The sequence below is a fragment of the Hetaerina americana genome, unplaced genomic scaffold (assembly GCF_022747635.1).
Source record: "Hetaerina americana unplaced genomic scaffold, ioHetAmer1.1.p SCAF_7, whole genome shotgun sequence".
NCBI lineage: Eukaryota > Metazoa > Arthropoda > Insecta > Odonata > Calopterygidae > Hetaerina > Hetaerina americana.
The window spans coordinates 52,926,527-53,214,884 of NW_027287316.1; the positions used below are offsets into that span (position 1 = coordinate 52,926,527).

Sequence of the window (288,358 nt, forward strand, 5' to 3'; positions counted from 1 at the left end):
ACTTTGTGGCACAAGTGATTGGCTAGGAGCAAAATAGATGGTTAAAAAGAAAAAAATGGACCCGCAAAAAAGACTAAGGTACAAATAGCTAACCAATCAAAGAGGGATACCGAACGAGAGAGCTGCCTATGCGTAAGAGATTTAGCATTTTGCTAGAGAGGAGGGTATCAGTAAACCGATCTTCGGACTAAAATAATAATAATTTTACAAAGTACACAGCAACATATTTGCATTAAAGTGGCTTTAAATGCAAATGCAATTTGCTTTATATGGAGTGGCTAACCCCACCCGTATCTACTTTCACCGGGGAATTAGATTGTCCAGGCGTCGCTGAGGAGACCGGACTGGAGGGCGTGGACCGCGAGGAGCAGTCGTCATCGGAGGCCGGAGTGACGGTTCCCAACGCTTTTGCGGAGGACGCAGCTCCGGAAGCCGCCAAGTTCCTCGCCCGATTCGCCCCTTCCTGCCCCGGCCATAACCTCACGTTCACGGCCCAGCCGCTGGCCGGCCTCACGCAAGGCTACGAGGAGGCCTCCTCGCTGCTCCTACCACCCGTGGACGGTGTCTACGAGTCGGCCGCCAAGCTCCTGTTCCTCGCGGTGAAATGGGCTCGGAGTATACCGTCTTTCCTACAGGTGCATAACGAAGGGAGACGGGACCTTTCTTAAAATTATGAAGGGGCGGGGAAGTATTGGGGTTCAGGACTACTGACCGGAGGGCCCGGGTTCAAACGCGGGCATGCCTCTCTAGGCACCCTAAGCTTCAACCATTCTAATGTGATCTTTCTGGAAAACCACAGCCGGGATATGATTTGGCCCCCCTACCCTGATGTGTGAATTACACACGCCGTCGGGTCTAGTATAGGGTGAACTCTACGATCTCCTACCCAACCGACCTTCGGGTTGAGGACCGTGTTTATGACTATTTTTATGGTTTATGTACAACTCAAGTTTCCTAATTTTTTGATTGAATCCCTACTTACGAGCATAGCAAAAACTAAAAAAATTGCCATACAACTCGAATACTCGAAGTAACATTTCTGGAAAAAGAGGTAAAACAAGAATAAATACTATATGACAATATGAGTCATTGGAATTTATATATTTTCGCGGAGTGAATAATAAATTGATAAAATATGGAATTAAAAATAAAACCAGGTGTATGGAACTTCATAAGTATTCAGCAATAAGTACTTCGTCTCATTTACAGCATTCTACGGGGTATTATTATGAAAGTCGAAATTGGATCACAAGTAATTATTTTTCTATATATTTGCTTTTGAACTTTATTTTTTATATTAAACCACACTGTGGATGCAATACCATAACGGAATCGGAGTAATTGCACCCAAAATGCGGATGACAGAGACGGAGGTATTGGCAGTAATGAATTATCAAATTGTCTATAAGTTCTGGGTTACTTAAAGTATTTCTACATACGCCGTGAAATCAACAATTATTTAAATGAAGGGAAATTTAGGCGAAGAAATTATAAAATGTTTAAATTTTTTACCTCATTTGAACTTTCGTTATTTACCATGGGCGAATGTCAAAGAAGATCAAAAACTTTATCAATGGCACAAAATTACAATGCCAGCCCTCATCCCCGCAGTTGAAATAGTTCTGACGTGAAATTGCCTCGTACCCCACGGTAAAACGTTGAACTTGGATCACCTCTCGTGTGAAAAAAAATTCCAGTAAAATTATTACATGAAAACGAATCAATTCATTTTGCCATTAATAATACCAAAACTCAATGAATAATCAACAAGTGAAGCATGACAAAACAAAAGAGTATAATGTAATGAGCTCCAATTCTATAAATAAATGATTAGCAATATTTTCCCCATAACAAGAAAAAGCTATAAATTTTAAGAGCAGCGAGAGTTCAAATCGATATACTACCATTGTACCAAATTAATTCTTTTTACATGACTGAATTGTATGGTAGAATAGGAACTTATGCATTCATCAGTTCCAAATCGTATCCGTCGATTAAATCTATCAGAAATAATTAAAGATAAAATATTGCCATACAGTAATTTAATAGGTGGCAGTTGACCGGTGCTAATAACTTTGTTGGTTATTAACTAGCCATTATTTTACACACACTCACTCTAATAAAGTATAAATTACACTTTAAATATTTGGTTACAAAAGTATTAAAGCATGTCATGTACTAAAATATTTTACCAACATTCATTTGCCGCAGTTACCGTTTCGCGATCAAGCCATTCTGCTGGAGGAAGCCTGGAGTGACCTATTCGTGCTGAGCGCTGCACAGTGGTCTTTACCGATTGATGAAGGTGAGTCCAGTCTTTTCCAGAACAAAATATTACTTTTCCTACCAATAAAAACTACTTGTGATTGGAGGAGTTATCCAAAATAAATAATAATAATCTCGTTTAACAAAAGAGCAGCAGAGTACTGTAAGTAATGTAGTACCACACTACTCACTCGACATGAGAATGCTTAAAAACTGTTTCGAATCCAGGGATTACGACAGGAAAGAAAAATAAAAACTCTACCCTATTATATTAGGAGACACCCTGCTGAAATATGCATTAATAATATGGCTAAAATTTAGACCTGTGACAGCAAATAATACCATTTTGTTGATAAATTTGGTTGGTAATTATTAACTTTAATTACAGTGTTATTTCCTTGGCCGAATGATTCAAGAGAATTATTGGCGAAGGAGACGAAAATAAGAATAACCCTGCACTATTACCTATAATCCACGTTTCCACAGTTATTAACCATCATGAAATCTCAAAGAAGTCAATCATACCGGATAGAGATAAACTTCTCAAAAACCATAACATGATTACAGATAATTTGACAAACAAAAATAATGTGAAGTTTCCCTTCAAAATACTCAAATGTTGTGAACTATAGAATATCTCAGGGGTGCGCAAGCGTTTTGTAGCATTAGCCCTGTTCTTAAACTTCCAATGAGTAAATTCTTATCCCTCATGGATTGAAAATGTTAATATACGAGAAAGTCGTATGAGAAAGTCACTGCCAGCATCGAATGTAATAGGACACATTCCACATATTGAACAACGAGAAACAATACCGACACAAACACTGAAAAATATTTCGAGGAAAATTTTCGACCCGGAGAAAGCAACCCATATTTCTCGTAAATCAATGTTACTGAATATTTGCACCTTCAAATACCATACTTAATCAAATAAATATAAAATATTCATATAAACCTACATTTGAGGATAAGCGGCGACAATCGCATTAATGTAGCATACAAATTACCATCCGGGGAGATTTGGTTGAAATTGTCAATCTTAAGGGACCGCTGCGAGAAACCCGACCGTAACGTCATTCTTAAGGGTCGTAGCTTTGAAGCTGAAAGTTTTAAAAATTATGTCAAACAAACGAACAAAAGTAGCGAGATGCAACTTTCAGATCGCACATATTCATCACTGACAATTCCGATTGTATCTATAGTCATGTTACTTGAAGAAATGAAAAAAAAATCAACCTTCCAAATCGACTTAATTTTTGACATCTCCTCCGTGCAAATTATTGTCCGCAAAGATTATCCCGTCCATTAATAATGAATATGAAGATAAATGCAGAAACCGCATAAGGTAGGATTCACAGGAAAACCCCAACGCTAAAATTATCTAACACTTGCATCACTACTCCTTACCCGTCAAATTCCGCTGGTACCAATAATTATATAGTTGAATAACTAAGAACCATAAACAATTTAATAACTCACCAGAAATCTATTTTATCCTTAACTACTTTCGAATTCGACACGTCTAACGTACATAAGGAAGTTATCAATAAACTATTCTCCCATGTTGCCATGGAAACCAGCGCGGTAGCGAAGATCCCGATAAATCACTCATGGAGTCAACTGAAAATTTGTGCAATTCAAAAATTGGTTTGATACTATCGCTTCAAATTCATCATTAGGTACCAAAAATCTCAGAATCGATTTTGTAGCAGCTCTTCAAGCTGTCCTCTTCTATAAAATCTTTATCACTGTATTTCCTTTAGGTATTACATGAATATTCCATACCTTACCACATCCTAATATGCACATTCCATTATAGTCAGCGAATTTTCTGCGTTTCATCCATGATTCTCTCTCGCCATTACTTAAAATCTTGTTTTCCCAGCGTAATGCAGTATGATGGTGCTCAATGATTTTTATATTATGCTCGAAGAAGATTGATGACTTTAGCAATTGCTTGATTAAGTGTTAGTGGCTGACACAACTAAACCTTCGAATTGAAATATTTTAAAACAGTTATTAATTTGCTAATTATCGAAAGGCAGCTGCATGCGAGAGCTTTAGGAAAATGAATTTAATTCTGTACGTAGCTGAAGAGCCAGTCTAAACAGGAGTCATGCCCCCCTCACCTTGGCCTCAGCCCTGACCCGTGAACTATGGGGCTTTAGAAATGTCTCTCTGTTTCTCTCTGCATTGCCTCATCCGAACAACGTAGTGAGCCTGGTCACGGCTTCATCTTCCCAGCGTAGCAGTGGTGGTATCAGCACAGATGCAGAACTGGCACGGGAGGCTCGCAGACTGCGGGACACGGTGGAACGGTTTCGGAGCCTGAACGTAGATTATACCGAGTACGCATGTCTGAAGGCGCTAGTACTCTTCAAGCCAGGTAATATTTAAAGATAAAGAATTATTAAGAACTTCGATCAAATGATTTACAAGTCACCTTATAGAGAATTAACCACCACCGATAACTTTGAAAATAATAACCTAATGATCATAGTTTGCTTAAAACACCACAGATCTGTTGGATAAGACGCCTACAAACCCCAGTACACAAGACTCAATCAGGCAGTAAATTTTTTTCACAGTCACACCCGCCAAGAAATTTGTCATTATTTCCTCTTCAAATTCTAAAAACTTTTTCCCTTCACTATATAGCCTTACCAACATGAATCATAATTGCCAAGCTCAACCTTGACATATTTGCACACTAGTAATAGCTTCGTGCCATAATTAATTGTATTGCAAGAATTATCTAATTGCAGTTAGCAAAACTTGTTCATATCTCAATTATTTCCTCCAATAGACTACATTGAATAATAAAGTATATTTTTGAGCAAATCCCACATTTCCCCTCGAGCTTATAAATGTAGTATAAAGGTTACTCGTCATTTCTTTGGTACGTAAACGTATTTATGGTTTTATTGGAAAGACTCATCCGCATAGCAGTAATTAGCCAGCTTGACGAGTGATAAGAGAAGTTATTCAGGTATGTCACGTAAATTACCACGAAAGAGTAATGGAAGCAAAAAAATACCAACACCGAGTCGTTAAAAATTTCCTGACTCGTCTCATGGTGGATGCTAAAAATATAAATAAGGCGTTTAACCGAAGGAACAAAGAATCATTGATATGTCCTTTCTCCTTACAGATACAAGAGGTCTGCGTAACTCAAAGCAAGTGGAATCCCTTCAAGAGCAAACCCACATCATGCTACTCGAGTACTGCAGTGGGGCCGCAGTCAACCAAAGACAGACGGCTACTGCAGCCAGCCGAGTGAGGACATTTCGGGCCGACGTACCGGAATTTTATCATCCTGCAACTACACCTACTTCACCGCATTCGGCTAGACTAGGTCGTCTTCTTTTGCTTTTACCATCTCTGGGTTCCGTCAGTCGGCGATCGCTGGAAGAACTATTCTTCCGGAAGACTGTCGGCGACGTTCCCATTGAACGCCTACTCTGCGACATGTTCAAATCCAGTTGAAATAGCTCGAAACCACATACCCGGGTTACTTCTACTGCCTAGGGCGAATGAAGTACGCCAAGCTGAGTACAAATTACCACATTCAGTTCAGGAAACTTTGCCTACTCAATCAAATAAAAGCCTTTGAGCTATTTTATGGAACTTAGGCGTTTGGGCGTTGTGACAAATTTAAAATATTTCTGGAAGAATTCGAGAAGAATGTGACTAAAAGGGATATTGATCTTTTAAACTGATTGGGTTGACAATGGTCTAAAATATTTTTGGGGTCAGCACTTATGTTTCAGAAAAACAAAAATTTAAACATTTACTAATACTTCAAAGGTTATTTTTCATTTGGCGGAACTTGAATAAAATATTTTTTTTCATTACCATTTTTACAAAGTCAATCATTTCAATTTGAATAAAATAGTAGTGGTCTTATAAATTAAAGGTGAGCTAAGGAAGGTACGAGTTTGCCCCATTTAGTCCTGGAGCTTGGTTACACCAGAGGTCTAAGTAAAGTCACAAACTCTAATGGAAGGTTTGATCTAGCAGGCAAGTTACACCATTATTAGCTATCTCTAAAAGTTATCATACTTTCCCTTTGGTCAATATAATCACGATCGGTATATAAATGGTATCAGAAGCAACTGAGGTGCCTCCGGAGTTTTGTATTTTTCTTTCTCACATTAAATCTCAATTCTAAAACAACTGAACGGTAAACTTTTAGGATTACATGTAATTTGTGACGCTTCAAAATTCATTCAAACAACTTTAAAACTACCTGCCATCTACGACAATAGTCTTATTATGCTTATACTAATCATGTTGCAGCACTACTGAAAGTTACATGTATGAACGTTTATGACCCTGTGCCCTCGATCCATATAGAATGCTTTTCTTCCAGAGATGACTATTATAATAAAGGAATACCAACAATTAGAAAGAATATAATAATGAAAACATCACCTAATTATCAAAGATGCTCATAGTCATCCATTACCTTGCATACAAGCGTATACATTTCTATCGCATTACTTAATAAGTTCCCTTGAAACAAGCGTAAGTCCAAACTTTTCCCTCCTGGTATTTTAAAAACAACTATTCCACATGATCTACAGACGAGGCAACTTCCTCACCAAAGCACAAGTGATTCATTATGACCTCTCAGGCTCCAAATATTCTCTTAATGGCTGTTCTCCATAATGAAGAAAACTTAACATAAATATTCCTATTCACGCTAAAGACTGGTACGTATAATCCATTTTCTCATGTTCTTAAAATTTCAGATATCAGTTGATACAAATGTCTCGCCACCTATTGTCAATAAATACTCATTGAGAAGCAAAGTGATTCATTCTAACACTATGACAAATTTTCACGAGCTTTGGGACCGTCTAAGCTTAAGTACTGAAATCCTATGGTAATTTCAAATGATAATATTAATCCCCTGAGACATCTTTTATTACCATTTGCGCCTTCAAAAGGATACATACACTTCTCACTATCCGCAAATTCGAGGCCATGTATCTACTTGAACTTGCCATGTGATTAAGTTCTAACAGGCCAGCCCCAAAAAGTATGAAGAAATAGATGACAGTAAATGCGCAAGTAAACCTGTTTGGAAGTAGAAAAGGCACACATTTCGTAAACCGCTTGCTTAGAATTGATTCATGGAAGAATGATGGAATTTAATAACAAAATTAACCAATGCTAAATTGTTTGGAGAACATCATTTGATTGAGTCAACAAGTACCAAAAGACAAAAATAGATTAGAAAGGTTAACAAGAGAATTGAGGCAGACTAGCAAGAGATTGGATTGCAACAGAGATGAATCTTGGGAGCATATGGATGCTGTATATCACCCGCAACTTTTAACGCCGAAAAGTCATTTCGAAATAAATTATTTGGGTAGTTGGAGGAGAAAGTGCTAAGAAACTTATGCTAACAGTCGGGCAGTGACGGCAGAGGAGCTACATCTTGGTAAGCGTTGTGAGGCTTTTAATGAAAAAGAAATAATGTAGAATGGGTAAAGATTGAGAGATACTTTAAATAAATTGATTTCACCGCCTCTCAAAACAAATGATCGAGGATAATGCCATAATGTCAAACAACTGAAGGTTTCCAGCAGAAGGGGGTGTGGCAGTCCAACCGTATACAGAGGCTGATGACTGTACCTATGATTGTTCTGGCACCAGTTCAAGGAAACCCTCAAGTCGTGCATGTAAAGGGCCTGGCCTCTTCACCGTGCGGCTGTCACGCACTTAAAGAGAGCTCGATTAAGCTGGGCCTACACTCACCTATCGAACTACTTCGTTCGGTTTGACCTTTTAACTGCAAGATTTGAGAAAGGACTGTAGTATGTAATTAAAACCAACTATAGACGTCCTAATTCTTTTCAACTGTATCATTGGCAGCACCGAGGTTTTAAATGGGACATTAATATGGGAAATAAATATAGTCCGCTTTAGAGACACTGCGACAATTTTTAAATGTACGTCATGAGGTGGGGGAGAATAATTCCCACAGCAACACTCATTGCCCCCCTCTAATTAAGATTGATTACCAATCCATAACACTTCCGGCTGTTTTTCTTTCAATATTTTACAAGAATTGTTTCCATTTTCTCCACTCTTCAGGCAAGTCTTCCATCCACGCGTATCCAGTTTCCCTAATAATCGCGTTCCAGAATCAATGTAGAGTTTGTACCATACCCATCAATAATATATTCCTTCCTTTGTTCCCAAGGTCCTTGTCATCAACTCCTCCCCCGTTGCTAAAGGTAATTCCTTCCCTTGCTATCACCTTGTGGCTATCACCACCTTGACTCAATCTCCAAAACCTCATCACTTCAAATATTCTTAAAAGATTATGATTTCACACCTATTGCATCAGTCTTTCTCCAAAATTACTGCAATCCATTGGGTAACTACTTTAATTACAGTTCATCCATTTCCTTGCCTATTCCATCAACATATGTTGAAAAGCATAGATGACAATGGGCAGCAATCTTTCCCTATTACATTACCATCAAAGATTCCTTATCCACTAGTGTACAGCCAGATAATTTCGGGTTAGTGGCCCCTTCCGTCTACTCTCATCATCTTCAAAATCACAAAGCAAACAAATATCCAAGTTGTATAATATAAACGTTTTTAAGGTTCTCACTAATTCTATGGCATCACCTACATATGCCCTTCCTACATTCAAGCTGGGGTTCCCTGAAGTGGTTAATTACCCTCCTTTTGTTCAAATAAATTCCAAACTCCATTAGGTGGAAAACCAAACATCACCAATAATTTCGTGAGCATCATAATTCTAAGTTACTTTTCTTAATAATAACTATGGTTTATTGCATCTATTAGGATAAGGTCATGGCAAAGAAAAGTTACTTTTACATTACTCCATTTCTGCAGGAATAATATGCTATAAACGTTTGAAGATGGCAGAGGTTAAACACAAAATAGGGCCACACCTACTCATAGGTAAATTAAAATTATTACTAATGTGTGAAGGAGCTACCAATCAGCCAAACCTCTTTCCATAAACTAGATTTGTAAATGGACCGGGAACATATTATAGATGGCAAAATCATTCCACAGCATTAAAACAGACTTACATTCCTAGTGGAACAAATGGCTAGGATATCAATGCACACAGCAACAAAGAAAAACATTAACCTTAATCATTGCTAAATGGAAAAATTTTGAAATTACTGTTCCCTACTATGAGAAACTTGTCACTGATCAAGAAATGGATTCCTTATAGGCTTTTCTTTGGCCCTCTCTGAAGTTTCTTTCTCAAGGACTTTCTTTGCAGGGCTGAATTGTTAACAAAAGAATTCTTTTCATTATGATTAGGAGGCTAGAGCTATTACGTAGAAATGACTTCTATTAGCCTTAACAGGAGTAGATTATACCGAAACTAATGAATAACTCTACGCCAGAAATTACACCATGAAGACCAAATATGCAACACAAGAGCTATATTAATTGCACAATGCCAAGAAGTAATCACAAGACCCAATAGCCCACTCAATTGATCAATGACGACGATAAGAAAGATTTATAGTGATAAATAAAACATATTTGATGGCAGAAAGCAGGTGAATACAAACATCTTCTCATGAGCCATTATAAGCTCAAATTTATACAAATATGATAGCCTTTTCTCATTTACCCCTGACCCAACAATTCCAGCACAAACCAATTTCTCTTGAGATGACGGGCACCAATCTGCTTGGTATGAGTAGCTCAAATTTCCTAAAATCTAATTAGGTTTTAAGAGTTGTGAGTTTAATAAAAATTTTCTACACATAGGGGTCAAGACCCAAAACCAAAAGCTTGGACTAAATATCATATTCGTCTTTCCATTAAAACTTTAATGTGTGCCCAAGCGAGACAATTTATTAACAATTGGAAAAGTTGTCATGATAATGAAAAGCAAGGTATGCTAATTCAATGCACAGCTTCATATGAATACTTGTGAAAACTTTGATGGATTATTATTTTGCCTTCTTTGCATTGCCAATTCAATTGCAGTACAAACTAAAACGATTCAAATACTTAATTTGAGATTGAAAATCAGCACAAAATAACTGATAAACGAGTGACCCAATCAAGTCATATTCATTATAAAATATTAAAAACAAAAATCATTTTTGCAAATAATATATAGTATGGGCCAAAACAAGTGAAAGGTTCCAGACAGCTTACTTCAATGTCACTGCAATTTTAAAATCTTAAAAATTTCTGCAACTTGTCATTAGAAATGTCAATAAGAAATTAATTAAGAAATTATCGCACTAGTTTTGGAACATAGAAAATTGATTTTATATTGTTGCCATTTCTCCAAGTATCTTTTTGTGAAAGTTATTTCACAAAAGTTGAAGCATTGGAGTGATAAACAATTATTTTGGCTCAAAAATAATTTTTTACCAACTGGATTAAATAACACCAAACTTTGAAAAAACTAAAGCCGGAAGACTGTTTTTATGACTAACCAGCCAATTACAGCATTACTTTTTCAAACAAAATTATTCTCGCAGTCAGTAAGCTTAATGAATTTGGATTGGATTGGAAACCAGAACAACACCCAAATCAAATGACCACGTCCAACTTATAATGTAGAGAAAAAATCCATGTGGTACCAGATAAGCCATAAGAGCTAGAACTCTCAATTTATAGCCCTTTCCATGATCATCACAACTTCTTACGAGGTTTTTATAACTAAACACATGCATTTAATTCCACCTGCTCAAGAATCTTGATTAGCAATGTTTTTCTGATATATCTGCATTATAAAAAGAAAAAATTATGTAAAAACTATGTGCAACAACTCTGTTGTCAACACAGGTGCAATTAATTCAAGGTCAGTGGATGTACAGTAATAAAAGGAACGAGGAATATTTAACTAGAATAATTTAATTCCATGGTAGAAAAAGGAGAATGCATGCTTTGGACCAGAATCATTATAAGCACTTTTTTTTACAAAAGAAAGTGAGAAAGTGGCTATGTGCTAGTATTTATACTGTCAAGGTCAAATTTATTTTTCTATAGACCTGGGCTAAGCACTCTGAGCGAAAGGGAAAAAAGCAGCAATGGCAAAATTGTTAACAACAGTGATTAGATAATTGCATAGATCCTAAAATTTGATAAGGTTGAAAATAAATTAGCTGCTAATATTAATAATATTGTTTTTTTAAACAGCTTTTCCTCACACTCCCCAATTAAGCCTGCTACATATGTGTAAATGTTGACAATCTAATAAACAAGCATCATCAAATGTTATACACAGCTGAATAAGTCAACTAAAACCTTGATGTCACCACTGAAATATATGCACAATGGAAAATATAAATCAAGTATAATTATGCTACCCCTTGAAATGTATAGCAAAAATCCATTTAAAACACAGCATGTGATCAAATACAGACCCACAAATGTGAACGAAATATCTGTGACATGCAGCAGGCTTACTGGGGCTGCTAGAAAGGGAGAGGTAGTTCTGGATTAAGCACCTGCAGGGCAGGTAACAACCCACACGTAGTAGGTTTATACATCAAAAAGGACCCAAAAATTCAAAGGATTTTTAATAGCAAAAAATTTGAGGTAGCAAGTGCAGGTTTGTGTATGTTCTTGTCACAGATTAGAGAAGAGGAAAAAACAAATTAAAGATGCATACACTCGCACACTTCAAAGAATATTTCACTGTGAACAAAAATCTGTAATAAGCAACAGAGAAATTTTCCACCCATTTAAATATTCATTTTTTTTTAACTGCATGCAAATTTTCATAGGCAATAAATCAGAATTTGAGAACTCCATACAGATGAGCTATCGTTGGATGGCATAACAAAAAGTCAGCATGCATTTGAAATAATCGCTGCTTTAAAACTGGGAATAAATATAAAACTATGCCCATAAATTCACACATGAAACATTCAATACACTTAATAATACACGTACTCCACAATAAATTTAGAAAATAAATAAAATCACATGTCTCCTTGCCAGATATCTAAACATGCAACACTTTAGAGAAACATTTGAGTATAGGGTTTTTCCCCCTTTGAACCTGAATTCTCCCTCCAGTGAATATATGACCAATAACTCACGTTCCTTTGGCAATAAACTAACCATTTTTAATTCCATAAAATCAATAAATTAATGCATGAAGAGTATTACCCATCCAACAATAACCACAACTGCATGCACATAACATTTGAGAAAACAATCAATGCAGCAAAGATCACCCTGCTTGTAAATTACACAAATAATAGCTAGAAGGAATACCCAAACCTGCCTCACAGATTCTGTACAAGATATCTTCTCTCTTACCCAAGGGAAAGCAAGAGAGGGTGAATGGCAACAATGACACTTTTCAAGCAAGAGAGGCAGGGGCTGCGTTCCTGAGGGAAGGAGAGCACTCACATGCCCAATGTGGCATCAATGGCACACATGCCATGCCCATTAACTCGGCCCTCCACATTACAGATACCCTTTGGACCCAAATGCCAAACATAGTATTTCCTTCACTCCAGTTGGCAGTAGGGTTACATAGCTGTATTTGGCAGGTTGGTGTACTTTGTTTGTACATTAACATGAAAAAGGGAACATATTTAACTTGGAAACAAAATTTAAATTTATAATCATAAGCAATATCCAGATGACTGATTTTACAATCTACAAAATAATTGAGGCATGTTACAACACAGAAACAATCTTTTTACAGCTACTCTCCAATTGCAGAATAGTTGTTCTTACAAAGCTTTTTCTTCAATATGATTTACCTATTATAGTACCATCAATACAACTGTCAGCCATTTTGTTCAGTATCTTAGGGTAATTTAAGGGTTAGCATCATAACAGTTATCAAAGTATACTTTAGAAAATTGATATTTTTTATCAAGAACCTACCCTGGTCAAAGAATTTCTTTCTATTGCTGGTCAGTAAACAAGAAACTTGACAACAATAAATTTCACATAACTTACAAAAGAAAGATTAAAAAGGCCAGGCTCATGTCTCAGCAAAAAATGAAAGTGTTTTTCATTAAGGATCAAGCCATTTCTTCCTGCCAGCTCTCCTCTCCACTAATTATGGTCACCATAAGATTATCTCCAAATAACAAGGTTAGGTTTTAAAATTTGGCATTCCTCTTTGACCACTATGCAAATCTCACTAATTCTGAGGAAAAGATTCATTTTATTAATATGTACCTGAGAACAATTTGTACAAGTTTGTACCTGTTATGACACCAACAACCATACTCGTTAATTAATATTATCATAGTTTGGAGTGAGTGTATATTAGAGTTGTTGTGTGTGTTTCATTTATCTGTACATTTTTCATCGGCCTATAATAAACAAATTATCTTCTATACAATACTTAGAAATAGATCAGAACAGTTTGCATGCACTGATTATCTTATCAACCAACAATTATTATATTGCAACTAATTAATGACACCAGTTAACATTGAAGAATGAACAAAATTGAACTGGCAAGTTGAATGCAAGGAATACAAAAACCCCATATTTGAAAAGTATTTAACATAAACATGTGGACAACTTAAAATTGACAAGATACAGCAGTAGCACACAGATTATAGCACTTGACAGCACTGGTTTCTCAGATGATTATTTAATGGGGAGCGAAGATATAACTGTAGTGTGACACACGCAACCCACAACATTTATCCTCAAGGTTTAAAGTATCCAATGAAACACTCGTGCATCTCTGCAATCAAATTAGTGAATATTTTAGTGTGTCCATACTGCATGTTCTCATTGAATCAACTATTTTATTATAATTATATAAAGAAGATAGCCTCTGAACCTGTGTATGTATGTGCTGTTTTTACTTGTTTAAAACTTTAACATTGTCACACCCTCCCAGGCGACTGTTTTTCTTCACAGGTAATAAAAAGAAGATTGCTATGGTTAATACTTTTTCCTTTGAAGTGACATGCATATCATTCCTTTTAAAAAAAAAGAAGCTATCTTTAGTTCATGTGGCTATTTAGGCATACATATATTTCTTGTATCAATTCACCATTTTTTGTTTTTATGAAGATTTTTTTAATTTTTAATCTATTATTACCTCTAGTCATCTTCCCCATCTGTCAAACTTTAGTAATCTATCTCTCAACACAAGAAGAACAACAAGTATTTATGAGGTAGTGGGTTTGCGTGGGTGGCAAATCAATTGTTTACCCGCATGCTGCCATAGCAACAGCTAATGCAGCGCGTGAGGCTTAGTGGCCGACCCAAATCATTGGACAGGGTGTATGTCGAGCGAGGGAGGGAGAAGGCATCCCTCCACAACAATAAGGGAGCAAGGGGTAGTGGGCAGGGGACAAGCACTGTACAAATTCACTCCCTTTCCATCAATTACTTTTCTTAGCTTGCCTTTTGCTGCACCTGCATTGCCCCCCACCACCACCACCTGCGCAACCCCAGAGCGTTATGCATGGTACTGCATAAAACTGTACACTATGTAAGAGTTCATAATATATATTGATCTGGGAGGAACAGTGTCACGATGGCTGTTCTAATAGTTATGCACAAATAACGGTCATGTATTATACCACTTAAAATCATATATTTTGCCCCAAAAATGAAGTCACCCAGTATAGAACCTATTCCCTGAAGATATGATAATGGCTTGAGGGACTAAACTTCTTAGACACAGGAGTATAGAAAGTTCTACTATTTAAGGCTTTCTTTCAGGTGTGAGATCTAAATATTTTTCTCTTCTGGATTCAGAATTCGGCTCAATCAAGAACCACGTTGCTAATTATTACAACAGTGATTGGTCAATGAGATTTTGGATGAAAAGTGAGCAGCTATTAAATATTATAAACCTGAGGAAAATGCTTTTTTCCCAATTATAAAACTGACTCATGAATGTGTGATGAAAGATTTTTTCGAAACATTAAATTTGTTATGACAACACTATCTGTTTTTTTTGGTTTGTATTGATGTAATTACTACAAAATTTTTTTTACTAACTGCTTGCTGAGTGAGGAGTTCCGGAGGGAAAATGCAATTAACAAACTGGAGGTAAGGCATTATTATTTGATACAAAGTCATTGCTCAAAAATGCCAAAAGAAAAGGCATGGCACATGAAGCAGTGTAAAAAATATCCTGAGGTCCGTTGAAAATTAATCCTGAGTCAAATCAACAAAAATACTGTTTATATAACATCTCATATAGTATATATTATAGATATAAGTGTTTAGGCTTATACAATATTAGGTATCAATTGTGGACAAATTGAGGATAAGATGCACCTTATCCCCCCATTTTTGTTTTGCGGTTTCCCAGACATATCTCCAAATTACAAGCATGTAATTAGTGAGTGTGATCTGTTGTGTGTGTGAAGTATGTGAAAACCACATAGATCCACTACAAGACTAATACAGTACGGCTAATTAAGAGTACACTGAAGTACACTTCAAAGGAAAGAAAATAGGTTCAAACCTAAGGGCATTGCACTTAAAGAGGTTCTTTTTATACCTATAAAAATGCCCAGTACACCGCAAGAAGTTTACAAAAGTTGTACCCAAGTCTGTGACCCGTAGATAACCAACAGTGGCTACCATTAAGAGCAATCATTATTCCAGCATTGGCGGTAGATGCATTATGCACAACTTTTTTTAGTGGAACATGTATAAAAAAAGCTTCCTATACAAGACAGAATTGCAACATCTCCATTTTCCTACTTTGTTACTGTCAAACGTGGATCTGGTGACAAAATTTATTTTTCCTGCAAGGGTGGAACTATTACTTGATTTACAAGGACCCTGCACCACCACTCCACTGAGATTGGGAATTGAAAAGCGATGTCTTTGAACCACTTGCTATCGCTATGTTGCTGCACATCCCAAAATGGATTGAAAGATATGGTTTCATTGGGTAGCTTATGGTCTAACCTCAATGGTCAACTAAGCTGCAATCCCTGTGTTCCAATCAAGGAAATTCATGTTTAAGGAAAAAGTATGTCATATTGGTATGGTGTGGGTGTTTATATACATATAGAAGTGACCATTCAAGTATGCACTAAGTGTCCCCCGTTAGTTTCACTGTAGTATAGTTAGCATCCACCTTGGCTTTTTTTTGCTAATATCAGCAAAGTACTTTGTACTTTGTTCAACCACAAGTTGAGTGATATCTACTTTAGAGAGATATATCAATGCTTTGAATATGTCAAATGTGTTTTGCTCTAAAATTTTCATTGGAGGCATCCTCAAGAATATCTATTCTTATTTACCAGTTAATGTAGTACCTTTGTAGTTTGCTTATGAGATGAAAGGGAATCTCAATTAGAAATGAACAGTTTTAGAAGTTCAATTTCATATCATTAATTTCAATAATTAAAATCATTAAATGAAAAAGAATCTTCATTAAGAATTAAATGAAAATAAAAGAAGAAATTGAAAATGTGAGGCTCTGTTTTCTGCATGCACATGATGGGAAGTTAAGATGTCAAATCCATTCTTTGCATTTACTGTTTCTGTACTACCCATGTGTACAATAGCTCAGTTATTTTTTGACTCTACGGATAATTTTGCCAGAGTATGGATGTGCTGCGTTACTAGCTCCCCTCATATTTTATCAAGTTTTCTCCATTTTCACCATAGCAAAATACTGCTATGTTTTAAATGTACTTTTTTTTTTAAAAGTCTAACAAAAAAGAGTTTCTCCCAACAATGTATCAAAAATAAACTTTTATAACTTTGTGTACAAAAAAGACCACGATATATTAGCAACAACAATGGTCCTTAAATTGTAATTTAACTTTTTTGTACTAACTAAATGCCAGGGTCTCCTCCTAACTGGAGGGAGTTACAGTAAGATGGTAACGGCGCACTGTACCTCCGAACTTAACTCCCCCAGCAAAACCTCGTCGGAGTCGGATGGCTTTTGCCCTGATTCCATACGCTTCCCTCCTCCTCCACGTCATTTCATCATAATCGCTCTCATTCCTTCTTTTAATTTTCTTCTATATCCTCGCAATTTCCCTATTCTCCCTAACCATTTTTAAGTCTTTAGTTTATCACCCAATCTTACTAGATCATTTTTTGTTAAATTCATTTAGATTTAAGAGGCTGCGAAAATACTTTTGGTATCTATCGCCGTCCGACATTCCCGGCACGTCCCTCCATTTAAAAAATTTATACAATATAAAGTTTTAAATACACATTGACTTTCTCTCAAAGAGAATCTTTTTCCCCTTCATGTTTCCATTTTTTTATAATTTTTGCTTCCTCGGTGGACGTCACTAGACATACATACACATTAATCTTCCACTACATCATTTCCAGATGGCCAGTGACATACCAGGATGGGAGCCACCCATCCCAGCCTTCCTCAAACCAAATGGCACTTCGAGCATATCCATCCAAATGCACCCAGAGGAGCCCAACTTCCACGCTTCGGCCCCCAAGTGGACGAACATGGGAACATAGGAGGGGGGGGCCAGCCATTGCCGGCAAGGGACGGAGGGATTTTTTTTGCAGGGACACCAGCATCAGCAGTCTTATCACAAAACCATTACAAACCACCAACATTAGTCTCTCAAAGAAGCATTTGAGATAGGCAGCTAACAATGGCGCCCAAAAATAACAAGGAGGGGGGGGTGGGGGGCAGAGGAAAGCATCATCAGAAGTAGTAGCCGACACCCAGGAAGATGCCCCCCTCCTTCCCCATCAATGCGCATTCCCCCCCGTGCTGCTCTCTATGGTCTCTTGATTTCCAGCACCTCACACACTTCGTCCCATCCCCCAAAGACCATCCCTCCCTCCCTACCCGGCCACCCTCATTGCCCACCACCAACGGACAGTAGCCCATCCTCCTTTCTCCCCTAAAATCACCTCCTCCCATTCTTCATATTCCGCAAGTGTGGCACTCCTGCTTCTTGTTTTGGTACTCCGCTCTCCCCCTCTCTCTTACTTCTCTCATCCTATTCCCGAAGCCATCCCCCCTTCCCCCGGCAGCAGCACCTTCCCTCCATGCACACACGACTAACTTGCACGCGCACATATACACACACACACATGCACACAGCCATCAGCCAATCACGCTTGCTCCCACGCACTCACATGACTTAGCCTGCACAGACTCGACACTCATCATATAATGCATGCTCCAGGTAATCACTTGCATTTTATCTTTAAAAAAAAAACAATCAAGGCAAACTCAATGGCCTACCCGCATACTATCCCTTCCCAATAAACAAAGAAACTAGTCTCACCAACACACAAAGCTACAAGATCACTTTTTGTTTTATATGCATATAAAAATTCATGGTAAATCCCTGAATTGAGTAGTAGAGGGGAGCGAAAGGGAGAAGTCATAGCGTGACTGACAAAACTCTTCCCTCTTTCATCCCACCTCCAATACAGCTTACATATTTCCTTCTTTGTCCATTTGGAATCCTTTCTACTACTTCAAACACCGACAATCCATACACTCCACTCAAATGTAACAGAAAAAGAAAATATGTAAATATAAATGTATATGTGTACGTATAAGACATCTATACCCACACACACACATTTAAAAGAGCTTCATATATATTTTATATATATATTTATAATATCCCCACCAGTTGCCCGGCCCATAGATCCCCTGGTAATCCTCTTCAAACACCTATCACAGAGGCATGGCGCAGAGCATATTTTCCTTTTTTTTCAGCCACTATCAACATACTTGGCGATTGGTTCATTACACATGGTAAGATAGAGACGTTATTTTCCTCTCTTTGGTATGGTGTGGGGGTGAGGTATGTAGGTTGCATCTCCTGCCCTGAGCGGGAGCCGCACTCTTCATTTAGCCATCTCCCTCCATTGTCCCATTCAGCATAACCCACACAACGCAACTCTGTCCATGCTACCCGCCCAAAAGCACCTCCTCGCTCATCTCTCGCTCTCTCCTGCTCCACTTTGGCCAACCCCTACTGCTGCTGCAGCTGACCAGGGGGGGAAATGTTGGCCGACGGGTCCCCAGCTCCCCCTCCTATCCCGCCTCCTCTCCTGCCACCGCCTCCACCACCTCCTGTTGATCCACCCCCACTGCTGCTCCCCCCACTTCCTCCCCTCTCCTGACCCATGCGATCCCCACCTCCCCCTCGACGTGCACCCCCTGATGGCTGGGCCTGCATCACCATCGCTCTGATACGCCTCTGGGCCGACTGCAAAAAAAAAAAGAAAAATTAACAATGAGGGAAGGCTCAAATGAAACTGCAGAAGGGCATGGGAGTGGATGGCAATGCTTTCCATCAAGACATGTTTACACTAAGATGGATTGAAAAGCAGAAAGAGCATGTACAGACTCCCGGCTCAGTCTCATTACAACATTTCATTCCCCAGGCACCTATCACCACATACTTCTGGCATGACCATTCGATCAGAATGGATCATCTACCCTTATTACTTAAACCAACGTATGCAATCAGCAACTAGGGAATGACCAAATCTACCAATTCCAACATCATGATCTAGAGCCCCAACCTGATTTACTCACACAAAGATACACTTTACAAAAGAGAAATTCTATAACTGTACCATAGTGTATGTCCTAGAATTTTTTTTCTATAGCATACACTATCGTCCATGTTGTAGAATATAGTATTCTAAATTCTGTACACACAATAAGAACAGGCCCAAATAACACTACCATTAGAAAGAAAAATTACCTTCATGACATTTTCAAAAACCTGAAGCACATTTTTAAATTAAGTAATCCATCATTTTACAAATGAACCTGCCAAAATCTTAATGCATCAGAGATCAATCTGCATTCTTTAAGTAATTACAGCTACAGATTCAAGAAGTTGAAGCTGGAGATATGCAAGTCAGTTGCTAGATCCATTGCTAGTACATATTCTCAAGAAACAATGCATTATTCATTTATTCAGCCTTAGTCCGAAAACAGCACTTTTTGGACCTTTACATCAGACTATAAAAAGTGAAAACAATGGAGGTGATTACAAACACCCAAACCCTAGACGAGGGAAAACCCACCCAGGAGGGAATTGAACCAGACACCCTTGGATTGGCATACAGACATTACCCCACCATCACAGAGGTCGGTGCATTATCACAAATCATTGCAAATGAAATCCACGATGAGAAAGAAGAGAAAGGATAGAGGTCTTAAAGGTCGTCAGAAGACAACCAACCTACTGTGCAAGGCATATGAAATTTTTAAAATTTAAAATCTGTCGGTAGGAAAAGTAAGAGGAAAGGAATAGAGAAAAGGATGTATGATTTTAGATAACCTGAATACAATTGCCTAGCAGAGTATACTGTGGAAGTTTTGAGGAAAACTATTCGAGGAAACAGCATCCAATGGTTGCTTGGATTTGTTAAAAAATAGGCACTATCTTTTATGCATAGTGAAATAGAAGTGTTGATATCAAGACCAACTTTGTGGAAGATGTCAGAATGGAATTAACTCTTGAGGGATATCACCCAATTGAATTATTGTTAAACTGATGTTATCAAAGCAGACAAACAATTTTTAATGTGCCTCCAACAAAACAATGTCAATTCAAAGGGGACCAATATTATGAAGGGAAGTTTAGCAAACAAAGATTTACTGTCTTATTCAATATCTCAATGTCTGTTCAATATCTCCTTATAAAATCTTGAACCATATTTCCCAGTTCATAATATTCACTGTGATTTTTCAGTTAAGAATTTATGAAAAATATTTGGAACAGACAGAAAAGCATCACAATATTTTAATATTAACCCTGTATATGAAGAAAATGGAATTGCTACATTGAAAAATCAGCACTGTTTTAGCATTCATTCATTGTTGAATCACAGAAAATCATCCATTAATACTGCTAGATCATTTCTGCATTTATTTTCACTTTCTTCACACAAGTCATCTTCACTTTAATCTAGTGCGTTGCCCATTTCACAGTTTTGAAAAGATCTTAACGGTCTTCACTTTCTGCCAGGACGTTTTCAAACATATACAGACATCGACACAAATACATAACCTCTCTTTCAGACACAAATACATAACCTATCTTTCATATTCAAGGGCAGATTTTATGATACTGCAGTATTGGTATGCATGAACAAGACCATTTCTCTACATGAATCACCCGCATTAAGATGTTTTTCCAGAAAAATCAGTAACAGAAATACCTCCTGCTAATTTCCTCGCTTCAATACAAATAATTTTTGGTAAAACTAATCTCGTCCTTCCTGTGATTTAAAATCCAGATCTTAACATGTATCTCAAGCTTTGAACCTTTAGAGGCACACAAACAAAGTTTTCTTGTACTCTCTAAGTTTATCAGGAGAGGTACAAGGCATTAGCAGCAGAGGGATGACAACCCTGGAAGTTGAAGATTTTTCTAGGAAGTTCTTCCAAGGAAATATTATAATACAACAATTTAATACAACTCAAAATGGATATTTTGACAAAGTTTGTACATAAGACCATTGCCTGATGCAGAAAAAATACTGAAATAGAAATTTTTCTGGCGAGTTAACTTGAGCTAAAAAGGTTGAAGTTATGCCCCTATACCACGGCTAATAAGATGCAGGCTGATTTTAAGAGCAAAATTTCGAGCAAAGCAAAGTGTGTTTAAAGTTCCAGGAAATATGGTATATTCATACCAAACATTTTATGATTACGATATATACAGTTTGAATATACACGATTTGAGCTAAGGAATAAAAATAATGTTGTACCCTCATTCTTGCATTTTCAGTGTGGATGGAGTTCTACAGAATGAAGTAAAATAATTCAGTTATTACAGCCTTTGAGCCTAGGAATTATCCATTAAACTTTAAAAATCATACGAGCATGCCAAGTATTAATGGTATTTGCATTGTTCCCCCTTAGTTTGTCTACCTATATTTTGGGAAAAAACTTTATGTGAAATTGATGGAAGTGATGGAAGTTTTTGCATTCTTCTAAATCATGAAAATGACATGAGAGACAAATTTTCTATTTTAGTTCGATTATAGTTCATTTAAAACCAATTCTCATAGCTTATATTTTATCCTTAATTTTCTCAACATTTAGCATTTATGCTTACGCTCATTTTTTGTAACATGTTAGGTCTTCCTTTCACCAAATATGCTCACAGCACAGTCATAAATCTAGATAATTATATTTCTTCAGTGTCTACAGTGTAATGAAAATTTTTTATCACTTCCAACTGCAAGGGGAGTCAATCACATAGCATACAAAATAACTTGCCAATATCTATCTCTATCATTTATATTCCACTTTTAGGTACAGAAATAACATCTCCTGAATGTTTCCACCCTAACATTCAATGGAGAGTATAAAAACACAGGTTAATGCTATGATACCTGCAGGGAATAATACTTGTTTTATTAAGTGTTCAAAAAAAAAAGGAAAACAGTACAGACATACATCATGAATGCCAAGGTTCGTTTGCTATGAGCTATGCAAGGAAAACTAACATTTACATATTTAAATTGCTATTAGTCGAGACACTTGTTTTAATCTGCTTGGTGCAAGGATGCTATAAATACTAGATGTACATCAATAGCATCAATGTACATTTTTTTAAAATTATTTTGGTTAACAATTTATTTTGCGTAATTTAATACTGTCATATTGATTGCTTAATATGCAATATACTGATGGCAGCATAACTTGCTGCGTAGGATGTGGCAGCATAACTTGCTAATTTAATTCAAATCAACTAATTATGCTGCCGCATCCTGTATAAGAGTTAGAGGCTACATGACAAGTATTGGATCAGCAGCAGCCAATGCAAGTTGAAACAATCAGTTCACCTAAGAAGGCAATATGCGATGTTTTATTGAAATCTTGCTTTTGTCATAACAAATCATCAACCAAGTCCTACAGAGAGTCAGGTCTTTCCTATAACCTTCCTAGAAGACAGCTTTAATTGATTAAGGGGAGAAACAAGTTCTAAAGAAAGCAGAACTGGAATTCTAGTCACTGCTACTATGTAAGTAAACATTACTACTTCTGTTGCCATTCCCTTTCAGGGAGGATCATTGAATAATGTGCCACCACCCTCACATTGGTAAAAAAAAACAGTTTGTGCACAGTGGGTTCTATAAAACCCACCATGAAATCCTGATCATTTCGAGAAAATGAATGTGAAGTGTCCCTCCTTAGTCAAAATCCCATGAGACTTTTTCTTGTACCATGGAATGCTCTTATCACCACCAAGCGCAGGTAAAACTCCAAGACTGCCTCCATAGCAATACAGGAATTAAATCACTGAAACTTTTACCACAAATACATTAAAATTAAAGCTGACAATACAACAAAATTATATTTTTAAATAGTAAATTACGAGATTAACAAAATGCATGATCCCCTTTCTACTGAAAATGTCTGGTACATCAAGGAGAACATCAGAATACTATTTTCAAATACTTATACAAAACAAAACTCAAATTAACAAAAAAGTGATTTTGAATATTTTTTACAGTGGTATCGTCAAAAATTTAAATTAGAGATTTTACCTTCAATCAAAGAGGTATCCAATCATTAAAAAGTTAAGAACATGAAATCTAAATAATATAACAACAAGTGCTATAGTGGAATTATCTGTTGTTGACAAGCAAAACCTCTCATCCAAATGAGAACTATATAGCTGAATACAGGAAGTCTTCCAGGCTTTAGGGATCTCACTCAATGGCATTATTTTCCACATAAAATCTCACCTGTACGGAGTAGAAAGGCCCAATGATGTGCACTGTTGTTTCTTCCCCAAGGGTATGACTGGGTGCTAATGATGATGAAGGAGATCCTTGGCCTGATGCTCCAGCTGATGAAACGGGCTGCTCCGGGGGTAGTTTCACTACACTTCCTGTCATCCTCTGTAACTCCCGCACATTCTGCCCACCTTTTCCAATTATGCGTCCTACTTGACTCGATGGCACCAAAATCTCCACTGTCAATCTTACCTCCTCAGCACCTCCACCTCCAACAAATCCTTCTTCTCTCATTTTCTCAAATATTAGATATTGGGCCTGAAATTAATTAATAAAACATTACACTTCTGGAAGAATATTATCATCATTTCCTAAATTTTCATCTCTAGAGGAGATATATTTGAAAAATTCCATCATGGGAAACATTAGTTTCAAAGAAGTAGCTTTTGGATTAACAAAACATGGCAGAGTCATCAATTTCACTTCCTGTGAGGCACCAGGTAAAAACACTGTCATCCAAACACCTACCAAGCAATACTGCAGCTTCATGAAGGAGACAGCACAGATTCCTTTCCATAGCCATTGCCTGTAGATACCGTATAATACTATACCAATAAGTAGAAAGAGTACACACCTTCCATTGAGCTTCAGGAGATCCTATGATGGTAACTCTCCTCTCTGCTTGGGGGCCCATCATACCCTGCTGTGGAGGCTGCCCCGGTTCTCCTCCAGGTCCACCTAGGGCACCCTTCTCTTGCTCCAGAGGAGCTATCTTCACTGATGCACCAGAAAAGCGAATTATGTTTCGAATGTGCGTCCCTTTTGTGCCAATTATTGCACCAACAGCATTGTTAGGGATATAGAGGTAGGTAGTTTCCTGGGGAAAAAAAGAGATAAATATAGCAACCTTACAGTAAATAACAGCCCTTATTCAGGGAATTTGGGGGAAATATTCCCATACATTTTGGGTCTTTAACAGTAGTTCCTCCTAAAATATTTCATTTTTTTTAAAGATCCCAGAGATCCCATTTTTTTTAAAGATACCATGTTTTAGGCTCTCTACATTGAAAACAGCATCCATAGAAAGCTGACCCCACTCAATATTATGTAGTCAACTTCTAGTTTTTCATGAAAACATTTCGGCTCCATCCATCCCTTCAACAATGGTAGATTTTTCTACCCTGCTGACTGAAAGCTTGTGTAAAAGACTACTAACATTTGATCATAGAAACTGGAAGTAACACCTCAACATATAACATTACCCATAGCATTTGACATTTACATGGGCTCCATCTCAGGATGTCTTCATTTCCCATTCTTTCAAGCTTTTATGGTGTTGAAGTAATAATATGTGAATTTGTGGCCTCGTTTGTAGAATGTTTATTGAATTAATATAAAAGAATACTATCACTGCTAAACTAATGAGAAAATTTCAATACCACCAATCCTTATTTAAGCAAGAAAATCTATCTTTCCAACAAGCACATAATCATTAATATATGTCAATTAAAAAACTATGAAGATAACCTTTTAATTAACTACAATTCTACCTATTCAGCCCTTTTAGATTTAGAGCAAGACAAATAACAACAGAATGGAATATATGGAATTCCACCTCCATGATACCATAATCAAAATATTTTTGATAAATGAACATTGAAAAAATATGCTCATAAGATTTTTAACAAAACTTTAAATTACATTACTTAAGTTTTGATATGCACTTTCCATGTGTTATCCCTGTATGAAATGAAATTAGTAATGATAAGTCATAAGACTTTTTTCTTGCCTCTGTTGATCAATGTCCTCATGGTTTTTGCTATGTACTCATGGATACAGAACACGTATGTCCAAGGCAGGATTCATATCTGCACCCTTTGGGTTAGCAGCCCATCATGACCCACCTAACCTGATATTTTGTAGTACTTTTGACACCTATTACCAATAATGAATAATGAAATGGGAGTAAAATGTAAATGCAATAAATGAAATAAAATAAGTGTTATCTTAATCCTGAGGGAATTTTGCCTTTAAGTTCAAGTGTTATCTAAGTAGTGAGTTCATGAGTCCAAACTATTAATTACGCAAATAAAATAATACAGTATTTCCCAAAAAGTAAAAAAATATCAGTCTTAATATACTTGATTAAAACTGTTAATGGTCATGTTGTTTTTGTGACATTGGTGTGACATCTATTTATACACTTCCATGCATTAAGAAAATAAAAATAATAACTTAGGAACTCATTTCATTATGGTTTCTTCTGACAAACACTAATAATTTTCCTTTGTAGCTCATGAAAGTATAAGCCAACTACGGTGAACACCAGAAAACCTGAAATGTGCAGCGATGAGATACATCTAAGAACTATTAGCTTTATTTGGCAATTCCCCATTCATTATACCCAATGAAATATTAAATAACATAAGAAACATGTTCCTACAGAGTGTACTAGAAATCTCAAACAAACAACCCAAATTGTATCGTTAGATACATGCAAGTTATGTGAGCGCACACTAGCCAGGTCAGAACTAATGAAGATCTTAACAAAAGAATACAAAAATAAGTTTTTTTGTATTTTTGTCATAGATTTGCTAGAATATCTTCTCACTAGTGACCTACCCAATCCCACCATTCAGCAAAAGCAATTCCTCCTAACAGTAAAGATAGTAATTCCCATAGTGTAACGAATCCTTCAACACTTTTTAGTGATACGCGAATATGTTCAATGATGAGAGTACAAGAAGCACTCATATGGTGGCAGTATCTAAATTTTAATTAAAATGGCACTCATTTTTCTAAAAGTGAGCAGGGAAGGGGCATGGAGGGAGTAGAAAGCAGAGGAGGTATGGCCATTGACTTGCGGAAGTCAGTGAAATCATTGCTGGGTCACATGGTCACTCACTTCTCACATTTGGGTTTCAACTAAGAACTTGGAATCATCCTCCCAAAATTGGCCAGCTCTGAAAGTGTCATGAGTTAAGAATTCAATTATACCCCCAAATTTAATGAATAGCATGCTTCCATGTGTGTCTACAAAAAACTTTCTGACTCATTCTCAATTTTCACCTTTAGCCGATAATTTCATGTGCTTCATTGCGCACTATTGAGAAATTTGGAAAGGTAGAGACGTGACATTTTTCTAAATTGTGATATAATGGATTGTGAACAATTTCTGAGCAATTAAAAAATAGGTATTACCAAAATTGTCAATAATTTGGGTAGATGTTCTCGTATATATCCTTATACCAGCATTTGAATTGCCATGCATCTTATAAATGTGAAAAATAAAAAATTCCAAATACATTTATTTTTACAGTGGACAATGTGATTTAGAGAGTCGAATTAATATTTAAATTGTGTAAAATAATTAAAACAACGAAGGCAACATAATCTTAATCAACATAACACCCGAGAAGAGAATGAAACCTCATATATACAGCAACTGAGTTGGGCTACATTTAGGGTAAAAGCATAAGTTAATGCAAACACAGAAGACCATGCATTAAACATTTTCAAACTAGCAATGATGAAACTATTAAAATAAAAGAGGATTTCCAGTTTTCTGCCACAATTATATTATTACATTTGCCTCTTTTCCCTCTGACTGTACTGGTCACATTTTCAACAACTATTATTCTTAATAATAGGACAAACATTGGTGAAGCCAGTAATTTCCAGAAAAAATTCAGAACATTAATGAATATCTATGCCATTCAAAAGATGAACACACCATGGAAAATTATGGCATAAGAAATTTATGGGTATCCAGGCCTCATTCTGAGACTTCTGCACAAGCATCTTGACATTTCTGAACGAATGCAGAGTTTTCCAGCCCATTAAATGTCAAACAATTAATCCACAACTGAAGGTGAAAAAAGCCCCAGGACAATGCCCGGGGTTTCTGCTTAACTCCAAATATCACTTGGCTAATTAATGAGTGCCTGGCAATGGGTCAAATTATAATCTCAAATGACAAGTTTTTTACAGACTTTCGCTGCTCAGCAAAATAATGTAATGCACTCACTTGCAGGTCTGCACCATGTTGAGATCCAGGTGGCCCTTGTGCTCCAACTGCTGGTGGTCCCATTGGTGAAGGATACATGGATGGGTAGTGGGGATGGTGAGGTGGGGGGGGTGCTGACCCGTAGAGCCCTCCTGGGCCAGGTGGAAACGATCCAGCGCCACCACCACCACCAGCACTGCCACCTCCGGTACCGCCACCCCCACCCCTAGATGGGAATCCCATACCTGCCGTCGACATCATCGCCATCGGGTGTAGTCCAGGGAACATCAGGCTCTGGGGCTGCGTCATAGGACAGGACCAACATTGATCAGTGCTTGAAGCCTTTCGATTTCAAAAAGAAAAATCTGGCTGCAAAGACTTGTTGCGCATGAATGCAGTCTGATTTACTTGTTTGGGAGAGGGGGTATTTGGTTGGAAAAATTATTTTTAATATATTCACACTGATTCGCTTCAAGGCATTATGCAAAAATTACAGGGATCAGAAGGTGTCTTGAGACTCGGCACTAGAATTTCTTTCTAATATTACCGCATTTCTTGGAGAATGATCCCGCATTCAAATAGCTTGCCACAAATAAGCTGGACAAGTCATTAATTTCATCCATAATCACGAAAGGATGGCTGAATATGCCCCCATGAAATTAAATAACCAGGTGCATCAAAGTACATAACTTACTAGATATGATTTTAAATAATCATTCATTACATCTGGTTTTAATTAATTTTCTAGGCCAGAAAATCACTTCCATACACTTCATGAGATAAATAAATTATCTTTACTTAAAAGTATAATTTTCACCACAGGTTACTCACTTTAAAATGATCAATTTTATCCATGCATTATGTTGCATTAAAAGATTCCTTTGTTACCGACATTACAGGAGCAAGATTGAGACTTCCTTGTCCCTTCTTAATGAATCAAGAAAAATGAGACTGTACCGGTTGATAAAAATAAACTATAAAAATGCACAACTACGTAACACTGCATTTCAATACTTGCGAGAAACAATAATATAGCATTAAATTTATATATTCCAAAAATTGAGAATTTTTATTTCATTTCTTAGCTTATGTAATTCTTAAAGTAAGGTAAGACTCATGGGACTAAAATCCACACCTATTATAGTGTGCAAGGCTATGTCAAAATGTTCATTTTGAAGTAATAAATGTCTTTCAAACATGGTGTGGATTTAGCAGGTGTCATTTTAACATGTTTATTATTTATATAAAAAATGGTGCAGTTCTAATTCACTATGGCAAATTTATCATTTAATTACCAGGGACATGACCTGAAACTTATTTGTATTTCAGTTTGTATCAGGTTCAGTTTGTCTGGAACAATTTTTGCCCTAAAATGTGTTCCACTACATACAGACACTAAAACATTTCTGGACATTTAGGTTTACGTTCCTGGGCCTAAAGAGTTTAATTAAAACTGAAGTTCTAAGTACCTAATAGTGATAGGTTGCAATAACTGAACTGAATATTGGGCTAGAGTTCCAGGGGCGAAAATCAAGAATAAATACCTGCAGGTAACCCATATTTAACATTAGAATAGCTCTCAAGTACATGGGACAGGAACAAAGTAATCCTTTCTTTTGATCAAAGCAAATCACTGTGGAGCTGACTTGAAATATTAAACCCCAGGGAGTTTCATACAAATCTCATACAAATGTTATAAATGGCAAATTAATAAGCTAGGTGATACAGAAAATATTTACAAATTTGGAATTTCCACTGGGGTGCATCATGCACGATGCCTCGTAGCTGTCTTCCTTCTGAATTTTATGTCTTTGGCCTTTATTGGCATTCCTTGGAATCTCCAACCCAACCCTCTCTCCTCCTTCAAACTGTATGAAAATGAAGATTTCAGAAATGCATACATTCTCAGATTTTTATTCGGGTCTCCCTTTCAACTCTGAAATGTGGGAAAGGATGGCTCAGGTTAACTACCTTACAATGGGTTTCCCAGGCCCGAGTTTGGAGCCTAGCCCAACCTGGCCAGGTGAGGCCAAAACCTTTCAGAGGCCTGGCCTCTCCAGGCAAAGGGAAAATTTATATATTACGCTTTTTCAAGTTACACATTACCTCTGGAGGAGAGCTAACTTGAAATCATGTCTTTACAAAAAAATGTAACGATATCATCCTGAAGTCGTTCTCCCCATTAAAATAAATCCGCAAAGAAAATTAAATCATCACAACCCTCATTAAACTATGTTTACTTTTTTAAATAATTGTGTACAATTAATCTTTCCTTAAATTATAATGCACTTGATTAAACAACAAATAAACTTTGGCATTATTTCATACAATTTTTACAAATAGATAACAACAAACTTTTTTAGATGTCAGAAAAAAATTCTCTCTTCCCTTGGTTACATTTGGGCCAAGTTAACTCCCAGTTTCCCAACTTAGGCCTGAGGCCCATTTTCTCCTCTGTCGTTTGACAACTTATATATGGGGTTATACGTGTCCACATTCCATTCATGAGTGCTCTTGATATGAAATAATGAAAGCATTTTTAAAGGAATGCATCTCTCTACACAGAAATTTGGTTAACAGGACTACTTATTCATGGATCTTGTGGGGTGGAGATTCCTTGGCTATGCATGTATATACATGTACAGTAGCTAGCATTGTATTGGTTCGAGTAATCTTTTTCAGAGAAATGATCACTCCATTCAATAAACAGCGCACCATGTACCTACCTAAGGGTTTATACAAATGCCCTCAGTTCAAATCACTACTTCAAAGAAAATGAATGTTTGGTACTGAAGAAGGAAGAGCAGGACAAACGGGCATGCATGCATTTGCTGCAATTCCAATTATTTTCTGGCTGAATAGTTAATAATTGGGTTAATTTCTTATAATTATGTACAGAATACCCCAGTGGCAGAATCATTTATATACCAACAGAGACTCAGTCCAGAGGTCATCCATTATTTGGACCAATTTTTTGAAGTGCTTCTGGAGAAATGGTATAATGTCTTTATCCCATTTCATTCCTAAGTTATGATCTTTAGAACATCTATAGCAAGTTTCTATGCATTAAAATAATAATTTTAAAAATCAACATAAAACTGTTCAAATCCATGGACCTTTTCACTTCTAACTGGCGCTGCAGTGGTTTTTCTGGATAATTTAAAATTGTGAGGTCCTTCCGTCTACTATTCACTATTTTTAACCAGCCACCCTGAAATCACTTCTTTAGTCTCCCACAAAAGTATGCTTTTTTCCTAAGAATTTTATAAGTTCAAAAATGATATAGATATCCATTTTTTCCAAATTACAGTTTTATCAATTATCAACTATATTTAACCAAGATATCGGTACATTTCTGACATTTGGCAAGTTGAAAATAGCTATTAAATTTTGATAATTAGGGATCTTTTATATAAGCCTGAATATGGGTAAGTTTTATTTCATAATCTTTCATGATTAAATCATCCATCAGTTTAAATAAAAGCCAACGAAAAACCTTGATTTCAAGAGCTACGCATAAAAAATATGTTAACATTAAAGGAATTGATTTAACCTCCAATGGAAATGATATTGAATTTAATATATCCTAGAAACTACCAAACGGTATCAGCCTATTTAATAGAATGTTTTTCAACAACTAAGCAACTTTAGGGAACTCCAAGTCTGTTCAATGAAATAACCAGATCCATAACTACTGGTTTACAAGTATAAGTTCATTAAATAATTAAATGCTCAAAAAACATCCCATTATCACCTCCAGCATTACTGAACCTCTATGAAACAACTTGTGTTCGTATAACAAACTTTTAAATGGAGTTCACACCTATTGCAAGGATGGTATTTTAGTTAAGATATCTGATTCTAAGCATCAGAATCAGATTCTGAAGCACAAATTTCAAGGGTAATGGTTCCCATATTGATTAATGATAATGACCCTTGAAAGAGGGTGAATAAGATTTAAACTTTAATTTTCAACATTTTATCTAGATAATTAAAAATTGGCAACTGTCCACAAAATAAAATTTAATATGACCGGTTTCAATGTAACTAATGAAAGGTGGAGGGTAGCGTTACTCTGTATTCGATGCACTTGCTATTTAAGTAAATATTTAAGGACAGAGAAAATTGCCAATTTTTAATTAATCATGGTATTCCACCATCTCATGCCTGAAACGTCCATTGTTATTTTACCTTGAATTTAGAAATTACATCTATCTTGAAGTTATAAAGACAATTATCGGACATGTCATGCAACAGGCATGAGGGTTGAGAAGGATCACTTGACATCACTCTAGTTCCAATGTCGTGCGCAACAAACCACTGTCATCACATGATGGTAGCTGTGCAAGCCTAGACACAAATAATCTCATCTCCCCAACTGATGGACTGAAATAATATCATTTATGCCTGAGCAACTCACAATTACAAAAACCAAAGGTTGAACACCCATGATGCATATACCTTATTTGTCATTTGACCATCCTTTCACACACACTCCATTTAAAAATAACATTCATAAATTTCTAGAATTAGTAATATATGATGAGCTTTGAGCACACTATTTAACATGCACCTTTTTCTATCTAGTGCATGAGGGAAATGAATTTTACAGATTTTTGGAGAATCCATCACACTTCACAGGGTCTGTCCCATGACATAGTTCCAAACATTTGCTCATCATCATCTTTACCCCACCTTATTGTATTAATAAATGTAAATATCAGACAACAGGCAATCAACACCATATCCCTAAGATCTAGAATCAACCTTGTGTATCAGTCCTTTTAGGTAATATTGCAATTGGAAAAGACCAATGTCAGGCCAAAAACAATGTTTATATGTACATAGAGAAAGTAAATTATTTCAAATTTCAAAAAGAAAAAGGCAATGAGCTACCGATTATTTATGTTGGCAGCTTATTTTATAAGAAACTAACATCATTGTTGCAGACATTTTTTTCATTTAACCATGATCAGCAAAGACAGTTTATTAACTGTAAATGATTTATGCTAATATTAGAGATATCCACTGTATACCGGTATCCACCGTAGATAGAGGTATAGAGGATTAGAGGTATCCACCGTATATATAAATAGTTTTTTAAAATGGACAAAAATACTTACAGCCATAGCCTGCAGGTCATTTTCATAGCTTTGCCGAAGCTTGGCACTGATCATTGCCTCTGCTTTTGACATGTTTTCTATTGATCCTTTCACTGTTATTATCCTTTCCAAGTTAAAGTTGCTTATTTCGTTGATGCTAAAATGAAAAAATAGATGAATTTAATATTCACACTTGATGCCATTTAAATTAGAAACAAAAGAAATTGGTAGGGCCAAGACAAATTTCATATTCATTAATAATAACCATATTGAAAGCCATACCTGCAACTTGGGCTATAAAAGATTATAATATAATATAGATTATAATAGTTGTTGAGCCATTCCAATTTTAAGAAATTAAATCTACCATTGAATTGTATCCACAGCAAATGAGGCTAAAAAGCCTCCATGTTATTCCAATGTCTAATTACAGTTTTAAAATTCACAATATGATAGTTAAAATGAAATTTTATAAAAAAATAAACGAATGAAAGAGGTATCATCATCTATCAAATGAATACGAATACCTCTGCCAGAAGATCATCCTCTCATTAAGGTTCTAAAGGGGTTACAGTTATTACAGACAGATGATTAATAGAATCTATAGCAATAGCCAGAATCTAAATAATTGCATTAAGTTCTTAAAATTATCACAGTCATCATTAACCGAAGTTAAGTTGAACAATACTTACACTATAATACCGGTGCTACAGAATAATCCAATTAAATTAATCTAGAAATCCCCATGAAGGTTACTGCAATGGTTAGAAAACCAATCACACTGACTTTTGTAACCATATACTAAACAATCAGTTTTGATTAGGGAACTAAAAATTTAACAGAGATTCCAATATTGCTGCCATGAGATTTTATGTAATTTCAAGTGATTGGATTATATAGTTAATCTGTTAAAAAATAAAAATTATAGGAGAACGAACATGGTCCCATTCCACCTATATGACAGGCTCTCCTCGTATACCCCTCAGTCAGTGGTTTTATAAAAAAATTTCAATTTTTAAACAATGTATTGCCCTTGCTAACTCCTTTCACACATCAATAAATATTCATTAAAATAGCAAAGGTTTATTCAAGCTTCAAACATAAAATGCTAAGTATGATCTTGTGCTTTCCCAGCAAATTGCTGTGGAAAAGGCCACTTGGGTCTTCTACCCAGTCAGTCCCTCTATCGATGATCCCAACTCTTCAGAAAACCAGTCATTTTTCATCTTCAGGGCTGATGAATAATCAGCTCTAAGAATGGAAGTATCCTGGCGGAAGACCTGAATAGCCTTTTCCACATAAAATGCTAAATTTAGCAGTTATTTTGTGATTAATCTTAAGTACGGCATTTCTGCACACACACAGAATTCTGATTATGTTAAATTTTATTTGAAAAGTTTTTCAATTACCCCATCCAACCTCTACTATGCACTCAGAGACTTGCTAATAGAAAATACATAGCTAGGATTACATTATTTCTACAAAAACTGTTTTGGTTCCCAGAATTACAACAGCAGAGCTTCAAATAACAACTTAAATTGTGTGCCTTTTTAGTTTTCCACTAGGTGTTTAAACCTGACAGGTTTTGAAATTCCCCAAACCAGGCATCATCCATTTTTATAGGCTAAATAAGAGAAGGATACAACGCATTTAAGCACATGAGAACCAAGAACAGATAATCCCCTTTTTTTAGGTATACTCAGTTAACCTGGCTCATATTTCTTCTTATAAGATCTTTAGCAAAATAAAAAAAAAGGAGTTGGCTGTATCTGCTGGGTTATGCATTGTAGATCTCAACAAATGATTGGTCTACAAAAATAAATATATTGCAGGGATATCACTTTCTTCCTAATATATGAAGCACCAGAATGAATTATTAAATATATATGGAGTGAAATATAGAATTTACACATTATATTGATTAGGTTAAATAATTCAAAATCGTTAATTTAAAACACAAATTGTCCCTCTTTCGTTAGGAGGTAAACATTTCCATAGGACAGCCTAAGTACACAGGGAAATATTAAATCTGAAGAAATGAGTTGGATTACAGGAATAACAATTAACCATTTTCAACATGAAACCATCTCACCATGCTATTCAAGCCATACCAGGCTCCTCAAGACCCTGAGAATAAAAACAACCAATAATAAATTTTACTATGAAATTATGCATACCTAGAAACTGTTATTTTAGTTTCAGTATCCTGCATTATCCTCTTTATAGTATTTCCTCCTTTACCAATAATCCTTCCGATAAGGTTGTTATGAGCAAGGATCTTCAGAGATATCTCACTGGAAATAAAGAAAAAGAAACCAAGGATATTAAATATGACAAATTTTCAAAAATGGGTGAATATTAGAAATTAGGACCAACATAGGCACTGAACTCCTATCCCGAGACCTATCTTCATCTTTTCAGACAATTACAAACAAACACTAATCCTAGTTTCTTTTTGGAATTTTAAACGTTAATGTAATTGTATACATAAACAGCAGAAGGCCAACTACATCTGGTACATAATAAATATGGGGAAAAACAAAACAACAGTAGTATATAACAATAAATATAGAGAGTCATAGCAAAGAGGAAGAAGGAAATTAAATATAAGAAGAAACAGAAGTATGCAGAGGGAGGAGTGCAACTATTAAGTTTAGTGAAAAAATAAAAGTTGGGGAGATATTCCAAAACATCACTATCATTCTTCTCACATATTTCACAAAAAATGGGTTAACAACTACTGAGAATACTCAAGCATCAAATGTTTATGGCAAGTTTTGCTGATCTTTTTTATTATTATTAGAGAAAAAAGATCTATTACATATTGCCTTCAGCCTAAAGAATCTTCAATTTTTCCAGGTATAATATTAGTTCAATTATACCCTAACACCTTTCTGTATCTGAATTCTCTCTTCATTTTGTCTACTTTGACCCTGGTCTCATTCATTGAGCCTTCCATTATTCTCCAAGAAAAACCATCACCTCAAGACAAGCTCAACCAATTACAGGTTCTATTTGCCAATACAATAATCTACATATTCATATTTTCCTATATTCGATTCCCTAGAAATAACGTAGATACCTTTATGAACAAAGACAATATCTTTCCAGGAAATAGTTATTGATACTTATGCAACAGTAAACCTTTCTTGGGTGTATGTTGTCACTTGATTTCATTCATTGAAATTTGGCATTTAAGGTACACCAGCATGTATACATGAGTACGACAAGATATAGTTTTAATTAGTTTCAACATCCTTGAATACTGGAATTACTTAACAGAGAAATTTATAATTCAACTCATTCATGTAGTCATCAAATTAGTTTAGCTAGATTAAATACTAACTTATCAAAACGATAATAACTGAAAAAATTAGAGAAATTTCCAATAAAAAATATAGTATGGTCACATGTGAAATTTAAAGTTTTAAATTATGGAATATTCACCGGATTCAAGCAAAATAAACCCGCAAAATTTTCTAAGAAAGAGAACAATAAGAATAGCAATAACAAGAACTGATATGAATATATTCCCCTGACAATGGGATATAACACTGTACTATTTTAAAAATTGAGTAATCCTACTATCTTGAGCATACTAATTAGCTAATAACATAAAGACATATGAAACAGATACTTAGAATTTCCCATAAAAATTATTAATATTGATATGGGGCATGGTTTTCTATGCTGTGGAAATGTGGTCATTGAAGCAAGATTATGAGACTTGTGAGATGCGGATGTAGAGAAGAATGGAAAAGTTACATGGACAGAAAGGAAAATAGACATGATGGGGGACAAGATAGGAGCATTATGAGAAACCCAAGGAGGCGGGAAAGGTGGATCCAAAGCACTTTTAATGGCTTAGTAATGTTTAAGACTGCAAGAGAGGGAAGAATTTAGGCAGTTAGGTAAGGAGAAGAGGATAAGTCTGCTGAATTGAATTGATGAAAATTTTTGCATAATTGAAGATGATGGGATCGAGATTGTGCGGGGGCTAACGTACTGGCTTCCCACCCTGAGGGCGCGGGTTCAAATCCCGGCGGTGTTGAATATTTTTCAGAGGTATCTCGATCCCTACTTGAGGTACTTTGTGGAGGGCACTTTGAGTGAGTACGCCATCCGTCGGATGGGACGTTTAACTGCGGACCCCTTGGCGCCTTTCGTAAAAGAGTAGGCTAATGCCGACGCCGGGTTTCTCTCCACCCTTCATCCTTTCCTGTCCATCCCCTATGGCGCAAATGACCTTGGCTGTCGGTCGCCTCCCCTAAAAACTACTACTTGAAGATGAATCGTTGAAGTTTATCATCCATTGTTTGACAAATAATTGTATTTTTAAGTTTAAAAAAAGTTTAACCCTCCAAGTTTCACATACTCTATTACTTACATTGTTTTATTTTATTGGACATTTAAATCACATTACTGATTTCTTTTGATTGCTTGATGGTTTAATTATCTTGATGACTACAACCATCCAAATTACTTTAACTTCACTAACATTCCAATCTTAACATATTAAAGAATAAATGTAATACCCAACATGAAGTAATTTACAATAATTCATTCACAATAAGTCACAAAAGATATTAAGACTTACCCCTTGTTTGTACTGCTAGCCTCTTGCAGCATTACCTCCAGAATTCGTTTACATGCATTCGTACAATTTTCTGGGTTGCCATAGATTGTAATAGCTTTCTCTAAGGAACCAATGTTGTCTTTTCGATGTACATCCACCCTGAAGGCAAGTCATGAAAAAGTATTATTTTAAAAGCCATTAGATATGTGTTAAAGACAATCAGAAAATCACAATTCTGAACAGACAGCAAGTCAAATCCTGTGACAAGTTGTTGGTGGATCATTTCTTTTCTAATGAGGCACAAAAATCACAAGTAAAAACAACCTGACAACATCAAACCATTCACCAATAAATCTAGTAAAGTCAATGCTTTGTGTGTAAGACCACTGATTTCACATATTAAATTTTATTTACAATAATGGTTACATTACCGCATAATAGTATCGGCTGATGATACTAATATGGAACGAAATGCTACACCCTGCAACCTGATGATGATAAGATGTAATGAAACCATACACATCAAATAGCTTTTATAGGGGAAATAGCATGTGAAAATCCAAGCCCAAGTCATATTAGAATGTTCATTATAATTATAGTTTGTTACCAATCTCATTATCTGGGATGGAAGTGCATTTAACCAAAGAAATAAATGTAAAAATAAGGCAGCCCCATTTGATAGGATTTATACAAATCTTTGTGAACTGTTGAATGCTAGAGGGAATAACATTTTCATGTCTAATAATCTGAAAGTTACTGACCACATGAATTACTGTTATGTGCAAGCACTCTTTAATTTCAACTTACATATACACTTAATAAAATGTGTTGTCTCAGGCATAACTTTATGGAATTTGCATAACATACAAATGTAATGAAATAATTGACTTTGTAATTCCACACAAAAGTGTGTGGAATTACAAAGTCAATTATTTCATTACATTTCAATATATTACATATACACATTCATAATCAGTGTCCCAATATTCAGAAATAAAGTTTTCTCACATCCATTAAAAATTTCTTTTTTTTTAAATTATCAAGCAAGCTTATAGTACAGACCAATATAGTACACTAAATAGTGGGGGGATAAAAATGAAAAGAATTGCAATTCAAAATAAAGAGTGTTTGTAAGAACGGCCCACGTACGTCAATGAAGGCCTGTTCCATGCATAAAATAAAAAAACTAAAACAAAAAAATGTTACTTCCAGTAAAAATGACTTTCTGTTGAGGTCAATCCATCACTTTAAAAAATGAGTAAATATCAGTTAGTCTTTTAATCCCAAGCAGAATAAGAGGCAAACTTACAGGGGTCTCAGCTTACATCTCAATATTGAAATTGGTTCACTAATAAGTTACTTACGTCTGTAAATGTAATGTGCATGGAAAGTATACTCTCCAGCTTCTATATCAGCCTACTTTCTTAGGCAGACCATCCAAATGGCTGCTATGGTTGTTGTTTACTTCACTCATCACACTGATCGCACTCAAAAGACATTTATCCTGGAGTTTCATTGGCAGTTTATTTAATTAACTGCTTCTCTTATTAACAATTAAGAGTTAATTTATTTCACCAAACTGGATTATAATTAATAATTGAGCTATTAAAAGCATGTATGCACATGAATTTCAGACTATTTGCATTGAAAAACTATATTTAAGGTAGTAAATGTAATAACATCAACCAAATTTAATATCACACATTTAGGAATTACTATACTTATCCATTCATATATATTCCATTTGAATAATTCACAAAAGTTGTCTATTTATTTTAATATTAATTTTGTTTTATTACTTATTTACCAGCAAAATGTGACTTTATTCAAGTTTTGCATTCCATTGTAGAAAAATAATAGGAACTCCAAGACCCAATCAGAATTTTTGGCATATGAAAATTTTCATAAAATTTTAGTCACCAAGAACAAGTGTAAGAGAATAGCCCTCATCAATAAATAAACCAAGAGCTAAGAATAATTCACTAAAATGTACAATTACCAATAGCTTTTTTCATAACAGCCATTACTTACCGAGCTCTTGTTTGTTGCGTTATTTGCCTAATAGTGCTCCCTTGTCTTCCAATTATCGCCCCTACCATATCACTCTGTACCAAAATCCTGCAAAAAAATGATAAATCAACAATACTGCTTTCCTGTCTCTGCTAGTTATTACAATAATAAAATGCAGATAATTAGGAAGATCCAATATATTTTTACATAAGTGAAATGACAGAGACATAATTCAAAACTTGAAATTTATTGAACATTGCTTGCACATGGGTTTTTCTCGGTTTAATAATATTAAGTTGCTCAGCATCTGACTTAAGGATTTCGGAATAATACAAAACTTCAAGAAATAATTTTAGCAACATGTCCAATATTTCCATGGCAGAAGGGATTTAGTTACTTGGGCTGCGACACTTTAACAAAGGCTCCAACATGGGAGTCAACTGTCAGCCACCAAATGTCAGCATAATCAATATTTTCATTTTTTCACTAATCTTTACCTGCCACTGACTTCATACAGACTTTTGAAAACAATAAAATAGTAAATATAGTAACAATGTGCAATTACAACAGTTATATAATAAAGATTTCAAGGACAGTTTTCAATGAAGAATTTCCCTAGTCTAAAAGCTTTTTCACATTAACACAAGGTAGCATTCCAGAAACATTCTTTGTACTAAACTTCTATCCATAGAATAACAGTTTTCGTTATTAGTACTGGTAAAACACTACAAATTAAAAAGTATATTTACAATAAATCTGTGAACTATATTTCTATGCATCATGATTCCTAACAAGGTTTCCATAGCACTGATAGCAAGAATTTTAGATGAAGTCTATTGTTCAGCTGGCTGATATTAGATGATTAACTTATGAAAAAATTGTTTGCCAGGAGGAAAGAAATTTACACAGAAGAATAATAAAGAATTTAAGAGCATGAATACTGGTGGATAATTTTTTACAAAAGGATTAGGTGAAAATGGCATTTGGAACAGGTGCACAATGATGATGAGTAAACTTACCGCAGTGGGAAGTCTGTTTGCCTGGTCGTTAATGGCATGTTGGAGAAGGGGATGAGACCAGTCCGAGGGCCACCTCGACCTCCCCTCCCACCTCGGCCACCCCCACCCCGCTCCATTGCTAGCTCCACCTTTAGTGAGGCACCCTCAAACTCAAAACCATTCAACTGGTTCACAGCCCTGGAGGAAAGCAAAAGGAAATTATTTAACCTTACAGTTTTTTTCTAGAAAAAGACAATTCATTACAATAACCCAGTAAAACTCACTCACAGATGGAGTACCAAAACATGAAATTTCACAAACCAGTTTTTTAAAGCCATAATCTAGTTAACTGCCTTTTCAGACCAGACATGCATTTTGCTATGCAAGGCATCAGTTATTGCCAGGGAATTAATCAAAACAAAATATTTAAAATAAATTTATTAAAACGAATTCTCTACATAACCAATGTGAATGACCTAAGGACAACAACACCCAGAACTGAAAATCTAATAATTCTTATAGTTCTTAAAATTCCATTGCTGCCCATTATTCTCAGATTTAACTAAGGGCATATCTCCTCAAGCAATGTTTTTGCTCAGGCAACTAGGACCCATAATTTATGATCGGGTTTGGACCTTCTATAAAAACCAGAAAATGTTGTTATACTGTAATTTCCCAATTTCCACATACAATGTAATACTTACACCATGAAAGAAAAAAACGCAGTCAAATGATTGATCAAATATGACCCAAACTTGAGAAAAAAACAAAAGCCTTTGCTGTTGTCAGTAACTTAAATAGCTATGCAGTAAACTTTTGGCAAGATTTGGGAAGGTAATATTCCACCAAGTTATTCCACTAAGTTTTACTTTCATTCCCAAAAGCAAACAAGAACCAGGGTACCTGCTATTTCCATAGCCACTTTGGCAAGCCTTCCAGAGCAGAATTCTATTTTCCTACACCCTCCCTTATATTACTACCCACCCCTTTCCTACACCCTCCCTTATTATACTATTAAGAGCATTTTCCAAAAACGATTTATAAATTACCGGACCTTTTCTGATATATATTCCATATCCATGTACGATTCCTTTTGGCTTTTTCAGGCTATCGAAATTGGCATCAACCTTCAGGTACTCTCATTACAAATGCTCTCTCACTAGTGAAATACTGATTACTTCTAGCTTATAAGTACAGTTAATTAGTAAAATACATCAGGATAAACAAATGTTACAGTTGAGATGCCAAGCCATTAAAACACAAGAAATGGCATCATTAGCAACAATAGCTGCACTCGAAATAAAGGTAAAAAATACTAAAATTCTGAAAAGTTCTTTTTCACTGAAAGAAATTCAAATCATGAGTGGATTATTCATTATCCAAAATAATGTAAAATCTCAGTGTTCTAGAATGACTTCAAGTTAATGACACAACTTCCAGACATTTTTAGCCAAATTAACATGTGATTACACTAAATTTGGAGCCACCGGGTGCAAAATTTAATTTAAATTGTATGCCTTAATTTATGAATTTTAATCAAACCAGATTTGGTTAAAACCCATCAATTCATACAGGCATTCATGATTGAAATACACCCCTAAAAAATGCCCACTAACATTTTAAATGATGAATGATTCCTTTAAAGCAAGAAAGATCTGTAACAAATCAAGTATTCATTAAATAATGGATAACAACTCAGAAGAATTATCATAATGATAGCGGCAGGGGAAGCGCTTTTATTTTGTAGCACAATCAAATGAAGGAGCATACTTTTTTATAGGAGAGAAAACACAAAAATGCCATCAAACAGATGGCCGACCAAAAATTAGGAGAGGAGTAACTAACTGAAAGCTGCTGGAGTAAGTTATATAATACTTCCCCTGACTTCTTTGTCATGGGAATTAATAAATAATATTTAACATGAAATAAATAACTATCAACTCCATAGTGAGTTTAAGGGTTTCATTTAAAGATGATGATTCCATAAAAGTTGATGCGAAAAAGAAAAATCACAATTACACAGCAAGAGTTTTAAAAGAGAATTAACTCTTTTCAGAGACCTAAAATGGGCAAACCAAACTCCTATAATACCATGTTATCCAATTCAAGAGATATAGTAAGAGACTGCTGTTACTTGTTGAACGGGCAGCAAAGGAAATTCACATCTCACTTACTGCTGTGCCTGCTCCAGGCTCTCGTATCCAATTTGGACAGCTTGTGTTGCGCCATCCCCTCCACGTCCCCCACTAATTTTCTCGCAGTTTTGCACCGGTCCAAAGGGAGTGAGGAGGGGCTCTAGGTCCTCGAATCGTGCGTGTGGAGGAATATTGCTAACCACAATCCTCGTGTTCGAACCACTGCACATGGAAAATGAAGTAAACTAAGATTAGAAAAATACTGAGATCAATTACGGATGAATAAACACACGACACGCATATGACTCATCAAATATGATCAATTTTATTGAATGACATCATAGGAATACAGGGGAATAATGTCAAATTGAGGGACTGCTGAATGCTTTAATATGTTTAAATTGGCTAACCTGTGAGCTAATGGCAATCTAGTCAAAGTATGAGGCATTATTAGAGCCTCAATTAACTTTCTTGCATTTTTAGTAACTTCAGCTTCCTGAAAGAGTTCTAAATCTTGAGTAAGTACTCAAATTGCATACCAGTATTTATCTTTTAAATTATTAACAACATACTCATTCCATGTTGTATTCAGTCAGGGCCAAATGAATTTTACATGAAAAAACAGACCCACATCTAAAGACAGTACAGTAATGTGATCTCTTGGTTTAAAGAACACTTTTATAATGATTTGGTTTCAGGATACTATAAATAAATTCTGCCTCAATGCCTAATATAACCAGGCATTTGATCACTACTTGAATTAATTTTCCTCAAATAATTTCTTTTAGCGGGTTAGATTTGACAAGATAAAATAGATGGCTGAACATGTCAAGTGTTTTGTTTAACTAATGTGCTATATTTTATCACATCACACTTAAATTGAAATCATGTGTAGGTGTTGATTGGTCAACAATTAGCAAACAACCATTAGTGCATTCAACTGAAATTAAAAATGCAATGATTGCCACTAGTTTGCTGAAAAACATGCTCCATGCAAATGGTAATATATTCGTTTGCTGGCTTGTGTTGACAGTATGACACAAAATGAATAATTTTGATCATAGCATACTTACAATGCAAGGCTTTGAATTGCTATTATCATCTATTTTACATTTATGACACACAAGTGAAAAACTCCAGAAAAACAGTGAAGATCATTCCATCAATTTTTACCTCCCTACTGCTGACTTCCGTTACCCCTGACATAAGGTTAGCATTTGCAAAAGTATATGCCGAAAGCTTTCAGTACATCTTCGCGTAGGATTTTAAGAACGAAGACCTAAGACCGCTAAGCACCACGATAAATTAGTTAACTTTCCACTACCGATGTCACCCGAATTCTAACATTTCCCCGGGTGAGCTTTAAAAAAAATGCCATCACCCCTCGTGAATAAGAACCCTTATAAACGACAAAAGCTGGGCCCTAAAAGATTGCGAGGCAGTCACTGCTTACGTTCTTCGGAAAGGGATCAAATTATACTCGTTTCGTATGATGCCCCAGATTTCTATGGCAGAATTTCCTTCCAGAGCGAGGGCACTCGAGAGAACCTGGTAGACGATATTCCTTCGCGGTACAGACCAGCATCTCCGAGGGTGCCAGAGAATTAAATGAAATTCGACAGCGGAGGAAATAACTTCCGGAAAGTCACACCGAGTCCGCGTTTCAATGCAGTGAGGAATCAGGCTGCTGCATACGATCCGGGACCAGACCCATGAGTAAATATTCGTTCACTAATAGTGAAAAAGCCGCTAACTACGCAATCAGTTTTTTTGTATGTTCATTTAATGAAACTCGTCATAGGCTGACGTAATGGTTGCACTGGAAAACAAAACTCCTTACGGCTTCAATTCTCAAATGAACCATAATAAAAACAATATTTTTACTGTATGCTACGAATGAAGAGGGTGAATTGGACGCGGGCGCTCCTGGGTTTGGCAGTTATGGGAAAACAAAGGAGGCTTTATTGCCAACTCCGCCACTATCGTTCATTGACCACACTCTCCTCGGTTGCGAGCTAGGGCCAGACTTTGAACCCGACCTTTCGGAGCGAAAAACGTTGCTCATCAAGGAAATATTTGTGGGCGAGAGAGATACTGGAAAATTACAACGGTCACGACCAGTTTCGTCAGTGCCCTATGATTATATGACACGATTAATTGCACCGCAGATATTGCGCTTTCGCCACCACGATCACTTCCAAGTTGTTGTCACTTGTGTTCCTCATTCAAATATCATTTAATACATCAAATACCCATAAAATAAATGGAAAGTTACTAGCTATTACTGGTACACTTTGAAGTCATGTTCTTCGTAATTTCATGGAACTACTTACGAAATGCATTACTACGGCGTCATTTGAAGAGTATAATTATTACTACTTTATCAGAAGAGTAATGGTGAAATATGACGGAAAGGTTGAAGATAAATGTTATCTCTCGCTCGTTAGGTCTCATTAAGAATATTCTGCTAATACGTAAAAGGGATCCTAATGAAGTTGGATTGATTGCCGAATTGGATCGAGTGCAGCGTAGAGGAGCTGGATTAGCAAGACATAATGAACTGAGTAGTATGTCAAAATTATGGAGGATCTGGGTTTGGGATCATTCGCGGAGCGAAGATTATATTACAGATCGAATTCCGAGATATTAAGTGTAGAAAATATAGATTTAAGATGTCATTTTTCAGACAGGGGATCAGAGGAATGTCGTCCGAACACGCAGGGAGGGAAGGTGTTTCGGGTCAAGGGTAGTATTTGGTGTAATCACCCCCTGCCACACACCATAGCAGTGACTTGGAGGGCGCTAATAAGTAATAAAATAATAATAATTTGTTGGTCAACATTGCATATATAGACCGTGTTGATTTTGCTTCCACGAGCCCGAAAGAATCAATGAATCACACTGTTCCGATACCAGCAGATCTAATGGAACTTCGCGCGGCAAAGATGGACACGCATTCATCGGAGAGCAATACTCAAATTAATCATGAATATATTTTATAACTACTCATATTAGCTCACTGACAATGTTATTAAAACTTGGTAAACATCAACCTCCTTTTCGCAAGCTTCGAATGGAATCAAGGTGGAAACGAATGACACCAATTTATCTTCACTCGCTCTTCTTGTGAGAGACCCAGAGAAATGAAGACCGTCAACAAGTAAACAATATCACGCTATTTTACCTCCTTTTGGTTCCTCTAACGAAGATTCCACGGCCAGTCTGGGGCCCGATATAACATTGCCAACCCATGCGACAAAAGCACCACATGGCAAGGATTTCAAGCGCACGCGTAGACGAGCCAAAGTCTCTTTCCCCGAGGATGTCGTATGCAAAAGCACTACTACACACTACGCGTGACTCCCACTCAGAGGTGGTTGTTCTCAAGTGGTCTTATCGATACGGCATCGACATGAACGCACCAGTTCGACAATCGATTGGGCACCCCCCCCCTCCGTCCACAAGCTTGCTTGACCAGGCACTTCGCCCACGATGAAAATTATCCCCCACGGAAATGAAAATGTAATGATTCCACGAAACGATTACCCGTGCCCGATCGTTACAATGTAGCTGACTTCCGAGAATCGAAGGAATGCAACGAGCCCGACTCATCCAGCCACAACAATTTCTCTGGCTTAGCAATGCTGCTGTCAGAAATGCTGCATGCTTAACGCCAAGAATCCATCCATAACTCGCGGACCACGTGAATAACAGTATTTCCTTTCAAGTAATTAAATGACAATATCACACGACAATAATTGTTTCCGAAAAGTTTGTTAGTAATGTGTGAAGCGAACATTTACTGAAGAAGAAATTACTTCTGGAAGTTCTCTTCAAATCAAAGTAAAAAAGAATACTGCCGGCATGGAAGCAAAACACCTACATACCTGTATCTGTACATACGCGGTTGGTGTAGATACGCCATTTAAGCTAGTCTTGTTTCCTGGTTTTTGATGATCTGGAATTTACATCGTTGATATTTTACCTTGGCGTGTGTAAACAACTCTATAATCACTTCTTTCCGACGGATTCAATTTAGACAGCTACTTTCTGGTTAGCAGCCGAACGATCTCCCAATAGGCACACGCTCTGAGGATTCCAAGGTGCACAGTAGTAAAATAAGGCACTTGCTGAAAGTTTAATTCAATCAGAACGAACCCCAAGAAAAATTGAACACGGCACACCGCTAACTTCACCACTGCGAAAAATGCCAGCATTTACACAGAACTTTTAACAAATTACCCACTTTCGCAGAAATATAGCGAACTTCATTTTGCACAAAACCGCACGCCATGAGACACTGTACACCTCCCAGTTCTTCACCCTCCTTTTCCCCTCGCTTCTTCCTCCCCTACGCTTTGCCTCCCTCTTCTCCCTTAGACACGCCTCCCACACTCTCACGCACGCCCAACAACCCCCTCCCGCTCGCTTCCCCTACATCCATTCACCATTCGATCCCAAGACTACGCTCTTGACCTCGGGCGCTGGTTGAAGGCCAAATCCCTATGGAGCCCCCGCCGACAAAACCACCGCCATCCTCCCTCTCCTCTCACCAATACCGCCGCCCCGAGCCATGGGTCTCTTCCGGTCGCGGGATCTTTCTTTCAGCAGAATCGGGTCGACAGACAATGGCACCTCATGCAGGCGGCGGGAGCGAGCCCATTTCGCCACTATTACGTGACACAACGTGTTGCCGCACGCCTATTCTGATAAGTTTCCATTACGCTGTTCATAGTGTGAAAAACCGCGTTACTTAGACACATTCGATATTAAGCACTCAATAATATCATTTTCAGTGCAATCTAAACTATAATACCTTATTTTTACTTCGATTACCAGGTATCAACATGAAAATAGATAATTTATAAATACAGGGATAAGTGAGTAGGGAGAAAATAATGCCATTTCGATCCACAAGGACGAAGTGTTTGGTTGGATGGATGACTTAGTTCGGTAGGTAGGATTACTTCCTTTCTTAAAATGTATTGCCAGGTATAACCTTCTGCTCATGTTACCTTTATTTTCGCCTAATATATCAGAAACGGGTTCTTCGATATTTGCTTGACAATGGAAATTAGTGTCGATCTTGAATGTCTTAAGGGTAATAGAATTTGATTTAGGACGCAGCCAGATTCGTAGCAATCCAACTAACAATTAAGATCATAAATGCACTGATGGAGGTGTCAAATGATTACTAAGTGGATGGTCAGTTTGGGTTCAAAAAGGCGAATGAGAGTCACAAGTGATGCCATAGCAGCAATAAGATCACTGATCGAAAGACATTTCGAGCACAACCAGAATGTACTGGTTTGCTTTGTGTATTTCGAAAGTTCAGAGCTAAGTAAATTTTAACGGCTCGGAATCTTGTTTGTTGAGACAAAATGAAAAGAGTTCTTTGAGGACTTAAAAGATATGGGTATACAGTAGAATAAAAAATATGAAATCGACGGGCGGAAAGGAAAACTAAGGTAGCACCAAACATGGTAGAATGGTGGAGAGGTTAGTTGGGAGAAATTCCAAGTACGGAGACGTGGATGCAGGGCGTTTTGCTTGGCGATAGAATTTGGAATGTTGCGATGGTAGGAGGAATGGTTTTCAAGCAAGGTAAGCTTATTTAGTTATTTATATACCCTGCAAGCCACTGCTAGGGTGTGCCGCAGGGGGGTAGGGAGGGCCTGAAAGAAAAACTAAGTAATTTATACGGAAAGGAGTTAAAAAGCATTCGGAATTAAAGGATTTACTGTAATGTAAGGTATTATCTTGTGTCTTGATTCGTGGAGCTTATGAGTAGAGCGGTGGTTTGTCTCGCGCGTCTATCTAAAACCTGAATCAGCCAGTAGACAATCTGTAGGAACAATTATAATACTGTCACTACAGAGTCAACAACTAAGCACAAAATACCATGAGCATCACACAAGTATGCCAAAATTCAAAATGATTAGCTATAAAAATATTCTAAACGAACATCACAAGGCAGGTCCTTCCGCAGTTATTTTTCATTTCGTCCTGACTTACAATTCATATTTATCAGCACTGGGGAATCCAAACTTCACATCCAAATTCGTAGGAAACACTAAGCCTTTGATTGCTACGGAAAAATAACCAAAAAAGAAAACCTTGGCCGTACAACATACCAACCACCCGAAATAGCGTCGAAGGTTAACCTTTTTGGAGTATAAAGGGAAGCACGCCGAGCTACTTGTTTTAAGACACGTAACCTTGGGCTCTAAAAGTAACCATGTCAACTTAAAGGGTTAGTCTTTAAAGTTTGAGCTATGAATTCATACGGGGCATCTCATCTCAGAGGAAAAATATCTTGAACTTAGCGATCTTTAAAATTACCGTCTGTTTAGCATTATCGAACTCCACAGACCATTTATGAGAATGCAAACTTACGCATAATTAGCACAAGTTTCTAGGCGAATTCTTCGCATAAGACTTAAGCAAGGCACATAAACATTTAACTCATGAGCAAAGAAATCAAAATATATTCCCTCTGAATGTAATACTGAAAGATGCCTTATATCACATGGTATTTACGTAGTATAAATAACTATGTTCCATGGAATCCTGCATTCGTAATAAAAACCTTTTACGTAGAAGCCTTCGATTCTCACTTCATATCACATATCACTTGGGTTCTCCGAACAAAATCAACGAAAGGCGCTGTAATTGTATCAGTTCTCTCTGAAACGTGATAACGGTAGATCTTCAGCACTAGCTGAATTATGATACCGGAAGTTTCTCTGTATCTTTTCCCTTTCTTGTTTTCTTGAGTGGTTTCGTAACTAATTACACGGCGGTAAATATTATCTATACTTCCGGCAAAGAATAGCGTTTATTTTGCTGTTGAGGACGTAAAAATAATAATACGGTTTCTGATAGCAGTACAAACGACTCATGTGGAATGTGGCCTCCAATTTAACAAAATTCAAAATCATAACAACGAAAACAAAAATTAATTTTAATCATTGAGGCTATTGCTAATAAATTTGATGTAATTAAGAAGTTTAATCAAGTTAATTTAGGCATTAAAAATGGTACATCTATTCATAACATTACCTTGGTCATTGGATATGATACAGTTATTCAAAACATTCCACAACAAACTTCTTCGACGATCATCGGTCTTAATGCATACGAATAAGATATGATTACGTGGAAAAGTTGAACTCTGAAATCTTGAATCGATTTCGAGAATTTTCAATAAAATGTGTTAGTAATCACACGAAGTAAAATAATAAGATTGAAAGCCAACATTCAAGCAGAAACGTATGTATCACAGGTAAATAATTTTTCACGAGTCAGAACATTTGAACCAATTGTAAACCGCACGAAAGAATTGGATTTATAAAGAAATGCGCGCAGGGGAGTGGGACCTGTAGTTAACCTTGCGCCAAAAAAATTTTCAAATGGACCCAATTTGGAAGTCCCGTAGACCAGTACATAATCCGATTATGTTTCTATTGACTCTCCGTTGACCACCACCGTTGACTATTGGCTGCTCTAGGCGAACCCTCAGAGAGGGCCGACGAGATAAACCGATCGAGGTACGACCTCTTCCCAGGTTATTACTTAACTTCGATTTACTCCTCCTCATCGGGTCCGTTTCGATACGCACGCACGGAAACTGGCACGCACACGCTTCACGGAAGTGACACGGAAGCAATGGTGAAATCGAATCGGAATCATTTTTCCCATGCTATCTCCGGCCACTCACATCTAGGACGTTAACTCCCCAGCAAAAAAACCTAGCTCCCACCCCACCGTGAACCGCTCCCACGACTGTCGAGGAGAAGGGATTGAGGAGACTGTAATACCTTCATTGCGTTGCGTGACATCAAATCCCACCCACTTAGAAAACCTCCCAAGGAAGAACATTGCTTTATCATTAAATAGCAATTAAAAGCACGTGCGTGGTGCTGACATAAACGTAAAATAACATTCAGAGCGATTCTTCAAAGGGAACGTTTCTTCGGCTCACGGATCGATATCGATGGAGGGGGCTCGCCGTTGTACTTCCTCCGTAGAACTATCATTTTCTTCGCCGTAATTAATTAATCAAATTATTCATGAATACCGGATTTCTTGAAGCGTTTGCAATCCAATGATGCAATTAAATACCATTGCGATTTCATTTTAAGAGAGTTTATCAAGCGTGATCAAACTTTTATCCGCATAATTTGTTAAGCAAAATTTAATTCTATGTTACGTTTTTAACCTATTGTGCAATGCCCGAGTTGATACACGTGGCTCAAGTTTAGCTGATTTAATTCCTATATTGCAACAGAGACACCCATTTCCAGTTGAAACATGTTCAGTTCACCTACGCCTGATTCTGATTATGAAAAACGCCACGAAGTCATTCACTGGGGAACAGGAAAAAAGCCACACAGGGTCTGAGCTACAGGGAGGACGACGAACAATTTCACATTGATTTCCGCGAAATAATCAAGATTTAGAGGAGGGTGTCGGGGATCCCACGGTGCACAGGCAGCGCCTGAGCAATTTTATAGTTACCAACGTTTCGGTGGCACCCAATAAAATTTTTAATTTTAATTAATTTAATATTTTCCGATTTGAGTTATAGAGAGTTATCCGATTATATTCTCTTTCAATGGCAGCAGCGATTCTGAGGAGAAGACTGGAGCTCCGAACCCAAGTTCCTCAATAAACTGGTTCTCTCTCCCCTAGTTAAAAGTTTTCAACAATGTTCCACGAGTTTTCAACAATCTTCTCGTATTAGTGCAATAGGGTAGAGTAGATTCGCTTGGAACCTCAAGGAGCATTACATAGGGCCACGGATAACGAAAATACTACTGAGTGTCAGTGAAAGAAAAACGTTGTCTCTGCTATTCCCGTGATAAAGCCGTCTACCTCCCGAAGACCCACACGAAATTCATGCAGAGAACTGCCCCATGACCTCCGTTTTGTGAAGAGCGTTTCCTTTGATGTGCGAACGCTCGCTTATGACAACCCACTCCGGGGTTATTTTCCGACATAGTAATCAACCAGAGTGATCGCTGTGATTGTTGAAGGAAGGCCTTCCCCAGTAATGAGCGTAGTAATGGCGTGAAGGGCCACGATCTTCCCCCCGCAGTTACCTAGTACTATCCTAGTCGGCAGAAAATCGCACCGCTTTGAGTTTGGCAATCAATGTCCAGAGGCCGAAATACCCCACCCACAATGCTAAAACACTTTACCGGAAGTGTTTACGTACATTTAAAAAGTCCAAATTTTAATTTTGGCATTGGTCATATATCCAATGCTACTTTTCTACAGCTAACATTCCCGGCACAATTCAAATTGTGAATTTTTGTCCTTCAGTAAGTATTCATTAAGCATTCCGCAAGGTTTTAGCGAGAAAGCAATAACCATCCGTAAGAATTTGCACAAACAAAACTTTCACGACTTTTTACTGAATACAATAAATGTTCATAGCTATATCAGGATAAGGACGGTGGAAAACGGGCAGGGATAAGAAGTAAAAGACTACTGGTATCAAGCTACAGTTTGCTGTGATTTTTAAAAGAAGGCGCCTTGACAGCTGGGTTGGCCATCACCCACACATCCTTAACCCAAACTCGCGTCATCTCTCATTTTCATCTGTCAAATTTAAACATCACAAAGCACAAAAAATGATATTCTGAATACAATTTCGAACTAGATGATCGATACTGCATTGCTAATTACAGCTATGGCATATTCTAATTGTTGCTACGCTGACGATAAGTAGGCATTATTATGGTAAAGGTCGATAGTCAAGTAACAGTGGGGACTTATAAACCATGAACACAGTAATTAACCCGAAGGTTGATTTGGTAAGTGCCGGTACTATAGTTCAACGCTCTACCCCAAGACTACCACATCCCCACGTTTGGAATTATACGTTGGTGATAATATCACAAAGGAAGATTACAAATCCCAAGGCACTTACGTTTTACGGTGCTCGCGAGTTACGAGGGAGAAATAAATATTCACCTTTGTTAATTTCTATTAGTTTTGGACTTCATAGTCTTCATTTCATTCTAGTGATTCTTGGTGGGGTCTTAACCACGCACATTGCACCTTTAGTATTTGCAGAGGGAGGGGTTCCCACCCTAGTCCCACCATTAACCACGAAGCACTTTCACCTCATAAATATTTAAAAACATTCTATGGCTAATTCTTGAATTAGCAATATCTGCGAATGGTCGCAGTACACATGCGGAATTTAAATGTATTTTTGAAATAGAAAAATCACGTTATTACTTTCCATTGAAATCACCAATCACTCGTATATCAAGCAGTTCCATCAAGGTACAGGTCAGACCTAAACCTTAGTTGAAAAGTATTAATCCCCAAAATAAAACGTCCGAATACCTCTACATTCGGTTACCAGCTTCAAGGAAAAAAATACGCCGGCGCACTGAACAACGTTCGCTTAAAACAATTCTACACGCAAGCATATTTATCTTTAAGTAATAGAATAACCTACAAGTGAGGGGAAAAAATACTACTTAAAAATGTGCCGTCGTGAGCTTAAAAAAATGGCACATCGTCCCCTGATTAATCCGGCACACCAGCCGAACGCACCGTGGTCCCAACCTAATTGCGCTACCTCTGACAAAGCAGGGACTGCACCCCGTGAAAATAACCCCAGGGAACCAGAGCACACCACAAGCTCAGGCCTGCTCGGCAACAGCGAGTCGTCCGGCCATGAAGAAGAGCGCTTCTGCTTTGTGGCGGGTAGCCCACCCTCAAAAGCCCCGCCCCCTACACACACCGTTTTGTGTGCACTGGCCGAAACTTCGAACGCACAATGAAATCGATAGCGGCACAGACCAGTTATCAGATTAGCCGACACTATGCACACCCTCTCACCACCCCTCGTTGCACGCACGTGCCATCCGTTTTGTGACTCCCGACCAACCCCGGGAAAGCACCCGGACAACGCTCGCCTAAAAGAAACCTTCGCTGCCGCACTCCCTGACCCCCTCCCCCCTACTTCCCTTGTGAACAGGAAGGCCTCTCACCCAGGCCTTCCCGAACCCATTCGCCCCTCGGGCGCACGGTTTTATCGGCCGTAAATCAAATAGCGCTGCGACAACGCACCATTCCACCAAAGGCTTCCTCAAAGTAAAGCTATGACGGAAGAGTTAAAAAAAAAACTTTCCCCAGCAAACCAACGCTTGAAGAAAAATCCCATCCCCTTTAAGGCAACACGGGCTCACCGCATTATCTCCTACCGCGGTCTAGAGGAGGCAGAAACGTGCACCGGATGGCGTGAGACGATATCGAACTGCGGAAATTGACGCCTCTCTCACTTTCCTATGGAGGCATTGTGGTTCGTTTGATCGAGGAGAGACCCCGTGCTCCGACTATTCCAAATCGTCTCCGTGCAGGATTCCTTGCGAATGAGAGACATTGCATCAAAGGATCATTGGGGAAATGTTACGGGAAGGTCAATATCAATTATATCTTTCTCTAGTTAGGCCTCAAATGATATATGCTGCTATTATATGGGATCCTCATGAAGTTGGATTGATTGCCGAATTAGATCGCGTGCAGCGTAGAGGAGCTAGATTTGTAAAACGCTCTTATGATAAAATATTTAGCGTTTCAGAATTCTTCCGAGGAGCTAGGCTGGGAATCACTCACGGGGCGAGGGTTTAATTACAGATTAAATCTCTTGTATAAGTTAAGATGTCTCTTTAGCGATGATACTGAAAATGTATCATCCCCCCCCCAAATCGTACTGATGCAGGGGAGATCATCTAAATAGAGAGATTGTGCGCAGAAGAAATATATTTAAGACGCCCTTTTTCCCACGAACGATAAGGGATGAGAATGACTGTGTGACCGCACTAGGGAGAGAAGTATTCGGGTCAAAATTAGACTATTCATTCACCGCTGCCACACACCCTGGCGGTGGCTTGCAGGGTATCATGTATTACTATGTAAAATATATGATCAAGGGTACTATGTAAAAACATACGATCACTGGCATATGATCGAAGCAGGCGTTGCAAGGTCCGAGTGATAGACATACTCCGCTTCAACAGATAAAATAATTTAATTTTGTGAGTTTTACAGGACTGTAATGCTAATTACACTGTCTTCATCATGAACATTCACAATTTTTAAGTTCATTCGGCGATATACCGGTTTGCTCCCACTACAAATTACTACTAATAGTGATATAACATATTCCCACGATTTCGATTTCCACCACAAATCCGAATAGGTCCGCCTCCATTCAAATTTTGTACACGAAAAAATTTGACGGAAACACTTCATGCAAATTATCAGATATGATCCGTGTACGTTCCTTCGATCCTTAAATCCGAAATAGGTCGAACTGGGCATTAATTGAGTAAAATTGCTGAACTAAGTCATACCATCATCTTGAGAAAGATTAAAATCAACCATTGGTAATTAAAATTGATAAACATTACAAATCACCCAACCAGGCCACAGGGGACCATTATTATGCACTTCCATAACACAGTATAAATATAATGCCTGAGCCTTAAACGATTAATTAATCACCATAACGAATTTTTACAGCATCGATGAAATCAGATCTCACGCCCAGAATTATCAAAAATATTCCTCAATCCTTAAATGAAAAGTACGTTCTCAAGAAGCTGCGACGACTCAAGTTTTAATGGGGAAAAAGCACTCATCCTCCTACTCGAGCACATTCGCAGAGCCATGTGCTACTTAATTGGCAGCGATAGCAGACTAAAGCACTTGTTGAATTCACTCCTCTTAGCAGAAAATAGTTTTTCCTTTTCTCTAAAACATTATGGGGTATTAACATCCCGCTAGACCTCCAATTTTTTTAAGGTAACGGCGAATTACGGTAATACAGTTTCACGGTACTTCCCTATTCGAACCGCGCCTCAAATCATGCCCAACTTTGTCTTACGGAGAACATAATTTCTCCTCAAAGAAAATATTTTTATTTCGATACTTTTGGGATAGCATAAATAATACACAAACGATAGGCATTAAGGTTTGATGCATTATTTAGTCCTCGTCTTCACGAATTTGTGCTCTTATCTAAAAAATAAACGTTTTTAAACTTTTTTCCATTTACAACTCTCCTCGATTCAATTCTGACAGTAAATATCAAAGGAATTCACGAAGAACAATTTAATTTTCCAATGGGTTGTTCAAATCATTTGGAGGCGTTAGTAAGAACATGCGCAGGAAACATTCCAAAAAATGGTTTATTCTACAATTATTCCAGATCGATAACAAACTTTAAACTATGCAATATGCTCACGGAAATGTAATTCAGCTGCAACGGAACGATGAAGTTAGGGAAATCTCATGACAGTCCTACGCACGTTTACAGTTTAGTGATCCAGTAAACACTAAATTTGGAAATGAACAAGACAACTTACTTGTTTTATTACAATTACAAACTAGCTACAAGAATTGCTTTTATTCACCGAACAAGTCCGTCTTCGACCTTTCATTTCAAAGTCGACCAGTAACGACGACGAAGCGCGTATATTCATTCATTAGCCTACTATGCACAGGCATTTCCAATCAGTCAAACCTAGATGATTCAACGTGACGCTATTACATGACTTTGTAAGCTCCTATCTACTATTACACTCTACCGTGAATTCAATTTAAATTATCACATAAAAACATCCATGCCAAAAGGGAGAGGGGAATCGAAACCGAAACCTTTCGGATCACCGGCGGGAGTACCTCTTTATCTGTGCACCGGGCCTTTCATAGCTACATTTTGGGAGGTATTAAAATCATTTATATTCATCAGTTGACACCGAGTTGCTTGTGGCATCAAAATTTTACTTCAAAAAATTTCCCGTTTTAGAGAATAAATAGATACAGGTATTTCTCGCTCCAAAAACTACCTTGACATTAACAGCCTGATTAAGCTGTTAAAGCGTTCTACACAACGATTCTAAAATTAAACAAGCAGCAAACGCTGAAAGAAAAAAATACCAGGCGACTCGGAAAACGGGGAAGATAGTCCCCATTCAAAAAAATGGGGATGAAAAGGCTTGTAATTATATAGGTGTAATCTTGTTATTCACAATTGACAATTTTCTTCAATAATCTAGCAAATAATTGATGTACACCAACGTAATTCTGGGTTTGTTTGCCGGACTCTTGATAGCATAGAACGCACTAACATATTAAAGGCTTTCAAAATTCTGAGAATACTCGAGACACTAAGGAGCTAACTTAAAAAAACTTTAAAGCAAAGGCAATTGGAAAAAATTAAGCAAATAACTCCGTTTAAATTATCTGTGACTGTTTAAATAGGCTCACCAGCATGTGTTTAAAAAAATGACAGCTATCTGGTGCAATGTATAAAATGAAAAACCAGAGATTTACTGTCGATGATACTCTCGTTACAGCCGGAAATTCAGAAAACTGGATGAAACCTTCATGGAGCTGGAAAAGGAGATATCAGGGATGGAACTTAGGATTAACAAGTAAAAATCCAAATGAATAAAATTTCAGGATCTACAAAGAAAAGGAATTAAGAAACTACAAGAATAGGAAGTTATATTTTTCAGGGATTTGAGTTTTATTGTAAATAAGTAGATACCTATTCAATTGTTCCCGGCTCAACTTTGTGGAAATTAATGTTTATTAAATGAAGAACACAATGTACCTTCAAATTGAACAACTACAGCGATTCCTAAGCGGCGAGGCACGCAAAAGGAGAGTGGAAAGATACATTGTATTCTTCATTTAATAAGTAGATACCTTAGTACTGAGAAAAAAAACGAAAGAACTCAAGTTGCTGCAAACAGCGTATTCCATCCATTAAGTCTTATTTGCGTACCTTCAGCATAATATCCCTTGTAATATATGCATAATGTCCGACTGCACAAGGAAGGAAAAGTATTGTGGGTAAAAAAGCTATCTTATGTAATCACCCCTAGCTGTGACTTGAAGGGTACTCTTTAAAAAATTCATAAATAATCCTTCAATCGGCACCGATAGAACACCGTTAAAAGGTTGAGATGGCTTGGCCACAAGTAGATCGAGGGATGTCGGTATTTTTACGAAAAAAAATACTGGTTTAACCATGAATGGATATAAACGAGGTGACTATATGCGGAATCACGTTTTTAACTAATATGCTGAACAACGAATAATTGACCGTCATAAAACTATCCTAATTGTTACAGCTTTACGCAAAATATGACCCACGAACATCAACCCCAGAGGATATGGCGGAGGGTGGAAAGATGCCGGGAAAAATGGGGAGCAGGGATCGTAAAGTAGCACATGCGAGCTTGCGCACCACTCCCAGCATCTGACGTTCAATCGGCAAGGAAACCAGGGCCAGGGGCAGACTACGCAGTCGGTGACGAAACGAATTCATTCGAAGACATGCGCACTGGTAATCCTTCGGAAAGATGTGTAAGCGAAGGGGGTTATCAACGGGCACATCTCTTGGTTTCCTCGACACGATGGCTGACTCCATGCCCGGCTAACGGACGGTAACTCCACCCACGACACAAAAAACATGAATTAATACTCTAAAATGTTGTCATTCGCGTCCTTCCCCGCATCTCATTTGAAGCTACTGCGTCCGACTTGATAATGAATCTCATTCACCTCCATAATTATATCACAGCCATGATAATGGTAAAGTTGATATGATGGTCTTCACCATAGTAGCATTAGATTTATTCCATACAGTTTGGGTTCGTGTTTAAAGAGTATCCTCCTTAATGCCTGAATTCCGCAATGCAATTTTATGGAGTGGAATAGCTTCGACTGAATGATGACAAATTTCTCTTGCCCAGCGAGGAGAATCGATGATACGGGAAAAACCAACGGTTTACCCTCTTATCTTTCTCGGTAATATCATGCATTGATCACTCTACCACCATTAAGAATACACATTGCAACCCTCCTTGAAAGAGATACATTTATAAATCACATAGGCACCAAGACTGCAATGCCATCAAAATTCGTCATGGACGTATCCATTAAATTTCAACATGTATCCAACAATAGAGCTAGAGGATAGAAGAGAAACTTTCGATATTGGTGCCTTATATCCTTTACTGTTCATTACACACTGCGTTGAAGAAATCTATCAATGAGCATTAGATGGATGGTGTAATAATTCCATGGTTTTGGCAAAATTATGTCATCATATAAAAGTACTTTTCTGCTTCTGCCCTTCCCACTGATCTCGATTTGGACTTCGGGAATGAAATATGAAGTTCGTGAATCATCCATGGACTTATTTATGGCGAACCACGGTCTTGGGTCGATGACTTTTTTCCTTCCATGGGCGTAAAAGAGGCTCCTAAGACTAATACAACAGAAAAATACCACTACCATTATCATGCTGTCCTTGGGTGTAAGACAAACTTTACGTACTCAATAATCACTTGGTGAAAGTTGCATATATATCCATTGTAACAGAAGGAACAGTTACGTTGCTCCTTGTGTCTATTTGGTACGCTAGACAATTGTTTACTTAATTTACAAATATAATAAGGATTGTAGAGCCTTTTAATTGCAACAATTGTTACAACTTTTATTTGTCAACATTATACAGAACACGGATTAGAGAGATTTGACACTTGATATTATCTTTAGAGAATTGGAAGCTCGATTTGCGGCTTTGGGAAAGGGCTTCCAAAACAATTATTCATTCACCTACAATCCGAAGATCAGACTGCAACCATTCATTCTTCCACACCAAAGGATAGTTCTCTCTCAAGCTTCGACAGCATTTCTGTTGCTTTTCCGCGTCTTTATCCGACGTACTTGCCCTGTTAGTTTTCCTTTTTGTATATTTACCGTCACATTGCAATCCCATTCCCTCGAGATATTCACTATTTAAAAAATGAATGGCGCGAGAATATAGGGGACACGATGTAAAAGTTGCATGCATCACTTCAGTTCTTTGAATAGAATATAACGTAACTAAACCTAGAAATACTGATAATTTCTTAATCAAATTAAAACTTAGGTAGAATACTCGAAAGATTGACCTATTCTACTTGATAAAATACATTAAATAGAAATAACACAGGAAACTGTACACGGAAACTGCCATACATGTAAATAGTAGACGAAAGAACGAATTGTAAGGAGCAAAAAGTAACTGTTGTGGCTGAATGTGTTAGATTAATGAAACAAATACACGATAAACCGACAGCTCGTTAATTCGCACTGCGCTCGCAACACTATACAAGTGTAAACAAATGACACTTTTTTCATCAATTTTTCTCGATTTTCACAATGCATTGCTAAAAAGACCTGAACAAGTAAACGTAGTTTAATTTCGGATTTTTTGTCCTAAAATCCTGAAACTCTCACAGGCCAGAGAACTGAAACAATACTAAAAATCATGGATCAATGTGCGCGAGGGTGGATATGTAAAAGGGGAGCATAATAAAAGAATGATCGCCAACGGAAAGAGAGCATCGACCGCGGCAAAGGAATCATATGCATCCCTGTGAAACAGCGTAAGAGGATGAGGGAGTACACACTTTTCTGGCACTACGTCACGAGATCTCGAGTTCGATTCTGTGGGCAGCAGACGAGAGGGGGGGAGGGTGAGGAGAAGGCACGTAGGGATTTCGACGGGGTGAGATGGGCGGCGGGGAGGGGAGCGGCAAAGAGAGGTGGGAGGGGACTGGGGAAGGGGCGCGAGAGAGGGGACAGAGCCGGAAGGGGAAGGGGACGCGAGGGGAGGGAGCAGATCCAGCGGGGTCAATGTCCTCGCATCCCCCGGCCCCGCAAGGACGCGAGCACTGCAACCTGCCCCCGCCCCACCCCCGCTCCTCGCTCTCACTTTCTCCCCAGGCACCCGCGAAGCTACGGCTTACCCCGTCTTTACCCCCACTTCTGCCGCCCCTCTCCTGGGCGGCAAAGAATAGAAAAACTTGCAATGTATCCACTCGCGCGCGCGCACACACACACACACGTGCATTAGCACAGCCTTGATCGCAGCGGAGTGAAAAAAAATGCTCCTAGGCTCATCGTTGCGTGGCAAGAGGAAGATCGATTCTCACCGATTTGTGAAAAGTCGGGTGCCGAAATGATGGATGACGTTTATTTTATCGAGTCTCCGTCCTCACATATATATCTTATAGTTTCAAATATGGGTTTCAAATTCCCCATTATAAGGAAAAATAAAACGAATCCATTCAGAACATATTCCACGACGTATCTATTTGGCAGCAAAGACAAAATTTTTAAAGGCTTAATTAAAATTTTTAAAAAATTCCAAAACTTACAAATAAGTATGCAGCGCTTAACGAGCTTAAATTTAAAAAAAAAACCAAAACTCACAATTAAGTGCGTAGCGGCTACGGAAGCATAAATTAAAATAATGGCTTTCCGATCCAACTGCACTCTTAGCAGGGCAATATAAATTACTTTGCTTGAATTACATTACTTGCATGCCTAATTAAAAAAAACTCTAAAGATTTGCGAGCACCTAAAGAGCTTACTTCGTATATTTATGACACTTCCAAGGTACACTTGCCTCGTACTCATTGCAAAGATGTCAGCGCAATTCAAAAGCTACAACAGTAGACGAAAATGCAAAATTAATACGAGGGTCATCCGGAAAGTAGTACCCGTTCGTGAAATAAAGACACAAAAGTAAATATTAACAAACATAAAAAATTTTATTTGAAAGAGGATACTTTAAACTACTTCTCAACATAATCTCCAAGCAAATTAAGGCATTTGTCATAACGTGTGACAAGTTTCTGTATTCCTGCTGCATAGTCCTTCGCCGCCAGCTCATTGAGATACGCGAGGGACCCATCTTGCACAAATTTTTGCATAATGCAGATGGTGTTTAACAATTTCATGAACAATTGTTCGAGAAACATTGGGAAAATGCTCACAGATGTCATCAATTGTGACGCGCCGATCGTTCCTCACGAATTCGTCAACTGAGCTCACCAGTTGGTCTGTAATGACAGACGGTCTCCCCGAACGCTCATCGTCGTGTGTGTTCCCCCTCCCCATGTTGAAGTTGCGACACCACCGCCGAACAGACGACTCGTCCATTACATTGTCTCCATACACCTCCTTTAATTGGCGATGAATATCACATGGGCGAACGTTTCTTGCATTGAGGAATTTAATCACTGCCCTCACTTCACAACTGGCGGCGTTCTCAATTTTTTTAAACATTGTAAACAATCACAGAAACAACACAGGCAATGCTAGCGTCACGCAACTTGGCTCAGAGAAGGCAGACAAGCCACTGAAGCTATCTGACCTCGTCCAGCGGCTACTCGCGTCGTCAGCACTTCATGCGGCACGAACGGGTACTACTTTCCGGATCACCCTCGTATATCATAGAAAAATAATTCTGCCAAGTCAGTTGATATTGCCAATCCTGTTTGGCAAGCACCAAAACCTTGTGCAAATGAAATATTAACTTTTCGGATCAAAGAGTCAAAACAACATCATATCGAGGTAACAATAATTTCGCATCCTAATAATGACACGCTCTACACCCAAACCCCCAGCAACAGAATGCATTCCAGACCCAAAACATGAGCACAGTGTAAATCGAACCCCTGCCACGTTGAAGAATTTGAATATCTATGGATCGGTTGCAACCCCTTAACCGACCTTCGCTCGCCCCTCCCCCACGTCTCAACCCCTCCGCCCCTCGGAGAGAGATCCTTTCCCTCCTTTTTATCAAGAGGGTTGGGGATTGAAGACTGCGCTCCCTCTGTTCTCGGGTGTTGTGTGCCTAAGAGTGAAAACGGGGAGGAAGGGGAATCGGCAGGAGTGTGCGTGTGGCGTATGGATTTTTGCCCGAAGAGCATTACTACGAAGACTGCTCAGCGCCAAGGAAGGGAAGACCGACCCCCCAGCGGAAGGAATGCCAACAAGGGACCTAAAACGTGCACGCGGATGACGCGCCGTATGGCACCCATTCTCAACCAAATGCCTGCACGGTCGGATTATGTTGCCTGGTATACGTAGAGTAGACCGAATACAAATTCTAACATCGCTTGTCGCACGGGGATGGGGACGGCACTACTCCCCACATCTGGGCAAGGAAAAGTGAACAATTTAAGATAACATATTTCACCGTTCTGCAACATCACATTGGATTTTGACCGTTGTGTACCCCAGCTTAGCACAACTCAAAGTGAAGTTAGAATGCATGGAATAGATCCGATGAAATGGCGTCATGGGACGTGGAACAAACTTTTTCTTGACATATTAACCATGTCTACGAGTTCCTGAATTCTGAGATTGAATTAAGACATCGTCAGTAGGCCTAAGGGAGGGAATATTAAGGACTAATAACTTGCTAGGGGAAAGAAATATAATTTTAACTCTAAAGTCACCTAGCTCGTAAAATAGCTCTTACCAGGATTCCCGTTCATTGAGTATGCGAGTTATCAAAGCTGCCGAAAATTTAACCAAGTTATCTGCTTACATACCTCTCGAGCTATTTTTTGATAGCTGACACGAAAACCTCCGACTGAGCTAACAAAAGAGAAATCAACTAATCAATATTTCAAGTCGGGAATATCCAAGGACAATCTGCCTGAATGAATTTCATTCCATCACAACTGAAACTTAGTGATGATGGATATCAATGCATTCTGGGCCAAATTATCTCCAAGAAAAATTGATGCAATTATAAGGAAAATCTAAAAAAAAGATATTTTCAAGAATGTTTCATAACTTTCCCGCGACTCGCCTCTGGATGGCTACGTGAGCCTAAGGTATAAGGAGTGAAATTTCATTTTCTTTCAAGCATCGGAGAAGCAAGCATTCAGGTAACAATGGTGTAATTAACATGAGAACGAGAAATGGTCCTGTGACACCTACTAAATCCAAACACTTCCAAACATTTCCTTTCCGGGTAAGCTCGAATTGTAGTTTCCTTGAAAAAAAATGCACGAGAAAATAAGTAGATACGTCACATATTGTGAAAAATCGGAACTGAAAAATATAAAATTATTTTTCATTGTGTATTCCTCCCTTCTAACTCTTGAATATCCCTTTGATAAAATTTGAAGCGGAATTTTCTAAAAACCCATTATTCGAGATGCAGCGCTAGGGGTCGATTAATAATTACTTAACGTTATTTTCGTTATATGCATTATATTCTTAAAATATGTATGAAATATAACAAGCTCCAAATGACAGTAAAGATATCTAATTTAAAGCTATCAATTTTTAGATATGCTTACTGAAGGATTAACGACAGGTCGAATTAAGACTATTGCATGGTGTAAAAAACTAAATACAATCTCACGAATCCTATTCATGAATACCAAACAGAAAACTATAAAAAGAAGTATCAACCCGAAAGGTCGGTTTGGTTGGTATTGGTACATTTGACATAATAATAAGCACAACGGCGAGTGAAATTCACACATCAGGGCAGGGAGAGCCAGATCCTTTCCCTGTGCAGGCTTTTCCAGGAAGATCTGGCACCCGAAAAATTACACAGCTCGGGTGGAGCCGGGGGTGCCCGAGTGGAGCCCTGGGAATCGAACCCCAGCCTTCTCTCTCTCTCTCTCTATGCTTGGACCCAAGTAATCTTCCTCTCCGTATGTTCTCTCGCTATGTCTATGTATTTATGCGTGTGTGTGTGTATGTGTATATATATATGTATATATAGTATGTGTGTGTATGTGTATATATATATATGTATATATAGTATGTGTGTGTATATATATATATATATATATATATATATATATATATATAGTATGTGTATATATATATATATGTCTATGTATGCATGCGTGTGTGTGTATGTGTATATATATATGTATATATATATATATGTGTGTATATATATATATATATATATATATATATATATATATATATATATATATATATATATATATATATATATATACATACATATATTTATATATGCACACACACACACAAACACACATAAACATATATATACATATATATAGTTAGCTTTAGTTAGTTAGTTTGTCAGTCAGCCAAGGGGCTGCAAGCATTACTGAGTGAATTGGAAATTCAGTGCGACAGGTATGGGATGAGAATCAACATTAATAAAACAAAGGTTATGCGATTTTCTAGAAAGAAAAAGGGCAAGCTTAACATTAAAATAGGAGGGCAAAAGCTAGAGCAGGTAGACCAGTTTACGTATCTCGGTAGTGTTTTGGACCAACACGGTCAAAGTAGTAGGGACGTAAGGAGAAGAATTGCGCTAGGCAAAGAGGCTTTCACAAGGAGGGAGTTGATGACGGGGACTTTGAGTAAGGATGTTAAGAAAAGGCTCGTAAAAACTTTGATATGGAGCGTAGCTATGTACGGCGCGGAAACGTGGTCATTGAAGCAGGAGGATAGACGTAGACTGGAGGCTTTTGAAATGTGGGTGTGGAGAAGAATGGAGAAGGTGAAATGGACAGAGAAGAAAACAAATGAGGAAGTGCTTGGTATGGTGGGCGAAGAAAGGGGTTTGTTGGGAGCAATCCTATGGAGGCAGGAAAAGTGGATGAAGGGGGTGTTGACCGGCAGTGGGATTATGAAGACTGTGATAGAGGGTAGAATGTTGGGCAAAAGAGGAAAGGGAAGGAACAGGATAGGGATGTTGGACGGGATGAAGGGCGGAAGAAAGTACTCAGAGATGAAGAGGGACCTGGTGCAGAGTAGAATTTAGGGTTGTGTTTTGTTAGTAGTCGCAAAATATTTGTTTGGTAGTCGTGTCCATCGAAAAACCTACCTTAACCGGTAGATTACCTTAAAAAAAAAATATATTTATAATAAACCCTTCTTGTTTTTCAAATATTTCCTTTATCCTATCCATCATTCCTATTGCCCGATCCGCACTTGTCCCCAAATTGAAGCTAATTAGAGGTATGAAAAATAAAATCTATCTCATTGAGTGTTTGAAAACGAGTAATTAACGAAGACATGGCTAATACATGATTAACTGATATGAAAACCTTTAACCTACTGTCATTCCAATCCCCTACCAAATACGCGATTTATGAGCTACTTTTTACGGCGAAGCCCTTAAAGCTAACACATAGTTTCGCCTTCATCTGGATGCATTAGACGTAGAACTCGACATGCTCCTAACAATTTCACAGCTTATTGGAGCACAGAATTTCTTGCGAGGTGAAGCAAGTACATGATAATTCTCCCATCTCACTTGGCCGTGGGCCCAGACAGTCATTGAAAGTTAAATGATAGATATTTCTCTCGCTTGCATTATATGCAAACACATAAATTTGCACAAACAGAGGATAAATTTCCGTGAAGCAAATTCGCAAAAAAGTTTCGCAAATTACCGTCAGAAGTTTCGCTTTACGACGAGACCAAATGGCCTGTCAACCGCCCGCAGGGTGGAATTATCGACGGAGTACATTCTTGAACACTGATACAATGGAAAATTCCATTTTTGGTCAATTATTTTGGTCACAGCTCGTCCAAAGCAAACCTGATCATTTTATATTCGACAATCCAAGGATTTCCGGCCATTAATCACGGAATTTTTCGCACGGACCATTCGTGTGCGTGCCCCTTGAGCAATTGACAGCCCAGATAAAACAAATTTTTAATGCCACCGCGAAAGCCTGGGTGAGCCTCGCGCTTGAAAGCCGCGTTTACACATACCCATTCCCCGTTATGATCGATTTCGACATAAAGTCCAGGAGAGAGGAATGCATTATCTTCACCAGTAGCGGTTCAATACAAATGCAACCGAACGCACGGATTGAAACCGACGCCCATGCGTCAAAAACGCAGGGGAGAGAGAGCATATGCTCATTTGCGTTCCGTTCTCGAAGTAATGATTAAACCGGGCTTCTACGTCAGCCAGTGATCCCGGATCCCAACTAAAGCAATGAGAATCTGAGAGCTTCGACTAAAAACCCCATGGGGGAAATGTATCTTATCAGTATGACGCCATTGAAATGACAGTAAATCTACCACTGGGTAATATTCATAACTTCCGACTTTGGTAGCTCTGTGGTGCGATCGCCGGCTAACCCATGGGTCAAACTTGAATCGGATACATATCTTTTACTGTAATGTGATGTACTTTATTCGGACAATGTGCGCTTTAACATGAGACCTCACTCACTTGATAAATGAGTACAATCAATATTCATGCTTTCATAAAATAACGAAGGCCACTCCAATAGCCAAATATATACACATACATATACCTTAAAAACCATAAACACAGAAACTAACCCAAATGTCAGTTTGGTAGGTGATGGTGTCGTTCAATCAGTACTAAGCCCGACGGCATGTGAAATTCACACATCAGGGAAGGGGGCGGGGGGCGTTCCTTTCCCTGTGCCGGCTATGGTTTCCCAGGAGGACATGGTACCCGAAATATCACAACGCTTGGGTTGAGCTTAGGGTGCTTACCCGAGATTCGAACCCGGGCCTTCCGGTCAGTAGTCCAACGTTCTACCCTTGGACTGCTGCGACCCATATATACATCTAAATCGCCACAAAATAAAATATATTTCAAACACTTTCAACAACAATATGTTCGGAAACGGGCAGCATAAACTTTGCTCAGTCGCCTGGAATGACCGAAGTAACCATACGAATTCCGTGAGACTTCCTTCGATAGCTCCTCCAATTTTGTGCATCGGCAGAAAAGTTTCACAACAGGGACTACGCACACTTCCAATATTTGCAGAAAAGGAAACTTGGAAAAAAACCGATACAAATTTATGACTATTCCAATGGCATAAAATGCATCACCAAAAAGGAACCAGGCTAAAATAAATCAAATGCTGAGAAAAACATTTATGGAATCCTGATCAGATTAACTGCTATCAAAAGCGAAGAATTACATAAGACAAATCTGAGGCCCACGAGGTTTTTGAATTCTAATGAACTAAGTATTCGTACACGCTACGCTGAAGAAAGCAGGAAGGAATGCACGAATAGAAGGTGCAAAAAACAGCATGGTATTCAACAAACTCATCTGCCACACTCCAACATTACAGAGGATCAGATGACCGCTATGAGAATTAGTTTGAAATACACTACTCTAATTATTGCACATTGATAAAGATATTACATGCTAACGAATGCTCGACCATCTTCCAGCCTCCGGCGAATTTCAACGCACCCCACCTCTCGCGTACTAGATCAACAAGGGGGAGAGATTAGGCAGCCGCTGAATATAACCCCTGGCGAAACCAGCGGTCGGCACGAGTCGAAGGGGAGGGGGAGGGGCACCCGGGTACAGGGCGCGGCGAATTCGTCAATCGCGTCGCCTTCCCCGCGAGGACGATGGAGGCTGATGCACCGTGCACACGCGCCCCGTGCACCGAACACATAGCGCACACACTTCACCCCTTCTCGTGCGGGCAGGGTGAGGGGTGGGTTAAGGGAGGGAAAGGGAAGGGTGGGCGCCGCGCCGAAACCTATTATCGATTTTCCGCCCCCTCCATTCCCACTCTCCCTCCACCCTTGTCCCCAAACCCTCCCATCCCCCTCTCTCCCCAACGTTCCCCTCCCGACCCGCTGGCTCGCTCGCCACTGAACTCGCGGCGTCAGCGGCCCACATCTCGCAGGGGGGGGGGGGTTGAAGGGAAGGGGGCGCACACACGCCTCCCTCCGAGCCCGCCCCCCAGGGTTAACCGACAAAACGAACGACAGTGCACGAGGAGCGCGGGGGGAAGGACGGGAGTGAGCGGGGAGGGTCCTTAATGGTGGATCCCTCCGAGACGTGGGCCGGGGGTTCGAACACCCCCGCATACGAGCCGGTACCTATCGAATCGCACGTGCATTCCTATAGTGTTCGCCCATCGACAGCAAGCCGAAGTATATGAGGAATCACGAATATGAGGGGGTCCACAAAAATCTTGGTCACTATTTCCGCTTAAGGAAGCCTTAGAACGCCACTGGAATGCATTTAAGCTCATCAAAAATTACCAAATTATGAAAACATGTTATCGATCTAATTTAAGTGAAACGCAATTTATAAAAAAAATTATCGGGATATTTTCCTGAAGTATGTCCGGGGAAAAATAACGCCATTCTTCCGATCACAAAGCCTGATGGCGAAACTATTTCAAAAATACTTCAAGCGAATTTTCCAATTAACAGCTAACATGCAACTGCAGGGAGTATGCATGATGCGTTACTTTCTGAACTTGATAAACGTCTAAGAAGAGATTCATCGTCAGTTTTACACAGGCCCGTACATACGAAGTGGTTCATATCATAATACATGGCGCATACAATACAAGCCATTATTCATAGGGAGGTTTTCCAGCAGAGAGGTCTCATCAAATTATACCATGACGACCGTTACATTTTCCCAACAGTAAACAAGCAATTAAATTAATTTAAGCTTAAAATTATTTCATTTTTATTTTAATACATTTAAGCTACAAATAACAAGAAGAAACAGTAAATAAAACGACTGCGCCGAAAAATAAGAATTACATCAAATAGAACGAAAATGAACGTTCGTAGAACCTGCACTTAACCTAAACTGACCCTTGAATCACGAAAGCAAGACACTACATCTCACGTCGTTTTCGAAAATGGTAATCCTTAATGTAATGTAAATGGTTCCCCACATTCATCCTTTTTTAAAAATAAACCCCTTGGCTTATTTCTCCTCACCCATCCTAACAATAGTATGGTATGTCAAGTATTTGCAATCGGCCTTACCGAAGCTGTGCGATTTTTAGGGTACCAGATACAAATCAAGGATAATTGTTAAGTCCAAAAATACTGTAATCTCGTTTCTGTTACTGAAAGAATTTCCCCTGAACGCTCAAGTGGTCCGACATTACAGTTCCAATATTTACCTCAGGCACATATAAATACACGAGTACTGTGATTACTTTTTAAGTTTATGTCTAACCTTTCTTCCTCCTGAACCTCTTGACCGGAGAGACTTCCGTTCTCGTTTCTTCAATAATCCCGCAGACTTTACTTTCATCACTACACATTTTCCCAAATCTGATGGATCAATTTATTAGCTCTATCTAATGCCTTAATTACTACAATGAGATAAAAAGGTAGCACGGAATACAATATTAACAACTTCCAAAGAGGAACATGAGCTGATATTCCACAGCATTTCAATTAGGGGCGCTTGATGAAGATGAATTTAGATTCATTCTGCAAAAAAAATTTCGAAATCGCCGAACAACTTTGAGACCACACTGTAAACAAAGAGAAAGGGATTAAATACTAAAGCCCATAGGTTTGCTGAATCAATACTCTTCCCAATAATTTTGGCAAAACTGACTGCACATTTCGATTACTCGTATTTGAAAAAGGATTTCAAATTCGGCAGACTTATTCTCCCATCAATCTGACATTACTCTCACCATGTCTATAGCAGTTACCTTCAACATTTCCGGTTCATTTTTTTTCACTAGAATGGCCAATACCACATATGCAGCGGCGCTGGAAAAATTCTAGCCACACGCTCATCCAGTCGAAGTCATTATCTCACACATTTTTACGTTTCAAACTTTGAAGGAGGAACATCGGAATTATTCCAATCATTTGTAAAAGAGTTCCCAATATTTATTGTCTGGGTAGTCCTCTCAAATAGTCGACTACTAGATGGCATAATGGCAGAATAATACTCACTTTTGCCTCCAATCATGGAAACAGAAAAGCCGAAAACGTGTGAATGAGAAACGTTTTACAATAACATATTTTCAATAATTTTATATTGCCAAGTTAAGATATGATTAGAAAACATTTCCTTGTTCCAAAGGAGTAAACGAGTCTCTTAGCAACCAATTACTTCATATTTACACGTCATTGGTCGCATGTCCTTGAATTCCAAATCTCGCGCAATTGTCATTTCCTCACGTAGATGAGCAGTAAAAACGTAATTAGTTTTCAACAATTTGAATTGACGACATTCATAAAATAAGATTTTTGCAATATACGAACCTAAAAATCTTTCCCTCAAACGGAACATAGGTGGATACTGAAGAATCGATTGAAAAAAAGAGGGACTACAAAAGTTACATTTATAATATCACATATTATAGTGATTTTATAGTATAGTCATGTAATTTTATTAACAGACTTCACAGCACTGGGGACCATAGGACCGATCGGCAAAACATACACGTAGTTCTTCTAGGGGATGCAGCGACTAAAGATAATTTCTTGGCTGGAAGAAAGAGCAAGACCACGCACCATCAACCCTGAGACAATCACCTTGACTACCCAGGCCCCATAGGGAAAATATACCGTAAATACGAGGAATGCCGCATGTAACGGAATTCTTGGCAACCGACAACCTAGTCATAAGTAATTTTTGCCAACTCATTGCGAATATCTTCGCACGACTGGAAGGTATGCTACCCCTAACCTCGTCAATGAACAGACCTCGGCCCTCACCATTTCCCCCAGGCACACAACCCTTTTATTCAGTTGTCCGGTAGCAAAAACTTGAGAAGAAGAATGCGGAACTCGCGAGTCAAGTACGATAACCGTTGATCGTCGGGGCCAATAAACACTCCGGAATCTGCACGATACTTAACAGACTGTGGCGAGGCAAGAAGAATTCCGAATTATTGCTGCATCGAACATACTGATATAACAATTGTAGTCAGTTGAATGATTCGCCAAAACTCTTATTCAAGACATCTCTTGGGAGAAAAAAGATAAATATGACATCACGGCAAAAGAAAATTAAGATTTAAAATGCTGGAAAAATGTGACAATTAGGGAAAAGGGCGACTTAATTTTCCACGTTTTTAGGGATTACAGCATACGATGTCCTTTCGAAATCAGCCGGTATTCCGAATAATGTCGAGAGCAGTGAGGATGAGTTTCATGTAATATAATGGCACAATAAGCAGAAGCAGAAATGACACGTACGTCGTAGAATAAATTATTGACCATCAATTGGTTCAGATTTGTCAAGCAGATATTTATTTTGAAGACGCTAAAAGGTGTTGTAAAACTCATGTGACTCGAAATAACAAATTGAGACGGACAACAAAGAAAGCAAAAAAAGCATGATGGAAGACACAGTGCGAGGTAACGGAAAGTTTGCAGAGGAAGCGTGTAATTGATGCGCTATACAGCAAGGTTAACTCACTATCGGGAAGTAAGAATGGAAGAACTAAGTGGAGTGCTAACAGTCGGAGATAAGTCGGGTAAAATAATAGTTAACACAGTAAAGATCCACGAGAGATGGAAGGACTATATAGAAGAACTCTATGGTAAGGAACTTAGACCAACAAGGTTAGACATAGAAAGAGAACATGACGTACATGAAGATAGCTTAGTACAAGGTACTCGACGATGAGATAGAAGGCCAATAATAGAGATGAAATCAAATAAGTCCATTGGGGTACACAACACTCTGCAGAGCTACTAAATGGTTTAGGAAAATGTGGACGGAGGAGACTATATGGACTGATTCGTAGCATCTAAAAGGAAGGACTCTGGCCGGAAGACTTTATGAGATCAGTGTCATTTCCTATTCCGAAAAAGATAATGGCTACATCATGTGATGACTACAGAAACAACAAGCTTGATTTCCCACGCAGCTTCAGTCATTCTCAGGATCAGCAACAAAAGGGTAAAGAGTAGGGCAAATGATTACTTAGGGGATGATCAGTTTGGGTTTAGGAAGGGGAGAGGTACACGTGATGCCATGGCATTAATGAGATTTCTAACAGAGGGGAATATAGAATACAATCAGGACGTATTTGCCTGTTTCGTAGATTTCGAAAAGGCGTTTGACAGAGTGAATTGGGGAAAACTAATGCGTATATTGAAGAAAATAGGAATAGATTGGAGGGACAGGCGGCTGATCCGCAACCTGTACATGTCTCAGACTGTTTCATGCCTCTTCCCTATATCCCAGACAGGGGATATCATCAAGAGGCATGGGAAGAACTAGAGGCAGGAATGAAAGTCGGTGGGAATTCGTAAAAACAGGTGTTTTGATGCCCGAGCTCTAGTTTGTCAGTACGCCAAGGTGTTTGAAGGATTGCTGAGTGAATTGGAAATTCAGTGTGATATATATGGAATTAGAATCAATAGTAATAAAACAAAGATTATGCGAATTTCCAGAAAGAAAAAGGCTAAAATTAACATACAAATAGGAGCGCAAAACTTAGAGAAGGTGGAAGAGTTTACGTATTTCGGAAGTTTTTTGTGCCAACATGGTCTGAGTAGTATGGACGGAAGGAGAAGAATTGCGGTAAACGGCTTTCATAAGGAGAAGCGAGTTGATGACAGGAACGTTATAACTCGTTATAACTCTGATATGGAGAGTAATTATGCACGGCGCGGAAACGTGGCCATTGAAGCAGGAGGATAGACGTAGATTGGAGGCTCCTGAAATGTGGGGGTGGAGAAGGTGAAATTGACAGAAAAGAAAACAAATGAGGAAGTACTTGGTATGGTGAGCGACGAGAGGGGTTTGTAGGGAGAAATACTATGGAGGCAGGAAAAGTGGATGAAGGGGGTATTGACCGGCAGAGGGATGTTGAAGACTGTAATTGAGGGGAGAATGTTAGGAAAACGAGGAAAGGGAAAGAACAGGATAGGGATGTTCGACGGCATGAAGGGAGGAAGAAAGTACTCAGAGATGAAGAGGGGGACCTGATATAGAGTAGGATGCTGGATTTTGTGTTTTGTTAGGAGTCACAAAATGTTTCATTTAGTCCAGTCAGTAGTTCAATGCTCCCTAACTATGTGGTTTTTCGGGTACCAGATCTTCCTGAGAAACGATAACCGCACAGGGGAAGGAACTGGCCCTTTACCCTGATGTGTGCATTTCACACGCCATCGGGCTCAGTACTGGGTGAATTCTACAATCACCCACCAACCTACCTTCGAGTTGATTACTCTGTTTATGGTGTTTTTATACAATTTCCTCATCGCTAAACCTTCAGTAACTATGGGAAACACAACAGTAGACGACAAGTTCAGTTCATTGGCAACCATCTTGATACTCAATCGACGGTCATAGTCCAACAATTGTCGAACAGGAGCCACATTCTTAGTTTTGCTGGTTGACGGCCGGCCAGAACGTTGTCCTTCGTGCATCTATTCCCGAACCTCCCCTAAGGTTTACAACCACCTCGACAATTGTGCGTAGGACAGAGAAGAGTCCCCGTAAGCCTCAACAATCATTTAGTTAGTCTCCTCATGATATTTTTTCAGTTTATAACAAAACTTAATAATTGCGTAACGTTGGTAGATCGACGATTACATTTTTTCGTGACACGGTAGGCGCGAAGAGTTTTACAAAGCTGACGTCCTGCCGCTCCAACAGCTTGGAGAGCACTGAGACCCGTTTCGCGACAAAGCTTAGCGGCACCCCCACCAACTACATGTTGTTCCATCCCACTCCGACCAATAGGAGCGGCGCAGGAACTTCAATTGCAATACTTTTTGAACGCACCCTACATACATACACTATTTCCCAGCCACTTCGACTTCTCGTAATCTGACGAAAGACGCCGGGACCACTTAATATTAAAGAGCGTTAACTTATTTTTCATCAATTTTTTCAAAAACAATTTTTTGTTAAAAACAAGTTCGTTTTTCTACGTTCTAGAAATCCAAATACACTGTAACCAAAATATAATAATTTAAGCCAACGACCTCTTGCGGTATTCGCCGTCATTCTTAAAAAAACAATGATTTTCGGTTTGCTTTCATTGCTATTTGCACTTTGGTACAAAATACACAGAGAGAGTAGACTTCATCGTATTCGTTCGTAGCGAGGCGATTCAGCACTGACGAACACATTTATTTAAGAAATACGGCATTCTCTCGTATATCTAGTTCAGTTTGTACGGAGCAATGGTCATTGAGATAGCAACATGTGTCAGTAATGGGGAAAAGAAGATAAGTGAAATTCCAAACGTCATACCAATCCACTCAATATTCCAATCTCACCATACCACGAATCTCTCACACCGCCTTCGCCTAACGACCCTGAGATCCCCATACCTTCCATTCTCTCCCGCACCTACAAGTATCGTGTAAACGTCGCCACCGTGGATCACAACTGCATGCCTTACTTCTTTAATACACATTATTAGTTGACCCGAGAGAAGACTTGGAGTTGAGAAATTATTCATTTTTCAATCTCCTGTCACGGTATTCGCGAATGTTTAAAGGATGGTACTCGGTAGAACTCGCGGTGACTCAGTGCAATTACCGACCCCACCAGTTTTCCCTTGTGGCACTTGAAAATGGTAGCAAGTTCCCAGACCCCTGGTGTTCGGTCACCATGCCATTGTTCTCACGCTGTTCTGGAATCCCGAGAGAAGGAGTCCATAAATGGAGGGAAGTGGTGGCAGCAAGGGCATTTCTACAGCTCGTGAAAGATCAAGATGCGTGGGTCAGGAGAATGAGCGAGATGCCAAGTTTAACTGAGTGATGCCCGTTCGACACGAAGAGAATACGAAGGGGACGTAGTTGACCTTGAGAGGTAAGGGAGCGAGTTCTACTGAAGATACATCCTTGATGTTCACAGGGACCTTGGCGGAAATGAATGGGGGGTAAGTCAAGCAAGTACAAAGGAGGCGAACCACGAATAGCACATGAGCCGAGCTTCCTTTCCATTTTGCATTCACACGAGAAACTATCGAACTCACGAGAAAAACCAACGCACAAGCAGCCTGGCAACCAGACAGTCAAAATGCTCCATGTTTGCGACGAGCACCTGAACCCTATAATAAGATGTAAAATAACACGCGAAAAGATACGATTAAACCCATCGTTATGAATGTGGTACCTTTGATATTGTTACCATTGTCTTTTAAACCCTAAAATCCAGCGAAGTTTCTGGTGGCAGGCGTTCTTTTGTCCTTGAAATTAAAAACGTCTCACCAATTTCAGGTTCTGTCAATGATTTTCTAACACATCTACACAAAACCCGCAAACCACCGCAAAACGTGTTCCAGCAATATCAGCCATCAAAAACCAGCCATTAAATACGACCGGAAAAAGCGTGGGAAAACTAGCGCACCCATTTCTAAACGATCATAGGGAGTGCATGTGAAGCTTTACTGAAGACGCGTTTATTACAAAACCAATGCACCCTTCAACGTACTTTTCAAGAGAATAACTTCGTTTCTAATGGCTGGATTGATAAAATAGAATCATTCACAAGCATACCCTTACAGCATTTACTGAGGTAAAGGGAGTGAAAAATGCATGAGACTACTTACTGAATTCCCTAACAAAAAAATCTTTAGAAAAGTATTCGCGAAAATCTTTTAAGAAATACGAATAAATAACCTGACTAGCTTTTTCTAAGAGCGCACTATTCTACTTACAACTCACCAAATGAAACTAAGAGTAAGCAACATGAAACAATTTCAAAAGGCTACTATACCTGCCGACAAAAATTATCGGACGACTATCTTTTTCCATTTCAACCAATAATTTTCTTCCATGGCATTCCATGACGCGGAATCTGGTAGAGAATACGAGCAATAATTAAATCCTTCATGACTATTTTACGTCCATTCTCTATGAAATGTTTGATTTTTTAAAACGGCCGTAGCGCTTAAAAACCTCTTCAGTAAGCACCACTATCACTCAGTGTTAAGCAAGGAATCGGAAAACAAAATCACAAAAACACACAATTAATTCCAGTCGTGGAAAACAATCTCCCATGATTTAGGTCAAAAGTTTAGTTCATCACTGTATTATGAGTAAGCATACTTGGGGATGCATTTTCCATAAACACTAGGAAGAATAAAAATTTTCAGACGTGAAATACAAGAATCCTCAACCAATTGAGCGTCCTGCCTTGATACTGAAAATTCTAATCATTTGCATACGTTTGTAGCAGTTGCTATACTTCAGTCTTTCTTCGGCAAGGCAGAACAAATAATAATAGCTTCGATTTTAAAATATGCCAAATATACGTCAAAACAGTCAGGCATCGCTGGTGTGGAATTTCATTAACACACTGGATGGACTGGAATGGTACCCAAAGGCTTGAAATCGATTATGCTCCAGGTTGCGGAAACAAATATGGAATGCACATCATCCACTTATTTTCCAAGCAACAGATTTACTATGGAATAGACAATTAAGAGAGGATGAGTCACTATCCTCAATCGACCAAAATACACATGCGTGTGAAAATAGTCCACGCCGGTACACTATCCACATAATGAACAGTCATGGTTTCAGCAACCGAAAGAGCATTAAGTAAAGATTTTAGAATATTTCTTACCTGATCGTCCTTTTCATAAAATACTCGTTTAATTTCATGTTACCCGATGACACAATTGAAGCGATGAGAAAGTAATGTGAGTTGCAATCTACTATTTGCTCCTTCCTTGAAGTTCAGAAAATTACTGTACAGAATGTCCGTCAGAGTTCAAGCAAAGACGACTGAGCAAATCTATATGGTAAAACTCGATACGAAGACATTTCACTTCAGTGTATTACATTGGTATTCGGAAAAAATACTTGTAAAGCATTTTCTCAATAAAATACCTACAATTTAATTGACTTTTACCAGCTTATATAATGTTTTTAATTAACGGGTACAATATCATAATATTACGGACGGGCCGCAATGGACGACACTAAGTACAGAGGAAATTGGAGATCGAGTTATGAATATTCAACATATGGATTACTTAAACGAGTATTTGAACAGAAAAAGTGGCAGGTAGGGAATGCCCTCTGATTGTATTACCGAATTTGATAACAACAAACTAAGGGTGAACATTCACTCCAATTTATCATCCCCCAGATCAAGTTTTCACAAAAAGGAAACCTTGAGAAAAGAGCTGGATTAGTCCCCTCACCAAAGCAAGTTTTAAAACATTCAACGTGAAATGCGTGCAACAAAAAATGAATCCCCTATGGCAGCTTCTGACACTGAGCGGCTTCCGCCCCTCCCTTTCCACATCTCTCGTGCACGGCCAAGGCCCCCCCCACTTAGGACCTAGGGACCTCCACCCAATCGCCTGCGCGCTGATGGATTGCGTTTTTCACTTTACTGCCCGGATTAGGCGCTTTTTTCAAATTTCGAGCGCAACAAAAACACCGGATTCACGCAACTGGATAAAGATGAAAATTCATTTTTTTGTAAAACAAAATGATACGGCAGGGTGTTCAAATAATGCCGTCAGTGCATGTGTGGTTTGCGGATTTTTTTCGATATTTCTCCCCGCTTTCATGCGTAAACAAAAACACATATCGCCAAAAACAATAGTTCATCGTGCAGGAAATGAATATGCGAAATGTACAATGCATGACAATACGCTACGGAAATCTGGAGTATATTTCTGAGTGACCTTTAATCATAAAGGTTTATGGTAACACAAATGTATAAGTTAAACAATAGGGTCGATGTGTACAGTAGGCGAAATGATACGAAACGATACTGGAAGTGACTTCTAGTCGCCCACTACTTTGAGAAAATTTCCTAGTAGCAATTAAATTTATCTCGCGAAAACTTCCAGAGAACTTTCAGTCACCGCTGACTAATGTTTGTAAGTCATCACTACTTGAAAGAGCAGAGAAAAATAAAGCTAATTTAAAAACGTGTTTATCATTGCAAGAGCTCTTAACAATAGCATAATGCCTTCATATGAATAAATATTTTCTAGCATGCAGCAAATGGTGATGCCACCGCATTCAAGAGTTTAATGGATTTCAAACTAAACTGTTTCGTGCCCCGAATATTTTCCTAACAACCCGCATAACCACTGGATGTGCGAGGTCAAACAATTGATAAGTTTCGCATTAAAACCGAGCAATGGTTCTACTTGTTGAAATGCCCGATTCATTACGTTAATACCATGAAGGAGCTAAGCAGAAAATGGAAACTGCGAATGAGATTCAAAATATTAAAAGCGCTATGCTTCTTACGCCTTCCTTGTATAGCGAATGCTAATGCTCCGAATTGAACTAGCCCCTCCCTCTTCCCACACTCTTCCGGGGACGAGATAAGCAACTTCACTACGGTGTTGCAACGGTTAGACGACCCGAGTCGTCGCAAGCTCAGCAAGTCCGCCACATCAGGTGCATTGTCCCCGGCGGTGCGAGAGATGCAACGGAAATGTTCGGAATGTAAAGGGGCGCCACCACCTGGGACAATGCACTCTGCCCACGCAATACAAAAAAATTCCGCAACAAACCTCGTCGTCACACAGGCGGATTCCACGACAAAATGAAAACAGTGCCAGGAGTGCCGCAGAGGTCAGGGGCCGACGTGACATTAGGAAAGTACTACAGGGGATTCATTCCTGGCACTGCCTAACCGGAAACAAAACGACATCGGTACTCACCGGGTTGAACGTTTTCGTTCCAGAAGAAAACCCAAGATCTCGACAAGGCACAGCAGAGAGAATTCAGGTATAGGGCGGAGAGAGGGCAATCACCGGTCGACTCTGTTGGTCAGAAAAAACCAACCACCTCTTACTCGTCCGAACCACTACCGGTAGATAAGGTGGACTCACTCAACAGGACACAGATATAGCGGGAAAGAGTGACAGAATGAATATGAAGAACAAACAGTTCAAGGGAAGACGAGAGCGGATTCGCGGGAAAAAAATAAAGAGGACTAAGCAAAATACGAGCGCGGTTGAGGACGAATGATACGAAGGCCGACCCCCACGGGAAAAAAGAGGAAGAAGAAAAACAAGCTGACGTCACACACGCGGATAAAGTAGGAACAAATACACACGGACCCCCTACACTTACGTTTCACACGGCCCTGTGCAGAGAGGAGCACCACACAAAAGAACCAATCACTCGAGCACGCACGGCCGTCAGCACGGACAACACGAGAGCCATCACTTTCGTAAAACCTCGTCTCGCACCCTCGCCTCGACGACTGACTGTACTGGATGACGGCAAGGCGAGACAACGACCGCTCCACCACCACCTACCTCCACTCCTCCCTCTCCGACCGCCGCCGCGCCCTCCCTCCACGCCCCCCTCCCGACACGACCGCCCTCCTACTAACCCCTTTCTCTCCACCCCACCCCCCGCCCGTATGCCGCGGGGCGCACTAGCTGCAGAGAGAGAAGTGAAAGCGAAAGGACTCCCCCTCTCCGTCCCCCTCCCGCCAACTGCTCACCGCCCTCCCAAACCAAAAGAGCTCGCCCCTTCCCGCTACGCCCCCCTTACGATCCGACGGCGGCGGGAAGACTCTCCCTCTCCACCGACTTTGCCCCCCCCCCTCTGACCCGCGCCCACCTCCCACTCCGCCTCCTCCGCCCCCTGTCCCTGCTCTTCGACAATCCCCGCACTACTACACATGCACGTTCTCACACGCTGCTCACGCTGTCGTCGCTACAGCGAAGAGAGAGGGAGCGCATGGCAACCCCGCACTCACACACACAAACACAGGCTCTCTCACTCCTTTTTTTCCCCGAGACACGCTCAAAAACTCCTGATCTTCCGCGTCCTTACGTGCGTTCCGCGGGCGTGTGGAACGCAAGGCGGGGGGGGGGGTCTCCTACGCTCGCACCTTACGTACCGAATCTCGCTAGGATAAGCCTAGGTCTGGTATCCTTTTCTCTTTCCACCTGCTCGCCGAGCTGGGACACGGTGGGAGGCAATCGAGCCCACATTCCTTCACGTCAGTCATCGTGTTACTTCATAGTTCCCAATTTAATTTATACATTTTTGGAATTATATCACTCCGTACCTTTTCAAGCCTTCGGTAACTACTTATGCCAAACACACTAGTGGACATATTTGTTAATGGCCTGGAAGATTTTACATAGTTCCTAGCCATCGATTCGATGATATTATTTATTGCAACGCATTCTTTCCTACATAAGGGCATTTTATATGCATAGTTTACATAGTTCCTAGCCATCGATTCGATGATATTATTTATTACAACGCATTCTTTCCTACATAAGGGCATTTTATATGCATAGTTTACCTGTTTTCACAATATTGGATAAACATCATTATCGAACTTGCTCAACCTTGTCATATATTAAAACATTCTACCATAAAAATCGTCCGCGGTCCGTGCATTAGCTAAGATATTAATGGTCCCTGTCACTGGTCCTGAAACACTGGGACGAACAATGAAAGATAAAAATAAAATTTAAAACTCCACTCATACCTTTCTCAAATCTTCCCACCGCCCTTAAAATGCACCCAAAAGTGACCATATCCGTATCCTTCGTAAAGGCGACTACATATCCTCGCTTTCCTCGTCGAAAAACTATTACGTAAAACTTATAAAACACAATACGTTTTCCATCTTACACATTCCCATCCAAATAGCTATCATTGGCCCCTGCATATTTGATTCCTTATTTATTAATGGCATATAACGGTAAAAATAAATTTGGCTCCTAGAATTTCATTTATATACGGTCTGCGAAGTTAGAAAATTCAAAAACTCATCGTAAATTATAATCAGCTGCAAAACCATGCAAAGCATAAAATTTTCAATAATCAATTTTATATTTTGCCGTATTAAATCGTATTTAAATAATTAATTTTCATCGTGATATTTCTTCATGAAAAGTATGCAAAAAATCAAAGTTTTAAAACCGCATGAAGAGTGTTCTAAGGTTTGTAAAAATAAAGATACGCCATACTCTCTCTTAAATGCGATTAATTATTGTCGTTATGACATTCCCGGCACACTTGCAAATGCGTAAAATACTCCGCCATACTCCGCAATGCTCTGTTTGATATGGAAACAATGAATACTTATTCTCATTTCCATGGGAGATAATAGAGTCAATTGAAGCACTAACTTCGATGCTTCACAACGCGGCGCGCCGTAAAATGAGCTGGAAAAATCCACATTTACGTAAGAATCTTAAAGATGAAGCAAGCCCACTGCAGGTGTTCTATAAGCATTAATTGGTAAGCATTCTATAAGCGACAAAAACTAAGCGAGAAGGTTATCAGTATAAATCTGGCAACATAACCACACACGCCAAGATGAACAATAGGAATTCTCACATACCGAAGAGAGGGAAAGAGGACGCACACACAACTTGGCAATCGCAAAGAAAAGTTCTGAGCGCTAAAGGAAGTGACCCCCACCGCTCCCATGGAGGGGAAGTGAGCGCGATTTCCGTGCCAACGTAACGCAATTCACATTTTTTCATACCATTTCCAACACAAAAGGGGGAATATGCATATAACTCACAACTATAAACAAGCTACTATCACAACACTTAGGGTTAAATCCACCCCGTTCCTCCAATTTCTCCGACATGCCGTTACTAGGGGAAATATTAATGAGGCATTCAATATATTTACACTCCCACCGAAACGAATTTCAAAGAATTTAATTTCAATGTTTCGCAACATTGTTATTCCCTCCGACAATGGTCGCGTTACAATTCATATGATAAATATAGTACATTTACCCTTGCTTCTTTCATATTATTATGTTAATTATTCATTGTCCTCCCAACAAAAAACGTACAGAGCTCATTACGGTAAGCAGTTATACCCGCGATTACTTATTCATAAAATATAAGCAAAAATAACAGCGCCTTAAACGATAATTTCTTTTTCTGTAAAATCAAACTGCACCCATAACTAAATGTAAGATACCTACAACAACTACAATGAAGACTCCAATGAAAGACGTAAAAAGTAAAAGGTCAATTTTCCACCCAAATATATAGTATATTTTTATTTTGCTCCGACTGTTAACAACAGAGTCGCCATCAAAGAAGCATCGTAAGAAAATGGTTTTATGGTAGCGCGGAAAAATCCGGATTATTCCCTGATCATTCGGCTGCTGGCCCTAATTTCCATGAGTTTGACACTGATTTTTTGCCACTTTCCACATGTTGCATCCTCACCTGAGTTTTTTTAATGATTGCTTCAATGCAATCAACCCTTATCGCCGATGCTCGCTCCCGCAGTTTCGCAGGCCGAGCTGTCGCCCCTAAGACATTGGTTGGAGTTCTCTGACAATGCTAGCACACCATTAATTATCTTAACTCATTTCACCAAGCACGACAAGCGTAAAACAATTATGGTTATATCCAGTAATAAAGATTTATGATTGCGGAAGAATTTACAAAAACACAATTGTAAGCGCTCCTAATTGTAATTTCAATTTAATACTCGTAACAATCACTTCGTGATAACCAACCGAACATACCACAACACGGCTACTGAAGAATTTAATGGGTAATCTATTCAAGTTACGCCCCTTGGAGGAAATGGATCAAGTTACAGTTGTTCATCATATTTGGCTAGTATTACAGTCATACAGACCTTATATTTAAAAATAAATTATCATAAGTCCGCTCTACCAACTAGGCTGACATACTCCTCGACGCCAATACTAACATTTACTAATTATCCGAAACTATAGGACTTTTACAATGATAATATAGGTATAAAACCACACCATTTACAGGAAAACATATTCGTCCATCTCTTCGTTAATTTTTCTCATTATTGAACATAAAATTAAACTCCTCTAAGAGCTATGTTCACAGACTGACTAGTAATAAAACTATTAATGACTATAAAAGTTTCACGTGTAAGTTGAAATTTGTTGCAGACGTAAAAGATGGAAAATTAATACATATTTGCATAATCAAATTTTAATGCAGGGACTGTGTGACCATATAACATTATTTACGTCGGGGCCAACTTTCACTGAAATAAGTACGCCGAGTGCCATTAATGAGACCGAATAATGTGGACGTTAAAAGAGAAAAGAACTTCAAAATGACCACAGGACATTGCACTGCTAACCAGCAAAACACTGTCACTTATCATGTAACAATAGGCATACTACAAAGTAAGCATTACGCTTTTCTCAGGTACTATCCTTGCGCAAAGGCTGTACTGTTTCCCACTCAGCGAGAAAGGCAGTTGAAAAATTCTCTTCGACGCCGACATAAAGCCAGCAAGACTTAAAGAGATAGCCTTAAATAGTAGACGCATTCAATGAAAGCACAGTTAGCGCTCGCGGAGAAACACCGCCGACCTCGCAAGCTCCAGTATAAGGAGGTAGTAAACTAATGGAAAAATGGTAGTCTGTAAATAACTTAGATAAGTGCCCCCAGCTAAAACACAAGTGTACATAACGCCTGTCCTGATATGACAACATACATAGGATACGATTAAATGAAATTTCTCCAAGCTTTTATCTCTCTCGGAAACATTAAGGGCGATTGGGAAGTAGTCTGAAAAGTTGAATCAAAAGAGATTTGCCCTTTCCAAATCTTACGCGGCATCACTCCACGCACGACGCTTCCCAGCAAAGCATGATCTCCGTCGGAATGCATTCCATATTAAGTCTGAGTCATACTTCCTGTATAGGGAGAGGTGATTCACGTCATTGCCTTTTCGAATGCTTATACCAAGGTCAAACCTTGAGGAGCCTCCCTGGAGAAAGTAGCGTAAAAAATCCTCATTTTTTTCGTGAACGTTTGAGTAACTAAGTGCTAAAAAGTTCTCAATGTGCATTCAATAAACCAAGGAAAGGTAATTCCAAGAATTGTTTTCAATAATCGTCTCGAGGGCGCATTTAAATATTGCATCGGATCTCAGATAAATTTTACTTTGATGAAATATCCGGTATTTTGTCAAAACTGCACTCTTATCAAATGAGGATGATAAAACACGGTGTCACCACGCAGTATCAATATAAAATGGCATCGAATATTTCAAGATTTTATACATCCTCCTATGGAAGTTGAGCACTACCACCAGAATAATTATGAGTGAATTGTGTAAACAACAATTTTGTACCCAGGAAAAATCGATGCTAACTGCAAAATATATCATACTTATAACAGTGTTAACATAACAGACCCACATTCGTTTAAATGATATTAATTAATTCCTGAAGAAAAAAGAGCCAAGATCGCATACCTACAAAGTTTGCGCCTCAGAAATAGTCGGCACTAAATTTTAGTGCACGTTTAAAAATTAGTAAGAACCTCAGAATTTTCCACTGCATATTTACTTTATATCTGTTCGCGTAATAAACAAGCATGAGTTTTACCTTAATTTCACCCACGCCAGTAATACATGAACTAAGGCGACATTGACTTCTCTCCAGGAATATGTCGGATAGGAGGGCTGAGAAGAACTCCGGAGAAGAAATGCCATACATTACAACCCTTCATCTGCATAAATACCCCGCAATCCACCATCAAGGTGTGTGTCAGGGAGTGTAAGTTCCAAGTGGGGTGGATACGGTATACGGGAGAGGAAGAGTGCTAAAAGAATTTAGAAAAAGGAAAAAAATTCAATTAAAACTCAAAAAGCTACGTGCAAATCCATATGCAATCTAGCTGAAAACTATTTTCCAAACCCTGGATTGAGGTTCCAAATTTTCACGGCAACATGGGAACAGATGTGAAAATGTAGCTTTTAGGTGAAGTAGTCCCAAGGCATTCAAATGCTGCAGAAGTATCTGGTAAGATGAGCATTCTCAATCGGGTAATTACGCGTATCACGCCAGCCAAACCCACACTTAACAAATAACCATATTGGTCTTTGATTCTTTCCTCATGCGTTAGAAATGGATTTCCACAAGATATCGAGCTCAACCATCTCTCCTATTGGTCATTTAGACTGGAAAACTGATCCGTTGTTAACTCGGTTTCGATCAAAGTTATTGAGTGAATCTCCATTGCACAGGTACCTTGCACTTATCAAAACGATAACCCTCAATGAGAGCAACACTTCATTAAAGGAACCTTCTTCGCGATGGAAAAACGAAGAGAATCAGAATTCAATTTTAAGCAAAAACATGCACATCGTTTGCCAAGCTTTTTATACAAAGGTCAATGTATCTCATAACCATAAAAATTCCATTAAGGAATTTTACAAATAAAACAAACGAGCATCCAGTTTGCCGTGAGGTAGCTACTGGACACTGAACTTGAATAAAAATAAAAGACATTCGTTGAATTTTTCAATAGAAACACATTTCATTGAGTAAATCCAGGGGAACCTACCGAGGTCAGTTCACAACACCGACGAGAATGAACACAAACTCATAGTGAGGAAAGGGGGGGGGGGTTGGCGGGCTAAAGCGAAGATGGGGGCCAAGGGTTCAACGAACTATTAGGGGGCAGGGGATGGTGCTCGAGAGAGGGGGAAGAATAGGAATACGCTATGGTGTGTGTGCTTTGTGAGCTCATGAAAGAGAAGGACCTGGCGTGGTGTGATGAGCAGGGGTGTAGGGGAGTTGTACAGCGCCAGGAGGTGGAGGGGCAGGACGAAAATTGAGGACGTGGTGTTGGCTGTGGGGAGAACGAAAAGTGGGCATTAAAAATTACAAGGCCTTGAAGAATATACACAGACCGGCGCGGCCCGTGTGCTTTTACGAATCACCTCCTACCTACCCATAGTACCGGCGAGCGACTACAGATGTCGAATCCTGTCCAGAAGTGAAAACGCAAAGGAGAGGTGAGATGAGGAAGAGGGTGTGGGCCAGTTACAGGAGGTACGATGCGATCCCGGCGAAGAAGTATGGAAAGAAAGCATGACCCTCACTCACGACCTCTCCTCGGTGAAACACACGGGAATATATGGATAAGCTAACAAAAAATTAGGATTTATAGTGGAGTACAGGGTAAATGTGATGAAAAGGTCACAGAGATATGTTATCTTTCGACTCTTAGGCATCATTTAGAATATGCTGCTAGTATATGGGATCCTTACGAAGTTGATGATTTCCGCAAAGGATCGTGTGAAGCGTAGAGGAGCTGGATTAGTAAAACGTTATGATAAACTTAATAGCGTATCCAAAATATTAGTGCAGCTAGGCTGGGAATCACTCACGGAACGAAGGTTAAATTACGGATTACACCTCTTGCATAGATGGAAGCATGTCTCTTTAGCAGTGATTTTGAAAATGTATTATTACCCTCATCGTACAACGTTAAGAAACACCATGTCAGTAAAATTAGAGCGATTATAACAAATAGCTTTAAAATATCATTTTTCCCAAGAACGTAAGGGATCAGAATAACATTGTCCGATTGCGGTAGGGGCCAAATTCGCGTCAAAATTAGTCTGATGTGCATTCACCTCCAGCCATACACCCTCGCGGTCGCTTGCAGTGTACTAAAATATCTGATATCTAAAAAAAACTCATTATATATGAGTGCCTGTCCATGAAATACATTCTGAGAGGAAAATAAACTGAGAAATATCGAATTCAAATTAAATAACTCCAAAAATAAGGTCATCAATTTGAAGATATTAGTAAATTATTTTCTACAAACAAATTTAGGCTTGAGGGTGATATACCAACACTAAAAAGAGAGCAACCAATAAGCTTCATAAATATAATTATTGGTAATTCAATCATGAGCACATTGCTAATTAATAGGACTCTGGTATTTATTAAGTTCTATGCATCCTGGAAAAAGAACTATGCCGACACGTCTCAAATACTTCCAGCGCTTCAGATTAAACTGCCGTGGTTTCTCGAAATAAATTTTGTGATAGTTTACAGGTCGATAAAATTAGAGTGATAATGTACAGGTCACATTAAATAGAAACCCTACACTTTAAATCCAAATAACATGAGCACATTTAATTAAATATGGTGAGGACGAAACAATTTTCAAAAATCCATTAAAACCATTAAACACTTCCTAAACTTCTCAAAATTTTCCTCGAAACTACGTGTGAAATGGAAAAACATTTACATATTAAATAAGATGAAATGGTTGCATGGCTTCCAAAACATCTATTGCCAAAACTTTACAATAGTTGCCACAGTGCACATCCTTCAAAGTAATCCTGTTAGTGCAGCATATAGGCGCCAGGATACTTATATACCAGCCTCGCGGCTACTATGTCAGTGAATTTGCATACTAACTTTTATCAACGAATATTAACATAAGACGAAGGTTGTATAAGCTTCACTTACTACATGATTCACACAATTCGTCAGCTTAGCCCGCCTAGCAGTATTGCACAGACCCACGCCAGAATTAGATTTTATCTACAGCACGTTTCAACACAAAAATTCCATCACATCGTGTACACACAATGAAATTCGAATCCAACTGCATCCATAAGTGTTCACCGGAAATTATCAAAGTTCAATGAAATATGGCTAAAAATTGTCACCCTGGCTTTTAACAGGCCTATCCTGCCCTACGCCACCGTACACTCCCAAAAGCTACGTAGGAGTCAGCATTGTATTTGCTTGGAACCATAATGCCAGAAATTTCAGTGTTGTCCCGCATACCATATATGCTTATAACATGTGGGTTACTCCAAAATTAACGGACCTGGTCCCAATTCTAATGTATATCTTTCGCCGGTGCTCGCTTCTTGAAATAATATTTCCTTAAGTTTATTTACGAAGACAGTGAGCAGCACAGAATCTTAAGAAATGACACCAAAAATTTAGAACCATCACTTCTTTGACAGCTTGTCATTACTTGCCCTATTAAAACTCACATCTTACTAGAAGCTGTAAGCGGCTTAAAAACCTTTTCAAAGCAGGCAATTAGTTCTATATTTAAACATAATTAGAGTCACAGCCTGCCGAAACTAAAATCAACCTGGCTCAATGCCAATGAGAGATATGATATAGTGGTACATAAATAAATAAATTGTTTATTATACTGAGGGTCCCAGCCTCGATCTAAATAGTTATCTCCATAAAATGAGAATAATGTTCAGTTTTAACGAGGCGGGGTTACCAAACCGACAGCTGAAAGGGGTGACTTTAATTTACGCTACTTAGATCTATGGCCACCTATTTTTTCCCGTTCACGTCAAAACCAAGGCAAACAATTAATAACCATGTCTCGGAAGCAGAAAGAGGAAGTAGTTCACTAAAGTTATTCACTTCACTTCTATTGTGCACAATATATTAAAAAGTCTGGATAATTTATTTGGCCACAGTCACCTTATATTCGGTGAAACCGTGAGCAGAAGATTAAGGATCCTTTAAATCTCCAAGCAAATACCTCCAATGGTCTTGAAGGATGAAATTCATTTCCGAAACTACCTTCGTTAAACAACTAATCCATCCAGAGTTTTTATATTAAATGCTCTGCAATGTACAGTGATACACTCGTTAACATGAACAAAAAGACCAAGACTTACACAACTGGGAGGAGTTCAAATGAGGACGTCATTTAAGGTTTTGTTCTGGCACTTCCACTACCTCGTTTCCTCGGTGTAATCCAACTAACACTAAAAAATTGCATGCTATAATATTTTAGCAATTACGCACAGAGCAAAAGACATTCATAGTTATTCAAGAAGTTCTCTCGGGTTTCCCACCGGGTCAGGTGAGAGAACTTCTTGCATACCATACGCCGGGAAAACCTTAGATCCTTCATTCATAGGTAGATTTTTAATAAATACAAATTGTTTTAAAAATATAATGGCTCACCTGAATAAAAAACTCGCTTACGGTAGCAAGATAACTCGTTTGGAATTTTTGAGCCCAATATTGGAGTTCTTGAATTTATTAACAAATAGATGATTGCTAACCGGGCCATGACACCTTTCTGAGTTTTTCTGGCATTCAGGAAATCGACAATCGTTGATCAATACGGCTTTGTATAGGAGGAATAAATCTTGAATGATGAACCAAGATAAGATATTTCCCCGAGGATTAACCGTTTAAGCACAGATGATACAATAGCTGGTATTATTAATAGGAAAATACGTATTCTATATCAAATGCCACCTCGGTATTCTACGAGTAATGTACCTTGATAATACAGGATAATATCAGCAGGCACGTAGTGTATAAAAACCATTCTTTCGTGGAATTCTTACTCAAAGAAGTACCAACGATTACAAGAATTAAAGTACAGTTTAGGTCGGCGGTTGTTTTATAACATCCACTCGATTAGTCCGATTAATTGTACGAATTCATAGTACACAAAAGTGACGTTGAATTCCTTTCTTCCTTACAGGATATATTACATTGTAAGCCGCTAGTTTTACTATCGCTAAAGGAATAATTGATATTAACTTCAAGAAGAATGAAAAGATGAAGAATATGCAAAAGCCAATATCCTTCTACTGTCTAAATATTTTCCGATAAAATAACCTAGCTTCTATAATTAGAAGTTCATCCCGGACTTATTCGGGGTTTTTCCCATTCCTACTTTCCAAGGATGGCTGACAACCCTGACCAAGAAATACGGAATATTCGATGCTTGGCTTGACTTACTGTAACGCCAAATAGGCAACAGTTACGTACTCGTGGCACCATGGAAATAACGTCGTCAGACTACATCGGACGGTGGTGTAATGATGACAAAGTTAAAGAGATAGTGGAAATGACGGGAAAGGTTAACTCGTACTCATCGCAGAGTAACGACTGTAAAACCAAGGGAGGGATGTAAGGAATAATATACATTCACATTTCTTTACTTATTCTTCTCTATCACTCCGTTTCCATGCCTTATTCCCTCGCATTTTTTACAACAAGCCTTGTGAGGGATTGCGGAGCATTGGACAGATAAATATGCAGAAAAACAACAGTGAAACGATTTAAATTTTCACGTTTCTTCTTCCATTCTCGGTGTTAATCACGTTTTAAAATTTGTAATTTTAAAGGCTAAGGGATAATTTATAATTCATTATATCAATAGTACTTTTAACATTCCTAATTGAAAAATGGGTAACACTGAGGAACCCCTCTTGGTGTTTACTGCATAGTATCAGGCGCAGATACACTGCAGAGTATCAGGCACAGATACACTCCCGGGAAAAGACAATCCGTGATTTTCGGGTAAACGTATACGCGAAAACTGCAACATTATTGTTGTCGTCATTGCAGTCACCATACGTAACTTATGTACTGTATCTTTTCAACAACACCAGAATGTTACGATTGATGGTCAATTTTGTGACGCATTCTGACGCAGATGAGAAAGTACATTCTTATGAACGTTAATGACTAGCCGAAATATTTTTCCATGATGATCCAATCTTTTGTTCGTGATTTCTTTGAACGTAAGTTCCCAATTTACAGGCACAAGCTGAACAGGGAAGATGATGACCGAATGCTCTTACATCGCTTTCACTTGGGATAAGATGTTAATGAAATGGATTAGTTCCTGAAATTGGACACCTTTCTGTGAAATCAAGGTCGTTTCGCGAAGCTTGACATAATATTTCTTAGAGTGAATTCAATGACTTAATTAGACTAGTGTAAAATACAATATAAAAAACTATACAATCAATACAGCGTTCTCAGTGAATATGCATAAATTACATCGAATAAAAAATGTTTAATCCAAGTGGTGGGGTAAATGTTAATTTTGACCCCTGCCACAAGTCATTATTTTCTGGCCCTGTGGTTACTATGAGGAAAAATACCACTCGTTCAGGTTTTAGTAAGGGCTATCTATCGTATGTTGACTTCGTAAGGGATTGGAGCAATGTAGTGCTACGAGTTTTGCGTCTCCGTAAGAGCTGGGCTTGACGTGAGCGGTGTTACGTGTTTCGAGGCAAGAGGTAGCGCCCTCGAGGCTACTATGTATACTGGGAACATTCTCGATATGGGATGGACAGAAGTGTTTCCTCATTCCACGAGTGGTATCTGCTAGAAGGACACGGGTCCGTTAGCTCTCCCGAGCAACTTACGCTGCCAGTCACGCGCTTGGTGCAACCCGCGGAATGTGGGATGCTATAAGGTTAGCCCGAGGGCTCGTCTAAGAGACAATTAAACATCCATAAAACACCTAAAAGCCCAGGCAGCAGTCTGGTCCCGATTGTTGACTGCGTTTCAATTGGATGATTGGTCCAAATGAACCTTAGAAAAAGCCATTTGATAAGTAGGATATTTATTAATTCACACAAAATATTTCCCATGGACTTCAAACACTGAACTAGGAAGTTTTTGATTCCATACCTTCCTTTGTAAAACCAAATTTCACCTTGAGAATTAACTTCTTTTTTACATTACTTTTATGGAATATATATTAATCCAATGACGAAGTCCAATTACAAAGAGAAATACAAGTAAGTTAATTTCCATTAACATTTAGAAGGGTCGAAACATAAGTCTTACGATTAGAAATTCTTCCATCATATATGAAACGAATCAAGCTACAATACTATTGTCTTCACCTGCTCCAAGCGCAAATGGGAGATTCGTCTGCACAGAGTACCTATGAGATAGGACATGACGCTGAAGAAACAACTTCCGGAAAATAACACGACTAAGACCAATTAAATACGTTACTTTAGCACCCCATTGCATGGAAAGACTAGACGGTTGATAATATTGATTTAAACCCAAAATATTCAAGGGGATTAAAGGGGCAGGTTTGACTAAACAATTGGGGGTGAACGTTAGCGTGGAATGGTGACGATTAGTGTTATAATCGGCAAAAGCAAGCGACGTATCCTGTGGAAGACCTACAGAAAGAAACATTCTCACAATTACAGGTTAATAAAAAATGCTTACGGGTTATCCACTGTGCATCGGTGGACACCAGCCCAGCATCCACGAAATACTGGGAGCGCAGAAAAATACAGTGCACATGTGGGCGGGGCAGGTGACAGTGACCGCATTACAGGCGAGAAAAAAAGCCCAATTTTGTGTGCACGTGTGTACTCGTATGTGCGTGGGGCGGGAAAATATCACCTTAACTAAATACCGGGGCACACGACCGATGCTGGGAGCGTTATGGGGTGACGCGCACTGGCCCGTGTAATTCTTGTAAACCACCGACGGTGGGGCTCGCGGAGGGGGGGTTGCGAGTGATTTCGCTCGCCTAACCTGGTCGCGTATGATACTGTAAAACGAAGCATTCGAGGCCCTCAGTTCATCGGCCCTTCAACGGCACACCGAGAGTGCAACGGAAGAGAGGAAGGAGAAGAGAGGGAGGAGAGGAGAGGGGAGTTTCGTATCGACCACGTGTCCAACGAGTGAGGGAGGTGGGTGGGGGCGAGGGGCAGGGACGAAGGGGTTTGAGGGGGAAGAAAAGAGGGCGGGGGTTGGATGGCCAAGTGCATACGTGCATCCACATGAATCCACTTAAAAAGGCAGGGGGGAAAAGGGGAGGGCGGAGGTTAGGCTGCGCGGTGTTGCGATATGCCGATGTCGATGCTACGGGAGTATCGATGCATCCCACCGATACCGCCCAACTAGGCGCGGATTAGTCTTACCTTATGTATACACGCGTGACTGCTACGAAATAATAAAATAATTTTATTCATTAAATTTGTTTATATTCTATTCCAAACATGCGTCATTCTCCGAGTAGACCCTACCTCTCTACCTAGAACCAGCTTACCGCAAATCATCCTATCCAACGGATTACCAACGGCTTCGATACAGTTAATAAAAACTTCCAATACGTGTGGGAATTTAGTGGCTAATGTTTTAAAGCTAAAAAATCCCACGGGAAAGTTTTTTTTAATTTACTGTGATGTAGAATCTCTTATATTGAATTTACCATTGCGTATAGTACCGAGTATTTACCACTGCGATGAGTAGCATTGAGTATAAGTAGGCTGACTTGCCCACCGATACCACTCAATTAGGCGCAAATTAGTCTTACCTAATGTAAAAACACAGGTGAATACTACGAACTGATTACATAGTTTTATTCATTTAACTTGTTTATATCCTATTCCAAAGTATGCGTAATTCTCCTCAGCATTTCCAATTGGATTAAAAACAACAAGAGCTCATAAAACATGGGAGTTTCTTGCAGTGACGATACAGTTTTAACATACAGCAATCCATTTTCCGATGCAGTACGATATTAACGCTACATAACATGTTAAATAATCGTCCATTTGCGATCACACCCACGCACAAAACAAACTTCGATTAACAAAAGGGTCGATTCAAATCGACAAGAAAAAGAAAACTAAATCGATAAGCGATTTTCAAGCGCGTTAAAATCGTATCGATGCCAAACCAACATTGAACTGCAATATCATTTTGCCAGAGAGCATCGCTCTGCCCAGGGCGGAGAGGTGGAGGTAATGGTACAAAGGTGAAAGAGGATGACAGTGGGGAAGTAAGAGGGGCGGAGGATGCGAAGGCGAGGGAATGGGGGAGTCAGGGAGAACTGGGGAGGGTGGGCCACGGGAGGGGGAGTAGCGCCGGTAGGGGCTTTGGGAGGGGAGATGCGAGGGGAGGAGCACGAGAAGGAATTGGAGTGTGCCGAGTTTTGTTGTGCAGCAGAGAGAGCAAGGAAGGAAGAAGGCAGTTGTGCAATGGCTCGGAAGGGAACGGCTCGCTTGAAACAACCATTGGCCATTTAAAAACGCTTTTCGACTTTATTTTTTAACCATTACGTGCCAATTTGAAAATTCACAGTTACATCACGATACAGCCACGATGACCGACCGGCCGATTGATGGTTGGACAATAACGGTGAAATATGTTCACGTCCGGTGCACCGATTAACAATTGTTGTCATACGAATCCGAAACATTTTAACATCCCAAAGTTAAAAAAGGAAATAGTCCCCATTAGAGGACATTGGCCCTAAGTATATTTGACATCTTCTGCCAATCGGCAACGAGATTCCTTCACACTCTTGGCGATTGAAAATATAAATATTAACGAAGAACTATCACATCGGGTAAAATTGTAAGCATATCAGTCATCAAAATAAACACACATGCATTTCGAAAAAGGTTCAACTCAATGCGTGTAATTCGACAACAAAACCACGCATAGAAAAAAGCAAGGGGCCTTTTAAAGAGTATCCACCATGCATATTATTTAGAAACAATAACCAGATGAAAAACGCAAATGCATTTGATTAGACTAGTTCAATCATTATAATCACGATATGATACTAACCGGAATTGCTACTTTTTCGCATGCTACGTACATTTCCTGAAAATTTGATTTTTCCTCATAAAATTTCTATGAGACTCCTTTACAGGTTAGAGATTACACCCCTGACGCTCACAACTAACAGATGACTATAACTGACAAAACCAAGTTACAAAGCAGAAGCTAGAGAGGGTATGTAGTTCAATTGTATGACTATGCAGAGCTTTGTTTCAAAGAAACTCTACTACCTACGAGACTTCTTTCATCACAAAAATTTGAAGGCACATATTTATCGTGGAAAATGCAGTCAATCTAGATTTGACAGGGATAATCTCGTCCAGTGTCAAATATTTTGGCAAGCGCTCAGTCACTTCTCTCCCTGTGAGAAAAGCAATTCTTCGGCACATTTTTGCTCTTGCAAAATGTTACTTCCATAAATACATACATGCCACAAATCCACCTGAAAAGCAGCTATCCAGACTAGTTGAACAATTTCAGCTCTGTAAGAAAAAAGGTTTTACCTTCATATAGAACGGGTGTGCAAAATCAGCATCAATCGGCAGACACGCGACATGGAAAAGAAGAAAAATAAGTTAATAAGAGGAAACGCTATGACTGCTTTTTAATGCAAATACATCACCAAAATAATTAATATTAAACATAAACACCCGATTTCGAGTAAAATTCTCGGGTTCAAAACCATGTCAATGGCGGTAATATACAGTCATCGTTTTTGAAGCGGGCTAACATTTATATTTACGCTCTTTCGTCCAAAACTTCAGTTTTACACGCAACTCGGTGAAAAACTTGAAAAAACTGAGCCGAAGACACATCACAATTCATGGAAGTGGTAGTCCGGTAGGTAGAGAAGGCCGATTGATCGAAGGGTCCGGGTTCAACTCCCGAGTGACGCCTTTGATAACCCTCGAATTTGTCCAAATTGTGACTTTACGGTTACCTAATCTTCCAGGGGATTTAATTGGCCCATCTAGCGTAGATTTCACACATCGCCTAACAAGAACAGAGTCCACCTTATCAAACCAAACTTTGGGCTGATTACCGTAGTAATGAATTATAAAAAGTATTTATTACTTCATACTTCACATACGTTAAAATAGGCACTTGAATATAAACGGGAAATATTTCAAGAAGGTACATTGGTCAATGTAACGTAAAAAATTTATAGCTTTAAAAATTAAAAAATATATTTTGTCTATGCTGGGGACTGTCAGCTGGTTTTTTGTCAAACATTAGGCATTAATTAATTTGACTAATTATTACAATGCAACAATTTCAGAGTAAAAATCATTCACTTGAACGGGATGAGGTGAATGATTTTCACAATGAAATTGTTGCATCGTAATTCGTACATGGCGGATGACTCCGTTAAAAGTTGCTGTCACGGCATTCTCCAGTTGCACGTAGATAAAGAACAATGGCAAGATACATTGCGTTCTTCATTTAATGAGCAGCGTACGTGTTTGACCCTCATGAAAATTACACCAGAGACGTGGAAAAAGACAAAATAATGATGAAAAATCTCAAAATCGCAACAATACATCAACCACATGAAAAAATATACCCCACGTGGTTTAGTATTTATTTATTGAATGCTTATTCCGCCAGCCCTTAGTTTAGAAAACATTGTCGCCCCACTGTCTAGTGGGATGTGAATTTCGATATCATGTTACTTCAGGGAAACAATTTTGTTTTACGGCATAATATATTGATCTAATCATGTTGAAAATATACGACTTTGGTGCTATATATCTAAGTAATTGAACTGAGATTAAAACTTTTTCAAAGCAGAATGCAGTAATCGAACGCATAAATGTGTAGAGATTGTTTTACCCACTGGATTGATTCGACCAAATCCTACACAACTACAAATTTAGGACTGACTGAAAACGTCCAAAAAGCTTTCAAAGTGCACATTACACCTATCACCACAATTCATTAACTATGAACTGATAACTACGGATAATGATAATAAAGCCTGAAACAATGGCTGGTACTAACAAATAAGAAGTAAATTAGCGAAGGAGTTACGCTCGAGAATTGTCATACGACATGAACAAATTGATTGTATGGGTCGTTCAGTCTCATAATGAATGATTTTCAATTCTTTTCGTCACATTTCGTTTTGTCAAGAAGAGACTGCAGATTCCTATGCTTACTCATGACGCACACCACAGAAGTCATCGCTGGGAGTGTGCATATGCAAATCATGGTTTCGTAACCAAACCGACAGCGAGCATTATAGAAAAAGATTCGTTATCTGAAAGAAACCATTACACATGCCAGGATGCGTCGGAACTTGAAAAGAGATTTAAAAAGACGAGTTCCAGGGTACGAAAGAGCAACATGTGGTGGAAACAAATACGTCACAGGCCACGTCAACACCTCAATGGTCATAGAGAAGATACCTAATCTGACGAATCTTCCCTTACATAATTATTACGCACCAGAAGATAACTTCTTCAGCAAATCATTGCTTCAACATACAGGCAATCGGGAATGTTTTGCGATATGATTTATTATGCAATAATTTCACTATTATAAAATGATACAGCAATAAAACATTTTTCACTGATTTTGACTCAATACAAGGCAATTAACTTCGCCCATTGACGACGTCGGTGTTAGCATCACTAAACATCACATGCAACCCGACTCATCCTGCCTTTCGGCATGAACATTGACCGTCTGTCCATTTTGTGCCGAAGGCAAATTATTTTCTCCAAACGTATAACAATGAACAAAATTTCATTAGGGTACCGAGAGTAATACATACGCTCACGTCGAATATACGAGGGTCATCCGGAAAGTAGTACCCGTTCGTGCCGCATGAAGTGCTGACGACGCGAGTAGCCGCTGGACGAGGTCAGATAGCTTCAGTGGCTTGTCTGCCTTCTCTGAGCCAAGTTGCGTGACGCTAGCATTGCCTGTGTTGTTTCTGTGATTGTTTACAATGTTTAAAAAAATTGAGAACGCCGCCAGTTGTGAAGTGAGGGCAGTGATTAAATTCCTCAATGCAAGAAACGTTCGCCCATGTGATATTCATCGCCAATTAAAGGAGGTGTATGGAGACAATGTAATGGACGAGTCGTCTGTTCGGCGGTGGTGTCGCAACTTCAACATGGGGAGGGGGAACACACACGACGATGAGCGTTCGGAGAGACCGTCTGTCATTACAGACCAACTGGTGAGCTCAGTTGACGAATTCGTGAGGAACGATCGGCGCGTCACAATTGATGACATCTGTGAGCATTTTCCCAATGTTTCTCGAACAAATGTTCATGAAATTGTTAAACACCATCTGCATTATGCAAAATTTTGTGCAAGATGGGTCCCTCGCGTATCTCAATGAGCTGGCGGCGAAGGACTATGCAGCAGGAATACAGAAACTTGTCACACGTTATGACAAATGCCTTAATTTGCTTGGAGATTATGTTGAGAAGTAGTTTAAAGTATCCTCTTTCAAATAAAATTTTTTATGTTTGTTAATATTTACTTTTGTGTCTTTAATTCACGAACGGGTACTACTTTCCGGATGACCCTCGTATTTTAACCTACCTCACAACTGCTCATTTCCCCGTGACTGAGGATAGCTGAAACATTTAGTACATTTAATGCATTCAGACAATGGTTTCAAGATACCCACTACTGAGCTTTTATATAATATTGATGATATTTCCACCTTTTTCCGTAGAATTTTGATCAATTCCGTAAACTAAATCACAGCCTTCAAACGTGCTCGGGAACGGCGTATTGAGAATGAATATGTTAATTCCTTACCCCATATTGCCTTTTCACAGTGACATCGTTGACATATCCTGTCATTTCGTCACAGTCCTGGGGACTTGTAAGACGCCTCCTCAATCCTTTTACTCACCCCAACTTCTCCGCCACCCCCCACCCTCCCGGACACAATTCTCCAACCAACCACCCAGCCGCCCTCCTTTCCCTCCACACTCCCTCTCACTCCCCCATCCTGTCTACTGATTCCCTCGCCGGCACGAAAGCAAGTATTTTTGGCTCCCGTGCATTCACAGCCGACCATCGGGAACTATCCTGAGAAACTCTCGTTAAACGAAAAATAGAAAAAAACCGACGTCGCGACGAAGAAAATGGTCTATAGCAAGGGGTCCTCGACCTTTTTCGGTCCGCGGACTATTTGAGCGGATCAGAGGACTTGTCTCGCCTCCGCCCACTCACTTTCCCTTCCCCTCCGTCCGCCGCCCAACTCCTTCGCGTTCAACACCCTGTCTGAGACTTGTGGGGGAAAACCTGCGGGAAGCGAACCGATAGGAAAACACAGCAGGAGCGAAATTAAGAAAAAAACTAATCATAAGAAAATAATGGATATCTGACGAGAACTACTTGGATGGTCTCGTATCATCAGGGAAGAATCTGACCCAGAGAACGGCATCCATGCACATCTCCCCATAATTTTTCCACATTTATATTACACGGAACCGTTTGAATAGTAAATGGCAAGAGCAAGCTGGCATGAAAAAACAAATTATTTCAAATATTTCAGAAGGGAAAACTATTTTAGAGCGATCAATTAATTGGGATTACTCTTCATTCGAGCATAACTTGTTACAATAATCCTCCCATACTCCTTATTTTATTTCAGTTATCGGAGAAAAGTTAGAACCAGTAACGCTAACTGTCGACATGTAGTAGATGAAAGAGCTGCAAACGCGAAAAATTTTTCCAATCATGGACACCAACTAATAACACCGAGAATGATAGGCATCTCAGTCTTAATGAATCATAGCAATCTCCTGAACTTACATCCACAAAAAGGAGAGAAAATTATTTCGCAAAGCAATTGGTACATATATCATCAATTCCTTAGATGAAAAATCTCCCTGGTTCAGAATTTTACAGAAAACAAAAAGACCAAATCAACCAATTTTCGCAGGCGCCGTGCTCAGCACATCTAATGAAATAAAAATCAAGAAGATAACATTCTGCTTCAAGCTTCTGGACAACGGACCGCAATGACCTTCCCCGTAATCCCCCGGAAAAAATATTGGCCCACGTAACATAATTAATAAAATTTACGATTGAACAGGCGGAAGCACAAAAACAAAGCGGGAGGAGCAAAGTAGATAACAGGAAAATGAAGACGCTACAATAGTATGCAACATGTTCACTATAAGGGAAAAACTACGATAAGCACTAACACGGCACTAAAATGAAAGATGTGTTTTCCGATAACAAATTCACGAAACGTTCGAGTGAGGCAATCGCGTGCGTGGTGGTTAAAATCGATGAATGCAGCACGGATGTAGTCTATGAGAGCCGATGAAAAGTCAAGCGGAAATTGGATAGTTGGAATAGAATCAAAAAGGGATCAATCGAAGTGTAATCTGCAAACATGAAAATGATAATATTGGCCACTTTAACAGAAATGGAATAACTCTTTAAATGTTCTGTTTCTCTCAGCAAATCGAGCGGCTGACAGCTGAATGATTCACCCTTTCGAGTCGGAAATAAACTATTTATTATCATTAACATAACTTGCATTTATTAATTACGGGACGTACCAGCAGGCATTGCTTGGCAGCGAACACGAAAAACAGAATGCCGCAGGCCTCTACCCAACAAAAAATTAAATGTATCCATTTCCTTGGCCACGATATCAATTAGATTAGAGTAAACGTGAGTGTGTGGGTCACCAGTCGCAGCTATTTGATTGTATTTACACATTCCATCCTCTCAAAAGACTCTTCTCCGAGTTACGAATATATTCCAAGAAATTGCAATTTTCAAAGATGCTTTGCCATTTAATGATTCAACTCTTTGGCAAATCCCACTGGAGAAATAAAATATAGCTAGCGATTCAAATCCAAAATGACGAATGAAATTGGAGTTCCCATCTTAGCTTTAAGGTGACCGTTCTAACAGGCGTATGATCTTTCGGTTGAATAAATTACTTTTGGAACGTGGCAGAAGAATCATTTCCGAAGAAATCGCATACATACATTTAAGATCGCATTAACGAAATGGCTCGACCAAGATTGGAATAATGCTTGCTTCGTGCGGACTCTTGCATAAGTGTTCGACACAAACCATACTAAATCGGTGCACAAATGACTATCAGGATATGAAGACGCAGTCCATTCGAAATAAAATGTCATTTACGTTGCTTTAAAAATCCGTCAGTTTATTTCCAACTATTACGGATCCAAATTTAAATTAGCAAGAAGTAAGCTTCTTAATAAGAGCAATTAAAAAGATTTCACGCATGAAATTTCGCACGAGGACGTAGTAACACTTTCATTCATACGGTAATTACTCGCGAAAAGCGAGACAAAAACCGCGTGGACACGTGGGAACTACGGTAGACAAGACAAATGTCGAACGATAAAAAAATAAGTACAATTAGAGAATATCTCCAACGTCACTGAAGATAAAATTTCCTACCTCAAGCCATACACAATTTCTTGCTATTATCAACGCTCGAGTCTACTTTTACTTCCTTTGAAATTGAGATTTTTTTAATTACCTAAAGCTTATAGCACAGCAATGGAAAAGGCTTAAAATGAAAAATATACTGAAACATGAGCAAGAATTACTCACCGTGAAATGTATTTATTGACCTGGGAGTCGAGATAAATTAACACTTCACACGTTTCACACACAAAATACATATTTTTGAAATTCCTAATTGTGCTTCGTCACGATGTAGGCAATTGTTTTCTTCATGAGAAAACTCCTACTGCTCTCGGCTGCTATGACAAATCGTATAATACATGTAATTGTTAAACAACACACAGCTAGACATTCAGCACAAAATAGCCTTAACCAATTCCCCATAAATTATTCCGGATGGGTAGTACGACAAACACTACATCAATTAAAATCACAAAATATTTACCTCGTCTTACGTCAGCATCACTTCCAGGAGGCATTCACATTTAGGTACAAAAGCGAAATACAAATTGTTCAACCGGAGACCAACGTTAATGAACTAACAACATTTTGTCATTAAATTCTACATTTCATTGTGATATTACGCTGATTCCGTGAGGGTTAGGCAGTGAATGTGCTACATGATATTACGCGAGAGTTCTGCCAGATGAAAGAGACGACGCATGGGCCCGCCATCTACCAGGAATTTCGCCAACTCGATGTATTCGTGCGCGGCCAAAAGGAACCGGCAGCGGAACTCGCAAGGGTATAACACCTGTTCAGGGTGTCTTATTCAAAGCTAGTTTGCACCTGCTCGCAGAACAAGGCGAAGAAACTTTTCAATTTTCACCCAGAACACACTGCATGGAAGTACGCTGGGCCGTAAAATTTCCCTAATTCTCTTAATGATAAAACATTTTTGGAAAATTCACAATTTTTTTTGTAGCTGGTGATTTAGGGGAAACAATTTTCGCTAATTATGGCCGTGTCTCCTTCCACTGACACGAATACTTAATTCCGACGCCCTTATTTTCTTTACTAGATCTACTGATAGGGCAATATCGTCCACTTTAACCTTTATTTCACCACCTTACAAAATAAAAAAAACCCAACATAAAATCACAATGAAATTATCACATTCGAAATATTTTCTCCATATGCTTCAGGTAAGAAAAGTTAATTTTACTTCCTACAAACAATCGGCCATAGCTAATTGGTGGAGGGTGTAAATTATGAAGTAACTCGACGGAAATCCTAGTAAGAATTACAGGACTTGCACCAACTTTCACATACATGTTCTTTAATTTACTATACCAGTCCACCATAATAAACAAAAACATACGTAGCCGAGGAAATGGCGAAGGTTTGATTCACTGAATTTGAAACAGTTGATAGGGGCGAGGGAAGTTGGTGGATAAGTGAACTATTCCGCTGCTGATCGCAAGGTCCCAGCTAGTGTCGACTCGGGGTGACGCCTTCGTAGATTCAGCTAATGCTACCATATTTCTGAATACAGACCATTTCTGGGAAACCTTAGCAGGTCGAAGGGACTACACTCACTTTCATAATGTGTTAAATCGATAAAACGTAGGAATTTGACGCCTTCTCCGGTCTATCGAACCAATTACACTTAGACGGCGATTATACATTGAAAGAGATACCTCATGCATAAAAAAACATTTTCCTACAAAATAGTAGAGAGGTATCTGGCAAGGCTTTTTTCCGCAATCCGGAGAACGAACAACAAAGAGGCAATTTTAGGAGTTATTTTAACGTCACCAAACGCGTCAACACAGCCGCTAATGCATGCACAAAAAAGTTTTTTTATCAATTTCCAAATTTGCCGAAGCACATTTAACCGATGCGTTGATTTCCGACGAAGAACGTTGATACAAATTTCCCAAGCCATTTAACTAGATTCTTAACAACCAAGTTACAGCATCATCCGGTATCTTTTATTTCAGCAGACTAGTTATCTTCCTCAAAGAAGGTTAAGTTCGACTTCCATCCCGTACAAGAAAAGTATATTTTGACGTTTAATTAGACACGAGGGTCATCCGGAAAGTAGTACCCGTTCGTGAAATAAAGACACAAAAGTAAATATTAACAAACATAAAAAATTTTATTTGAAAGAGGATACTTTAAACTACTTCTCAACATAATCTCCAAGCAAATTAAGGCATTTGTCATAACGTGTGACAAGTTTCTGTATTCCTGCTGCATAGTCCTTCGCCGCCAGCTCATTGAGATACGCGAGGGACCCATCTTGCACAAATTTTTGCATAATGCAGATGGTGTTTAACAATTTCATGAACAATTGTTCGAGAAACATTGGGAAAATGCTCACAGATGTCATCAATTGTGACGCGCCGATCGTTCCTCACGAATTCGTCAACTGAGCTCACCAGTTGGTCTGTAATGACAGACGGTCTCTCCGAACGCTCATCGTCGTGTGTGTTCCCCCTCCCCATGTTGAAGTTGCGACACCACCGCCGAACAGACGACTCGTCCATTACATTGTCTCCATACACCTCCTTTAATTGGCGATGAATATCACATGGGCGAACGTTTCTTGCATTGAGGAATTTAATCACTGCCCTCACTTCACAACTGGCGGCGTTCTCAATTTTTTTAAACATTGTAAACAATCACAGAAACAACACAGGCAATGCTAGCGTCACGCAACTTGGCTCAGAGAAGGCAGACAAGCCACTGAAGCTATCTGACCTCGTCCAGCGGCTACTCGCGTCGTCAGCACTTCATGCGGCACGAACGGGTACTACTTTCCGGATGACCCTCGTAAAACACGACAGGACTCGAAATTAGTTAGTTTTTGTCAAAATCCTACCGCGCGAAAAATGGTTACGACGATTCCGTTATTTCATTTTCTGTCTCAAAACAAGGGAAGAAATTTTGCAGACCAACTTAGGGCCCAGGAGAAAAGACGAGCATTTTATCCAATTGAAATCAATCGAGAAAATTCGGAATATCTTTCTCATAAGGGGGTTCGTACACATGCTCTCTCCAAATACTTGGTGGATGTATACGGTACTAAAAAGTTTATCGACCATTAACTATTACTAATGTGCCTGGTAGCCGCATATACAGCTGCCCTTAATGACGCGAATAAGCTTAATCTCCTGATTTCATTATACTCCAAAAATAGAAAGTTCAGTTCTCTTCGATAACTTAACTCACAGAAATTGACTTTCTTGGTTCCCTAACCTTCGCGGGTTCTCCAGGCGACTGGAAAGTTTTCTCTGACCTTGTCGGGTACTAAAAATATTGATATCGCGAAATTACCGTAGAGAGGCAACACCGCTATATCACACACATCCTTGTGACTATCACCTTCCTTCCCCAACCCAATGCCTTTCCTTATCCTATCAGTGTATCCGTACCGTTGGGAGTTTCAATGGAAAACTGAAGTTTGTAAGAAGGAATCAGTACGTCTAGAAGTTTTTCTTCATTACGTTTAAGAAATGTCGAAGATAAGACACCAACTTCAAAAATTTCCAGGCTTTTTAAATCCCTGACTTCTTCAAGTTAAGCATGACCATTCACAAATTCCTGACCTTACACGGTTCTCCTAAATCTATGGAAACCGTAATACAGCCATGTAAATTGCACTCCACATGCACTTAAATTACCTGATTTGCCTTCGCGCCTGGATAGGCTGAGGCCATTGATGTAATTTTTCTTTAAATGGTGAATTCTTCCTTTTAAACTAGGTCAATGCTATTCCAGACTGATTGCAAAATTTTTATTTTGGTATTTGCTATGAAAACCTACAATGGCAAAAACCACAGCATCAGCTAGAAGTTGTGCAAATTTCAGGAATCAGTGATGTAATATCTACTGCACTAGTTTCCTGACCTTTGGGAACAATGTTCCGTGCTCAAATGTGTATGTGAATATGGATTTATGGATTCATTAAGACTGTAAAAAGGGGCATTCCAAGGTTAAAAATATCAAATTCCCACTTGTAAATTTTGCAAAAATCTTCAAAAACGACTTCACCTAATTCTCCAGATAACTATTTTACTGTTATTTATAGCATCTCATTATTTGGAACACAATGGGATTACTTCAGTTGTAACAATGATTTACCCACTAATTTAACACTAAATTAAATGGTGCGATTTTTCCAACAACAAAATTTATGACTATCTAAATGCCTTTCTACTCAACATATTTAATACATATATATCAGTAATCGTATTTCATCAGAATATGATCGCAAAGTACTTGAAGCATGCTAAAACCTAACGTCCAACCAGAATATTTTACAAGGAATTGATCTTTCTTAATTAATGAATTTCTGACTATTTTGATCCAATCTTACAATCTTCGAACTACTGCCTTTTTATGACCCATGCGCTGATACCCACTGCCAAGAGTCGCTTAATTACGCATTAGAAATAACAACTAATGTCCATAATTGAATTAAGCAAGATAACACAACAATATAACATAAACAACAGAGAAATGTGCACGACAATTACTTTATTTAATACGATTCCATCAAGAGTTGTTCCTGTGTGAATTCTAATCTTAAAATAAAGGGTTCAAATAAAACAAATCGAAGATTCATTAAACGAGTTTCTCTAAATGGAGAATTGTGTAATTGTTAAGAAAATTTCATTATATGGCAACATTAATATAATAAATGGTTCATCATTGGAGTCACGTCATCGCAGACGTTATTCAATTTACAAAAATACCATCCTAGATTATTTTTTTTAGAGCTACACACTTTTCCTGCAGCCGAAATTCACTTTCAAGACAGTTATTTTTTCCCAAAGGTTACTTCACTTCGTTCTTATTTAATTTCTCATTTTTCAACAAATTACAAAGAAATTATTCTTGTCATTTGACCTCCAAAAATGTACAAACATTCGAAGTAAAAAAATATTTTCATGGGATATCAAAGGCTTCCTTGCTGAAGAAAATATTTTTTGCATTTTAAGTACAAGGTTTCGATAAAAAAGTTTTCACTTTTTTCTGAGCCCACAATAAAAACACTAAAATTATTTATTTTAATAAATGAAATCTCAGCATCAAAGTCTGTAAATGACATTATAAAAACATATTCCGGAAAAATAGCTCTCATTATAACCAAATATTATTGGTCAAGGTATTTTTCAGCCAAATAGTTATTCAATGAGACATCATATTATTACAGAACCCTGAAGAAGAATCAAGTAAAAAATAAGCGACACTGTAGACGCAGAAAAGTTTCTTCTTGCGCCACAAAATAATATATTATCTGTTAAGTAACGAATCAACTTACAAATGCATACATTTACTAAGAGATCCGCAGATCTTGAAATGAGATTCAACCAAGTAGAAGGGGCGATGTTTAAACAAGTGGCCTTCGGGTCAAAAGAAACGCTATCGAACAATAACCCATGAAGTTGGCGGAATCTGAATTTAGGCAATAAGGCTACATAAAAAAATAAATACATATTTTTGAAATAAAACATCTAAAACGGTGACACTGGCATGGGAAGTTGAGTATTTACATTAATTTCAATTAATTGAAGTAAGTAGTAACCATTTAGAGTTTTGACAAAGAGCATGCAATTGCGAAGGGAAACTGACATACTGAGGCTCTGCATTCAACTGAACGGTTCACGCAACATTTAATGAATACTCTGCACTTTCTCAAAGGATTCTATTGACTCCCTCCCCCCAGGGAGTTAGCATCAAGGGTCAGTAATACATGCCATTTAGCTAGTTCAACCAAATGAATAATAACCAACAAAGCAATGAAAAAGTCATGGGATATTGCATTACAATCGCCATCACAGCAGTAATTGCCTTGATAAACATTACAGTAGGCACGCTTGATACTCACAAAGAGATTACATGGCAAAACAATGCCAGAACGATAGTTCGTACATCAATCTGGCGCAATGGCAAGTCAAAGAATTATGGGAAGCAAGAAGCATGCTATTAACCCAATACGGGCAGAAAGAATACTGGCATTTCCGTCTGAATACATATATGAGGAAACACCTTTTGAAGGGCCGGGATGTTCGGTGGATGATGTATTGACTTCCATATACTAGACCGCCCTGGGGGTCCAGGTTCGAGTCGCGGAGGTGGCACAATTTTCAGTGTTACCCAGATCCCTACTTGGGGTTTTCTATGGAGAGCACTTCAAGCGGAGTACACCATCCGTCGGATAGGAATTTTTATTGACCCCTTGAAAAAATTATGGACACCCTGGCGCCTTCCGTTGGAGAAGGGGCTGACGCCGGGTTCTTCAATTCTCTGGATTACCTACCCCAAAATATTACCCACCTAACCCCAAAGCTTAAATGATTTTAGCTGTCGGTCGCCTCCCCGAATAACTACTACCACAGCATCTTTGGGCGGATTCGAAGTAAGGGTTTGAGTACTCACTGGTATTAGACTCTTCCCTCAGCAGAGGACGGTAAATTAGAAAACAATACCACTAATCAAGGATATGATTAACGTTCTTTCACAGGATTATAATATTGAAATAAAATTCAAATCCTTCCATACCATTAATACATATCGAAACACTAAGGAACATTATTTTCAAATAATATATGTATGTATATGTATATATATATATATATGTGTATATATATATGTGTATATATATATATATACATATATATATACATATATATATACACACATATATACACATATATATACACATATATACACATATATATACATATATATACACATATATATTTATATATACATATATATCTATATACATAATGTATATATACACACACACGTCATTACGGGATAAATGAATAACAAGAGAAGATATAATAAAGAATAGAAATTGTTTGAAGTGAACAAATGGCCATAAATCAGCACGAACTACAGATATGGTAAGCTCATTTTTAGAGCACGAAAGTTACTCCGGAATAGTGTTCGGTAGTTTCGTAATTATAACCTTCTGTATTACAATAACGTTTCTTCCTTAGTCCTGTAGCAATACACTTTCCAAAGCTGCGGGGCTTTTGCCATAATATTTATTACGTATTGTAATATTTAGTACTTCGTAACAGTACAGTAATGGGCGACTAAAAAAACGTTTTTCACGTGGGAAGATTTTATGACTATTCACTTTAAGGATTTCCCACATTTGTCACCAATAATGCTTTGATTCAATAACTCATTCATACATCTCAATCCGCAAAATATTATTTCGGAAACTATAATACTTTTATATTAAACAAGACTAAAAAATAGTTTCCCAATAGACTAAAAATTCCCAAGATGTGTTAAGATCGATTCAATTATTTTGCAAAACCTCCAGTCTTTACAGCTCTCTTTGTTATAGAGACGACGCTCTCTTGCGAACGTTCGGAATTTCGGTAATTTCTCTGAACATCTACTGAAAGAGCACGTGCAATTCAGCATACGAAAAAACCTGCACGTTACCTTTGGGAGCAAAAAGCGAGCATAACTACTATGCCCAACAATCCTAATTCTTATCGCATCCATATGCTTACATAACATGGCAATGACGACTAAGGTTAGGGGAGAGATTGCCGGAGGCGTGGCCACATCCTCGCTACCCGACTCACCTCTCCTCCCCCGCGTGGCCCTCGAACCCGGACATATCCTCCGTACGCTGTGACACGGTCATCTTCCCGCCGATCTTCCCACCTCCGTCCATCTATTGTCAGAGGTGGACACCCTTAAAAAGCTCCTCCACACCGCAGCCACACTCCACAATTCAGGGTTTGATGATGGCAAAAAGAAAAGGGCCACAATATCTCCGCGACGACAAATTCCTCACTTTTCCCCGAAAACCGAAAATCCAGCGCCAAATGGGAGGGGGGGAGGAGGGGGAGGAGGGGGAGGGGTCCGACGTACGCTCCGTTTCCTCGAGTTTGGCCACCGCGATCCGGATCGATGCCCTCACACGTCACGGAACTTTATGAACGCCGGGATAATCCCCCGCGGCGTGCTAAAACTCCGCCGGCGGGCCGTAAGTCCATTCGATGACGACTCGAGGGGAAATGGGGGAGGGGAGAAAGGTGGGCGCGAGGTGCGTGGGCGGGCCCCGGGCGTGCCGCCTCCGCTAGAGACAACAAGGTTGTTTTTTCCTGCCCGCCGGGAGATCCCACCCCGACGCCAATTTCTCAACAGTCTCTCACCCCTCCCCGAAACCCCTCACTCGCACACCACAACTGGACGCGGTAGCCCGATCACGATCACCAGGAGAACACGCCGGAGACCGGCCGCGAGCCGAGGGAGACTCCGAAACGACGTCCGGACGCACCGCACCCTCGCTTTTCTCCACCGGCGTGTCGACTGACCGTCGACGAGATCCACGACGCTTACTCAACCGGGCCCTGCCGAAATTTCGATCGCACGGCGACGCCCCCGGCCGAGGGTGGTGGCGCATGTTCAGGCGACGGTGCCGCGACGCCCATCCCGAGGGCCGCGTCGCCCCGATGCGGGGGCGGGCGCCGTCCAGCTCCCGGACGCAGGGGCCATCCTCCAGGAAAGCCGCGGCCGACAGTTCTCGGTAGAGATAAGGATTCAAATGGTGGGACGGCGTGCGTCGGTAGGGGAGATGGACGGCGAAGCAAGACACGACCACGCGCGTGTTGTGCGGAGGCACGGCGCCGACGAACCGAAGAGGGCTCCGGGAGCGGGGTGAGCCGGGGGTAGCGCGGGGGTCAAAGGGGAAGCAACGATGGGAAAGCCGGGGGTGGAGGGATCCGAGGAGGGGGGTGTTATTTGTGGGGAAGGCGAGCAGATTAGGAGTGTGAGGGTGGGTTCTCCGAGGGAGGGGAGGAGGCCGTGACAGCAACGCAACTGACGACTACGTGGGATAAGGGCCGAGGAAGGAAGAGGCACGAGAGACGGCCTTAGCGAGTTCGATCGCAAGAGGAAGAAGGGGTGGGAGGGGAAGTGGACGCGGGGGCGAATGAAGGAAGGGGAGGAACAGGAGGCAGATAGAGAGAAGAGGGAGGGAGAGAGGGAGGAAAGGGGAAGGAGGGAGAGGGATGGAAGGAGAGGGAGATGGAGGGAGAGAAGAGGGAGATGGAGGGAGGGAGAGAAGATGGAGGGGAGGGAGAGAAGAGGGAGGGGAGGGAGAGAAGAGGGAGGGGAGGGAGGGAGGGAAGAGGGAGAAAAGAGGGAGAGAGAGAAGTGGGAGGCAGGGAAAGAGAAAGGGGAGGGAGATGAGGGGGAAAGTGAGCGCAGAGAGGGAGGAGGGAAGGGATGAAAGTGAGGGGGAAACTCGCAGAAATTTCCGCCGAGGGTACGGGGACGGGCGGCCCACGCAAATTTTTGGATGCGGCCCACTCAATTAACTGCAGGGTCCGGGAATAGCTTTCTCGGAATATGTGACCTACCGTATCTATTCGCAATAATGAATCCTATAGAAAAGCCTACACACTTAACTTTGAAGATCAAACCAGGATACCTTTAGCTTATCTATTGTGCGCCCATGTTTTTCTCAACAATAGCCGGGAGGAGCATCACGCTAACATTTTACGAAAACGAAGCATGATCTCCGGAGAAAAAATTGGTCCGTGGTACGATAGTTTCACATTATTTTACTGGGACTATTCTGGTAGTGAAAAGACAAGTTAGTCACTCGAGCATCCGTATTTGGGCATTTCTTGAACCTTTGTGCGTGTCTAGCGTCGAAATTGTAGATAGTACACAATGCGAATGCCTATTTTTTTCAACTTTTTTTATAAAAATTGAGTGGAATATCAAAGGCAATACGGTCATTCTAGGCTTCGCTTTGGTCCTCACCACCGGCCGGCCATTGAAGGAGTCAGGCTTTAAATCCTACTCACGTCGATGAACTTATTGATAATCAATAAACACACACAAGTCGCCTACACTTTATATGAGCTTTACTGCAGATGGTTCTGTCACAGCGCTTCCCTTGAGATTATGGAAGAAAAAATATTGCTAAAAATCAACACTTATTAGGAGACTAAAATTGAAATCACCAAAGTTTAGCTCTTTTAATAGGGACTGTAAAAGAAAAGAAGCAAAACATGCCATTAATGTTATTTCCAAGAGATCCTAATCGCCCACGAAAGGTCCATAAGTATTTTTATGCAATACCAATATAAGAATTTCTTTCGGACGCCACACCCCGGAATTAACTTTCAATATTAGATATTAGGAGGAATTTTCTGGATATCTGGATTCTAGCCATCCTTAACCATTTCCTCTAGGCACTTGAATCAAGAGAAATTATTTCCTCTTTCTCACAACACTTCCCTTTCTACTCCCTTTTCCCCTTTCTGGCAATTTTCTCAATCCCCTTTTTAAAAAGTATCTACTACCGTTCCCGGTCGGGTTTGCTCAAGGCAACAAAAAAAACGAAGTTGAACTGCGAATTCAATTATGCGTTAGCATAAGAACAAAGTCTCCCAAAACCAGAATGGAGTCACGGTGCACTCAACATGACCCGACTAAGAATTCGATAAATCGTACTGTTATGTGAATATAGCCTGCAAGACACATTGCTTTTGTTTATACGTCGAGAGGGTCCCAACAAGAAGCCCTTAAGAATATCAAATTACAGCACAAACATAAAATACGATTTCTTCCGTTATGTTTCTCAACTTCGATGCATTTACACTTGTTTACATTCAATTAAAATTGCCATTCCCCGACTTAAATGAGCTCACTTGTTATGTTTTTGCCTATTCTTATTTAACTTCATCGTGCATTATTTGCGTAGGTTGATTACCATGTACATAAAAATCAATCTCGGAAAACAATAAGAATATTTGAAATGCATACCCATGAACAACGTGATTTCGTAGGAATGAGAAATGAATTGTGCATTCTTTATTCAGGACATTCACTTCGCTTATTCTCCTTCGTTTATTTTGCACCACAAGTTATGTGACCTCAAAATACCAGTCAATTTTGAGGTACAATCTCACATACAGTCGAATGAAAAACTAATGCTGAATCACAATGAAGACTATGGAAGTCACTAGTAGCATCAACTCTTCCAAGACTGGTACATTAGACGACGTTAATTCATTGTTTTAACACAGTGCAATTATGGCCATCAAATTATTGACGACCGTTCTTTCAAAAATTTTAAAACCTGGTACGACCCATTTACACAACCAATCTAGATACTATCATGGGAAAACTTCAGAACAATAATCTCTTGTGAGGAAAAATACACCGTAAATTTTTTTTAGATGTCTCCGCTTCCAAGTCCATAAAATATTTATCATCACTGCAAAAATGACTAAGGAAGACCAACTAGGTCCGACATTTTCATCCCCCTACCTCAAGATCAAGATTTAATGCCATTTGCACGGTTACATATTTTCAATTTGGGCAAGTAATGAGGTACAGACATGGATGCCGGCATGAAACTAACTTATAATAACATGAAGTGGTGCCATGAAATACTAAAACTGAATATGGGCATGTCTTCTCTATACGAAACGAAGGCCAAACGGATACACTGACATTAGGTAGGATGTACACTTATCATTCATCATTATTGCAATTCAAATGGTTAATGACATTCAGTTGAAATATAGTATCAATAGAGTTGAAATACGGTATAGTTCTCGTCATTTTTCTAACACAGTTAAAATGGCAACTACGTGCATTGCACTGAGGTTGGACCTCAGCAGATACTAACGAGAGCATTACAGCAATATAGTCATTACACAGTATGGTATTTTACCTGCGTACATATACATATTGTAATTTTCCATAACGACTACAGAAGCCGGTACTAAAGATGGGAGGAGCGTTTTCTCCAGAAATATTTACTGCATCGCAACTTTTCAGGGAAACTCGTCAAAACAACAACACTCTACTAGTCTAGTAGAGCCTATAGTAGTCAGAGTAGTTATTTCGGAAGGCGATCGACAGCTACAGTCACTTGAAGTTATTCTTAATTTCTCATAGAAGCTGGCAGCCTTAATGCGAGCCTCACACTGTGCTACTTCTTTGTCAAGGTTCAACTCCATGGAAAGAAGTCCTATTTAGACATGTAATGATAAGTCATTGGTACCTAGTAAAACCGCTCACGGGTGCCTCGTGAAACCGCAAATTAACAAATATAAAATACGTCCAAAGCATCACACTTTACCCCCAGTCAGCGGTACCTTCATACATTGACATTTAGCACCCACGGAGGCACCAAGGGTTGCACCAAACAGGTTCAGAAACGATGGGGAGCCATCGCTCGAGTTCCTGCAATAATGATAGGTCACAGACGACTGCATAGGACGACCATAACGTAGGTCGGTCTTCGAGGCATTCTCTCATACGGCGCGGAGACGAAAACGGGAGTAAGTTGTGGCCGACTGATTGTAGATACGTATCTGAAAGAATTTCCACCTTTATGGGAAACATTCCTTGATTCAAATACTACATATGCTGCAGACATCACTTACAGTCTTGCAGTAGCACTGATTAGATACATTTCATATAACTGCGAGCCGTCGACGCGAGACATCCTATCTACTACTTCCGTTTTTTCTGCGATCTCTGTGGTATTTCCACGCAAGGAAAGAGCTAAATGTTTATAAGACCAAAGGTATAATGAAAATGGCACTCGTCTTTTACTCATATCAGCACTTGTATTTTTCGCACTATATGGCCATCGTATAAAAGGAATACTTCAAAAGTGTATTTTTCATAAAAAAAACCACAGTAAACAACCTGAGGAGCATTTAATGTTTAGCTACGGATATGCAACGACTTCCGAATTTAAGGAATACAGCCAAACCCTTTTGGGGCAACAAGCCACCTTTTCCACAACAAATGCTTATCTGAAGAGAACAGTTAAGAAGATGCATCGAGTAAAAATTTAGAAAATATTCATGTCAGCTACTAGTGAAAACAGTACTTGGAAAGACAGTGAAAGGCACGTTAGTTACAACCACTACTATAGACAACATTTTCGGAAAATATATTCAAAGACAAAAATATCACATTTGACGTAGAATATACAAATTGCGCACATTACACGGGTAACTTTTTAGTTCAATTAAAATACAAAAAATACATTTTAAAAGTCAAGTCCAACGAAGTCTCCTTAAATGGGTGTTATTTTGAAGATTTTTAAATAGGCGGCATACTCAGCTAATAACTATTCCAATGAAAGTATGCCATGCAGCATACGGACGCATGATGTTGTTTCCTGGAGTGTATGCAACCCGCGCCTACAATTTTCCAATGATTCCAAGATGTGAAGTTAAGTGGGCTCTCCGGAGTCGTAGAAAAACTGGGAGACTGGCAAATCATGACGCTTTTGCAGTGTATCATTACTTACGATAACACCCACAAGAACCTTTCCGCTTTCTGATTCAACCAGCCCTCTTGATCATGAAATTTGCTCGAATTAAAGATTACACAGTCCCCTCGATTAATATTCATCCAAAAATAGCGAATACTGACCGGAAAAGACGAGTAGCCTATGCAGGCGTGCACATTCCAGTCACGAACTTGGAAGAGACTTTTAATGTAGCTAATTTGCAAGTATTTAAACTCAGAAAAACCGGGTTTAATTTCCAAAGTTATTGAGATATATTTCAAAGATATTACCATTTCTCCGTTGATCTATGAACACATTCCGCTATTTCCTGGGCGGAATAGGAGGAATCTGTGGTCAACTACTAAAAATTCATTTATTCCATGCGAAAAAATTATTACCCCTGGGTCTTTAGGCTTCTCAAGGTTTTTAGATGTCAAATGCCGGGAAGAGCCGGCGGCCGGTAGTTGGGGTCCAATGGCCCTAACATATAACAGATTGAGAATATACCATATTTATTGCCAACGCTACTAAGCGACTTTTAAAACTTAGTTAAAATGCACAACTGCTCATAAATGTGAAATCTGACGCCAATAAAAACTAGAGAAATTCGCCGGGATAGAACATGAAACGGGATTTAATCGGGAATGAAGAACAGGCGCTGAGGCCTAGCGCCGAGACTAGAAACTACATGCCCGTTTCAAGAGCATTCATGTGATTCTGCCATTTTTTGCGTATGACGAATTAGCTAAAACCGTGATAGGGAGAGCACTGGCTTAAGAATTTCAGGCGCCAAATCCTTAAAGAACTTTCTCGTTCTCTTTATACTCTCTCCTCATCTCATAATATGCATATACATTTGCATCAGTAGAATTTAAAAATGTGTTATGCATTCAGAAATTATCTAAATATCTCATTAACCCGACTTATTACTTTTCTAGATTAACTACAAAATAATGTATAGAGCCGCGAACTAGACCATCCCCAAATTAATACAATACATATTGAATGCGTCACCCATGCACGTATCACTTAATTAAGTAAAATACATTCCGCGGTATTTGTTCAGCGTACCTAGACATTTTTTTAGAAATAAGGTATGAGAAACATGATGATTTTCATTAAAATAAAAGCCTAATTAAAAGTAGGCTTTTCTTATTTATATAAGCATTAATTAAGAAATTTTGCAAAATTTGAAAATTATCTTATTTTTCCGCGTATTAGACGCCCTCCGGATTGGAATCGCCAGAGGAACGAGTTACAGGTGTCTGCCGGGAGCTTAAAAATTTCAAATGGATACTTCGCACAAACAATTTCTTGGACTGTCTTCTCGATTCATCGAAACAACGCTGGTTATCCTTATCTAGATACACCTGCGCAATCATATTAGACTAAAAGATTCTGCTTACCAACCATCGAACAATCTTAACAATAACGAAGGTTGAGGTGGGCATTCAGAACAACTACTAATTAAAACCACTGACGCAACACTTCGCACGGACAGGAGAATTTCGCTGACCCCTCTCTCGTTAACCAGTACCTGAACAGCTTCAGCATGAGTGCATCTGTATTTGTTTGAAAACATTTTACCATACATTGAAAAACGTCATTAAAAACGTCATTAAAAAAACGTGCATGCCGCAGAACAAAGTCTTCCTAAGCTTGCTAGTTTAATGAGTACATAAGATTTTTAGGGAAAATTCAAGCTACTAAAGGCAAATTAGAATACTTGGAACGAAGAGACTTATGAGGTTTTTAAAAAAACATGGGACTTGTTAGGCGAATTTTTGCGCCATCAAAATGTACCCTTCAGATGAAATTCAGGCTTATCTTTACACCATGCTGTGAGGGTTTCGACGGTTGTGCTTAAGGTGGTCGCAGGATCAAAGAGTGTAAATCTCGTATTATTACCCTTTTTGTCCTCATCTTGAGGACCGCTAACAACACGCAAATAGCTATCCATTTCTTTCCATTCCCTTTTCCCCAAAACTCCCTTCTCGAAATATTGTCATCCATTCCGATGAAATTGGAAAATTAAGAATGAAATACTACTCTGATATTGTACATCAGAAATACAAAAAAATCCTACGAGGAAAGTGAGATAGCCTTCATATATTTTCCATGGCGGGAAAAACCAAACCAAACCAAAACCGGGATTTTCCGTATTTCGCGATGAAACTAACTTCAAAATTTTTGAGATTCTCCAACTGATACAAATGTGAAACTACCTTGCTGACATCACGTTCTTCTCGAGGATAGCCCTGATATGAAATGTACATTTTAAATTTATAAAACATTATTATGTCGTACCCTCTATTATTTTCAAATTCATTACATGAAGAAGGTATACTGCCAACAGACGGAATGCAGAAATAATCACGCTCCCGTTCGAAACATTTGCAATAGGTATTCCTTTATGATTTTCCATCCAACTCATTAATCGCACACAAACGCTGATGTTGCCATTTCATATGAAGCATGTTATCGCATATTCGAACGCTTTCATGCTATACCTCCTCCAAGTAATACACGAATTATTTGGCCGTGAACAAGGAAGAGACAAGAGAAATAACCGTGACGCTAAGTCATTGATATGAATTACTTTAGTTGTTATTTTAGTAAATCCAAATACCTCCCTAAACTCTCTCGCAAAACGATAATGCCTTCAAATCTTGGTTGAACGATCATCATTTCATTACAAGGTACTCGCACAAACCCGCCTTCTAAACGGAATATTTCAAGTCCACGAAAGGAAAAGGCACGTTTCAACAAATGTTGCTTTATAGGTCGTATTGGAACATTTCTCAGTTTTATTACAGTTCCTGACGAAACAACTGGGAGCATACAAAAGAATAATGTGGCCATGGTCGCTTAGATGGTGGGAATAATCGTTTCAATGTTTACAACCATAATTAAAAAGGGGGAAAGAACAACCTCCACAATTATATTAGGTCCAGAATTGCCAGTAAAAACTTTAGATACAACCCAACGTCTTATTGTTAAAAAAAAGTAATGACAACACTTCGTGAGGACTAACCATTCATGTGTATTAGGCAGGTTCACATTTATTCCAAGTTTAGTTTATTCCAAGCTTCGAGTTCGGAGATATTCATTAACACAGTGATTCGGCAGAAAGAAACTACCACTCAAGCTCAATTCGTGTTAGGGTCTACTAACTGTAACTCACAAACAGGGACATTGTGGCAATTAATAATAAAGACACAACATCATAGTCAATATTCTCAACTTAGTCACATACAGCGTGGGTGATGGATATGACACGGCGAATGGAACAGGAGAGAGAGTGGATACATTTGAAGTGCTTGAAAGATGAGCGTAAGTCAATGTGGGCAGAGAAGATCAAACTCATGCGGGATATGTAAACATGCTACCCGGATTATTACTTCAAAACTAACACTAAAATCCTCTAAGCCCACACTACAGGGTGGGCATAGAGGATGCATTCACCTAAAATTAGGTGGTTGCTACGTCTTTCAATAAATGGAATCAAGGAATTAGATAAAGACAATAAAGAAAAAGAGAATATTAGAAAAGAGATAAATCATAGAGAAACACTGCAAAAATAGTCTAAATCAAACAACGCCTATTCCCAAAACTTTGAAAACATAATCAGATAATACGAAATTTAATGAACATTCTTCAACAAGAATAGCGATACCAGTTACTTTACCACCTATTGAGAACCAAAATAAAAGAAGTCCATCACATTAATGTAAACGAAAATGTTTTCCATGGTATTTAAATGCTTTTTGTAGCTTTTGATCGCCAACATTTCTGACACATTTTTCTGTTCCATTTCAGGTTATTTATTAAATTCAAAGACGCCATATCAAAATTGAAAAGCGCAAAGTAAACTGAAACAACACTTGTCGTACGAAGGTTTCTACCACACAAAAGCAATTGCATATCTTGAACGAAATAAGCTGACAAATTACAACAATTATTTTATTGTTCACACACTGAAGTTTTATCTCGAGCATATCACCGATGCATTTTGAAGCGGTAGCATAGTAAATAATCTAATGTACGCATGGTAATGGATAAAGATTACCTACGTTTTGACAGCAATACGCAAACAGATGTTAACACCCAAGCTCAAATATGAGGGGAAATTAAATCCAGAAGTTTGCGCGATATTCCGAAAATACACCCATCAACACAATTCAAATTGCCAGAAGTATTTTCTTCCGCTGAGTAACTTTATACGAATGATGGTGTACTTGATGACTCTGGGAATACGTTAATCATTCGTGTAGCTACTAATACCTGAGATGTCTAAACATACATAGACTCCAAAAACTATTTCTCACAATATAGCTGTGTTTACAATGTTAATCTTTCGGGCTCTACTGAATTCGATGCAACGAAATCACTTTTACCGCAAATGATTGCAATATACAGGTTTACTATGACACTGTGTTTACTGTAATTTACTGTACAACTCCAGTGGTGTCAAATCTGGACAATTTAATAACCTTCAAGAAATTAAATATAAACCATTTTTAATTGGACAAAAAGTAAATTAAATTCCTTTAAAAAGTCATAAAAAGAGTATACCCTTCAGATTCGATGAACATAGAAGTCATCACACGAAAACCAAGAAGGTGCATAGGAACATAATTCCTGTGACATAAAAAGTACTATTCTAATGAAAATGTTTTTAATAAGGCTCTCCACTTTTAAAATTTTTGCACTTTCAGGAAACAGTGTTCCCTCAACGTTGATCTTCGTGATGAAACGTAACACACTTTTTCAAGCGACTCATTCTTTGGAGAAGACTATACTCTAACCGATTTATCATGCCAATCAGCCGCTGCTGTCTAAATAAAATAATTATGCCCCAATGAATTTCGGATAGTACAGGTAATCATCCTCACTTTGAAACTGTCAGTTTCCACCTAAGAGAAATGAATGAAAATGGAAAGGAAATAAATGAAAATGAGAAAAACTGAAACCTAACAAGACCAGCACGCAGACAGAGCGGTGGACGGTTTGTCACGAGCTGGAAAACCGAATACTAAATGAAGCCACTTTATCATCGACTGTTAATAGAAAAGGATTTCATCAGTTGCATTTGAAAAAGCGGTGAATCCAATCGGTCGAAGCTAATTGATGACGAAAAAAACCCGAACACATGCTACCTATTCATGGAATGAAAGCAGTGCCCATACATCGGCTTGGACTCCATTATGCAATCCATATCGCGAATGAGATTTCCACTTCTCTGAAAACTCCTTACTGTGCAGTGAAGCGCAGTGTTTCAGATATACGTATAATCAGATACATCATCTTCAGCCGAAGTATTAATTACAAAGCACAGTATATTTTTCATTCCCTAATTTATGAAAACTATATTAAGAAAAATCTACGGCACGAATTTCCTTCAAACTAGTTACTTTCTAGTATTGCCGAAACAGCGGAAGATGCAGTTCTGAAAGACGGTTCGAGGTTCCGAGGTTGAACAATCATTTCAATCAAAAATAAACCTCAATCTCCAGCAAAATTGCGGAGATAAACTGAGCTTATGATATATCTTCAAGAAATTTAATCCGATATTGACTACGACAAGCGCATCTATAATGGATCAAAATCTACTCAGATGAATCCAAACAGGTAACAGGTAGCAGATGACACGTACACGTTTACACTGTTGGCCGCACTCTATTCAATTAGCCTGGTCACACTGAGAGGTGGGCTAGCAAGGGAACGCTAATTTAATTCAAAATCTTGTTAGCCTATGCAATGGATCCCCTTAATGCGCGTCTCTAAATCAATGTTATTGGCGCAGAAAAGCTTTGTGCTGTTTCCCATAACTCCGTTTACAGTGAGCACACACTGTGAGGTGCTTCAGGGAAAGAGACATGGAACATCCCAAAACTAGAAGTGGCTTTAGAATGAGATGAAAATGTTTTTAAGAAAGCCATCTGACCGGTTAAAAAACTTTTCTCTCTTACTAACACACGATGCTTTCGCACTATTGAGAACTACGAATGATGAAAATGACAGGCCGAATGTGAGGTACTTTCATGTATGGGCTGCAAGCCATTCCTCTTTCCATTACATCGATTCTATTGAACGGGGGCGGTCAACGCGACAAGCCATAGTTAGCTATAGCGTAGAATTTTATACTAATGCATCAGTCTTCATTTGACATGAATATTAGAGTCTAATGACGAGGTGTGCATGGAAGGTTATCAATTATACTCGTACTTATTAATATACGTTAAAGAAGAATCCGTAAATTATGAAGTGAGAGACTTTGATGAGACTATGATGTTTTTTGTGACCCTTCCTCTCACCTTCCATTTGACACATTGGATCACATATTCAATTCCCGTCGATTGTAATGCCGCGTCTACAAATCAGACGTCTACAATTTTATGCATCTAAATCCGTTTTAAAATATGCATTCTGAGTACAAGTCCTTGACAACACTTCCGTAAACATTTCATTGGCTTCGTCCTTTTAAATACGCTAAATATGATCCTTACCAAAGAATACCACAGTTTAATGTATCCGTCTCCCTAATCCAGTAGTAGTAGTTTTAGGGGAAGCGACCGACAATTGCTAAGGCCATTTGTGCCATTAGGGATAGATAGGAAAGTAGGAAGGTAGGAGAGAAACCCGGCGTCGGCATTAGCCTACTCTTATTGAAGAGCGCCAAGAGGTCCGCAGTGTAACTTCCCATTTTACGGAGGGAACACTCACTCTAAGGGCCCTCCACAAAGCACCTTGAGTAGGAATACCACTGAAAAATATGCCATCTTTAGGATCCGAACCCAGGCCCTCTGGGAAGCCAGTACGTTAGCCACCGCACTATCACCATCCCCCCTCCCCATTCCAGACGGATGAGAAAACCTACGAACATTCCAAATTTTAATGAAAATTATTGAAAATTAATCGTCTTTTTTCCATCATCCATTGCTGACACATAGCACATTTTAGCCTCATTGCTATGGCATGGAATGTCACATTAGCACGTCAGGTCATGATGCAGTCCACATTAGGATTACATTGCACAGTGGCATCCACATGCAAGGCAGAAATAGAACTACTTATAAGAGCTATTAGTGCCATTCCTTAGAGCAGTCGCACATTAGGAATGCAATTGTATTGAACCAAATAGAACAAAGACGAAGCTTATTATGGCCCTTAGAAATATGTTATCGTTAAAGGTTTTCTGGAATGTTCTCTTTAAGATTGGTTGAGCTATATTGCCCGTTTTTAATTAGGAACACGATGTTGATTTACACGTCTTTTTTATTTCGGCGATTTGAGTCAATAGTAAATAAATTATCGTAGTCCATCATGTTGGTTCCTGAAACACGAGGGATGAAAGACAGGCAAGCAATGAATCCAGATGGGGTTCTAGACATTAGCCAATGCACCATGGAAATCTAAATCACGTGAACATCTTGCCGAGCACTGGACAAGATGAGGCAAAGTGAATTAACTATCAACGACAAAAATGCATAGAAGCTTTGCATATTTCTTACGTTGAGGGGTTTCGCGGACCATTAATACGAACAGATCATATTAAGGAGACAACATCATACGCAAGCACAAAAGTTTTATTCATCAACTCGGGGAAAATATCAAGGTATATACTTGACTCAGGGTACATACACAAGTGAGAAAAATTAACCAGTACTTTGGAAGTATCATGAGAACGATTACACTTATTGTTTTCTTGTTCAACTCCTCTCCCTTCCGCAAAAATCGCGTGATTCTAATCGAAGGGAAGAAGCGAACAAAGGAGAAGAGGGGTGAAAATGAAAAGGGAAAAGGGGCGAGCAGTTGGCGACGACTAGTGCTGCCGAGGAACGGCCGGAGTTAGAACTAACCCTCACGCCAGGTCTCTGATCAGACGCAGGTGCACTAAAATAAAAGGTATGTTTATGTTAATGTGAGTGGGCAGGAGCAGGGAGGTGAAAAATAAGAGACGTCTAAACGGAAATGGAACCGAAGCGGCGGCAAGGAGGAGAGGATGAACTGTTAGGCGGCTGACAAATATGATGTGGCCCGCAAATATATTTTACCTGCATCCCTCAACACCTTTCATTCCTCTTTCCCACATTTAGAAAATTGTGAAGGTTCCACTTCTAGGCGAATTCCATCGAGGATAACAATAAAATTGTTTAGATGTGGATAAACACGAATGCATAAAATATCTCCAAGGATAAGTTGAGGCAGGATTTTCAAAAGGTGAGCAGTGCACTGAATATTTAAGAATAACCGCTGTATATTGCCTGACAGGAAAGATTTTCTTCAGGAAATTTGCGTGACTCGCCCATGTGTTAGCCAATTAATAATTTTAGAGCCTGAATAAGGGATAAATTACAAGACCGCCAGCCATTTAAGTTTACTTCATCAATAAACCGGAAACACTTTCTAGCTTATGCAGCCATAGAACATCATCATCGAGAAACTCGGAACCGTCATCCTACTATTTCTTTCACACTTTTAATGTCCATAACTTTAGGAAGCGTCGGTTTTACCACAAAATATAATACACGAACACAAAGTAATAATGGATCCTTAAAATGTATGCGGGACTCGTTAAATCCGCTCTTTTTTCACAAGTCGTAAAATGTGAGATACAATATATTTATGGAAAAAAATGTCATGACCAGTGATTATACTAATGATTTGGTTCGACTAATACGATATACGAAGACTGAATCGGTAAAAATCCCGGATAGCACATTACAGGGAAACATACAAACAAATGTATCCCCACAGGGAGTGATCCACCTTCTGAGCCGAAAGCGTTTCAGCGAAGTTTAAATTTATCACTTCAAAAAAAAAACGCATTCAAAGCGAACATAGCCGATACCTTTAGCGTAAAATCACTGAATTAAAATTCCTCACAATCCGAGGAATATTAGGATTTAATTTAAAATGGCTTACAATCGCTAAAAGTCCATTTAGGAGTCAAATTTCACGGATATCAAACTTTGACATGTCACGCACGCACAAAAAAATAAGATTTCTAAACAGGAGTATCCATTTAGGAACGGAAGAAATCGTGTAGTCATGATATCGCTCGTCAGCTTCCCTGAAAGATAGGCAGGCGTTGAGTTAACTCGAGTCCAAGGAGAAAGTTACAGCCTCGCTTTACAACCCCAGCATATTAAGAGACAATTTAGCTTGGGGTGTCTTAGAATTTGGCCAAGCTCATGACGCAGGTTAACTCGCAAACGGTCTTATCAAATTCAAAGTAATTCCGTGAGGCACGTCTTCCAAGTTCCCTCTTCTTTAAAACTGCGGAGTCTAATTCCTGGGATTCCGTGTTTTCCTTATTCCAACCCAATGGTAAAGGAAATTGAATGATTTGACAAGAGCACAATCTGGGCAAAAATATTTCCCGTCTCACCCCTCGCAATTAATGTGTCGAACTTCTTCGACTCTCTTCCCTGCGTACATCATCCATTCTCGACATTACCAGGAAAGAGGTATGTGGAAGTGAACCTCGATCTCCTCCTACCACTGGAACCGAAATTTGCGGGTTTCCCCACCGTTCATTTCCTTCGTAGAAACAACCCCTTCCGTGAGCCAGCATCAACGCAAAGCCTCCCTCTTCCACCTCCCTTTAATCGACGCTCAATCCAAATTTTATACGGGACACTGCCATATAATCCAGTTTCCTACGAATTCGCATCGCAAATTCCTTGAATAATTCATTATTCAAAGTTTCACAAACGAAAGTTACTATTTTTCCACGTTCAACAAAGACTTCAAAATTCTCCTTCGCCTGAGGCTCTTAAAAAACCAGGGGGTCATATTACCTCTCTTAGCTTTGGCTTACTGCCACAATTTCGCTGAAATGCGTTAAAACCTAGGGAGATAATAACAGGATATTTAATAAACTTAGAGATATAAAACCAAATAATCGAATATGAAACAGAATCCATATTCCGTGTACCTGGTAAATGCCTACAGCCGTATAACTCGTGTGCCAGTCAAAAGCTAAAAGTGCTAATGTAATAATCTAATGGTATATCTTTTCTGAAAAATATCTTCCACTACTAGAATTAGCAGTGGAAAATGCCACAAAATCTATATCCTACGTCCACAACCCAACGATAATATTTTTATAAAATACATTGGATGGAGGAGAGCTAACGCAGCAGATTAGGAATGGAACTTCATGGATAGAATGTACTTAGAATAGAATTCAAGGATGAAAATTAAAATCTTAAATAATATAAGGAATTTTTGCAGAAAAGTTAGACTAATAGGTACATTATTACAGGATAAACTTTCAAGCTTAAAAATATCAGCGAGGTCAGTCATTGGCCCATTAGATATAATAAATACTGCTGAAATATTTCTACAATAATATTTGTCAACATGTACTCATCTCATCAACACATAGACTATGCCATTCGTGGCAGAATAATTAGGCAACAGACCCGAGATGTACCTGTAGACGGGGAAGAAATTACGAAGATTTCTGATCTGCTCTCTGGGTTCTAAAAATATAGACAAAAAATGAGAAGTAAAATTTCAGTGACAAAAGGAAATTCTACCAGTTCCTTCGTTGCCTCATGACGGTGTTACAAGGATAGTGTTTTGCGACAAACACGTGATTTGGAAACCATTGAATAAGGAATCGTCAAGAAGATGTAAAAGTTGAGGACTAACCCTAACTAATCCCCAACGAAAGTGTAACGCGTGACATTTGCCAAAATATGTAATCGAGAATATTTGACGGCCAAAACAACCTTTCGCCAGTTCAAGCAAATAATTTAGACGCCTCATTATTACGCTGAGGTAAATATATTCCTTATATTCCATAAGGGATTAATAATTAACAATGAACGGTATATTAAAGCACACAGGCACGATACAAGCTAATGAGTTTTGACAACATAAAACGCTCAAATTTACAATAACTATTTTAGCGAACATATAACAATGTTGCTCAATAATCCCACATATTTATAACCATAACTATTTGTCCCTAACAAATAGGGTGTCAATCAAGAGAGGAATGCCAAATCTTTCTTAAACGACCTCTTAAGTGCAGCATTTCACTTTAACTAATTTAAAGTAATGCTGTACAATAAATAATTAATGGGAACAAATCTGCTAGCATTGAAATACCAAATATGCAACCATACATTCCTGCAAAAAAATATTCTGCTCCCATCAACAGAGCCGGTGATGTTCTCAAATGCTCGCACTACTAAGGTATTCAAAATTTTAACTTTTCTCGAGGGGATTGACCACCTACCAGGGGACATTTTGAAATAATTTTTACAATATTTTCTCGTACTCTCTCTCTCCTGGCGACACCTGGCTCGATTTCTTTAAAGTAAATTTGCAACCATTTTAAAATTTAGCACAGCTGATGACTTTGAAATAGAAAACTTTAATTTGAGAATAATTACGTAAATGGACTTCACACACTAAGCAGGAAAAAATGCTCTGCGCCTGGCTTGTATTCCGACTCCAAAATGTTAACTGCAGTTTTAGGTGGGCTTGTGTATGTCGTGTTACTCAATTCTTAATAACCACATTCTTTACACGATATGACAGCGCATCCCTACAATCTTCTCTAAAATCCACACATGGTTGGTGGTGCACAATTCACGGTAAAAGGCAGTCGGCCGCAGGCAAATTACATACCACTTAAAAGAACGGCATTATAACCTAATCCGCAATTAACTTGCATAGTAAGCACAACCTCTTTAGATCGTAGTCGAGTTCGGAAGGATGACTATAGAATGAACGTTCTCGCACGAGCTCTCACCGACATTTTAATACGAAACGCACAATGTTTTTAATTCAATTTCTCCACGAAAAGCACTTTCGGAGTGGGATCCATTCGCTTCATTATCGCCCCATCATAAATCGACCTGTGTTAAAAAATACGCGAAACCCGAACTCTTAAAAACATTCTTAGAATAACCCCACACCATTGGTCCGTGACCAACTCCGGTTAACACCACCTCAAACCCCGGCGGAACTCTCCTCTCACTCCCTATTGATCCACTTGGAGCAAGGGGGAGGGAAGCGGTGGAGGAGGGAAGCAATGGGAGAGGGAAGAGAAGTGCTCAACAAGGAGGTTGATGGGCGTGTGTGCGAGGGTGAGAGAGTCTGAGATGGATGCAACCCGCAAGGAGCGACGACCCTGGAGAAAACGAAAGAATTCCACCGGCCAAAAAGACAAAGAGATGCGCACGACCCCATGTTCCCCCATTAAACCCTCAAAGCACCTCAGGCCTCAAAATTGGGAGGGGTGTTTGCGTCAACGCTTTTAGATTAATGAGTAATTATATCTACCGTTTAGGAGTATTTGGTTCACGAGATTTCCTTTATCTTATGACTTACTGCACCGTAAAATCAATTAAAAGAGTTGCCACATAAGAGCATAACTAAATGCGTGGCAGAATGTAGGTCCGCGTCCTTTGATTAAGCCACTAGGGCGATCACTTACGAACCCCTCACACGAGAGCAAACCGAGAGAATAAAATTACACCCCAAGTATCCACTCTTTATCTAAGAAATGTCAGTATGTCTGCATCAGCACCTCCGATTCCTGGAAAACAAAATTCCTACGGCCATAATGTCAGTTTTAACACTTTATATCAATCACTTTGGTAAACAATACTGCCAACAAATTATCCAATTCTCAGGCAGTTCATAAGCTTGCAGAAGTACACTAACTAAATAAAATGATTTTATGAAATCCTGTTCACGGCCGTCTTCTAAGAGAATGGCAAAGAAAGAAATAAATAACTAAAATTGTTTTCGCAATTATTTTGAACATTTTTTAGTCCAGATTGCGTTATACTTACGGCAAAAAGGGACGAATAGGCTGAGGCCCACCGGCCCTTTGGAGAAAAGGCGGTTCATAAACTTCCAGGATCAAAGACGTGAAAGAATAGAGAGAAATCGAAATTAGCCTACTAGTAATACGGGCTGGGAGCAAGGTCACCGGACCTCAAGTGGGACTGGCACTTATAAACCCTATGGGAAGAGGGAAAGTAGCGACGATGAAAAATCCTGCTTTCCTTTGTAACGAATCCCGGAGGTCTGACGCGGATTACAGCGGGTCCCGGTTTGAATTCCTCTAAGGATGTAGATGTTATGATCCCACTTGACAGGTTAACTTAATTTAAAACGTTTGGCGCTAGGTCAGTTCAGGGCTAACAATTATCTGACAAACGCATTTTACTCCCAACGGAATGCTCACGGTCAATACGCACATTATTAATTTTAAACTAGAATTGAATTTGACTATTATTATAATTGAGGGGCGACAGCAGGTGGTAAACCAATGGGAGCGGAAGTAGAGCTGCTGAATGCAAAATTCCGTGATCAAATCTGGGTGGGTCACCATCAGCAAAAACAGCAATACTATCCTCTGGTCATGAGATATCTCCGAGAAACCGGGGGCGAAAGGAAAGAGACCACCTCCAAATCACCTTTACCTCGACGGCAAATTACTAAATTACCAACAATCATTAACCAACAATAACATACCACTGGAGATAATTATGCTCCACCGACATATAAATATTCCAAATCATTTGAAGATTTTTTGTTTATCTACTAGTGGTCGAAATTTTGAAACATTCAAGAACAAACGTTGTTGCATGAACAATTATCAAAATTATCATCATCACCTTATTTTATTACGAGGAGTTAGTTTCTTATCAGTCAATAGTGATAACTACAACGGGTGAAATACAAAAGGAAAAACTTTGGACAAAGAGGATGGCATGAAAAAAATTAAGATTGTGTCACAAAATATTCGTATCTTTTATTCTTATTTCATCGGTAAAGACCGTAATAAGGTCGAAAAGTAGTTTTTACAAGGGCACCCCGACAAACGTCTACATACGTGGGTTAAAATTAGATTCGCGATCGTTTATCCATCCATTTATCACAACGTTGTTGGTTAAAATGTATATCTCCATAGCGATTTCAAGAAATGCTCTACTCGGAAACGACTCCTCAGATAGCATTTGCTTCCAAAGAAATAACAATCCAATTACGACTGCTATGGCAATATCGCAATTCCCCCCCATTAACGTCCTGCGAACGATCTATAAACCAGCGATATACTCCTCTTCCTGTAATTATTTAAACACTAAAATTATAAGAAGTTTTTTGAGAGAAAATGGAAAACCTTTGATTTTATATAGTAAAAAATAAATTGCAACCATTAAGTGCACATGGACAAAAGGAAGCATTTAATTAATATGATTTACATTAACGCATTCTAAAGCAAATACAAATTTCATATTTTATTCTATGTACCAACTTCTGAAGGTATAATATGTTTAGCACATTTATTTAACACGTTTATACATGGAATCATCATAAATGCAAGAGAGGTAATGAAGTAAGTTTGGTTTTGGATTTCATGCTCCAATTTCATTTACATTACCTATTGCTTTATTAGTCATGATTACGAGTAATTTCCAATTGATTCGCAACCCTCCTTAATGGCAGGTTAACGTCCGTGTCTGCTTATTCTATCGTCAAGAGTTCGGTTCCCACCGTGAGTTTTCCACCACCACCTGGAGCTGGGGACGTTTGCGTACGCATATATTATTTTATGTTAAATATAATGAAACGTACTAAATTATGTGTATTGACACTGCGCCGCAATTATTATCATTTGCTCCTGCCGGACGCTTTGCATTTAGAAAGGGAAGATATAATTAGACCCTGTCGCGGGCAGAAACGACGTCAGTCAAGGGAGGAGGAGCACACATTACAAAAAATCTGCATTTCCACATTCACCACACTGCAAATACATTTAAGTGAAATTGCATTATTTTTCTGTACTCTGCATCTCGCGATGGAAAAATGTCACTAAATATAGCCTGAAAGAATTTACCACAACATTCAAACATACATCCCTGGGCAATTGGTTTTATCGCAAGTACTCAACAAGACTATCCCTTCATACAGAAAAGGCATGCAACTTGTAAATTCTAAATTAAGACGGCACTTTCACCATTTTTACCCTACTCCAAGTGAAATGACCCTAAGGTCGTTTCCATATTGACAGATATCTGGTTAAACCGTCAGGATGCGTCCCTGGGCGAACAAATTTCGAGCGCAAGTCACATCTAACAATGTGACTGCCTGAAAAATACGGTACACGGGCAATCCACCAGGACAAAAAAGTACACCGTAAGTGTAAATTGATAATACGCAAGGGTGAAGAAACCAAAAGTGGTAAATGAAAATCATCCCTTTTGGTCCAAAATCGAACTTCGGGGAGATCACTGAGATGACGTCCACAGCAGGCGCGATACTTCTCAATCAAAACGTCAAAAAACTAATAAAGGAAATTGCAAAATGGTACAACAAGAAGAATCTTTTATCATTTATCAGCTCAAAAGTTCTCAGTGTAAACGTAAATCGATAAATTGAATCTCAATATTAAGCCTAGCAACGTAGGGACGCAGTAATCAACACTAAAGCTTTTTTTCCGCTTTCCGAATTTGCTTGAATTTTCCATGTACTTATTCGATTAATATAATATTTTCCATTTTCCCGATGACACCTAGAAAGTTTTTATTAAGACGAGTAGGAAAAACGCAATTTCTCACTTACTGCCTCAAAAACATATCACATTTCGAGGATTGTCTAAATTTTAAGGATATTCAATTAACCGCATTTCCAGGATTTTTAAAAACCCTGATAGCATCGCTTTAGTTGAACCTCAATAACCTGACACGTATTCGATTGACATGGGTCGGTGAAAATGCGGGTGAGCGTATCACCGAGAAAAAATGGTCGTCAACTCGAAGATTGACTGGAAAGCGGTAGGCTGGAGGGGAAAAGGGAACGGACAGGTGCGTTGCAGCCCTGCCATTCGATGGAAAACCCAAAGAATAGCCAAAAGGCAAACGCTCTTGAAACTGGTTGATCGCGGTAAACTAGAAGGGAAAACTGGAGGAATGATTCTTTCAGATATGACTCCCGTACTGACATGAGCCGGAATTTGACGGACTGTTTAAATTTTTATCCCTCCTTCACTTCCGAATATTACTCGCGATGGCGCACTTCCGAGCCTTGTAAATTAACCACGAATATTGCGAACCCTGCCAAGAGAGTCAAGATCGAGAAGGGTCAAGATTTGTAAAGAGAGAATTTTCTTGAGGAAAATCTTGTTGTTTTAGATGCCGTGTATACGCTGGGCAATTTTCAGATTCTGACATCTTGATGGGAGGACAGCGTAGAAGTCAATTCGCAAATATTATCACGGCATTAGGTATTAGCAAACAAGTACTGCACAGGTGACCGACGTGTCGTTTACCTCATTGTTGGCGTGCAAGGGTTCAATGTTGTGAACCAATTATATTTTTACCACTGCGAGTGACTGTTTAAGGACCAAGGGCGGGTTTCCCCTATGGGTTTGCTATGTTGCAAAAAAAGTTCTACGCAGGGACTATACCAGTTATGAAGCATGACCAGAGCACTTTGCCATTTGAATGATTACAAGTTAATACACAAATGGCTTGCCATTCTAAAAGAAAAAACAAAATTTTAAATGATGGGGAACGCGAACCCAGTTTTTGAATTTCCAATCGACCGAGCAGACGTATGCACGGGCACAAAACTAAATTCCCTTGATGCTGTTGATCAAATCATCCGTAATAGTTATTAGATGATTCGACCAACAGCCGGGGTAATTTTCGCCATTATGGGGGGTAATTTGGTAAGGGTAGGACGTCCAGGAAAAGGGCAAAGGGTGGATAGAGACCTAGGGTACGCATTACCCTCCTCTTAAAGAATTAGTATTGATGAAGAAGGGAAAAACATGCATTATTTATGTTTAATTAATTAATGAACGATATACATAAATATAATATTCAAGGTCAGTTACTGTTTTTAAAATCCGCTATCAGAAGAAATAAGTATGCGATCCGGAATTACTGGATTTTGGATGGGGATCCATCTATAAAAAAATAAAAAGGCACTTTAACACTAGACTGTTAGCTTTTGACCAGCAGGGAATTCCTGAAGACTAAGACGACATCAGCACGTTAGCCCAATCAGAAAAAATAGAAGTGGCCAACAACAATGTCATACTTGCAGGTATATCTACAGAATACCTGCACCTGTATATCTACTGCAACAATTAAATACTGCAGGAATTACTGAGCCCTTGCGCTCAACTTTGTTGACTAAATAGACTGGATTACGTGTATAGCAGGAATAATTATTTTATTTTTCTAATAGCATATGAGCTTTGTAGTAAGATCACTACCGTTAAGTTCCTCTGCTCCACTCTGTTACAAGCATTTTTCTTGATCTCCTTACATTCTACGATTATCAGGTATCCACCAGTCCCTTTTTTTTCCCACCTGTTTCCACTCCATTGTACCCACAACGTTCATTATCCCCATATATACTTAACACTTTCAGGCTTCACTTCGTGTAATTGTTCATGTCCATATTAAATGAGTTTGTAATTTTCCATAGACTTTGTTTCACAGTACAATACCCACCTTAAACTTTCCCCTCTCCTCTGTCCGATGGGTATATATTCAAGATCTGTGTGTAACTTGCACCTGATAATGCCGCAAGTCGGTGAAACGCAATGTACTGTGAAATAAAGTCTGGGGAAAATTACAAACTCATTTAACATGGACATCCCTAACCCCGTTTAGCACACCTTCACTCTAAACTATATTCGCCCATTTTACTCCGTCCACCTCATTCACACCCACACATCTCAAATGCCTCGACACTAATAAGTAGAATTTACGAAAATAATTGTCCACTCATGTGGCTAAAAATAAAATTAATTAATAAATATAAAAATATTGTAAACCATATTTTATGCAATTTTCATTACAGAATAATTTACTGATTGAAGAAAGAACGAGAGGCGGAAGTAGAAATTTTTGGGTTGTGAAGAATAAACGCTCACCAAGTGTGAGCACTAGATTACCCAAGGGACACAAGTCATTCGAAGCAAAGATGCCTTATTCACTTTCAATTTCCTCGTTCAAGTTTTCCATTGTTTATTCATCATATTAACTCTTTTTCACGCTAAGAGAGACTATTATGCTCACCAAAAGATTGACCATGATTTTTATTTTTGGCCTTTGAAGTTATTTCAGACCGTCCATCAAACGCATGCCGTTGATTTTTATAGAAAATGAAGCGTTGTATTCGCATTGTCAAATTTCTCCTTGGTTAGATCGGTCTGGTAAGACTATGTTTCCCAATAAATACAAATTTAACTCCGAAAAAAACGTGAAACTTTTCTTCGAATGGCAAGTAACGTAACATCTCTGATTTATCCATCGGGGACTCCAACGGTTCCTCGCAAACTTAGAATTAGTAAGTTGCAGAAAAAAAACGCTGCTTTGTTAGAACTTCGCAAATTAAAATGTTTCGTATTTTCACACAATAGGTCAGTGGAGTGAGTGCCGACAAGGACACAAGAAGTGCTCCTCGCAACCCTCTCTACTCACCCGGAAAGAATATAATTTACACCCTCTAAAAAAATCGCTATAAAATCCTGCTGCGCAAAGTTACAATTATAAACTTAAATATCTGTCAATATCACATCAATTTGAACATGAATGAAGATTCGCCGTCATTATACGTCCAATGAAAGCAAAAAAAAGTCCTTACGAAAATTTAAGAACAGCTCGTACAATTAGAGAGAGAAAAATTGGAAATTGGTACATTAATAATTTTATTTATTTTACTAAATATTAATACAATATACGAAGGTTGGCAGTTGAGCGGGTAGAGCACTGGGATACTGATCGGAAGTTCCGCGTTCGATTCGGGACGTCGTCCCTCGGCACCTCCAATTGCACCCAAACAGAGCGAATTTTCGGGAACCATATTGTCTCGGGAAACCACCAAAAGCGGCATAAATCATATCTTATCGTTGTCTCGGAAGTAATGAAATGAAAAAGGGATGTTTTTAAAAATCCCGCTTACAATTACCCTCAAATAATACTGGACGATATTCGACTGCTGTCCAAAGTGCTAATATTATGAGGGTCATCCGGAAAGTAGTACCCGTTCGTGCCGCATGAAGTGCTGACGACGCGAGTAGCCGCTGGACGAGGTCAGATAGCTTCAGTGGCTTGTCTGCCTTCTCTGAGCCAAGTTGCGTGACGCTAGCATTGCCTGTGTTGTTTCTGTGATTGTTTACAATGTTTAAAAAAATTGAGAACGCCGCCAGTTGTGAAGTGAGGGCAGTGATTAAATTCCTCAATGCAAGAAACGTTCGCCCATGTGATATTCATCGCCAATTAAAGGAGGTGTATGGAGACAATGTAATGGACGAGTCGTCTGTTCGGCGGTGGTGTCGCAACTTCAACATGGGGAGGGGGAACACACACGACGATGAGCGTTCGGAGAGACCGTCTGTCATTACAGACCAACTGGTGAGCTCAGTTGACGAATTCGTGAGGAACGATCGGCGCGTCACAATTGATGACATCTGTGAGCATTTTCCCAATGTTTCTCGAACAATTGTTCATGAAATTGTTAAACACCATCTGCATTATGCAAAAATTTGTGCAAGATGGGTCCCTCGCGTATCTCAATGAGCTGGCGGCGAAGGACTATGCAGCAGGAATACAGAAACTTGTCACACGTTATGACAAATGCCTTAATTTGCTTGGAGATTATGTTGAGAAGTAGTTTAAAGTATCCTCTTTCAAATAAAATTTTTTATGTTTGTTAATATTTACTTTTGTGTCTTTATTTCACGAACGGGTACTACTTTCCGGATGACCCTCGTACATCAGTTTTACCTCTACATGATTTTGTGAGCATAAATTAATTTTTGTTCAACGGCGGCAGTTCGGACCACTATCACCCCAATTACGACACGCACTAACGAAACCATGGTACGTTAAAATAAATGAAGTGAAGAAATTTGCCTAATGATTTTGACAACCTGACCATAATGAATTACTCTTACCCTTTCAAATTCGATTAATTTTCCCCCCTAATATGATACATATCTCCAAAAATACGAAGTATTGTTACGGGTGTACGCTCTATTAAGCACACATCTCAGGACTAGGATTTTAACATTAGAAGTTGGGGAGAGCTTTTTGTTTTTCCATTCTACCCCACGTTCATTAGTCCCAGCCCAAGCTTTTGCAGACCCTCAAACACAGGAACATGGCTGAATTATCTCCTGGTCGAACGTATGGCAGGAGTGGAGGGACACCTTGGAAGTACCCGGCCGGATGTTGAAAGGGTAAGTTGGACGAATGAGATACATACAAGTAAATACCCACTCCGACGTGACCCGTGGTATGATTTCGGTGAGCCGCCTCCCACTCAGTCGCTTCAGTATGCGGTATTCCATTCCAAATATTTGCTACCAATGCAAAAAAATTATCACGATGAAGATTTTTGGTCGGTCGATGCATATTGGTACATAACCAATTTCGCCAACGTAATTTCCAGTATCAAGACTGACTGACTGAATATTTTTTCCTATTTTTTAATGAATCTATGTTTCACCAAATTCATTCAAACAAATACGCCGGAACTTTTTCCAAGTATGAAACGAATTGGTTTGCTCATTATTTAATCACACTAGTCCACTCCGTTTTTGCAGATTTAACATAATCTTAAGAATTCCATAATTATTTTCCAAGGCTACATTTCTTCGAGAATTATTACATTGAAAAAACCATAACCCAGTAATTAACCAGAAGGTCGGTTTGGTATGTTATGGCATAGTTCACCCAGAAGGACCGGCCCACCCGTAAGAGGCCAGGGTCCTTCCCTTGTGGCCTCCCAGGAAGACCTGGTACCCGAAAAATCACACAGCTAGGATGAAGCTGAGGGTGCCCTCAGAGATATGGCGAGGAATCGAACCCGGGGGCTCCAGAGTACAACTCTCTAAACCAGGACTACCGCGCCCCATTATTTTTACAGCCTTACAGCTCATGTTCCTAGGTCCATAATGAACTTCTATGCGACAGTCAGGACTGAGTACATATGTTTCTGGGGGAGAAAGCCTAATTTATTACAGAAAGTAACTGCGGATAAATCTTTATAAAAGAAGAAGTGGACTTGTTAGCAGCAGATTATATCTCAAAATCTCGCCCTGAGAGCCGCCATTTGGGCGTGTTGAAGCAAGCCAGACTTTAACAATGCTTTGTATGCAACGATAAAACCGTTTTATGAAGGGTCCCAAAAAGGAAAAGCCAAGTGACAAGGTTAATTGTGAGAAACGTGGCGTGTTTAACTTGTATTGCGGTGATCGCGAATTGTATGAGGATATAACGATAATTTAAATCCATTAATTAGGCAGTGAGTCGCTCTTCTCTTATCCAGGAGGGCCTATCCTACCGGTATTGTTCATTAATTCCCCAAGGTTAGATGTTAACAAATATTATCAAGTGCCTTCTTAAATTACAACTCGTTCCTTTCCTAATTGGAGGGAGTCTATCCTACATTCAACAATAGAAAATAACCTTACATCAATATAATAGAAACAACATTCGGCAAAACTAGATCAATGCTTTTGAGATTAATTCGCGCATTGAAAGATACTTCATGTTACTATCTACTATCGAGGGATTACGCTTCACTATAAGTGGCTAATCAGCAGGGCAAATCAACGGGCTGCGGCGACTAAGCTTACCTATTACCATCTTCATAGCTTACCGATTGAGGGAATAAATAAGTGGACAAAACTATTATTAACTCCCTTGGTCATGAGATTGGAGATGTATAACGTACAATCATATCAGCCAAGACAATATTGGGTTTTATTTAATATTAGAATATGGAATACATGCATAACATAGAAAATGATCACTAAAAATGACAAAAATACATAAGCTGATTACATATGGCCATTGTATTCCGGCCAGGCGTAATATTGAACTCACACACAAAAGATTGGAAAAGCTATTTATTAGGCTGAGGATACAACAATTGCCTTTCTCAAATAAAAAATTATTGATTTAAGGGGAATTTCCATATTAATGCGAAGGGAAGATAACATTATATATCCAGAAAAGAGAGGGGAAGGAAACGATGGGGTGTAAAATATTATGAAAAAAAGTCCAAAAGAAATGAACTCTCAATATGACGGGAAGGTAAACTGAGAAATATTAACTAACGGCAACATTGGCATTATGCTACTTTTAGAGAGCATAAATTAACCAGAGCAATTCCAACGTTGACTGTAAGGTGGGAGAAAAGAAAAATGAAAGAACGTGTTGCTGCATCTGCATTTAAAGTTATGAATTCGGTTGGCTTTGGGGCATTTTGATATGAATATGAAGACTAACGTCATGTCTTATCTGCCCTATAACGTCTCTCGACGAGATATTGGTGGGTCTTCGAAGAAAGTCTCTTAAAACACCTAAATCGACCATATCTCGTCGCCGCCGTGAAGCACAGCCCTCAACGGATCCCTGCTTGGCTACCCCCCCCCCACCGAACCTGAGGTTCGCGAAGATCGAAACTGCAAATATTTTCGCACGCGACCACCAACAGCTTTGTGCGCGGACCATAAATTCAAGTACACGAGAGCGTGACGTCAATTTGGCAGAGAGAACGTAACTTCAACTTCGCGTTGGATCCACTTGACGGAGAAAAATGGCGACCGCATATGTTGCGCCGACTGCGGGAAAAGATTTCAGCGAACAAAAATATACCAAACTCTCATTGGAAATTAAGCAAATAAAGAGCGTAGCATTTTTTATGTAAAAACGGTATCACCTTAGAATGAACTAGCAAAAACTTGACGCCGAATCGACTTCCAAAAATTCAATTTCGTTTCCTTTCATTTTTGCAATTTTGGGAGCTGACGAATGATATCATTGAAGGGTATTCTGAATGTAAAAGCGCTATTAAGAGTTTTACGTGGAATCTCATTTTTCTCCAGTCAGTACGTTTTCTTGCCCCGAATTGTTCTTTCTGGAGAAAATCAAGCATCCACGCTAATATCATCACTTTAGATACACTCTTAGTAAAATCTGTTGCATACTAATTCTCGTCAAATCCGCATTCCTGCCCATTGTTTGAAATTTCGCATGCTTGGTTTAGAGCCAATAGCAGATCACTGAATTAACAATCCCCTCGGCAGCTCGAACTCCTTCAGGGTTCCTCGGTTGGATGTGATGAGGTCCGATTCAATCCTATGTAAGCTTCGTGGAAAGGTCACTGACCATGAGTCGGGCGCTGACCAGTGTGTCACCTTATCAATTATTTCCTCTCGCTTCCATTCCCTATCTCGCGAAAAATATTCTAACCAACCACTTCATCCGTGCGCATAAATCACCAAAAAAGGCTGAGTAGATGCTGTTCTTATTAGCTGTTCTAACTAGGCTATCTGCGGGCAGGGTGAATCTGTATCATGCCGCGTGAAACTACATCTATGTGAGATCTTTGAACGAAGAAATTACATAACTCATGCCGCTTTGACGAGATCCTTTAAAGGTAAATATTTCACGAGAGGGCGCCGCCGAAGACAGGCTTTTCAGAAGATATAAAAGCAACGAGGGGGAGGGATAGGAGGAGGAGGGGAGCCGAAATAAAAAAAGCAAACAATCATCGGCATAAACTAAGCTCGTGGACGGCTCACAAACACGGCGAGACTTATTAAAGGCCAGGTGACGACCGTCAAAGGGGACTGGCAGCATCAGAGGGCTGGTATGAGAGAAGAGGGGACCGGCGAAAATTGAGAGGCCTAGGAGGATCCGTGGCACGGCAGAGGTCGAGAAACTCTCGAGCCACACCGTATATCATACCCGATCTAGGGATAGGTGAGGCTGGTCAACTCCGTCGTGGGACCGCGGCTGGGGGTGGGGTTCCCCTAAGATGTGGCAGGGGGAGGGAGGAGGGATGCCGAAAGAGAGAGATAGAGAGGAAGGGTAGCGGGGGAGGGATGGGGGAGAGAGCCCCGAGTTGGGGTGAGGCTCCGCGGGTGCCTTGGGTGCGGGGAACGGGAAAGCCAAGTTCAAGCACCTGAGCCGATCGATCGCACGTGCCTCGGGAGTAGGGGAATGGGAGGTCGGTGGGGTGGGTCGGGAGAGAGGTGGACGCGGGGAAGACCGGGGTGGAGACGGTAAGAGGGGCGGGGGCGAGGAAAGGGGGTGGAGAGGCTGGAGGGAAAGTGAAAGGGTAGCACGATTGGATGGGGGAGGGTTGCAAGTGCATGCGCTTTCGCGAGGACTAGCCCGATCGACCCCCACCCTCCTATCTTGGCCACACACCAGAGGGGAGGGAGGGGGTGAAATGGGTAGGGGTGACCGAGCTCGAGGGCCCCGACCCGTGGCATCCAGGGCCGGCCCCTCGCCGGAGAAGTGCACTCGCTCAGCCCTCGCCGGCTCCCCGGTAAACCAATCTAGCCCACGTGGAGCGACGGCGCTATCGTGAGGAAATCCGTTTTCGATCCGAAGGGCATAAGAGAAGCGCCGTAATTTTCCTCCCAATATTCACTCTAACGGCCGGTTTCAGCATGACAAGCGCCAGGTGAGATCTCCATCTCTCTATTATCTAAATAGTCTCTAGTCTCTCCGCCAGCAGGAGGCTTGATAAATATGCAAATGCTTTTATTGCTGCCCTCCCTGTGGTTGGAAAACACTGGAAATATCTAAAGAATCCAGTACTTCCCATATTACATCTATAAAAATGCAAACTAACGCCAAAAAGAAACGTATGGTAAATCGTTGGCTACGGTGGAAAAAATGGCACCTGGGTACGGTATAAAAGATGACTTTACTAAAGGTAACTAGGCTCTACATGAGACTTATCTTTAGAACGGCCAGGTTCCACAGAAAATTAAAAATATCATTCATCGCCGTCATTATTTCAATCCTATGATTAGTTAGCTATAGCCCTACCTTCTCCTATATTTAGAGTTAATTCCCTCAGCCCCTAATATTTTTTTCTGTTTCACATCCTTATCACTTTGCCGTACGCTAGCCTCCATGTCTTCATGTCGCGGAATCTTCCCTTCCATTGTATCTCTAAAAAGATATATTATACTGATCCAAAGGACTGAGGGAGTTGCCGCGACAGTAATTTTAATGGAGGCATCCTACTCTAAAAGAGGAAGCACATTTAAAAAATTATTATGCTGAATACTATTAGCTTCACCCAAGCTGAGTAATTTATAAGGTATCAATCTTCCTGGGAATCCCTATCGCCACAGGGAAAGGAACTGGCCACTGATGTGTGTATTTCCCACACCGTTGGTCTTGGCACCTCGCTAAAAAAAATCGCCCTAAATTTCTGAAGTAACAGATAACTAATTAAGAGAGAAGAATACCTATTACTGCGGAAAAGGCAAATTAAATATTTTCGATGGACTCAAACAGAAATCGCAAAGCATTGCTAGACCTAAATTCAGTAAAAGAAAAAAAAATATTTTCTATACGATTGAAAACTAAGAGTTTCATAAGAAATAAATTTATATTAATATACAAAAGGAACTGGCCCCCTACCCTGATGGGTGAATTTCACACGCCGTCGGGCCTAGTACTGGGTGAACTCTACCATCACCTACCAAACCGACCTTCGATTGGATTACTGTGTTTATGGTTTTTTTATACAAAATACAAGTAATGTTTCAGTTAACTACTAAAATTAACTTCATTTCAGGATATTAAGGTATTCACCATAATTCGTACTATCAGATACGTAGATATTGTTAATAAATGGCATTAAATGACACAGTTTAACTTGAGAACCTTACAGAAATCGCTTTCATTGGGTTACGAAAGCAATGGAACTACTCTCTGAACAGAATAGACAACTTAAAAACAGTCGAGTTACATTGGAAATCTAGTCAAAAATTCTAACAGAAGAGGTGGACTATAATACTTCGCTGGCTCCAAAGGTTAAACCTGCCCATTTAACTGCACTAGCTTACTAAAAACCTGACATGAGCAGGTTTCAAAACCACGACCACTGGATTAATGCCCTTAAGACCATACTACCCCGATGGGATTGAAGCAATTTTTCTGAACAATTTGAATAGGCTTCCACGATAATTATTTAGTTTACCGTGAAATTCAAAGGACAGTCGTTGAAAAAATTCCAACGAAAATATCTCAATATTCATAGCTACATTGCTTCTGGGTTGAGTACATTTCACTTCGGATTACCTGAGCTTGGTGTGGATGATCAATGACAAACAGAATCGAACGTTCATTCGGGTGATTCAGCCAACGTCCGACAATCGGCCTCGGTATGACTCTTCTACTGAGAACAGTCCCTTTAAAAGTCAATAATGGAGCGAACAGGCAAATCTAAAGAGTTTTGAAATCATAAACTGCTTCCGCCGTGTTATATGAATAAATTTATCAAAGCTGCCTACATCAACGAGAATCCCTTCAATTAACAGCCGATCTGAAAATGGCAATGGAGTGAGCAGTAGAATTTGCAGAATTTGATTTCTACAATTCATTCATCTCAATTTAAGTTCCTCTTGCTTCGCGATGATTGAACATCGCAAACATCACTACGAGATGGATTCGGCAGTTTCATCCGTAACTTAGGGGAAATAATTCATGTTAAAAGAAGTGACAAAAATGGTAATTGTCCGATGTTCTTGCTGCAAACAAGCATTGAATTTGTGCAAATAAAAAGAAACGCCCATCACACATCCATCACTTTTTTAATACTCGACTAGTACCTGGAACCATCCAGTATTTCCTAATGTCATCCGTTACTATTCCAATAACACCGGGTACTTCAACGGAAGTGTTGACCTCATGGTAACCAGATTTCCAAAAGGTTAAAGGTCAAGTTAACTGGCTAAAGCACCCGACCGGACATTGAGGGATCCGGGTTCAGATCCCTGTCAAGGCGAATGATTTTTACACTCTGAAATTGTTGCATTGAAATGCACATTAGCGGATGACTCCATTAAAAGTTCCTGTTGCGGCATCCCCCGCAGTTTGTTTGGAATTTTCAAAAGTTATTTGGTCAAAGGCACGGATTATCTTTTGGAATAAGTAGTAAAGTAGCCGAAAGGTACAGAAATACTCTTAAAAATATACATACCAGCAGCTCTAGTACTCAACAAGATATTGATTTGAAGGACCCTAATACTGTATTGGGAGGTCAAAAACAATTTTCATGGGAATAATTAATTCTAAAGAGCCTCAAAAATATTATACTTTCCCATAAATGAGCAATTCCAGTAAATTCGTCAATGGCAATCGTATTACATGAATTGCTCGTTGTATCTTCCTTGCATCAAATATTGTCGGAGAAAAGAATTGTTGCAAAATAAGACAGGAGCTTTTCCTTAACATAAGCTAATTTTAAATAAAAAAATCGTGAATAACAAGAATTCGCTCAAATGACATTTAACGAAAAAAAAGTAAGCATCACTGTTTGTTGGAGTAATCATATGAACCGAAATAATGCGCTTAAAGAGGGCTCCCATAATATACACTCCCACAAAACTCAATCGCCTTCTTTCCGAGTCCGAATTCAAAAATACCAGTTTAATCGCATGGATTCAGTAACGGCCCACCCGTCTGGTTAATTTAACTTCCCCAATCCTTGTTCATGTGGATCGCTACCATCAATACATCTACTAGTATATCTCTATCCTTGCTCAACTCCGGCAAGTATGGGAATGGTGCACTGGGACATGAGTGTACGATAATGGTGACAACTTACTTAATTCCCCTTAGCATTTAAAGGGCGACCTATACAAAAGGAACAATCAATACTGCACAAACGGATACGACTTTTCATGAACACATGAACTCGAATTCACGATCTTACATGAAGGTTTTCTATTATTAGGACATAAATCCTAAATGTCTATGAAGTTTTTAACCAAAATTTTATCCTTTAGGGATACCCTGGCAAACATATTATCAGCAATTTCAGCATTAGCGTTCTCCATTTAATATTTCTCTTCCCGCCCATACCAATCAAACATTTTTTCCGCCAATTGTTAAGGAGAATTGATTTCTTATATAAGGAGCAACTAAATTTTGTTTTTTTTTGTTCCGTCTCAATGACTACCTAATTTGACAAAAACGAGAAAAATGGCTATATTACAACATTCAAACAAACTACACACCTCGACGACCCAATATACACAATGGATCATACCACTTCCCTCTTTATCTGCATTACTATATTCCGCTATCATCTGGCACCAAATTTCTACCAGAACACACAACATATTTGCCTAAATACGTATAAACCTTTGGCTTCATTTTCCCCTCTATATGCATATATTATGCTCTCGCTTCAAAATTTCCTATATTTTCGGACTCGGGAAAACAAATTTATTTGGACTAGCGGAAAGCCACGGGTCCATTTGACGAGCACTCGCATTTCAAATAATTTCAAAAATGCGACGATTTTAAATGCCACAATTTCCATCAACTATTTAACATAAAGGTTCTTCCTCCACAACCTAATGAAAAAGGCAAATATAGCGGAAACCATTCCGCTGTTTCCTTTACATAAATATTCCTCAACAGATAAAGGTCGATGCATGCAACACAATTCCATGACATATTTTAGCATACATTAATCTTAACTCATGATTAACAATAAAATTATTTGAAAACAAGGGCTGCTAGAGGTCACTTCACACGGGAAATCTGAAATACCGCAGAGAATCGGACACAACGAAATTAGGGGCGTACAATACTCCGTAGGTAGTTCCAAAACAGCAAAATTTAAGGCAAAAGGGTGGCCTTCATCAAGCACCAATCTCAGACAAAAATTGGAAGGTGCTTGGAAGCACCCCCGTGTCATAATCAGTCATCGGTAAGTCATTCCTCCGCTCTTAACTGTTGATTTGGGATTCGTCTTCAATGCGTTCTCACCTGAGAAATATTTAAACCCAAGCAATAAGTAGCTTCCATACAATAAGTAAAAGTAGCACTGCTCCCCGCTACTTTTGTCTCTTAAACGATTAAACACACTCCAAATATTATTTATCGATCTTACACTGGAGCTCCCTAAATACCATCAAACTCCAACTCAGAACTTCCAAACATCTATTATCCTTGTGTTGAAAAATGTAACTAGCCAAACTTCCGGCGTGAAACCCAGTTTTCGAGAGCGGCCTACATTTAAGGCTCCCTTCCGTCGTTTTCAGTCTAAAGTCGCTAAAAATTTTGATTTACCAGCCTTTTTGACTTCGACTGCCGATTTCAAATCATCATCCGCCTGAGAGTTGGACGATGGGCATTTCAACGTGGTGAAATGTGTAGTCTACAGCAAATACATTCACTACAGAATGAAATTATGTACGCACTGGGCTCCTGTTGAACCTATGGCATTATAGCAAACATCCATTGCGCCTCGAGGGTAGGACTTGAGGCCTTGTGCGACTGGTCGTAATTTTGGCAACATATTACCTTTTTTCACTAAGAATGGTAAACATTTGAAAAACTGACCGACATTTGCTAATCAGTTTATTTAGCAGATTGGCTCAAAATCAGAGAACACTCTCGCAGAGAATTTACTTCCTAATTATGATCCACTGATAATTAAAAATATATTAACCAATTCGTAATGAGCCCGTGAATTCAGATTGCCAGATGAAAAAAATTATTGCATCGGGGAATCAATATAGGAAACAAAGCCACGAAACTATTAGATCTCAGAATCTTCATTAAAAAATCCCCACTCGTCGAATTACATCTTAATTTCGATGAAAAAAACAGTATTTTCAAATATTCGTGAATTAAATCGTGTCCTTCCAGCAATGAATTTATTAGGCATAGCCACCAAGGTAGGTAGAAATACAACACCCCAATAATAAAATTACCTCTACATTAAACACGAACTCTCGGATTGAGCAGATTTTACTTCCCCAGCCCCAGTAAACAAAATTTAATACGATCACACAATATTCTCATAATTATTCATAGAAAACTAGAGCAAATCATCACTACTCCAGATCAGCCAGCTACGGGATGATACCAACGGTCAGCGATTTACCTTCACACTATTAAATCTCCTACCTTAAAGAATCTTTTTCCAACCTAGTCCACATATTATAAGCATAATCCATCCCTCTGCTGCACCCATCCATATCGAACTCCCCGCTCTAAGCTTGCTAGTGCACCCACGCACGTAATTCTTTACGCCCCTCCCTCAACCATCCCCTTCTTTTACTTTCCCCCACCCTTATAATTCACCTCGTAGGCCCCTCCCCTCACCGGCGACGGACCCCCAATGGCCATCCTCCCCCGGGTCCCCGCCCACCGGTGAGCAAATGGTGGGCGGGGTTTTACCGCCGCCCCCCTCCTTCCCGCTCGGGGTGTGGATGGGTGATGGCTGGAGGGGGGGAATGCCGGGCGTCGGAGGAAGGGAGATAGGAGGCGGAATGGAGGCAACGAAAGGTAGGTGAGAGGGGAAGGGAGAGATGTGGAACGGCAAGGTCGCGGGAGGTGCCACCACCTATGGGCCGCGTGAGAAAGTAAGACTTGTGGAGCGCGGGCTTCTCGCCTCCGCCATGCCACTTATGAAACTTAAGCGCATAGGAGAAACAAGCCCGTATGCCCCACGAAGTATGAAACCCTTGCTTGCTAAGAGCATCCTGCTGGGCTCGAAAACACCTCGGATGGAGCGTTTGAATCCTTAACATCATTCTTCTAAATGAGTTGTTTTTCGAATATTTAAGGGCAGCGGTAGGAGAGAAAAATGAACAAACCGCTTACACTGTGGGCCTACGTATTCCAGAGTTTCTTCTGCTTTGGTACATGTATGTATGTCTCGACAACAGTTGGTCAAGTATTTCATAGGGTTTCCTCAGGCCAGAAGACCTCCTGACCATTAAAAGCTGGTTTGAACTCAACATTATTCACTCTAATTGCCATATGTTAATACAAAATCGTTCCCAATAGCTTTGCTTCATAAGAAAATAGCAGGGGAATGCGTGCATTATCCAAATGATCGATTTTTCTATTTTTATCACTTGTCTTGATGGGTTAGTTCCACTCATGCAAAGTAGGTTCATGTGACATTGAGTATACAATATATTTAATTTATATCTTCTAATTTAGTACCAACCGAAAACAGCCAGGTCTCGTCCTTTGTAGAGCCCGATGTAAAAACATGGGACTATCAACAATTATAACACACAAAGGTTGAAAATTCACCGTAAATATCTGCAGCATTGACCTATCGCTCGCCTTATTTATTGAGCCTCTACTTGGCCCAAATACTAAATTTAAGTTCCGCAAGGCCTTCTTGCTCCATCGTAGCAACTTTTGCCAAACCAAATCTATTGTCTTTCTAGTTCTTTCGCCCACTTTATCCCACACACAACGACGCAATCATAACCGCACAATATGAAAGAAAAATACTACCTCATCTCAATTATTTCATCGCGGTTTTCAACCCCTAGCAATTTGCTTCATAATTCAAGGCTTTGTTTAGCAGTAAATTTTTGAATTGGCTTAAGTGAGGGAAGGACAACTGGGTGACTTCTACAGCTGCCGTTTTTCTAAATATTTATGCCATACGAAAGGGCAGTGAAGCTGTCTTCCAATCTATATGGTGCCAATAATCCCATTTGATTTTCCTTTAGTGGCGACACTGATATCAGATTGCAGTATGAATTTGAAATATTTCCTAGGTTCAATGTGACCCGACGGAACTAGGTTGAACGTCGGCATAGCGAGATGAACACATAGACAAAGCAGATACGAATTAACTACTGTTAGAAAGTGGGTACGAGAGCCCACGGAGGTATTTTTTGAGAAGAGCATGATCGGCAGCAAGGCCCGCAACTTTCTGGTCCCATGAATGGGTCACAATCACCTGCTTGGGTGGGGGTTTTGATTGATAACAGCTTTCTGAAACTTAAAACAACTATCGAATGCAATATGCGGGGTGCTAAGTTTCAAGGAATAAACACGCTGAAAAAACAGCACTTTTTAGAATTTCGGACAGTGCAATATTGGTGTGGAATCTCCCCCTGCCGGCTGGCTTTCAGAACGCAATTCAGATGGACACAGACATGCCAAATTTCAATTGACGGTTGGCAGAATCATTCCCTTAGTGTTAGATTAAGTGGCATAATAAATAAAAACACCAAGAACGGCATTATGATTCCCATATAATTAGGGTTTACAATTCGAACCATTTGACACATATAAAATTAAGTGGAACTAATTTCAAGGAAAATTCATTTGAATGAAAATCGTCAAATTTAATCTAAAAGGCGTTGCAGAAAAACTGGAAATCCTGCAAAATTAGCTTGGCTGATTATCTTTCCAAGAGCAAACGCCATGGCCTATGATATAGGTTGGGTGAATGATAGGGGTATGATAAATATTCGGTGAATGATAAATTCTTTCGACCGGCGGAGGAGATTTCGAAGGCTCTTGAGCAGCTAATTTATTGATGAAATTTCCGCTCCCCTGGAGGAAAGGGCCCCCTTCACAACATTCATACGAAATGGGCGTTAAATAACACTTCAATTTGAATTTTTCTCCAACCCTTGTTTCTGTTAATATGGGAATACTGCATTTATACTGAATTTGCATTAGAACGGGCTTTCTTCGGATCGATCTTGCGTCTCTGTCTGCTATTTATTTCCTCCACAACACGCCCCATCAAGTTAAAATCTGTTGAAAGATTCGATCGGCTCGAGTGTTTAAAATAAAATGTGCCACTACAAGGCTTTCCCAACCAGGCTGGAGATCAAAAATGAGAGAAACAGACGCCATAATCAATACACGGAAATCTACTTTACACCCTGCGAGCAGGCACGGGGGTGTGTGGAAGGTGTTGCTAAAACCACCTTCGTCACGTCATCAATAGCTCTTATTTTTGGGAAAACAAAGCGCGAAATGCATAGTACCAACTACATAAAGGTAGCCATTCCCATTAATGGTACTTGGACCGAGGAACGATGAGACTTGATGTTATGACAGCACGTGCAGTTAATAACCCTCAAGTGAGAGGGTAAGCGACGTCTCATCCACGGAATGAAAAAGCTAGAGCAATTTCATCATGCTGCCACCGCATCCATGATGAAACACGGGTGATGACAATATTACAACGACCCAAGTTCCCACTTCAGCAGAAACCTTAAATTAATTGCAGACGAGAGTGATTTACGAAGAAATAAGCACTACAGGAGATAGCGAGCTACTCCAGCGAGTGCGACCAGATACCGGTGTGGGGAAACGATCAGTACAGTTTATAATTATATATAGCGTACAATTAAAAAAGTGCGATACTAAAACCATGGAATTAACGAAAAGAAAATGAAGACAAATTATAAAACAGATGGGGCCTATTTGAGCATCTAAGACAAGGTCAAATGCTTGGGTCTGCACATAAAAAAGAACATGCGGATTAGCCTTAGAGAAGATGGGATTCATTCCAAGAGTTACGGGAAAAGGAACTAAAATTGAAAGACAAGAGGTGTTGCTTTGCTATTCCTTATGCCACATTTGGAATACGCGAGCTGTTTGGGATCCGTGGGAGGCAACGTTAATTGAGAAATGTAAAATGCTCGGAGATATTTCACTTGGTTCGTTAAAAATTGTTACGAGCTGAGAGTAAGCGAGACGAATATGCAGGATGAATTTGATCGGGAGCCTTCTGACTCACGAAGAGTGGGTAACTCCCCGCCACACGCCGTTTCGGCGGCTTGCGGGTATTATGTAGATGTCGAACTAGATAGGCAAGGCTTCTGACTTCTTAAAAGCACAGATCACCTGAGTTTTCTCACGACATCTTGGGATATAGCACCAAATTATGTTTCCTGGATTCGACTATCGAGGTAAAAAAGAGAAATAGACACTTTAACCGACAGTTTAACTGCTCGCTCTTCCCTAGCTCGATATGTAATAATAAGACATACGCAATCATAACGATCGCAAGAAACCGACTTCAAGATAAACATTTAATGATTTAGTAACTTTTTGGCATGACGTATAAAGGCATGCATGTGAAAGAATGCTTTTATATACGAGCTAATATATACCAAAATGCATTAATGAACTAGCATGCATGCACGTGGAAATTAGTTATTCAGGTTTAATATGTACAATTAGTTGCATGGCAGGTGCCCCGCGTCCTCCCCCACACTTCCCTTCGGAAGGCTTGCGGAATTTTGGCGGCATGCAGATTAATATTTATTTTCCATTATTTATGCCGTGGTTACCAATTCATTATAAATAGTCTCCGAATGAAAGCGTAAATGACTGACTTGGGCCCGCATGGGGAAGTATGATCCCATAACCACAATGCAACAGGTAACACGTCTTTCTCTTCCTTCTGACGAGGTATTTAAAAGTAATTTGGACCTCATATTTATGCATATTTTCATTTACATACTACGTCAACATTACTTTGCAACCATCAGTAATTCTAAAAAATATTTCCAATGCCCTTACCGTTATTAATAGCGCCGAATGTGAGAACCACTTCCGTTTTCGGGCACGCATAAGTAAATCAACACACTCATTTCCCCTTATCTCGGAAACATTTTCTTGAGCCACCTGCCCCCTCGATAACTGTTCCTCGACAGCCGATCACATTTTCTACGAAGTGATCCCAAATTCTCCACTCGTACACCCGAGATGCGGCTAAACAAATGTCAGATAACATCTTCCCCAACGTCCCCCTCTTCCTCTACCTCCTTCCTTTATTCTCCCTCTCCACACTCACTTTAATGATACCGAACATCTTGCGAGCGGCCACGCGAATTACGAATTCCACGAATGTGTGACGCCACGGGGAGGGTAATAGAGAGAGAGAGCGAAAAGGAAGAAGGGTGGATAAAAGTAATTCGCCAGAGAGGCACCGTTCCCTCCGTAGGGCTCTAACCCCACCCTCCGAATCCACACCGCCCACATCGAAGAACGAACGACCTGCATCCCTCCTCGCTTCCCTCTTTTCGACGCTTCCTCTTCCAGGAAAACAGCCTCGTTTTTCCCGTTGCCCTTCAACGGTGGGATGAGTGCGGGGGGGGGGGGTCTCGAAACCACCACCCCTCTCGCTGAAGTGCCCACAGCACACTCCAGCAGCCTGGGAAAACCTCAAGACTACCGCCTTCTCCCTCTTGCACAAGGAATGGGAAGTGACAAATGCAAATCAATACGGAGGACTACCGTAGACCAAAGTAATGTACGAAAATCGTAATGGGTGCGCTGACACCATGGTCCGTAATGTTGGCAGTGGGCTTCTCTTAAGGCCTCGGCCAGACGAGCTAATTTTCACGCCTTCGGTGGGCGTGAATAAACCTGGGCAACTCGACGCTGGGGGCCGGCCAGACGCAACGTCTTTAAAACGACCGTTCTGTTAAATCTACGCGGTGCCTGCAAGCCACTGTAAGGCCCTTGTGTGTACGGGGGGTTTAACCTATATTACAAAAAATATAACAGGTAGATGATAGATCAGTTTCCAACGAAAAATCAGGGAGATAGATAGTAGAACAGATAGGATTAAAATGTCGTTTTATCCTCGCACAATTAGAGAACAAAATAGATACGACCGCAGGCGTTAAGGAGATCATTAGAATTAGTAGTGTATATTTTAGTCGATATCCTGTACGTTCTTTCCTGCATCTTTATTTTAACCATCTAATAGACCCATATTTTTAACAGCTCTACAGCATGATTTCAATATACCTATCCTGTTATTGAATATTGTTGCATGTTAGCACTTTCTTTCCTATATTTAATATTTTTCGAGTGCATGATCAAACTAAAATCTGTGTAGAGGTAACATGATTCGGTTTAGCATGTGGTTTTATTCTGATTTGTATATTTGTGTATAGGTGATATTTTGGGATGACATGTAGTGACCTTAACACCCCGCGCCACATGCCCTTGCGGCGGCTTTCGGGGTATGATTTACATGTATACGTATAGCGTACCGCAAGGCTGCGTGAGCAGAGAGATTGGTTTCAAACTGGCAATGCATCATGAAAATTAAATGTTAGCTACAGATGGTAACAGTATCCATGGCTGAAAAGCGTGGAGTGTGGACGAGTGGGCTACGTAAGACTGCTTCTGAAAGACGTGGCGAAATAAATAAGTTCCCTTAAAAATTCTTCAGTTAACTGCACGCTTTCGAAATGCATCCAAGCTTAGCCCACGGCGCTCGACCTTGAGAACGCACGCCTCTCTCCGGGGCGGACGGAAGAAAAACGACCGTGGGAACTCCTTCATTGCCTATGCATACATACGCGCGTGCGTTTTAGTGAGTTTTTCGGCGTTATCGGATTGCCCATTCCTGGTGTAATGCCAAAAATAATTTCCCAGCGAGAGATGCTACCCTTGCAGTGGGTACAGCTGGAGGAATTCGAAAAATGAAGAAAACGACACGTGAATCTTAAAAATATTCCATAAGCATTTAGTCATATTTGAGTTCCCGCAACTTATCATTAAGTTCGTAAAACATCCCTGAATGATAAAAAGGCATTGACGCACAAAATATATATATATATATATATATATATATATATATATATATATATATATATATAAAATAGAGGTGGGGAAGGCGGAATCGAACGGATCAAAAGAGTAAAAATATTTCCTTGACCGGGACTCCAACCTCGGATCTTTCCACTTGCCGGGCGGATGCTCTTAACCACTTGAGCTATCGAGGAAACGTAATTTACCCTGAGATCCGTGGGTCTAATATGTCGCCAAGCGCCCCCATTCTTTAGCCAAGAGATGGCGTCAGGCTGTTTCACCCACCAAAGGAGAAATACACACGACACAAGAGGAAAGGACAGTGGGTTGGTTAGAATTCATACAACATCATACAGGCGCATATATATATATATATATATATATATATATATATATATATATAGACACACACACACACACACACACTCATTTTTCTTCAATGTTTACATAAAATTACAAAATTAAGAGTCATTCGTTCCTAATAAAGGAAATATAATATTGGCAGCCCCCGTTTTATAAAACAAAAAAACAGCCGTGAAAACATTAAGGTCATATACACGCAATTTCAAAGTTTTAAAAAATATATAAATATTAAAGATAAAATAGATCGCATGTGCTAAGATTATTACTAATTAACTTTCGCACAAATTTTCCAGCTGTTTTCTAAATTTTCAAGATTTTCTCTATTTAAAATATATTTAACAAACAAAAGTTCAAGAAAGTATTTACCTATCCCCCCGCCATACGCCCTTGCGGCGGCTTGCGGGGTATGAAGTAGAAGATCTATAGAATAGACCGACCATTTTTCAAAATGCACGAGTCAAATCCAAACTTGAATTGGGCTAACGAAAATATTTGTAGCACTAATAATCTGTTCCAACACTGCACACACGTGAATGTGGTTTCGAATGGCAGTTGGTAAAACGTTAGTTCGGAAGTGATTGTCAAAGACTTGCGAACTGACTTATAGCTCCGAGAAACGGTATCAGAGCCGTGACGTTTAAGTAAATTATCTTATATATGAGTGGTAAGGATGAAGTAATTTGAGTATCAGATCTACCGAGATTTAGAGAACTGATGGCATTTCTCAACTTCATTTTACCATTTTCCTGAACTAATTAAGTCAAAAATAATTAAGTCAAAAATATAGCGTGGCAATTGAATTTTATGTTAATGAATTAAGTCTTCGTGGGTCTTCCAAGGAGCAATGCACTTACATATTTGCCGACGTTTGGTAGTCAACCAGTGAAACATAGGCAGCTGAATGAAGAGGTGAAAGACCCGCTTATACTTCACTCACTTGAGAGAGAATTACTTCATTCGGGACTACTCTTCGAAGACAAAGAAATTTCCTCAATAGGACGCTTGGACCCTTCAATCGCTTTCAAGGCCATTCCCCAATATTCGTACAACTATCACAGCCTTCTTGGGACCCGCTTGCGGATATAACAAACAGTTTGCAGGGCCTCCAGAAACTCAAAGCGCCAAACGACCCCAGTCAACTTATTCAGCGCAAATGAAAATTGCAATTAATGTAAGCACTCACGCACCGAACCAGGAAATTTATAGAAGCCACGTGGAAATACAAAAAACCCTTAATTATTATTTTCAATTCACGGAACTATGGAGTCAGGGATTCTACTTAGGTAGATAATGGCTAGCACCTTTCCCAACAAAATATTATTACTTCAACGTGAGCAGCTTCTCATACATCAATATATATTCGTTAAAGGCCAATTAAAGGCCATCACCTTTCAATGAAAATTTGAAGGTAATAAAATGGGCGTAGTAAGCGTACCGCACTAATGCAGATAAATGATAATACTCAAAGAAGATCCTATACATTCTTTAAAGTTGTTACGAGATGAATTTAAGGGGGACGAGTTTAGTCGAGGAACTGCAACGGAGGTCCTAACTGAGCAGTCGAGAAAGTGATTAGCAGAAAGAATGGGATACTCATTAATGACAATGGAAAATCAAGGCCATGAAGATAGCCGTCTTAAAAAAATTTAATAACTATTCCGCTACCACAACCCACGATCACAACAAAACCAGGTTAAGCACCAACAAAAATATTTTCGAATCACACTGCTCGGTGCCGATAGCCCTTCCTTGTGAATGATGTGATTTCCTTGTGAATGCAAACTGTGCAAAGGAAAAGAGGGCATACAGTCATTATTTACAATTTGAATACGCTCCAAGTCCTTCAATCACTGAGAATTTAGATCCCGGGAGAATCATGAGTAACGACGAATGAGCAATTGTTTGATATGATACAATTTCTGAATGCAGCCCACCCTTGTCAGAAATGGGAAACAAAAACGCGGGCCTCATTCTGCACCACTTGCGATTTCCGGCTTAAAAATCGTTAACAAAAATAGCAACCGTTGCCACAGGATGGTGGAGCTGGCTACGAAAACAATCTACAAAAACATCTCCGGGAACAAAAACGGAACGTCAATCTACTCACGCAGAAATAAACATTGACACACAGACCATGGCCCAACAAGGCGTAAACGAAACGTTTCTACGAAATGGGAATTTAAATAAAAACAAGAACCACTTCGCCCACTCCCGCAACCCCAACTGTAACGTCCCCTTGACGCCCCAGTGGAACGGCCGTCCTTCCCGGAGATGCAGAATCAATCGAACACGAGAAAAGTAGACAGATTCGAGATCGACCACGGCGAAACGAAAATGTCAATCGAACTGCTCACAACTAGAGTGCTGGGTTCGGTGGAGAGAAATGTAAGGCGGGGGTTGAGAAGAAGATGCTAGAGAGCAGACTTTCTTGTGAGGGGGGAGGCGACTGAGAAAGTGGCGGAGAGGAACGGTACGGGGAGGAATGGCCGACGGGGGATTCTACGGCAAGGCGAAAGGAATGCAGGGACAAACCCAAAAAGGTCGAACGAGTGAGAGGAGGAGGGGAGCGGTTGAAGGCGAGATGGAAAGGTGGTGGGGAGGTGAGGTAGAGGGAGTTGGGAAGCGACCGGAGATGGAAAGTCTGTGGGGGGAGAGGGAGCGCTTAAGGATTGGAAATGAGGAAAGAGAGCGAGGAGAAGGCCAGTAGGCGGAGGACAAGGGTTATGCTACTTCTGCTGACTTACCTGTCCAGGAAGGGATGTCTTCTCCCACGAAAACGAAGGGGGAGATAAGCACTAGGCACGCCGGATGGCGATTTAGGTGTGTAACGGGCCTTCTTCAAGCAATGAGGATTAATAAGGCTGAGTGAGCCCTGATTCGGGTATGGCGCACGGTGTACACGAGATAAGAGCGTCGAAATTCCCTAGGAAATGTTCGCTAGAGGAAACCTATCCCCATGATACCCTGAAATCCACCGGCAAGATAAGCGGCAGGGGGTGCATTCACACTATGCTTACAAATTATGGGCTGCGACTTCTCACGATACTTGAATGACTGATAGTAACAAAAAACATACCTTTGAATGACTGATAGTAACAAAAAACATACCTTGGGCAATTAAAAATTACGATTGTAAAACTAGAGGAGAAAGGATCACCATCCGTGGATAAATGAATGGGCAGTCAGAATAAGAAAAATATTTGGTTCGAAATGAACAAATTTAATCATATTTCAGGGGAAAAGAAGGGATTTACTGGGTATATTTGAGGTAGGTAACTTATATGAGGATGTTAAAGGCATATTAAGGGCAATGACTTACTATGATAGATCATATCACGTGCGTAAAATCAGGGAGATGGATAGGAGAGCGGATAGAGTTCAATGATTTTCTTTATACAATTTGAGATCAAAAATAGACATGACCGCAGGCGCGAAGGAAATAATGAGCAGTGTTACTGTATGTAATTTGTCGATATCCTTCAAGTTTTTTTAATAGACCCATATTTCTAATGCTCATACCGTATGATTTGAATATACGTGCCCTGTTACCGAATGTTGTAGCATGTAAGTACCTTCCTCGTATGATAAAACTTGATCCAGTGTATGATCAAACTGATATTTGTGCCAAGGTGTTATGAATGGGCTTGTGCATGCATGGCAGGCGATCTTACCCCCCCCCCCCCGCAAACTCCTTGCAGTATAAAACTGCAGGCACAAGTAGTTTTTTATGGGAGGCGGCATACAGCTAAAATCATTTGCACCATTAGATGTCTTTATTTGAGCGAAGTTGAGACCTAATGGTCGCTTTTTCCATTTAAGAATGGATGGGAAAGGAAGGGTTGAGAGAAACCCAGCGTCGGCATTAGCCTACTCTTGTCGAAAGGCGCCAAGGGGTCCGCAGTTTAACGTCCCATCCGACGGACGTCGTACTCACTCTAAACGCTCTCCACCTTAGTTAAGTACCTTAAGTTGGGATCGGGATAGCGCTGAAAAATATTTGTTGTCTTCAGGTAACGTGGGAAGCCCGTTCGTTAGCCACCGCACCATCCCGATCCCCTGCAGGCACAATCCTCCATCAACTGCAGTACTTGGGATATCAAAATATAAGGAGACAAATAAAACTTAAAGGAACTGCTACATTTGTGGAGACATACCTGATCTTTTCTAAGTCATGAAAATGTAGTAAATAACGGGTCAAATCATTCATCACACTGAATACAACAGGCGGCGTGGTTGGGAAGGCTTCGCCACCAGCCACACCTACTAAATAATAAACAAGGCTCACATCTAGGATATACCAGGTAGAGGTAGATTGGCATGAATCTGTGAGTTTTAGCATGCGGTTTCATTATTTTTTACGGGTAGTGGCCGAACACCCACCGCCACACGCCCTTGCGGCGGCTTACGGGGTACTATGTAGATGTAGGCCTATAAGATCGCCTTCCATAAAAGGGTTGGAACTGATTTTGTCAATTAACCCGAAAGAGTTGCTTTAAACAATGTTACAAATTACATTCAAGTGAACAAATACATGGTCCAATTAATGACCTGTAACAATTAAAAACCAATTACTCCAACAATCTGACCCTGTCGAAAGAGCTACATGAAAAGCATGGTTCTATGGATTAACTTCTCAGCATAACTTCCCAGTTCTCTAAGAAGTACGTCTCCAATATCAAAAAGTTTATTACGGCGTTGGGATATATTATCGTGACCAAGGATTCGACATGTTATTCACGTATGTTCGGGTCCATGTCCGGTCTTCTCTTCCCTTCAGGCTACAACTCTCATAATGAGAATATATGACGTGCGACAATTTGAACATTCCGAATACCGTAACTCACCAATGGCGATGATGCCTGGTAGGACCAGGGGACAACCCCTGCCACAAGCTATCGAGGCTGCCAGAAAGGTTGCGCGATATGTAGATATACATGTTTATGGCGTTACAAAAACGGTACCATACCGTCCCACGTAATCTAGGAGAAAACAGTTTCCACTACCACTTGGAGAGGTATTTGCATTAAAAGGAATATTGACCCCAAACTGATTGCTCCGATTATAAAAGCAATAAACCGCTACGAGTGTGGATTCAGCAACGATACACCAAGGCTCGCGAACACTGGACCGCAAGAAGCTTAATCATTTTGCAGGCCATGAGAGTTTTTCTGTCTTCCCCATATGAAGAAGGTATTTCAATTACCTTTCAACCGGTATCGGCCCGTTTGATTTACGGCATACGAAATCTATCCGTCTAATACAGGTTTTGCTCACAACAGGTTTCGCCGAATTGGACGAAGCTCGCGAGGATTTCGTCTTACCTACCCCAATGAAGTCGCTCCGTCAATATGCTTGTACGTATGGCCACGCCTCATCAATTACAGCCTATCTTCAGCATCAAGCAAAAACATTAGTTTATTTTTCGCGAAATATCACAATGATTATACATCCCGGCACATCTCTATGTCGAGAAATTATTATTATTTGCTTTCGATAACGAATGTAAATAAAAACAATAATAAACAATACAGACAAGTGTGATGGTGTGTATTTAATGCTCGGCTAATGCTCCTTGCCTCGGGTGTCAACGAACGCCCAGATGTCAAGTATTCCATCACGCATGGAATTCTCGACGCCCGTTGTCTGGCCTGTGTGATCTTGACCTCGAGCTTTTTTACCATGACCACTGCTTTACCCTCTCAAAAGACAATTATGGTAGCAAGCCAACACCTAGGCGGCAGCGTTTTGACACTTGAAACACCATGAGGATAGGATTCCCAGTTGGGTTCTCATCTATTGCGTTCATAAACTGAAATTTTAAGTTAAGAGTCGGCCTAGTCGACACTAATACCTCCCGATTGCTTTGCCACATGAGGTACAGCAACATCGCCAGGAGATGGAATGGCTGTTGTTTTCTGGGAAGGCCGTTTCGGGGGTGATTTAATTAATTCCCACTATCGGATCAGATCACACGATACTATAAAATGGGTAAATCAATGTATTTCGGAGATATAAACTCAAACATGCCCATGCGATGCTATGCGGGTTATTGAGCATAGTAGGTGAAACACTAGGAGCCAAACCAGTGATAAAGTCAAATTATTTTACCATTTCCTATTCCTTTTGAACTACTTCAAACGTGTTAACTTCAATTCACACTCGGGAGTTTATCACCTCTCTTGCGGTGCCCGCGCCGAGAAGTAATGAGGCAAAAACGAATAAATTTCAGAGTTCCAATTTAAAATCCACCACATTATTTCACTCGCAATAGGCTTCTTTTCGAATGGAAAAACAACTTCATGAATGAAAGCGCTCCTTCTAAGTCACGGGTATCTACATTACTTTAGGAAAACTTCTAATAACGGAAAATGTGCGTCACAAAAAATATCCCTAAGTGTCGAATAATTTACTTCCGCCTTCAATCAACATCAATGATCCGAACTCCACCTTCGCATGCTCTCCAACACCGCAGCACCATTAAAAATTCTTTCGCCCTTCATGGCTTCGGTGACATTTCCCATCTCTCTTCTCCATATCCTTTTTACTAAATGCTGTTGCCTTATTAAAATAATTCAGCATCATTTACTGGCGCCCGACTATGGGATATATATTTTTTAAGGAACGATTTGAATAGGCTTAGTCTTGATGATCGTCTAACTGCTAAATAATTATCGCGATAATATACTTGAAAAAGTCTGCTATAATTTGTCCACTTCATACTTTAAATGTAGATGAACCATTGCATATAGGTTGAGAAAGAGGGTTTCCCCTGCCACACACCACTTTGGTAGATCGCCGGGTGGTTATGTTGATGCCTAGGACCCCCTTTGAAGATTTATTATTTTATTTTTTTATTAATTATATTTGACCACAAAAATAAAATAAGAGAGACACCGTCACCAACAGATTTAACTCTTCGCTCTTCCCTCGCACGATATGCAAACATAAGAAAACCGAATGCAAGCAGCCGAATATATTTACCTCAAGACAAACATTTAACGGTGTAGAAAATTTTTGTATGATGTCTGAATGCAATTATTTTCCCGATTTTTTTGTTTAAATAAGCTGGTATACACAAAAATGAATGAATGAATTCATAGTTGTTTAAGTATGGTTGGTGCCCCACCGCACTCTGCCACATACCCTTTCAACGGCTTACGGGGTATTATGTGGGCATACATCAAGTGTGAGTGTCCTTTTCAGTATTACTATTTTATTTGTGTTCTATTGTGCCGTCCCAATGTTATAGAAATATATATGTATATATATATATATATATATATATATATATATATATATATATATATATATATATATATATATATATATATATGTATGTATGTATGTATATATATAAAGACAAGACCTATATACAAAGCAGTCTCTCTTGAAGAAGGCCCCTGAGAAGGCCGAAAGCTCGAACAATTTACCGTGTAAGTGTTCTTTTATATGTGTCTATTCTTTTCTATTTGTGTTATGTTGTGTCAGCCCATTATATATATATATAAAGATATATATATATATATATATATATATATATATATATATATATATATATATATATATATATGTGTGTGTGTGTGTATTTATATACATTAATGTATATACAGGTATATGCATATAAATACACACACATAAATACATGATATAAGTTCCCGATGGCAACAACAACAACCAATTACCAACAGCATAGGAACATGGAAACAATTATGACGTCTACTGATACAATCAGGAGGTCGCTTGCGGTTAAGTTCACTCAGCAAGGCTACCCCTATCTCCTTCGAGGGCAAATGAACAAAATCACGGCTTATCCGCCATTTAAATTATCCCCCCTACGACAGCGAATGAAAGGTGGGTGTGGGGAGAAGACGGGATGTGAAAACATTTACACCGAAACTTGCCCCACTCGGACAGTCCTCCACCCCCCTCCCCTCATGCCTGGCGCATGGAGCACTCGAGAGAAAGAAGAGCATCGACGAGGAGGGGCAGATACACTCCCTACGGCCCCGCTCCCAAAACACCTCCCCGTCCCCACACCCTCGCAAAACACCTACAACGCAACTGCGTAAGAATGCCGACACCGTAATATCGCGGGGCCGAGGAGAGCGGGAGGGAAAGGAGTAGGACCGAGGAGTTGGAAGTGGGGAGCGCGGGAAGACGAGATGGCAGTGGGGCCAGGGAGACCGAGCGACAACAAAAGGAGCCACCAAACTACCACGCAGGGGAGATTCGGCTGCCTGGGGAAGGGAGGGTACAAAACGTAGTTTGTGAGGGGAGTAGCAATGGAGTGGAGAAGAGAGAGATCCAGGTAGTGAGTGCCGACGGAGGAGAAAAGCCGGCCGGCTCGGAGGGAGATGGCGGGAAAGAAAGGCCTACTCGAAAGGCTCGAGGGGAAAGGGACGGAAAGGCCGAGAGTGGGGAGGGGCAGTCCAACTGGAAAGGCAGAGGCAAGGAGGGAAAGGAACGGGGAGGGCTCGAGAGAGGGTAAGGACCGCAGTGGGCCACCAGAGGGGCTGGAGCGGCTCAAGAATGCCCGGAATCCGACGCGCGCGAAGAGAAGAAAGGTACGATGAACGAGAAGGGGGCAGGGGAGCAGGGAGGGAGTAGAGTCCTGGAAGAGAAGGGAGGCGAGGAGAGCGGAATAGGCAATATGAGATGAGAGCGTACAAGGAGAGGGCGGTGGGCTCTCTCGGAGATGCAAAGGGACAGGCGGCAGTAGATGCGAGGAGGTGGTATAGAGTTGCGCGGAGGCGTTTATGAATAAAACGAAGGCGAACCTTCAGTGAACAAGACGAAGGAAAAGAGCGACGTGAGCCAGGGCCGGCCCAAGACGTGTGGGAGGTATTCACGGGAAAAGGGTCGGAGGGAAGCCTCGGGGGTGGGGTGACGCACGTTAAGAGGGCAAAGGGCATGCCAAATGGGCCAGTAGCAGAATGAATTATTTTAATATATTGAGCCGACGATACAGCCTCAGCGCGGCACGCGGTTCCATGATGTTCCCAAATCCCTTAACCACATCGAGAGGTCAGGCATTCGAAACAATTCAAGGCAGATTAATTAAACAAACGGCCAGATTCAAATACTAGCTTCTCACTCACACAGGCCGTGAACATATCACGGCCTGTACGAGTGAAACGAAATCATATCAAATGGAAAGAAACAAAACTGAAAATGTCATTTTTCTGATGTTATCCTCATAGCATCGTGTCTTAACATGTCGTCAGGTAAAAATAAATGCCGGGTTTTTAAAAAAACAATCACCCATTATCATACGAAAAGCACATAAATGTTGACCTTGACTGCAAAAAATGCAATGGCATTTCAGGCGAAAATAGCTATGCCATGCTTGCCTCCGATATTTGAAAATCCAACCCGACGGTGAGTGAATAAAAACGTCCTCATGAGAAAGAAAGAATTCGCCCACATGACAGTATTCAACAAGATAGCTATTATTTAACGCAATGAGCCTGAGTTAGGGTAGGAATGACAAAAAATTAAATCGTAAATAGAGTGACTACGCATAGATTCCAAGTGAACCTCGTTACAAGTTCCCTAAACAATGAAACATAAATATGCAATCAATTAGTCCCAACTTAAAGGGTCATCCACGTGGTACGCTCGGTACACCTGCCGTTGCAGGTATCACGGAGCGGAGTTAACAAGGCGTGGAAATAAGGCAAGCAGATCGGACACTGGTTGACCGCCTGACTGCCGCTCCGAAACCATCGGCCTGGCCAAGCCATATAAAAGTAATTAGTACTTCCCATGTGATCGAGAACAGAGAATAAAGATTTCATATCACCGTTGACACAAGCTCTGTGGTATCAATTATGGACACTATTTATAACCTTAATTAAATAACCCTTTCAGACGCAGTGGAAGACAACAACCTAGATAACAATTAAGTATTCCATAAATCCAAGAACTGGGTTTCCTTAAAGTTATCGGAGAGCAATAGGAATCACCGAGAAGAAATAATACACAAGTAACAGAGAACTTGCCCACTTATTCCCCGCAAATGTTTCACCCAGGAGAGGTGAGTGAAGGTAAGGCGAAGTATTTCATCGAGTTTCTATTTTGGTATTCCTGAGGCAGGAGCAGTTCAAGAGGGAACTTCTATAACTACTACATACTAACTACTCTTATGTCGGCTCAGATAAAGAGAGCCCTCGTAAAAATGACATCAACAATTAAAAGATGAGGATAATATAAATGTATTGCTTTATTTTTACATTTACACAATTAAAATACTTCTTTGGACAGAAATATTTTTCTTTCAAAAACGTCAGGAATTTCAAACGAGCTGTTTTACAAGATCGACGGCGGGGTGCTAATAACTCAACTCTTTAAAGGCGCTGGAACCGTCGTTAAACAAGATTCCATACACACCACGTCGCATACGTAAGTTAACTGGAGCTTGCAAGAACTTCTGTCATTGCTACAATCCGAACATTCTTTTTTATCCACGTTCTTTCCATAAGAAACAAACGCATCATAAAATTAATGTCAAAGAAACGAGCTCATTCCATAGCACAGTGACTGCCAGAAATGACTGTAATATGTCAAACGCAAGATGATTCCCCAGGAGTAATCCCTTCCACTCGGACATCCGCGGAGTGGCGTTGGAAAGCGTAAATCACTCTCACGTTGTGCAACAATTTTCGCCAACATCAAAATTAACTAGGCAACACATTTGGGTCATATATACATTTAACTTGGTCAAATTGATTATAATAATAATCTCCACTATTTGGGTAGGTTAGATAGACCACCAAGATAAGGGAGGTTGACTCCAGTACAGAGAGATAAAAATGTTCGTTATTACCTTGGACAATTATTAATCATAATAGTGAGAAATCAAAGTCATAACAGTTGTAGTAAAGACGTTCGAATTACAAGGACAAGATTATACGCTGCGCAGACTAATAGTATATTCGGATGTGCATTGAGTATGTTTATTGCTAGCACACGGATTTGCATTCGTGCAAATTAAAATGGGTTTTACATGAATGTATACGACTACGAGGGTGTAAATTGGCATGCATTTTATAGTTTTGCAAGTGGTTTTCATCGTTTTACGGGTGGTGTCTAAACATCCACGCCACACGCCCGCTTGCGGAGTATTGTGTAACGTAGATATGCGTCGTGTCTAAATCATTTCCCTCATTTTCAAACTTATTATATATCTCCATAACAAACATTATAAATAAACTAGTAGTTGAATTAATGTGATTTGATTCATTCATCCAACTTTCGTTACCTTGACTTAGTTTACTACCCAGTAAAAAATAGTTGCGCCCAAATGCTTCCCCTGTGCTAGTGCTCCACTGTCATCCCGTAATATTATTACAACACAAACTTACAAAGTCTTTTAGGAATGCGACCACCGCTATAACCTTGGCCGCCAACGGCAGGAAGAAGCAGCCCAGTTTCATTGTTTTAAACAGCAAATTTTGAAATAAATGTTACGTATTACCTTATATTGCATTAGTTCTTTTGTAAATTCAATGAGTTTCGTAAAATTGGAATTTTGAGCATTCGCTTTGGAAGATAATTTTCAGTTACCAAGCGAAATCGATACCCGCGAATATGTTTATGCAGTTTTCCCTCCTCTAAGCACCAATTTGTAGCGAATACATAACTCTTATCTCACCGTTGGGACCGAGGAAAAACATAACATCGCCTATGAGGAACTACACATTCACGATTGAATTTTGAAAGGGGTGAATTTCGCCAGCGTATACTAAGATCGTAATTCCGCCAACACGGCGGCTTAGGCGAAGTTAGTGCTTCCAGTTCTCCTTCGAACTGCACATAACCCTGCGCCAACACACTGGCGCAACTGTAAATATTCACGACTAATGCCAACAGCGCGGGGGTAATGAAATTTCTTCACGACCTCGCGACCCAGAGGACAGGGGAAAGGGGGGGAACTACTACGCCCGACCCGGGGACGCGCGATAACAAACGCGACAGGGAAGAAGTCTTACAGAGGAGGCGGCTCCATTAGAGCTGCAACTTTAAAGGCACGCAGTGAAGATGAATGAAAGTGCTGGCGGAGCAGGGGACTCGCGAGAGGGAGAGGTGTTTGGAGGGGGGCGGGGGCGAGAAGAGGGGCGGGAAAAAAGGCGGAGGGCGGGTGGAGGGACCGGGAGGAGGGAGGGAAGGGTGAGAGTGGCAGTCGCGGTGAGGAGCGGCGAGGAGGAGAAGAGAGAGAGGAAACGGTCCCATAACATGGGACGAGGACCTCGAGAGAAGCGAGGGGAAGGGGGGGAGGCGGTGGATGAAAGAAGAATGTGGCGGGGATGGAGTACGGGGGACGAAAAAGAAAGGGGGAAGAAGGGAAGATGGAAGCGGACGGGTGAATGAGAGACAGAGAAGGGAGAGGAAGCCACAACACATTCGAAGAGAGGAGGGATGAGTTGAGGGCTACAGAAGGTGGGGTAGGGGAAGGTCTTGAGACCCGAGTTCGTAAGAAGCAGAGAGATGGGAATGGGGAGGGGAGATGGGGAGCGAGCTAGGGCAGGGAGGAGATGAAAACGAAGGCATTTGGGGAAATGGGAGCCCCACGATGGGGGTGGAGTAGTTACGTAAGCGATAACTCCCGACCTTAGGAAAGCTGGGCCGCGATGCAAGCGGGTCCGAAGTTGGAGCCCGTGATGGCTACGTTTAAATTAACGAGGGAAAACTCACGAGATTTCAGAAAATCAAGTCAGGCGGCAACGTAGCCGATTGGGTAAAGCAATGCGGCTACTGACCGTAGTGCCCGGGCTCAGTTGCCCCTCTGCCGAATTTTTCGGACACCCGACCTGAGTGGGTAACCACAGCCTCCTGTACAGAGAAAAGGAACTAGCCCTCTTACCCATGTATGTGATTTTCCCTTGCCTTAGGTAGTATGCGATCTCGTTTCAAACTTCTAACCTTCCTGTTAATTACTGTGAGTTAGTAGCAACTGTTCTTCTTGGACCAAAATGCATCAACCAACTTGCTAAAGAAGTGAACGAAGCAGCATAGTTTAATCCCTCATTAATAACATAATACGACGAGACACCATAAAGAATTTAAACAAAATTGTTAATATTTATACCAATTATTACACGTAATATAACCGACCTGTCTTCGTTAACCATCACTTTTTCCCCCATGGGCAACCACTACATTATGAAAATATCGAAAGGACGATTGTGGGTGAATAACCTCTTGAATTACTCGAAATCCACTGAGTTTCGCGATCCTGATCCGATCGGCATTTATAAGTTTTAGACAAATAAAACTATATTTAACTTGAAGCCCTCTTAATTTTTAATATTAAAAGTTTTCAATAGTTTCGATACATCATTATATACGGTCCTATTATGATCTCCAATCATGATATGAAAACAGGTTAGCGACTCTGATAATCTTGCAATGGAATTTCACCGTAAAGTTCCGTAATCTTTGAATCACTTACACAGATGACAATTCATAATAAAAATTTTTATTTACCTACCCGCAAACGTCGCATACATGGGTATCCCATGATAATTTAATTTAATCAGTAACGCCAACAACCCGATGTTTCATTTGCACACACAATGTATTAGAAATCTTTCTTAACTAGAGAGCGAGCGCCATGTTGGAGCAGGAAAGGAAAGCCATATCTTTCTATACCATGTGCGAGCGAGGAAAAAACCAGCGGAAGGAAAAAATGTTGAGAACTGACCTCCAGCCATTGCCGACATGCTCTCCAGCCGCGTCTCCGACGCCACCAGGTCCCCTGTGGACAAGAGGAAAAAGTATAATTAATATTGTTGACAATTGGTACCCATCATTTTACGAGAACAAAGCAAATTTTATGCATGGAAATTCAATTCCCGATTCATGGCATTGAGCGACGAGTAGAGGGACAAGGTATATACGTGAGATGGTTTCACTGAGATCCTTGAGAGAGATAGGCCTATTAAATGATGCAGTATCTTATGATGGGGACGTTGAATGCTGCCAACAAATATGCCTCCAGTCATAACATGTGCTCAACAGTGCTCGGAACACACCACCCGTTATAACTAGATTGTTTTACGAATGTACAACATGCTGAGGATAAGGGAAAATACATTTTCCCACGTAACAGGAGCTTCTTTGATTATCTTGAAGATTTCTTGGTAAATATATAACTTTAATTAGAACGATATTAAAACGCTCAATCAAGGATGATAAAAATTATAGCAATAGCACCAAGTTGTCAAATGATTTTTTTTTAACTCAGGAGACTTTAAAGTGGATATTCAGAGTAAAGGCTTGTGTGTTTCATTATTTAGGGATTTATTTAAAGCGGCCCAAATGAGCATTTTGGCATGGCACATATTCCTTAGTCGCAAAGCAAGTCGGGGAGGGAAAGCCGTTATGAGGAAGCCCTAAATTTCGGGGCACTAAGTTAAGAGAAGGATAAGACACGAATAAGGGTATGCGTACAAAAATGGGATTAGCCGAAAGCCAAGAATATGCAGACCAGATATGAAGTATTCTTTTAAACAATGGCGACATCACCGTATCTATGGGAAGGTAAATAGGATTTTGAAGTGAAATAAGAAACAATTACAACACAAAATCTACTTAAAATTGGGATTATAACCCTGACATTCAAACTTAAGATAGTTTACATAGTTGGGGAAGCAGTAAGTGCACATAAAACGATGGAAGAGATACAAGTACAAAAACATTTAACGATGATACCAATAACACTAATAAACTAGCACATGGAATTGTACAAGGGAGGACCGGGACGAAAAGAAGCCTACAGGAACCATTACCGACTCTCGAAGACCATGAAGGAAAGGAAGGAAGGAAATTAAACAGCATGGAAGCGGAAAAGGAACAACATTTCATTGTTTTGCACAAATATGGGTAAAGCTAATGTCGACATGAGAGGAATATACCTCACCAACGTAAAAAAACGGCAGATAATGATATATAATTCCTCTAAACCGCATTAAATATAAACTGACTTGAAATAAATCTGGGCTTACTGATTACGACGCGAGAATAATGAAATTGCAAAGATAATTATTTTCACCTTCGGCACCTAACTATAGAACGAAATACATTATCTCAAAGAAATACCTACAAGAACTAGCCGTTTTTATTTTTTTATCAGTAATCTGAAAAGAGCCATTTTTGGCCTTTATAAAGGAGTTTTAAATTTGGCATTAACGATAAAGAAAATTACGAACACTCAAGGGCTAATTGGAAAAACCCCACCTACGCGAGAATCGAACCAGCGACCTCTGGATTGGCAGGCAGACACGGTACCCTCGCCGGGGTTGGGGGAAGTTTTGCCAATGACATACCATTCTGAGTAATGGCTGAGAGTAAGAAGATCTGATCGGGGAATTTTTCGAATTTGAGAAGCATAAAAAAGTACAAACGGGACAGAAACATAACCATTACAGCGTTCTAGAGTTCGCTGACTTCGGATAATGAGCACAAACTTGGGCAATCAAAAGTTAGGAGAGTGGGAGTTTTATATTTGGGACGCAGAATAACCTCAGATGAACAAAAACCAAAGAGAAAATGCTTCTACGCTCGTTCGGCCTAAGCCAAGAAGGTATTCAACAAAATGAGATTTTAATAATATGTTAAAATCCTTTACTTGTAGAGTAACCTTAACGAGTTCATTGAATTTTTTTTATTTTTTGCAGGGGAGCTTGGACACTGTAATCTAGAAATAATCATTTATCTTCAGTGCAATTGATATAGCCTGATATCCCTGCGTGACAGAAGGACAACGAATATATCATTGCTCTTAAGCTAAGATAGACTACAGATGACAAGAGTGGTAGTGGATGCCAGGAAAATGTTTGCAGATTTAAAACCTTTAAGAAATTCACCCTGAAGCAATTTCTCTCTACGGAACGAGTTGAGAACGAAGTAGCTGACTAATGTTCTCCATCCATTTCTCTTAGATTTGCCAGAATGTGGCCCGGGGTTTAGATTAATTGGTCTCTCTCCGCAGGATGTGAACGCATTAAGAACCTACCAATGCAAAGCCCATTCTTTGTCCATGTTTCCCCGAGCAAGGGAATCTAGTCCGAGCATCGCGGCTCACTAGGCTAACGCCAACAACCGAGGCCCGATTTCCATTCTCACACCTAGCAACTTCGGTGGCAGAGGTAGACACCGAACTGACACTGACACCTTTCCCATCTTTAGCAATCAATTGAGTCCGCACCTCAGTTCCACTTTAATGAAGCAATTAATGCAAAGGGTGAATCATCCACAGGTTACTGCTTTCAGTCATGAACTGAATAATTAATGCTTCGAAATACGATTGCACTCAAGTGACACGATGAATATGCAATGGTTCAACAATGAGGTTTACACTCATTCACGTAAACATTTTTTCTTGCTCATATAGGGATTTAAATGGCTCTGAAACTACACCCATGAATACCAGTAAAACTCAAAATTAAGTTCTTCCCACCAGCTGTAAAGGTTCCGAAAAAATACCTCATAATAAACCGGATCCCATAAAATGTTTTAAGTCATTAACGTATCAGAGAAAACAAGGTAGATCAAACTTACGTTGTTGAGATATTAATTCCTCAAATATGATAATCCAACAGACCTGAGGACACAAAAAAATATCAAGGACCACGTGTTTGGTACATATAATGCTTCGAATTCTCAGAGTACTTGTATTTTAAAATAAATACTTGTGCGCACATATGTTCCTTAAACGTCAACTTACGATCCACCCCAAAGAATTTTACCTGTCAACTGCAGTCAATTCATCAATGGAAAGGTTACAGCGAAAAGAAAGCGACCCTTGAGGAAAATAAAACTATGATATTAGACCACAGCCCGCATGTTGGGTATCCTTCCACAGAGGGTAAAACGAAGTGTCGGTCTACCATAATAGTAAAAACGAAACTTGGCGGGAAAAAGGAACGGAGTATTTGTAGCTAAACAAAATAAAAGTTCTACATTCGAATTAATAAAATCTTACGCGTATATTGCCCATTAGTTTGGGTAATGTCCATTTATCCTAGCTTAACGCAATTTAAACTTTTACACATTACCAAATGCCGAACAATTCTTTAGATTTTTTAGGACTAAAAAATTAAGAAATGGAAATTTGATGAAAACGATTTGATTTGAAATAAAGATAAGCAAGTGCCGTGTATTTTACTTCATACAGTTCTAATCCTTCGCCAATGAACAAAAAAACCAATTGAACCACAATGAGTGACTGCATTTTGCTTATGATTTTATACTAGGATAAAACTGCTCAACTGAATTTATTTAAATGAATTTCGAACATGCCCAGATAATTGCAAAAACCAATAGACTAAACCAACCAAAATGAATATGTAAATGAAATTAGGCATTAATTATATAGAACTCACTTAACGATACATTTCAATGTTAAATACTGCTGTACCTTGACTTCAAAACACGCATATATTTTCTCAAAACGCCCCCTCTGGATCGCATCCGATAATAAAATATATGCTAAGCTGCTACATGATTCTGATGAGAGTAAAATGAGAGAGAAACTAACAAAAAAGATCGATTTTAAAATCTCCACAACCTTAATTGCTTTTAACTTTTTGTTGTCAAATATTAACTACGCGCATATGTATTAATTACTTTTCAATCAACAACGACTTATAGAGTCCAGTGACGATATGTATGACATGAAAAATATACGAACACTGTCCCGAATTATTTAGTTATTCGAAGGGGATTTGTTGGGTGTTCCAAGAGCAAATTCGGGAAAACAATTACGCCAAACATTAAGAAAATATTTACCGCAAGAAGCGCCTTTGGTGGAAACGGTTACCAATCAAAAATTAAGTCCTGAAAGGAGAATACAAAGGCACCAACACACATGAAGTTCCCATTAAACTTAGCATTATCGAAAGATAATATGTACCTTTGATTAAAGAGCCATATTACTATCGCTAACACTTTATTAACGACTAATCAGGAAGCTTTCAATTTCATGCACAGAGGTCTAATCTATCGAGCATGAAATTAAACGCAGAGCGATCAATCGGTGAAAACAAAATGGCAAATAAAAATTAAAATGCTTCGGTGAATGAAAGGGATGCCCTTTTAGTGGGTTTTAAAGGGTACTCCTATTACAATTAAGCACAGTTCAAATAATGGTAGGCTGTAATATTTCACCAACTGAGTTCTTCGTTTTAAAAGCCGGCATATCAACCAAACAAATACACGGATCCACAACAACAGGAAGCGAAATTCAAAATCAATTCAAAAGACTACAAAGACAGCTAATTAATGCCAAACAACTAAATGGACCAAGAACACCAATTCATTATTCCAATGGTCTTAGACTAAAGTTTAAACTCTTCCCATACTTCGCCGCACCACGCATATTGCAGTTAAATGCAAATTATTGGACCAAAAATGGTTTTATTTTGAAAACTGATGAAAATAGGAGTGAAGTGAAATGACATTATTTCACGCCCAGAATAAAAATATACGACATTAATTCATTTGCAATACACCTAAAAATTCTCAACTGAAATTTCAAATAATTTGGAATACGATTTGACTAACAATTCAATTACAATTTGCCTTTGGGAAATTACCTACTCCTAGGAAAAGAGTAAAAATAACATTTTATTTCTTAGTACATATCCACTAAATCTACAAATTCACGCAAAACTAATCACTGTATTTTTAATCAAGAATAATAAACATCAAGAACAGAAACCACCATATACACTAATTCTCACAACTACTCGAGTACAAATCCATAATACAAGGCCAACGATAATGATGAAAGTGGAAAATCAAAAGTGAAAATGTAACATTTTTACTAAATCAAATTAAACCGTAGCGAGAAGCACGTGCAATCAAATAACTCGAAGCCTAATCAAAAGAATGAAAATGACAACGGCGAAACTTACCTTTTCTTGGTACCGCCAGCAACAGATGGTTCCACGACTAGGGTAGATCCCAAGAAATTGATACCTGTAAGAAAGATCGTAGTGATGAATAGGAAATAAAATCAAAACGTAATTTTATGACGTGCTCACCAACGTTATTGACCGTAAGCCATGCACGGTGGTCTTAAAGCTCAGCGAAAGCGTAAAATTCCAGAGAAACATTAATACACAGTATGCATGACTTATTCGGAAACCTCAATAATAACAACGAATAACTACGCAGCGAACAAAATAATCAAAATTTCGTTCAGAAAAGTACACCCAGATAACTTCCCAGACATTTTGCATTAAGTGTATCGGACATCTTCTGCGAAGAGCAACATACAAATAAAGCATACAGCCCTAAAATCTTATTCGATGGAACAAATTACCTCAAAATAACTTCGTAAAATAGAATCTCATTAAATGAAAGCAAATCACCTAAACAGTAAAGACATAAGGGGTATTGTTCATCTATGCTGTACCAAAATTACCCAACTCGGAACATCAGGAACAATTATATTCAATTGAATTATGTTTCCTTTGTAGGTTAGAGCTCAGGCGATCATTGATCTTCAAACCACGCCCCCTTAGTTCATTTTTTTTATAATTTATGTTTTAAATTTTTTTTTAAGAATCCACTGTAAACGTACAGCTGCAATGCATTCCCGAAAAGCATTTGCAGGAAGTGATATGACCCACCGGAAATTTCCCAGTCAAGGCAGAAGGTAATTCCATCAGGTTTGCTTCACACCCTTACGGAGAAAAATGAAGGGAATACACGCACACAATTGGAAAGTAAGCTGCCGACAATTCCACGAACAACCCCCTTCGCTGAATCATGAAAACAACGAGGTGTAACTTTTTTTAGACTGCTCGCCTATTTCGGCGAATTCGTGTTTATCACGGCCAATTACAACCTCGGAAGAGAAAGTCTTTTTGTACAAAATGATCACGCTAAAAAAAAAGTAAGACAATGTTTTCAAAACTTCCCCGGAAGACACGGCCTAGGCAAGGTCTGACACGGCATCGGTGTCCGTATGCAAACCTAATAAATTTGCTAACCTATCGTAACAAAAATGTATTTTTTACGGATGCTCAGTGCTAACACACGAAAAAAGATCAGGAATAGGCGCGAAGGTAATAAAGAACAGACGACAAACGATAACTGGGAAATCAAAGGGGCGTGGTAGGCGGAAACAGGCAGTCCACTTAAAGACATCCAAAATAGCTTTGCGGATTATTAAGAACATTTTAATAAAAGATCTGAAGTAGCAAAAATAAATCAACTGACACAAATTGAGGAGGCCTAATAGAAATAAGGTAAAAATAAAAGGAAGATGGGTGCATCTAACTAAGAGGGAAGTAAAAGATCAACAGGGACCAGGACAGTTTGGAGAGCTGCTACCAACACCGAATTAATAACCTTGGCGATAACAGAAAATTCATTATAACTAAGAAAATACCGAAACCTAAAAATGCGAGCGACCTAAACCTTAAGGATTGCGACAAATAACACGCAGTTATATCTCCTACTCATTGGAGTTAACCGCATTGAAAAATAAATATTTTTCCAGGGAAAATTACATGCTTCATCGGCACAAATCTCCCAGATAATCAAACTCCGGAGAAAAGAAGCTTCTTAAATTACGCTTAAAACAGTTGCGTAAGCAGGCACTATCATTTGTTAATAAAACGCCCATAGTGAATGGTTTCTATTCATTAATATGCCGAACATATATCGGGAAAACGGTTGCTAGCCGCGGTGGATTTTCTGCCAAAATAATGAAACGGATTTCTTTCACAATGATTCTCAAAACAATTTTGATTGACCCCATTGCAAAAGCAGACAACTTGATAGACCTTGTTAAAAACGTTTTTGAAGTTAAAAAATAGTGGCGTCGTAATTCTCAGCAAAACCTAATCAAGTCTTTATCGCCACAAGCCAACAACGATCCGAGTAAACATATTACTTGCATTTCGACGAAGTTCTGCCTTTTAAAACGTTTTGTACACCGGCCGGGCGACCAGAGAATGAGAAATTAAGGGCAATTTATTAAGACCCGTAGAGTTAGGACCTGAGGACTTGACCGAAAATTATCTTATCAATATGGGTGTTGATTTTCCTCATCTATTCTCATTTAAGTTTTGGCCATAAATTGCATTATAACCTGATTAGACGAATGGGAACTGATAAAAGGAAGAACAAGAACACAGTTTAACTTCAACCCCGATATAGAAGAGTAAAGAAACTACCTCCTTGAAACCACTATTGATTGGCATTTAATCGTAAGATAATCAAAATGTTATCCACCGTACTGATACATGTACGACCATTATCAACCGCACTGAAATTACGTATTGGTGGTCTATTGGTTATGCAAGGTTTCTGAAGAGAGCCAGACTGACCGCCACATTTCTTAACTTAAATAAGAAGACGGAACTCGACATCCTACACCACCTTAAACAGAATTCCGCACACCTTCTACCATCCTCCATCCTTATATTTTATTTTCTTCGCCTCATTTTTCAAATATTCTTCCTTCTATCAGTCTCCAGCATTCCATCTCGAATCAAAACGCTCCGCCCAAATTGCGTCTTCTGGCCTCCCGATTTTTTCTCCTTCTCCACCATTCCCAGCACTTACCCATTTGTTTTCTCCACTCTTCTCCATCCCCACGCCTCAATAGCATCCCATCTATGTGTTTCCTTATGCCTCAACGACCAAGTTTCTGTCCCCAATATTTATTGGCTTCATCTGAAAAGTTTCACCACTCTTTTTCTTTACATTATTATGTACGTGGAAGACGAGTTACAAACTCTCAATATCGCCCCAATAAAAATCAAATTATTAATCTAAATCCTTACTCCACGCATTCTTCATCGACGATCTCTCTGTTTACGTTTTCCTAACGCGATCCTTTTTACGCCCTTACTACCTTAGCCATCTTCAACCAAAACACTTCTCAGAGGTGTTAACCGTTCTTTCTGGCCACGCTTATGCTCTCAAATACCAATTACGATAATATAACACCACCTGGTCGGAAAAGGTACTTCCTTTGGAGGAATATTCCTACTAATTGATAAAATACACAGAAACTTAAGAACTTTTTAACTGGAGTGCTGAATATAGCCAAAAGCAGTTAATGGTATTACACCCAAATATTAAACATCAGATACAAAAGGTCACCGATGAAATTTGATATCAATGACACAGCCCCATCTGTCGTGAAGACCAAGGAGTGAGTGAGAGTGGAGGGAGTGAAGATGCCTGGTAGAAGCGGAGGGAGGATGGGGAGGTTTTTATTGGTGTTAATGCGTAAAATGGGAAAATATTAGATAAGGGTTGGAAAGGGAGAAACAGAATTAACATTTTGAGCAGAATGGGGTGGAAGACGTAAGAGTTAAAGTACCAAATAGAATATGACAAAGGCATTTGTGGATGAGGGCGTTTCACCGGTGCTAAATTTTTCAGAAGACCACGAAGTACAATACTTTTCAGTATTCGTTAGTAAGGTCCATAAACATCGGCGAGCTGTCTATAACCATTGTTCACAGAGTAAATAGCGTGTACTTTATTAATGAACAGAGAAGGTTTCTCTGCAGCTTAGATGGGTGAACGCCGGTGTTTTCAAAATATAAAAATTTTCGACTGGAACCATAATGGAATAAAAAAATTTTCGACTGGAATCATAGGAAATGCAATATTTCCAATGAACTATGAAAGTCTGTGAAAACACCTGAGGTAGGAAACCCCGGAGGATGACGCTTTGTCATCTTGGTTCATATTATTTATTAGAATATGCTGACATTTCTACCGCACGTAACACGTGCAAAATGCTTATTGGGGTAATTACGAAATAAAAAGAGAAAATTGACGCCGAGCTCAGGAGTACGTCTGCGACTCCACGATGTCTTACACGATTTCCACTTGAATATACTTTGGAGATTTTACTTTTTTAACCATAAAAGCAACTACCAAGGGCAGACAGAATTTTCAGATGCCACTGTGATAATACACCTCGCTAATGGTGACTTTCGACTGAAACTTTCCCCGTTGGTTCATTCCTGGACCGTTCCGGCTGCGAAAGTCAGGTGGCGTCCGCGTGAAACACACCGGGCTCTTCCGAATTATTACCTGCAAGCCCCGATTCGACCCTCACAGGCCGCCACCACCCCTTGCACCCCGGCAGGGAATTACCAACCCAACCATCACGGGTACCCACGGTGGAATGGTAGGCAGAGAACGAAACGTCCAGGCCGTGGATGTACAGCCACGTGGCGGAAAAAGGAATGGAAAACGGAAATGCCAGAGGCTGAAGCAGCATTCCAGGCGGAATCCTACGAGTCAAACGTGAGCGGGGCAGGTCTCGTACCCTCACCGTTGGTTAATCAAGGGAAGGAGAATTGGAGAGGCGATGGGAAGGGTGCAGGAGGGGAAACAGACGCTATGAGGCACATCGTGGAAGGGGAGGTGACGTCGGAGGCGGGGGCGGGAGGGGAATGGGGGAGAGGAAGGAGCGGCGAGGACAGAGCCGTTTCCCGCTAAGCTACTCGGCTGTAACCCGCCGACACCATTGAATCATCCCACTCCCGCCACCCGCGTACTTCTGGCCGTGGCTCTTCCGGCCAGAGAGAAACCACGTGACTTCCGTATAAAATTTGAATCATGCCCGGATGACTAAGATAGAGTGAGCAACGTGGGGCCATACACTGTTCTCAATCTTACGTGGAATGCCCATTTACAAAAATTCAACGGTTCCGTCAACGAAAAAAGCCATTAAATTACTGAATGAATAACAAGTACTACATCCAGGAAACAAATCTGAACGAAGAGAAGAAAATAAGTGATCTTAGGAAGTGACTTATGATAATGCGCGAAAAACAGAAAACTGGCTACAAACCAGGTATTAGAATTCGGGAAACAATGGCATTCCTAAGATGTTCCGGGAGTTGGTGCATCGATTAACAGCCTGCAAACCAGGGCCTTGGCATACTGATCCTTCGACCCATAACGAGAATAAAGTCAAGGTTCGCAAGCCATGATCAGGTTGTAACCATAGAGCCACAAAATATAACAATGCCTTGACCTACAGGGACCTATTGAGATACACTTGTCTGTACGTCGGATTCGGGCAAATCACACCATCTGGGTTGTACACTCGTACACCCAAAAACTAACATTTCACACAGCGAGACAGACACTGACATAGAAACTTGGCAAGTATCTGGAGCAGCTAATTAAGCAGTCTCTAAGAAATCACCAATTACCCGTTGACTAGACATTAAAATAACTATATTTAAAAGACGATGACAATGACAACAACTAGCTCCGTCGTATAACGTTCGGTGAAATCATGAAAATAAAATTTGAAATAAACAGTGGAGCCTACATACATGTTTTTCACCAGAACAATTATTATTAGCAGTAGTCCACCGGGTACTTACATGACACAAAATATCCTTAACCTATATCAAAAAAGTATACCAGAAATATACATATATATATATATACACACCAGAAGCCTTCGAAACTTGGTGCTGGAGGAGGATGCTTAAGATCAAATGGACGTATTAAATAAGAAGTAAAGGTATACAGAAGAATAGACGAAGAGCGGACCTTATGGAACACCATAGAGAAAAGAAGACAGATGGATTGACTACTGCCCGAGGCTCAATGGATTCGTGAAGAATATAGTAGAAGGAAAAATAGAGGGAAAAGTCCCAAGAGGAAGGCCAGGAGATAGATAAAGAAGAAAGAAGAATCAGATAGGGTAGGACGGAGGGCTGCAGTCAACCAATCTTGGGATTGAACGGCCAATGATAATAATAGCATACATAATAACTCTTCTTAAGCTTCGCCAGCATATTTTCTACCTTCCTTAATATCATCCAACATGTGATAAGGGAGGCGATTCCCAGCTATCGATCAACCTAAGGAAGCAACTTGTAAACTAAGGAGGTTCTTTTGTAATCATGATTTAATCTAACCCTTTATTCTATTGTAACCCTCGCTAGCTTCTCGTCTTGCAGGCGTACAACAATGTATTAAGTCATTACTGCAATACGCGCTGAATGCTAATCAAATTGATTTCCATAAATTGAATAATTGAATTCTCCATCAGTGAATATTATTTACTGTTGTATCGTTTGCCTGTTGAAAGGCCCCTGCCACATACCTCAGGGTTGGCCTACCGGGTACCACAAAAGCTGTAGAAAAACGAGGTTTTACATAAATTTGTTTCTAGTTTGTTTTCAAGGCAATGTCAGAGCGAACTTTTACGGTTAGGCAAAGATACCTCAATTTCGTCGCATATAGAAGGCAAATTATAGACAAGAACAATCCGATTTAAATGAAACCACCTTTGGAGTGAGCATGGCTGTTAAGGTTGGTTGACAACTCGACGAAGGAACTTCGTGGTTTCCTCGTTACATTCTACTTCATTTGGATATAGAAACGAAAATCTGGACTGGTTCCTTCAAAATTAGATTTGACTTAATAATGTCAAACGGAGTCGCTCCAATTTTGATTTGCCACGAAAATCCAGGGAAGGCAAGTTGATGAGACCTTTTTAGCAAGAAGAGCCTTTTAAAGAAGGAGAAATGGCAAACAAGAACCGAATACAATGACTTAGAACTGAGGCAGCCCAATAAATTCAAATACAGCATACAGAAAGGAAGGATAATCGAACAGGTTATTTTTCTCTAACTTTCGCACACAGCAATTTACCTTTGACATACTCCAATACACTGTAGATACATGCATATCTTTAAATAAGCATTCTTCTTTAGAAGGCACAAAATTCGCTTGGACATTTTAAAACATGCTTGAAATAAATTTACGGACACAGCAGGCAAACGCAAAGGGATTTAAAAAAATATTAACCCCATAAAAACTAGTTGATTTTAGGGGCACCAGATCTTCCTCGGGAACCATAACCGGCGCAGGGAAAGAAACTGCCCCCCTTACCTGATATGTGAATTTCACAAGCCGTCGTGCTTATTACTGGGTGAGCTCTACCGACCATCTAACCGACCTTCGGGTTGATTACCGTGTTTATGGTTTTTTTATTGTTACATTAAAATCAAGTTATTAAAATAAGTCATATTGGGTAGTTTAACTGCTTGGAAAACAACCGAATGCCATTCAGTTAACCCGCTACCCATGTTCCATTGTTTCACTGAATTTTCCAGATTCGGAACCCAACAGAGTAGCCCCACAGAAAATCTACATTAACACAACTATCTATGATACGCGTATAAAACTCACCAAATCAAAGTTTTTGAGGATCATATGATTAAATTCACTTTTCAATTTTTTTCAAAATGTTTTTCTTGCAGTTTTACCGAATTAATAGGACTCATTCATTATGCTCCAAGTTGTCAAAAACGTGCAATGCGGAAAATTTGGTGACTACCCAAAGCTCAACTAATTACAAGGGATGCAAACGGAGGTTCGGAAAATTAGGTAAATCTACCAGCACGGCTAGAACCTACTTTTCTGAATCAAAAAATGGCGACTATTTTTTCCAGGGAAAACTAATTACTAGCAAAAAATAACAAGGGTCCAGCAAATTTTGCAAAATAATCAAAACCTATTCTACCACTTCGCTGAACAAATTTTCCATTTTTTCCAAGTTGGTAACCTCAAGAACAACTGTTCGCATTTCAACTGAACGGAACGAGATGGGTTTACTGGTTGGTTGAGCCCTTCCATATTGCTCTAATACCTTCCTCGAAGGAAATTAAAGTTGATAACAAAAAGGGAGGTGAATATATTGCAGTTTTAAGCAACATGGCCGGATTATCAAATATCATATAAAAACTGGTGGGAAAAAAATCAACTTACTAATATTAAACCAAAATTAAAACAGTAAACCTTCATAATCTTATTACTACGTACGTAATTTGAGTTCCTGAATTTACTCGAGTTGAATGGCAGTCCTAACCCAAAGATTTTTATTCCCAGCGATGAGCCAGATTACATATTTATATGACAATGATGACTATATATTTGCCAGACGGGCTAGGTAACTACAATTCGGTAATAATTCATGGAAGATAATACCACGCTTCCAATTGTTGGTTATCGGGGAATTTCGCAATTTCAATCATTGACATTGGGACTCATGCCTCCTTCACTTTAAGATAGTAGTTGACAAAAACGTTAACTTACATCTATCCATCTTTCCCTTGTTTACATATTCTCCTCAGTAGATTTTTCTTCGTCGCATTTCTGTTGCCACAGATAACTGTGATACGTAGATTCTTGGGTGAGCTTGTGTGTGAAAATTACAGGCACTATGGTGGGAATGAATAGGGGTAGCATGTATGTGGATTTAAAAAAAATATTGTAGCACAAGGTATTTCATGCCGTGTTTGGTGAGACCCTTAAGCATGGGGGTGTTTGATCACTAGTTGCAATAAAAACTTAACCGATTAGCTACTTCTGATAACAACTAAGCCAATTAAAGACTTCATTCGTTCATAAAAAAGTTCGTCTTATTATATACGAGAGGCCATTTCAGAAGCTGACCCTAGCCAGTTGAGCACCAGCATTCAACGGGTCACCTGACTGAATCAGATTTGCTGGGAATTTCACTCGAATATACTGCCATAAACCTTCATTAGCATAAAGTTTATAAACGTCAGCTTATAAACTTCGGCAGAGCGAGTATGCAAAAAACCACATTACAAAAAGGAGGCACATCTCCAGTGAAAAGAACCAACGTTAAAATTTTAATTGTTACCATGTAAAAATTATTAAAGTGCCTTGATTACTGAAGGGGTTTGTGATGTGATAACCTCTATACGAATCACCAAATGACAACATCCACGAATGACTTGATATGTTGAACCAAAGCATTCTGGTCGCTCTCTAAGAAATTCCTTGTAGCCTCATTTAAAAAAATATGGCATTACATTAATGTCAACGTTCAGTCTCGACCTGCAAATAGTGTTATTTCCTGACGTTTCCACCATTCCAGTCAGAATTTCAAGTGACCATTTAGTTCTATGGTCTATGATTTTTTTAATGGATTCCTGATTACAAGGGCAACTCTCTGATTACTAATGAGTATCTTGTTAATGTTATATAAACATTGTGAGAACTACCCTATACAGTTTCTTCAGCCCTAAGGTCCTTTGCCACTTTGCTTTAATAAATGCTGAATTCAGCAACTTTCTTTAGCTTCATAACGTCATCTTATGTGAACTAATTCTAATAATTTTTGCGTGTGCTGGTTTTTTTCGGCCCATCCATGCCAGGACAATCAGGAAATGAACGTTTGACTATTTTTTAGGTATTAAATCATATGTGCATGACTAATATCAAATTATGTTCATCCCTTTCCACGAGGTTTTTGGTGGATCGCGGGGTGTCAGGTGCATGAAATGGAGGGAACATACGCAGAATGGCTGGTGACCTACCCCCCCTGCCACACGTCCTTGCGACAGCTTGCGGGGTATTGCGTAGATGTAGGTGTTTACCACGAAAGTAAATGTCGGCCGGATCTACTCCCTCTTCCGTGATTATCAAGCGTTCTCCTACTAAAAGTTTTTCCCAGCCTCTAAATCTACCGTACACACGCGCTATTTTCGAAGATGATGTTTCCTTGGAGCTTCCCTTCATCACCTGCCTATCACCACAGTTCCATAGATATGTCAACAACAGTCACTGTGTCCATCCAGCTTCCTTATTCTACCCTTCTCCTTAGCCACACCACCAGCATTAATCTTCGCAATTTCCTTCCTTCCAAGGTAGGAAGCCTTTAACTATACAAATCCACTGCGCTTCGCATCAGTAGAAATTTGTGACAATGTTATGCTGGGGAAGTCAAGCCAAAAAGAACCAACAATAATAACATTATCACCAAGACATCATGGCTCATGTACCAAAATCCTGCGTCTGAAAAACCAGAACTTTACCATTAAACTATTGTCACTTCAGACGATGACGGCTCTTGGTAAAAAAAGACGAATTTTTACACCTTCTTACATGTTATGCAACCTTCCACGCATGAAACATAAAATAGCCCCGCGGAGTTAGGGAAAATTCGTCACCAAAATCCTAATCCACACAAGCGCAGCACGCACCTTACCCTGCAAATAGTTTAAAACCCAAAATTCTATAAGCGGCTAACATTTACTAACGCTTACAAAAGCGTCATGCACGAAAATGGGCGTCCACTGAGGCAAACGCGATAGTGAACAGCTTCAATTGTTAACGAACATAATTTAAAACCGTACCAGAATCCGAAAGATACCTAAAACTTCATCATTTCAACAAAAACAAACTCAACCAGTAGTTTTTTATGATAGCCGAGAGCAGAGCCATCCTCGACCTAAGCCCTATATACCGCGCGGAGGTGTGCAAGTTGCCCATCTGAGTAGTGGCCTGCTCCTTGTCAAATGATTCCTACAGCTTCCCAGTAAGAACTAATACCAGTTAATTCCGACAGAAATGTTGAAAACCACAGTGCTCCCGGTCAAAACCCGATCTTCGCGTCAGTAGCCCAGATCTAAACCCACACAACCAGACCCCTCTAAACAATCCAATATCACCGATGAGTGACGAGAGAAGCCACTAACCTCATCCTGATTTTTATACCATTAACTTTATTAATTCTTCAATTATACATTAACATATTGACATTTCGTTCAGAATTGTAATAGAAACGGGTCTAAACCATACTATTTTTCGGGCGACTCAGATGTGCATCTCATCACGATGTCTCGCTCAACAAGGGCGCTCTTTCCATTGAGCGCATATCTTGCAATTAACGGAAAACATACATTATACAGTAGAAAAAAATTCGAATTTTATCTTCCTATTTGACAAACATTACAGATATGAAGGCCATTTTTCGTGGTTTAGCGAAACAAGATATATTTAAAAAAGCCTATGGGTTCATTTACTGATCCCCTTCATTTTCCCACGAACCATAAGGGATCGGAAAAACGTTGTTCGATAGCGCAAGGGTGGGGGTAGAATGGGGAAATATTTTGGGTCAAAAGTAGCCTTGTGTAAGCATCCCCTTCCACACGCCCTAGGCTTTCACGGCACTGTCATAATAATAAATAATAACTGTAATAATTGGGCATCAAAAAATAATCGACGTGATACTATGGGACAATGCGGAACTGCGCTCAGGGTATAGCCAGTCCCGAACAAAATATATAATCGCTAAAACCGAACATTTACCCGTGACCCTTAAATAATATAATTAAGACAGTACTGGCCGGGTCATATAACCAACTCGTGTGTGGCATAGGGGGTCCAGAAATTATTTATTTTACTTTGGCTGTACGTGACGTTCTTAAGTTGCACACGGCAACCATTTTTCTTATCTTTCAGTTCTTCATGACCTGTCTTGTCATGTTGTAGGTGTGTCCGTGGTTGTGGTTCATTTTTATTTCCCTTTATTTCGTACAATAAAGAACTAATATTTGAGGTGTAATCATACTTTTTTGAATTAGGTCTTCCTCCAGTATGTTAACGAATTTGCACGTTATTTGAGTTTTTTCCCTGAATAGTTTTTCCCTCTTCTCTTCCTCTCCCATATCCTCCCTTATCACTTACCATTCCCACCTGGCGATTGCACCCCATGCCGAACACTCGGGAGTATCGCGAGTTATTTATTGAGACGTAAATGTATCCAAAAATTTTAGATTCTTGGGATCTATTGAAACAGAAAGATATGCGTCAGAGAAATGAGCCTTTGAACCTGCTATGCTGTGAGGATATTTATCGAAAATTAGCTAGGTAGAGGTCAGTAAAATCTAGCGAGATAGTTTGACTTCCCGATAATTTTATGTAAGTAAATATTATGCGTTGCGCAAATAACAAAAGTCTTAGTTTTGAATGAAATCTCTTCATGAATGGAGGTTTCCTATCCGAGTCATCGAATAGGCATCAGTTACCGCTCGCATATCGTAGTGCACAAGAAGAATTTCAATTCTTGTTATTTCCACTGCTAGGACTACATCAATCTATCTACTAATTTACAACATATTATATCCTATTTCAAACCGACATTCGGGTTGATAACAGTGGTTTTTGTTTCTCACTATCCCATACGTATGTCTGAAGTGTAAACACCCAAGGTGACTGGCAGATATTAGATACCTGCAGAGAGCAACCCTATTTCTGAAACATCAAAACTCAAACCCTAGGGTTTAAGGCATTTTTGAACTAGGCGACTCAACGAGTCAGTCATGACTTATAAAACTGTACTACGCATAGAAACCATCAATTTTTAAAATAGTACCTACATGCCACCGCAAGGGTGTGTGGCAGGGGGTGATACACTTAAGGCAAAGGCAAATTCACGCTTATTAACTTTACACTCATAATTACTTTCAAAGTGACTGACATACTTCATGCAGCACGGGGCTCACTTAGTAGAGCGCAATTGAAAAATAAGGTCATTACAACATCAAATCAAGCAATTCTAAGTCGGACAGTACGTTCTCCCTAAGGTCATAAAACATGGCTTCTACACTTATCCTTTAACTAAGATACGAAAATTCAACCCAAGAGGACCGGAAGTTATAAATGCGCTCACGGAAAGAAGTTGGGGCTTCTTACAATGTTCCGATATGAGACTACAGACCATGGGCGGGAATGAATGACAGCAAAACCCTCAGCAATGATGAACCTCGAAAAGCTTTACTTTCAACGCCTATCAACTGTGAGCCAGGCACATTGATGACCAGGTGTAAAAACAACATTATTAACAGGTGTAAAAACAACATTATGAACTGCAAGATACCCAACTATGTAATTTATATTAAAGTATCCCTCCGCTTCCACGGATTTCCCTCTCCGGGTACTGCGAGCGTTCCCGAACGCGGAGTTTGATCAAACAACGGTTACTGAAGTGAAATTGATTACAATCACGTGTTACGATGAAATATCAATGTCGAAATTGAAATGACGAGCACCCTAAGATGAGGAATAAGTTGGACATCTCGTCAGGAAAATTAAAAGAAAACTATTTGGCTTCACCGAAAAGTTAATTCGAATACAGGTTACTGTCATCTTTCAACCGCTAACTATTCCTTAATTCACTATGTCCCCGATAATCAATGAGCCAATAAAATGTGTCAATAATCTAAGATTTTCCCTCAACCACTGTAACTCAAGTTTCAGAAGAAAAAATAAATGTTTCCACAATGACATATTGCGGCAAATTACATCAAAAACTAAAGCATTGTGAACTGTTGGTGGAATCGCTTCCATTTTAGAGGTCTCCCCGAGAAGTCAAATGACTTTATCACCTATCAATTGAATTTATGGAGGAAGAACATTGAGATCGCTCGCAAGCGAGTGTGAGAATAAACAACATGAAAGCATCTGGCTGTCTGTCTTATAACTTGAGGCGCAATATATGTTTATTCACAAATACTGATATTACTATCTATAATAGATGAGAGGCCATATAGTTTATTTAAAAGTACTGCCATACACCGAAGTGGTGGCTCACAGGGTACTAAATAAACAATAAAAAACATATTGTGGTTTTAAATCAAACAAACAGGTCCACAAATCATTTCAGATTGTAAAAGAGCTCAAATTTTAGAACTGTAATGTAACTAGCTAATCAAAATTAAACGAGTTAACGTGCTCAATACACCCTTGCGATGGCTTGCAGGGTACTATGTAAATTAAAGAAAAACCATTAAATCAAAAATAAAAAATTCGTTCGTCAACGCGTTTGTTACGCATTACTTTTTCTCGGCTACATTAAATACTGTATTAACTAAAATACCCATTTACTCCTAATGGTATAAATGACCTCCGTTGAGTAAATGTGATGAAAAAGTCAGAAATGTTATCTGTCGTTGGTTAGGCCTCATTTAGAATATGCTGCAGGCATATAGGGATCCTAACGAAGTTAAATTAATTGCAGAATTGAATCACGTGCAGCGAGGAGCTACATTTATAAAACTTCGTTATGATAAACTAAGAAGCGTATCCAAAATATTAGTGCAGCTATGCGCGGATTCACTGACGGATATAAGGTCAAATTACAGATTGAAGCTCTTGAATAAATTGGAAGGTCTCCACAGCAGTGATGTTGAATATGTACTATTGCCACCATCGTACAACGGTAGGAGCGATCATGCGAATAAAATTGGAGAGACTAAGTGTAGGACAGATAGATTAAAGATGTCATTTATTCCACGAACGACAGGGGATCATAATAACATTGTTCCAACGCGGTAGGGTCATCTTCACGTAACATTATTCTAGTGTGTATTAACCCCCTGCCACACACCCAAGCAGTGGCTTGCAGGGTATATATAAATAAACAATAATAAAATACAAATAATACAATAAAAATCCTCAAATAATTATTCCATCTGTTTTCAAATTCACCACTTTTTCGGAGTATTTGTTAATGGACAACGAATTCTAATATAAGCACACTACAGGCAGCTTCGGCTACACTTAAAATCAGGAAGGCTTGACAGCAATACTAATAAATTTGTCCTTTACTAAACGCAGAGAAGGAATCTTAACATAATCGTCATATAAAAAATAACAGTTCCGGCCCGATTTTCAATTAAAAAACATTAGAATAATGAATTTGTGGGATGGCCGATTCACCCACTTAGTTTTCTGCCTTCAAGGCACACTAATAAACCAAATCAGCTGAGAACCAATGCAAAATTCCGGTAAAAGATAGAAATATACTCTACCCGATAAGTTAAATCTAATGCAAACAGATGCAATTTAAAAAGGAACAAAGCCATAGCGTGAACCCCCTGAGACCTTTCATTCATAGAAATGGCGAATTCGACAAATAGATGTAACCAAAAAGAAAATCAGCAGAAGCCTGCATAAACAACCATTAATATATTAATAATTATTATATTTATATTAAAAATAGCCCCTATTGTTCTGACAGTTACCCAAGAGCAAAAATAGGACTATTTCGGCCAGTCACATATACTTTTCCGTCTTTTCCATGATTTTTACAGGTCCCCCTGAATAGAGGCGACATCAGGATTTGGAGATTCTTCAGCGACAGACTGATTACCATCTTTCTTGAAATTTGCAAATTGTCTCTGTAGCACGTATTTTAGGCCATTATAGTCCCCCTCTTTAATCCTCAAAACTGTTCTACAAATATTTGCTGGTTATCACCAATGCATTGATTGCTATGTGGTTCATGAAGATAACACGATAGCTGTTAAAAGAATAATAACTAGGAATTTGTGGAGACTCCAAAGAGTCGGACTAAGTTTGCATTGCGTAAGACGAACTGTAATCATGAACGTGATAAGTGGCAGCTAAAAAAAGAAAATGAACATAAGCACGACCGCCTCCGTAAGAGGCAAAAACACGATTGGCATTTGAAGACGATGGCTAGAATATTGCAAAATCAATAACCTATTATACGTATCAATGGAGGGTAATACTTTGTCCTCGTGTAACACGAGTTTTATCTACCTAATTTTCCAGTTTCTCCCGGTGGGTTCCCCTAGTAACAGACAAAACTTCGGAAAGATCACGGCAATATTGCAATGACGAGCTATAACCTTTGACTTCAATATGCAGCGATATTTGGGCGATGGACTGTTAACTATATTATACTGCCAGTCAAAAAGAAACTTCAGAAGCGCATTTTACCCTCCGTGACCCATAATACTTGACGTTTGGTTCACCTACTGCGTCATTGCGTTTAGTTAAGCTAACTACAACGTTTACCGCAAAACGCCGATACACTTCTCCGACCTCCACGACACATATTCTGGTAGATTAAGAAATTTTACCACTTTACCTCAAGCAAGACATAAAAGAGAATCAGATATGAATGCCGCTTCCTTCCTCGCACCAATCGTTACAGGGAAATGAAATTTGAGAGGCTCTCCTTAGAATATTAACCTTTCAAATTCTGATACTTGCATGCTCTAGAACTTTCCCTCGCTCCTACGTTTACTGCTTACATTTTCGTAGACATCTAGAGCTCTGCACAAAATATTATGGAAACGTTTGCTTCATAATAATACTAGTACAAACTACGCCCCAAAAAATTCACGCGAGTTTTATGCAAACTCCTTACAAGGGGCGAGAGGAAATCTAACTTCTCTTACTAAACTTTTACTACCAGCTTCCGCCTATGGTCCTTAATCTGACCCGAACAAAAGATGTTGCGGAGCCCTCATACCGAGGGTAACTTCCGGTCCAAGATAGCGAGCGCATGTGGCAACGACGGCTCCGGGGGGGCGACAGCACGAAAAAGTCCGCACGCATCGGCGCCCGTCATCCGTGGAGCGGGACGCGCCGGCAAGGCGGCCGCGCCAAAACGCTTCGTGGAAAAACGACCGAGGGGGCCCCAGCGACGAGCTGGCCCACGCCGCTACGGGGGAAGCCGGGGCCGGGTGGCGCGACGCGGGAGACAAGCTAACGCCACCCCGGGGGCCGGCCCCGGCGATGGGCCCGGGCGCCGAAGAGACCTCGACAGCGTCGTTGACGGAAGAGGTAGGAGAGAGAGGAAAGGAGAGCTTGGATGGAGAGGGAAAGAGGGACGTAGCGTGCCGGAGATGGAAAGGCGCGGCACGCCGAGAAGACGGGAGAGAGAAAGAGGGAGAAAGAGAGGCACCCCGCTGACGGGCGGCCAATGGGAGTCTCCGACGCGGGCGTTTCAATCGAGCGATGTAACAGGCGTTCCGGTTGGAGGGGACGATTCGACTGGGGGGATAGGAGTGAGAGAGAGACAGAGAGGAGGGTGGGAAGGAGATGGTGGTGCAAGGTGCAAGGGCGAGAGAGAAGGGAAGCGTATCGAAGTCGAGGCGATGTATCGAGGGATCGCGAGACGGGTATCGAGAGTGGGGGTAGGAAGAGTCGGCGGCAATTGAAACGTCTTCTGCAAAAAAGTGAATTCTGCAGCGGCGCGCGCGGTCAATGGCCACGGCAGAGGGGGTGGCGCGGCCCGAAAACGACGTGCTCCTGCTTCCTGCCTGCTACTCCCCGGGCCACTTAATTTTCGCCCGATGCTAGGAGGAATGCTGGAGGGTTTGGGATGGGAAGGCGATGGGACGCGATGCTGCGGAATCGACTGCCCACATAAAATTCGATACGCCGCTTTCTTCTGACGACAAACTTCCAATTAAAATTCCGATTACAGCCGGGGCACCACTTCCTTTTTTGAAAATTGAAAAGAATGCAACGGGTGAGAGGATATCATTAGCTTCACACTGCGAATAGTAATAACTGAAGCTTAAGCGTTAAAATTTCGGATGCACATCGGATGACTAGAAAGTGCCCCCCGCTATGACCTGGTGCGTATGTTGAACTTTCCTTTTGGATGGTTTCTAACCCGAGAGTGGTTATAGCTAAATTTATCACTGGAGCCATGGTTTTATCTGTGAGAGATAAGCCAGATATAACAAAAAATAAACCAAGCGCTCTTCTTTGAGGCCGACACAAATTAAATAGCCCGTCAATAGGTTGCCCTCCAAAAGAATCAAAAACAAAAATCATTGAATCCATTCCAAATTATTTAACTTTGGAGTTAACATAACATATGTATTATTTATTACCCCCATCGTACAACGGTAGGAGAAATCATGCCAGTAAAATTAGAGAGATTAAGTATAGAACAGATAGACAAGATGTCATATTTTCCAAGAACAATAGGGGATCATAATAACATTATTCGACCACGATGTTCGGGTAAAATTATTCTGGTGTGTATTCACCCCCTGGGCGGTGGCTTGCAGGGTGCATATAAATAAATAAAAAACGTTAGTACCTTCTTAGTAACTTCACTTGACAATGTGAGGGGAAAAAATCGTGAAAACAAATGCAACTTCTTACATACATATTACCGTAATATGAATGTTTTCCTCGAAGACCTCCTTTTAAAAACGAATGAAACATTCTACACAATAGAAATACCGTTAAAAAAAAAATTTTGTACAACAAAACAAATTCGCCACTAAATTAAACTATTCCTAACCTTCATACGCAATGTAACAGAATACAATGATAAAATTACAAAAAAGCGCATTCAATGAATTTTATATAGAAAAACACCACAATAGTATTGACTGAAGTCAAAAGATTAGTCAATAAAAAAATTAAGCGGTCAAAAACAGCAGAACGCTGTTAAGGTCTCATTTAGAAAAGGCTGCTACTATATGGGATGCTCATTTAGTTGCTCATTTGATTGCCGATTGGGTTCGCGTGCAGTGTAGAGGAGCTAGATTTGTAAAATATTATTAAGATAAACTTATTAGCGTATCCAATATAATAATATAAGCTAGGCTCGGATATGCAGATTATTATTCCCTTGCGGCAGTTGGGTTAACCCGAACGATTGAACAGTACTGCAAGATTATTAGTACCCTGCAAGCCACCGCTAGGGTGTGTGGCACGGGATGAATACACGCCAGACCTATTTTGACCCGAATATTTTTTTCACCTGCTGCGGTAGGTCAATATTATTCTTATCTCTTTCCGTGAAAAAATGGCACCTTAAATCTAATTATTCTATACTTAATCTCTGTAATTTTACCAAAATTATCTCGCCTAACGTAATACAATGGGGTAATAATATATTTTCATCGTTATTGGTTAAGAGACTTCCTTCCAATGCATGCAAGAGATGTTATCTGTAATTTAAATTTCGCCCCGTGAGTGACTTACTAGAAGACTACATATCTGAAATGACATGTCTATCGAAAATTAAAAATATTAATAGGCATGGTCATTTTTTTCATTTTCCTTCACCACAGAGAATCTATGAAAATTCATCAAGAAAGAAAACTGTTACCTCAAGTTTAATTAACTTTCTCTAGTACATGCGGAACCAGCCTTCCAGAACTATTAAATTTATACTACACCCAGTGGGCCATCTCATGGGTGTGAATCAAGGGGTCACGTTAGGGCTGCGTGTAACTATGGCTAGCTGACAGCCTTCACAGATGAATGCAATATACCTCATTAGATGGTCCTCCGGTAAAAACACTGAGATGGATGAACACAATAAAAGAATACTGACATTTCCACACCTAAAATTAGTTACATTCATTGGATGGAAATAAACAGACTTGATGGAAAACCCGCAATGTACAATTGAATGGAATGATATTATACTCTACAGAACCTACTCTAGGAAGCGACAAGAGGCAAAGATAAATTATTAAAAGGTAAAAACAAAAACGTCAGAAGATCAATTCACCGGAAACCTTACACGAGGTGTTTCCATGCAATTCTGAAAAGCATTCCTCGATAATGAGCACCACAGTCTCGCGTAGAACAAGCATAATTCCACGAAAAGTGAAGAGTCAGGCGTGATGTTGTGGAATCGAGACATAATAAGAACTTCGTTGCAATTTTCTTCGTTGCAACTTTATTAAGCATAATTCCCCTAGATATGTCTGCACTGATAAACATTTCTTCAAAAGCTGTTGCCCTCTCAAGTGCCAATGTATTATTTCATCGCGACTTCCCTTTTCCACTTCTAGTTTCAAACCTTTCAAACTGTGAAATACGAATTCCAAACATGTTTCCAAGATTTTTCGTCTGGCAACCTAACGTAAGCGTACTAAACAACTTAAGAATGAGGACCCTGACAATCGCACCATGTATGCACATACTATATATAGGCGGAGCCGTGATTCCAGCATGGAAAGCATTCAAACCAATTATTTTGGGGGAAATTTTCACTGATGAAGAAGAAAAAGTATAGCACCCAATGTAATTACATAAAACGTACTCCAATTTTCCCAAAATGGCATCGATAATTTTCTGTTCATCACAAATGCTCAAAAAAAAAAATATCACCAATTCCAACATTTTTGCGAATCCTTAGAGCTATTAGAGACATTCCTGGAAAAAACACTACCGAGGGAATTGTGTTTCTGCTCAATAAGGAAGGAAATTGAATCTCACATACATCAGCTTCGTAAAAAAGTGGGGTATATTTAGGCCAGTTGAAGTATACACTCCAAAATAATTTGATTATTACACGTCAACAGCAAATGAAAAATTCAAGGAAGCGTCCTGATCATTGTTAAATATAATTACATTGGCTAGTGACACCAGTGCAGTGGTATACATTCCTTTTATTTATTTTCATATTGTATACAGAAGAAATCATAACACGGAAAAAACACAATAATAATCCCGAAAAATCACGAAGGAAAAATACCGTTTCACCGTAGTACACCTTATATGAATGATGAAAGAAATCCTGGGACAGGTAGGAGGTTACCGGTAAATAAAAACGGTGGAAAATCTCCTCTTCGAACACAAATTTGGGATTACAGAGTAGCGATAATGGTTTGCTCCTCGAATTTCACTACTACAGAGTATTCATTGATAGCCTAAATGTATGGACCAATCAATGTTTATTTCAAAATTGCGGCCTATTTTAAAAGTCACGTACTTGTACCTACTACTTTGAGACACCGAATGAGAACAGTACACCGAAACTTTTGAAAAATATGCACAGTCCATCAAATTTTGTACCTTTGTTTCTGTTATTTCAAACTGCATTAGAGTGGACGAAGTTACATGAATTTGCTTCTCTCACGCAAATTAAGTCAAAGGATTCATATGAGCTTCGGAGAAATGCGTAATTCAGAACTATCATAGAAGGCCACAATTTTCGAACGCCCACAAAAAGAGATAATAATGAGAAAATAATTTTAAGCACATAAATTCTGTTTAGCGCTGCATATGATATGAAGGTATTCGAATATCTTTGCTACTAAATCGATAAAATAAATACAACATTATAATTGAGAAAACAAGAACAATAAAACAATCGCTTAGAAAAATACTCGGGTTTCGCTTCACTACTGACGTGAAAAAGTCATTAACTATATTTAAAAATTGCTTAAATGCATGGCGATACTGATTATAATTCAGTGTCACCTACACGGCGTTCTGGGCAAAATTCCTTTCATATTATTGATTGTCAAGCGGACGGATGGTTATGCAGCATCCTTCATCCTTGTGCTTATACTCTGCCCAGCATCGAACAAGATTCCCAATAGCACATCGTCTCGGGATGAATGGCCCTGAGATAATACGATGATAAACTAAGAGGAGTTTTCTCTGACTGAGAAGAGCGCATTTAGAACGTTTTCCATATGCCCACGTCTTCGATGCCGGCAAAAACTTTCAGAAGATACACACGCCACAGAATATGCGAAAATCATCATTTTTCAAAGCCAAAATGAAAGTAGAACACAATCATAACGGACCCACTCCCATTCATAAAAATTAAACAAATGTGTTAAGGGACTGCAAGGCGAACACCAAGAGTCAAGTTGGAATGGTGGACAACCGAAACGCCTACGTGTTACAAGGCCAAACACAACTCGTCTTGCACGTGACTTTTTAAGAATGAACAGGGAATGAGAGCAAACGAGAGCCCGCTTGCATGCATGCACGGCTGCAGACGCTAAACAATTACGAGGTGGTCGTTAGAAAGAATGTGAGCCACTCAAAATGACTTTCCGCGAAGTGGCAGTGGTCCGAATGCGATAGTGCGAACAACCAGGCAATCTCAAAAGAAGACATTTTCTATGCCTACAAGGGATATTAGGCGCTACATCTGTTCCCTACGGGCTTGTACATGATCGGAAAGATAATTAATTACGGCAAAATTAGTCACCGAAAAATCAAAAACCAATTGAGGCCATTGTTAAAATTCAATACAGGCCATAAAAACACAATCATAACGGCGTACCGTAATACGCGAGCACTCGTACCAAGAGAAATATGAAGATTTCGTACAAGGCAACAAAGTATCTGCCGATGTCATATAGATTACCGCCTTTATCAACATATCTGTGAAAATTAAGCAAGATTAACAACATATAATTACGGCAATTTGGTGGTAAATCAATGAAGAAACGACATTCTACAAGAATCAATTAGTACTCTTAATTTTAACATAAAACTGACACACCCCATTGCAGGGCATAAGACATCTCCCAGAATTAACAACGTCTACTTGTACGAGTACTTCAAAGAAAACATAATTAAGTGTTAACGCGTCCAAGTAGAGTCAAACAAACTGAAAATTACTTATCAGTGAATTCTGAACGCAAAAAATCTTTTGAAGTAATAACAAAGGGCATTACACTGGAGTAGATCCTTGAAATGCTTGCGAGGTACTACACTACATGACCAGGTGGTTGCATGCTGAAAAATGTGGAAAATGATTGAGTAACTTCAGATAAAAAATGCATGAGGGTACTAACTTGAAATAAGTTACGAATACCACCAGAATAAATTCTAGTTGTTAATTACATTTCTAAAAGAAATTTTTCAGACAGAGATAATACAGATTTTTTTCAAGGGAAGGCATTAGCTATGAATTGGCAAAGGAGATAAACGTAAAAAAAAGCCGTGGATAACAGTGGCATAACGGATAATACTCTAAATCTTGCCCACTGCCTTGGACTAGTCGAATGATTTTCCACAAGAGTGCTGATTCTAAGTAAGACACCAAAACCTGTTATAAACACTTTTTAGATCGGGAAAACTCCTAAAATTAACTTCTTCCAATTCCAAAGAAACAGCGGGAGATGCCACAACAGTAACTTTTACCGGAGTGCATTTCAATGCAACAATTTCAGAGTGTAAAAATCATACGTCTTGACAGTATCCCGATCAAGGCGAATGATTTTTACAATCTGAAATTGTTGCATTCTTCCAATTCATTTTAATACCCGAGAATTTGCTCACTATTGCGTTGAAAGTTTCGACATAATAATTATAAGGAACCTATCGGTTAAGGTAGGTTTCGACATTATAATTATAAGGAACCTATCGGTTAAGGTAGGTTTTGGATGGACACAAGTTACCTCACTCTTGACTCTCCCAACAAAACGCAACACAACATCCTACTCTAAAACAAGCCCCTCTTTAACTCCATATAAATGGTTCCATTTTGCTATCCCTATCAACGAAAAAATGCTTACTCCCTTAAGCGATGCGACATCACAAAAAGTACATATTGAACAATAAAAAACTTACGTGCGATCCCTGCGCTGCCTTGTTTACAATAAGCGGATTGAAATTGCAGATATCAAGCACAAGCGGTGGACACTGATAAGAGATATATTTCATGGTTGCGAAAAAATACTACCCTATCTTACGAACTGAAGGACATGCGGAGATAGGAAGAAAGAATGCCAGAAGAACTAGCACCCCACCACTGCTTAAAAAACCCTTAATGAGAAGAACAAAGCTAACTAACACTAGAACCATTTAAAAGTTAACCAGACCTAACTCGGGAAAAGAAGCCACAAGCAATGACAATTTCCGACTATATACGAATTGAGTAGCTTCAGGCGTGATGTGGTGGAAGTCGAACATAATGAATAACTGCTTGAAGCACTTTTCCACTCGATAATTTTGTTTTACCTGATAATGATGTAATACATCGAAACCCGGGCGTAAAATAAAAATTTTATCAAGTGCAAAAGTGCTTCAATCAGTTATTCATTCCGACTATATAGATAGGCTTTCAAATATTTCATCCATGATTCTCCTTGAATTAAGTTTTATTAAGTATTACTATTATAAATTATTACTATTATTATTGTATAGCATTATTAATTGACGTAAGTTTAATTCTACACACCTAGGGGCGAAGAAGCAGCACTGGAAACAACGTTGAAAGTAAACGGCCTGAGGGTTGAAAATAAACTCGTGCATAAAAGGAAAGGTAGCAAAAAAAACTGGCGGTAGTAAGCATAAATCAAACTGCGAGGAAGAAGGCTAGAATTTGAGACGCCTATTGCAATGAATAAAGCGTCACAGACATGCAACCATGACTATAAGACATTCAGCAGCTGCCGACGGCCAAGGATGAAACCGAGAGTGCAAATTGTTAGACACTATTTTGAACATAGGGATAATGGCACCCCGAGGGAAAATTTGTATGCACGAAAAAAACCGAAATGCCAGCGAATAAAATCAATTACAAACTACTTGGACACCGACATTCAAAGGAAAGTCACAGCAGGGGAACACACACACGATTATATTTGCCAAATACATTCAAGGATGCAAGAAAAGTAAAAATATGCGTGAAACTTTGGTCTACGCACGGTCTAGACGCAATAAAAAGAATTTTTCTCGTCACATATATTGTTGGAACTAACCACAATAAATACATAATTCGTCGAAAGAAAAACAAACATAATAGGCAACTAATATGTTACCAAGCAAAGGTACATGAACACCGCGAGGATGTAAATCTTGGGATAAAATTGGTGTTTCGTGTTATCATTTTCCTATATTCAGCATCTATGGGATTAATAAAAGAAATGATCTTAGAAAACGAACATTGCACATACTATTGATTGGTCGTAAATACATCTGAGATAAATGGTAACATGCGGTTTACACTAAGTCTTTTGGAGCATTAATCATAGGCCACAATCAGATCATAACAAGAACTTCAAAAAGGTTATTCGATTGTTTTTTCCATGTGTCAGGCTAGATAATCACGCCAGATCCATCGCTGAATACTAATTACACAACAAAATAATACCTATTTACCCAACAAAAGAATAAATCTAGTTTCAGAGATACATCCCCAAAGCAGTACCGCTTGCAACCGTACATTTATTAAAAACATGTTTTGTTCCAAACGCCATTACTTTGTATTTTAGGTACAGATATGCCATTATCAGTAACCAACCACAACACTACCATTGACAGCTAACACTGTACTAACATACATACACATATAGATTGGAATTAGTAAGTAAATCTGTAATCAAAATTATAGCATGGATTATTCCTAGACAAGCATTCCTTAAACTGGTAGATTTGCGAGGACACAAAATTTTCAATTGAATAACAATTGTAATTAAAAAACTCGGGTACATGAACTATTTGGTTATTCCAGTCAGTCCAAGTTCGGAAATAACAAAATAATAATTAGGCTAAATTTCCAAGGTAAATGGCGCAACATAACAATTGGTAAATTAAGACTGCAAAGATTACAGCAAACAATTTTGGAAACTAAGCATAATTCGCGCAGCAAAATAATTATCATTCACCTAATATCTTTTCTGCAATTTCATACAAATACATGAACATATCCATTAAAGTTGGCAGAAAATACTTCCAAAATAATACAAAAATACCTTCGTATGGCAAACAGCCAACATAATATGAAAACAACAGGAGTGACAATAAATTAATCACTCAAGAGCGATCTAAATATCATCCACAGAAAATCTTTCACGATAAAGCTAAACTAACTCAAAAGAAAGAGTACAAACACAGGCACTGAATACCATTTTATATCCTTTCGTGTATTTTTCGTAACCCAAAATACAAATATAATAACTACTCGCCTTTGTCGCCGCTTAAAATGAAAACATAGCATCAACCGGCACACTAATCCACGCATGTTATAGGTTTAGCCAAATTGTTAGCAGCTCAATTGAATTTAGGCATTCTTCTCGATATCTCTAAGCATAGTATTGAACAATGGATAGGTACCAGACATCGCAATAAGCAAAAGCCGAAAAATGTATAACGCCGAAATAAATTACGGATTATCAATTACAATAACAGCTATAACTATGGTGGCAACAGAACCGAAGTTTATTTATATTCGTTGGCTATCAACAATGGCAACAACATCTAACGCACAGTTCAAATTAAATAAATATCATAATAAATAACTTTTACCGGCATCCACTTACGAACAGTAGAAAGGTATAACAACTCACTAATGAGTAATAGTCAATACATTCCATATGCGATGGTTAAAATAATGAAACAAACATATAAAAAAGATAACACAATCCATCCGAGAATTCTGCAAAGTCGACTGCACTTGAAAAAGCCCATCAACCCGAACTGCCGGTGACCTTCAACACAAAACTTGGTAGCCATGTTGGATTTTCAGAATAAGAGTCAAGCGCACGAGGGAAGTACGATTATTTCACTTGATACAAACTAGAACAGTGAATCGACAGTAATCAAAACAACAGCTTCACTGCACTTATAATGTACGAAGAGCATTAATACATACCGTTCAGTTTGTCAATCGCTCTGTCCGCCATAGATTGATCGGGGCAATCCACGAAAGCATATCCGCCACGCTTAACGAGGATAGTAGCACATGTAACGCTGTGATCTAAAAGAAGTTGTCGTAAAGTTCCTTCGGTGACGTCTGCTGGTAAATTTCCAACGTAAAGCTTACTCATAATGAGTTCTAGTAAATTCACAGGCTAAAAACACTGTACTTTAATTGTTAAAATATTAGCACCTTGCACAGTCTATTTAGAACGTCCTCGGACAGAATACACAGACACAAACGTTGAGCCTCGCGCGCCACCGCTCTTCTCTCCCTCACCGAAGCCGGGAAGCATGAAAAATACTCGTTCGCGCTGATTGGCGCAACTGAAGGGCACGTGGTTTCAATCATTCCCGCCTCTCTATTTGATTGGACGAAATGATCATTAGTCCTGCCATATGGGAAAATACGCAAAACAACGTAACTTGGTTTTGCATTATCTGATTGTTTAGTGAAAGTATTCTTATCGCAATAGATATGGCATTTTCATGAGTTTTTAATTTTTATTTTGAAACTTATCAAATGTGGTTACTTTTTCGGGTTTAGAACTTCTCTGTATTTAATAAAGCAAAATTATACACGCAATAATAATTAAATTCCGAGGTTTTTCAAGCCCTTCGATACTGCTATATTAAAATTTCAACAATTTATATCAGCCTTAATAGAAACAAATGAGATTTGCAAGGCTTTTCAAGACGCTTTTGAAATATTAAATTCTTTTTGATGAAATTATTATGATATGCTGGTAATAAGTCCCTTAGTACCATTTCCAAGAGGAGAACTATACCTATAATATTATAAATTGTTTATATCGTGACGGACCACCATGCTCTTTTTATATGCTAAATAATGAAAGGTATCGGTATTCTTAAAATATTGTCCATAGATTTCCTCCAAAAGACTTTATAGTCAATCCAGCTAATATTTTCAACAATTTCACTGATGCCGCGTCATTTATAAGCATTTTTAAACTTTAGTCATACGATTTTTCGATGAAGCATGATCCTCTAGTTAACCTCGTTAACATTTTCACGGCGTCACATTGCAATCATCTAAATATGAAAATAATATTTCTATCGTTGACTTAAAGGATAAAAATCAGAGACTTTAGCCATGAAAGAAAATCAACTCCACCGATTAATAACTAATACTCATTCAATTAGTTTTTCCCCCGATTGAACAAATGGAAATCTATTATTATCGCATTAACGCTAAAATCTTGACGCATGAAATTTACTGTTTACGTAGTAATTTGAGTAAATAAAAAATCAAAATTCTAAAAATGTTGATAAACATGATTTTATGTAGATAGTGTATTAAATCTTCACTAGCTACTTTCAATCTCCGCGGGCATAAGTTTTATTACCTTTTCGGGGGGCGTGGTAGTCCAGTGGGTACAGAAGTGAACAACTAACCGAAGGTCATAGGTTCGATTCTGCGTGATTCCTCTGGGCACTTTCGGCTTTACAAAAATTTTTATTTTTCAGGTACCAGATCTTCCCGGGAAACCAAGGGCGGCCTATAAAAGGAACTGGCCTCCCGTGCCATGATGCGTGAATTTCACTCGCCGTTAGACTTAATACGAAATGGACTCAACCCACACGTATCAATCCAAACTTCCGGTTGATTACTGCGTTTCGTGGGAACAGGCATTTTAAATACTAATTGAAAGAAGTGGGAGTATTTCAGAGAAAGAACATTGGCTCTACCACCGGGGAACCTCACTTCACGCGCGGTACTTCCTTGGTTGGCTCTAAGCTATTAGTCCAAAGTAGTTTTGGAAAAATACGCTTCTCCACTTGTAAAATAATGTTGACATGGAAGACTAAATTCATTCCAATCGAAAACAAACACAATTTTCACATGGCGTAAAAATCCAATGTGTCCGTTTTTATGACTAATGATTAAAATCGATAAAAACGATGGTAATGGGCGTATAATGAGTCCTGATGTCGGGGCCTACTTTGGCTTGTGAAGACTCGAAAATCAAACTCAATGCAAGGATTTCCTTCAACTGAGAAATATTCGCTCGGGAACGTGACCCACTATTCATCCGCCGGCTGTGGCATCTGAAGTGAGAGAGTGAGAAGAAAAAAATTCTGGATAACTGGCGGGGAAAGGGAAAAAGGTGAGCGAGACCTACAACAAAAGCTAAAAACAAGATTCGCGAAAGGAAGAACTGAAAATAATTTCGATTACCGATAGCGAGAATTTATCTAGACATCAGAATTAACATGTGTGTAAGAAAAAGACAATTAGCATTTGAGAGTACATTTTGATACACGCTTTGAAAAAAAACTTTTTCTTTGCTCACAAATGAACCTGAAGAAAAACCGCATCCGGGACAACTCGAAGCGTATATCGTATACAAGAAAAACAACGAAAAACCGGCGAGTTGCCTACATAGCGATATAACATATCGTATAGGGCTTAGTACTGGGTGAACTCTACCATCACCTACTAAACCGACCTTCGGGTTGATTACTGGGCTTATGGTTTTTTTTATAGAACTTTAGTTATTAATAGACAAGTTAACCAAATATAATCCAGGATCAAAGTTACTAATGCCAATACAAATATGCATAAACGCCTACACAACACCCCGCATGCCGCCATAGTGGCGTGAATCAATATATGTATTGTTTAATTGTTAGTATGGCATTGCCAATGTCCTGCACGTTCCATAACGTCCACGCTCATAAAAATCATTGTTCATTACTAATTTCCAAAGGAAAGTACTGTGATCGTCATGCATCATAATGACAAAGTCCCCAAAACTAGAAAAGTGCCTTGAGCAATTACACATATGTCATACGCTAAATGCATTTAATGTGAGTTGATTTAGGTATCATATGCATTGCATTTTTTCACATTTCCTTATCTCTGTGGGAAATAAAGAAAAACCCGGTATCAGAGAAATACATCAGGAGATGCAGAAAATATCTGGACTGTGGTTATTGGAAATTTACAACATGAGAAATTCAAATGATCTACGGAGTCCTTCAAATGTATTGATGACCTAATTAATACTTCGAAAGACCACAGTCAAGATTTACCTCATTTTATGGCAAGGGGTGATAGGGCATCATCTTGATGTAAGAGGGAGGATATCTGCTACCCACTTGCGGTACAGAGCTGGATGTGAGAATTAATTATGAGCTATATATTGTTATTATAAGCGCCTTAATTGTATTTGGGCGATATTTTAGGGTATGCATATGAAGATCATTCTCTGAGGAAGATTGAAAGGGTTAAGGTATGATGGAACTTCTGAGTCCACCTTCTCAAAGCACCAAGTCTATTTACAAATCTTCTGAAAGGTGTTAAATATATTATTATTAAACTTTCAATTTCTTATACCGGTTAACGTAGGTAACAAGAGTTCCACCATTTATAACCATCCTCAGACTCTGTTTATACAAATTACATTTATACGGTCCTCTGCAAGCCAACGCTGGGGTGTGTGGCAGGGGGAAGGGCGGAGTTGCAAGGAGTTGTAATTACAACGAGTCTTCAATTGACTTTTATGTTTGAGCTACAGGCCCTGGTATAATAGATGTCATTACTTCAGAAATATAGCCAAAAAGTAAGGATATGATATTTCTGAAATCGATACGTTAATCACCGTAATATGAGAATCAACACCCTTTGTGTTCACTTTAGGTTGAAAATATACCATTATATTCCATGTTCAATATTCCAAAGATTGGGCTGCCTTAGTATCGCACGTGATTCCAGGGGGCGATGACCATTGCCATTCAGCGACTACCCAGCGTGAGGCCACACTCGAGGTGAAAGAGGTGAACAGTGGGTGGTCACCGTAAAGAAAGAAGTTTTCTAGGCACAACTCTCGGATGGTTAAGCAGTATGGACGGATTAGGCCATCGGGCGTTGAGGCATGCGTAGCCCTAACGGGACGGTGTGACGGGTTAAACATTCTGTCACGGCCGTTCGAGATCATGGGAAGGACGCTAAAACCGGATGGGAGCAGGATATCCCGAATTTGTGAAGTTCGTAGAGCAAGAGCCAGCCAGCATTCATAGGCAAGTGATGTACGTACTGGCTCATCGCTCCTGTTTACATCAATCCCAATGATTTATCTGAATAAGCGCACGGCACAGGTTTCCAAGGTGAAGCACATTCATCTGAAGACATAGCGCTGGAACTCGAGCAGGACCTTAATTTTTTCTGTTATACAGTGAAAATATTTTCAAGAGCTTATGCTTCATGATCTTACAATCTTCTCATGTAAGTACCTCATTCATATAAATGGAAAACCTTAAAAGCGAATCAAAATACGGATGTGAATTGTAAAATATATTATTTATTGCATGAAATTAGGAACATGTGCGCCTAACTTTGAGTCCTGCTTTTAATTTCATGAACTATCATGTTTCTAATGTGCACAATATAGGTTGCCTTCGTGTGTAGGTAAATGCCGAGCCGTTTATTATATGTTGGAAGGGAAACACACCTTAGGATATAGCTTGGGGGGCGAAAGTTCCAGATGTTGGCCCAATAAAAGTCCAAGGTGTTGGGAAAAAAGCTGTAAGAAGTATTGCTCATGACGCAACACTAAGGCCTTGCATCGGACTAAAATTGCTTTTTTTCCGCTATAAACGTTCACAAATGCAGTCAAATATGGCTGACAATTTATCATATCATAAGTTAACACGCTTACTCAAATTAGAAAGAAGATATCTATGCTTGTGAAAACACGGATATTTATATACATGTGCAAATATGAATATGACTATGTTTATATGCGATGGTTTTCACTGAATCCGCTTAACTGCGTATACTTCTTGAGGAGAATTGATCAACGACATAATAGCACCTTGTAGTCATTAACGTAAACCACCGAGTGAGTACAGTTCAGTACTAACTTTCGCGTCTGCGGCCTGAGATTGTGAATATCCTATTCACCGGGCAACCTAAACGTGTGCAAACCTCCCTTTCACTGCGCATTGTGCTGGGCCCGACGGCCTTCCATGGCCCTTTCGAGGATCCCTTAGGGCGGGAAGTTGAGACAGGGGGGCCACCGGTTGAAAGTTTGACGCTGTTGTGAACTGGCCATCAAATATATGCGGAAGAATGACTAAGGAACTAATTAACCCGGATAAAGATTTTATTAGGATGATATCATAAATATTGCACCCCCTGCCATATACCATGCATGTGAAATGCAGGGTATCACGTAAATGTAGGTGAGAATAATCTTTAACCTACATATTTTGAAACCTCAGCAAAGTTCAAACTTTAGAACTCAAAGATATGCGCCCCTTAGGCATAATTTATGACATGAACATAATGGCATTAATAATGACCAAATTATTTGATGAATATTGTTCCAGGTTTAGAGTTTATAAGGTGTTACACCATTCCAACGTGTTATGCTCACGAGCTTCAAGAGGTGAAAAGGATTATCTAGAATGGTTCTCAACATTCAGGTTACATCTACATCTACACCATTCTCTGCAAAAACGACGGAAGGGCGTGTAGGGCGCCGAGGGCTGATAAGTAACCACCCTTTAACAGTACAGAACAGTAAACAAAACTAAACAGTGTGGTTTAGTTTAACCAAATTCCAAAGCATAGATTTATCCCATGTAATTATAATTAAACTGAGATAATTACGTTCACAATATGTGTGACCTAGCTGGCTGTGGTTCCTCATCCTGAGATAAGTTAACGAGTCATGTTATCGTTCTTTTCACGAAGCTATTACTAGTCTACACAGAATTAGTATGGTACGTATCAAGTTGATGGTGACTGTCTTGTTTGGCATCACCCCCTCCCAACACACTAGCGGTGGCATGCAGGATAACATGATTATGTACATGTTTAGGTGTGTTTGTGAATGATATATTCAAGTACACGTATTAACTGATATCAGTGCCTGTGCGGTTGGTACCCTAATACCGTCCCTCGTGACAATGTTCGGCGTATTGTACAATTGTTGAAGTACCATGTGAATACTGATATATTCTATTTGCAATGACTATCGATTATTAAAAAATCATCTGCCTAAACGGACACAATGTGACCATAACCCTTCGCATACTATGACTTCTTGATATGGGTACATCCTCTGCCACTCACCATGTCGGTAGTTTAGATACACACCCACACACACACTATGAGGGTGTCTCATCTACAACTACATGGTACCCTATGAGACATCGCTAGGATGTGGCATGGGATGATTCAACACCAGGCATGTAACACCCAAAATAAAGTGTGTCTTTTTTTAGTTATAATAACTATGTTAAATACTACAAATAATGTAGACAATGATAACTACAACTACAACAACTACAGGATAGTGCATGTAGTTGTAGTTATGAGTTAACTCGTGCATGGGAAATACCTCTCTACGCATAAGGGGAAAGCAGTTATTCTCAATAAGGACGATAAACTTAAGGTAGATGAACTGATGACAATAGCGCTAGGGTACTTAGATTGAAAAAAGAAAAATGCTCTTTCCCCCAAGCTCGGTCGGTTGAAGAAATTCTCATCCTTTATCGTTCGTAAGAAAAATGACTACCTAAATCTGTCGGCTCTACACTTGATCTCACAAAGTGTCATGTAAGTGTAGATGAAGACAGAAAAATCTTATCATGGTGAGCCATGGTGGCCTCAGAAAATGGTTCTGAGGAGCGGCTGCGTGAAGAGGAGGAGGTCCACTTAGGTTCTGAAGGCTCTCACGAAGGGCGCGCGTATGGTGTTTTTTCTCGTCTCAACTAGATTGGGGGTCGGTCAACCTCGCCCATCCTCCACGAGCCACTCCAGCGCAGCAACAAAAGCAAAGGGACCAGGGCCATGGGATATTACTACAACACAAGGCGGGATTGTCATTCATATGAATCAGCAGGAAGGGCTGTTGAACAACACAACGTAACAACGGTCCAGTTGCTAAGAATATTTTTCGAAGTCGCGCGCTCGAAAAATCACTTGCATCCGAGACAAATGTGATCGAATCATGCATTTCCAGGAGAAAACATTTCAAGAAATGACCAACAATTGCATAATACCAATGCCAGTGCCCTTCCTCCAAATACGTGTACTCGAGTAACTCGAGTCACACGGTACAGCGAAATTACAATAGATGAAACGAACGCTATCATCTATGGGATGTCTTGAGTGTCGGAGCTAAGACACTATTTTATTAGTTTCAGCTGTGTAGCCAGAATTCCCAAGGTGACTGAATTCATTTCGAACAAAAAATAAAACAATTCAGCAACGTCTCAAATGTAAAGTGGCGCAAGACACACGATGTGGGAATCTAACAAACAACTACAAGGGGTGGGGACCAGCCACGGAACCAACTTAACAGAATTTACCTAACTAAATAATCCTCAGAAAAATGAGGTTGTTGGAATCATTCAGATTTCCAACTGGCAAAGAAAAACACTAGTGACAGAAAGAAATATTAATGGGAACCACAGATTCTTCCATCTGTTTGCTTCTAAGGAATTAATCAACTTATTGCATAATTCTAAAAGTTTCCTCCGTTTGCAAATTGCGAGACTATTTGATACGCCAGAGTATAAAATCAGTAATTTTAATTTTTGTTAGCAAATCAATAATTTTAATTATTGTCAGCAAATCAATCGAATAATGCGTATGACTAGTCGCTAAGAGGAAGCTGCATCCATACGGTAGCCTGCAAGTCAACGCTATTGGTGTATGACAGGAGATTATTCCCAATTACTATATAATGGGGCTGTAAGGAGAATAATGGCCGTGGGAAATAAAACTTCAAGCGAATGTCTTGTGAAACTCGACAACCATTGCTTATATATACATCCACCCGCCAAGCTTGTCTTTGTATCATCAAAAATGAGCGGTCTAAGCTATAGGCACTTAAGGGAATTATGTTTCGCTCAATGCAAGGCATGGGTTAGAAATCAATAATCAATCGTTTCAATTCAAAGGAATTCATCGGTTTACGTGACTTCTTACCTCAAAATAACAGAAAATAAACCTAACGAAAGTGCTTTTATAGCATTTTACTGAATCATGGTGATGTTACCAAAGCGCTTATCACTAATGAATGACAATTATAAAGGTTTTTTACCAGAAAAATATGGCATGTATGGCGAGAACACGTAATTTTTCGCTCCTCCGGTTCAAAATCTTGGGAGGACAATGGCGTGGCTGCGAAAGTTAAGTAAATCTGTTAATGTGAAACAATCAAGATCAAAACTGGTGAGTTAGGAAGGACTCCATGCGCTTCTGATGATCATAGAACCTAGCCTAAGAAAAAGGAAACGCTGAAGGTCACTAGATGGCCTCATGTCAATGGCCTATTTCCTACACGTGGAGCGCAGTGAAACGCAGCCGAAGTCACGAAAGCATGGAGGCTACGTATCCTCCTTGGTTCCTCATTATAACAGCCATGACCGAAACTTTCGGGAACAGTATACACACAGCAGCGACCTAAGAAGCATTTAATGCGACACCGAAGTAAGTTTTCGGAACGAACGTTTCAATAACAGTTCCGATGGAAATAAACTTTGGGTGGGCCGAGGGGACGGGGGCGCAACCGACCCCAGCATATTGAAGCCAATGTGCCTAATCTGAGTCATATTTATTGATGGCAGAAGTTGTGCTAGTGAGTCATCAAGGTATTCAATACTCTTGACGATATGTGATACTGGGTATTCTGGAGCCTAAGATGTAATGTTCGAAACACAATTTCTTTTGGGAACTCGGAAATGTATTCTGACAAATTCCCTCACAATTATCAAATTTATCGATGGCATCGGGCTAAATTCGATTAAAATAAATGCATTTTTGTAGATTTATTTGGCGTTCGAAGCGAAATTGAAATAATACTTCCCAATAGCAATAACATAACACCTTTCGAGCAGTGATAACTTTCAGACATGGAAAACAAGTTTCTCGTACGTTGTTTCCCTTCTGGTTTAAACATATTTCCTGAAATTCACCGAAAAATCACTGAGAGATGACTAAGAAAAAAATGGATGGACTTATTTCACCGGATTAAACTTTGATGTGCCTCAGCAATCGGAACATGTCGTGACTCTCGGCCCCTGAATGTATCATTATCATCAAAAGTTTTTCTCTGCTAACAGTGATATGCAAATAGTTACGGAATATGACTAGTGCAATGACCACTGAACTGATTTCCAATGACGATAGTCTGAATTCGAATAATGACCTGCATATATTTGATTGCTTTACCCAATCCCTTTTATTGGATGTCATGCTCGAAGCTGCACTTCCACTCATGGAGTCTTCCATACATTAGAAAAATGCCATCTGCAAAGATTTGAGAAATAGTCAGGCTCATCCCTTTCCATGATAAAATAAGTATATTTGCGAAAAAAAGACTAGTGTCAGGTTCATTTGCATGGCCCCCATTTAGGACCATTCATGTAATGTATATTTTAACATGAAAACAATGCTTAAAACAATACGATTTCGAAAAGGTTTTGAATCACCGACAAATAAAACCGCTTCAGAGGATATAGTTATGATTCAGGCCTCTAGTTTTAAGTGCAAGAGTGTTTTACCCTTACTGACAATGACTGCAGGACACACGAATGTGAGCAAATGGAGAGGTTATAAGAAAATTGTCAATGTAAGCTCTTAATTATGGAACATCAGTTAAATTAATTGAAATTACTGGTGTGACGTTAAACTACGTTTTGTACAAAATTATGTAAATAATATGTTTCCGCGGCGAACCCTATAACCTGCAACGTTGTCATAAAATAGAATCACAAAGCTTAGAAATTCAAGTTAAAATTAGATTAGATTGCGTACCTTCATGAGAAAACTTGGAATCTTTGGTGAAAGGTCAAGGATGTCATGGGAAGAGCTTCAGTCCAGATAAAAAGTGGGCGGCGAGTTGATTAATTCAGTTAGATTAACAGATGATCAGCCAATAGTTAGTAAGACAGCCAAGCAATTGTAATCACATTGCCGGCATTCCAGCCGAAATGCGAGAATGTAACAAGAAAACCACAGAAAAACTAAATTAATTAAGAAGTTCACAAGACGCTGGAAGGTTAAGTTAATTACTAAAGTAGGGGACAATCAACAAGAGTAGGTGGAGTAATTTACGAAAAATGTACATCTACATCTACCTACACCTACATGATATCCCGCAAACCACCCGGAGGCGTGCCGCGGGAGTGGGGGGGGGGGAGTTAGGTCACCACCCGTGAAATAAAATACAAATGTACATTACGGGTACCTTGTATTTGGGCAGTATTTAAATACTTCAGCGCTTGCAGTTGTAATTAACATAGCTCCCATTATTTGAAAGATTCTGCATTTCCATTGGTAACAAACATTTAAGCAAAAATTAATGTTGATGTCGCTTGCCTTACATGAAATCATCCCCTACCACGCACCGCTGATGGTGTCTTATAAAATGCAGGAGAGATGTGGAAGTAAAGGAAAATGGGTGTAGTAGTGGGGGAATTAGGAGAATCATTTCGTTGCTGGAAGAAGCTTTTTACAAAAAGATGTGAATTTATGACTAGTACATTTAGCCACGAAGTAAAGAAAATATTAGCAATGACTTTAATACTGAGCGGGGATCAAAAACCTGGAATTTGAAGCAAGAGGGTGAGCGAGGATTAGACGTAGATATGGCGAAGAATAGAGCAAGTAAGTCGGATAAAGGGGAAGACTAAAGAAAAAGTTTTTAATATGTTAGGTTTAGAGAGGAAGTTGCCGGTGTATATCCGAAAAAATCGGAAAAAGTGATGGAGGAAATATTGAGAGGTAGTCGGGGGTGGAAGGACGTATTAGAAGGGAATAAGTTAGATCAGCGAGGTAGAGGAAGGAGGGCGGCTTTTTTAGACGGTATTAATGAGGGGAAAACGTGCGAAGAATTAAAGAAAGAAACAAGAAGGGCAAGTAAAAGAAAGTTCATGCGAGGTCTACTACATAATAAATGAATAAATGTAATGGATTCTCCAAAACCTATCTTTCAATTGATAGAATCAAAAGGTTAATTTGATAATGTTGATGGAATATTTACGGCTGCTAATTTTTTTTTTTAATTCCCAACAAGGACTTTGATGATAAATGCTAATTGGAAGTCTGTCAGACAGTATGTATTTCTATTTAGAAGAAGAAGATAGGGGCTCAAAGACTCAATAGGTAAAGAGATGGGGAAGTTTGGGTGTGTGTGCATATACATATTTACAGGTACTCGTATATATGCATATAATGCATGCAATTGAACATCATGGATGGCGAGCTTCGTGAACTACTTAGCTCATCGTAAGTCCTCAGTTCTCTACATTTTATGCCACTTCCTGACCAATCTCGCGTCTGATTCCAATTATTTCAATTCCTTTTGGGTCCAAATGGTAGACGTCGACAAGTCGGAAGGTCCTTTTGAACACCATCCATTGCGAGTAGTACCGCCATAAACTAAATTTTTTTAGGAATAAATTACATTTTTTATTGCCTCCAAATGTGTATCTGTCTTAAATTATTTCTTTTTTACCATTTCTTTCTTTTTTTACGATTTCACTATTTTCTATATGAAGTATTTTTCTATAATTATTTACTATTACTGAATTCCTTATTATGCATTTCAATATGGTGTTCATTAAGAACACTTTGGTACACAAAGACCAGGAGTATACAATAATAATATCTTCTCAGATAACACAGAATTGAGAAATCTTCCCATTAAAAAGTGATTTCTGTGCTTTCTGGGAGAGAACAAAAACATCAGCGCCCCTGGGACGAGAATGAAATAGATAATGTAAATAAAACCATTAAGTTACACTCAAGCCAAATATCTGCGGCAAACATTTTATATATATGGGCGAGAAAAATGGACACATCCGTATGAGTCTTCTTAAGAGTGGGAAATAGCGACCCCACGGGGAAAGATCTAGTGAGATGTGAAAGTGGTTAAGTCAAGGTTACATGAAGATATGAAGAAGTTGACTGAGAGGAAAAATGAAAAGAGCTGTCGGCACTATCGGAATCCAAACCTGTCATTGATAAAACTACTTATATAAACACTCTTGATACCGAAAGTTCTTCCGGGGGAATCCGTCCCAAATATTTTTGAGCTCTCTTTCTCCATTTTGATTTATCACAGGTAACCGTTACGTTCCTTTCGAATTAATCTGAATGCTCTTGAGGTGGGTTCAGCATAAATATGACCACCTTGTTGCGGGAAATATGGATACAGTCCCCTACAACTCCTAACCGGGAGTAGCATGAAGCGACCTTAGGAGCGGATTAGCCTCCTAGTGGTTCCAAACATTCAGGGGCCTCACGATACCATTCTGCACCGGTAGGGCCTAATTCCACCGTGGTGAAAGCATGCGGAGGACCGATGATAAATAATACCAGATCCAGGCAGGGGATAATCACAAAGAAAGGAGTTTGGCGGAGGTAGGGACTTCACAATTCTTGAGGGGAGGGAGGTTAGGGGGATGGAAATGCGTGTTTATTTCAGATTTATCACATTATATATTTCTCACCCAACTGCCCTCGCGACACCCCACTCACCACTACTACCGCCAGTCCTCGAATCCGACCCACACTACGATAAAAACAACCACAAAAATTTATCCGTGAGTTCACGGTTGTGATAGAAGAGTAAAAGGAAGACAAGCTCTCTCCACGGCCCTCCTCTCTTTCGGTCACCGCGCGTCGGAGGGGAAAAAGGCGTGCGGGGATCCCCTGGACGAAGAAAAAGTTCGGAAAAGGGGGCGCAGTGAGGAGGAAAAAAATGTGTGGGACGGAGAAGTAAAGAGAGGGTCCCGTCCAAAATTCTTACCCTCCTCTCCCTCTTCCCCGCTACCCCCGTCACAACAATTGCAAACCCCCTAAAGGGGTCCTGGCCCTCGAAGAAAATATTTCATGCGCCCAGCTCGGGAATAGTGGCAAACCCCACTCACACTCACCTTCATGGAGACGGAAAAGTTTCAGGGGGGAAAATTTGGTTGAGTGACCAAGGTAGGAAGGAAGGAAGGAGATGGAGGTTTCAGGAGGAAGACGAGGAGAAGGCGTTTTCGGAGGAACGAATGGGGAGAAAGGCAGGAGGGAGATGGTCTGTGGGAGGAGGAAGGGGAGGGACGTCGTCGGATGAAGCAGTTGGTATATGCACGCACGGGCTTCTCGAATTTCACGGAACCCCACGCTTTGCTGCACGAATTTGTCGCGTAAGGCTCGAAGCTGGAGTTTGCTCGGGGATTTGTTGAACGTAAAATAATCCTCGATTGGATTTGTTGCAAACCTGGCGTTAAGACAACCACCGAGGCGACAAATGGGCGGTCTACGGCGCCGAAACTGGTGTGGGTGAAAATACACGTGCGGACACAGACATTAAATTACGCGAAGCCATTTTCGGTGTTATTGTCCCTCTTTTCCCCCTTTGCAAGGATCTGTAAGATATTCGCCCTCCTTTCCCTCTTTCACATTATTATTGGCGTTATCATTAAAACATGAAACAGGCACTTTTCTAGAAAAAAAATAAAGCGAGTTCAGGTTTGACGAAAGCGTATTTCACTATGATCACGCCACTCACGTATTTTATTGAAAAGAGTACACTACCATGAATGGCTTCTTTTTTATTCTAGTGTATCCGAATGCCCAGAGGGAATGGAATCAAAGATTTTGAATCTATTTTAACAGATTCATAGATACTCAAATGATTCCATAGTGACAGTTACATCAGTGATTTCTTGAAAAACATTTTCTTCGGTGATCAGGGCCAATTAAAATATTTTCTTCATACGAAATGACTGAAACAACGTAATAGTTATGTAATATTTCTTCTAACCTCCTCTTAATCGCCTTTAGGTAATGGAATGAAATGATCCGGATATCTATCTCGCCCGCAAAAACCCCTATGTAGATGATGACAACACCCTCAAAACAAATGAAGGTGGGGTACGTAACGATAAATATAATATTCAGCACATACTTGTTAATCAGAGTCATCTGTTGATAAGGAAAACGATGAACAGAAAAAGTGTGAACGTACTTGCTATGGGGTATAAAGTAGTGAGTGTAAATGGCTAGAAAATGAGAAGTAGTTACAGAAAGGGACATTGACGTTATGGTAGCATATAGATAACTTATCGATTATCATCTTGTTTTTAACCTGGAAAGATTTTTTGCCATTTTTATTAGATGCTTCTATCAGTGGATATATTGGTGAAGACGAAAATAGGACAATTATCATAAATTTGACACTTCAAGCATGAGGTATAAAATGCATAGATTCATTTCAATCAAATAGTAAAAGTGGCTATACTGGAGAGAGACGTAAAGCTGAGGTCATTTGCACCATCGAAGATAGTGGAGATATATGTATACATCTACATAATACCTCGCAAGCCGCCGCAAGGGCGGGTGGCGGGGGGTTTTAGGTCACCTGTAAAAGAGAACAAAACCACATGCAACATCAACACATCCACGCAAACCTATACTCACAGTGGCGTATGCATTCATGCAAAAATCCTTTCAACTTATACAATGCTAATTCATATACTATCAACAAACAAAAAAAATTGAACCTTACGATGCGATAAAAATGTATCCATTATCGTGCAAGCCAGACTTTGAAAAGTAAGAAAGCGAAATTCCACTACCACATCGACATGCGACATACAATGGTCTCCTCCCGCAAGGACATAGGCAGGGAATGTACTTGGTTGAGTTGCAATTTTCAGGGAAGGGTGGATTGAAACCGGGCGTTGGCATTAGCTTCCTCTTAACATAAGGTCCCATCAAACAGTTGGCGAACTCCAGTTGAAGCGTAAGGCACTCCACATGGCACCCAAATAGGGAACGGGGATACCTATAAAAATATGTACCATCGCCGTACTTGAACCCTGGACCTCGGTGTGCGAAGTCAGTACATAGGCCACCGCATCAATCCGAGCCTGAAAGTATCCTAAAGTCAGAAACAAGAGGCCTAATTACCTTTTTAGCCTTCCATGAACCCACCCAATGCATTTTTTCCTGCAATAACTATTGCCAAAATCGCTAAAATGAAAAAAAAATATGCGCACCGAAGGGGACGCGTATCAGCATGAAAAATGTTGACTGCACCATAAAAAAACGGGAAAAAACATCGGCACTTATGCCGTACATTTTCCCTAAAAACAACATAAAGGCAAATCTCCTCTTGAAAGGCTCTTCCAAAATTTGCTTATTTTTAAAAATTTGTTGAAGAAAACTTAAAAGTTAAAAACATTCAGCCGATCATCTAACTTAAACTACTGAATTCATTACCAGCCGCCAGTTATTTGCATCACACCATTATCCAATGAAATGCTCGGCTTGCTCGGTGGATCGTTCAAAATCTATTTATTTTTGTTTTACGCACACGAAGCTCCGAGAAGTCATATCGGAAGACTTTCCCGTTGCACAAAAATGTCAATTCACTGAAAACGACTTACATTTATGGCCACGGATTTGACGGTTTTGATTCCAGCTGAACCCTCATGGTCCAATTTTGTAACAGCATTTTATACCACTTCCGTGACCGTGGCATCGTTTACTATAAACACCACTAAGAACGTTCCAGTAAGGAAACGCATCCACTGAAATGGGAAGTATTTTAAATAGCATTAAAAGCAGATCACAATAACCGTGACTGAATAATGGTAATGAACTCAATGAGGTGAAAAACATAAAGTTCGAGTTGCTTTCCCACCTTTGTGAGTTCAGTAAGCGGTATTATTCAATCTATATCTCGTTAATGAGATGGTAACCACAAAAATGTTATCGTTTCACATTCTATAACTGCAAACATCCTCGTGGGAGAAAATCGTGAATACTAAAAATTCAAAGAAATTTCGGAAGATGCCGTGACAGTAGTATTTAACGGAGTCATCTGATAATTCGCATTGCAGTTTGACAGTGTATGCACGGTATTTTGTCATAACATCTTTTTTTCTTTAAAGGCCCTAAACATTTCCAAGTGGAAGAGTAACAGTAAGAGCCTCGGTAACTGGATAAACTCGGCCGGACATCGAGGGATTCGGGTTCGAATCCCGGCAAGGAGAATGATTTTTACAATTTTATGTATTTGCATTTTAATGGAAAAATATTGCTTTTTTATAAAGAATGAAAACAAAATATCCTCGATCAAAACAATGTGAGCACAACAAACAGGTGCGATTACATCGCTACAGAATCATCGACAATAATGATAATGAAAGGAAACATGCGCCTCTGAGGTAATTAACTCTCTTGGGATTAGATGAATCAATTAGGGTAGGTAGGACTTCTGGAGCGGGGAGTAGATATCAGCGGATTCAAGCAAAATAAAGGGCTCGACCGGATATTTAGGGATCCGAGTTCGTATCCCGGTCAAGACGAATGATTTTTACGTCTGGAATTGTTACATTAAAGTAAAGGAGACGTAATCCATCAATGATAAATTCCAAATACTTATTAATACCTTCTACAATTCGCGATCACAACAAAACGAAGGATTACCACCCAAATTCTCGCAAATTTGATCACCTAGTTGAAAAATAATCGGCGACTTCGGCGGCAACGACTCTGATCTATTGTGGTGCGCCGAAAACGTAATTTTTAATCTACTCTTTGCACATCTTCTCTCTAATTTTATAGTTGTGATCCAACGACGTAGGTATGGGTTTTGTAAAATGCCATTAACGTCTTCAAAAAATAGGTTCTCTTCAAGTTTATGTAAAATAGTTAGCTAGTATTACAGTAACTTCTAGATTGCGAATACTTGTCACTCTAGTTTTTCGAGCAAACCAGTCACACTACAGAATTAACAAAAGTATTTATTTTATAAACGTAGCTGCTATTGAATGAAGACGCATCTGATTGACGAAACAATTCTATCTTATCTCTCAACTACCAGAAGGACTTTCTGATTGCCGATTTGTATTAAGAACATAATTTTCCCTCATATATTACCAGTTTCACTAGCCCCACTTTTTTCGCAAATTTACCGTCTTTACCTACCCCTATGGAGGTCCTGAGTAAGAGTAACGCCGTTATCTTTAGTGTCCGGCTACACCTGAAGACATACAGCAGGAGGACTTCTGTAAATTGGTAAAGTCCTGTCCAAGTAGTTACCCAGGCAAGGGCTACTATAGCTATCGAAAGACCCTAAGGGACGAGATTTGAACCCAGTCACTTGGCATCGAAAGCCAGTATGAAATCCAACCTACCAATTGAATAGCCGCAAGAATCTAGAACTGACGGGACATTCAAGCAGAACATCTCCAGGAAAATATTAAAATTGTATCCAGCGGGCAATAAAACCGCCACGTGGTAATTAATTTTAGTGGGACGATGTTTTGATGGGTAAGCGACAGGGTAAACGGAAAACCTGAGTCAGCCCTACCTCAACCCTTTGCCAATCTTCCTTTCATCGGGCGTCAACATTAAAATGCTGGTAAACTTGTAGAATGCATTATTACCAAACCTGTCGGCGGGCACGCGTGCTTCAATCTTCTAGGACTAGGTGGCGTTGTGTCGGCTTACCGCAAGATGTCGCTTTGGTCGTGGTGATGCTGTCAGGCACGTCAAGAGTTTAAGGTCGTTAGATTCCGGGATTAGAATTATACGTAGCAGACGATAGGATGGAGAGGACACGGCTAGTCCTTGTTTTTTTTAACCATTGAGGCGATCCAATAGTCGACGTTTCATGATGACTGGACCTCTAGATAGCCTTGTTGCGCCATTCATATAGCTGATATCGTGATGCATAGTATCATTCCTTTCTCCAATAGTGGCTATCAAATCCATGCTTGAAAATACCAAGTTTCCCCCTTCACTATTAGTGCTCAATCGAAGCAATCATACCCAAAAGATAATTGCAGACTATCAAGAATAACAGCAGGACTGTCGAGTAATGCTACACGTAAAATTTTCATATTAAGAAGGAATTATGCACGGCACCAAAATGATTCATACAGAATGAATAATACGTTTGCAAGATGAAGCGTTCAGGTAAATGAATTTCATCACTGATTTCAATAGTGGCTAAAACACTTACTATAAAATTCTATTAGAGGTCGCCTCTAATCAAAAAATAGAAGGGCGAGGTCCACAACACTATATTTTGTGGATTAATAATAGGCAAACACTAATAAATTCGTCATAATTGATGAAAAGGTGTTCTTTCATTCTCATGTGAATTAATTTCCAAAGGAGCCGAGTGGGGCTGATCGATGCAAATAGAGTACATGTACATCTACAAAATACCCCGCAAGCCGCTGCAAGGGTGTTCGGCCACCACTCGTAAAAGAGAATAAAACCACATGCAAAACCAACAAATACATGTAAACCTACACCCATAGAGGCGAATGCCACATTAATGCGAAAACTTTTTTAACTTGCACGCTTGCAAATACCTATACTATCAACTAACATGCACATGCACCTACAAATATACCTTATGCCTACGCGACGTTTAATATTGTTCTGACTTGTAAATGGTATGTCTTTAATATTTGTATAGTGGCTTTGGTTTCTTATTATTATGATTTATAATGTCATCGAACTAGTAATCCATAGATTCTATGATGCATACATATACGACACCGATTTCATATGGAAAAAATCGCACTTTTACACATGGGCTACTATAGTTAATTTTTCTGCGGCACATTATTCGATTTGCCCTCGATTTTCATCGCCCTTCATGATCTAAGGTGATATATCGTAGAAATTTATGGCATCGATTGGTTCAATAAAGTCTTCCAAATGCTCATCACCTCCTCATTTATAACACATCGACAGAAAAAATTAGAAAAATCCCATTGAAACATTTGATATCTTAACTTTTACCCGCGTCTCAATATTAGAAGCATCAATTAAATAAGAAATCTTTTTTTCGTTCGAATGAAAAGTCTCTCATTATTCCTCACGGCGTGAACATTCAAGAGTGTGAGTGAGTAACGTAATGTTTCCCTACGTGATTCAAGTAGGGAAAGTGTGATTAGTAATATACCTGTAGCATTACTTTGTTAGACGAAATCATCCAATTAAGCCAATGTTTCCGATAGTCTGAAGATCACTTGAGGACAACCAACAGCGCCTTTTCATAGAAACTCTCATCTTAATGAAACTACCCGAAGGAATGTGAAATTTGGTTGCCGCCAATAGGAAACCACGTCCCAACGCCGAGAAAGGAAAACTAGCATAGCCAACTGTGAACTAGTCCCTCATTGGCGGATGGAAACGCCGTGTGCCACTTATGCAAAAGGCTTCATTCATTTCAAAGAAGGCATTCGTCTCCGGAAATGGTAACAATTTAACGTAATTCTTTTGGTAGGAATTCACTCTTTTTGGCGCAAGAATTCTTCCTAAAGAGCGAACTTAACATTTGTTACACTCTTTGGTAAACCCTCACATTTAACGGTTTTCAGCAATTTGCTGATTACTTTTGTTTCTACGAAGAGCTCCGTAAGATTAACGCAACCTTAAAATGACTTCTTAAGCAGTCCCCCGGTCTATTTTCTTTTCATCATTATTATTCGGCAGCACCCCGTTTCCATTGCTTTAAACTCCTTTTTGATGCACTTCTCACCGCCCAAGGGAACTTACTACGATGCGTGCTGGAGATTGATTAGTGAACGACACAAAAATGGCCCCGTGGAAGCATGACCACCAAATCCCCAAGATATACAAAAACCAACAATGAATGAAATGGAAATGAATTGCATTGATAGAGGTGGATGCCTTGTGTTCGTGATTTCTCTTTGGAATCAAGCCGTTAGTGGTCACAGGCCACTTCACGGCCTGCGGGGAATTCTTCAGATGGCTAAATCTTGCATAGAATGCCGGTCCGGAAGACATGGGAAGGAAACCGGACGGCTGGATGGGTTGGTCTACTCGTGGCCTAGTCTCGCCTAGTTGCGTAATACCCGGGGGGAATGACCATGACCTCTCCGAACACCGGTGGCTGACCTTGCGGCCCCGGTCTTGCCATGCCGATTGTCATGGGCCGCTCCTCGCTTCGGGGATAAAACAGGATCTTTTTCGCCGATGTTCCAAACAATTTATCAGGATCGAGCAATTTCAATGAGCACACCTTTCGATCGAGGAATGGAGGTGGTCAGGATACACAGAGCGTGAAGTTGGAAAACAGTCAAAGTGTTTACTTTAACATCGAGGATATGAGTCTTCGATGAAGCCCTCCAGCACCTGGAATAATAATTCCAAAAAACGGAAAGTGATATCGTCCAAACAAGATTAAAAACTGCCGAACTGATATATTCTCCCCTTTCCTGCCTTTGCATACTCTGCGACTGCGATGAATAATAGATCATGAAATGCAAAAAACGGGGTATTTTAATGAAAGTGCCGGTATAAATCAGCCTTCATATTTCCCTCGCGAGTTACTGCAAATAGTATGTACGGCAGAGGGCTTCTGGCTACCGAAATTGGACTGACTACGTTAACATGGTGGCCAAGGAAGTGTTCATAATATAGTCTTATTTGCGTGATTTTTTCGACAAAACTTCTCTGAAATCATGCGAACGATGACAAAAACGAAATTTATCGAGATTGTTGGCATAATTTTCACTGTGGCGCTATAAATGTGCCTGTTTGACATTTGTCCCAGTTGGGCCGCGGTGTGTGGGAGGGTTAATAAACGAATGAATCGTAAAATGAATAATTCAGCGGTTTATATATCTTATTTTTATTAGCTTATCTAACTTAGCGACACATTGTGATTTGCAATGGATTTTGTTGGTATCCGGTGCGAGCGTGACTGTCCTGCATCTTTCTTCCTTTTGGCCAAAGACTCAAATTCTTTCTGCAGATCCCTCCGAGTTCGTGAATTCTTTTACTTAAAAAACTAGAATAAAACATTTTTGGGATTAGGGGGTCCACGTCACCACCTATCTAGTTCTTTTATTTGGTCATCACTATGCATAAAAAATAACAATTCATCAAAATGATAAATTTACATATTGCTATTATTATGTAATAAATTTATTTAAATTTTCCAAACTTAGTAGCTTCAGGTGTAACTTAGAGGAAGTAAATCATATTTAAGTTACTGACATAGTACTTGCCCACATTCACTTTTGCATTTGTGCACATAAACACTGCGAAAAAGTAGCTATCATGTGTCATTTCTTTGAATATAAAACGCTGTGTCTAAGGCATTCAAAGAACAGAGACTTGTGAAAATTCCCCCATTCCTAATTATTCGTTCCAGGTATCTTCAACGAAGTTTGCTGACTTAGGTCTATACCTCTACGAGTGATACATTATTCTTTAGGAGTAAATTTTTATTTTGAAAACCACTGGCAACGTGAATTATGGGAGTGAATAGGCAGTGGATCCTAGCCTTTGATTTATTGACCCTATGTAATATACTTGTGTATTGATGCATTCATTCTCATTACTTGCTAGCCCCACTAATTGCACACATTCACCTGCGAATTGAAAAATATATTTCTCTTAGCTCACGGCGAAAATAAAGTTGTCATTGACCAAGGTTCATTTTTCATTGCTCTTTTAACTATTTATTATTATAATATTAATAATAAAATATTCTGAAAAAGGTAGAAGATCACGGTGAGGTTTGAATAAAATGGGAACTACACAAGAAAACGAAGACCCTGAGAGACTAAAAAACACAATGAAATAACTAATTTCATTAGCAATATAAAGGGAGATAAAATAAAATGGAAGTATTAAGGAAAACGGAACAAGTATAAGAAAAATTGGAGGATATAGGGCGATAAAATGAAAATTGTGCGAAAAAATAATGGTCGGATGTCGTTACCGCCATTCTGAAGTCATCATATGGTCAATTTTCGGTATTTCACAAACAGCCGCAGAATGTGTGGAAATAAGGTGGAGGGCTGGGGCATAAAAGGACCCCTCAGGATATATGGAGGTACATACCTACACGATTCTCTTTATTGCGGAAGAGCATGCTTGCCGGAAGCAGGCTATGGCCGAGGGATTAACGTGTGACTCAGTTTGGACCGCATTTAGGGGAGGGGAATGCGTGGAGGGAAAACCGTTGTGCATCGCGACCGCTTCCGTTGGGAGGGATGAAACGTGCATTTACGGAGGGTGGGAAAAAAAGAATCGATTTGGGGAGGGAGGGTGAGAGTGTATGCGTGGGGCGCCCGGGACAAGAGAGCCGACCCAGGACGGCGAGGTTAAGCGCGGATGAGGGCGTGGGGAGAGCGCGGTCGGTGGCGGGCCATGCACTTTCTCCCCCGCCCGCAGTGAATGGCTACCATGGCTGCTGACTCAAGGAGTAAACCTAGCGGAAGGTTCCCGAACTAGCATCTCACGAGCACGAACAGCCCCTCCTCCCCACCTTATCCGCCGCCTTTCGCTCCTCCTGTGTGCAGTAGTTTTCCTGCGGGTTCCCAAAGGCCTCGAAATGGGCGGCAAATCTTTCATTTCTCCCCTAACGTCCCACCCACCTGGGTTTTGCATCCCTTGATCACGCCGTATGACGCAATCTTATGATCCAAGATAAGGCGTCTCGAACATTTACCGGTAATAATGATGTCGTTCAGGTCATTCAATAAATTCGGAGTCGGACGAAGCCGGTTGAAAAGTTTTTAACACACCTGGGGGCAAAGTATTACCCCTCTTTGTGCATTGGTTCGGCAAATAATATTTATTAGTCGGAACGGGCAAATGAAATCACCGCTTGAGTATATATTTATTACTTTATATACGATCAGGCGCCATAAAGTTCCTTCGAAAAGACCGAAGGCTTGAGTCTTTGTATCACGAAATCAGTCAATGAAAAACTGAAATTACATATCTTTTATTTAGTGAACCTTAGCAGATAGGGAGAAATTACAGTCGGTGAGAGCTTTTACTCAAGCCTGCTAAGGGTCCACAAAATAGTCGGCATCGCGAAAAACGCTCATGCATTACATTTACGCTACAGTAGTACCATTTTACAATTGACCGCCTGCTGAATGCACTTAATGGCGTTTGAGTGAAAGCGTTTCCCTCATTCTGTACAAAACGGGCACATAAACGCCTTTGCGGTGGCTTGCAAGAATATGCAGGCTTATATGCAGTATACGAGTAAATTCCACCACTTTGCCTTTTATAATTCAAACATCTAATGTAAAAATCGTTCATAACAGGTAAATAGAATATTAAGACAGAGTTTAAGTTTTCAGAGCCTTCCATTAAACCCGCAAAGAGCAATTTATTTTCGATGCCGACGACGAGCATTCTTGCAGTGAAGAACTGAACTTATTTTGAAAAAAACAGGTATCACATTACTCAAACTTGGAAAATAGTCTCATTCACACCATTAATGTTTAGTATTTTCGGGCCGAATCGATAACGAAGTTCCTCGGCTGACTGAATCATCTATATCCTAGACCCAACCACAATACTACTCCATTAAAACTCCAAAAATCATCTAATTTTATGCATTTCCATTCCATGAAAGGTATTTTTTTGTGAGAATTCACGATTCGTAATCCAATTGGTAACCTCCTCGTGGAGAAATTATCCTTTTCGGGAAAAATTCAAAGATACCTATGAAATCCTTTGTTCGGTCAAAGAGAGAGATTTCTCCCAAATAAACGTGAACAGGAAAAACCTTCGCATCTGATATGGAGAGGAAAGGCATCGGAGATCAGGTAAGAGATGAACAACGATACTTCATATTATGGTCGCATTCCCTGCCTTTTACAGACTCTTTGGGGGTAGAGTGTTTTGTGGTGCATTTTCATGTGGTAGTGATGTTCCAATTTCTTGCTTGTTGTGTCCTGGCTTCCGTGTTGTAGGATGGCTTTCGTGCTGCATCATGGGGTGCAGTTTTTAGTTGTTTTGCGGTATATGTGTTTGCATGAGTATTGGATGAAGAGATTTTTGTATGAGTGTGTGCGCTGCTGTGGGTGTAATTTTCCGTGTTGTTTTTTTGCCTGTGGTATATTTCCTTTTTACGGTTGGTGACCTAACACCCCCCGCCACACGCCCTTGCGGCGGCTTGCGGGGTATTACGTAGATGTAGATGTAGATGTTATGAGCACAAGTCTCCTTGAACTGGTATCGCTTCCCACTTAAATTGAACGGATTCCATTGCCTGCTACTAAATTTTTATCTTTTGGTTTTCCTTCAAGGGGGGGGGGGGGGACAAAAAATTTTCTTTGATCAGGACCGACACAAACTATCTTAAGCGTGGCGCCTGAGGAAGGGACGTAGGCGCCCCTGGCTCCTTTTGCATCTCTCAAACTGAAGGAAAACTTTTTGAAGCTCCCTTGCTTCTGGTTGAGAGCGAAGGAAGTGCCATAGATGAGTGGAGTGAGTTGGAACTCTTGAGGGACACGAAGAGATGCAGCGAAGGAAGAAAGAGTCCTCCCATCCCCCATCTCCCGGAACATACACGCATCTCCCTTTTCCCTCCTCCCCCCCTACACCCCCCTTCAACTCTCATTATATCCTCTCTCCCCCTTCCTCCCTCTCTACATTCCCTATTCCCCCCATTCCTCTCCCTCCCTAGAGAGGGCGGCAGCTGCTCGACTTCCCTCCCCCCCACCCCCCTTCTCTAGCCCTTCACTCGCCCATTCCCATTTCGGCCCTCTGTGCGCTTCAACCATTTTCCCCACAAAGTCCTACTGAGGGCACGGACCTTCCCTTTCCACATCCTCCCTCCCTCCTTTCTCCACCCTGCCTCCTCTCAACCCTCCCGCTCCCCGCCCCACCCCTCCCCTATCCCGGGCTGACTTGCCTAGCTCTCCTCCCTTCCCCGCCGAATAGATCCCCCTTCCGCCCCCTCCAGTTCCTCATCCGCTCGCTATTCTTCCCCCTCCACACACACACACCCCTACACCTTCCCCCTCTCCCCTCCCGCGCACGACCTCTCACTCACTCAAACTAACTCCTACTCTCCGCTAGGGTTCAAATTTGAACTTCGCAGTGCGATGCATATTGCATATCGCAGTGTGTGCGCATCGACATTTGAGTTCAACAGAGACTATGCCGCTTCGAAGCATGGCACCCACGTCGCCTTTACCTGACGATAATTATGACGATATTGCTAAGAGGCCATTGATGATAACGATATGTTAGTTATTTCTCGCGATACTGCATTCTCATCGGCACTAGGGTTGAAAACATCACGTACGATGTTTCTTTCCTTTCCAAAGTTAAATTATAACAGTGCTAATAAAATCTAATTGTTCTATTGACTGGTGGCCTAACACCTTCTGCCACACGACCTAGTGGCGGCTAGCAGGGCAAAAATATAGATCACGTTGATTTTTAAAGTGAGGCCAAAATAAAAATGGGATTTCATCTCTCATTAAGTTTTTCTACTTCATGTTTATGATCTGGTATAAAACGCTCACCGTTCTCAACATAGAATTCACTAGCGCCTGATAGAAAATTTTGGACCGTCTCTGAAAGCAATTACAAATCTTCATGGTCTTGCGAATGGTACCCGCAAGGCTTTAACTCTTTTTATCCAACAATATTTCTGCTTCAAAATCTTCATTCTCTGAGTCTTACTTCATGGCGTGCGAAATGTGTAGCATATTTCCCCTTCTTTTATCCCATAGCAATAATTTCGACAGCAAAAAGCTGAAGTAAACAGGGTGAAAATTTAACGACCACTCGCTTTGAATTACAATTATCATTACTCTGGTGGCTACTCTAATAATGTGTCTAGTTCAACAATCGAAATGTTACTAGCGCCAGGTCACCATCGCTCACTCAATTTTTTTTGGAGAATAATATTCTGGCCCTAGAGAAATATGAGCGCGGTGGCTTGAATGGGAACCAGAAGTCTTGCTCCTAAACTGCTGGGCTTCTCCTCTCTTGACTCCAAAACAAATTTTTTGACCCAAGCGCTCTAGTAGCACCCAACCGCTCTAGTATCATCTTTTGTAAACAGGGTGGGAGAAATCCAGTTCTGACGAAGCCCACCAGTAGTTGTATGGGAAACCGAATATTCGACAGCTTACTGGCTATGACAGGGGTCACCAACCTATGGGCCAACGACAGGATCCTGTCCTATGCGGCATATTGTTTCACGAGTGGATTCCCGTTCTAGATCCAGTGAGTTTGGCCTCGCTAGAGACAGGAATCTAGGAAGACAAAAAAAATGTAGAAAGCGTGGGTTCGAATTATTTTAAGCTAATGTAACCCGAAACCCTCCTTGGTGAATGAAAAATGTATGGATAATACTAATTACAAAAGAGCTATTAAACTCAAACCAGATGATTAAGATTTCCAATTCAAAATAATAATTTTAAACGTTTTAAAAAAAGGAATGATTGCCGATGGCAGCATGATTTTTCATTACTAAATCTTCCGATTTGTTTAGCATAAAATTAGATGTTCTCAATGATTAAATAAGATGTTGTTACAATATTATATATAATAATATTACCATTTTTAAGATGGAATTGGGTCGCATTATCTTCTACGAGAATGACCGACTATACTTCGCTCCATGGAGTAAGATTGTCGACCGATAGGAGGTAGATTTTGAGTTGCTCCTGCAAACTATTAATCTTCTGCAGTACTTCCGTACTACGAAATAACCTTTCGACATGCATCATTTCCGACTTATATTCCTCATGCATTTGACCCCCTTCTTTCCGTGGAAAATGTCTATTCTTTTCTTATCCATTCCTCTGTTATCCAGCCTTCTCCCTTCTATCAGTTTTCAAACATCCGGTTACTTTCTCGAAATCTGCTCCATCTACTTTCTTCATTTTTTTGCCCTTGTCAAACTTCTCCAACGATTTTCTCTCTCCCCTTACCAATACTAACTCTTCCTCGTTTGTCTCCCTCTCTGTTTAGCTCATGTTCTACATTATTCATCAAACCCTCATCTCAGAACACTCGCATGATCATTTCCATTCCTTTTAGAGTAGGAAACATAAAACTTGACGCTCCATGTCAAAATGTCTACTAAACTTTCCTCAACGTTTTTTTCAATAAATTTTTCATCCTAGAGTTCCTGCAAATGCTTCTATGGCTCATGCAAATCTTCTCCTAATTTCCTTATTATTATATCCTTTTTGTTCAATAATGCAGATCAAATAACTATACTCCCCACCTGAAAATCCACTTAGCTTTGCCTTCTTGTATCTTGAAAAATATGAATACATAATAATTACTAAAATGTATAAATTTATTTAGAATTCTATTATTGGATAATACGAGGGTCATCCGGAAAGTAGTACCCGTTCGTGCCGCATGAAGTGCTGACGACGCGAGTAGCCGCTGGACGAGGTCAGATAGCTTCAGTGGCTTGTCTGCCTTCTCTGAGCCAAGTTGCGTGACGCTAGCATTGCCTGTGTTGTTTCTGTGATTGTTTACAATGTTTAAAAAAATTGAGAACGCCGCCAGTTGTGAAGTGAGGGCAGTGATTAAATTCCTCAATGCAAGAAACGTTCGCCCATGTGATATTCATCGCCAATTAAAGGAGGTGTATGGAGACAATGTAATGGACGAGTCGTCTGTTCGGCGGTGGTGTCGCAACTTCAACATGGGGAGGGGGAACACACACGACGATGAGCGTTCGGGGAGACCGTCTGTCATTACAGACCAACTGGTGAGCTCAGTTGACGAATTCGTGAGGAACGATCGGCGCGTCACAATTGATGACATCTGTGAGCATTTTCCCAATGTTTCTCGAACAATTGTTCATGAAATTGTTAAACACCATCTGCATTATGCAAAAATTTGTGCAAGATGGGTCCCTCGCGTATCTCAATGAGCTGGCGGCGAAGGACTATGCAGCAGGAATACAGAAACTTGTCACACGTTATGACAAATGCCTTAATTTGCTTGGAGATTATGTTGAGAAGTAGTTTAAAGTATCCTCTTTCAAATAAAATTTTTTATGTTTGTTAATATTTACTTTTGTGTCTTTATTTCACGAACGGGTACTACTTTCCGGATGACCCTCGTATTAGAGTTTATCGACGATAATATGCACTAAATCGGAATGAAACATGTCTTGCAGAACATAATAGGTGAACATAATACTTTATTCCGGGCGAGCGGAGTGTTATAGATCGTAAAAAGAATGATTGAAACCCACAATATTTAAGTTATGTACTGAGATGAGTCCTAAAGGTTTGAGGTCAATGCTTAAAAGTACATCTTATTCTCGGGTCCATCTCTACCTCCATTTGAAATTTCGGCTTGGGGTAAATGATGGAGTGGTATTTTGCAAAGCAAGCGGCATTGCTGTGTGGGTGCTGCCTCTCAGGAAGATCGATCACTCGGTCCGCGCAGGTGAGTGAGAGACCCTTAATAGGCGTTCCCCGACCCGTGCGGTGAAGGGAGCCCGGGCGCCGAAGTAAGAAATTCTGTGTGTGTATGCGTGTGTGTGTGGGGGGGGGGGGGTAGGGGGTTGTTGAAAAGAGTGGAGGAGGGAGGAAGGGAAAGCAGAGCAGTGAGGCCACTGGCCTCTCACGTTGAGAGACCAAGTTAGCGCCCTGGGAGAGGGCAGGTCTTATTTCCCATCGGGATCTTTCAACCCCAGAAAAATGGTGTGAGAAGATGTGGGTGGCGGTCCGCTGTCCAAAGTATACTTAAGGTGATCGGTTCACATGTTTCAAAGGGTATTTAATTTTAATTCGGTAAATAGACATTCAATCCAGCTGTTTTGTTGCTCGTGAAAACAATGTAAACGCAAGGAAACTACGAGTATCTTTCCTCATTGACAAACTGAAAATATCTCCGGATATCCTTACCATTTCTTTTTATTACTGCCTCCACTTTAATTTCCGGCCGCATTCTTCCTCCTTTCCTTCAAATCACCATTTATTTTCCCTTACAGCCACGCAATATTACAATTTTTGTTTTTACTTCAAAGAATTCTCTCTGTAGTGCATGTGTCTCAAGCACAATTTTTCCACCTACGTAGCTCTTCCTACTAACCATTTTATTTCCCAATTAATCTAGCATTTTTGAAGTTTGCTTTCCAAGTCTATTTTTTCCACAATCTCCAACAATGCCACATTTATTAAGTCATTTATCTACTACATGTATCCCCTATCTTCAATCTTTGTTTCCTACTCCATGCCAATATTTCCACTAATATTTTCCTTGACACTGAACTCATGTTCCTAAAATTATTTCCTTCTTCCTCTAAATTTTCTCTTTCCATCATAATGTTTCTCCAAATAATCATTACGCCTTCTTAATCTCCACTCTTTCCCCAAAATATATGCCCCAACACTTCTAAGAACCATGCTTATACTCTTTTAATTAACTTACAAGGTCTGTCCCAAAAGTAGTATGACTTATTTTTCCTCGGATAGAAGGACGGACGGGCGGCGGTTTCTCTGGCTGAGTTCTAGGGTGGAGGGTCTCAGGAAAGGCTGGAGGCCGGTGGCAGTTGGCCTTTGCGGATTTGCGGATCGTTCGTTAGCGATACCTCCATAACGTGACCTCGTTACGCTCCGTCATGAACCGCTTATTGGAACGGCGCCACACCATCAAATGTTGTGTGAAACTGGGCAAGACCGACCAAGAGACTTATGACATACTCAAGGCAGCTTATGGCGATAACGCCGTGGGTAGATCGGGTTTTTTTTGAGAGGCATAAGTTGTTCCTGGAGGGTAGAGATATCGAAGACGCCGAGCGTTCAGGACGCCCTTCGACCTCAAAAAGTCACGATAATCTTGCAAGAGTGAAGGCTTTGGACAGGGATCGCAGATTAAGTGTTCGCATAGTTTCTGATGAACTTGGCATTCCTAAAAGTGATGTAAATCGACTTTTGACCGAAAATATGGAAATGAGAAAGGTGTGTGCGAAGTTGGTGCCGCGAGTGCTCTCGGACGGACAAAAGGGAACTCGCACGCGGATCTGCCTAGAGATTCTCAACCATGTGAGTGAGGATCCAAAGTTTTCAGACAGTGTCGTTAATGGGGACGAGACGTGGACACTCGAGTACGACCATGAGACGTCACCAAGTCTGTGGAAGCGTTTACAACAGGATGACAAGGGGGACTTAGCAGCATTCCGGGCGCCGCCTTCCAGAAGGCGTGGAAAACCCGCTGGCAGCTGTGTGTGGACGCAAAATGGTGCTATTTCGAAGACATATGAGTGAATGAATCAATTCCAGCAATAAAGTTTTTTAATCGACCTTGTATGCGTAAAATACTAACCGCATGCATGAATTCAAGATCAAAGAATCCACAAAGAATTTTTATGGAGAAGAAATCTGACATGATTCATAAATTATCATTACTACTTCCATCTAATCGTTTTTTTCCTGAATTAGGAAAAGTTTGTTGTGCCATAAAATTTTAAGGCAAACGGTATTCATTCTTTTTCATCCCTCAATTATTGATACAGTGAAACTGAATTCCAAACGCTATATCTTATCGTCAGAAGGACTATCAATGCCCCTGAGAATACTAATTTACATATCAACATCTACCCTTCGAACCTTCAGTTCGGGAAAAAGATTTAAGCATCGAATATACACCAAAGATTTTGAGTGTCACTGCGTCAAAAGAGATTATAGCCTAAGCTTCAAGTTAAGATCGTATTAGAATAATGTGTCAAGTAATTTCAACATTTGAAATATATATATTAAGTATTATAAGAAATATTTCAATAATATGACACATTACAATTATTTTGCATCGTAAGCATTAATCGGAAGATTTAAAGAGAATATTTGAGATTTCATTCCACTGAGTATATATAAAGGACAACATTATTACTGATAGAAAAAACTAAGCGTGAAAATATGTAAGGGTTTTGTACGCTTACCGATGTTACCAATGTAAGAATAATCTAACTCTCTGATTTCTCATAGATTCTCTTGAAATAGGCATATTCGCAATAATTTTCAATCAAATATAACAGTAAAATTTATTTGCAAAGATTAAAACCCATGAGACAGAATTGCATGAAATTAAACTTCATAAAAGGGCATCTAGTACCATTTACATACAATTATATTAGATTAATTATGTGAACCTTTTTACCCGTTACTTTTTATTTTAAATGCTTCATATTGGATTTGATAATTGCTGTTACGTCCTACGTGTAAAATTCGCACCGCATGGTCCGGCTAGGTTGCGTGATATAGCATGATCCTACTTCAGGAAGGTATAATGAAACTTATTGTTGTTAATCCTACTAAAAGGTCGGTGACCACCCACGAGAGTAATTGAGCACAAAGTTGGTTTGTAAGGTGAGGGAAGAGCTCATCTTTGTTCCGTCCACTGCATATAGCGAAGCTTGAAATCCACACATCAGGGTTGGGGGGTGGGGGAGGCAATTCTTTCTCTGTGCCGTTTGTGGTTTCCCAAGAAGGTTTGCGACTCGAAAAATCACACTCTTTGGATGATGCAGCGGGTGCCTGGAGCCATAACCGGATATCGGTGAGTGGCTCATAGCTCTTGAAGATTGTCCGGTAACAATTTTATAGGACACATCTTAATTAAACTCCACCGACATGGTAATATCAACCTTCGTGAATAATGTCCACAGTTCCAATCAATCATATTCAGAAAACGATGGCAAAAATATTACCAATTGAAATATTTTGATAAAAATCATCACCGGTAAAAAAACGAAATTGCAATCTTTAGCAAGTGAAAGTCAATAACTCTGATTTCATCAAAATGGCTACCAGCAGCCCGTGAAGAAAATGGTAATTTTAAATTCACAAGAAAATATACACCCAACAATCTTTAAAGTAATGCTTTCTCCGTCATTATTTACGTAGGATATAGTGGGGCAACACTTTCCAATTCTTCAGTTTATCGTTCTTATGTGTGTGTGAAAACCCTCTCATGGACTACTACCTTGACGTGGTGGAAGGGCTTGTGCGTTCCGATGACCCCTAGAGCTGTGCTGTCGGGAGTAATAATTATTGCTCCTGGTAGGGTCACCCATGCCACCCATAAGTCGAAGGTAGGAGCCAGACTAAAGGCAGTCCACGCAGCGTCTGTTCCTCAGTGAGGCGGCTGCAATGGCGTCTGACCCCAGTGGGGCGGCCAATAAGTGCTGGTGTCACGTTAAAAACACTATTGAGGAAGGCAACGGGAAACCACCTCAATGATCATTCCCAAGATTTAAATGATGGACAATTCAGAGATTTTGAGTCCTGGCAACTACGAGGTTCGGCCCAATCGGCCGCGTGTCGTGCCCGGGGAGGCAAGGCTTCCGCGGTCGTCATCCCACGAAACCCTTGCAAGGGAAAACCAGCAGCAGCAGGACAAAAGACGCAGGAGAAGACCAAATTAGTTAGAATAGGAACGTGGAATGTAAGGACATTGATGAGCACAGGGAAATTTGAGAATGTTAAGCGAGAGATGGAAAGGGGAAATATAGATATTTTAGCTCTATGCCATTGCAGAAACGAGATTATTAATGGAGAGGAGTAAATAATACAATCAGGACGTATTTGCCTGTTTCGTAGATTTCGAAAAAGTGTTTGATAGAGTAAATTGGGAATAACTAATAAGTATATTGAAGAAAATAGGAATAGATTTGAGGGAAAGGTGGCTAATCCGCAACCTGTACATGTCTCAGACTGCTCAGGTGCAGGTGGGGAACGGGGAGTCCGAATGAGCAGTGTTAGGAAGAGGTGTAAAGCAGGGTTGCCCATTATCACCGTTGCTGTTCAACCTGTATGCAGAGGAAATGATCAAAGAGGCATGGGAAGAACTGGAGGTAGGAATGAAAGTGGGCGGGGAATTCGTAAAATCAGTTATGTTTGTTGATGACCAAGCTTTAGTTTGTCAGTCAGCCAAGGGGTTGCAAGCATTGCTGAGTGAATTGGAAATTCGGTGCGACAGGTATGGGATGAGAATCAACATAAATACAACAAAGATTATGCGATTTTCTAGAAAGAAAAAGGGTAAGCTTAACATTAAAATAGGAGGGTAAAAACTAGAGCAGGTAGAACAGTTTACATATCTCGGAAGTGTTTCGGACCAACACGGTCAAAGTAGTAGGGACGTAAGGAGAAGAATTGCGCTTGGCAAAGAGGCTTTCACAAGGAGTAGGGAGTTGATGAGAGGGACGTTGAGTATGGATATTAAGGAAAGACTCGGAGGATGAAGGCAGGAAGGAAGTACTCGGAGATTAAGATGTACCTGATGTAGACTAGGTTGCTGGATCGTGTTTTTTTGGGATTCATAAAATATTTATTTGGTAATTTTGTCCATCCAAAAACTTACCTTAATCGCTAGAATACCTGATAATAATGTGTTGGAAACTTCCGTACTTATTTGCTCGTGGGTAAAATGACAGTTAGTACCGAAGGGTTATGCAATACATCACTCTAATCTTATTTTTTTACATCCCACCTCCAGTAATATAATGTAATTAATAATATCTATGTATATAAAAAGTATATTGTATATTTAAAGTATTTATTTATTTCACATTAATCCGAAAACAGCACTTCCACCTTTACACCAACCTTTTAAGAATCATATAAGAAAGACAATTACAAACACCTAAGCCCACGGTGAAGGAAAACCCACTTAGTTGTGAATCGAACCCGTGACCACAAGGTTGGCAGGCGAGGACGTCACCCTAGCGCCATCGGGCTCGTAGAAGTATGCTGACTCGGCTAAGTGGGTATTGCCAATTATACCCGCTTCAAATTAATTTAAGAGATATAATAATTAATTTAACCTTCGGTCCGCGAATGAAACCCTATCTTGTTCTAATAATCTAATGAACTTAATGATGTCGTTATTAGCATATAATTTTTCTGAGTTTCCTTGAATTACCGCTCTGAATTAAGTCATAAAAAGGAATATAATGAATGCTAACGGGGAACCTCCACGGCATTAATCTTTAAAAAAAATAATCGGCATGATCATGGAATTAATAAGTGAATTTTTCTGACTATGCAAAACAAACCAGACCTAAATCGTCGGAAAGAATTGATTCTTGGTGTAAGGGGGTTCTACTTCATTAGATAGAGCAGTTGATAGCATAAGTCCTGGAATACTAGGAAATTTGTGTGACTTTTGTAATGACTTATCAAGTTATATTAAAATAGTTATCAACCCGAAGGTTTGTTAGGTAGGTGTCGATATAGTTCACCCAATACTAGGCCGAACGGCGTAAGGAATTCACCCAGCAGGGCGGGGCGAGGCAGTTCCTTTCACTGTGCCGTGCTACAGATATGATTTCCCAGAATGTTCTGGTACCCGAAATACCACACCGCTCGTATGAGACTGATGGTACCCATTGACCGGGAATCGAACCCGGGCCCCCCAACGCTCTATCCCTCTACCATCACGGTCCCATATAAAGTGCAATATGGTCAAATTAAACAGCAGTGAGTCACGGTTCAATTATAATCAAGAAAGAAGCGAAATATGACCAGGATTCATATGCCAAAACCATTTCTGCAGCAAAATCCATAATCAAATCAGGAAAAATCCTAAATTAGAAAAAAATTCGGGAATATTACGGTTTCGTGCTGTCTTCCCCCGCAGCACATTTTATTAATGATCATTTTTTTATAATCAATCTTTGTCATCTATTGTTTAACAGTATATTTTCCTTCAGTCAAAAAGTAATTGGCTTCTCTCCCAAATCATTTTTTAAATCTTTTCTGCAGAGATCGAAGGGACGTCACGTTGACTACAACAAAGGCATTTTTCCTATAGGCTACGTATATGCTGAAACTAGGATTTACTAAATCTATATGGTAGCCCAAAAACCACCTCTGGGTGGTGTTCTCAACTGCAATGAAACTAAAGCTACAAAGCCTCACTGTACGCCAACCATTCACTATAACCCGCACTTCTGGAGCTATCTTTTTCAGGTATTTTATTCTAACGTTAAGCATCCATTTTTTATGATAGTTTATCTACAAGGTAGGTTTTGGATGGATACAACTACCAAATAATTATTTTGTTACTCCTGACACGTACTACACAACCCAGCATAGTAGTCAAGCCCCTCTTAAATTCTATAAATGTTTTTCTTACTTTCATTCCGTCCAACATCCCCATCCTATTTCTGCCCCTTTCCCAATTTCCGAAAATTCTCCCCTCCACCATTATCTCCTCTACAGCATTCAACATTTCATTACCAATCAATATGATTTTAATTCATTTTTGCTATCTCCTAATGTTTTCTCCCAAAAATTCCCTCTCTTGCCCCGCCATACCTAGCACGTCCTCATTTTTTTCCTTTCTGTCCACTTTACCTTCTCCATCCTCCGAACTCACATTTCAAAAGCCTCTAATTTACGCTTGTCATCCAGCTTCAATGACTATGTTTCCGCGCCGAACATACCTACGCTCCATATCAAAGTTTTAACGAGCATTTTCTTAAGATACTTAAGCATTCATCATTGAGCATAAAATATTGAGCTAATAATTTCTGAGATCACAGCGAGAACGTGACATCCTAGATAATAGGAAAGGCTACCGGCTTTAAATAATCCGAGATAGCTGCTCATATTATGAATATATTGATTGATAAATGTTAATAATAATTAATATTAATTGCAATATTTTCGTACTCCGCAGGATATATCAAAGGGCATAATATTAAGGAGACAAAACCGAGAGCTAAGAGGTTACAATGTTTTCCCCAAGAAATATGAGGGATCAAAACAAATGCCAACAAAGCAACCCAAAGAATCGTTTTTCTATGCTAAATAGTCCTTATTCCTACCAACTCTAATGTATTGCAGCCATTACTAGCAGCCCGTATCGCATGCTTAGTGTAGTTGATGAGCGTTAGATGATGCAGAGAAAGTAAAGGTCCGTAAATTTTCCCGTTGCTTGAATTATACCCATAAATTCTCAATTAGTCTTCAGGAATTTAATTATATGTGATGTAGATAGCGCACGCTTGGTATGGATACACTCCTACCACATACCCTTTCAGCGGCTTTCATGGTACCATAGAGATATGAATTTATTGTGGACTGCATGTAATAACTAATTGGGAAGGAATATCACTTCACACATCACTCAACATTATTTATGCTAAGGGCTTCGGTAAATATCCCGGGAGGCAGCAGCAGAAAACTCTCTTTCTCTTCCGTTGTTTATTCGCCAATGGGAAATCGGTTTCAGCACCGCGTAGCAAGTGCGCTGTTCTACACCTAGGTAATGTCTTTGTGCGCGTGTATACATATATGCACGCGTGTTTGTGTGTGTGTGTATATATATATATATATATATATATATATATATTTTTTTTTAATTTATATATTCTATCTGTTTATTTATACATTCTAAGTATCCATAAGTCTAGAAATGTCCTAGCACAAATCGACAGGAAAAAACACCGCCTAATCGTAATCCACCCATTTTATCATAAAACTGCTAGGACTGGACCGCCTGCTTGTTTATGGTATAATAATCGATTTTGGATTATGGAGTGTTTTGTCAGCCAAGTTTGTGGTGCAAATATCGTGAAAATGAGAAAAAAAACCATACGTGCTTCTGACAGAATGTTAACTCACGAGGATATTGGTTTAACTAAAATCGATGAAGTTAGTTCGATTGCACCACTTTTCATTAATAATAGACTTTCTGCAATACAATATAAAATGAAAGTAAATGAAGTAATGAAAGTAAATATAGCATTATTTCCCCTAAGCACGACGTTATTCTTCAAAAGAAAATAGTCATTTTTTGCTTTCCGGAGCTTCCGGTGGTCCTGGTTCCAGTAGGATTCCGGTAAGTCCCTTGTGGTTATTCATCCAGTTGCCAAAAAGCTAACTGATACACCGTAGTTTCACGATACCCAGTTGGCAGAGGCAAGAAATTTCCATGCTCTTTAGCGCTAGCATACGGGCTGGCGATTAACAGACCAAAATAAGGCGCTTGGAAATGAAACTGACATTAGTGAACGAAATAATCGAGAGTAAAAAAATATTTTTAAAGCATTATTTCTCTAGATCGTTGTCATATATGCATATGTATGACATCAAGCGTTCAAACGCTCTAGAATCTCCAGCTTCGTTGACACTATGGTTAAGTACTTACCCCATTCAGCGCAATAAGACACATCAATGACCGTGTAGACATACAAACCATAAAAATTGCTCGTTGAATATTCTATCAAGCGGAGCCTTTCACTGCCCATTCAAATTCATTACAGGATAAATTGCCAACAGCGCTCTATATCCTTTTCGTAGCTGTAAGGAATGGTAATTAATTATTTTTTCATTATGAGCATCAAACGGATAAAACTGTTTTAATTAAAAAATAAAATATTCAGCAATCTTTTGGTCAGTAATAAAAGGCACCGTTAATAAAAAACAAGACTCTTCCTATATCCATTATTGACTTAATTTACCCATTATTTAGTTCCAAGTCGTTATTTTTATAAAGTTTTAAGACCACCCGACTCAGTTGCAGTAGTAGAGGCTGCGTTGGATAAGAACGCATGTCCTCAAGTTTTATGCTTCAAACAAATTGCATAGATTCCACATGGATAAGGGTTGCTATTCGTCGAAATACTAATTTGTTGGATTGCGATCGTGACTCTTGATTTATCTAGGTTTTGGTAAAAATGGCGAATCATTGTAATGTACAACCTCACTTGGGGATGACATGCATAAACAAGATTTTTCCGCAGAATATTCTGATTTTGCTTGCGATATCTCCGTCGTTTCCGCATATTGTATCTCAAAATAACATAGCCTTTTCAGCACATATTTTTCTTCTTCTCTCTACCCTGCCAAAATTCTCAGCAGTACCTCGCAAGTAAGTGAGCACAGATGCAGGCGTTGCCCGTCAGTGTAAGCCCGCACTCCATCCTACCGTCTCCGCCCCATCCTCTCCAACGTGACCGACTCGATTTAACCGTAATTTGCTAACGATCCTCCTTCGTGGAATGGATAGCCGTCGGTTACGTAGCCCAGCGTCATCCCTACCCCCTCCTTACTCCTTTTGGTCTCCGCGCCTAAATTTTCCCACGCCCACCCCACTCCTCCTTGTCCCGCCACCCGTCTGCCCCCCTCCAACGGCCCTCCCATTCGGATAATCAGGGGGGCCTGCCTGTTCCACAATGCTACAGGTCTACGAGTTGCTAGTTCCCTGTTAATTTTTTTTGTCATCGCACGCGAGGGGACACGTTTTAAGTGTTTCGGAGAGAATGGGCGCTTTCGGGAAGCCCTTGCGAGTGCAACGGATGACCTGGAAAGGGGGGATCTACTTTTTTCCCCCAAAAAAACAAAAATAAAATTTCGGTTAGGCGAAGTAAAGAATCGCATCTCGGAGCGCATCTCATCCAAACCTTTGTTCTACTATTTTATTTTCTCAAGCGTGGGCCAGGTGGTCGTGCGGTCGGTCCGCTTGGCCACCTTGGATGAGGTTCCAGGTTCGTGGCCCGGCGGAGGCAGGTATTTCAACTTCAGTTTCGACGCTGCCTTATAAATCGCGAGTGGTTGAACCCAACGGATGCGGCCAAATTGCCCCCTCCCCCCAAATCCCCCTGCCCACCCCTCTTTAAGTGTTCCCATGGGGGTCTTCGAACCCTTTGGGAACGTTTCGTCGGCTCGTGGACGACGCCGGGGTCTAATATGTGCGCACTGTGGGGCCGAATACGACTGACGTGATGCGCTTGACCAGTCCATCACTTTCGAAGTGACGCTTGAATACGTGGGAACATGCTATCGATACGTTCAGCTTCAGCCTCGCTTCGGAGACAAAGTGAAATCGAGCGTTTGGATGTGGTCGGTCTCTGAAGTTCTTGAATTGGTCTTATTTTTTCCATTCGATTTTACAAATTTCGTCATAATTAAGCTTGAAAATCTCGTCGGCGAATCGGCTGCCAGTCGGATCTAGGTTAATAGCTATTACCAAAATACAATGTAAATTTTAATGATAAAAAAGCCTGTGCCTCAACATGCCCTTATGTTGTCTGAACTAAAGTTTATTCCACGCCGCAAAAATATTTGGATATGCTGAACAAGTAATCGGACCATGAAAAAATGCTTATCAAAATAAGAAAAGAGTAAATAAAATAGAATAAAAGAAATAAGCAGGAATTTAAATATTTATTTCATTATATATTTGTTGAAGAGTGCTACTACTTAACAATACGTCCAAAACAGTTTCTCCGTAAAAACGTTCAGGAAAACTTTGTGCAGAAATCATAAAAGTACGCTTTACTCCTATATATTAATGATTAAATGGCGGTTGCCTCTATATGGCAGGCGAAGTGGTGGCATATAACTGTAAATCGCTCATATTTATTCCCGCAACCGAATTCAATGCAGTCGAAACGCAATTTATTGCAATAAGGAACAAGGAAAACGAATACGTTTGCTGTGTTCCTGCTTTGAACGAAGTGGTTTATTGAGTAGAACCACTTAACTGACTGATCTGATTATGTAAAAATCAGTTCAGATCTGATATGGTTTAGCAAAATAATATATCAATCGTTTCCTTTAATTTTTCGCCACCATGAGCTGATAGTTACTGGTTTGATGCAGCTCCTCTCCCGGTCAGGCTATTGACCAACCTCCTCATACGTTCTATTCCCCGTGTTTCAAAGCCTCTCTCCACGTGCCTTATATATTTCACTCTCGGCCGTCGTCATACGTACACCGCCCCTTTAGTTGATTTCTCATACCATAATTATTTTCTAAAAAGCTACTACTCATCAAAATATGGATCTTACGTAATCCTATGTTTGCCCACTCTTCAGGGGCCTTCTCCGATGGTGATATGGAAGGTTTATTTAAAAAATGTATAATTAAGTAATGAAATACAAATGAAAAATTCGTTTTAACAACTTTGCACGAATTGTAGCCATATAACTCTGCTGTACTTTTCAAACATAAAAAACTGCAAGAGGATGCTATTTGTACGACGAATTTTATGTTCTTTTCCTCCATAAAAAGCATGCACTTATGAATATTCACATTTCAATCGGCCCTAATTTCTGAACTTATTAAAGTCGAGAGAAATACTAGAGTATAGGGTAGATGCTTGATACTCCTGAAAATTGGAATTTGAAAAATTTAGATCATTATCCCAGCGAGAGCTATATTACAGATAGCATTGGAAATTGACGTCAAATAAACCAGTCGGAACGTACCTATAAATGTTGACGTGACTGGATTGACTTTTGAATTCGCATAAACTTCGATTAAATCTGATGAATATCCCTAAAGGCTATCGATGCTTATGTATGAGGAAGAACACTATGTTGCCCGGTTAGTTTTATCAGTGATTATATATTTAAAAATACCTTAACGACGTAACCTTAAGACGGATGTAATTTATCCTCAATAAATCCTCTCTTTGAGTCCTCATCTCCACTGGCAGGTGTTGTACGATACGCGTAGTCTTTAGGAAAATACTTCTGCAAAAGGTGCCCCTTACTGACTGCTACTTACTGTTAGCTGGTGATTTAACATCCTCTGCCGCACGTTCTCTTGGCAGCTTGCAGGGTAAGATGCAAAGAAGTTCTGTCTCACCTCTAGGTACAAAACATTACTATGAGTGTGGTATGTACCCTAAAATATTAATTATTTCTTAGATAAAAATAGATGTTTATTTTTCCTCGATTGTGATGAAATATCTAAAACAAATCAACAGCTTGCAATGGTGCACTCTTAACTCTATTTTCAGTTTACAATCGACTCGGCCTTTCCCAAGCTCGAGAATTGGTTCACCTTTAAAAATCAGTAATCGTACCTTTTTATGCGAATGCACTACATAGATTTTTTTTCTAGCTAAGTAGTAATTCAAATAACATCTTTGAAACAAAACACTTTATTATTAATCTCACTGAAATTTTAACTTTAACGGCCAAACTTCGTTAAGTCCCGAGTGGTCTCGTATCGATCAATAATCTTTATCATCTGAAGCACTCCATAAACTTGCAAAATAAATTGTAATTTTTCTGCTGATTTAATACGGACGGCTATTTGAATTTGAAAACCTACGAAGCCATGCCAATTAGATTAAAGATTTGAAACTAATTTTTCGCCGTATTTTGGATTTTTGGACTTTGGACAATTTGGGTTTTGGACAAGATTTTTCCCCTTCGCCAGAGAATGAAAAAATTAGAATATTCGACAAAACTATTCCAGGAAATAAATAACAGATGAACAGCGGATCATACTGCTAATATCTGAATTAGGTGAAGATATATAACAAATTTAGAATTGAATCCGAACTTAATTCATTAATAAAAGAATACGGCGCGGCACGACGTTTCTGGAAAACAACTACAAGTATACCTACATGAATTAGTAACCAAAAGAATATCCAATGCCTCTATTTGACCTCTCTTTGTGTGTATTTAGATCAGATTGGAATTCATGAACCGGTTAAGTAAATGTTTACGGCAGCACTCTATACGTTTTAAAGGACTAGAGAAACAATGGAATATGGAAGTAATGCCAAAGGAATTGCCAGGAAAAAGAGGGCAAAAATATATAGACTTAATATTCAATGCATTCATTGTATTAACTTTTAAGAAACTTCGTGTACATTCTATGCACAGCAATGAATATGCCATGATTTTTGCGTTGGATTGGTAAGTTGCGTTTAAGCATCAAATGGCGAGTTGAAAATTAAATGATGACGCTCATCTCTGAAGGATAGCGATCCTTCAATCTCGTCGGGGAAGCAATCAAGTTGATTAGCGCTGAAGGCGGCAGTTTCGAATTTAGAATTAAGAGTGTTCTATTACGATGTATGTAATTTCATAGCCGCGTACTCTTTATGTTCGTACAGCACATGACACAGCAGTATAAAGCGAACTTTTAGTTAAAGACATATCCATACTTCACTAATGAGAAATAATAATCCTGCATTCTAAAAATGCAAATTCATCATGCAGCTTATCTAATTCGCCGTTGAGTCGATTAGAAGTAAATATAGTAATATATATTATCTTAAACATATAATTGAAAACGTTGCTTCACCAAACCAATAGCGCGTTATCGTAGCCGTGTACGAAACGCATGGTTGAACAGTTAAGGAGAGCCAGTGACGGTGAATGGTAGGGTTATAAATTCCTACACCTGTAAATGCTGAAAAGGCACCCATATGATGTGGTAAAATATGAAAGTGCACGCAAGTACTTGTTACTATAACCACGACAATTATCATTCTTACTCCAATTGTCAACTTAAATTAAACCACTCAATTCAAAGGGCACTCAAATTCTATGTTTACCCTTAACCCTTTTATCTTTGGAAAAATCATCTAATTTTCATACTTTTCACGGTTCACTGATGAATATATAAAGTGCTGGACAGCAGGTTATTGTCAGATCAAGGACCACAGAAAATTGTGAAAGAGAGAGAGATAGTCTGCGCCCGTGTGGATGAGCACTTGTCATAGGTAAGTGTGAACGCAATGGAGTGCGTGTGTCTGTGCGTGCGTGTGTGTATGCTCGGCACATAAACCATTGGATGCGTGTTTTCTTCCAACCTCCGACACAATGGCGCGTGGCGCTGAACCCAAGTGGTCTCCTCGACTCCCTTTGTCCGGGGCGTCATCCCGTTTCGGGCGGTCGTAATATTTCCATCCACCTTTTCAGTTTTATGACGCCATCCCACCCCTCTTGAAATGTACGTGTTACAAGGGGACACGCATCATAATTCCTCACTTATCCTGTCTTAAAATAAACATTTGCGCACCTACACGTCGACGCAAGGAGGCAAAAGTACGTAAAGTAACTTGCCAACGTAATTTATAAAAGTGACGTCCAACTCATGGCGATACTTTTTCGACTTGTATCCACAATTTTGAATTTTTGGCATTTTCCAATCAAGATACTACTACCCTAAAACTTTATATGCATGCACCATGCAATATTAAGTGTTCTGTCAGCAACCGCCAGGGGCGTTTGGTAGATGTGTTTCTTCACCAAGCCTGTAATATCAAAAGTTAATTTTACTTAACTGTTAGACATTGCTGAAGATACTTATGAAATTAGTGCGACTTCGGAAAATTACTGATATACATAATTAAAAAAAACTGTAGTTTTTACAAAATTTAACGGTCAAAAATACGTTTGCCTCATGACAAATAACAAAGTTTTCCCTTTAACTATGGAAATCTATCATTTCCGCGAACTCACATCTGCTTCTATGAAGTTCATTTGTTGCAAAACGCGTTTTGATGCCTTTATGATGATTGTCCTTCGTTGAAACGTTTAAATATTAATTTTAATCATGAGTTTCTACAAGAGAAATTGAATAATTCAGGCAGAAATAATTTCCACAATAGTATTCATCACACTCGAAATAATCTCAACCCTAATAGCATCTAAATTGCAGTTAAAATCTCTTTTCTGAAAAAATGAATACAATTTAATCAACTACGCTCCATTTTTCGCATCACCTAGATGATCATGGAACAGAAAGCGTCATATAAAATTAAATATTCCGTGTAGATAGCCACTGGGACGAATAAACTATGATTTGTTCGCAAGTGATTCCTTTGTCATGAGAACTCTTAAAACGCAGATAAGCTGACTTCACGCATTATCATTCGCTATCGGAATGAGTATTACTTTTCATTAGCATAATAAAACGCTATCCTCGCCATATACTTCTTCTTAATTCTTATTATTACTAGGTAATCTACCAGTTATGGTACGATTTGGATGGACACAACTACCAAATAAATATTATGTTACTCCTAACAAAACACAACCCAGCGTCCTACTCTACAACATGTTACTTTTAACTCAGTTCTTATGGGAAGATTTTTTTTAATTCTAAATTTGCAACTGATTATTTATTATATCGTAGGTTTCTTCCTTAAATGAGTTTTTGTCGGTTTCAACAAGAAATCACTGCGTTATTAGCGATATTGCTATTAATTGGAACAAATGGCTGTGGACTTTTTTTCATTACACATTTTACTGATAGTGCGGCAGATCATTCCTTTCGTGAGTTGAAATTTTATTGCGAGGTGAACAAACGATTCTCTCGCATATTAAATCGAAATGTCCTTGTCAGCATATCGGGACGGCGCTGTTCTTTAGTCGTCATCCCGGTTTGTAAAGGAAGTACTGCTCAATGCGTTTTTCTATAAGGCCTCCCGGGCATAGGAGTGTCCCCCATTCCACCCCTACACCTCCACTCGTCCATAATTCTATGAACTCAGGAGCAGAGCCCTATCTCTATCAATCTTCCCTCTCGCCTTCTTAAGAATGCAAAATAAACAAAAAATAAAATAGAGGGGAAAAAATGGTCCGGCTGGGTGATGGCGCTGGCTAGATAGCTCTCACAATAGCATACGGTGGACAGGTGGTTTCCTAAGGCAACTGCTTGCAAGTTAACTGCAGCTACTTTCAATACGTTTATAAGATAATACGTTGTATCTTAAAAGATGCTTTATGCGAGGGTTAACCGGAGTCATCCATTTGAAAAGCTGACCAAGTAGTGCCACTGCTGCATATTTGTGCAATAAAACATTAGTAGGACGATAGAGTTTACCATAACCATACTTACTAATCGATTTTCTTGCAAGCGCGAAGTTCAGCTATAGATATTATTAATCGTCAGTAAAATTAAAACTATCACATAGAATATTCATCATTTTTGTTGACACACCGTTTTGTTTCCACAAAAAGGGAAATGGATTTACCAACGGCGACTCTGATTCCGAATTTAGGCTCCATTAAGATGACACTATTCCAGTCAAAAGTTATAAAAAAGTAGGCAAGCACTCTACCCACGGGTCTACCCCGTCCCCTCCATAAACGGGAAGTCTTTTCTCTTTCGGGAAGTCTAAATCGTGCCAGATAAGCCATTAATAAGTATTTCACCTACATCCATAAAACACCCCACATGCAGCAAGAAGGGCACATAGAGGGTTAAGACGTCAGCTATACATGCATATTAAAATATATTTCTCTAATTTAAATAAGCGCTCGAACATACGTGTAGTTTACACACATATATGCATAAGGATACCATGCAATAATTGGTGTTGGACTAAATCGTTTGATTAAATCAAAGAATTTTCTAGGTATTGATTTTATCATGGGTGTGTACCGTCAGAGGGAAGGAGAACTTAAATCTGTCGGCGACGGCATCAATCTCTGTTATATTATCCCGGTGGTCAAAATAACCAACTCAATTGTTGAGTGCGGAGCTCGGGAATGTGCGCCTCTTAGATGAACGCTAGGTTCCGAATTAATTACGTCATATATAAAGCAAAACCAACTCATAGTTTTAAACCTGGTCCATTTGATAGGCGAGGGTAGAGCTCATCTAGTACTAAGCTTAACGGCTCATGGCTCGTTTCCCTGATAGCTTATGTGATTGAGAACATCGGCCCGGCAAGTCGTAAGATCCGTGGTACAAGTCACGTTCAGGGAAATATTTTTTGCACTTGTGATCTGCTCGATTCCACCTTATCCTTATATCTGTTTCTGTACATATGAGTATTTATTCGCCGTTTGGCGGGATTTCGTGTTTGAACGTGTATATATATATATATATATATATATATATATATATATATATATATATATATATATATATATATATATATATACACGTTCAAACACGAAATCCCGCCAAACGGCGAATAAATACTCATATGTACAGAAACAGATATAAGGATTTTTATCTATCCCTTTTCCTTATATCTGTTTCTGTACATATGAGTATATATATATATATATATATATATATATATATATATATATATATATATATATATATATGGGTCGCGGTAGTCCAGTGGGTAGACCGTTGGACTGCTGACCGGAGGGTCCTGGGTTCGATTCCCGGGCAAGGCACTCTGGGCATCTGCAGCTCCACCCAAGGTGAAGTGATTTTTCGGGTACCAGGTCTTCCTGGGGAACCATAGCCGGCACACGGAAAGGAACTCTACCCCCTACCCTGATGTGTGAATTTCACACGCCGTATAGGGCTTAGTACTGGGTGATCTCTACCATCACCTACCAAACCGACCTTCGGGTTGATTACTGTGTTTATGGTTTATATATATATATATATATATATATATATATATATATATGTATATGTATATGTATATGTATATGTATATGTATATGTATATGTATATGTATATGTATATGTATATGTATATGTATATGTATATGTATATGTATATGTATATGTATATGTATATGTATATGTATATGTATATGTATTAGGCACTATATATATATATATATATATATATATATATATAGTGCCTTGCCCGGGAATCGAACCCGGAACCCTCCGGTCAGCAGTCCAACGCTCTACCCACTGGAATACCGCGACCCATATATATATTTATATTTATATCTTTGATTTAAGATGCCATTTTCCCCGCTAACGATAAGGGTACCAAAATAACTTTATCTGATGGGAAAAAGTATTTTTACCGCTGGCACCACTGTATGTAAGAAGATGAACATTAGAGCTTTTAAATCGATCCTAGGCTTAACAGCACGAATACTTGAGAATAGGAGCAGATGAAAAAAATTGTTGACAAACTTAAAACGCAATAAAATATAATGTCATTCACAATTCGTGATTACCCTCTTTTACTTCGTGATATTATCTTTGGTTTTCAACATCATATTGCTGAACCTGTGACTTCACACATTTACCACTTGCTGAAAACATGGCACTATATAAAGATATGTAAAAGTAAGGTCCTCTGGTACGAGCTTAGGTCATTTCATTCGGAAGCAGAGTACGTATATAGGCCACGTTTTTGACACTTAAGAATTCTATGATCCCGATGCTCATCCCCTCTAGAGCTGTTATTAATAATTTTAAGAACACATGAGATAACTTTTCGTTCATTCAAAATGCCTCCGAAGATCACGAGACCTTACGCCTACGGGACGGGAAGGAAAAATTAAATGAGCGTACGAAATGGAAAATAAAGCAGGTTAGTTTAGCTTTCATCGTCGAATAATTGAAAAATTAGTTTCTTTTCCCGAATACGTGCTTCCTTATAGATGGGGTTCCATAAAGACAGGTAAGTTCTGTCCAACGGTGTCCAAATTAGTAAGCCAATTACTTTTCTCCATTTCGAATGTCTTGCTTTTCAAAATTATTCTTGTGCCCGAAGACGTTAACGTATTCAGGCTGTGTTATTTCTCACATCTGAGAAGGTTTCCCTATCTTTCTTTAGCCCTTATTCAGTTTTCCTTTCAAAATACATAATCATATGTTTTATGTTTCAAGAATTAATTCGGAGCAATCAGTCGCAATGCATAATTAATTTCACTGACCATGTACACACGATTCCTTTTACCTGCACGTGTGGGTGGGAAGGAGGTCTCTCTATGTGTCTTCGACATTCTGGTCCTTAACCATTAATTTTGGGAGTAAATCTGCCAGTAACAAGAAGGTCAATAAACCAAGGTAAGATGAAATAATGACAGTGTACTTGGCTACATAGAATGAGAAAATAAAAAAAACATTTTCCCTCCTATAGCGGTCGCTCGTAGTCCTATGCTGGCATGATGACGGAGTAGATCTTCTGCCGACACGTTCAACTGATCTAATTGAAATTTTAAGCAAAATTGATCGTGAATTTTTCAATACTGGAGACACTGAAATCTAACCCAATTTCAATTAATATATAAATATAGCAATATATGCGAATTATAGTTTGATTGGTGATCTCACATCGTACTCAACTAGTCGACGTGAGAAATGCATACAATAGGGTATGGTTTTATCTGAGTCCTCCCCTTTGCTTGAATTAGTTTCCTCGTCCTACCCACAATAAAATGGCACCGGAAAAATTACACAGCTTTCGTGAACTTGAGGGTGATCAGTCTCCCGGATTTGTACTGACTCCAACTGTTAGTAGCATAGCGCTCTATCCACTACGCTACCTGGCCCCCTATTTCAATTATCCATTTATACCATTACCCACCCTTTTCATTACTGTTGCTCTTTACGAGCAAATATTTTTAGCTGTACAAGTAGCCTGGCGGAGTAATATAGAGCATTGAGGAAGATTCATTCAAGATATATTCTACCGATTAAAAGTAAATTTTCAATGGTCCCGAGCGACTATTATCATATATCCATCACGAGAACTTCCTCTTGGTTACACTATATTATTTCGGCCTTAGGTTTTCCTTAACTTCAGCCAGCATTTGTGCTCTCGAAAGAGCCAATTTCCTTCCTCCCTTTACCTAGCTACATTCTCCCTCTTATCTTCAACATCCCACAACTTTTCAATATTTCTTCTAGGTGCGAAGAATTGGCCTCCAAGGAAATTCTTAATTCCTTCCTGGAAATGAGGAGACTTCGGATGGAATATTCCGAATTTATGGCCCGCTTAACTGTGAAACGTGATGCAACTGATTAATCACATTCTTAAGACCACGGTGCCACATATGATACATGAACTTTCTATATCCATTTTCTATGCTAAGTCACGCCTGATAGTTACGTTTTTTAAATATTGTCCACCAGTTATATTCAGGTTAAGCATATATATAATATACTATACATGCATAACCTAAATATGAAAAACTGAATATAATATAAATATGAATATATATATTATGTATATATGAAAAGTATGTTTCTTTATAATCTGAATATGTATTTATATAACTATAAACACAGTAATCAACCCGAAGGTCGGTTGGGTAGGTGATTGTAGAGTTCACACAGTACTAAGCCCGACGGGGTGTGGAATGCACACATCAGGCTAGGGGGGCCAGTTTCTTTCCCTGTGCCGGTTATTGTTTCCTAGAAAGATCTGGTACCCGAAAAATCACATAGCTTGGGTGGAGCTGCAGGTGCCTAGAGTGCCTTGCCTGGGAATTGAACCCGGGACTCTCCGGTCAGTAGTCCAACGCTCTACCCTTGGACTACCGCTGTATATAAATAAATAAATAAATAAATAAATAAATATATATATATATATATATATATATATATATATATATATATATATATATATATATATATATAAAGCGTTCACCGAAAACCGTTATGGCAGGAAGTCGCGTTACGGGTATCGATGGGAATCTCCTCTCACTTAGCCATTGTATTCCAACAGTGGTGAGTTTAAAATTTGCATATGAGATGAATATGAGCACAATTATAATTTTATGAATAAGTTGAGATTTTATCAAAATAATCATTCCTTATTCCACAGTATGATATGAATATATAATCATAGGTATATCAATAGATATATGTGCTTAAACATATTCTATGGATTCTCCGGTTCCTCAAAATCTCAGACCACGACGACATTTTCATACTTCATATTTCATATTTCCAACAACAATACGAATATCCCAAGCTGAATGCTGCTCAAATGCAAAAGTTTCGCTAAGTCAAGACCAGCTAAATCAAGAGCCAAATAATATTACTGATTAAACCTTAGCAAAAAAAAACTTCTACCTATTTGAGGAGGATGGATGATACTGGGAGAAGCATCGGTTTATAAATTATGCATCTTAAAAGTAAGACAACGACGCATTTTTATCGGGATTTCGACTTATCGAAATCACGGAAAACACAACCGGTGACTTCTCTGCTATCATGTACATGTAGAAGACAAAATATTTCAAGCGCCCGTCATTCACGAGTTGCAAGTGACAAATCATTTGATGCAGGTGAAAATTAGTTACGGCGATTCAAAGAAATGAAGTCATCATGAGAGATGAGCTGTATTTAAGGCACGAAATAACTTTGTGATGAATCACTTTATGGAAATTTCACGAGTGTGGACAGTCTTCCTCACTGAGTCACCAAAGATTATTCGTATGACATGTTTTAACACTTACATTCATTAGGGAATAAAATAATTCATAGCGGGGCACAGTATTCGAACACGAAGTACAGTATGATAGCATAATAATTCAAGAATATATTGATTCTTACTATGAGTAAAATGTATAACTTAACCTTCTTTTAGAGTAAATGGCATGTGCCGTTTAAAATCTCTTTACCTAATCTTTAAATCAACAAACAGCAACTCATTCAACATTTTATCATGCATAAAAATTCTTATCAAATTAATAGCTGAAAAATTACACATAAATAATTCATCAGTTTTTTTATCAACTCTTGATCATTTTTCTTAAAATACTTCAAGCTACAAAGATATGGCTGCAGGTTGCTACAAAAGTATGTAGGGTGATTTTGGCGGAGGTAATGGCGGCGACTATCGTTTAGTCGGTAGAAATAGTAGTTAGAAGAAATGACCAACTGTCAATTCATTAGTGCTACCATATCAGGTGGCTCATTTGGGATAGATAGTCGTTAAAATGTCAGAGAAAGAAATCATCGGCGTCAGCCTAAGCCTAACGAAAGGGTATCAATGGGTCAAAGGTCAAGTCCGGCGGATTGCGTGATATACTAGAAAATCTCAATATTAATAAAGCTCCAAAGTTTGAAGGATTTCTTCCACGAAATCCAAATTGGAATCGGTATCCGACTGCAAAATCCTCCACAGCAGAGAATGAAGCGCAGACCTCGCACAACATTACCCTCTTTTATCTATTTCCTTTAAACTTAATTTCCTATACGATCCATCCATTGCATTCTCTCCGAGTTAAAGCCGTGATGACGACACATTGTACAAAGCTTGAAGGTTTTCTTTTGAAAACCATAATGGAAGAGAGAAAATTTCATCCGCAATAAGCATCAATTTCAGATGTGCATTTCTATTGCACACTACTACCGCCAAACATTGTCTCTCGCTGCAGCAAGCGTCTTCACGAACGAAGGGATTTCGGCCACTTGCTTCGCCGTTGGGCTGAAAAAGTCAGCATAAGTAGAAGCAAATATTTCGCTTTCGAAGACTCAAGGCGAGAAAAAAGTTGAGCCGCACAATGCTTCATAAGCAACCTCATTTGAAAGCCATCTTAGTACCATCAAATTACAGACGAAGTCTACAATCAAAGCTCAACTACTCTTGTTTTTGATGGACCATTTGTGATAGGTGGTTAGAACGATTTTGGTTGGTGGGTCAAAGTTGGAGAGATGCCCTTTGTAGATATTCGCTGCTCAACGAAGGGTCCCATCTGAGCATTAATGATTTCCTGTTCAATAAACTGATACACGGGGATGATCAGATAGCCACCGAATAATCCACCACCACGACTGTGAACGCATTCCTTCAGCGTAGGATACCAATACAATAGCCACCGCACCCAATCCACACCATCTATTGGGATTAGTATGTTAGAAAGCGGCCTGGCATCCCTGGCGATGGCCCGAACCACGTTCGGCTCCAATAGAGAACAATTTTCCTACAGCGGTAATGAAAACCCTGCCAAGGTGCCTCATAGAAAGGACCTCTGATGCTTTACATTTACCGGACATGCCCAACACACAGAACCTCAAATTTAGTTTAACACCTTTGATCGTCGATAGCATAAATGTAGGGTCTTCAAATTAAGTTATTCAACAACGGTATTAATGCCATTTATTAAGATTAAAAGTATTTCCGAGGCCAGATTTCTATTTTCCATGCATTACCAATTTCTACCTAGTCGCAATTAGCTCTAAATAAAACGAATGAATTCGGGACTCACGTGACTAGAAAAAACTTCCAGAATATACCATCTCACGATATGTCGCCAAACCACGGTTTAAGGGATAATCACTGTATTTTGAAAAATGAATGTCATGAAATATATCTATCATCACCATAACAATATTTTCTCCAACAACCTACAGGTGTTCACGCTCTGAACTTTAAGCAACATATTGTACACTGCCAGTTTCGAGGAGTGATCGCAGTTGATTAAAATAACTTCTGTCAATACGATTAATATGATGTCGATAACCTTTTCATGCTTCTTTATCTTCCCATTCTGTTATTTCATTTTTTCCGGCGGAGCAATTATAACTTCCAAATATCTCCTTTAAGCTGGCCATAATAAGATTTTGACCAGTTCACGTAATCTAGCAAGAAAATGGGGAAGTAAAAACCCTCATCCAGCCCACCCAGAGGACGCATTTCCACCACCCGTTGCGGGCGCTGTTGCCACTCCTTGAAGTGACTTTGCCTCTTCCCATAATTCCCGCGCTCTCCTGCTGTCATCTTCCCTCCTTCCCCAAACCTCTCATCCGGTTTTTTTTTCGGTCCCGTCTTTCCCACCCTCCTAAAGAACTCCATAAATCGAATCGCTCAGGAAAGATTTTCATAAAAAAACCGAGGCTGTGCAGTAATCTTATTCTTTACGATTCCCAACTTCTTTCCGCGACAGGGTCTCGTACGATTTTTTATCGTCAATCTGGTAAACTTTTTCGAGATTGGTTTCTCGAGTATCCTTTCCTTCCAAAGAAGACACCGTGGCCCCTAACCAAGACAAAAAATGGTCTTGAAGGACAGGACCCACAAGCACATTCACTGCCGAAGTGAATGGAGCGTCTACTTAAAGCCCTTTAGACTAGGGAACGGAAGGCGTAATTTAGAAAAAAATGAATAACTAACGAAAGACGGTCGTCGAGGGAAGCATATGGAAGACACTGAGAATAACAACAAGTGCACTGACAGTGTACACACACTGAGACCAAATATTTCATTGGAGACCGCAATGGAAAAATGTCATGGGAAGGACAAAATAATGGCGAACGATGAGAAACAAAACACGGAAGATGTCAGCGTACGGGAATAGGAGGGAACAAAAGAATACCAGATAAAAGAAGATCTTGAACGGGCACTAAAAAAAATTCGCAAATTGAAAACCAATGACCATCACCTTTAAACATGTAAATTTCACAAACCTATAGGTTTCATTATCATATAAACATTCGCAAGCCGCCAACTTGGAACTGGATATGGACGATGTCACGAAGAAAGTATCATAAATAAATTAGCAATTTAAAGTGGTAGTGATGATGCACCTAATCCTATAGTGAGTGTTTATGGAACTAATTATTTACGGACAAACCTTTTTTTCACTTCTTGGCATGAAAATCATCGTAGTGTTTCGTCAGTTTTCGCATATTTTAAGATGCGAGAGACTCGTGGAGGTTTGACGGAACAAGAAATGGGTGGAATAGAGAATTCCGCGCCAGTTTTGTCCTGTAACCTCGTAAAGGAGCTGAGAGACCATCGTACTCTTTACTGCACGTCCTCCCAGAAACGGGACTCTTGAGCAATCATGGATGTCATTCTCCTCGCGTCATTGGAATGGATGTGGAATGCCCTTTGGAGCCATTTGGAGTTGGGTGTTTGTCTTTCTTTTTAGTGGTCCTTATATTACCATCTTCCTCAAATATGGAATATTCACTCAATATTCCTGAAGTGATCGTCCGTAGTGGTAGTATCATTATTTTTCGGATTTTTGTAGCACTGCGTGTCCCGTTATTTTAGGTTGATCCCTCATTCTCTGTCGATGGCACTTTTTCCGAAAGATATCGGTAATTATTCCCAAGAATTACAAGCAAGTTGCTTAGGCTTTGTATAAAATAATATCATGGTGTTAAAGAGTGTCCAATTAAAATTCAAAGCGATTAATATATTAGAAGAAAAAATACACATGAATGACGTTTTCATACCAATTTATCCGAGACCAATCGGTTTCGGCGCATCGTGTAAATTTCATTGCATTAAATGAATTTAGATGGATTTTTGAGTGAGATGGATCGAAATACCGCGGTGGCTAATATAATGGCTTCCCACCCCGATGGGCCGGGTTCGAATCACGGAGGTTGCAGGATTTTTCAGATGTATCCCCATCCGAAGTACTCACCCATTGGCGCAAATGAACTTAGCTTGCCAGTCGCCCCCCTAACATCTACTACTACTAATGCCACAGTGTTAAATGAGACTGCTCCTTCCTCCTCTCAACTACTATTCCCGCTCATTTACTACATTTCTCGCAGAGTTCCTAACTTCACCTCACACATTTGACTTCAGCATAGCTATTTTGATATATCTTCAACAACCTGATATTTCCGAAGAAAGTCTCCGTAAGATACACCTATGCTCACGGCGCTTTGATTTTTGCTGCATTTGAAAACGGTGTGGATACAGAGTAACCATTCATTCACAAATAACTTTGATATAGAATATCAGTACGTGCATTCCTATGGTAAATTTGCTTAGCCACCGTAAGGCAGATATCAAAGCCCAGAATTGATTCCAAGGTAATAATATTATTTTAATGAGTGCCTGTGACTAGAATCACGATTTAATTGAAACAAAAATATTACAGTAGCAGCAAAATGGGAAGTTCCGCGAAAATAAGATATGATGTAAGGGATAGTTAGCGCAGGTATATTGTTTCCAGAGATCAGAGGGTCTAGGACCAATACACTCCGTTTATTCACCTTTCAATCCGCCCCCCACAATTACAGCGGCCAGCTGATGTCGCGGGAGACACGCAGATCGGAGTTAGGTATGCCCACCCCTGATGTCGAAAGAGAGAGCATGTCCGCTGCAATACCGCTTCACTTTCGCGACATGCGGGTTGCGTTGCGTATCCGCAATTGGCGGGGGGGACATGAGGTAGTGTGGGGGATATTTCCAACCCTCTCCCTCCCCTCCTCGGCACGCCACTGCAGCGAGAAAAACTTACGAAGGTTCTCCCACGCCGCGTTCTCCGAGAACCTCGCAATTTCTCGCGTAAAAGAGACTTGCGTGACGTGGCTCAAGGTCACGTTTGCCGTACGCGGAACGGTTGGAACCGTCAGAAAAATTCTACCAGGTTCGCAACTCTTCAATGAAAACGAATCCATTCACAATTTAATAAATCAAGAACACGGACGCCGATTTTATGAAATGTTTTTAGAAAGTGTGGCTCGAAGATTAAGAAGGGCTTAGGTCAAATTTCGACCACTTTAGCCGTAGAATTTGCGAGGTGCGGCGATATGTTTTGAGGGAATAAGCTTCACTTTGAAATTTTAGACACATCTTTAGAAAATTAGAAACTCGAGATCCAAGGTCATGATTCCACTTGTTTGTTTCTCTGGTCATCAGATTCGAGCATTCTACTGGATATCTGTCCGCAGCGAAAAACAAATCAGCGCCCATTGATGTGCAGGAAACATTTTAAGGAATGAATAATTATGACTGTGATAAATATATACGTCATGTTTATGACCCAATAGATATGTGTAGTGCAGGTATTCATCCGCTAAAGGCATAAACAAAAACCAGGAAATGACTGAGTGTATGTTCTTAAAATAAAAATGAGAGATTTCACAAGAGAACGAAAATACTCACGAGGCCACTTTTTCCGACCGCAGTCTGGGAATAGCACTCGGGGACTTCGGTCTAACGAAGAATGCAGTAGATTTGAGGACTAAAGCTTTCGGGGTATTGTGCCAACACGCTTCCATATTTTTATCTCGTGCGCAGGTAAATAGAGGTGATCACTTTTAAAACATGAATATTTTTATACAGCTTCTTTCATTTCCTATCCTTTAAATATTATTAATTTTTTCTATGTGGAAAAGCCAAGTGGTTTAATTTCAGGTTCAATATTGTTATTCATCTAATTGCGTCGTTGGTTACCTTATTTCATAATATTCTTATAGGTGTACATGTAAAGTAGGAAGAAAAAGACTGTACTGATGAAGGATCTCAGGTTTTCCCGGCGTATGGTATTCAAGAAGCTCTCTCGGGTTTCCCACCGGGTCAGGTTGCAGTACACCGACGTTTCGAAGGCTGACTCTGCCATCGTCTTCGGGGTGACGTGTGAAGACTTCACCCTAAAGACGATGGCAGAGTCAGCCTTCGAAATGTCGGTGTACTGCAACCTTGCCCGGTGGGAAACCCGAGAGAGCTTCTTGACTGTACTGATGTCATATTTTAGAGACCCAAGCACGATTCGTTACGAAGCCGTCAAATTCGACGTCAATATAAAAGGGAATATCATCATACAATTCGAGTAGCCAAGAGGTGCTGCTTCAGATTAGAGTTCTCTCACCAGTTTTTAAGCATGTAATTCTAAGAAATTATGGATTCATCCGATGAAATGAACGTCAAGAAATGGAAAAAATAAAAACAAATTATAGCTAAACGATTCGGTGTTTTCCCAATTTTTTTAATCGCAAATTCCTCAAGATAAGACGATTGATTAAATCTGCTAATTTAAGGATGAGTATACATATTTCTCTTGTCCTATCTATGGTGGTTGAATATACCGATTAATTCTAAGACATAATGATTCTCTCGGCTCATAACAGGTACACTCATTAAAGACTTCCAAAGCCAGCAAATCCAACAACGTACCCTGCTTATTGTTTCAAAATAAGACGCCGCTAAGATAACTGTGGAATCGAAACTCTGTATGCATTTCCTCCTTAGTAGTCCCGTCCGCAGATGCGCGTCCTGCTCGAAGTGTTGGAAGGAATCCGAAATTCCGGAAATTAGTGAGGCATGCGCCGCTTTCCCGCCTTCCACACGACACCAAATCCACCGGCGCGAGTGTTTCTGACGTCGCGGCAAGCAGTGTCAAGTCTCGGAACGCTTGCCACGGTGTCACGACGCTCTGTGCTTCGAGCAATATCTCGCGCCAGACAGCTGACGGGTTCGAGTGAAATTGGACAACCGAACATTCAGGTCGATTCCGCAGCACTGCACATATATCCCAGCCAAGGTATCGCGAGGTTGGGTGCCTGCAGAGAGTCGAGGAACGCACCTTTTTACTCAACGCACCGTTTATTAAAGTAGGTGCCAACTAGCAGTGGGATTACACCCGCTGAGGGGAGTACCTAATGGGATGAGTTTATTTTGATAGACATCGTACACCAAATATTTTACAGCACACGTACCTATAGCAACACTTTCAGTAAAGCAATAGGGCTATATGTTTAGCCCTAGTTTTTTTTTATTCGTACTACTTCTCCGCTGAAGACTGCAGAGACTATTAGAATACAAAGTACACGTACCTATAGTGTCGGCGTGGGATCTGCGCCTCGCCTATCCAGCCTTCACCTCTTATAACCTCCATTACAAACGACCACACTAGAGATGGCAAGAGGTAGCGCATAGGCTATGGAAGAGACGGTAAATATGGCATCTTTTAAGCATTCCTACTAATACGGAGGAAATTATACTAGAAAAACAAGGCTGAAATTCCCTTTTCCCGTAATATTGAAGTCCTAGATTACGAAAGGTCTTCATTCTTCATTCGGGAAGTTGATGGCTTAGAGGTTAGCGGTTGTCGCTCATCGTCACACTTTACACATAAAGCATTCAAGAGATTGAGTGAGGCATAAAGTTCATGGAGTATTACTGGACTAGGGAGACAACCTTCCATCGAAAGCATTAATGCTTACGCTAAAAACCTGGAATAAGAATAAACCATATTTAAACCCATACAATCTTCTGAAGTCCTACAAGTATAGATCAGGTTTGCAAATACTAATCAGAAAAAATGTGAACACCAACATAGAAATAATTATTATCTTTTCAGCAGCCACACCTCAATTTTTATGAATAAAAAATAGGGAATATATATTTTCGTGGGAGTAGAAATAACAAAATGCCCTCCTAACTATTCTCAATAATGCTACTGAGTTCTTTCTGTCATTCAAGCTAGGTTAGTCAGGGTGTAAATTCCTGATCAACACGCGCGCACACACACATACATATATATATATATATATATATATATATATATATATATATATATATATATATATATATATGTATAGAACGTTCTGAAGACGACAGCCGAGCTGTCGAAACGTCAAATAACATATTGTGAGTGTCCTTTCTTTGTGCCTCTATATTCTACAAATCTACATCCGCGTATAAATATATATATATATATATATATATATATATATATATATATATATATATATATATATATGGCATTGAAACGGAGAAGCGAGACAGCACTAGCGAAAAAAAAACACAGAGAAACACATACAAATGAAACTCACACGTATTCCGCATTTTAGGTGGCAAAATCTTCCTCTGGGGAAAGAAGGGATTGATAACCACTTTGGCCACCTACCTCTGGGAAGTCGCCCTTCCGCTGGGGGTCAAACCACCTTCTCAGAGGAAACTTTCTCAAATGTGAGTGTCCTTTTACGTGTTATCTATTTTGTATTCCATTGTACTGTCCAAATGTTAATATATATATAAGCACTCATGAGTGCTTATATATATGTATATATATATATATATATATATATATATATATACTACCTTGATCAAAAATTTCCCGGAATTTATTCAGAAAATTAAAAATACAAGTTTATTCATCTAAATCTATATTGTCCCCTTCAAAGTAATCCCCATCGACTGCAACACACTTATGCCAGCGCTTGATCCAATCCTCGAAACATTTTTTATATTCGGTTTTCGGTATGTCCATCAGTGCTTCCTGCGATTTTTCCATTACTTCCTCTCGGCTGCTAAAACGCGTTCCCCGTAATGGTTTTTTAACTCGATTGAACAGAAAGAAGTCACAGGGAGCCAAATCAGGTGAATTCGGTGGCTGTTGGATGGTATTTGTTGCATTTTTCGTCAAAAAATTACGAATAATGATAGCACTGTGCGACGGTGCGTTATCATGGTGCAAAATCCACGAGTTTTCTGCCCACATTTCTGGTCTCTTTCGGCGAATTGCTTCACGCAAACGTCTCATAACGCCCAAATAATACTCTTTGTTTACTGTCTGGCCTTCTGGCAAAAATTCATGATGCACTACACCGTTGTAATCCATGAAAACCGTCAGCATTGCCTTCTTTTTTGACTGAGAACGACGTGGTTTTTTTGGTCTCGGCTCATTTGGTGAACGCCATTCACTTGCCTGATGTCTGGATTGCGTGTCGTACTCATAAACCCACGTCTCGTCTCCAGTAATGATCCTTTTGATGAATGTGGGATCGGATTCAGCCTCGCAAATCATGTCTTTTGCGACGTCAACACGGTCTCTTTTTTGCATGAAATTGAGGTCTTTCGGCACCAACTTTGCTGCTACACGACGGAAACCCAAATCATTAACCACAATGTCTTGGGCGGATCCATAGGCAATGTTCAAGTCCTCCGCTATTTCTCTGATGGTTAATTTGCGGTTATTGACCAACATTTCTTTTACTTTATCAATTTTTTCACCGACTTTCGATGTCGATGGTCTGCCACTGCGTTCATCATCTTCGATTGACTCACGACCACTTCTGAACCGCTCGTTCCACTGGTAAACGACCGTTTTTTTTAGAGAATCGTTGCCGAAACACTTTTCCAACATTTCCAACGTCCGTGCGCCACTAAATCCGTTTTTTACGCAAAATTTAATACAAGTTCGTTGTTGCAAATTTAAATCCATTTCTGAAATTGTAAAAAATCGCCAACACACACAGAGATAGATGTACTCTTGGCTACGTAACTTTTGCAAATGTCAAGTTATGACACTAAGATTTAAAGGGAATATCAACAACAGATGTACCAATTTAACAAAAAAAACAGAACTCAAATCGGAACGATGGGAGCGCCACACGGTGGTTATTCCGGGAACTTTTTGATCAAGGTAGTATATATATATATATATATATCTATTAACGGAGAAACGAGATATAGCGCAATCAAACAAAAACAAAGAAAATATGACATTATTCGCTTTGCTAAAGGAAGAAAAATGGTAACTTTTTTTAAAGTGAATACACGATAAAGGAAATGCATTTTTAAAGCTTAATGGGAGGAAGTGCATGCGAAGAACAATTGTTATACAGCCGGTGGAATGATGAATTCTTGATAGGAAATTATAAAAGGCATATGGCTTTTCGATTTTTATTTGCTGTTTGACGCCTGTATAGGTATCCAACTCACAACTTTCAGACCAAAACCTTTTCTCTTCTCTTCCTGAACCGCTATACCTGCTTAGGATAATTAGAGCCGAAGCGAGAAGAAAAATAATAACCAAGGAAATGGAAAGAGTTGAAAGATCGAAGGCCAGGGGGAGGGAACCAACATATGTATACCAGAAGTTGCGAAATGAATTCGCGGAATTTCTTGATTTCCGGAGAAGGATAATCGATGTACGGATACGATGTGAAGGATCCCTTCCAATACATAATTTGGAAGCGTCCAGTCCATTTTTTTTCTCTCGAGAGAGGTTTCGGGCAGAAAAAAATACAAGTAGATGAGCTTATCAATCGCCAGCAGGCTTTTCGTTCGTTCCGGAAATTCTTTCGAGGCACCATCTGCCATCATGTCCTCCAGGGTCTGCCATACAAGAGGTATTCGAATGTCCCTTCCCATAAGAGATATATTAGTTTAAACGTAGCTACCCCGTTCTCATGGACTAGTTAGACCAATGTGGTGTTAAGGCGCGTCATTTATTCTTTATATTTTATAACATCTTTTCCCAAGGATCTGCATGCATGGGTTTATTTTTTAAATTAAAGTAATTTGTTTACATATCCACCTTGAGTGATGATAAATGGTTCGAATCCCAGGCAAGGTAAAGCTTTTGCAAACTGTAATCGACTCGGTTTTTTCCACATATTATGCTTTTGTTCTTTTCCCTGAGGGTGGCCTCAAAACCTTCCGTAAGTTCTTATATTTTTACCTTTTATCAAGCTTCCTTATTTGTATGTTTTTAATTGCTCAGTGTTTGTGAACGAAATGGTGAAGTATGTGTGTGTGTGTAGGTCGCGGTAGTCAAGGGATAGAGCGTTGGACTACTGACCGGTGAGCCCGGGTTCGATGCTCAGGGAAGCCTCTCTGTATACCTGCAGCTCAACCCAGGCTATGTGACCAGGTACCAGATCTTTCCAGAAAACCATAACCATCACAGGGAAAGGAACTTGCCCCACTACCCTGATGTGTGAATTTCACTCGCCGACAGGCTTAATACTGGGTGAACTCTACCATCACCTACCAAACTGACCTTCGGGTTGATTACTGTGTTTATGGTACTGTATATATAGTATAAGTGTATATAAATAATTAACCATAAACACAGTAATCAACCCGAAGGTCAGTTTGGTAGGTGATGGTAGAGTTCACCCAGTATTAAGCCTGTCGGCGAGTGAAATTCACACATCAGGGTAGTGGGACAAGTTCCTTTCCCTGTGATGGTTATGGTTTTTCCAGGAAGACCTAGTACCCGAAAAATCACATAGCTTGGGTGGAGCTGCAGATGCCCAGAGTGCCTTGCCTGGGAATCAAACCCGGGCCCCTCCTTTCAGCAGTCCAACGCTCTACCCCCTGGACTACCGCGACCCACATATTTCTATACAGGCGCACACACATAATAAAACACTTCATTTACACTCCTTCTGAAGATAAGGAATGTAAATGAAGCCCATTTGAAGATTTTGGCTAGTTGAACCGACGTATTGTTTGATTGTGTATTATTTATTTATTTCCTGTATATACACACATTCAGGAATAGCGATACTTTTGCTCGGTTAAAAGAGGAAGCGGAGAAAATTGTGACAGAATAAGAGTATTAAAAGTAAAATATCTCAATGAAAGAAGATTAATGTGTGTAGGGTCAACCAATCCGCTCAGCAAAAAATATAAGTTTAAGGAAAGCGCAGGGTGAAAATCTCCGTGAGGAGAGTGACACGACATATCAGAAATCAATCAAATCATTTAACATGGAAAAAAAGCTACTCAATTGCTTTCGACCTTTCGGGATTTGACACGAATAAGCTGCGTATTTATCGATATTGCCTAGACTCAATTTTCGACAGCACAACTTATCTCTACCTCCTTTGATGTAAGTGGTGTGACTGCTTCTACAAAACTCCAACACTCATCATCTGTCACTAGTGTGCTCCACTATTGAGATGGATAAGTCACTCGTCCATATCAAATCCAAAAGCAAGCAAGGACAACAACAACATGAGAATACAATAAGAGCATAACACTGGAGGAAAGTAAGACTTGACAGAAAACTAGGAAACATGGTGTCAGGGGGGTGACAGATGGAAATAGAATCGGGAAGGAAAAGTATGGAAGAGAAGGTACTAGGAAGAAGGATGTAGAAATCATCTAATGCAAGTCAATAAATAGTAAGATCCGATTGACCATGAGAAACAATGAATATTTTATGAGAATAATGTTAAGAAAACTGGCAGGGAGAAAAAAAAATGAAAAACCAATGGTATGGATAAATAAAAATGGATGTGCGAAATATGAACAGTGAAACATGGTGGGAAGTAGTACTAAATGGAGGTTAATGAAGAGCGGCAGTAACCAATCATCGGATTAAAACCAAAAGAGGCACGCGACATAACGTGCAACTAATTTTGCACCCAATTATCTGAGAATTCAAGTCGACTGACATCTCCGATTTTGACATTTGTAAATGATAAAAAAATAACGGAGTATTAATCCTTGATGCGAATGTGATATTATAAACCAAATCGATAGAAATCTAAGCTTTCCATTTATACACGTGCGACTCGTGATTTTTAACACGTAGTGGTTTACCGCATAATGTGTTCACATATATTTCATAACAAAGCAAGCATACAGGTATTTCTTTTTCGCTCGGGCATACCTCACGTTGTTTGATCGAGCCCGAAGTCATGCCGAAATCAGAGGAGCTAATGAACCCTCACTCCGAATCCTGGTACAGGGCTTCGGTTCAAATCGCTAGAGTGGTTGATTATATCGCCGAAATTTTTGCACCCATATGGGCGCAGCGCCAAGTGTAGAGAACACTACTGCATGGTGGATGGAGCATTTCCTCTCAACTGCAACCGCCGAACAAGATTAAACAGCGGGGCGTGGACCCCTCCTCCCCTGGCGATCAAATGCATGGAAATTGCCAAATTTCCTCTCCAACTCGATTTCCACCCGGATTTAATCACCCAACTATGCATGCTGAATGGGGAAATGTCCTCGACAGTCGCGCTCCTCCCATGGAACCTCAACACAATGCCCCACTTTTGACTCCCCTCACTCCTGTATTGCATGGAAGAGTTTCAATCGCCAGGAGTACTGATACGAACGCATTCTCCTTTATTTTCTTCTCCCCTGAAAGTTTTCCAGTGAAATAGAAAGACAAGCATGGCGCACTGTCTCATTAACGAAGGCGGATCCTTAATATTGACCCCAAATATGATACCTCCCCCCAGATTGTGAAAACCGACGACGAATATTCCTTGATTGCGGGCTCATGAAGCACAAACTAACATCAATCGCAATGCACCTGAAATATTTTCATGTATCATTAGTTCCCTCAATTTTTCCTTTTCTGTTTGTAGAAACGAGTCTGAATCAGTATTCTCTAAAATGAAGTTGAGCATTGAATTTCTGTAGCGATTACCTTTTGAAAACTGAGAAATATAATACCTTTTTTACAGAGCATGGGGCGGTAATTCTTACCCCTCTTCGCTCAGGCTAGTACCCCTATTCAACTATAGTATCTTCCGAGCTAGTACATGTCCTTGAATCTATTCTTTAATTATCCGCTACCTCTAGAAACTCCTTGCACACCTCTTCTTTGTATTCCACTCGCTCTCATAAAACCATTTCACGCTAACGGCTAAGGGGTAAACGGCAATCTCCCACCCTTTGGTCCTTAGATGTTGTTCGGAACTAGCTGAAAATTAATTAGCCAAAGACAGCTTCAAAATATTAAATTTATAAACTAAAACGTATTTTAACTGAATTTTGTTCTGTCAAATAATAGAATTTTGATAAAAATGTGGTGGACCCAAGTATCTTTGCCACTTGAAGATAGAGAGTCAACAGTCGCTCCAAACCTATCCCATCCCTGCGTCCACTTCTACAATCTTTTGCAATAGTCTGGGAAAAAAGACCACTAATTTTATTTCGTAGCCACCTGATATCATTATTCAAATTTCTTAAACATCCAGCCCATGTTCATGATTTCATTTGTTGAATAATGTTATTCAAATGGAGACGCGTACAAAACTATGAAATTGTCATACAAAAATGGAATGACCGCTGTGAGTCGCATCTTTTGAGGTAATGCAAATGCGGCAGTATTCAAGGTTCTTATGGTAATGATCAATAAAGAAACGTAAGGAGTTGGGAAAGACGACTCCACCGTACTTGGCACCAAGAGGCCAGAATGCTTTGAATTCCCTCCTACTCCATATGTGCCAAACCACTGAAAGCCATGAGAGTTAGCACGTGACTTTATTTTCAAGGTGCCTGGCACGTGAGGTCATTTACGACAGGTGGGTAATTGGTAAAATGGAGGAGAGAAGAAGAGAAACCCGTGGTAACGGCGCTTGCTTACTTTAAACCGAAAGTCACCAAAGATTCACACGATTTATAAGCCTCATCCGACAGACGTAATCAAAATGTAACATCTGTTGAACGCCGCCAGGGGAGCACTCGTTGAGGTGCGCCGTAAATGATATTAGTTATAGTCCACCACTTCTAGGAACGTAATTTTCTTTTCTCTCGTTGAATACCAACGAGGAAAACTTGCTTACGAGTGCACGTGACGATGACAGCAAAATGCGGATAGTTTGACCCAGATGCGCTTCTGGGCCAAAAAGTGTTCCCATTAATTAGCCCTCTATCATAATCGACTCATAGAATAGTAGGGCGTGATTCCAAGGGTTAGTAAGTTTGGTCACCGCCGGTATTACTGGTACTTACTTCCTCCATGAATTTAAATATGTTACCATCCATTTAGGAAATTAAAATTTGAATTCTACCGCACATTACTAAACTGAAGGCTTCCATTTTCCCCCAAGCTACCAACTCGAATACGACACGTGGAAAAGACCAAATATAATCGAGAAAAACATGACCAAGGATCGAAATAAATCTAGTCAATAACAGGAGAATTGTCACTGACGAAAGTTGTCGCCATGACGTAGTAATTAACGTTTAAGTTCTTTTTCAAGGAATGGTTCAAAATTTTGGCACCCGCTGGCATGTGAACGATATTTGATCTACACAAAGACTCGCTGAACGTTGGGTTTTTGGATGAAATAAATATATCACAAATCTACTCCACGCTTGACGTAAAACAGCTGCAGTTTTCATTTTCCCATCGACGGCTCGTAATTCAAATATTCCCTTTTTGACATGGAACAATACAATTGAAATAGTATGGGCTCACAGTTTTTAGGCATTGGAGAATCGCTCAAGTAAGCCGATGCATAAACGAAAAGGGATTTCCATTCCATTCCCGAAATCCATCCTCCAGGCCACCCAACAACCTTCGACCCGAGTACGCCGAATTCCGGAGGTCTAAAGTTCTGTGGTTTCATGTGTCCCGTCAACCCCCTTACCCCATCCCTCCCATCGGTCGAGACCCTTCCGCCGTTTACTCGTACACCCCCGCACCCAAACCCCGAGGCCTCAGCTTCGCCGAACGATTTTTTCGTTATAGTCACTTAGGTTTGGATCCAAATCCCCCGGATGAGCGCAACAGGGGAACTATCTGAGACCCAATACAATTACTAAGCGCATGCCAAGAGGAACCACTCCGAAATGGGATTAGTGTCCCCAGGTCTCGCAATGCCAAAAACTTTTACTCCCGTGCATGAGGGAGCTTGCGACTCCAACTTCACTTCGCATGGAAATTGACATTTTGACTCCTCAGCTCCATTCTCTTCTAAACCGCACGCACGCACGATTAAAATTCACCCTTAAGTTAACCCTCTCTAATAAACCTGCCGCTCAAAAGGGGAGAAAACACAAAGAACTTTTTTAAACCACGTCGGCGCTCTGGTCACGAAGTCATACTTGTAAAATGATCACAAGAAGAGCATAAACCAACTAATTAAGACTGGTATTTCAAATGAAACAGGTGTATTCATGCAACTCCTCTAGCATATCTGGGGATCGCGAATGTACAATGGCTAATGTACTGGCTTCCCACCCCGAGGGACATGGCTCGAACCCTGGCGATGGACGGATTTTTCAGTGGTATCCCGACCTTTACCTGGGGTGCTATGTGGAAAGCACTTTAAGTGAGTACACCATCCATCGGATGGGAGGTTAAATTGATGACCCCTCAGCCCCTTTAATTAAGAGCAGGCTAATACCTACGCCGGGTTTCTCTCCACCCTTCCTCCATTCCCTGAAACATTCTACCTCTACTAGATTACCCGCCTATCCCCTATGACGCAAATGACCTCTGCTGTTACTCACCTCCCGTAATGTCCACGAAAATTCCTATGATATACGGTGGACAGCAAGCTACTTAATCGTGCATCCTCAAAGTTAACGCGAAGTTAGAGTAATAAAGAATAAGAATCACGACATAATTCCAGTAAATACAAGAGGACCATTTCTAAATAAAATAAGACAAGGTACAAGTAGCCTTGTAGCTAGCCACTTTAAATAGGCGGGGGAGAGGAAGGAAGAGAATACCCTTTTTGAGTGGTACGAACACTGATAGAGAGTTGGGGAAATGAGAGAACAAATGATGATAGGGAAAATTAGAGATTAAGGCGGAGAAATCTCAAGCAATAAATACCAGTTATTAGGAGCCGTCCAAAACCTCCCTTCAATTAATAAATTACGCATGAGTAGCCATTCATGAACATATGCTTCCAACGAGAATACATTTTTATCATGTATTATGATTAGTTTTTAACAAATACTTTCTTTAAAATATTTTACACAATACGTTTTAGAGGACTTGTAAACTGACTTGTAGTTCAGAGAATTGAAAATATGAAGAGCAGTACTTTACAAGAATCAATCGAAGGCATTATTCGGTCCAACCTCACTAAATTGTAATTCTCACCAATATAAAGTATAAGGCCTTTCCATTTTAACTCCCAGAACTATTTTAATCAATACCATTTTCCTAATAAAGATGGCAATGTTCGAACCTTTCTTTTACGTGGAATTTACAGAGTGAAAAAGAAAATAATGGGAATTTCTTTCGCCCCCATGTGGACGTCGTCAACAGCAAATCACTTTCAAGCCCATGAGGCCAATGTCATGCAAAATCATTCCAAGCACGTGCTTCCGTAGCGATCGAGATCGTTGTAGAAGACATCGCTGTTGTTAAGCGCTCGTCTCATAACCAAATAACAACTCCCAGTCAACCTCTAAAACACTGCTATATTCCGCAAGATATTAGTAGAATGCCGAGACCTCGATAAAGGTTGTCGAAGCCCGTAAACGTGATGGCCAATTGAGTCCCTGAAATAATAGTAACGGCAAGTGTAATGAGAAAAAAATACAGATATTATTGTATTTTCTCCTCGCTATTTCCCTTTACTGCTGCCTTATTGGAGCCATTGGGTTAATTTTGGTGCTCCTCCTATGCCGAGACTTGGAAAAATTCTCGATGTCAAGGGTCGGATTCCGGAAAAATAATTTTAATAACAGGAATCCTGGGTTTCGGACGTGTGCGCAGAAAGGTGCATTATCCTCCTAATAACCTCAAGTGGTTTTCTCTATAATTTCATTATCCTCAATGCGAGGAATAAGGAATGCGAGTTGATAAAGCACTTTTAAATTATTTGGAAATGAAACCATTGGATGAATTTAACTTTGATATAGATTTGATACGTTGGATCTTAGTGACACAATTAAAAATTAATAATTTTCTCTGCACTGAAGCAATGAATGGGTTACAAATAATAATATGGGCATTAATGTAAGTAAGATCAAGCGTATAACTTTTTCAAATAAAAAGAATACACCAAAGGGTATTTACACCCTCTTAGGAGGAAGAACCCCATGTAGCAGTAATTGCGAATATTTAGGCGTTTACTTAACTAGGGATCTTGGGTTGGGAGTCCAGGTAGATAATGTGACACGGAAGGTATTCAAAGTACTTCATTGGGTAATGAGAAATTTAAAAGGAAGTAGCGTGGCCACAAAAGAAAAAGCATATAACGTACTGGTTAGTCCTATCCTAGAGTACTCGTCTATATTATGGGATTTATATGAGGTGGGACATATTAAAAAGATGCAGAAGTTCAAATAAAGGCAGCAAGATATGTTCTCGGAAGGTAAAAAAGAACCGATAGCGTTACGGAAATGTTGGACGTACTGAAATGGGAGATTTTGAAAAATAGAAGTGAAAGGAGTAAGTTAGGCACGATGCATAGAATTGTTGAAAATTAAGAAGCGTGGGAAAATTTACGGAAAGAGATACAAAAACTAAACTTAAGGGGGAAAAACGACCACAGTTTTAAAATAAAAATAAGAGCACAAAAAAAATACTCTTTTTCAAACAGAACTATTGTTCAATGGAACCAGCTGCCTGGAGGTTTGTTTTAGCCCTTCGCATCCAATTTTAGGAGTTTTAAGAATAAGTGTAAAGTAGCCACTGGGTTATAAACTTTATTGATCAGTGATTTTTATACTATTGCACTTATTAAAAATATTGTTCTGTACGTGGTGTGGACGGCGTGACTGGTTCTATCGCAAAAAGAAGTTGTTTTGAATGATGTGTTAATGGTGCGTGATTTTGAACGGAATATGATGTTTAAGAGTACGTGATTATGGACGGAGGGTCGAGGTGGACGATGCGTTGTATGAATGGTGTGAGCCTAGCCCATGTATGATAGCAATGGTGCTGTTGGTAATCTTTAAGTGTTGTTGTATATAAGAGCATTTTGTCTCATTTCTATTCTTCTTGTTTAGGTGCATGGTTAGAGGGACCATTGAGCAGATTTGACCTTTGCCACCAGGACCATTGATTGCCTAGTTGCAATGAGATTTATATTATAATAATGATCAAATCTGAACGAAGAATGAACTCTTTACTCCTGAAGTCTAATCTCCGTAATGGCCGTTGCCGAAATACTTAATAGCGCATTCCCTCAAAGATCTGAAACCAACTATTTTCCCTGGACTCTTTCGAGATGATTCGGCATTTGTTAAAATTAAAAGTCATTCCAGTAGTCAATGTGAAAGTTAAGTTGGGGAAATTAAGTTGGGGTTGGGTTTCACTTCTTGTCTGCCTGAGATGAAAATGACAAATGAACAAAATGACTATAAAAAGATGAATCTCGAAGAATTTATTTATTTATGCACCAGTGACAGACAGAGAACATGATAGTTTGATTAACTCCAACAAACCAACATACACAGTCTAGTACGCCTATTCCCAGCCCTATTCGCTTGTTCGCCTATTCGCCTGACTCCTACTTATCCCAGCGATTGAGTCTTCGCAAAGGTGAGTTAAAAGAGAATTCTGTTGATGAGTCACACATATTTCTTCCCATTATTAATGGAATTAGGTGAAATTTTACATCACCACTAATTTCCGCCTAAAACAATCATACATGATTTTCGTGCTGCAATTCCGTGAATCAATACGACTCGTGGGAGTATGGCAGCAGGTGCAAGGAACACCCTAAGGAATTTCGTCAAAATAAACTAAGTCACCTTTTCGGGCACCAAGTGTCTGACGGAAAGAAAACGTCTTTCGGCCGAAAGTCAGGTCGTTTCAATCAATTTTTCATGTCATCCCTTTGAATGGAATTCAAAGAATGGGTCGATTGTACAAAAGTTTTTCGTAGAAAGTTTGCAGTCGACTTACTTCCAGCATCCAATGTGATGACTTAAAATAAATGAAAACTGTATATCGAAATTTCAGTGCTGGAATCTTTGGAATACAGTAAATATACGTTATTATTATCTATACCGGCTATGAAACAAAAAATCGTTATTAATTGAAGTTCAGCAGATTATCGTTAGTTAAAGTTCATCAGATTACTATTGGGATATGCATATCATTTATACAGAGAGCTTTATGGCTTAAAACAGATATTTAGAGTAACCGTGACATACGCTGATACGTATTGGGGAGATTGGTTCGAATGCTGGGAATTGTGGAGAATTGTAGAAACAGTTACCTCCATTGTTAAAATCATATGGCTGCCCAATTAGTCCCTATCCTTATTTCACCAGGGATACCCTTCGATCGGTCGTGACCCCGGGCATTGTCATGGCTTAGTTCCGCCTCCGTATTCAAAATTGCAAAAGCTTCACGTTGAAAACCGAGTGGTGGGTATTCAAGAGTCGGGAGAAAGGTTCAATTAGGAGTTTGGAAGTTACATCGTTTGTCCGGACGCAGCGTCAATCAAAGCGATAGCGTGGAGATGTTTCGGTGAATTGAGATATGCTCCTCCTTTCCTGAGACGCAAAACGAGTGAGAACAGAGAGGAGGAATCATTAACAGGAGAGATATTTTTTTAAAACTCTTCCGTAATCGAGTAAAATAATTAATGCTCGACTTAATTAATTTAGATAACATCGGACAAAGATTCGGCAAATTCGTAACTTCTCCTCGTTTTTGCCAATCCGCATCTCCCCAGACATTTGTGTACTTCAGTACAAAAACCGACATCTCCTGGAAATTTTTGGGTGGATTAACCGAGCCAATTTGCTCTTGGGCGCGTGAGTTCCTTCCGAGAAATAATTTGCTCATGGGACGTAAGGAAGAGCGTCTCATGATTAATAGGCGGCCCAGTATGAAATTCGTACTCCCTCTCTCCCTCGCGCTAATTATGCCCTCCCCCAAAAGTAATAGACAAAAAGAGTGCATTTTTTAAAAGGGGACGTCAGGGAAGGTGTTTCAACCCCTTTCAGGTTTTGGGTAATTGGGTGTTGACTCCTTTCGTTTTGCGTCAAAAAAAGAGGGCACAGATTACGAGATAATGAATAGAATTCACACCTCCCGCTGGATTTTCTGAATTCGCCTCAGGGGACGGACTTAATAGTTTCTCCTCGGCAGAGGGCGACTGATACCATCTAATCTAAAACCTTTCCTAATTTTCTCCTGGGGTTAACCTAGCGTGGCGAGCTTAAAGCGCATGTCGTGTACGCCTTGTCTGAGGAGTCACTCGAGGCTCTTAAATTATTATTGCTCTGAAATCATGGAGTGCTTTAAATGATCCTTGGTGAAATGAATCCAACCTCATTAACGACTCGACACAACGGTTCTCCGTGGCTTGTGCCCTCACGATTAAATTACGTATCGTGAGTATTATTCTATTCGCATGCAAACATCCTATTCGCACGTCAAATCTGTGCATGGTAACGACTTTCAAGTGACCTTCTCGAGTGACAAAAACCGAGACTTGAACTTAACAAGTTGAGATGAAGTTATCCATTAGCCTCAAGCTACAAATGCTGACCAAAACTTGCTTTTCACATATTTTTGGAACAAGCATGCTCACTCAAGCGCTCCATGGGCTAATAGGAAAATTATTATATACAGAAAACACTAATATCACAGCATAGATTCGCATCTGAGAAAGTTAGCGTTAACCGAATTGGTTTGGGCCAAAAAGTCGCACCATTTGCACAAGAGCTGTGATAATTTGCATTTTGAAAACAATTTTTTATTTTATAATATTAGGTGCATACTACCTCAACCAGTGCCCTAAAATGTTGGACCAACTTCTATTTATGTTATCCATTTGCCTCAAGTACACAGTTTCTTTAACTACCGCTGTGGGTTACTCAACGACAACAATTCCTTCTTTATGGTACCATATTCAGGAACGCTTGATTTGGATATTTAGTCTATCTAATATATCAGCCTCCTCCACACACACATTCCCATAATTTCTGGCAGTTCTCTATCTCTTCTTATTATTTAGGTTTCATTGCCCTATTGCCAACGCTTTCAGCAAAGGTGCTAACTAATTTATTTCTAATCTTAATTTCTTCGTATGTGTTACATGCAAGTTATCGTAAATTATTGCTTATTTAGTAGAGCATAATTATGCCTTCTTCATGTGTCACATTTGTTTTTTTTTAGATAATGCGACTTCCATTCATAAAACCCGACTGATCCATTAGAGTCAAAGCAGTAGGAGTTAGAAGTTGCCCTGGCGCATCAGGTCATTGCGCACTGTGGATTAATGACCCGTCACACGACAATCATCCAAGAAGCCGATGGCAAAACATGCCGGATTCAAGTTCAAGTGCACTTAAGAATAAATAATATCCATCCATGGCTGGCCAATGAAAAATCTATTCATTTCATTTAACAGAAAATCTGTGAACCAGGACACGAAAACCTCTAGTATTTGCGTATTATGTAATTTTTTTCATGAAATTGCCTAATTTACTTCGACGTGTCATTCACACCAGTTACCACCACTTCCACGCTGGAGAGAGCATATGATTACGAGCGGCGCTGAACTTCCTGGTTTTCTCGCCGAACTTTGAAATAAACGAACAAAAAAGCCATAATTGTGAATGTTTTCATCCTAACCGCTACCGATACACAGCCTCTACTTATCCATCGCACCTGCCAGGCTGTGCCGCAGGGTGATAAAAAGCTTCATCCGCTACTAGTTCACCTGGGAAGGGTAACTACGTGTTTCTTGAATTGGGGAATTTCTTCATTGCTACAGCTCCGGCTTTACAAATTCCCCGTCTTTTCCGTGTCAGAATTTCATTTACTAATTCCAAGATGAACATTTCGATGAGGCATTCTTATCGGTGTGGAAATTTGTCATACAATTACCATAATTACTAATTACGATCCTTTATTAACAACAGTAGGTACTGGCTATCCACCAGTGTTTGAAATTCATTAAAAGCAGTCCAGATTTTGGATATTATAAGAAAAACCTCACCGAAGGTTACACCTATAAAAGTGAAATTTTGGACATGAAGCCTGTGAGTTAAAAAGGGCTATTGTAAAGTTTATATCCATGAAATGCTTTACCTTGACGACTCGATTTGAATTAGCTGAATTTGAAACTAGAAATTCGTAATCGTCAAATTAAATTTCTAATCGAATCCCACTCTCAGAAGTCTTATAATATTAACGCCTGCAGTATAAAATTTTTCCCCAACTATTCTGGTTTCACGGGGTAAATATTCAAATTCTCTGTTTGCTTTGTGAACATTGAGTCAGATCGACTTTTTTAGCCTCTCCCATACAACGCTTCACACGCAGAATCCTTGAACTCACCCGCAATGATAAATATTCTTACACAAATAGCCACCACTCTTTCAGCCACGCAATATTTTGCCAGCCACGACCAAATTCACAGCGTAGTGAAATTGATTGTAGCAAAGCACGCGCGTTCAAAGTCGAACACTCTCTGTGTATCGTGTTCCGCCCCGTAAATCGCCAGAACGAGGGACCGGGTGGGCAGTTGAGTAGTAAAGTCAATCCGGTGAAAGCACTTGAATGGAGTTGTAATCCTCCTCTCTCTGAGTGTGCTCATGTGGCGCTATTCGTTCAGGAAGTATACGAGCCGGCCTTTGTTTAACTGGGCTCGGCATAAGGATTCTGCATTTGAGTTTCGAATTTTCGAGAAACCTTGATTTTCAATTTTGCTAAGAAAAATTAACGATTTCACCCTTCGCGCGAAAATAAATTGAAAGCTGACAGACCGAGATTTTCCATTACAAAATCGTTTCGATTAATAGATAAAATTATAATCGATTACAATGTTTACAGTTAGATTTTCGAATGTGTACCGATGTGCTATGGGCGGCTTCATGCATTTATTTCTAAAGATTATATCAAAAATTCATTTTCACTTGGAATTTCGTGTTATTTAGATGTGATGTTGTTCAGTAGGCTCTAGATCCCGAAGCGAGAGACTAATTAAACCAGAAACTCAGTGCGAGTGTACCAGGCTAAAGAAGGCTGCGGTTACGTGCTAAATTCCACTGGATCCGGCTTGTCAACTGTATGAAAAATCAAATTACTGTGAACTATGCGGGTGTTATAGACAGTAATAAGGAGATAGAATACATTAGAATCAAAATAATCGGACTCTTGCAAACAAAACCAAAACAAAATAATATTTAATTAAACTTTTTACCTCTTCAATTTAATATCCAATTACACAATTATATGCCCGCCCCATAATTCAGCAAAGGAAATTCAGCTATATTTACCATTTTGGGAAGTATCGAATGAACAAGACGTTTCAAATTAAGGTTGACCAAAAGGAAAGATATTACGTTGAGTCAGCATCGAATGATTAAGTACAACAGGTATCATTAATTAAGATTCATAAAAACATGTAATATTTTAATGACACGATAAATTAACAACTTACAGGAATACGTGCATAATAGTTTTAGGATGAGTTAACATGTTTCTGTTGCCTTTAATTGTGTCAAACTTCCAACGCCAAAAATTGTCTAACTACTATATAATTAGGTTAATTTGGTCCTGTTGTAGCCAGAGAATGAGTCGTAAAAAATATGATTCTGCTAGTTAATCGTTTATTTGGATGAAGTGTCCTTCGTGGAAAATATCACATAATGAAGACTTATCACGCACGGTTAATTATCTACGCGATATATGTCAGTGCATTGCTTTTGTTGCATTTAAAAGGTGAGAATTAAGGAAACGGAAAATGCTTCAGAGAATTTCGAAGTAAATAAGTACCCGACCTATTAAAAAGAGGTTCCCATCCACGCCTCTCTCCCACTTTTGGCAAAGAGTGCATGCACAGCCTGAGGTTCGAAACACTATTAAGAGAAGGGGACTAATTAAGGAAGTCCATTATTCCTGCCACATGGGCGCCGAACTAATGTCAATCTAATGGAGCCGAAATATGGTCAACACACCTGTGAGCCCAGCTTGGCCTGCAGGCATGTCGCCCGCAGTAAAAATTCGTGAGGTTGTGGGAGGGGGGGTCATGTGGAACTGATGCTTTGGGGGTCATCCCTTTCCCTCGTTGCAACTGGTCGGCCCGGCATAAAAGACAGCGGAGCCGCCAGGTGGCAGGATTTGGGTTGTACCGTCACTTATCAGAAGTACTATATGTCGCACAACAGATTTTGTGGCAGTTTTCTTCGAACAATTCGTACTCGTATTTTGGCCGCTAATTCAATAATTTGAAATTTTTTACGAGTTCATTTCTGAACTTGATGCTTGTTCATTTCAGCGGGAAACAAAATTGTACTTTCATCTTAAATGCAAAGTATAATTTAAGCTTATATTCAAACGAATTCAGTTCGTCTTTAATATACAAGGTGTCAATATGCATACCTTTTGGTCGCAACCAAAGAGCCAGCCACTGTTGTAGTACAGCAGTTAAATACCACTAATGTCTGATTTAAATACCACGCACAGGTGCATGTGTAAAAATCCTGGAGATTAAGAGAGATATCATGGTACACTTTGGTCGGACATTGATTCAGGAATAGTGTTATCAACTCGTAATTTATCGGGAGGCAATGCGGATTAAGTTCATAATTAAATGCCCACGAAATTTTACTTCGAATACAAGGGGGTAAAAAGGGAACACGGATGAAAAAATGGATTGAAGGTTTAACCGAAAAGGAACAAGTACCAATCGAAAACATTTTGAGTGAGAGCAAGGGGATTGATAGGGAACCGTGATAACGAAAGTCTCGAAAATAACAATTCAAATTTAAATATAAAATAGACGAAGTCATAGATTGCAGGAGATATGATTAGAAAGATATAAAAGTAAGGTAAATTGAAGGATCAAAAGAGAGAATTAGGAAGAAGAAAATATAATGTTTTACAAGCTAAAGCGAGGAACTAATAAGCTGAATGAAATGTGGTTGAAGAAGCAGTGCAGGAATATGGAGTTAATATGGAATTAATCAAAGACGGAGGGATGTGGGTTCTCTGTACTAGAAGGCTAAAGTTCCGTCGGAAATTTGCCTGAGAATTCCCTTTTCACAATCGGAGAAACGACATGCTAAGCATTATTAGAATTAGAAGAGATTTAGGCCAGGTGGAAAGAATTCATAGAAAGTTGGGGTACATAGACACATAAGAGTACATATATCGTTGAAGAGAGCTCAGGCCCAGGAATACTTGAAATATAAGAAGGAAAAATAGTAAATGGAATCGAACAACACTGTGGGGGCTAAAAACAACCGCGAAGAACTGCTAAACTGCTCAGGAAAAAATGGGGAAGGGGATATTTATTAACTAATCCGTAGCATGTAATAGGGAGGAATATGAACAGAAAAATTAAATTGCTCAGTATTGACTCCCAAACAAAAAGGGGAAAACAGCGTTTTATGAACTCCAGAAAACTATTTGTTGAATTTCGTACTCAGAAAAGGTGGTGAACACCACCAACAAAAATAGAGTAATAATGGAAGATTTTAAACAATAAATTGAGGTGGGCAACAAATAAAGCAAAAGAAGCATGGTGGAAGACGCAGTGTGAGGATATGGAAAGTTTGCAGGGGAAGGGTGAAATTGGTGCACTGTACAGCAAAGTTAAAGCTTTATCGTGAAGGAGAAAGGAAGACCTATGCAAACAGTTAGAGATAAGGCGGGGGTAAGATAATAGTTGACACAGGAAAGATCCAAGAGAGATGGAAGGAATATATATTGAAGAACCGTATGGTAAAGAACTTCGGCCAACAAGGAAAGACATAGAAAAGGAACATGACGTAGATGAAGATAGTTTAGGTCCAGGCATACTCGACGATGAGATAGAAAGGGTATTAAGGGAGATGAAATTAAATAAGGCCGTGGGGGTGGATAACATTCCTGCGGAACTATTGGAATGTTTAGGAAAATGTGGGAGGAAGAGACTATATGGGCTAATTCTTAGACTCTATGAGGAAGGAATCTGGCCGAAAGACTTTGTGAGATCAGTTTTAGTTCCTATTCCGAAAAAGGTAAAGGCTACATCCTTTTAGGACTACAGGACGATAAGTTTGATATCCCACGCAGCGAAAGTTGTTCTCAGGATCATAAACAAAAGGATAAAGAGTAGGGCAAGTGATTACTTAGGGGATGATCAGTTTGGGTTTAGGAAGGGGAGAGGTACGCGTGATGCCATTGCAGTAATAGATTATTAATCGAGAGGAATATGTTATACAACTAGGAGGTATTTGCCTGTTTCGTAAATTTCGAAAAAGCATTTGATAGAGTGAATTGGGAAAAACTAATGGGTATATTGCGGAAAATAGGAATAGATTGGAGGGAAAGGAGGCTAATTCGCAACCTGTACAAGTCTCAGACTGCTCAGGTGCGAGTGGGGAACGCGGAGCCCGGATGGGCAGTGTTAAGAAGAGGTGTAAGGCAGGGTTGCCCATTATCACCGTTGCTGTTCAACCTGTATGCAGAGGAAATGATCAAGGAGGCATGGAAAGAACTGGAGGTAGGAATGAAAGTGGGCGGGGAATTCGTAAAATCAGTTAGGTTTGCTGATGACCAAGCTTTAGTCTGTCAGTCAGCCAAGGGGTTGCAAGCACTGCTTAGTCAATTGGAAATTCAGTGCGACAGGTATGGGATGAGAATCAATATTAATAAAACAAAGGTTATGGGATTTTCTATAAAGAAAAAGGCCAAGCCTGGCATTAAAATAGGAGGGCTAAACTAGAGCAGGTAAAAGAGTGTACGTATCTCGGGAGTGTTTTGGACCAACACGGTTTAAGTAGTAGAGACATAAGGAGAAGAATTTGCGCGGGGCAAAGAGGCTTTCACAAGGAGGAGGGAGTTGATGACAGGGATGCTGAGTAAGGATATTAAGAAAAGACGCGTGAAAACTTTGATATGGAGTGTAGCTATATACGGCGCGAAAACATGGTTATTGGAGCAGGAGGATATATCTACATAATATCTGCATAATACCCCGCAAGCCGCCGCAAGGGCGTGTGGCGGGGGGATAGACGTACTACTTAGTATGGTGAGCGAAGGGAGGGGTTTGTTGAAAGAAATCCTATGGATGCAGGAAAAATAGATGAAGGGTGTATTAATCGGCAGCAGGATGTTGAAGAGTGTAATAGAGGGGAGAATGTTAGGCAAACGGGGAAAGGGCAGGAGCAGGACAGGGATTTTGGACGGGATGAAGGAAGGAAGGAAGAACACAGAGATGAAGAATGAACACAGAGATATTTTTTTGGTAGTTGTGTCCTTCCAAAACCCATCTTAATCGGTAGATTACTTAAAAAATAACAGAGGGAAAATGATTGTTTAGAGTAAGCTTAGTTTGGGTTCAGAAACACTATGGTCACCCATGATGTCACAACGGTAATGAAAGCATTGATAGAAGGGTATAACAAATAAAAAGTACGCAATTTTTGATTCGCGGATTTCGAGAAGGTTCTTGGCAAACCAAATGAAAGCCAATTAATGGAACCATTACTAAATTTAGGAACAAACTGGAGAGATAGTTGACTTGTTTTGAAACTTAACGTTACAGACCGCACAAGTGGAAGTATCGGATGGAGAATCAGGTTGGATAGAGAGATAAGGTTAAGACAGGGTTGTCCTTTGTACTCAGCGTATTGGCGTAGAAATGGGGAATGGGAATGAGTAGAGGGAGGGCCGAAAGTAAATAGGGACCTGATCAAGCAATTCAGATTTGTAGATGCTCAGACATTAGTTAGATCCATTTGGCGAAGGGGTTGGAATCATTGCAGAGAGCACTACTGAATCAATGTGAAAGATATGGGATGAGAATCAGTGATAAGGAAACGAACGCAAGAATGAGGTATAACTGTAAAAGAAACATTCCAAAGGGGTCATTAACTCTGTTAGATAGAATAGTTCACCTATTAAAGAAGTGTTTCAGGTAATATTGGGTCAAGAAGTAAGCACATTAAAAGATGACTCGCATTTGGTGAAGAATCTTTTACTAAGTGGAGTGAGTTAATGGCAAGGATTAAAAGAAAAAAGGGAGTAATAAGTAAATAAAATATCAGTGAAAAGTTTGATATGATTCGTGGTTACGCATTGTCTCTAAAAGTTATATACGAAATTCGTCGGACACCTGTGAGATGTGGGTGTAAAGAAAATGAAAAACGAGAATGGGTGGAAAGGAAAATGTACGAATAAGTTCTAGGCATTTTTGACAAGAGAGAAGATTATTATAAGATGTTCAAACACGGCAGGAAAACCGGATTCATGGCATTTTGAGCGGCAATCGAATGTCGCAGACAGTGATAAATAGAACTTGGGAAAGCGTGATGGAGACAGGAAAAGAATAAAAATGTTGTTAGGAACGAAGTGAGATATGAGGTAGGAGTATGTGTACATATTCGTGCATCCAATCTCATTGAAGAGTCGTCCGCTGAAATTCAGGGTGCTACGGCCTTTAATTTTGTCTCATGCACTTAAATATTATAATCCTTTACATAGTTTTGTCGCTCCTCACAGAGCTAAAACATTTCTCTTTTCACCTCCATAACTTTTTTATGCATATTTCAGCAGTATTTTATTTGTTGTTCATGCTGTAAATATTTTTATTAAATTGAAAAAGAGTTAATCACTTTGATTAGTGGGAATCTTAAGCCATGGAAAAAGATCGTTTTCAATGCATTAAACAATTGGCTTCTTCCAGTGAGTCCTGCGGATAATACACATCTTGTGCTCATGATAGGTTTACCCATTTTAGAGGGCTGAGCACCTAATATACATCCATGTTCATATATAAGGAAGGTGAAAGCATAAGTTAATGATTCCCATGATTCCTAATATTATGGGCAAATAAATCCACACCTTGTGTTTTTAGCAATCTATTATGTAAAAAGCTACTAATATGTATTCTAGTCTTGTTCCCTCTTATGAATAATTGAGAGTTATTTAATACATATGCCTCTTCTACATTATGTTCCCCTTCGCCCGGCGGCCATCTTGTCCGCCACGTGGGTGAAACTCCCCATAACGCCAACGTACTTCCTCACCAAGGAAGCGCGGTATGAAATCAAATTATTTTGCTTGATATTTTCACTATAGCTACGCTAAAATTCCACTACAGCCGTCAATCCACTAAAAGCTCAAATATGGAAGTACTAGTATCTTCCAAGATATGATTTGAATATTTGAAAAGAATTAGTTACTGCATTTTGAAACAGGATGACGATCTTAAGCGTATTCTGAAAAAAGGAATGAAATAGCCAAAGGCTAAGATAATCTAATTACTAAATGACGGAGCTTGAATAGTAGCTATTTTTTTAGACTTTATTTCTAATAAGTAGTTGCTCCGGTGTTAACTTTTATTAGCTCTAAGTAGGCTGAAGGAATGTTGGAAAAAATAAGAAATTCTGCCCCTTGGTAAACATTTTCTGACCTGAGGATCGTGATCGCGGTTTAAATGAAATATTTCCTCATATAATTTTATAAAAAGTTCACAGACTTACTTCCGGACATGATATTGTGAATTAAACCATTCCTTCCAAACTTCCGGAGGATGATATTGTGAATTAAACCATTTTATTCTTCCATAGGATTTTGGTCGGCCGCGGCTTCAGCCTTAACGCGTCACTGTCAATGATTGCGAAAGGAGGCACGACTATTGTATGCAAGACACTCATAAGTAATGGCAAATCATTTGAGTTAAACGTTATTACAGATTAGTTTTAGGCCCTTATTACACTATCAGTCAAGCCAACAGCGGAAAGTTACGGGAAATCGACTGTTGAACAGATACATGTATATAAAAATTTTTTTTCCTCGCAAAGGTTGTGACCAAGGCAGTAGGAAAATAAAATGATATCCAATGCGTAATAAACACGTTACTCTCATGGCTAGAGAGTGACTCAATGTCCACATAGGCAATACCCCACAAGCCGCCGCGGGGGTATATGGTGGGATTTGGGTGCTTGAACACCAGCTATGCAAACAAGAATATGAGTTTATACACGCAGATGTAGTACTGAGAAATTTCACAAACACCGAATCGTCAATAACCTGTGCGGTCAAGTGTAAGATGTCCAAGTCGATGATGCACTCTGCGGTGAATAATAGGATACATAGTGAATTCTATGGTCTCGGGCTCAACTTTGTGGGGGTTCATGTTCGTTTAAATGAATATACTTTGTAACTTCCACACAATTTTTATTCGTACTACCGGTTTCAACGCAGCGGCGTCATCATCAGGTCACCTGATGATGACGCCGTTGCGTTGAAACCGGTAGTACGAATAAAAATTGTGTGGAAGTTACAAAGTATATTCATTTAAACGGAGGATACATAGTATGAAATTTCGCATTCTCCTGAATTAAAATCCATTCTGGGGCGTAGTCATTGTATAAATTTATTAGTCCTTAGAACTATTCGTGGAATGAATTAATTCACTCACATCCTAAAGTTTCCCATGTTTTCTCAATCAACGTCTAATACTTTGTTATCATCTACATGATACCCTTTAAGCCACCCGCAAGGTGAATAGCAAGGGGTGCACAGTAAGCAAAGAGTTGCGGTCAAGCACCGTGGACGAAAGACTGCTAGTTAACATGAAACTTCTGCCACATTAAGCAATGAAAAATTACGAGTGCCAAATTCTTGGAGATGAGACCATCACCATGAGTAGAGGGATCATCCAAACAAAGAATAAACTTGTTATCTCTAAAATAGTTGAGGGCTAATGAGGAAGAATAAAATGAATATCGACTATGAAAGGAAAAAAAGTAATGGAAAAAATACAGACATCTGTCGAAAACGGATAATAGGTGTTCGCAAAGGTTGCATACCAAAGGTAACTAACCAAAGCTAAATAAATGACATTACATTAAGAAAACAAAAAAGCAATCGATATATCTATCCTCTACTACCAAATGATGCTGCCTATACCCTGTTTGACGTGGGTCGCAGATGCTTCATTCTCTTCTCTGAAGCCAATGCAACGACTGTACAACCTCTTGAACCACTTCTCTGCGAAAGCTTCTGAGCTGAGAATTGACATTCAGGCATCTTGGGGTAAATCAATTTAATCCCGGAATTCACTCGCCATAAAAATACTACTGATGAAATACATATTAATTACATTATATATAATTCATAATTAAAGCTAATTAATAGTGCATTTTTACCTGCAGTTTTATGCAATTAATTTTACTGATAGGAAGCATTTAGAAGTATAGCAGTAACCAGGAGAATAATGTGACTGATGGTTGAGGCCGAGACTTTGTGGAAATCCATTGCGAACAGGAGTTTCAGAAATAACTTTGCAGCTTCCACATAAAATAACTTATTTATTTTCTACTAGTTTCGCTACACTGTAGCATCTTCAGGAACGTACAAAGTTTGTACTTTGTACGTTCCTGAAGATGCTACAGTGTAGCGAAACTAGTAGAAAATAAATAAGTTATTTTATGTGGAAGCTGCAAAGTTATTTCTGAAACTCCTGTTCAGGAGAATAATGTTAATAAGTAACAATATAAATGCTAAAATTCACGCGTTCACCTATTTTCATAACTAAAGAACAAATATATATGCCACCACTGGCAGTGTAATGATGCGTAGGACAAGAGGTTAACGAGCAACAACTACACCCAAATGGTACTCCGCAAGCCACCACTAGGCGCGTGGTAGGGGTGCTTCCGCACCAGGCATGCAAGCAAATCACAATAAACCATAGTCATGCGGATAACAGACTAAGATGGTGGCGAGAATGAGGCTAAGTGCGTTTCATGGATACATTATTGATTTCTTCGGTGATTTTTTGCGTCAACAAATGACCACGGCAACGAAGCGCACAGGTATCCATTATTCCTACAAGTACCGAAAAAATCCTGTATTTTTTTAAAAATCCTCAATAAAAATTCTAACTAGTGTACTTGCTGAAGATACATTGGCAAAAACTACTCAACCTCACAATACGTAATATTTACAAGCATTAAACATTTTTAGCCGAGCATAAAATTCGAAAATCCTATTCGCCTTTCAAGTGCTAATAGACAGTAGAACTTTTAGATGTTGCTGGAAATACGCTCTTAACGTAAATAGGTACTTTCAATCTCATCACCGTTTATGTAGCACACTCAATCGACCGCACAATACTCTCATGCTGCCTTTTCAGTCAAATCAAATCATTTTGAAACAAGGACAAGAACAAAGGCCCGTGGCGGTTCGCGGGGTAAAACGTAGATTATACCTCTACCAAGCGTAGATATGCCTCACTTAGAGCATTATTCGTGCGATCCTTTTCAACTTGAAAGTTATTCTAACCGATTTATCGACGAATGGAAACACAGGCATAGCACTACGCAAACCGCTACATGGACCTGTGGCGGGGGGTTGTAAAGAGCACCAGCCATTAATGCATAAATGGTAAAATATGGATAAACACATGCAAGATAACACATTTCATAACCTAATTCCATCATGCAATAAAGAGTGGGTTCGAGTAAAGATTTTGTAATATAATTTGTAATTTGATAAAGTAGGGGTATTAACGTTCGATTTCGCATCGTGCGAAGGTTGAACAAGCACTTGAATCTGTCGGTGTCTATCTTTCTTACGAGTATCTCTCTTATATATCCTGGAGGTCGACTCTGCAAGTGTCCTGTGTACAATATCCCTCGGTGTCATAGGTAAACACAGATGTTCTTCACCTTCCTAAAATTCAATCCAATCCTTTCTCTTCAGCACTCGAGGTGACCCCATCCGAATTCCTCCAGCATCCCCGTCACGCTTACTCTGTGAACGAATCATTTTTCAACAAATCGATAGGATTTTCACTAAACTTTTTCTAATTCTTTGATTAATTTTTTCTCATGGATCCCAAATACTTTCCGCGTATTCCAAATGTGGTAAAACTAAAGTGGAATATCACTTTTCCTTATTTTTTTATTAAATCCTCCCGCAACCATCTAATTCTACCACCTTTCTGCAAGTCTTTCCCACCTATTCATCTGATGTCTGCCCCATGAAAGGCTTGATGAAAGAGTAACACTCAAGTATCCGTCCTGTTCTATTTAATTTAGTCATTACCTGCCCGTACAGTAGAGCGAGCAAAATTTCCAATGGTATGCCGGTCCGAACAAGAAGGTTAACGCTACTACCCAGCGGAGGGAACCTGCGCCAGAAGAGGTGGTTGGATTCGAACTGCATCCGAGGCTCGTCACCGCCCTCGCCCTCGTATGTAAACAACCGAGTATCGGGAGGCCATGCTTGCAGCGAAAGTGGGCGGACGCCGTCGGGGCAAGGGAGAGTGAGAGCCCAGCGGAGGGGGGGGGGGGTTGGGGAGGGTGGAGGGGGGCCAGGTGGGGAGAGTGTGAGGGAGTGTGCGCTGTTGCCAAACGTGCTGCATTCCGCGGCCGGAATGACCCAGCTCAGGAGAAGGAGGTGGCGCCAGGGGGAAAGGATTTCGAAAAATTCCATTCTGATTACTGGCTTGATGGAGAAGGCTCGTGGGGAAGTCGGAGAGTACGAGAGAGACGGAATTAATTCACGTTGACTAAATATTTAATACAAGCCGAGAGCCTCCGAGGAATCAACGCATTCAACATCTACGCGCAGATCACTGCAAACAGTGCAGTGGGTGCAGTCAGTCACCCATTGACTGGAGTTGGGAATGGACAAAGATCTTGACAGATTGGGTACAGTTTCATCAGACATTTTCAGTAAACGTAATGGAAAAGCCGAAGAAAGTGTTATTTCGCATGGGTGAGGCCACCCACATTTGGAGCATGCGTTTCGTATTTGGGATCCCTCGGCTAATGCCTTCATTATGGAATTACATTATACTCGTATAAGAAAATATGCGACAGATTTGTCAAAAGTGGAAAGGAAAAGAAAGCATGTGTGACGGAGACATCACATAAATTAGACCGGGAATCCCTTCAAACACAAAGAGAGATATTATTAGTATTATGCCTTTTTTTAGCTGTTATTAGTATTATACCCAGTTTTTTTGGATCGCGGGGAGCCAGGTGCATGAGGAAATAGAGTGAATGTATATAGAATGGCTGTTGACCTACCACCCCCTGGCACACGTCCTTGCGACGGCTTGCGGGCTATTTGTGTAGATGTAGATACAATCATATAAGTAAAAGCAATTGCATGGGATCCTCATGAAGTAGACTTAATTTCGAAACTAGATCGAGTGCAACGAAGAGCAGCTCGGTTTCTGAAACGTTGTTATGAGTAAGGTAGCATATTAGAATAATGTATTTATACTTATATTAAATTTTGTTGCATGTGAGTACTTTCTTTCGTGTGATTTAAGTTTGTCGAGTGCATGAATAAACTAATATTTGTTTAGAGGTAACATGGTTTGGTTTTCCATGTGGTTTTATTCTAGTTTACAGGTGATCTAACACCTCCCGCCGAACGCCCTTGCGGCGGGTTGTGCGGTATTGTGTATAAGTATGTAGGTGTAGAGAATTTTAGAGATTATTTATGACATCGAGGGCTCCCATAACGTATCGGTAGATCAGAATGCCCAGATTAAAGAACAGAAATCAAAGCCAGCACGTGCATTGAAATACTCATCCAACAAATCGCAATCACAATAGGATTAAGCTTTACTCATAAGGATTAAAAGCAACTATGACCGAAAGGCCTAACAAATCTAACGTTCCAAATACAAACAAAATAAATTCATCTAAAATGTACCCCACGAAGCTTGATTCTCACACCTCCTGCTACTCTTGTCGCCCTTTTAGCGGTTCGCAGGACAACTTGGATATAAAGAGAGCATATGTCGAGTGTAAGCGAGAGGATGTTGTATATTGATTCTAACACGAAATTTTCGAGCGAAAACGGAGTTGCTTCATCGATTGGTTCTGCTATCTATTTTGAAAAAATATACATTCGAGGTCCTCCCATGGGCTACAACATTAACATGGTGGAAGGGCTTGTGCGTTCCGACGACCCCTCGAGCTGTGATGGCGAGAGATATGATAATTGCTCCTGGTAGGGTCAACCATGCCAGATAGGTCGAAGGTTAGGAGCCAGACGAAAGGTAGTCCACGCAGCGCCTGTTCCTCAGTGAGGCGGCTGAAAAGGCGTCTGACCCCAGTGGAACGGCCAGTAAGTGGCGGTGTCACGTTAAAAACGCTATTGATGAAGGCAACGGAAACCACTTCAATTATCATTCCGAAGATTTAAATGATGGATAATACAAAGATTAATATAAATACAGAATTAGGCAAAATGAAGTACAAAGAATTGAACAATAAATTGAGGCGGGCAACAAATAAGGCAAAATACGCATGGTGGAAGACGCAGTGCGAGGATATGGAAAGTCTGCAGAGGAAGGGTGAAATCGGTGCGCTGTACAGCAAAGTTAAATCGTTATCGGGAAGTAAGAAAGGAAGAGCTACGCTAAGAGTTAGAGATAAGGCGGGTAAGGTAATAGTTGACGCAGGAAAGATCCAAGAGAGATGGAAGGAGTATATAGAAGAACTGTATAGTAAAGAACTCAGACCAACAAAGTTAGACATTGAAAAAGAAAATGACGTAGAGGAAGACAGCTTAGGTCCAGGCATACTAGACAATGAGATAGAAAGGGCATTAAGGGAGATGCAACTAAATAAGGCCGTGGGGGTAGATAACATTCCCGTGGAACTTTTAAAATGCTTAGGAAAATGTGGGAGGAAGAGGCTATATGGGCTGATCCGTAGCATTTATGTGGAGGGAATCTGGCCGGAAGACTTTGTGAGAGCAGTTTTAGTTCCGATTCCGAAAAAGGTAAAGGCCACATCATGTGAGGACTATAGGACAATTAGTTTGATATCCCACGCAGCGAAAGTTGTTCTCAGGATCATAAACAAAAGGATAGAGAGTAGGGCAAATGATTACTTAGGGGATGATCAGTTTGGGTTTAGGAAGGGGAGAGGTACGCGTGATGCCATTGCAGTAATGAGATTATTAATCGAGAGGAATATAGAACACCACCAGGAGGTATTTGCCTGTTTCGTAGATTTCGAAAAAGCGTTTGATAGAGTGAATTGGGAAAAACTAATGAGTATATTGCAGAAAATAGGAATAGATTGGAGGGAAAGGAGGCTAATCCGCAACCTGTACATGTCTCAGACTGCTCAGGTGCGGGTGGGAAACGGGGAGTCAGGATGGGCAGTGTTAGGAAGGGGTGTAAGGCAGGGTTGCCCATTATCACCGTTGCTGTTCAACCTGTATGCAGAGGAAATGATCAAAGAGGCATGGGAAGAACTCGAGGTAGGAATGAAAGTGGGCGGGGAATTCGTAAAATCAGTTAGGTTTGCTGATGACCAAGCTTTAGTTTGTCAGTCAGCCAAGGGGCTGCAAGCATTGCTGAGTGAATTGGAAATTCAGTGCGACAGGTATGGGATGAGAATCAATATTAATAAAACAAAGGTTATGCGATTTTCTAGAAAGAAAAAGGCCAAGCTTAACATTAAAATAGGAGGGCAAAAACTAGAGCAGGTAGAACAGTTTACGTATCTCGGTAGTGTTTTGGACCAACACGGTCAAAGTAGTAGGGACGTAAGGAGAAGAATTGCGCTAGGCAAAGAGGCTTTCACAAGGAGGAGGGAGTTGATGACGGGGACTTTGAGTAAGGATGTTAAGAAAAGACTCGTAAAAACTTTGATATGGAGCGTAGCTATGTACGGCGCGGAAACGTGGTCATTGAAGCAGGAGGATAGACGTAGACTGGAGGCTTTTGAAATGTGGGTGTGGAGAAGAATGGAGAAGGTGAAATGGACAGAGAAAGAAAACAAATGAGGAAGTACTTGGTATGGTGGGCGAAGAGAGGGGTTTGTTGGGAGCAATCCTATGGAGGCAGGAAAAGTGGATGAAGGGGGTTTTGACCGGCAGTGGGATGTTGAAGACTGTGATAGAGGGTAGAATGTTGGGCAAAAGAGGAAAGGGAAGGAACAGGATAGGGATGTTGGACGGGATGAAGGGAGGAAGAAAGTACTCAGAGATGAAGAGGGACCTGATATAGAGTAGGATGATGGATTTTGTGTTTTGTTAGGAGTAATAAAATATTTGTTTGGTAGTTGTTTCCATCGAGAAACCTACCTTGACCGGTAGATTACCTAAAAAAAAAAAATACAAAGATTTTGAGTCCTGGCAATTACTGGGCTCGGCCCAATCGGCTGTGTATCGTGCCCGGAAGCGGGAGAGGCAAAGCTTCCGCGGTTGTCATCCCACGAAACCCTTGCAAGGGAAAACCGACAGCAGCAGGACAGGAGACGCAGAAGAAGAAGACCAATTCAGTTAGTATGGGAACTTGGTATGTTAGGCCAATTTTGAAGACAGGAAAATTAGAGAATATTAACCGAGGGATGGAAAGAGGAAATATAGACGTTTTAGGTCAATACAAGGTGAAATGGAAGGATAGCGGGGATTACTGGTGTGATAATTATAGAAAAATATACAGCGGAGGGGGCGAGAGCCTTCGAGAGGTTGCCATAATATTGAATACAGAGGTAGAAAGTATCGTAGTCAACATAGAACAAGCAACGGAGAGAATATTACCAGTAGAGATAAAAGCAGAACCGACGAAAATTGTCATTGTTTAGGTACACATGCGGCCAAGCAATCATAAGTAGGAAGAAGTCGATAGGGTGTACGATCAGTTAGAGGACGTAATCGCGTGTGTTCCAGCAGGGCAATATTTGATAGTGATGGAGGATTGGAATGCGACGGTAGGCGAAGGAAGAGATGGTGATGAGGTGGGGGACTACGGTTTAGGCACGAGGAATGACCGCGGGGAGAAAGCAGTGGAATTCTTCAGGAGACAGAGGTTATTCATCATTAACACTTGGTTTAGACACCACAAAAGGCGTAGGTATACATGGAAAATGTCAGGTGATTCAGAAAGGTATCAGTTAGATTATATTATGGTTAGGCACAGATTCACGAACTGTGTGATCAATCCACACGGCTTCCTGGGATCGGATGCGGACTCTGACCCCAATTTAGTCGCTATGAGGTGTAGCGTCCGTTTCAAAAAGATAAGGCAGGGGCGGCGGTGTAGGAAATCGAATGTAGAAGCATTAAATCGATTGACAAGGAAGGAGTATCAGCAGGCTGTGGAGATAATATGGATGGATTGGGAAAATGGAGGTTATGGGAAAATTTTAATTCTAGAGTTCAGTTGTCTTTCTCCAAATGATTAAATGCCAACATTGCACGCCTTCACAGGGATACTTTATTTACAGTCGTGTGTGCTGCTACGGCATACTGATACAACATTTCCTGAATATCGAAAAATTATATGATCATATCTTTCCCAGAATATGTAACTCGTTTGACTTTCTAGTGTTAGTGATGCCGAAGATTTTCTCAAACAGCTTTGCTGTTTGCTCTCAGGATCAAAATGATACACCCAAGTTCCATTTCCTGTGATAGCCTTCTAAATAAGGCTATCACTGGGAATGAAACTTGTGGACAGAAGTTTGATCCTGAGAGCTAATCTCATCTTCATATAACTGCGAACAAATCTGAACGCGAAGGCTTTATTGTTCGGGTATGAGGATTCTCGGAAAAAAGTGTGGGTGGCACTAGGATGGCATTCTCAACATTAATGATTGTGCTCAAAACGATATTCCACGTTCTTCCCTCGCATGGACTGCAGAAGTAATGACGTTCAATTCTATCAGAGCGGTAACAGGAGCTCCTGGTTCAACTTCCTTTGAAATTGTCTCCCCTCTTCTAATATTTTACACTATTTCTACATCTACATAATTCCTTGAAAATCACAAAGGCGTGCGTCGGGTGGAAGGGGGGAGGTTGTTAGGGTGGCACACTCGTACATAGCCGCACATGAAAGCATGTTTGTCTGCATGCAATAATTGACTAAGCCATTAAGTGTTTGTCGATAGGTTTTATGATGAATGCGTACCGTGCGAAGGGAGAACGAATACTTGAATCTGCCAGTGATCATGTCTATCTCTTTAATTTTATTTCGGTGGTCACATCTAACAATATACGGATATAATGAAAAACTTAGTTGAACCCGCTTGAGTTACTAAACGCATCCAGACATCTTCATATTCCGGCAGACGTGGTTGGGTACGTCCGAGAAGCAGAATATTATTTTGCATACATTCGCCTCGATGTATGTGCATTCGACAGACTCCCTTCTACCACAGAGCTAAAACATTCTCTCAGTTTGTTAGCATATTAAACATTTCAATTCACAATTTCGATTTAAAACACTTAACTGTCAACATCTACATAATACCCCGCTAGCCGCCGCAAGGGCGTGTGGCTTGTCTGTCAATGCGAAGCATTATCGGTATAATGAAAACGAAGCTTTTAAAATATCACAAATAATCGAAAGTAAAACTATTTAAGGCCATACAAGGATTTTCAGAAAGTTTACACCAGCGAATCGGTCTCAAACGCTCTCAAAAGGCTGATAACCTACCACCCCCAGCCACACGTCCTTACGACGTCTTGCAGGGCATTGTGTAGATGCAGATGAATAGATCCTCCGTTGGCTACAGTTATGATTTTCACAATTGTGAAAATCGAAATCGTGAGCATTAGTGATACTCGTAGCGCAAGCGGTGGTTGTGAAAATGTGAGTAAGCTTTCAGTGTTGGTCAGGTAAGCGTTTCTAATCGAAGACGGCTCACGCTTCTTTGATGTAACGAACGTGCATGTCCATAAGGAAAGAGTCATCCGCATGACGGGAAGCAGGTTCCCGGACGCTTGCGTGTCACATGTGAGCACTCATATCTTCAGGGAATGTTTCAGCATGCATTAGTCAGCGCCCGCCTTGGTCGAGGAATACCCTTGCCACCTGCTTAAACGCAAGGTGTAGAGATTTGCGAAGCAGCTGCCCGCTCACCGTCGTGAATATTTTCTGCTAATCATTTCCCTAAGTGAATGCGGGGCTTTCCCATCCTTATCCCCTCCTTTGCTATTCGTTTCACTGCCTGGAAGAGTAGCAGACAGCTTAAAAAGTGATCCAGTCATCCTGTGCGTCTGAGTGGCTCTCAAACGAACAGTATAATATGAAGACGCCAAGAAAGGGTTGCATGAAGAATTAAGGAATCGTATCGAAATACGGAAAACAAACTTTCAAACCCCTCAATGAAATTTCCGCCATCTCGAGCTTCTATTCGAAAGGGCTAAATAATTAATCTAATGGAAATATGAAACGAGTGGAATATGTGCATGAAAAGTAATGATTCTTCTGATTGCTATCTATCGATTAGAGAGACACTATCTTAACCGGAGAAACTGGCAGACTTATTAAGCTAAGCCATGTTTTCTTAATGCCTCATCGTCACAGGTAATCAATGGTATGCAGCATCTCTCCAATCTATCCTGTTACCTGCCAGTCTTTTTATTCCTTCATAGTTCCTTGAGGTGACGTCTTCCAGCACCTGCTTCCCGCAATTCAGCCTTAGCCTTCCCCTGTGATCCCTCCCCTCACGTTCCCTTCAATTACGGTGTTCAGTGGTGGGCCTCAGTAAGTACACTATCAGATTACATCTGCTACTAGTCAATGTCCTCCAATTAGGTTCTCTCTTCACACAATCTTTGAAGTACTTTTTGAAATGTTACTCCGGCCATCTTTCTTCTACAACATCCAATTCCTACATCTTTTATCTTCTTATCTTTTCCACCCTTATCCATCCAGCCGAAGAAAAATAAACTCCATGTATTAGTCTTTATGAACTGTTTCCTTATGTCTAAGCCAGTATTATTTGCCGTTAGTGGTCGTTTCTTCTGATAGAAAGAGTTCTTTTCCATCCCTATTCTGCTTAATAGGGAAAGAGAGAATAATTGACGGCAAATCATATCGGTAGACTCAACCACCAGGATAAAATAAGATCATTAACAACGTCACAAACAGATTGAAGCACTCGTTTTTCCCTTACACGACAAACAATTATAAAAAATGGAACCCAAGCACCCGAATTCATTAACTCAGACTCTAAAATTTAATGATTTGGTCAAACAAAAATTATTACATTCTGTATACATACATTTATGGGTTTATGTGCATGACGTTTTACGAGCTAATTTATATGTATATTATAATGAATACATGAGCTAATATTTCGGTAATGTACGGCTGGTGCCCTAACACCCACTGCCATACGCTCTCTGCTGTGGCTTTAGGGAAACTGTGGAGGTGTAGATGTAATATATTCATCCTTAACTTTACTATCGCCGTTGGATGATCTTGACACCTGGGAAGCAAAGACATTCTAATTGCTACGATGTGTCTTACTTGAGGCTTATCTACTGTATTTTTAATCCAAAACATTGAACAAAGTTGCAACATTGAAGTTTTACTTCATCATGCCCTACTTCTCGCATACAGGCACTTGGGGTCATTCTGTCTCTCCACAACTATTTCGTCCTCGAATCGTAGTAATCTTATCTTTTAGCGCAATCGTACGCCGCATGTTACCTTTGTCTTGATCTCAATGTTAATCACAAATTTTCCTGATGGCGGGTCACTTAATAACTCCTGCCAAACAATTTTGCGGTGAATTTCAATTAGATGTAGATTTAATTATTTATAAATCCACAGACTAAATAATTAGGGCGGAAATAAGCAATACTGCTACACCACTTTCTTTATTTTTGCTTCTCTACTTTCACCACATACTACCTTGAACAAAAAGTTCCCGGAATAACCACCGTGTGGCGCTCCCATCGTTCCGATTTGAGTTCTGTTTTTTTTGTTAAATTGTTACATCTGTTGTTGATATTCCCTTTAAATCTTAGTGTCATAACTTGAAATTTGCAAAAGTTACGTAGCCAAGAGTACATCTATCTCTGTGTGTGTTGGCGATTTTTTACAATTTCAGAAATGGATTTAAATTTGCAACAACGAACTTGTATTAAATTTTGCGTAAAAAACGGATTTAGTGGCGCACGGACGTTGGAAATGTTGGAAAAGTGTTTCGGCAACGATTCTCTAAAAAAAACGGTCGTTTACCAGTGGCACGAGCGGTTCAGAAGTGGTCGTGAGTCAATCGAAGATGATGAACGCAGTGGCAGACCATCGACATCGAAAGTCGGTGAAAAAATTGATAAAGTAAAAGAAATGTTGGTCAATAACCGCAAATTAACCATCAGAGAAATAG

General features: G+C 39.6%; 2 protein-coding genes across 2 annotated transcripts in view; one reads left to right on the forward strand and one right to left on the reverse strand.

The window, feature by feature from the left end:
- LOC139696840 (photoreceptor-specific nuclear receptor-like) overlaps positions 1–6,346 on the forward strand; it is a 22,504-nt gene extending 16,158 nt beyond the window's left edge. The window contains exons 4-9 of the mRNA XM_071595720.1: positions 316–635; positions 2,212–2,305; positions 2,544–2,630; positions 4,406–4,651; positions 5,417–5,504; positions 5,607–6,346. Coding sequence (XP_071451821.1) covers positions 316–635; positions 2,212–2,305; positions 2,544–2,630; positions 4,406–4,651; positions 5,417–5,504; positions 5,607–5,751 — 980 coding nt within the window. The 3' untranslated portion in view covers positions 5,752–6,346. The remainder of the gene's footprint in view (positions 1–315; positions 636–2,211; positions 2,306–2,543; positions 2,631–4,405; positions 4,652–5,416; positions 5,505–5,606) is intronic.
- A 12,844-nt stretch (positions 6,347–19,190) lies between these two features.
- On the reverse strand, positions 19,191–196,061 carry Imp (IGF-II mRNA-binding protein). The gene is made up of 13 exons (XM_071595722.1): positions 195,881–196,061; positions 169,827–169,890; positions 164,612–164,665; positions 42,798–42,980; positions 40,645–40,821; positions 39,647–39,733; positions 37,637–37,774; positions 35,217–35,333; positions 33,061–33,196; positions 27,959–28,237; positions 24,566–24,808; positions 23,941–24,249; positions 19,191–19,427 (listed from the first exon to the last, which is right to left on the reverse strand). The coding sequence occupies exons 1-13, from the start codon at positions 196,053–196,055 to the stop codon at positions 19,191–19,193; spliced, it is 2,199 nt and encodes a 732-aa protein (XP_071451823.1). The 5' UTR covers positions 196,056–196,061.
- Between the last annotated feature and the right edge of the window lie 92,297 nt (positions 196,062–288,358).

Excerpts from the sequence above, each read along its gene's own strand:
- Imp (XM_071595722.1), bottom strand. The coding sequence starts at position 196,055 with ATGAGTAAGCTTTACGTTGGAAATTTACCAGCAGACGTCACCGAAGGA. Across the intron at positions 169,891-195,880 it reads AGCGATTGACAAACTGAACG|GTATCAATTTCTTGGGATCT; the intron begins GTATGTATTAAT and ends TCTTTCTTACAG. Across the intron at positions 164,666-169,826 it reads GCTGGCGGTACCAAGAAAAG|GGGACCTGGTGGCGTCGGAG; the intron begins GTAAGTTTCGCC and ends TCTTGTCCACAG.